The sequence below is a fragment of the Salvelinus fontinalis genome, chromosome 10 (genome assembly GCF_029448725.1).
Source record: "Salvelinus fontinalis isolate EN_2023a chromosome 10, ASM2944872v1, whole genome shotgun sequence".
Taxonomy (NCBI): domain Eukaryota; kingdom Metazoa; phylum Chordata; class Actinopteri; order Salmoniformes; family Salmonidae; genus Salvelinus; species Salvelinus fontinalis.
The window spans coordinates 13,508,320-13,763,980 of NC_074674.1; the positions used below are offsets into that span (position 1 = coordinate 13,508,320).

At 42.4% G+C, this 255,661-nt stretch overlaps 3 protein-coding genes and 1 pseudogene across 3 annotated transcripts; 2 read left to right on the forward strand and 2 right to left on the reverse strand.

Moving 5' to 3' along the window:
* The first annotated feature begins 48,197 nt into the window (after positions 1-48,197).
* On the forward strand, positions 48,198-63,840 carry LOC129863187 (serine/threonine-protein kinase Nek6-like). The gene is made up of 5 exons (XM_055935109.1): positions 48,198-48,233; positions 51,189-51,293; positions 56,335-56,443; positions 57,410-57,504; positions 61,493-63,840. Exons 1-5 carry the CDS (start codon positions 48,198-48,200, stop codon positions 61,655-61,657), a joined length of 510 nt encoding a protein of 169 aa, XP_055791084.1. The 3' UTR covers positions 61,658-63,840.
* Positions 63,841-65,328: 1,488 nt separating this feature from the next.
* Positions 65,329-85,281, reverse strand: LOC129863647 (proteasome subunit beta type-7-like). The gene is made up of 8 exons (XM_055935774.1): positions 85,172-85,281; positions 83,724-83,817; positions 82,033-82,130; positions 81,601-81,741; positions 76,807-76,922; positions 70,527-70,585; positions 66,214-66,365; positions 65,329-65,578 (listed from the first exon to the last, which is right to left on the reverse strand). Exons 1-8 carry the CDS (start codon positions 85,231-85,233, stop codon positions 65,467-65,469), a joined length of 834 nt encoding a protein of 277 aa, XP_055791749.1. The 5' UTR covers positions 85,234-85,281; the 3' UTR covers positions 65,329-65,466.
* Positions 85,282-104,735: 19,454 nt separating this feature from the next.
* Positions 104,736-116,105, reverse strand: LOC129863649 (zinc finger and BTB domain-containing protein 43-like). The gene is made up of 2 exons (XM_055935775.1): positions 115,998-116,105; positions 104,736-114,342 (listed from the first exon to the last, which is right to left on the reverse strand). The coding sequence occupies exon 2, from the start codon at positions 114,321-114,323 to the stop codon at positions 112,908-112,910; it is 1,416 nt and encodes a 471-aa protein (XP_055791750.1). The 5' UTR covers positions 114,324-114,342; positions 115,998-116,105; the 3' UTR covers positions 104,736-112,907.
* Positions 116,106-127,837: 11,732 nt separating this feature from the next.
* LOC129863650 (cAMP-specific 3',5'-cyclic phosphodiesterase 4D-like) lies at positions 127,838-209,770 on the forward strand (annotated as a pseudogene).
* The last annotated feature ends 45,891 nt before the right edge of the window (positions 209,771-255,661 follow it).

Genomic DNA, 255,661 nt, shown 5'->3' on the forward strand with positions numbered 1-255,661 from the left:
TCGCTTGGCGCAAACTGTATTGAAAAGTAAGGATAATTTAAAAAATGTAATTCCGCGATTGTATTAAGAATTAAATTGTCTATCAATCCCTGTCCACCCTATATTTTTTAGTCACGTTTATGAGTATTTATGTATAAGAGTAGATCACTGTCTAATATGGCGCACGGACATTTTCTCACCAGCTGGGCTACATTTCACATTGTCTAACCATGATTTTGGTGGCTAAATATAAACATTTTCGATCAAACTCTATATGGATTGTGTAATATGATGTTACAGGAGTGTCATCTGAAGAATTCTGAGAAGGTTAGTGAAAAAATTAATATATTTTGGCGATGTTGACGTTATCGCTCACTTTGGCTAGAATCAATGCTGGGCTGCTATGTGCTATGCTAATATAACGATTTATTGTGTTTTCGCTGTAAGACACTTAGAAAATCTGAAATATTGTCTGTATTCACAGGATCTGTGTCTTTCGATTAGTGTATGCTGTGTATTTTTACGAAATGTTTGATGATTAGTAAGTAGGTAAACACGTTGCTCTATGTAGCTATTCTAGTCCATTTGTGACGGTGGGTGCAATTGTAACCTATGCCATCTACCTGAAATATGCACTTTTTTCTAACAAAACCTATCCCATACCATAAATATGTTATCAGACTGTCATCTGATGAGTTTTTTTCTTGGTTAGGGGCTATAAATATCTTAGTTTAGCCGAATTGGTGATAGCTACTGGTGTTTGTGGACAAATAAAAGATGGTGGATTATGCTAATGTATTTTTAGGTAATAGATGTACATCTTTACATATTGTGTCTTCCCTGTAAAACATTTTAAAAATCGGACATGTTGGCTGGATTCACAAGATCTGTGTCTTTCATTAGCTGTATTGGACTTTAATGTGTGAAAGTTAAATATTTAAAAAAAATATTTTTTTTGAATTTCGCGGCACTGGTTTTTCAGTGGGGGTGGGGGGGGAGTGCCGCTAGCGGCACTCTCAGCCTAGACAGGTTAAGTGTTCCCTTTATTTTTTTGAGCAGTGTATATCTCTTGACACAATGATGAAAATAATCATGGCCTCTAAACCTTCAAGCAGCATACTGGATCCTATTCCTACTAAACTCCTGAAAGAGCTGCTTCCTGTGCTTGGCCCTCCTATGTTGAACATAATAAACAGCTCTCTATCCACCGGATGTGTACCAAACTCACTAAAAGTGGCAGTAATAAAGCCTCTCTTGAAAAAGCCAAACCTTGACCCGGAAAATATAAAAAACTATCGGCCGATATCGAATCTTCCATTCCTCTCAATTTTAGAAAAAGCTGTTGCGCAGCAACTGAACGCCTTCCTGAAGACAAACAATGTATACGAAATGCTTCAGTCTGGTTTTAGACCCCATCATAGCACTGAGACTGCACTTGTGAAGGTGGTAAATGACCTTTTATTGGCGTCAGACCGAGGCTCTGCATCTGTCCTCGTGCTACTAGACCTTAGTGCTGCCTTTGACACCATCGATCACCACATTCTTTTGGAGAGACTGGAAACCCAAATTGGTCTACACGGACAAGTTCTGGCCTGGTTTAGATCTTACCTGTCGGAAAGATATCAGTTTTTCTCTGTGAATGGTTTGTCCTCTGACAAATCAACTGTACATTTCGGTGTTCCTCAAGGTTCCGTTTTAGGACCATTATTGTTTTCACTATATATTTTACCTCTTGGGGATAAAATTGAAATGCACAGCTGTACATTTCAATGAAACATGGTGAAGCCCCAAAATTGCACTCGCTAGAAGCCTGTGTTTCAGACATAAGGAAGTGGATGGCTGGAAACTTTCTACGGACAAAACAGAGAGGCTTGTTCTAGGTCCCAAGAAACAAAGAGATCTTCTGTTAAATCTGACAATTAATCTTGATGGTTGTAAAGTCGTCTCAAATAAAACTGTGAAGGACCTCGCCGTTACTCTTGACCCTGATCTCTCTTTTGACGAACATATCAAGACTGTTTCAAGGACAGCTTTTTTCCATCTACGCAACATTGCAAAAATCTGAAATGTTCTGTCCAAAAATGATGCAGAAAAATTTATCCATGCATTTGTTACTTCTAGGTTAGACTACTGCAATGCTCTACTTTCCGGCTACTCGGATAAAGCACTAAATAAACTTCAGTTAGTGCTAAATACGGCTGCTAGAATCCTGACTAGAACCAAGAAATTTGATCATATTACTCCAGTGCTAGCTTCCCTACACTGGCTTCTTGTTAAGGCAAAGGCTGATTTCAAGGTTTTACTGTTAACCTATAAAGCGTTACATGGGCTTGCTCCTACCTATCTTTCCGAGTTGGTCCTGCCGTACATACCTATACGTACGCTACGGTCACAAGACGCAGGCCTCCTAATTGTCCCTAGAATTTCTAAGCAAACAGCGGGAGGCAGGGCTTTCTCCTATAGATCTCCATTTTTATGGAACGGTCTGCCTACCCATGTGAGAGACGCAGACTCGGTCTCAACCTTTAAGTCTTTACTGAAGACTTATCTCTTCAGTAAGTCATATGATTGAGTGTAGTCTGGCCCAGGAGTGTGAAGGTGAACGGAAAGGCTCTGGAGCAACGAACCGCCCTTGCTGTCTCTGCCTGGCCGGTTCCCCTCTCTCCACTGGGATTCTCTGCCTCTAACCCTATTACAGGGGCTGAGTCACTGGCTTACTGGTGCTCTTTCATGCCGTCCCTAGGAGGGGTGCGTCACTTGAGTGGGTTGAGTTACTGACGTGATCTTCCTGTCTGGGTTGGCGCTCCCCCTTGGTTTGTGCTGTGGTGGAGATCTTTGTGGGCTATACTCGGCCTTGTCTCAGGATGGTAAGTTGGTGGTTGAAGATATCCCTCTAGTGGTGCGGGGGCTGTCCTTTGGCAAAGTGGGTGGGGGTTATATCCTTCCTGTTTGGCCCTGTCCGTGGGTATCATCGGATGGGGCCACAGTGTCTCCTGACCCCTCCTGTCTCAGCCTCCAGTATTTATGCTGCAGTAGTTTATGTGTCGGGGGGCTAGGGTCAGTTGGTTATACCTGGAGTACTTCTCCTGTCTTATCCAGTGTCCTGTGTGAATTTAAGTGTGCTCTCTCTAATTCTCTCATTCTCTCTTTCTCTCTCTCTGAGAACCTGAGCCCTAGGACCATACGTCACGGCAAACCGGGCATGATGACTCCTTGCTGTCCCCAGTCCACCTGGCCTTGCTGCTGTTCCAGTTTCAACTGCCCTGCCTGCGGTTACGGAACCCCTACCTGTCCCAGACCTGCTGCTTTTAACTCTTAATGATCGGCTATGAAAAGCCAACTGAAAATGATTCATGATTATTATTTGACCATGCTTGTCATTTATGAACATTTTGAAAATCTTGGCTCTCTCTAATTCTCTCCTTCTCTCTTTCTTTCTCTCTCTCGGAGGACCTGAGCCCTAGGACCATACGTCAGGACTACCGGGCATGATGACTCCTTGCTGTCCCCAGTCCACCTGGCCTTGCTGCTATCCCAGTTTCAACTGTTCTGCCTGTGGTTATGGAACCGCCACCTGTCCCAGACCTGCTGTTTTCAACTCTTAATGATCGGCTATGAAAAGCCAACTGAAAATTATTCATGATTATTATTTGACCATGCTTGTCACTTATGACCATTTTGAACATCTTGGCATAGTTCTGTTATAATCTCCACCCGGCACAGCCAGAAGAGGACTGGCCACCCCTCATAGCCTGGTTCCTCTCTAGGTTTCTTCCTAGGTTTTGGCCTTTCTAGGGAGTTTTTCCTAGCCACCGTGCTTCTACACCTGCATTGCTTGCTGTTTGGGGTTTTAGGCTGGGTTTCTGTACAGCACTTCGAGATATTAGCTGATGTACGAAGGGCTATATAAAATAAACTTGATTTGAGTCAGATCCAGACACATACTTTGCTTTATTTGAGCGTATTGCGGAAGCTAGAGCTTGGTCAGATTTGGACATGACTATGTTGTTGCAATGTGTACTTACAGGTAAAGCACGTGAGGCTTTTGCAGCACTGAGTGTAGGTGACAGTAAAGTTTTTGCTAAAGTTAAATCAGCAGTTCTGAAGGTCTACGAGCTTGTGCCAGAGGCATATCGTCAACATTTTCGTTACAGGAAAAAGTTAGATTCACAAACCTATTCTGAGTCTGTTCGTGATTTGACTTCTGCATTTAATCGTTGGTGTACAGCTTCTGAAGTTAATACTTTTGAGGGTCTGTCTAATTTGATTGTGTTAGAACAGTTCAAAAATTATGTTTCTGACCAGGTTGCTACATACATGAATTAACGTAAAGTTAAGTCTCCAAGTGATGCAGCAATCCTTGCAGATGAGTACAGGCTAACACATAAAAGCATTTTGAGTCAAACAGTGACATGTACCATACAAATAACTTTACTCCTAGGAATAGTAGGTCACCTTTTTTTGGAGCTTCTTTCCAAAGGCCTCAGCAAAAGTTTGGGTCTGGAGGACTTAAAGCACCGGTTAATGCTAATACCTGTTGCTACTGTTTAGTTGAAGGACATTGGAAGAAAGATTGTCCTCTGCTTAAATCAAAACAGTCAGGTCAAGTTAAACCTGCTGTGATGGCAAGTCCTGTTACAGCCTCTGACCACCAGGGTGAGCTGTTTCAGCCACAAGTTGAGTTTGATTCTCAGTCTTCCCACTGATTTTTCAGATGGTGTAGTGTCCCTGGTAGATGGCAACCAAAATGTTTCAATCAAGATCTTAAGAGACACTGGAGCTCTAGATTCTTTTATTCTCGAATCTGTTTTGACGTTCTCTAAAGAGTCTGAAACTGGCAGTTGTGTAATGGTATGTGGTATGGGTTTAGTTCCATTCTCTTGTCCTTTACATGAAGTTACCCTAAAATGTGGTCTAGTGGAGGATGATGTAGATGTTGGGGTTAGACCCCAGTTGCCAGTAGAGGGAGTCCACATGATTTTGGGGAATGACTTGGCAGGTAGTAAGGTGTGGGCAGATGGCAAACTAAACATCTGTAAGAAGCAACCTTCCGTGTCCCCTGCAAGGGAATCTCCGGAGCAAAACTGTGTTTCTCCTGAGGTATTTCCAGTTTGTGTGGTTACCCGCGCAGCCTCTCGTAAGGAGATTGAGAGTAAGCCAGAAAGTATTGAGTTGCCAGTCAAACTGCAGACAGAACAGTTGACTAGTTATAGAGATTCATTGATGGCTGAGCAAAAGGCCGATACTACTTTGGCTGATCTGTTTGATAAAGTGGTTCCTGATCCAGTGGTGAGGAATAGTGCTCAGTGTTACTTTCTTCTTGATGGGCTGTTGGTCAGGAAATGGGTTCCACACTATGATCAGGGTCTAGGAGAACCAGTCTTTCAAATAGTTGTACCTACTACTTTGCGAAATAAAGTGTTGCAAACTTCACATGGTGATGTGGCAGGTCATATGGGTGTTCGTAAAACTTATGATCGCATACTTCGTTATTTTTTCTGGCCACGTTTAAAGCGGGATATCTCAGTTTCTTAACTTGTGATACGTGTCAGCGCACAAGCAAGCCAAATCAGGGTGTAAAGCCTGCACCGTTGTATCCAATACCAGCCATAGGGCAACCTTTTGAGCATCTTATTGATTGTGTTGGGCCATTACCAAGGTCCAAGTCAGGTCATAGCTACTTATTAACTGTTGATGTCAAGCAACAAGATATCCGTCTGCTTTTTCCTTGCGTACCATAACTTCAAAATCAGTAGTTAAAGTGTTAACTCAATTCATTTCAACATTTGGGATTCCAAAAACCATCCAGTCAGATCAGGGGTCTAACTTTACCTCCCATTTATTTGCTCAGGTTCTCAAACAGCTTAAAGTCAAACGCAACAAGTCAACTGTGTTCCATGCCCAGAGCCAGGGAGCTTTGGAACGTTTTCATCAAACTTTAAAATATTTGCTTCGTGCATACTGTACAGAACTGTCTGCAGATTGGGAGGAGGGGTTACCTTGGCTGTTACTAGCTGCTCGTGAAGTAGTGCAGGAAAGCACAGGGTTTAACCCAAATGACTTAGTGTTTGGTCATAAGGTGCGTGGGCCTTTAGCAGTGTTGCAGGATAGTTGTTTGCCTGAGGAACCACCTCGGAACCTTATTGACTATGTAAATGGTTTTAGGTTGAAGTTGTATAGGGCTGATGAACTAGCGAAAGAAACTAAAATGTTCTCAATGGAAAATGAAACTGAAATATGACGGACAGGCTGAGCTGCGTGAGTTTAGTCCCGGTGGTCGTGTACTTGCTCTTCTGCCTCTTGTAAGTTCACCTTTTCAGGCAAAATACTGTGGTCCTTTCACTGTGTTGCGTAAAGTGTCAGATTTGAACTATCTTATTGAAACCCCTAGTCATAGGAAGTCCTCTAAATTATGCCATGTGAACTTGTTAAAATCTTATCACTCCCGTGATCTAAGCAAAGTTGAAGGCACTCCAGCGGTGAGGTCAGCGTTGACTGCTGCTCCAATCACTGCATCTTGTGGCTTTAATTTGGTGGAGGGGGGAGAAGAGGAGGAAGTTAAAGTTTCGGATGAGGTCTTACAAGGTCGGTTGAAAAACTCCTAGACTTTGCAAAACCTTGGGGTTTTGGTAGATCATTTAGACTCTGAGAAACGTGATGAATTGGTAGCTCTTATTAGAAACTACCCTGTTTTGTTTTCTGACACTCCATCACAAACTCACTTATTAATTGAGCATGATATAGACATCGGAGATGCTAAGCCTATCAAACAGATTTTATCGTGTGTCTGAAGAGAAGAGATTTGAAACTGGAAACAGAGGTGCAGTATATGTTGGACAATGGTATTGCGGAGCCATGTTGTTCAAATTGGGCTTCACCCTGTCTTTTGGTCAAAAAGTCTGATTCCACTTTCAGACCTTGCACTGATTATAGAAAAGTTAACAATGTTACTAAAGCAGACCTTTACCCTCTTCCTAGGATGGAGGACTGTATTGATCAAGTCGGGTCAGCAAAGTATGTTAGCAAATTTGATCTTTTAAAGGGATATTGGCAAGTACCCCTTACCAAAAGAGCTTGTGAGATTGCTGCCTTTATAACTCCATCTGGTATGTTCTCTTATAAAGTGATGCCTTTCGGCTTGCGGAATGCTCCAGCCACCTTCCAGAGGCTAATGAATCGGGTGGTCTCAGGTCTGGAAGGGTGTGCCGTGTATTTGGACGACGTGGTCGTCTACTCAGACTCTTGGGAGGAGCATGTTCGGAGAGTGCAAGCCCTGTTCGAAAGACTGGTGTGGGCCAGGTTAACTATTAATTTGGCAAAATGTGAGTTTGCCAAAGCCACAGTCACATACCTAGGCAAGGTTGTTGGTCAGGGATTTGTCTGTCCCGTGGAAGCCAAGGTTCCGGCTGTGAAGCAGTTCCCACAGCCCTCCACAAAGAAAGAACTGATGCGCTTCCTGGGAATGGCGGGGTACTACCGTGCTTTCTGTAAACTTTTCGGTAGTAGTGTCCCCCCTGACCAATCTGTTGAAGGCCAAGGCTGAATTTATCTGGTCCACCCAGTGTCAAGAGGCATTTGATGCAGTTAAGGCTCTTTTGTGTTTGGCACCTGTGTTGGCAGCACCAAATTTTGGGAAACCTTTCAAATTGCAGGTAGACGCCAGTCAAATCGGTGCTAAGGCTGTGCTTCTCCAGGAGAATGATGACAAGGTTGAGTGTCCAGTCAGTTTCTTCTCCCGCAACTGTAATAAGTATCAGAAAGACTATTCTGTAATTGAAAAGGAGGCTTTAGGTCTCATTTGGGCTTTACAGCACTTCGAGGTCTATGTTGGTTCTGGTTTGACCCCTTTAACTGTGTTCACTGACCACAACCCATTTGTTTTTCTGAAATCCCTGCAAAATCCCAACCAGCGCCTGATGCGTTGGGCTTTGTTCTTGCAACCATTCAACCTTGATATTAGACACGTTAGTGGTAAGGATAATATCATTGCTGATGCTCTGTCCCGTGCTCCTTTAACCTAGCTTGTATCTTTTCTCTGCTGACCCCTACAGGCTGTCTGCGCCTCTTTCCTCTTAAATTGCTCCCCAGGTACCAGGGCTGCTGAGTCTGCGCCTCTTTCCTCTTAAATTGCTCCCCAGGTACCAGGGCTGCTGAGTTTGAGGGGCGGACAGTCAGCCGGGGGACACGGGGCTACTGCTAGGAGCCGGGACTGGTATCCTTTTTTTGGGGGGGGGGGGGGGGGGATTTGGATTGTTTTGAATATGTTGGAGGAAGTTGGGTTGAGGGTGCGACCCTCATTTTAAAGAGGGGGGTGTCACGGCTCCGCTGCATTGCAGGGGCGGTTCCTCCTGCAGGCAGAGGAGGGTCGTTAGTGATTGGAGCCACCTGGGCTCAGGGTATAAAACTGCTTCACTAATCACCTCTCTCTCTCTCTCTGCTCCTCCAGGTATGATCATGTTTTGTTTGTAGTTTTGCATAGTTTTCACTCAGTCATGTTCACACACACTTATTCACGCATCCATGCACTTTACATACACCTTACATTATGATACTTCCACACCTCATTCCTTTTTCTTAGTTTAAAGTTAATAGTTTTGTTTATAATAAAGAACACTTTTAAATTGGCCTATACCTGTTGTTCGTGTCCCCTCATTTTTGTCACAGGCTATGAGCCGGCTTGTGACAAAATACATTTGATTTGAGACAGTAAGAGCATAATAAATCAAAACATTTCCACACCCTAATTGTAGTCTAACCAATACCTAAAAGGAGATTCAGTGAAAATAAAAATATTGTTGATTTATCAAGACCAGTCCCCATGCTTGTCTCAGAGCAGCGCTGTCTTGACCTCTGAATGTTGTATTTCCCACTTCCACTTGCCTCTTCCATTTAATTTTGAAAGAGTATTTGCCAGTACGCAACCATTTGTTTACCTTCATTAGCCTACTTTGTTCCAATATTTCTGTCATTCAGTGATATTTATTCCCATAGTAGTTTGTTATGGATCCATATGGAAAATGACATGCGCAAGAGGCGGTGATATTTTTACTTTTAGAGACTATGATACATGGTGGTCAGGATAACCAAACATTTCTTTATTAAAACCTCTACTTAGTACCGATCCCGGATCCGGGTTTGAAAATAGACAACATACGGTGATCGCCACAAATAGTCATATTAAACATTCCTGAAAATAAAAGTGTCTCACATGCTTCAAAAGCCTAGAATCTTGCTAATCTAACTGCGTTGTCAGATTTAAAAAATGATTTACTGCGAAAGAATAGGATGCGATTATCTGAGCTCAGCGCTCCATAAAAAAAAAAAAATTCAACCAGCACAAGTGTAACATTATCACAGATTGCGTTGAAAGAAATTGTTAACCTGTGAAAATATTTCTCTGCTTGCAATCCCAAGGCTCATTGGTACACACTGAATGGTCTTTGTTCGGTTAACTTCTACTTCATCACAATCCCGGATCCGGGAGCACCCCCATCAGTAAAAAAGCTGACTAGCATAGCCTAGCATAGCGTCACAAGTAAATACTAGCATCTAAATATCATTAAATCACAAGTCCAAGACAGCAGATGAAAGATACACATCTTGTGAATCCAGCCAACATGTCCGATTTTTAAAATGTTTTACAGAGAAGACACAATATGTATTTCTATTAGCTAACCACGATAGCAAAAGACAACTTTTTTTTCTCCAACATTTTTTTCCTGCATAGGTAGCTATCACAAATTCGACCAAATAAAGATATAAATAGCCACTAACCAAGAAACAACTTCATCAGATGACAGTCTGATAACATTATTATTGTATAGCATATGTTTTGTTTGAAAAATGTGCATATTTCAGGTATAAATCATAGTTTACATTTCAGCTACAATCAGAAATTGCACCGAAAGCAGCCATAATATTTACAGACACCAACGTCAAATACCTAATTACTCATCATAAAACATTTCTGAAAAATACATAGTGTACAGCAATTGAAAGACAGGCATCTTGTGATTCCAGACAATATTTCCGATTTATTAAAATGTTTTACAGCGAAAACAAAATGTAGCGTTATATTAGCGTAGCCACAATAGCCAGAAACACTTGGGCGCCCACGACCAGTTCACATGCACGACAGATATTAGAAATAGCATCATGGCCTCCCGGGTGGGGCAGTGGTCTAGGGCACTGCATCGCAGTGCTAACTGCGCCACCAGAGTCTCTGGGTTCGCCCCCAGGCTCTGTCGCAGCCGGCCGCGACCGGGAGGTCCGTGGGGTGACGCACAATTGGGCTAGCGTCGTCCGGGTTAGGGAGGGTTTGGCCGGTAGGGATTTCCTTGTCTCATCGCGCTCCAGCGACTCCTGTGGCGGGCTGGGCGCAGTGCGCGCTAAGGTGCACGGTGTTTCCTCCGACACATTGGTGCGGCTGGCTTCCGGGTTGGAGGCGCGCTGTGTTAAAGAAGCAGTGCGGCTTGGTTGGATTGTGCTTCGGAGGACGCATGACTTTCGACCTTCGTCTCTCCCGAGCCCGTACGGGAGTTGTAGCGATGAGACAAGATAGTAATTACTAGCGATTGGATACCACGAAAATTGGGGGGAAAAGGGGATAAAAAAAAGAAAAAAAAAGAAAAAGAAATAGCATCATAAAATGTTTCTTACTTTTGGTGATCTTCCGTCAGAATGTTGGACAAGGTGTCCTTTGTCCAGAACAGTCGTTGTTTTGATCTGGAACGGCAAATATCTCGCTTCATTTAGCATGCACACTAGCCGAGTGGCACAGATCTGTCCAACGTCAACAAAGTCAGAGAATGGAACACGGCAAAACTCCCGAAAAAAAATGAAATAATCTGATTAAACTATATTGAAAAAACATACGTTACGATGATATGGTCACATGTATCAAATAAAATCCGAGCCGGAGATAGTTGTCGTCCATAACGGCAGCAAAACAGAAGGCAATCCCACTGTCCAAGTCGCACGCTTCAGAGTACCGGAAATGAGGGACACGTCATACAAAGACCTTGTATTCCAATTCAGATGAAGATAAACACAAAATTTCTTCTCTCTCAGCCTCTTGACATCCAGAGGAAGGCCTATGAAGTGTACGTAGACTCTTACGTGCCATGCCATGTATAGGCAGGAAGTTGAACAGAGCGACGATTTCAGACATTCCACTTCCTGGTCAGGAAATGTGCTGCAGAACGAGTTCTGTTTCACTCAGAGAAATAATTCAAACGGTTTTAGAAACTAGTGTTTTCTATCCAATAGTAATAATAATATGCATATTGTACGAGCAAGAATTCAGTACGAGGCCGTTTGAAATGGGCATGTTTTATCTGGCTACTCAATACTTTCCCTTGCAGCCATAAGAAGTTAAAGCAACGAATTTGTATGCGCTCTCATCTGACTTCGGCTGCATATTTCCGTCCATTTTATTCAAATCTGATAATGTTGTGAAGCCACACCTATTTTCTAAAGAATTGCATTATAGGCCCTAAAAGCACAGAAATAGTGTCCACTGCTTGTATACTTCGTAATTTGGGGAATGTAGTACTACATAGTCAATTTACGTTACAAATAGTGCGGTTAGTATGAGTATTCAAACACAGCTATTGACTGTAGCTGTGTTCCGTATGTGTTCTGCACTTTTAAAGGTCTGTGTGGAAACACGTGTGCTTAAAAGGTTCCGTGCAGTGAAGAAATGGAGACGGGATTCTGGTATTTTATTAGGATCCCCATTAGCTGTTTCTAAAGCAGCAGCGAATCTTCCAGGGGTCCACACAAAACATAATACAGAACAATAAAAGACAAGAACAACTCAAGGACAGAACTACTGTACAGTACATAAATATTTTTTAAAGGCACACGTAGCCTACATATCAATGCATACACACAAACTAGGTCAAATAGGGGAGAGGCGTTGTGCCGTGATGTGTTGCTTTATCTGTTTCTTTTAAACCAGGTTTGCTGTTTCTTTGAACAATATGAGATGGAAGTTTCATGCAATAAGGGCTCTATATAATACTGTACGCTTTCTTGAATTTGTTCTGGATTTGGGGACTGTGAATAGACCCCAGGTGGCATGTCTGGTGGGGTAAGTATGTGTGTTTCAGAGCTATGTAACTTGACTAGGCAAACAATTTTGGAATTCAAACACGTTTCTCATAAACAGTGTTAAAAATATATACTCAATAAAGCTGTCACACATTAACTTTGATGGCTCTAGTTTCAACATTTCCAAATGCTATGTTGCATTGTTCAAGTGTGTTAACTTCTGTGAAGCATGAGTGGGGAGCTAACATGATGCAGCCTAGACTCCCGGTGCAGTGATTCCTCAGGACAGGCTAGAGCTAGTTCTAGCAATGAGTAAGTGGAGCAGACAAGAGGCATGTGCACTCACGCTATAAAGGGGACATACATAAGGGTGCAGGGCCAGACCCAGATGCAGACACGGGAGGAAGATGGATTGAGTGTTTGATATTTATTAGTTCCAAAAGGGTAGACAAGAGAATAGTTGTGGACAGGCAATAGGTCAAAACCAGATCAGAGCCCAGGAGGTACAGAGTGGCAGGCAGGCTCGAGGTCAGGGCAGGCAGAATGGTCAGGGAGGCGGGTACAGAGTCCAGAAAACATGCGAGGGTCAAAACCAGGAGGACTAGCAAAAGCAGGAGCACGGGAAAAACCACGCTGGTTGACTTGAAAGAGACAAGACGAACTGGCACAGGAAACACAGGGATAAATACACTGGGGGAAATAAGCGACACCTGGAGGGGGTGGAGACAATCACAAGGACAGGTGAAACAGATCAGGGTGTGACACATAGGCTGCGCTGATAGACAGACTTGACCCACTCAATCAGTATACAACGTGAGATAAATTTGACAGATGTACAGAAAGTGACAAATTCTACTACCGAACCATTTTTCACGTTTTAGTATCTGTGCAACACTACCTGGTATTTACTTTTATTTTATTGAACCTTTATTTAGCTAGGCATGTCAGTTAACCTGTTAGGCTGGCTGTCGCGACATCGGTACACTTATGACAACATCCAGCTCAATTGCAGGGCACGAAATTCAAAATCTATTGTTTTTAAATATTTAACTTTCACACATTAACAAGTCCAATACAGCATTTGAAAGATAAACATCTTGTTAATCCAGCCAACATGTCCGATTTTTAAAATGTTTTACAGCGAAAACACAATATATCGTTATATTAGCTTACTGCAATGGCTAACACACAACAGCATTGATTCCAAGTAATCGGTAGCGATAGCACAGCTCGACAGATATATGAAATAGCATCCCAAATTGGGTCCTTATCTTTGTTGATCTTCCATCAGAATGTTGTAAAGGGGTCCATTGTCCAGAACTGTCTTTGTTTGGATCCAGAACAAACTATTTCCCTCTTGAATTAGCAAGCACACTGGCCGTGCGGCGCTAACCTCTCCTTCTTGAAAAAATTCTTCCAACGCATCACGTCTAAAGTCCCGAATAAATTTCAAAAATATAATTAAACTATATTGAAAAAACATACTTTAGGATGATATTGTGACATGTATCAAGTAAAATCTAAGCCGGAGATCATATTCACCTATAACGACGGTTTTCCAGGAGGCAATTCCAGGTCCAACTTCGCGCCTTCGAAAAAATAAATAATGGCGGACCTCTCACTCCAAGAGGATGTATTCAATCCCAAAACGAGATAATCAAGTCATTTCTGCTCTCACTTCCGCTTGACACCCAGGGGAAGGCGTATGGCGTGTTTCTATAGTCCCAAGTGACATGCCCTTTTATAGACAAGCTCTTGAAAAAAGACCTCGCTTTTGGAAATCTCACTTCCGGATAGGAAATGGGCTGCAGAAAGAGTTCTGGTTCACTTAGAGAAATAATTCAAACGGTTTAAGAAACTAGAGAGTGTTTTCTATCCAATAGAAATGATAATATGCATATTGTACGAGCAAGAATTGAGTAGGAGGCCGTTTGAAATGGCCACCTCTTTCCAGGTTACTCAGTGCTGCCCCTTGCAGCCATAAGAAGTTAACTTCTTCTGGCTGCAAGCCCGAAGCCGGGCACAATATGACAACAGCCACTTCAAGTGCAGGGCGCGAAATTCAAAATATATTTTTTAGAAATATTTAACTTTCACACATTAACAAGTCCAATACAGCATTTGAAAGATAAACATCTTGTGAATCCAGCCAACATGTCCGATTTTTTAAATGTTTTACAGCGAAAACACCACGTATATTTATGTTAGCTCACCACCAAATACAAAAAAAGGACAGACATTTTTCACAGCACAGGTAGCATGCACAAAACCAACCTAACTAACCAGGAACCAACCAAACTAACCAAGAAATAACTTCATCAGATGACAGTCTTATAACATGTTATTCAATAAATCTATGTTTTGTTCGAAAAATGTGCATATTTGAGCTATAAATCAGTTTTACATTGCAGCTACCATCACAGCTACCGTCAGAAATGGCACCGAATTAGCCAGAGTAATTACAGACACCAACGTCAAATACCTAAATACTCATCATAAAACATTTCTGAAAAATACATGGTGTACAGCAAATGAAAGACAGGCATCTTGTGATTCCTGCCAATATTTCCGATTTCTTACAGCGAAAACACAACATAGTTTTACAGCGAAAACACAACATAGCATTATATTAGCTTACCACAATAGCCAGAAACACAAGCCATTCCCCAGCAGCAAAAGTTAGCGATCGTAACAAACCAGAAAAAGATATATAATTTTTGACTAACCTTGATATGCTTAATCAGATGACAGTCCTATAACATCGGGTTATACATACACTTATGTTATGTTCGAAAATGTGCATATTTAGAGCTGAAATCAGTGGTAATACATTGTGCTAACGTAGCATCTTTTTCCCACAACGTCCGGATATTTTTCTGACACTCACATATTCTGACCAAATAACTATTCATAAACATAACTAAAAAATACATGTTGTATAGGAAATGATAGATACACTAGTTCTTAAACTTCTTGTCAATAGGGGGGCGCCATTTCGACTTTGTAATAATTACGTTCCCAAATTAAACTGCCTCGTACTCAATTCTTGCTCGTACAATATGCATATTATTATTACTATTGGATAGAAAACACTCTCTAGTTTCTAAAACCGTTTGAATTATTTCCCTGAGTGAAACAGAACTCATTCTGCAGCACATTTCCTGTCAGGAAGTGAGATTTCTGAAATCGAGGTCCCTGTTCTGAGGTCAGTTTATAAGTCCCCATGCAAGCTACGGGGCTACATGCACTGCATACGCCTTCCTCTAGATGTCAGTAAGCGGTGAGAATTTGAATGGAGTGGATTGCACCATCTGGGGCCCTATATAAGACCGTGGAACGGAAGTACCGTTCTTTTCAAAGGGGCGCCTGGCGCAAAAGGGACATCACAATGGCGTCCTGCAAAGCTTTCGTTTTAGCAGTTCTGTATCTCCGGTCATGTTTTTATTTGTTATAGTTGTTAAAGACATCACAAGGTAGTTAATTTAAACCGACTTATAGCAGTTTATATCAGTTTATTGCGATTTTCTGGGATTTCTTTGTGATGCGCTATCAGGAGTTGGACACCTTTCCGGGAAATAGCTAAAGTTAGCGGCTATTTCGACAGGAGGAGAGGACATCTTTCAACCAAAAGACGATTGTTCTGGAGAAAGGACACCTTGCCCAAGATTCTGATGAAAGCTCAGCAAATAGTAAGCAGTCTTTATGCTGTTAATTCGTATTTATGTTGACAAATGTCAAATAATAATTCCGCCATGAATTTCGGTGCGGTCTCGCTTTAGCGCACGCTGTATTGCGCAGTAACGTTAATTTAAAAAATATAACACAGCGATTGCATTAAGAACTAATTTATCTTTCATTTGCTGTCCAACCTGTATTTTTTTGTCAACTTTATGAATAGTTTTCGATTAGATTAGGTGTCTCTCCAAGATGGCGCCGGACAGATTGCTTGAAGTTTTGGCCACTAATCACATTGTATAACCACGATTTGTGCCGCTAAATATGCACATTTTCGAACAAACTCTATATGCATTGTGTAATATGATGTTATAGGACTGTCATCTGAAGAATTCTGAGAAGGTTAGTGAAAGAATTAATATATTTTGGTGATTTATACATCGCTTTTTTTGGCTTGAATCAATGCTGTTGTGATGTTTGCTATTGTGGTAAGCTAATATTACGCTATATTGTGTTTTCGCTGTAAAACACTTAAAAAATCTGAAATATTGGCTGGATTCACAAGATCTGTGTCTTTCATTTGCTGTACGCTGTGTATTTTTAAGAAATGTTTTATGATGAGTAATTAGGTAATACACGATGGTCTCTGTAGTTATTCTAGTCGCTTTGGTGAGAGTCGTGATGGTGGCTGCAATGGTGAACTATGATTTATACCTGAAATATGCACATTTTTCTAACAAAACATATGCTATACAATAAATATGTTATCAGACTGTCATCTGATGAAGTTGTTTCTTGGTTAGTGGCTATTTATATCTTTATTTGGTCGAATTTGTGATAGCTACTGATGCAGTAAAAAAATGGTGGAGTAAGAAAAGTGGTGTCTTTTGCTAATGTGGTTAGCTAATAGATTTACATATTGTGTCTTCCCTGTAAAACATTTTAAGAAAATCAGAAATTAATGGCTGGATTCACAAGATGTGTATCTTTCATCTGGTGTCTTGGACTTGTGATTTAATGATATTTAGATGCTGGTATTTACTTGTGACGCTATGCTAGGCTATGCTAGTCAGCTTTTTTACTGATGGGGGTGCTCCCGGATCCAGGTTTGGGAGGAATTAGAGGTTAAATTGAAAGACTAAGTCATTCTAAATAATAGCGAGTCAATTTCGATGGAAAATGTTGTCTTGCCTAAATGGTGCACTGGAATAACGTATTAAGAATGGAGTCGTATTTAAAAAGCTGAATCATAGAAGAGACAGTTACCAAAATCTAATGAATTCTAAATAATAACGGAGAGATACGGTAAAGTTGTGCCCATCGGAATGTTTTTATCCTTATGAATTGACTGACATACGTTATAAATTAACCTGTTGAGGATGGGGGCGCTGTTGTCACTATTTATGCTAATCGTGTAATTTTTGAAACGGCTTCCCACAAAATTCTTGATCGTACAATATGCATATTATTATTATTATTGGATAGAAAACAGTCTATAGTTTCTATAGGAGTTGAAATTTTGTCTCTAAGTGGGACAGAACCCATTCTACAGCAATTTCCCTGACATGGAGTCAGATTTCAGAAATGTTGGCCCCTGATCTGGAGTCAGTTAAAAGGTCACAGTTATTGCTATGAGTATACGGACACTGCTTACGTCTTCCCCTGGATGCCTTTACGTGATGACGATTTGAATGGGGTCGATTGCGCGTTCACAGGCACTACAAATTAAAAAACCCTGTAGCTAGGAACTCTTTTCTTGCTGCGTAATGCGCCTGGAGGACATCGACCCGCACTTGTTCCAAGCATTAGTGGAGGGAGTAATATTACTCTGGTCATGTTTCTACTCGTTATGGGAGTTAAAAACATCATAAGGTAGTTAATTTAAAGCGTTTTATAGCAATTTATATCCGTTTAGTGCGATTTTGGGACATTTATTTCTGAAACGCTGTGAATTGCTGGGCACGCTTCCAGTTCATCCCGAACGCAGTTGGCATTTCCACATGGCAAGAGGACAGCTTTCCACCAAAAGACGATTAGACCCAAGAAAGGATCCTTTGCCGAAGATACTGATGGAAGAACAGCTCAAAGTAGGACATTTTTATTATGATAAATCGTGTTTCTGTCGAAAAATGTTAGTGGCTTAGGACGCCATGTTTTTTGACGTAGCTTCGCTTGGCGCAAACTGTATTGAAAAGTAAGGATAATTTAAAAAATGTAATTCCGCGATTGTATTAAGAATTAAATTGTCTATCAATCCCTGTCCACCCTATATTTTTTAGTCACGTTTATGAGTATTTATGTATAAGAGTAGATCACTGTCTAATATGGCGCACAGACATTTTCTCACCAGCTGGGCTACATTTCACATTGTCTAACCATGATTTTGGTGGCTAAATATAAACATTTTCGATCAAACTCTATATGGATTGTGTAATATGATGTTACAGGAGTATCATCTGAAGAATTCTGAGAAGGTTAGTGAAAAAATTTATATATTTTGGCGATGTTGACGTTATCGCTCACTTTGGCTAGAATCAATGCTGGGCTGCTATGTGCTATGCTAATATAACGATTTATTGTGTTTTCGCTGTAAGACACTTAGAAAATCTGAAATATTGTCTGTATTCACAGGATCTGTTTCTTTCGATTCGTGTATGCTGTGTATTTTTACGAAATGTTTGATGATTAGTAAGTAGGTAAACACGTTGCTCTATGTAGTTATTCTAGTCCATTTGTGACGGTGGGTGCAATTGTAACCTATGCCATCTACCTGAAATATGCACTTTTTTCTAACAAAACCTATCCCATACCATAAATATGTTATCAGACTGTCATCTGATGAGTTTTTTTCTTGGTTAGGGGCTATAAATATCTTAGTTTAGCCGAATTGGTGATAGCTACTGGTGTTTGTGGACAAATAAAAGATGGTGGATTATGCTAATGTATTTTTAGGTAATAGATGTACATCTTTACATATTGTGTCTTCCCTGTAAAACATTTTAAAAATCGGACATGTTGGCTGGATTCACAAGATCTGTGTCTTTCATTAGCTGTATTGGACTTTAATGTGTGAAAGTTAAATATTTAAAAAATATATTTTTTTTGAATTTCGCGGCACTGGTTTTTCAGTGGGGGTGGGGGGGGAGTGCCGCTAGCGGCACCCTCATCCTAGACAGGTTAAGCGAAGTACATGGTACTTTTGAATTTTGGAGTGGAGAAAGTTGGTAAGTTGGATTTTGCTCTTGCGATAGACTTAAAGCGGAGCTCGGTTTGAGTAGGGGATAAGTTGCAGGACGCAGGTTTGTTTGTTGCTAACTAACGTTGTGATATCATTGCGTAATAACGTAAAACTGTGTCATTACGTAGAATACACAATAACGTTACTCAAATTGATTTGACAGTGGTTTGGGTACAGACTCCCACTCTTTTCTGTACTTCTGGCAGTACAATTTTGATTGAGAGATGTTGATTGATATTGTAAGTTCTGTTCAAGATCAAACATTCATGACCAACTTTATTCCTTGGGTTTGGCTTGTCGAACCCGTACTACTGCTGTTGCAGTCAGCCAACAATGATTTGCAATTCGCTGAAATTGCTGCTGCCTGGACACGGGCTGAGCGCCTGCTGCTGACGTCACTCACAATGCACTTTTGCAGCCAGGCAATGATGTTGTGACAGAGTGGGACAGAGAAAATTGTTTGTGTCATTCAGAGTAAAAAATGTGTGCATTATGGCTTTGAGTCACTTTTCAAAAGTTGCTAAAAGTTCCAAATCCATTTTTTAAAAGTAGCTAAATTTGTCGGGGTAGTTGGAAAAGATGCTAAATCTAGCAACAAAATGGCTAGGTGGGCATCACTGGTTGGTTGTGGCTCAATGGGCTATATTTGGTAGTAAGCGATTCAGGTCTGAATAATTGAAACGTAAAAGTTTTGTGATAGTTTCTGGTTATTGATTTTTGGTTTGATTGTTTGTTTAGGTAACACCAGGGAATTGGAACCGAAAGTTCAAGTGTTCTAACATTATAATCTGTTTCCATTACGTGGAACCATGTTAGGTCAGTAAAGGGGATTGCAGTTTGGGGTAATTTTATTTTGCAAAACAAGCTTGGAGCGCACGTTCAATTAAGTGTAATGAACCATTGAGGAAATTTAAAACTAATGATTGGAGGGAGTACAATGGAATTATCATTATTATTAGGTTTTGTTTGTAGTCAACGTTTGGATTTCTGAATCCGGGTGGTCTGACAAAGTGGTTATTCTGGGAAAAGGAGTGCTTCATTGTCTTGTCTTTCTTTGGAAATGTTTTCCGGGGCTTGAGGAGATTTCCATTTTCCTAGAGACACGATATCTTAAAGGGGTACACACGTGGAATATCAGAAGTTTTATTTTCTGAGTTTTAATTAAACACGTGAATTCTTTTGATAAGCGAATGTTCTGGGAATCTAGGATACAACATGTAGAAAATGTTTGAAGTTTTTTCTTTAATTTGTATAATATAAAATTAGTAACACGACTGTAAAAGGGTGGTATGACTCTTGAACTCTATCATGGCTTTTTCCTTTGTGGTCTGATCAGCCTCATGGGAGGGCAATTTGGATAACGAATTTAAGGTCATTTGTGATACTGATTTTAATGTAAATTGAGTAATTGATAATTATGAACGAGTTTATAGATAATTCTTTGACATAATTGTAATTTGAACCAATGAGAAGAAATAAATGGCAGTAGACTTATGTTAAGTATTTAGAACCTAATCCAGACCAACAGGACATCAGGGATATATGACATCTGTGGTGATTCAGAATTATTGAGAATATCGAGATAACCTGTTTGGGCTGCAGGGGCAGTATTGAGTAGCCGGATAAAAGGTGCCCATTTCAAACGGCCTCGTACTCAATTCTTGCTCGTACAATATGCATATTATTATTACTATTGGATAGAAAACACTCTCTAGTTTCTAAAACCGTTTGAATTATATCTGTGAGTAAAACAGAACTCATGTTGCAGCAAACTTCCTGACAGGAAGTGGAAAATCTGAAATCGATGCTAGGGCCTGCCTATAAATGTCCTTGATATTTATTAGAATACATGCACTTCATACGTCTTCCATTAGGTGTCGACAGGCAGTGAGAGAAGAAATGGAGTGTATAACTTGATCTGGGGTCGAATAAAAGCTCTTTGTATGACGTGTCACCAGTTTCCTGTTTTCTGGAGAGCGCGTGAAGGGACCTGGTTTTGCGTTCTGATAAGCTGTCGTTATAGACGACTAATATCTCCGGCTTTGATTTTATTTGATACATGTGACAATATCATCGTAAAGTATGTTTTTTCAATATAGTTTTATTAGATTATTGAAATTTATTTGGGACGTTAGGCGTGTTGCGTTGTGTGCCTTTGTTCAGAAAGTCGAACTTTGCGCTACTTTGCTAGCTTTCCGTGCTAATTGACTGGAGAAGAGGACATTCTAAATCCAAACAACGATTGTTCTGGACAAAGGACCCCTTGTACAACATTCTGATGGAAGATCGTCAAAAGTAGGACCCATTTTATGATGCTATTTCATATATCTGTCGAACATGTTGTACTAGTAGTTTGCGCCCAGATTTTGGGCACGCTCTCGCCATAACGTAAACTGCATATCGTAATGAAGTTATTTTTAGAATTCTAACACGGCGATTGCATTAAGAACTCGTGTATCTATCATTTCCTATACAACATGTATTTTTTAGTAACGTTTATGTATAGTTATTTGGTCAGAATAGTTGAGTGTCATAAAAATATCCGCACATTCTGGGAAAAAGATGCTACGTTAGCACAATGTATAACCACTGATTTCAGCTCTAAATATGCACATTTTCGAACAAAACATAAGTGTATGTATAACCTGATGTTATAGGACTGTCATCTGATGAAGCTTATCAAGGTTAGACAAAAATTATATATCTTTTGCTGGTTTGTTACGATCGCTAACTTTTGCTGCTGGGGAATGGCTTGTGTTTCTGGCTATTGTGGTAAGCTAATATAATGCTATATTGTGTTTTCGCTGTAAAACACTTAAGAAATCGGAAATATTGGCTGGAATTACAAGTCTTTCATTTGCTGTACACCATGTATTTTTCAGAAATGTTTTATGATGAGTATTTAGGTATTTGACGTTGGTGTCTGTAATTACTCTGGCTGCTTCGGTGCCCTTTCTGACGGTAGCTGTGATGGTAGCTGCAATGTAAAACTGATTTATAGCTCAAATATGCAAATTTTTCGAACAAAACATAGATTTATTGAATAACATGTTATAAGACTGTCATCTGATGAAGTTGTTTCTTGGTTAGTTTGGTTGGTTCTTATTTAGTTAGGTTGGTTTTGTGCATGCTACCTGTGCTGTGAAAAATGTCTGTGCTTTTTTGTATTTGGTGGTGAGCTAACATAAATATACGTGGTGTTTTCGCTGTAAAACATTTAAAAAATCGGACATGTTGGCTGGATTCACAGGATGTTTATCTTTCAAATGCTGTATTGGACTTGTTAATGTGTGAAAGTTCAATATTTCTAAAAAATATATTTTGAATTTCGCGCCCTGCACTTGAGCTGGCTGTTGTCATAAGTGTACCGACCTCGGGCTTGAGCCAGAAGAAGTTAATCAACCTATGTAATTACTTTAGAGATGGCCACCATAGACAGGTAATTTTTCCAAAATCTATGAGTTCAGACAGTGAGACACTGACTATTATGAGAAAGAGCGACAGACCGATAGGAGAAAGGGCAGACGGAGGAGCCCTCCCCGCACTGCTGAGACCTTGAAGGTTTGGGAGCAGAGAGGAGAAGGTGGGGAAGGGGGGCCAGGAAATCGGCAAGATAGGAGTGACAGAATGGGTCACGGTTACTGAGTGGAGACAAAAGTGGAATGAAAGCTTAGTTGGTTTCTGGAAATAAGGTGTTAAACACGGTAACATTGCCCAGAAATGATTCGGCACAACAGGCCGAAATAATAGCATTGACTAGGGCCTGTGAAATAAAAAAGGAGCGAAACGTTACTGTTTACACAGACAAGCACATATACATCTAAGACCAGACAAAGCAGCACAGATAACTCTTAAAGTAGATAAGACACTTGACAGAGAAATGTTTAGATTTGCGGCAATATTGATACAAGTGCGGAGCCATGTATCAAAGGGGGGATGGGATAGGGCACTTTGTGGCCTATTGGATAATAATAATTAAAAAAATAAATAATTATATAGCGTTCACAACTTACTTGGTCGGACACGATTATGGTAACTGAAATATTAGGTCAAGATAATATCCCTAGAGTTGGTTTACTAGGATAATAATGGATGACATTCTAGCTAATCAGATAGAACAAATAGAATGACAGAGTTAGGTTCTAGCAGAACACATGAGAAGACTGTTTGCTAACCAATGGTTAGAATGGATTCAGTATACAGCCAGATCAGTAGCGAAATAAGAATGTTATGCATGCGCCACAGCAAAACCTCAGTTGACAACTATCCCTTTTCCATTTGATGGAATTGATTCACCCAGGAGAATGGCCTGTATGGTAAAGCTGTTCATGAAGGCAGAGAAGCCAGACAATGACAGTTGCATTGATCTGCATTATCTGTATCCCCATGTGCCCAGGACATCCAGACTTCCCCCTTTCATAGCTACAGGAGAACATTATTATTGTATGGCTCGATACATCACACACGGATGGGACGTATGGGACGTAAGAACATGCAATAGGATAGCATTAGATACTGTATGTTACTAGCTGAGAAGGGAGAGGTCTGCATGATATTTGGAACAATGTGCTGTACCTTCATCCCAAATAACACAGCTCCAGACGGATCAGTGACCAAGGCCCTGGCAGAGAACTCTGGGGTAGATAATGCTCTAACAAATTGGTTTGATAGTGTGTTTGGGAAATGGAAAAATGTCAGGATCACTGTGTTGTGGGCAACCTTCACCTGTGTGACTGTGTTAGTTTTGTGCAGATGTTGCGTGAGAGGTCTCATTTCTGGAGAAATCGATGACGCAACAGATGGTGAGATACGGACCGATTCTGAGCTCTGACCAGTGGAATGATGAATACATGACCCCAGACCTAGTAGATGGACCCAGCTCCTTCACTTACGAGGAGCCTATGTTAGATGAGACCATTTTTTATGTTTAGGTTCCTTCTTGTTTTGATGTTTAGACTGTTTTTTGATGAAGAGTATAACGAAAATCCTGATAAGAGTTATGATTTTGATGTAGGCCTAGAACAGTCATTGTAAATACATATATTGGTCTATGTGTGGTTGATCTTGGATACAATAGATACTTCTAATAAAAATAGATGCGTGATTGTGTGTATAATATTTAGTCAAAGGGTGGATTGTTATGATTTGTATGAATAATGACTAAATGATGTATACATTTAAATGGAGGATAGGCAGGCAATGGAACAGGGATTTTTCAAAATAAGGGGCACTTCCGGGTTGGATTTCCTCAGGTTTTCGCCTGCAAAATCAGTTCTGTTATACTCACAGACAATATTTTTGACAGTTTCGGAAACTTTAGAGCGTTTTCTATCCTAATCTGTCAATTCTATGCATATTCTAGCATCTGGGCCTGAGAAATAGGCCGTTTACATTGGGAACGTTATTTTTCCAAACATAAAAATTCTGTCTCCGAGCGTCAAAAAGTTAACGTAGAACTATAACTAACAGAATTTTACCCTGTCAATGTATGATTGTATGACATTTTTTAGAATCATAAATATATAAATCTGATGTGTGTAGTTTTAGTCAGAACTAGAACAAGGACTTTTTGTTCCTTTTTAGTATGTAAGCAGGGTGCAAGTGTGAGACAATGTATGAGATAAGAAGAGCTATCGACAGACAAGCTGTACTACTGTGTTCCTTTCAGGACATTCTGTCCCCACCCAGGGAGGGGAGAGACCTTGGGCTTGTAGTAGATTGGCGGCAGACAATGTATGAGAAGGAGAAGACTTGTGAACTATATTGTCATTGTCTTAGAGGAGGAGGGACAGTTATGACGAAACGAGAGGTATATAAACCAATGTACATGTAAGGATGGGGAGAGCTCTCGTAAATAAACATGCTGACTATGGTAGACTGGCCTCTGTCTGTTTCATTTTAATAAGAACCTTACAAATTCTTAGTAACAGACAGAGTATTTTAATTGAAGTTCAGTTTATGAACATTGAGAACAAAATTCTCTTAACACTAAGATATCTAGCTAGGCTAATTGAGTCTCCATTCGCTTTCTCTCCCTGTCCTACAGTTCCAAAAACAACCGTAATTCAGATTATTAACCTGTTAGTGTGTAGGGGGCGCTATTTTCACGTTGGGAAAAAATCGTGCCCAATTTAAACGGCCTTGTACTCTATTCTAGATCGTCCCGGTTCTGACCATTCTGCCTGCCCTGACCCCGAGCCTGCCTTCCGTCCTGTACCTGCCTGACTCTGACCTGATTATTAACCTCTGCCTGCCTTGACCCCAAGCCTGCATGCCGTCCTGTACCTGCCTGACTCTGACCTGATCATGAACCTCTGCCTGCCCTCGACCTGCCCTTTGCATGCCCCGTGTTTCTAATAAATCATCTGAGAACTGTACTATCCACCTCCCGTGTCTGCATCTGGGTCATATGAACTGGCCATGACTGACCCAGCAGACTCTGACCAGCTGCGCTACGCCATCTCCTCCTAGGGAGCCACCATTGGAAGACACATGGAGTTACTTCAAGGACTTACTTCAAGGACTTATGGAAGGATTCCAGATCTTGGCGGAATGCCAGGACCTTGCCTTAAACACATTGTTGGAGCAATTCCACGGATTGTCTGTGAGGGTGAGGCAGCCCGCCAGTATAGTAACCCCCAGACTGTCAATTAACCCGCGACCAGCAGCATTTCTCCCCAATCTACACCTGCCTCCCTCCTCCGGAGCGCTACGCTGGTGCACTCCCCCAGTGGTCTCTCATCTTTGAGCTGCAGCCCTCTTCTTTTCCCTCTGATCGCTCGAGGATAGCGTACATGATTACGCTGATGTCCGAGAGGGCACTTGCCTGGGCTACGGCGGTGTGGGAGCAACAATCCACCATTTGCCTCAGATTGTCGGAGTTTGTGGCGGAGTTGCGGAAAGTGTTAGATTCTCCGTTGTCCGGGAGAGAGGCGGCTTTTAAGCTGCTCCAACTATGTCAGGATTCCTGAAGTGTGGCAGACCACGCAGTGGATTTTCGCACGTTGGCGGCTGAGAGTGCCTGGAACCCGGAAGCTCTGTTTGATGTGTTCCTTCACGGGTTGTCGGAGGTGATTAAAGACGAGCTCGCAGCCTGGGAGCTGCCGCTGGACCTCAACTCCCTCATAACCTTGACCATCTGGATCGATGGGCGGCTACAGGAACGTAGGAAGGAGAGGGAGTCTGTTCACTGTCGCTGACGCTCGTCCTCAATTTCCACCTCGCCTCCGAGGAATCCAGGAAATCCCTGAAGCCCATTTTCCAGAGGTCACCGAGGGCTGTCGTCTCCTCCGGAGCACATGCAACTGGGCAGGGATAGATTGTCGCCTGCTGAGTGCTTACGCAGACTTAACACCTAGAGCTGCCTGTATTGTGGAGCTACAGGACATTTTTTATCTACCTGCCCATTAAAGAACCAGACTCATCAAGGAGGTACTGCTACGATTACGCTGGTCAGCCGTACGGGGAGTTTCCCATCTTCCACCCTTCTCCATGCTACCCTGTTTTGGGGTGACCGGTCCAGAACTCTCCGGGTGCTCATAGACGAGCTTTATGGAGGCTACCCTGGTGTCAGAGCTGGGAATCCCCACACAACCCCTCTCCATTCCTATGGATCACTTTCTGTGCCTGGTCACATATATCCCTGGACTTAGTCACTGGTCTCCCCCTGTCTGATGGCAACACGGTTATCCTTACCTAAAGGACTCTCAGACAATGAAAACAAAATTCTCTTTGGCCTGAATACCAAGCATTACGTCTACAGGAAACCTGGCAACATCCCTACGGTGAAGCATGGTGGTAGCAGAATCATGCTGTGGGAATGTTTTTCAGCGGCAGGGACTGGGAGACTAGTCAGGATCAAGGGAAAGATGAACGGAGAAAAGTTTCAGAGAGATCCTTGAGCGCTCCAGAGCTCTCAGGACCTCAGACTGGGGCGAATGTTTACCTTCCAACAGGACAATGACCCTAAGCACACAGCCAAGACAGCGCAGGACTGGCTTCAGGACAAGTCTCTGAATGTCCTTGAGTGGCCCAGCCAGAGCCCGGACTTGAATCCAATCGAAAATCTCTGGAGAGACCTGAAAATAGCTGTGCAGTGATGCTCCCCATCCTACCTGACAGAGCTTGAGAGGATTTGCAGAGAAGAATGGGAGAAATTCCCCAAATACAGGTGTTCCAAGCTTGTAGCTTCATACCCAAAAAGACTCTAGGCTGTAATCGCTGCCAAAGGTGCTTCAACAAAGTACTGAGTAAAGGGTCTGAATACTTATGTAGATGTGGTATTTTAGTTTATTTTCTTTTTTTTCTTCTTTTTTTCTAAAAACATGTTTTGTCTTTGTCATTAGTGAGAGAAAAAACACGATTGAATCCATTTTGAATTCAGGCTGTAACACAACATGGAATAAGTCAAGGGTATGAATACTTTCTGAAGAAACTGTATATCCGGTCACAGTCAGAGTGACACCCGTAGAGGTCAGGAGGTGGGTTTTAAACTGGATGAAGGACTGCTGGAGGGAGAAAGATGAATGAATGAGTATCTTTATGGAGGTATGGGCAATAGCTACCTACCTCAGATGGTTTTGCTGCTCTGATACATAGTATCATTATGTAATAATAAAGGACCTTGAGCTCAATCAACCCAATCTTGCCGGTTCCCCAAAACTTTCTTCGTACAAATGATCACTTCTTCACAGTCACACAAATATAATATACTTCCCCTCTTATAACTTAGTCTGAATGTTTCAAAAAATAAATCAAAATCAACTAAACACTCTAATTAAAACCAAAACCAAGGCAAGATGTGCAAAATAAACTGTTTTTCCTCTCCTCCGTGGTAGAGGGCTGGGCCTTAGCCATTGTAAACCGGAGAATCCCCAGTCTGATCTCCCGCTCAGACCTTTCCCATGTATTCTTGGGATGCTTAAAGTGCGCAGCGCTGCCAGCTATTTTTGAACGCTGACGGGAGAAGCGGAAACAGCCGCAAGGGACTGGAGCTGATGTGTCACATATTAGTGTCGTCACTAGTACTGTGCCTAATATAGATGCTCGCTCTCTTTTAAACGCGCTGTTTGTTTTCACTGGATGCGAGATTAAAGGAGAGCAGAAGACGACACCGTTTCTGAAAGCACCTCCTGGAGTCCCCCTGCTGCTGTTGCCATGATTATTTATTTGTTGATGTGTTTCTTAATTTGATCTGTAGAGAAGATTGAAATAAAAAAAATACAGGGAAGATCTACTGCTGCAGTTTCCTACTTGGATTTTGATTTATTTGCTGGACAGGAAGACTTGAAAAGTGAGATATGATTCATGTATAACAATTGTAATTGCGACACATTCCCCATCCAGGGTGCATCGAAGCAGAAGCCAAGCCAAACCTGTGTTAAAGTAGCATAATGCACAACCGCAACATGAGAGCCATAGCCTGCCGAGCTAAAGTCCAAGTGGTTAATTCCTCAATTGAACACCATGTAGGGGCACTACAGTCCCCACAATTACCAAGTAAAACACTATAGCTCCCCACTACACATCCATCCGGTTGGTTAAAGTCGCTGCCAGTTTGCACAGGTCTCAGACTCCAGTAAGTGCCTACAACTGACTCATCAGTTGGGGGGGGGGGGGGGGGGGGGGGGGATGATCGGTGGATGAGAGAGAGGGAGAGAGAGAGAGAAGGGAAGCCAAATGCGAAGAAAAAAATGCTTTCCATTCTCGGGGAGACAGGGAGCAAGTCTTGGCCATGCCCATGCATGCTGTTATTTTGTAGCCCTCTCCTGCAGGCAAATGATCTAGTGGCCTCATGGATAGAATTATATGAATATTTTTCACAATGATAATTTTTCTGTGTCACAAGGTTTTGTTATATTTCAGTCTTCTGTGATGTATATAAAGTGTCAATTGAATAATAAACTCAAAATGGAATACATTTCAACTCTATATCTGACATGGTGCATGTGTCTTCTTGTTTTAAGATCATAACCTTGTGTGTGCGGTGTACACTTTTGTTTTAAAGTAGATTTGTTGAAGACTATCAAGAAACACTGATTAGGTTAAGGAGCCATGTGTGGTCCTTTCCTTTCTCAAAAATTGGGGTCATTTCTCATCATACTGGGTCATTTTGTGACTCATGTTTTCTTCCAACTAGGTTGTTTGTCATTTAAGTAGCTCCAACGAACTTGGCTAATTGCATCTCTGTCAATAGTAATGTAGTCACATTTTCACTCCTTACTTCCCTATTCAGTGGAAAAGAGTAACAGAATAGGCTCCCTCTACGGACGAGTGCGAGGAACAAGAAAAGGGGTAAATCAATCGAATAATCCGCTTTAGTTTAACGCTGTCAAAACTGTCAAAGGTCCCGGACTGCATCCCCAGCTGAGTCTGGCAGGTCACCCGGGTGATCTCCTCCCATTCAGTGCCATTGACCCAGGCCCAGGGCAAAGCCAAGCCAACTGGAAGTCATTAATGTCGCTCAGTGACCACTGGGTAGCCATTGTCCTCGTAGTGCAGGATGAAAGCAGAGAATCCAGGCATCTAGGTCAGTGCCGGGGCCATCGGCAGCCAGTATTGGGCTTTGCTTTTAATTGGCTTAATCAGTAAATGTGGGTGGGGGGGGGGCGGGGCCAGAACGTGGTTCACAAGGACCATCCCCATTAACGCAGAATCCACCCCATCTTTTAGATGTAGCAGATGTCAATCATTTTGCTCCCCCCTCACCCAGCCGTCACTGTGTGGGGAAATGGGGAAGGGGGACTGGTTGTACCTACTACTATGAAGTTGAGTGTCTAATTAGGCTTGGTGCTTTAAGTTTGTGTGTGTGTGTGTCATTGCACATGGGTGTTGCAGGTTTGTATGAGTCGGTGTGTATGACTGAGTGTGTGTCAGAAGCAGCCTTGAGTGCAGTATTGCTGTATAGGGGAGTGGCTCATCTGTCTGTCTGTGTCTGCCTGCCTGCCGCTGGTCTTGGAAGCTTTTACAATCGGCAGCCTTTATTGTGGCGCTGTCATGGGATGTGTGTCTGCGAGGGGCTTGGTTTGTGGTTGAGGCCCTGACACGAAAAGAAAGAGATGAGTGGAGTGAAAGCAGGCCGCGTCCTCGTTTACAGTAAGCGGGAGAAGCAGCTCCCGCTGTGATCCTTTGATCTACCCAAAAAGCCTCTGGTCTTTAGCATTAGACGATAAACAAGTCTTAAAGAGCAAAAAGCAGCTTTTAGTCAGACAACTGCTTGGGATAGGAGCACGCTTCATTATATAGCACTGCACAAGTGAAGATGGTCACAATAATATAGTGGGTGTGCGTGAACACAAACTCAATATACTATACTATGCCACTTTCACATGCTAGTTGGAACTAGGAAACTGGAAAAAATTGCTTTTGCCACATGTAATTATTTGCATGAAATTGATAAAAATTAAGCCTGGTTTGTTGTAATGTGCTAAGGTAGTCCTACTATACTTTTATATTTGTATGAGAGGGTTAATCATTGATTTTTGATAGACTAATGTTACTTGATGAAGACATTCTGTTATCACCTGTGCTTTTGTCTTGAAGCTAAAATGTAGCAATGAATTCTAATAAATTCTAAATCAATTATATTTAATTACCTCTGAAATTCCATGAAAACGATAGAATGACAAAGTAAATAAATATGTAGGCTATAGCAGCCTATAGGTAGGTAAATGGTGATTTCTTCCCTGTCGTCCCTCTCTCTGTCAGTGAATAACTGCAGGTGCGTGTGCAGAGGCCCGTCGGTCGGAGGCTTGACTACTTGATCGGGCCAAATCCGACATAAAAAGAACAGACACAGACAGAAAACTCTACCAGGGGTTGCTAAAAACTTCTGTCCTCAAAACAGTTTGCTAATGTGCAACGCACTTGTACTGTCCGAGTGCTTAGCTTACAAAAAACGTACCATCTCTATTGCGGATGCACTCAAGCTGATCCACTGGATGAGCCTGATCATCACACCAACGAGATAGAGGATCCACATTTACCATGTTTGCCTTAATGTTCATAAAACTCCATGGACCCCCATCTGGTGCAGTGGAACTCAGAAATATATGTGGTTACTTGGTTACTGTGCTGTCCTTTCAGCACCATGATTCAAAGGACGCTCAGATCGCTTAAAGTAACCCTCATCAAGATCTGTTGCCTATGCCTAATAGTCCTACCCATCACATTAGTATTACAAATAGATTATAACTTATCACAATGGTGCTAGTTTAGGAAAGTTAGATCAAAGCTGAATCAATGTCTTGCAAGATCAGATAATGGTTCATTAGTATTTTAGCATAGTAGTAGTAATGTTACACCAGAAACATCTCCTCAGTCATTTCTTATCTGAAGCTTTGATTGAAACAAAATAGGCCTACAAGAAAGGCTAATAGTTTGTCAACATCATCTGCTTTAATTTGCTCATGAAATAGTAAAACGTGAAGAAATGTCTTTCACGAATGACAGTGATGATGGACTATTTTGAAATGAGGTATGCCTAACTTGGTGTTTGAGACAATACCGGTTGGCAAAGGCAGAAGTTGCAATTGGAGGATGCATTTTATGCATAGGGCTATTCTACAATGATATTCAATAGGCTACATCAGTCGGTACAAACACTGATTAAGAAATGATGATGTCTCAACAAAAAAAAGAAGCTCCCTCACCTAAAAGAAATTGCATTACACCCTTTAATTGTCTGCACATGCTTGTGAATTGTTGCATTATTTAAGAGTGCTAAGTGCTTTGGTTCCATTATTCAAATGTGTAATATGGTTAAGATGAAAAGTCACTTGCATAGTAAAAGCCCGATTACTGGCGACACTGGGATGTCTACGGTAAATGTCTGTTGCCAAGCCCCAAGCCCTATCTCGGCACAATTAAATGTACAAATTATGTCAATTGAAATCTAGTTGAGAAAAGCCCCTAAGCGAGAGAGAGAAATGTGTATAAGGAATGAGGCTGCTAAAAATGTAGTAGTTGCTGACGGCTTTGCTCCTCTCTCTCTCTTCCCCCTTCTCTCCCTCTCCTCCCTCTCCTCTTTTCCCCGCTGTGGGGGAGAGCTGGCCTCCATCCATCATCCCTTCACAGAGATGTAGTTCAGTGGGCCACTGTCAGTAAACCTGTTGTTTTCTAAAGAAACACTCACCCCAGTCCCTCGCCAGGGACTTTGTTTTTCTGATATCTGGATTGTCTAAATAGATGTGTTTGAAATACTGTATATATCTTTTATATACTGTCTATTTTTTTAAATGGGGGGGGGGGGGTGCACTCTGTTTGTTTCAGCACAGAATGTGGGGGAGGGGCAGAAGAGGAGCAGGGCCTGGTGTGATAGAGGGTGAGAGAGAGAAAGTAGACAAACTCTCACAAGTTAGACAAACGTGTTGCTGCAATAGGTTATCTATCATCTCGTGGTAGTGTCTGTATTGACTGCATCAAATTGATGTAAAGAAGCTAGCTAGCTACACTAGCCAGCTAAGTTAGCTAGCTAATTGAGGGTATTTTTCTGCGCTCCCCATCCCTGTCTACAACAACAACCACTCTATTCATATTCAACAACAGCCTACCGGTTGGTTGATCATTGTAGCCTACTCCTTCTCATTTAGCCAAGTTAATTATAATTCCATTTTGCATTGATTAGAAATCTCCCACTTCACTTGCTACACATGGAGCCTCTGACTGTAATGTAGGGTACCTGTACTGCCTTTTATGGGGCACACCCATAAAAACTGCCAGAAAACTTGTTTTATTAATATTTGAAATGACATGGTATACCCTTGTAAACTCAGCAAAAAAATAAACGTCCTCTCACTGTCAACTGCGTTTATTTTCAGCAAACTTAATTAACATGTGTAAATATTTGTATGATCATAACAAGATTCAACAACCGAGACATAAACTGAACAAGTTCCACAGACATGTGACTAACAGAAATGGAATAATGTGTCCCTGAACAAAGGGGGGGTCAAAATCAAAAGTAAAGTATCTGGTGTGGCCACCAGCTGCATTAAGTACTGCAGTGCATCTCCTCCTCATGGACTGCACCAGATTTGCCCGTTCTTGCTGTGAGATGTTACCCCACTCTTCCACCAAGGCACCTGCAAGTACCCAGACATGTCTGGGGAGAATGGCCCTAGCCCTCACCCTCCGATCCAACAGGTCCCAGATGTGCTCAATGGGAATGTGATCCGGGCTCTTTGCTGGCCATGGCAGAACATGGACATTCCTGTCTTGCAGGATATCACGCACAGAACGAGCAGTATGGGTGGTGGCATTGTCATGCTGGAGGGTCATGTCAGGATGAGCCTGCAGGAAGGGTACCACACGAGGGAGGAGGATGTCTTCCATGGGACGCACAGCGTTGAGATTGCCTGCAATGACAACAAGCTCAGTCCGATGATGCTGTGGCACACTGCCCCAGACCATGACGGACCCTCCACCTCCACTTCAATCCAGCTTCAGAGTACAGGCCTCGGTGTAACGCTCCTTCCTTCGACGATAAACGCGAATCCGACCATCACCCCTGGTGAGACAAAACCACGACTCGTCAGTGAAGAACACTTTTTGCCAGTCCTGTCTGGTCCAGCGGCGGTGGGTTTATGCCCGTAGGCGACGCTGTTGCCGGTGATGTCTGCTGAGGACCTGCCGTACAACAGGCCTACAAACCCTCAGTCCAGCCTCTCTCAGCCTAAGGCACGTTCACGCAGATGAGAAGTGACCCTGGTCATCTTTCTTTTGGTGTTTTTCAGAGTCAGTAGAAAGGTCTCTTTAGTGTCCTAAGTTTTCATAACTGTGACCTTAATTGCCTACCGTCTATACACTGTTAGTGTCTTATTGACCATTCCACATGTGCATGTTTATTAATTGTTTATGGTTCATTGAACAAGCATGGGAAACAGTGTTTAAACCCTTTACAATGAAGATCTGAAGTTATTTAGATTTTTATGAATTACCTTTGAAAGACAGGGTCCTGAAAAAGGGACATTTCTTTTTATTGTGAGTTTATATGGAATCGGTGTTAAAGTGTTAAACCAATCAAAATATATCTCAAAGTAGCCACCCTTTGCCTTGATGACTGCTTTGCACACTCTTGGCATTATCTCAACCAGCTTCATGAGGTATTTACCTGGAATGCTTTTCAATTAACAGGTGTGCCTTGTTTAAAGTTCATTTGTGGAATTTCTTTCCTTCTTAATGCATTTCGGCCAATCAGTTGTGTTATGACAAGGTAGGGGTGGTATACAGAAGATAGCCCTATTTGGTAAAAGACCAAGTCCATATTATGGCAAGAACAGCTCAAGTAAGCAAAGAGAAACGACAGTCCATAATTTAAGACATGAACTTTGAAGGTTTCTTCAAGTCGCAAACACCATCAAGTGCTATGATTAAAATGGCTCTCATGAGGGCCACCACAGGAAAGGAAGATCCAGAGTTACATCTGCTGCAGAGGATAAGTTCATTAGAGTTAACTGCACCTCAGATTGCAGCCCAAATAAATGCTTCACAGTTCAAGTATAAGAAACATCTCATTAACAACTGTTCAGAGGAGACTGCGTGAATCGGGCCTTCATGGTCAAATTGTTGCAAAGAAACGACTACTAAAGGACATCATTAAGAAGAGACTTGCTTGGGCCTAGAAACTTTAGCAATATTATTAGACCGGTGGAGGCCAAATTTAATATTTTTGTTTTCAACCGCCGTGTCTTTGTGAGACACAGAGTAGGTGAACGGATTATCTCCGCATGTGTGGTTCCCACCGTAAAGCATGGAGGAGGAGGTGTTATGGTGTGGGGGTGCTTTGCTGGTGACACTGTCTGTGATTTATTTAGAATTCAAGGCACAATTAACCAGCATGTCTACCACAGCATTCTGCAGCGATTCTACATCCCATCTGGTTTGCGCTTAGTGGGACCATCATTTGCTTTTCCACAGGACAATGACCCAAAACACACTTTCAGGCTGTGTAAGGGCTAACTGACCAAGAAGGAGCGTGATGGAGTGTTGCATCAGATATCCTGGCCTCCACAATCAACCATCTCAAACAAATTGAGATGGTTTGGAATGAGTTGTCCCACAGAGTGAAGGAAAAGCAGCCAACAAGTGCTCAGCATACGTAGGAACTTCTTCAAGACTGTTGGAAAAGCATTCCTCATGAATCTGGTTGAGAGAATGCCAAGAGTGTGCAAAGCTGTCATCAAGTCAAATGGTGGCTACTTTGAAGAATTTCAAATATAAAATACATTTTGATTTGTTTAACACTTTTGTGATTACTACAGAATTCTATATGTCTTATTTCATTGTTTTGATGTCTTCACTATTATTCCACAATGTAGAAAATAGTAAAAAATAAAGAAAAACCCTAGAATGAGTAGGTTTGTCCAAACTTTTGACTGGTACTGTATGCTGTATGGCAGTGCTGATGATATGGAAATCAAAGAAAAATATCTCAAATTAATATGCAACCATTTAAACAACCACAATTGGCATGAGAAGCAAAACTGTGTTTTACTTATCTATCTAAAAGTGGATCTTTTCCTTCCAAAAATGTTTTATTCCACGCTCAAATCAAAACTTTGCTCACTTACAGGGTCCTCAAACGATGTCATAACCGCCATCGATAAAAGAGAGTACTGTGCAGCCATCTTCATCAACCTGGCCAAGGCTTTCGACTCTGTCAATCACCGTATTCTTATCGGCAGACTCAATAGCCTTGGTTTCTCAAATGACTGCCTTGCCTGGTTCACCAACTACTTCTCAGATAGAGTTCAGTGTGTCAAATCGGAGGGCCTGTTGTCCGGACCTCTGGCAGTCTTTATGGGGGTGCCACAGGGTTCAATTCTCGGGCCAACTCTTTTCTCTGTATATATCAATGATCTCGCTCTTGCTGCTGGTGATTCTGAACCACCTCTACGCAGACGACACCCTTCTGTATACATCGGGCCATTCTTTGGACACTGTGTTAACAAACCTCCAAACAAGCTTCAACCCTATACAACACTCCTTCCGTGGCCTCTAACTGCTTTAAAAACTCCTGCTTTGGCTGCCTTACCTTCCAGTTCTCTGCTGCCAACGACTGGAACGAATTGCAAAAATCCCTGAAGCTGGAGACTTATATCTCCCTGTCTAACTTTAAGCATCAGCTGTCAGAGCAGCTTACCAATCACTGTACCTGTACATAGCCAATCTGTAAATATCACACCCAACTACCTCAGCCCCATATTGTCATTTATCCTCTTGCTTCTTTGCAACCCAGTATCTCTACTTGCACATCCTTATCTGCACATCTATCACTCCAGTGTTAATGCTAAATTGTAATTATTTTGCCTCTATGGCCTATTTATTACCTTACCTCCCTTCTCTTCTACATTTGCACATACTGTACATAGATTTTTCTATTGTGTTAATGACTGTACGTTTGTTTATGTGTAACTCTGTGTTGTTGATTTCGTCGCACTGCTTTGCTTTATATTGTCCATGTCGCAGTTGTAAATGAGAACTTGTTCTCAACTGGCCTACCTGGTTAAATAAAGGTGAAATTAAATAAATAAAAATAAATAAAAAACAGAGTCCTCATCTATTCATTCTGTGTCACTCTCCCGGTCAATTTCGGCAAGAATCTCATCCAAATTTGCATACTTGGACTTCGAATTAGCTTTCCACTCTTAGTAGCCATGTTTTACTTTTCAGTTTTGAGAAAAGTTTGTAGAAGAGAATGAACCGCTGGGTAACGTAAACTACCGTTCGTCCTGTTTGCTTTCCCCTTGAGAATGAACACTGTTGCGCACAGCTCTAGCATGATGGCTGTTTGTCATACAGTGGGAGTTCACATACTGCGGGAAAGCCCAGCTCATTGGTTAATACGTAATGTAGAATGATACAACAAGCTTGGTTGCCTTCTAGAATGCCTGAGGATTGCACAGAAACTGAACTTGACCGGGTTAAAGAACATTTTGCCGAATAGATTTCATACATTGTTTTGTTGAAAGAGTTGGAATTCATCGAAAACTCTGTATGCAACATGGATCGTGTAAGGATATAAAAAAATGTATTTTCTCAAATAAAACTATGCTATATTCTATCTCTGGGACCCTCAGGATGACAAATCAGAGCAAGATCACTGAATGTAAGTACATTATTTACTGTCAGAGGTGAACGTATCAAACCAGTTGCCTTGACAAAAGTGTTTTGTTGTTGTGCACTATCCTCAAAAAATAGCATGATCTTTGTTTGCTGTAATAGCTACTGTAAATTGAACACTACAGATAGATTAACAATCATTTAAGCTTTCTGACAATATAAGACATGTCTATTTCCCGGAAAGTTGGTTCTTGTTTACAACGCCATTCTAGTCACATATCGCATATTGAGCAGCAACTGTCCCGATTTCAAGACACTGATCCTGCAGAAGTTTAACAAAGAAACAGCTACTCCTACTGTGTATGCCTAATTTAGAGTTATGTATGTAACTTTAATTGTGATACAAATGTTGGGCTATATGTTCTGATTTTTAATACATTCTAAGGCTGCATGATGCAACTCTAATGATGATTTGAAAAAAGTTGCATAAAAGGCATGAGCTCTGCTTAGTTTTTTTGCCCAGGCTGTACACACTTCATCAGTCTCTCATTCAGAATTTGGAAAGCACTTGATAATGCCTCAAATTTCCTGGCTGCATCCCTTTGTGTGGCCATATTCCCCCTAAAGGAAACCATGCCTTTTGCAGCCATTTGCCGTTGTGCCTTTGGGCTGAATATAATAATTATAATTCCCTTCTCCCCGCTGCGTGCAGAAGCATCTCTCACTCACATGGCTCTCAGTCACGTGATCGGGTTGTAACTTCTGCTTCCAACTCACACTCAAACACGTAGATCCCCTGAATGCAGCTCAATTTCCAGCCCACTTTCCAGCTCACACTCTCAAACACATAGATCCCCTGAACGCAGCTCACTCTCCAGATCCCAATCACCTGAATTCTGATCACCTGTTCACACACCTGTATTTCATTATCACACACTATTTAGTTCAGTTCTTTGCATCCCATCATTGTGAGGTATTGTGAGCTCTGTTTTTCCCGTGATTTACTCCTCCCGTGTATGATCGTTTTTGCCTGCCTCACTAACAACACCTTTGGCCTATTCCATGCCTGTACTTTAGCCTATCAGGTTTCCTGTTATCAACCTATTGCCTGATCTCCCGGACGACGTTACTAGCCTTTTCCCTGCCTGTACTGTTGTCTTTTTGGACCCCCTGTTTATGACGTTCTGCCTGCCCCTGGACCCAGCTACCTGCCTCCTCCTGTGGTCCTTTACAAATAAACACCTGCTGCACCCTGCGCTTGAAACCATCTCTCTGTCTACCATTGTGTTCATTACACAGGTCTTTCTCATAGGCTACAAGTGAAGACAGACACACCGGGGAGGCAACTGTGCACGTCCTTATCCAATTCCGTGGCACCTATTGAAGATATTGGAAGAACTGTCCACATTTACTTTTCGTCAGCCAACAAGATGAGTAGGACTAACGAACAGTAAAAGCACTAGCCTATGTCAATCTACTATCCCCCATAGTACAAAAGTTGATCTATTCTGTGCGAGAAATAAATATTCCAAACATAGTCCTTGACAGTTGTGGGATGCGATAATGAGCTGGTCATTTTGTGTAGGTAATCCTGTCTAACGGTGCTTTTTTTCAAATGTATCGTGTAGTAAAACTTAACAAAAGACTCAACTATGCTAGTATCCATTTCAATAGAACGTCACTGCAACAACTGCTTCAGAGCACTCTCATCTGAGTGTGCCAGAGTGCAGAAGAACTGATGAATTTACAAATTAAATTGTTGCCAGGAGCACAGTTAGTCACCAACGCTCTGGACTACATGAAAACAGCCTGCTAGGGCGAGTAAATGGGTCAGAGTTTGGGTTGGGGTTAAAGCTTAAGATGATTCTTATGGCATTGCACACGGTCAGCGTGAACCAGAGTGACTTGACACAACAACGGGCAAGCAAGCTGTATAAACAAAACGGAAACGAAACAGAATGTCTTATTTAATGAAATGGTTTGCATTCTGCCGTGAAGCATTTATCCATGTACACGGGTAAGAGTCTAGCCACAGTTTCTAATTTTGTCAAAGTTGTTTTCATTGCCAGTTAAAGCTTACTGTTAGCTAGATAGCTGACAATAGATGGCTGGCTCGCTAGCTAACATTATGCTGATGATCTGTGTAGTAATGTTATCTCAGAATGCCATTTCACATTGCTAGTTATAGCTTAACATTAGCTAGCTAACTAGCTAACATTGAAACTATTTGGTTAACTTTAGCTAGCTATGACAATCGGTTTGTATTTCTAGTACTCTATGGATTAGGATTATGGTTCATTGTTTAGCTAGCATGTCTAAACAAAAGACTCCATTATGGCTACCTATTGTATAATGCCAAAATATTTTTCAGCATCAGTAGAACATGCCTGACTCTCCTCCACCAGTCATACAAGTAGAATGGTCTAATGCATCCCATCAAAAAGAGAGCTGGCCCAAGCAAGCACAGGTTACACCTGAAGCATGAGGACTTGCAGCAAGTGGTGAACTTCATCAACAACTATGCAGAGGATAAAGCAATAGTATTACCAGGACGCCACCCAGGACACAAACACTTTGGTGGAAAGCTGCTGCCATCCCATGTGACAAAAGCAGCAGTGTGGCGTCTCCACAAGGAATCGATGACGACACTTGGTATGTAAAGCATAAACAACACGTTTTGATTATTTAATTGATCTACAACATGATTGGCACTACTTTTATTAATCTCACCATATTTCTGTATTTTCCAGAGGTTTGTGTAGTCTGGCTGTGTGTTATCATTTTAACTTCCAGTTTCCAAGATTACGTTTCTGTACGCAGTGCTGCTGCTCTGAACATTTGTAGGTATGTGAAACTTACCTGACAATGATGAATTAAAAAATTATATTACGTTTTACGTTACATTAACTTATCATAATGTTCTTTTGTTGTTTGCAGGGGAACTATCTTTCTGACCTTATGCTGCCAGGTCCCATCTACTTTTTAACTCCTCGCAAGTGTGGCTTGTCTGTTGTAAAGGAATACCACAACAAGTCAACTACTTGATTGATGAAGGCATGTCATCCAGCAAAGGCAGCAGCTCAGTCATCAACTACATGCACCATTTCTTCACCAACTACTGAGTTGGGGAAACATGTGTGGACCTGAATTGTGATAACTACAGTGGCCAAAACAAGAACAAGTTTGTGCTCTGGTATTGTGCCTGGCGGACCATGCACAAGCTCCACCACAGTCTGGACCTTCACTTCCTGATCACAGGCCACACTAAGTTTCCCCCCGACGAGTGCTTCAGCCTCATCAAGCAGCGCTTCAGAAAGACCAGAGTGAACACTTTGTCTGAGATTGCTGGTGTTGTGAAGGACAGCACTGTGACAGGGGTCAACATCTCACAGCTGGTTGGACTGGAGGATGGTACGGTGCTGGTGGAAAGCTATAGCTGGCAACAACACCGGACTCCGTACTTCAGGCCACTGCCACAGTTGAAGCAGTACCAGTGTCTTGTTTTGCACACTTTGTACAAAATAATAAAATGCAGTACTACAGGATATTTCTTAACGTAGCTCTTTATTAGCTAGCTATAACTGGCATGTTCACGTATCATCAACCAGGATCAAACTGACCATGACCTAACCATTTGGGTGGTCTTAACCAATCATAGCACAGTATGATATGGCGGTAAAATGCATCCAATTATAATTCAGTATGTTTACACATATGAATATTACATCCCCCTTTTAAAACAAAATAAAAATGTTTACATATTCTAAGCGTTTCTTTTGAAAACATGCTCTGCAGTTTGAACTCAAGGTAAATAACCATTTATATTGCGTACTACACCAACTGAATCAACATAGACACTGAAACAATGATCAAACAAACTGTGACTTTTCGAACAAGGGATTCTCAGCAACTCAGCTTTCACAGTAGAAGTACATCTTAACATTTCAAACAAATACAATACCAAAGCATTTCAAGTGAACTTTCAATAACACGTTTACAGTCTGGAACTCTTTTAGGGCAGCGATCCACCTATACCCTTTGACATTTCACAGGTCTAGGACAGCTCTGGGCTTGACCTCTCTTCCTGACCTTGTGCGATATGATGCTCAGCATGCTTCTGTGTCAGTCAACAGTTCTTGTGGTGTTGCAGGTAAGTATGGTGTATGTTGTGCTGTGTGTGTGTTTAGTCCATCACGTTCTCTTTCAGGGGAACAGTTCATCTCATCAGTGTGTTGTTCTTTTGTGTTCAGTAGGTGACGACGATTGCGGCGGTACACCGCTCCTTCTGCGGTGCGGACGTGATATGAACGTTCAGTGTCAGCTGGCTGGATGACAACTGCTGGCTTCCAGAGGCCATGCTCTTGGATTCTAACTGACTCTCCGCCGATCAGTGGTGGCAGTGGTCTAGCTGACCTGTCGTAGTATCGCTTTTGTTGTTGTTGTCTCTGTGCACGTTTTCCATGCATTTCCTTGTAGCTGACGACCTCAGGTTGCAGCTGCTGGTTGGTGCTGGGAAGGATTGAGCGGTGTCTGCGGCTCATCAACAGCTGGGCTGGTGATTTGAAGTTGTCAACTGGAGTGTTGTGGTATTCAAGGAGACTGAGGTAGGGGTCTCTCTTGTCTGCTTTTGCTTTATCCATGAGTGATTTAGCAATCTGCACAGATTTTTCAGCAAGGCCATTACTTTGAGGGTAATGCGGGCTTGTGGTGACATATGTAAACTCCCATGCCTTTGTGAAGGATTCAAACTCATTTGATTTGTAACAGGGCCCATTGTCAGATATTAAAGTCTCTACGATGCCATGCCTGGCAAAGGCTGCTTTAAGCTTGTGTATCACAGCTGCAGATGTGGTGCTGTGAAGCTTGTCGAGTTCCAAGTATCTGCTGTAGTAGTCCACTGTTACGATGTAGTCCTCGTTATTCCAGGTAAACAGATCGGTTGCCACGACCTGCCAGGGTCGGTCTGGGATACAGTGAGGTAACATTGTCTCTTTGGTGTTTGAGGGGCGTCGTTCAAGACATATGGCGCATTTACCAACAATGTCCTCTATTTGTTTGCACATTCCGGGCCAAAACAAAATGTCCCGTGCTCTCTGTTTGCACTTTTCCATGCCCATGTGTCCAGCATGGATCTTTGTCAAAATCTCTTCTCTGAGACTGGTAGGAATAATGATTTTCTCTCCTTTGAAAATTATTCCGTTGATCTGTGATAGTTCATCACGATGGTTCCAGAATTCTGAGACGCTCTGAGGGCATTTTCTCCTCTCCTCAGGCCATCCATCCTGTATGACTTTCCTCAGCTGTGCGAGTTACGAGTCCTTTTCTGTTTCTGCTTGGATCTCCTTCAGTTTTGTGTCACTAACTGGTAAGTTGCTGTACACAGTGTGCACTTGCATGTCCATGCCTTCACTGAGGCTGCTGTCCTTATAGGTAAGAAACTTCCTGGAGAGTGTGTCTGCGACAGGGATGTCTTTGCCTGGACGGTGAGTGATTGTGAACTCGTATTTTTGTAGTTGAAGGATCATTCTCTGTAGCCTTGGCGGGGCTGCGGCTAGTGGTTTCCTCATAATTGACTAAAGGGGCTTGTGGTCGGATTCCACAATGACTTGTCGTCCATATATGTACTGATGGAAACGTTTACATCTGAACAGAATGGCGTAGAGCTCCTTTTCGATTTGAGCGTAGTTGATTTCACAGTCTGTGAGAGATTTGGAAGCGTAGCCGATGGGCTTTCCTTCTTGCAGTAGCACTGCACCTAGTCCATACTTCGACGCGTCCACTTGGAGTTTGAGCTCTTTGTCGGGGTCGTAGTAGGCATGGATTGGTTCTCTCGTGATCAAGTCTTTCACATTCTGGAAAGCAATGTCGTGTTGCTTGTCCCAGAGAAACTCACTGGACTGCTTTAGCAGTTGATGCAGGGGTGCATTAGCATTGGAGAGGCTGGGTGCGAACTGGGTTAAGTAGTTGACCATACCAAGCACTGTTTCCAGCTCTGCACGGTTATTTGGTGGCTCCATTTCTTTTATGGCTAAGATCTTCTGTGGATCTGGCTTGATTCCAGTCGCTGTAAGAAGATGTCCGAAGTAGCTGACCTCTGTAGCGCCGACTGTGCTCTTCTCGGGGTTGAGCCGGACTCCTCTCTCGCGGGACCTTTGCAGCATCGTGCGGAGGTTTCGGTCGTGCTCCTCTTTGGTTCGACCATAGACAAGGATGTCGTCCACAATTGCCACAACTCCGTCGAGGCCTTCGTACACTTCGTCAATCTTTCGCTGAAACTCGTCATGGGCTGAGATAATCCCAAAAGGCAGGCGACGGAACCTGTAGCGTCCAAACGGTGTGTTGAATGTTGTGAGCTTAGATGACTCTTCTGTGAGCTTGATAGCCCAGTAGCCTGATCTAGCGTCCATGACACTGAAGTAGTGTGCTCCCGCTAGCTTGGGTGTGATGCCATCTAGCGTCGGTAAAGGATAATGGTGGCGTTTGATAGCCTTGTTCAAGTCTCTTGGGTCGAGGCATACTCGGAGCTTGCCTGTGCGTGGTTTCTCCACCACCACTAATGCGTTTACCCAGTCAGTCGGTTCTGTAACCTTGGTGACTATGTCAGATTGCTCCATGCTCTCCAACTCTTTCTTCAGACGGGCACGGAGAGCATGGGGAATCTTTCTCGGTGGGTAGACCACAGGGATTGCGTCTGGGTCAAGGTGAATGGTACATTCTCCTGGGAATAATCCTATTCCTGTAAAAACATCAGCAAACTCCTCCAGTACATTGTCTGTCTCTACTGGTGCTGTCACTGATAAAACTAGCTTGATGAGGTCCATGTCTAAACATGCTTTAAGACCTAGCACTGCAGGTGCTCTAGTGTCAACAACATAAAAGTCCAACATCATGTCACTTTCCTTGTATTTGCATTTTAAAGTGCATGTGCCTTTTACTGGGAGCTGTTCACCACCATAACCAGTCAGTCTGCGTGTGGAGGGCTGTAGCTCGCATTCAGATGTCAAGATGTGGTACTTATTCAGAGGAATAATGTTTACTTGTGCACCAGTGTCTAGTTTGAACTTTAGCTCTGTGCCTTGTGTTCCTATCTCAATGTCAGCAAAGGCTTGCTCTGTCTCTGATATTTGACTTTTCTGTGTCACTGAATCAATAAACAGTTCATCAGCGTTTGACTCTTTGATTGACATTTCATCTTCACTCACTATGTGTACTCTTTTTCCACGGTAAGCTCTGCACACTTTTGCAAAGTGATTCCATTTTCCACATTTATTACACTGTTTGCCTTTAGCTGGGCAATTTCCTTGTTCGCCATGCATTTTTTATCCACAATATCCACATGTTTTGGGGCGTTTTGGAGTTATGTCTCTCTCCGTTCTAAAACGCGCTCTCTGCGCACCGGAGGTGTGCTTTGATGTCTGCCTGACTGCGTGCACTGCTTGTTCACGTGAAGCGCTCGTGTTACCGCGCGAAATGGTTTTCATCTGAGCCTGTGCTAGCTCGTGAGATCTGGCTATGTTGATAGCTTTGTCCAGCGTTACCTCAGACCCAACATTCAAAAGTTTCTCTCTCACTCGCGGTGAATGTATTCCAAATACAATACGGTCCCTGACCATCTCATCCTTGTTTGCATAATCACAGTCTTTCACAAGCAGACGCAGCTCAGTCACAAACTGTTCAAAAGACTCGCTAGCTCCCTGTACTTTCTCATGGAATTTGTACCTAGCAAAAATCGTATAGCTATAACTGGCATGTATAACTGGCATGTTCACGTATCGCCAACCAGGATCAAACTGACCATGACCTAACCATTTGGGTGGTCTTAACCAATCATAGCACAGTATGATATGGCGTTAAAATGCATCCAATTATAATTCAGTATGTTTACACATATGAATATTACAACCAGCACTTCAGGTGAATATAATTTTCATTGCATTGTATGAGGTTATTCTTCTTATCTAAACTTGGGAGGTGAATTGATGTGTGCAGGGTTGTAATGTCTTCTGTTTTTTTGTTATTCCCTGTTTTACAACTTCGATGCTCTGGAGCCTGGTGTTGTTGCCAAGGAGTGTTCAGACACACAGTTCATACACATAATGTTAGCCAGCAAGCCAGCCATCTAACCTCAGTTAACGTTAGCTAGCTAACAGCAAGCTTTAACTTGGGGTATTTTGTTTAGACATGTAACTTTAGCTAGCTAACTAAAAAATGAACTATGATCCCAATCCATAGAGTAACATTACTAGCAATACAAACCGGTTGTCATATCTAGCTAAAGTTAACCAAATAGGTTCAATGTTAGCTGCCAAGCTAGCCATCGAACTTTAGCTTGCTAGCTAACAGCAAGCTTTAACTAGCAATACAAACCGATTGCCACAGCTAGCTCAAGTTAACCAAATACAGTGGGGAGAGCAAGTATTTCACCTGCAAAAAAACCTGCAAAATCGGCAGTGTATCAAATACTTGTTCTCCCAACTGTATGTTCAATGTTAGCTAGTTAGCTAGCTAACATTTACGCTATAACTAGCAATGTGAAATGGTATTCTGAGAAAACATCACTAACGTTACACACACTTTATACACGTAAGTTAATGTTAGCTAGCAAGCCATCTAACCTCAGCTAACGTTAGCTAGCTAACAGCAAGCTTTAACCTGGGGTCTTTTGTTTAGAAATGTCACGTTAACGTTAGCTAGCTAGCTAAACAATGAACTATAATCCCAATCCATAGATTAACGTTACTAGCAAAACAAACCGATTGTCATAGCTAGCTAAAGTTAACCAAATAGGTTCAATGTTAGCTAGTTCGATCATCCTCCAGGAAGTAGTCCATCACAACTTTTCCCCACTGACCTTTGTCAATAGCGCCTGACAAATTCAGAGCAGCAATGTTATTGTGAGCAGTAGCAACATATTTGCAGTTCTCCATGGCTAACGTTATATCATTTGAAAAAACTGCAGTAGGAAGGATTATCTACGCATAATGAGCAGCTTAATTTATAGACATAAAATGGTACACCGCAGACCAATCTGAAACTCATCTCTCGGCATGACCGGCCACTCATTATCTCAGCCAATCATGGCTAGCGGGAAGGTTGCTTACTTTTGCTTTGGCTAAACCAACTAGGCTCGTAATTTAACAAAAATGATTCGTATTTACAGATGGCATAAAAGTTTGTTTTTAAGGCACATGAAAGTTCACATGTTCGAGAAGGCATTTCTGCCAAAAAAAACAAATTTTTATCAACAATAAAAGTTTACTTTCAAACAGCTCTCCTGTGAAGTCGTGACTTGCGACATATGCCTAGTTTCCTGAAACGGGTCACAAACGGTCTGGATAGTTATGTAAATCTGATATTTCAGAATTGTATTTGTAATAAATTTGCAACAATTTTGGCTTTGGGGTATGGGGTATTATGGGGTATTGTGTGTAGATTGATGAAATTATTATTATTTTTAATCGACTTTACAATAAGGCTGTAACACAACAAAATGTGGAAAAGAAAAGACGTCTGAATTCTTTCCGAATGCACTGTATGTGTAAACATTTTTGGATTTAGAATGGACTGTTATCATGCACCGGTCTCGAAACAGGGTCAGCGGGGGAAAAAACATGTAATCTTTGCACTTAAATAGCCAATGGAGGACGCTTTTCCCGTGGTTCATTTTCATGCCAGCCAGGTAGGTTATACTCTTGTTTTAAAGAGAAGCAATGTGTCACGCTTCTTCTACAATTGAACCCAGAAGCAGACTAGGACAAGGAGAGTAGGACGAAGGTGAGTATTTATTTACAAGTGTAAACGTAGCGGTAGAAAGATCCAGGTGGCGGAGCGGGCAGTGGAGGTGAGTTGATGGGAGTGAATAGGCAGATCCAAGGGAGTAACAGAAGCCACCGACGACCAGGCAGGAATGGGGTGAGTGTTCCGGGTGAATGACTGTAGACAGAACAAACTGAGGTAAGTTCAAGGCAAGCAAGACGTACAAAACAACAAAACAAACTCTTTCAAACTGGAGGCTGATACGCTGGCACAACCTACTGTTCATGGCTAACGATCCGGCAGGGAAATGGATGTCAGGTCAGAGCTTATGAAGTGGAGGGATGATGATCAGGACCAGGTGTGCAGATAGCTGATGGGATACAGGTGCGGGTAATCAGAGATCTTCCAACTAGCTACGTCGCCCGGCAACCAGACAGGGTGCGTTCCAGGACACAGGCAAAAACAGACTCAGGAAGCGGGATTCGTAACACAATGTGCTTAATATTAGGAAGGTTGAGAAATAAATATAGTAGGCCTAGCTTATAAAAACTGATGGGATCCTCATCTTTTTAATAGAGGTCATCACTCTGTTTCCTCACGCAAGTGCATAGCCTACAGAAATGTTGCGCAACATGAGCTCATGGGCTCTCATGAAGTGTTTGATTACATTTTCGATTACATTTGCATTGATGTCAGAGGAATTAGAGCGACAATAGAGTTCAGAGTACCAGGCAGTTAGCACGTTTGGTAGGCTACTAATGATCATCACCAGCATCAGAGCTTGGAGAAGCCTAATTAGCGTGACATATGATATCCAAGATGGCGTAGCAGTAAGACATGTTTGTTTTTGTCCCGTGTAAATATTCAGTTTTTTAAATTTTTTGTATACATTTCAATGTATTTCAATCTCTTTTTTTCCATTTATGGATTAAATATACCTTCCCGCAACCCGCCTCACCCAATGTGGTACGGATCTGCTATTTTTTTAAACTTCATTACTGCAACCTTCATCAGAAGCTAGCCAGCTAATTAGCTACTAGCTATTTAGTCATTGTTAGCCACTGCTAGCGGTCTTTACCTTTAGCTCAGACACCAGCCGCTTTAGCCCGGATAATACTTGCCAGTCTGCACAGCGCGATATCAGCCCTGAGCATATCAGACTGCTTTTTTCCCACTACATCACTGGATTCCTGCCGCAAGCTCTGGACAATTACACCGGATCATCGAAGCTAGCTAGCTGCTACCAAGTGGCTATTGTGGCTAGCGCCCTTGTCCAGAAGCAAGCACCAGTTAGCCTCAAGCTAGCCTCGAGCTAGGCCCAGCTAGCAAACGAAGTACACCAACTACAATTCCTCTCTTGCCAATTGGCCTGGACCCTTTGTCGACACGGAGTCCATCACGACTGATCTGCTGGTCTGCTGACGTAATTCGGCCGATGTGCTCTAAACCAGCCTCTGCGTCGTGGATGTCGGTGAAGAACCATCTGCTATCCCAGGCCCTCTAGCTTTTTTATGCTCGTCTAGCGTAGTAATGACTACCGAACGGCTCCCCGTTTCATCTATTGCTGCTCATTGGACCCAGTGATCCCTCGGCTACACAGCTGATGCCTGCTGGACTGTTAACACGGTACTTCATTTTGTTTATCAATCGTCCCCAGCCTCAAACTCAGGCCTTGTGTGTAGCTAACTGACCCTCTCTGCCCATTTATCACCATTTACCCGTTGTTGTTGCCTTAGCTGTTTACCATTGTTGTCGTCTTAGCTCTCCCAAAAAAACACCAGTGATTGCTTTATGCCTTGTATACTGTTGTTTAGGGTAGCTCTCATTGTTTTATTTTACTGCGGAGCCCCCAGTCCCGCTCAACAGGCCTCAGATAGCTCCGTTGTCCCACCCCCAACACATGTGGAGACCGCACCTAGCTTAACTGGCGCCTCCAGAGATGCAACCTCTCTCATCGTCACTCAATACCTAGGTTTACCTCCACTGTACTCACACCCTACCATACCCTTGTCTGTACATTATGCCATGAATCTTTCCTACAATGCGCAGAAACCTGCTCCTTTTATTCTCTGTTCCCAACGCAATAGGCGGCCAGTTCTTATAGCCTTTAGCCGTACCCTCATCCTACTCCTCCTCTGTTCCTCTGGTGATGTAGAGGTTGTGGTGGCATTTTCCTGTATTACCAAATGAGAGAGAGACAAACTTCACACACCAGTCAGAGTTATACTTAAACTACATCTTTAATAAACTTTAAGCTTTAGCCTTTGACTTTCAACAATTCACTTTCTATAATGAATTTTGAGAGTCACTACAGAAAATACATAGATCTTTTATAGCCAATATACACCCCTCTCAACTTACATGATGAACCAAAGATCTTAGGAACTCTTCACAAAGGGACTTTTACTTGAGAAAGCCAGATAGCATTCGCTATAAATTATCGCTCAGTTTGGTCTCTAAAACAAGGTTCTAATCTCGTTCCTGGTACTTCATAGCACAAAAACATTACCTCATCCAAGGCATAACTCAATTGTCAACTCTAAATACTCCCATCCCAAGTAAACCCCCTCTTGACCCCACTCCTGGACAAGCTCACTGAGGGGAGTGAGCCTCTAGGTCATACACTATCCCAGGATAAGCCTAGAGACATTGTGGAGACAAGTAATTGGTTCCCCATTAATCACGCCATCCCTTCACATGGTTTAAGAATAGGTAAAGACACATTCACATATGAAGACAATGTTCCAGTCTGTCCTCTTCCCTTTCTGATATTCTGCATAGCACCAGGGAAATGTGAAAGACAAGCCTGACCTCTCCACTCTCTGGGCCCCAAGTGACTGAGCCCTAGCTGAGGGAAAAGTGCCATTGCCAACACTATAGTCCAAAAGGAACCATTCTAATGACAAGTATCTCACATAAGCATATTATGTAAATAAAACATCTTATTTATCTATGTTACCCAACTAATTCTGATTCATCTGCCACAAGGTTAACCCAGGCCCTGTGTGTCCCTAGGCGCTCTCATTTGTTGAATTCTGTAACCGTAAAAGCCTTGGGTTCATGCATGTTATCAGAAGCCTCCTCCCTAAGTTTGCTTTATTCACTGCTTTAGCACACTCCACCAACCCTGATGTCCTAGCCATGTCTGAATCCTGGCTTAGGAAGGCCATCAAAAATTCTGACATTTCCATCCCCAATTACAACATTTTCCGTCAAGATAGAACTGCTAAAAGGGGCGGAGTGGCAATCTACTGCAGAGTTCTGTCATACTATCCTGTGTCTGTGCCCAAACAGTTTGAGCTTCTACTTTTAAAAATCCATCTAGCCAGAAATAAGTCCCTAACTGTTGCTGCTTGTTATAGACCCCCCTCAGTTTCCAGCTGTGCCCTGGACACCATATGTAAATTTATTGCCCCCCATCTATCTTCAGAGTTCGTACTGTTAGGTGACCTAAACTGGGATATGCCGTCCTACAATCTAAGCTAGATGCCCTCAATCTCACACAAATTATCAAGGAACCTACCAGGTACAACCCCAAATCCTTTAACATGGGCACCCTCTTAGATACCACCCCTCATCACTGTCAAACGCTCCCTGAAACACTTCTGCGAGCAGGCCTCTCTAATCGACCTGGCCCGGGTACCCCCACGCATTGACTCGGTACCGGTACCCCCTGTATATAGCCTTGTTATTTTGTGTTACTTTTTATTATTTTTTACTTTAGTTTATTTAGTAAATAGTTTCTTAACTCTTGTTGGTTAAGGGCTTGTAAGTAAGCATTTCACAATAAGGTCTACACCTGTTGTATTCAGCGCATGTGACAAATACAATTTGATTTGATTTGAACAGGCATGCTATTATTTAGCTATAATACTCTCCTCTTCAACGGAGTGTATTATGGCTGGCTAGAGTACTGCACTTGTTGTGGTATACTGTAGCTATATTTGTCCTTGCGTTTTTCCAGGGAAGTAGAGTCAACAAGACCAGATCATGTACAGTGGGCCATCCAATAGAAAACGTTTTAAAACCTTTTGCAACGGGGAAAAATGTGTTTTTCTTTCTCAGTCTCTCCCTGTTACGATCTGTTATCTTCATAAATTACAACACACCAGATCGAAAACTCCCACCACAGACCTTCTTGAACCTAGCTATATTTCCAAAAACAAACGGTGTTATTAAAATTCTATGACAGAGTTTTTCTGTTTAAATGTCAACCAACAGAGACCAGACTAGGGGCTGGATTTAAATATTATCACAAAAGTATCGCGGAAGATCACGTTATAGCTCCATTTAAATTGAAAGGCAATGTTCTCGGCTCAATCGGAAATTACCTTTACATTTTAACGCAATCTGCTATACGGATTGAATCCAGCCCTAGAACATAGAACCTGGACTGACGCTTTTTCTTTCTCCTGGCACCTCACAGCAGTTGAACTACCCCAACGTGATTAAATATCTGACCATTGAGGACAACAAGCTCAACATCGTACTGGAGCTGGCAGACACCGGCGACCTCTCCCAGATGATCAAGGTGAGCGCCGAGGTTAGAGCGAGAGAGAGAGCGAGTGAAAGAGAGATTGTGTGCGTTTAAATGTCAACCAACAGAGACCAGACTAGGTGTTTGTTTGGGGAGAAGCCATTGTTTTGGGGTGGGATGTGTGTGAGAGCGAGAGGGATGAGGAAAGGAGAGCCCAAGGCTCTGACACGTCTGACAGACAAGACCTCTCCTTAGCCTCTGAGGCTCCAACGGCCTGACACTCACACCCCATCACACAATCTCTCTCCTCATCGGTCCACCTTCCTTTCTTTTTGACTTTCCTCATCTATTCTCTTCTCCTTCTTTGTCCCTCTGCGCATCTGTTTTTCTCTACCTCTTCTTATCTAGCTCTCCTCTCCTCTTGCCTCTCTCTTGCCTCTGCATTTTCTTCTTATTTGTTCCTCATCTTTGCACGTTGTCCTCTCTTTGTCCGTCTCTCTTCTCCTCTCAACTCATGTCCTTGTCTGTCCTGCTCCTCTCATTGCCACAAATCACTCATCTTTGTTATTTTCTCCTCGTCCATCTCTCTTCCCCAATCGTCAGCTTTTCTCATGGATTATTGGCCAACCCTTCTCTCCCTCTCCAAATCTCTACTTTTCCTCCTTTTCTATTCTGTTCTTTTCTAGCTCACCTGTTCCTGACATTTTTTTCTCCTAATTTTCTCTCTTAATTCACTCAACTTTACCCTTGAAGGCACTCAGTCTCTCCAGTTCACACACTGTACAGAACTGTACTCATAACGTGCAAATGTCTTTCGGGGCACCTTTCTCTCTCTGCAAAGTTCCCAAAAAAGTTCAAATCCAAACTGTTCCCCATCTTCAGTTTGACTTTCTCCTTGTCTTTTCTTTTATCAAGGCATCATTATGATGTAGAAAGAGATTCCTAATTCTAGGCTCTCAGCTCAACCAATATGCAGATCAGTCAAAAACGTCTCTTGCTGGCGGCAAATTTCATATCATTAAAATACGCGCTTAATTCCAACAAAAAAAACAGAAGTTTGGTGGCAGTAAAAAGCTGGAAGAAAATAAACATTTGTTGTTTTGGGTCATTAAACAAAGTTTTGGCAGTTTAATTAGCCAGATTAGTGTTAATTAGGGGCTTGGCTCTGTGCGTGGGTGGTGTCAACTCTCATTAGGCTGCCTCTGCCAAATGGCTTCTCATTACGCACTCAAACAGAGGCAGGGAAGGGGCTAAATGGTAATGCACAGATTAATAATTCTTCAGATATTCCACACTCTTTTGGGGGCTGTCTGACATTGAATCAGGGGGGTTTGAGAGAGAGTGTGTAAGGGGAATACAGGTTTTCCTCGCAGCTGTTTCTATCTATTTTTTTCTGACTTCCCCTTCCTCTCTCTCCCTTAAGAAAAAGATGCGGCTCATCCTGGAGAGGACAATATGGAAATATTTTGTCCAACTGTGCAGCACCCTGGAGCACATGCACTCCCGCAGAGTCATGCACCGTGGTAAACTACCACTCATTCACTAATTCTTCCTCTTTTTTATCTCTCCCACTACCTCCACCTTTTCTCTCTTACGACTTTTAAACCAATGTTTTTCCACCAATTTTAGCAAACCCCACCTACCTTTGACAACTTTTCTTTATTCAGTATATTAACCTGTTGAGGCTAGGGGGTGCTGTTGTCACTATTTATGTAAATCGTGTAATTTTTTAAACGGTTTCCTACTAAATTCTTGATCATACAATATGCATATTATTACTATTATTGGATAGAAAACAGTCTATAGTTTCTATAGGCGTTGGAATTTTGTCTCTGAGTGGAACAGAACTCATTCTACAGCAATTTCCCTGACATGGAGTCAGATTTCACACATTTTGGCCCCTGATCTGGAGTCAGTTAAAAGGCCACTGTTATAGCTATGAGCATACAGACACTGCCTACGTCTTCCCCTGGATGCCTTTACGTGATGACGATTTGAATGGTGTCGATTGCCCAATCACAGCCACTATAAATCAAAAAAACCTGTAGGTAGGAACTCTTTTCCAGCTGCGTCAGGCGCGCGGTGGCCACCGACCCGCACTTGTTCCAAGCATTAGTGTAGGGAGTAATATTTCTCCGGTCATGTTTCTACTCGTTATAGGAGTTAAAAACATCATAAGGTAGTTAATTTAAATTTTTATAGCAATTTATACCCGTTTAGTGCGATTTTGGGAAATTTATTTCTGAGACACTGTGAAGCGCCGGGCAGGTTTCCAGTTCATGCCGAACGCAGTGGGCATTTCCACATGGCAAGAGGACAGCTTTCGACCAAAAGACGATTAGACCCAAGAAAGGATTCTTTGACCAAGATTCTGATGGAAGAACAGCTCAAAGTAGGAACAATTTATTATGATAAATCGTGTTTCTGTCGAAAAATGTTAATGGCTTAGGACGCCATCTTGTTTGACGTAGCTTCGCTTGGCGCAAACTGTATTGAAAAGTAAGGATAATTTAAAAAATGTAATTCCGCGATTGTATTAAGAATTAAATTGTCTATCAATCGCTGTCCACCCTGTATTTTTTAGTCAAGTTTATGAGTATTTATGTATAAGAGTAGATCACTGTCTAATATGGCGCAGGACATTTTCTGACCAGCTGAGCTACTTTTGTCATTGTCTAACCATGATTTTGGTGGCTAAATATGCACATTTTCGAACAAACTATATGGATTGTGTAATATGATGTTACAGGAGTGTCATCGGAAGAATTCTGAGAAGGTTAGTGAAAAAATTAATATATTTTGGCGATGTTTACGTTATCGCTCTCTTTGGCTAGAATCAATGCTCTGGTAACGTTTGCATATGTGGTATGCTAATATAACGATTTATTGTGTTTTCGCTGTAAGACACTTAGAAAATCTGAAATGTTGTCTGAATTCACAGGATCTGTGTCTTTCGATTAGTGTATGCTGTGTATTTTTACGAAATGTTTGATGATTAGTAATTAGGTAAACACGTTGCTCTATGTAATTATTCTAGTCCATTTGTGACGGTGGGTGCAATTGTAAACTATGACATCTACCTGAAATATGCACATTTTTCTAACAAAACCTATCCTATACCATAAATATGTTATCAGACTGTCATCTGATTAGTTTTTTTCTTGGTTAGTGGCTATCAATATCTTAGTTTAGCCGAATTGGTGATAGCTACTGGTGTTGGTGGACAAAGAAAAGATGGTGGATTATGCTAATGTGTTTAGCTAATAGATTTACATCTTTACATATTGTGTCTTCCCTGTAAAACATTTTAAAAATCGGACATGTTGGCTGGATTCACAAGATCTGTGTCTTTCATTAGCTGTATTGGACTTTAAAGTGTGAAAGTTAAATATTTAAAAAAAAAATTTTTTTTTAATTTCGCGGCTCTGCCTTTTCAGTGGGGGTGGGGAGATGCCGCTAGTCCTAGACAGGTTAAAACCTCTTGGCGCACAGATCCCTTTAGCGGGATAATTTTCGTCAACATCCGCTGAATTGCAGAGCACCAAATTCAAATTAAATTACGAAAAATATTTAATTTCATGAAATCATAAGTGCAATATACCAAAACACAGCTTAGCTTGTTGTTAATCCACCTGTCGTGTCAGATTTTGAAAAGAAGCTTTACAGCGAAAGCAAACCAGGCGTTTGTGTGAGGACATCGATCAGTAGACAAAACATTACAAACAGCTAGCAGCAAAGTAGCTTGGTCACGAGTCAGAAAAGCAATAAAATGAATCGCTTACCTTTGATGATCTTCGGATGTTTGCACTCACGAGACTCCCAGTTACACAATAAATGTTTGTTTTGTTCGATAAAGATTATTTTTATATCCAAAAACCTCCATTTGGTTGGCGCGTTTTGTTGAGTAATCCACAAGCTCGTGCAGGTCATGACGGGCAGACGAAAATTCCAAAAAGTATCCGTAAGGTTCGTAGAAAGATGTCAAACATTTTAAATAATCATTCCTCGGGTTGTTTTTACACAAATAATCGATAATATTTCAACCGGACGATAAACTATTCAATGCAAGAGAGAAAGAAAATGTCGAACTACCACTGCGCTACCACTGCGCATTAACTAATCGAAGGACATCTGGCAGTCCACTGACGCGATGTGATAAATCTCGCTCATTTTCCAGAATAAAAGCTTGAAACTATATCTAAAGACTGTTCACACACTGTGGAAGCCATAGGAAAATGAATCTGGTTGATATCCCTTTAAATGGAGGAAAGGCAGGCAATGGAACAGGGATTTTTCAAAATAAGAGGCACTTCCTGGTTGGATTGCCTCAGGTTTTCGCCTGCAAAATCAGTTCTGTTATACTCACAGACAATATTTTGACAGTTTTGGAAACTTTAGAGGGTTTTCTATCCTAATCTGCCAATTATGTGCATATTATAGCATGTGGGCCTGAGAAATAGGCAGTTTACTTTGGGGAACGTTATTTTCCAAACATAAAAATACTGCCCCCTAGCTTCAAGAGGTTAAACACTTCGAATTTTGTCAATTTCAACAGCTTTGAAATGTGGTGTTTGAGAAACATGGATTAACATATAATTCTGACATCAGACTGTGAGAGCTTGTTGAGGAAATGTGTTTCCTTGGTAGGTAAGTGAGTTCTGGTGGGAGTAATTCAGGTCAGAGTAGATACAGGAAACAGATTAGAGTAGGGGTAGCATTTTTGCCATGACATCAGCTTCAGCCTTGCCACTTCTCACCGGCCGGTCAGATCGTTGAAACCACAGTGCCCCCCACACATCCACTCACACAATCGAGGGAATTGTTTTGCCATAGCCGACTATACCGGGGACAAGTGCCAACAGAGGGTCCGTAGGTTGAGAAACACTCACCTAGAAGATTAAATGCATTTTATAATCTTAAAAGGAACATAAAACTACCATATCAATGCAAAGAGATTAGATGTATGTTCTATATGATAATCCCAGTATTGTTAACAGCCAGGGCTCCCTTAAAAGTTAATTCTATCTCAATGGGACTCATCTGGATACAGAAACAATCCAAAAATAACTGGCTGTCTGTTCTCTCTCTCTGACAGACATCAAGCCGGCCAACGTGTCACATCACTGCTACAGGAGAGGTAAAGCTGGGAGACCTGGGACTGGGACGCTTCTTCAGCTCCATGACCACCGCCACACACTCCTTAGGTAACACACGTACACACACAGGAACACAAACACGCATACTCAGGATCTCACACAGGCAGGAACGAGGACACACGGGAATATATAAACACAGGAACATACACACAGACGCAGAAGGAAGATTCACGTGCACACACACACCCTAGGTACCACACGTACAAACACACAGGCACAATGAGAGAAAAACACAAAATCATGCTCAAACGGTCATACACTCATTCTAAAATGTTCTCTCTCACACACGCTCGCTCACATAGAAAAACACAAACACACATTCTGAGAAACACAAACACACATTCTGAGAAACACAAACACACATTCTGAGAAACACAAACAATGTGCAGACCTGCATGTACACACAAAGTAACACACACAAGACAACCTCCATCAATAACTTTGGGTATAGCCTCAGAGAGCAGCACCTTTCTAAACAAGCCCTTCCTAGTCTCCTTGGCAACCGCTCACAGTGCCATAGTTCCATTAATTAAGGTCGCTGACCTATGCATTTGCAAATATATTCAGTGTCTGCGTCTGCTTTTCCCCTTAAGGTAGAGATGGATAGACGGGATTGCTTTTAGGGGGGGTTGGGGCTGGAGTTGGGATGAGTGTTGAGCCAATTAGTGTATGACGCCTTATGGTTTTGTGGATCTACTTTCACCCAAACAAAATCGAGCATCAGTGTATTGTCGCTAGTGAGGTGTTTCACATATTGGTAGTGGATTCCCTTTACATTAGCTGCTGGTTTAGGAGCCCTATTCAATCGAAAACTGGCACTTTTGTGCTGTACTTTGTATTGTTACTTCTCTATCCCGATCTCCATTGGTAAATCAATGTGAATTGCACAGTGTAGCTGTAGTCATCAGTAAAGCTATGTATTAATGATTGCTCAACCCATGCACTTGTCATTTTCAAATTAAGATTTATTATGCAAAAAAACTGTTGTCTAAAACCAGACCCTTTTTGTATCAGTGGGGACGCTGTACTACATGTCTCTCGAGAGGATCCACGAGGGTGGCTACAACTTTAAGTCAGACATTTGGTCCCTGGGATGTCTTCTCCATGAGGTAGGTTTACTGCTTCTAACATACGATCAACCACACTTCTGTCCAGCAGATCCCCCATGAACCAGGGTCTCTAACTTCCGTCTTCAGTCAGTCGCGGACCCCGATGTTTCTCAAAAGAAAGTACTGGAGCGCTATAGAGACCTGCGATATATAATCCTTCTCTTATACACGCAGACACCATGATAATCTTCAAAGACCCAGGCCTATTGATCTTCAGATACACGCACGGTTAGAGATAATATAACCAAAATTAGAGCAGAACAGGGTGTGTGTGTGTGTGTGTGTGTGTGTGTGTGTGTGTGTGTGTGTGTGTGTGTGTGTGTGTGTGTGTGTGTGTGTGTGTGTGTGTGTGTGTGTGTGAGAGAGTGAATACAATAAATCAAACACACACACTGTGAAAAGAGACCATTGGTTTGGTTAAACAGAAGTGTTAGTGTCCGCACTCCAACACTCTTCTTCTCTCTGTCTGACTGTGTGCTTGCTTTGAGATTCATCTTTTTTTGTGTTTTGTTTTTGAGGACAGTGCCAATGTCAATGTTGTGAGTTCATTTCAAATGTGCAGAAAAACGGACTATTGACAATCATTATCAGATTCCTCCCGATTAAAAATAGAACCATCTCTACTAGGCATGTCCACTCTGCCCCTCTCACCATTACCAGGCAACTGGGGGAGATTTAGAAAGAGATGAGAGAAACAAGCGATTTAGAGAAAATAAGTAATGATGAAATGAATAACGATTTAAATACAGAGTGTACCAAACATTAGGAACACCTTCCTAATATTGAGTTGCACCCCCCCTTTGCCCTCATAACAGCCTCACAGCTATGCGGATGCCGGCCAACACCGGTTAACACCCGATCTGGTTGAATCGAAGTTGATTTTCACATGCAATTCAGACAATATTAAAGTAGGTGATTTGAACTCCATTAGGGGTCATTGATGTGGATGTTAGCCTATGGCTTCCTTTTGCTGCGTTCATGTGTTAATCGAAATGATCCAACTTGGAGTACAACATGCTACCCGAGATCTCCCACTTCTGTTTACCTCTTAAAAGTACATTTTTGATGGTTTTGGACGTTGTAAGTTATGATGACTCATCGGGGTGATCTACAGCAGTATTTGTATTTTTGTCCTGAGTTTCTGATAACTCCGATGTCACAAGCTCATCATTAGGTCTTTAAAGTTAAGTTTAGTTTTAAGTGTGCCCAGTTTGCACTTCAGATGGAGACAGAGAACAAAAGGCCTCAGTCTGAGCCCCTCTTTTTTTCAAACATTGGCAGTTTAAGAGAGCACAGTGTCAGAGACTGACTAGCTACAGTATTACACCACTGGCACTGTACGATAGAAGAGGAGAAAGGCTGACAGCACTTTAAATGAGGCCAGATAAAGACGTGTACATCATCACTCTACCGACTAGGCTTCTACACATAGCACTTTTTGCCCTTCACCACAATCTCTCCATCTTGCTCTTTTTTTCTCTCTTATTCTCTCTGGTGTACCATTTCTGTCTGTCTCTCCATCGCTCTCTTTTTTGTCCTGTTCCCGCTATCCCCATCTGGTTTTCTCAGTGTAGCCCTAGTCTGTCTGACTGTCAGTCTCTCCCTCTCTTGTTCTGCTTTCTTTTAACCTCTCGCTTCTAGTGCAGCACCTGTCTCTCCATTTCTCTCTTTTTCACGTCCTGCTCTCTATCCTTATGTTGGTTTTTAAAGGCCAGGACTCCAACAGCTTGTGTCGCCACTCAAATCAGAGCTCAGGAAATGGGGTTTTAATTATAGTTTTTTTTTTTTCATCACCTCTGATTGGCATTAGAGAGGTCCTCTTTCTGCTGAAACTGACAAAACACGGTACAGACCGACTGAAACTTTCTCACAGGCACTCACGCTCCAGGCACTTCTTACATGAGTCGTTAGTCGCCATTTCTCCGACGCTTCTGCACGTGATTCAAAATGCCAAGATGTCTTGTGATGAAACGTAAGAAGTCAGAACTCAGAGGTCTGTTCTTGGGTAGTTCGGTTGCACAGTTCAACTTTATCTGTGCTCTGGAGTCAGTTGGATAGGAAGTTTTGATCTTATACATGACAGCTTCTTCACCCTTAGCTAGGGCAAACTCTCACGATTTATTGTCCACTGAAAAAAATATGAACGCAAGATGGAACAACTTCAAAGATTCATATAAGGAAATCAGTCAATAAATGAATCAATCTATTGATTTCACATGACTGGAAATACAGATATGCATCTGTTGGTCACAGATGCCTTGAAAAAAAGTAGGGGCGTGGATCAGAAAACCAGTCAGTATCCGGTGTGACCACCATTTGCATCTTGCAGCGTGACACATCTCCTTCGCATAGAGTTGATCAGGCTGTTGATTGTGGCCTGTGGAATGTTGTCCCACTCTTCAATGGCTCAAGTGCGAAGTTGCTGGATATTGGCGGGAACTGGAACACGCTGTCGTACACGTCGATCCAGAGCATCCCAAACGTGCTCAATGGGTGACGTGGCTGGTGAGTATGCAGGCCATGGAAGAACTGGGCCTCAAGAGCTCGTCACGGTATCTCTGTGCATTCAAATGCAATTGTGTTCGTTGTCCATTGCTTATGGCTGCGCATACCATAACCATGGAGCACTCTGTTCACAACGTTGACATCAGCAAACCGATCGCATACACGATGGCATACACGCTGTCTGTCATCTGCCTGGTACAGTTGAAACCGGGATTATGCTGTAAAGAGCACACTTCTCCAGCGTGCCAGTGGCCATCGAAGGTTAGCATTTGCCCACTGTTGGTTTTCGGCGCCGATGTGCAGTCAGGTCAAGACCCTGGTGAGGACGACAAGCATGCAGATGAGCTTGCCTGAGAAGGTTTCTGACAGTTTGTGCAGAAGTTCTTGCAAACCCACAGTTTCATCAGCTGTCGGGGTGGCTAGACTCAGACGATCCCACAGGTGAAGAAGCCGTATGTGGAGGTCCTGAGCTGGCGTCGTTACACATGGTCTGCGGTTGTGAGGCCAGTAGGACGTACTGCCATATTCTCTAAAATGACGTTGAGGCGGCTTATGGTAGAGAAATGCACATTCAATTATCTGGCAACAGATCTGGGTGGACATTCCTGCAGTCAGCATGCCAATTGCATGCCCCCCCAACTTGAGACATCTGTGGCGTTGTGTTGTGTGACAAAACTGCACATTTTAAAGTGGCCTTTTATTGTCCCCAGAACAAGGTGCACCTGTGTAATGATTGTGCTGTTTAATGATCATGCTGTTCTTGATATGCCACACCTGTCAGATGGATGGATTGTCTTGGCAAAGGAGAAATGCCCACTAACAGGGATGTAAACAAATTTGTGCACAACATTTGAGAGAAATAAGCTTTTTTGTCTTGTCTAGGAGTTTTGAAAGTCCTCTTCGGTCTGTTAGAATATTCTTGATGGGCCTCCCGGGTGGCGCAGTGGTCTAGGGCACTGCATCGCAGTGCTAGCTGCGCCACCAGAGTCTCTGGGTTCGCGCCCAGGCTCTGTCGCAGCCGGCCGCGACCGGGAGGTCCGTGGGGCGATGCACAATTGGCATAGCGTCGTCCGGGTTAGGGAGGGTTTGGCCGGTAGGGATATCCTTGTCTCATCGCGCTCCAGCGACTCCTGTGGCGGGCCGGGCGCAGTGCGCGCTAACCAAGGGGGCCAGGTACACGGTGTTTCCTCCGACACATTGGTACGGCTGGCTTCCGGGTTGGAGGCGCGTTGTGTTAAGAAGCAGTGCGGCTTGGTTGGGTTGTGCTTCGGAGGACGCATGGCTTTCGACCTTCGTCTCTCCCGAGCCCGTACGGGAGTTGTAGCGATGAGACAAGATAGTAATTACTAGCGATTGGATACCATGAAAATTGGGGCGAAAATGGGATAAAATTTATTTAAAAAAAAAAGAAGAATATTCTTGATGGACTGTAACATGTCGTACAATGACCAATACACTGAATGGCTTCTTGTGTCGTCCACAGTTGCGAGACCTGGTCAGCATGTGCATCAGCCCTGACCAGCGCCCTGACATCGTGTTTGTCCTGCAGATATCCAAACAGATGCAGCTGTGGTCCTCCAGCACAAGCTCCAGGATCCCTCCACTAAGCGCCTCAGTCCTCCGAGTGGACCCCCATCCTGACGACTGAACCTCAGACCACCAGACCCACTGCCAACCTGCCTGGCTTGGTCTCACTGGGACCTGGTTGTTTAGTTCGTGTCTCAGCAATCGAGAAACTGATGAGACGATGGAGACTTTGGCATGTCTGGACTGAGCTGTTTTGCCAATTTTTTTCTTTCTCTTCAAATGACTTAGGCTTAAGTCTATTGCTTTTGTCCTCAATGGCCTGGGGAGTCGCTTTGACGGTGATAATGGGACATTGTGTTTTTAGACTATTGCTGTGATTCTGGCAAATGAAGGCATCTTGTCTGGCCTCTTCACTAACGGGAGAGAGCTCTGTCTCATGATGATGTCACAGAGGGTACTCCAATCAGCTAGGCAGGCCTTTTTTGACTAGGCAGGGGTTGCATTCCAAACCGATCCCTTGTCTCTTTCAGGTAAACCATATGGATTCACTCAATTTTCCTGTGACATGTAGAACCGAAAGCTTAGATACAAATATATATTTTTTTGCTTTATTGTTTTAGTACACACGTATACCATTGTTAAGAAATCATGCTTACTTTTTATGTTGCTTTAAATAACTCGGATCTGTATTTTGCATATCATTGTGTAATGTCATTTGTAATCCTAAGGAGGAATTTGGTTGAGCAGGCTTTGTTTCAAAATTAACCTTACCATACATGCAAAGCATTTTGGAGTCAACGCTAGATCCTCCCAGGTCACACCTCTAGTGAGTTCTCTGTGACATCATGAGAAGACGCTTGCTACCACAACCTAGGAAAGAGGCGCTGGTTTGAAATGGACTTCAGGACTTGATGATACAATGTCTTCCTTTTCAAGGACATCAAATGGCATAACATGCCACATTTTTCCAGTGCTGATTAGACACAAAAGTATGTGGACACCCCTGCAAATTAGTGGATTCGGCTATTTCAGCCACAACAATTGCTGACAGGTGTATAAAATCGACCACACAGCCATGTTATCTCAATAGATTATTGGCAGTAGAATGGCCTTACTGAAGAGCTCAGTGACTTTCAATGTAGCACTGTCATAGGATGCCACCTTTCCAACAAGTTAGTTCATCAAATTTCTCCCCTGCTAGAGCACACTGCCAAGTGTCGGCTGGAGTGGTGTAAAGTTCGCCACCATTGGACTCTGTAGCAGTGGAAACGCGTTCCCTGGAGTGACGAATCACGCTTCACCATCTGGAAATCCAACGGACAAATCTGAGTTTGGGGGATGCCAGGAGAACGCTACCTGCCCAAATGCATAGTGCCAACTGTAAAGTTTGGTGGATGAGGAATAATGGTCTGGGGCTGTTTTTCATGGTTAGGACTAGGCCCCTTAGTTCCAGTGAAGAGAAATCTTAACACTACAGCATACAATGACATTCTAGACGATTCTGTGCTTCCAACTTTGTGGCAACAGTTTGGGGAAGGCCCTTTCCTGTTTCAGCATGACAATGCCCCCGTGCACAAAGTGAGGTCCATACAGAAAGGGTTTATCAAGATCAGTGTGGAAGAACTTGACTGGCCTGAACAGAGCCCTGACCTTAACCCCATCGAACACCTTTGGGATGAATTGGAACTCCGACTGCGAGCCAGGCCTAATCGCCCAACATCAGTGCCCAACTTCACGAATGCTCTTGCGGCTGAATGGAAGCAAGTCCCTGCAGCAATGACCCAACATCTAGTGGAAAGCCTTCCCAGAAAAGCTGAGGCTGTTATTGCAAAGGGGGGACGAACTCCATATTATTGCCCGTGATTTTGGAATGAGATGTTCGACAAACAGGTGTCCACATACTTTTTAAGGCTCATGGCCTGAGTTTTGTAAAACTTTAGATTACATTTTTCAATTATGGTTATTTGCAGGTAACTGATTGGGTGATGGATGTTTGTTTGTATGTTGTTGCAATGTCATAGAGCTGGCACAATTACCATATAAGTGACAGATATGGATAAAGACCTGTCATGAAAATGAAATAACCATCAAAACCGGTTAAAAACAACAAAAAACTGTGAAACAAACAGCTGACTGAAGACAGGATGGCCGGGCATTCGTGCGCTTGAGTCCGTTTCTGCTCTAACATGGACTCTATATAACGTGATTAAACTTTGTTGCTCCTTGCTGAAACAAGCAGTGTTGTAGCAAATGGTTGCCTAGACAACATCCCCCTCCCTTCAGCAGCAGCACATGAGGTCTGGGGCAGAGGAGAAAGTCAAATTTTTGCTAGTCAAATGGTTATTACGGTGACCAGTCATTTTTTTATACATAGAGACAAACACAAAATATCATCACACCTGCCCAAACCCACACCCTCATATCCAGCACCCGCATCTTTCTCTGCCACATGGCCTCAAATTGCACCATTTTGTTTGTCCCCCACTCACACTCAACACTTACATAAAGCATTTTACCTTTCCATTGCACTAACAACGGAGGATTGGTTGATTTCCAGTTTAAGCATACATTTTTTCAAGATGATTGACAATAAAAATATCATCCAACACATCGGGTATCTCAATGCACCCTCATATGCCATGTCTTGAAATATGAGACACATTAAAAGAAAATGTACATTAGCTGACCAATAACATTCATCCAAAAGTACACGACCGTCACAGCCCTAATGCCATAATGAAAATGCAGTTGACTGTCTACTTAGGACTTCATTCATTGAAGGGTTTGATTTTGTTAGACAAAGATACTTTACATGTAGGAAAAACAAGATAAGAACAGTTAGAATAATACTTATCAAAACATTTAGAAAATGTATGGCGCGTATTTGAGCTGGTACATCGCAGTACCAAAGGACAAAGCATGTTTGAAGATGACCTTAACCTGACAACTAGTAGAATTGTATTACGTTTCTGCCTTGACAGCATTATGCAATCAGGTGAACATAAAGATGCTAGATGCAGAGGGCAAGTGACTCATACTAGTTTAGAAGACTGCAAAAAACGCAGTACTCATGTGTTAGCAATTCTACCAGAGACTTGTAAAATATTAGCACTTGCAACTACTGTATTGTTTATTGCAATGATTTTTCACTCAGAAGTATTGTGTGTAGGGAATAACTTCCATTTTGTAGTTGTACTTTCATTTGGGGATTTGACATACATTTTTGTGATTTGTGGAATTTCGTTCAAGTGTTTCTGTTTTTGCATTTTGTAGTAGATAAGTAAGAAGCTGCCACACATTTTCCACTTACATTAGACCCAATTTCAATTCCTTTCTTACCCGAAGTGTGTTTGCGTCATAAGACAGTGAGTTGTATTTCACAACCTACAATGTAAGCTGTCAAAATAAGGAATTTGATAGGTGACTTGATTTAGAAAGAATATGGAGGATTGTCCTATATTGACTAGACCGCTGGCAAACTGACTGCAATCTGTCACAATCCTGGAACACCACTGACATTTGTTGACCTGTGATCTTTAGATACTCACCCAAGAGATATCCATCGTCTGCACCAAAGTGTTTTATGCAGCAGGATCAAGTAACTCACTAGCAGACTACTAAATACTATAAGGAACTCCTATTTCCCGTTTATTTTTTTTATAGATTTCCTAAAACAGACATTGACTTGTTATTCATATTATCTCTAACTTTATTATTTAAGCTAATTCAAGTATTTGTCAAACTGCCAGCTAAGCAATTCAATTTGAGACATGTTAAAACACTTAGGACACATTTAAGACTTAAGAACTCAAACGTTTTATTATAAACCATGAAAAAACATGCCATTTTCACTGAAGGAAGTAAGGGCGAAGTTGGGGAGGGACGTCAGAACAGTCACAATAGTAATTAGCAGAATGTTACAGTGATGCTTCAAGAGGTATCCATCGTCTGTATGGTCTCCTCCACCACCTCCAGATCCAATTTGGTCACAGCCTTCGTCAGGACTCCGGTTGTTCCTCGCTTGTACTTGTAATTACCGGTTCTGATTGGAAAAAGAAAGACATTTGTTTCCAAAATATTATTGATTCAACACAGCAGAGACAGGTCTGATGAGCTTCCGGGAGCTGGTTCTTGGATGCAAAATGAAATGTTACAACGGATGTTAAACACAAAAATGGCTTCCACCAGTCGCATAACTCTGGAGAATCCATCATTATTTTTTATCTACTGCGACACAGCCACGGGGCTTTGTTGTGTTTACGACAAAGATCAACTTATTTGTATGGTTGTTGTGTTATGTGAAATTCAACACAAGCAGCTTTAGAAGGCAAGATAAGGCTACGCACTTGCTGGGTTAAGTGTGTTAGTAGTCAAACGGAGTACTCAGAGGTGGGTGAGACAACGCTATGGTAAAGTCTACTGCACTCCACACAGACCTGTGTCTTTATTACTCACTGGTGGGGCAAGGCTTCAAGCTCATACACACGTCTTCAAACAAAAACAGGCCAAAGTGTTGAGTCATTCAACATGTCAAAAGGTAATGCATTCTTAACAGATTAAAGGCCACAAAATTATTACAACGCATTCAGAAACTAGACTAGATTATTCAAAAGATGCACTGCTATGGGGGAAAATTATTACGTTATGGGAAATTATGAGGTGGGTAGTTGGCTTTACCTGACCCCTTTCTTGTTGGCCATGTCGTGGGGCCTCAGGTAGTCCACCCTGCCCTTGGTGATGACACACAGGTCAATGTTGCTGCCCGAGCCCAGATCGTTGAAGATGCCGGCCGCGATGGCATCCCGAACCAGCCGCTTGGCATCTTCCTCCTAAGGAGAGAACAAACATCAACACCATCATTACTGTAACCATGATCATCAATCTCATTGTGTATTGAGTGAATTAATCCAATGCGTATTCATTCAATTACTGCTTCAGATTGAGAGGATAGAGGAGCCCTTAGTATAAACCTTTTGCACACGTCCGTCACATCGTTGTGCTTGGATGAAATGGGCTAGAGCTGCTGCTTCTTATGGGAAGAAAACAACTCAAGTTGAGCTGTAAGTAGCGAGTGGTGAGTCCCACCAAGCTAAAAATGCCATGGGAAAAGCAAGGGCTCCCTCTTATTGGCCATCACTGGTAACAGCAGTAGAGCCTTCCTGAAGTAGAGATACATGCTGATTTCCAGCATTCCTCTCAAGGCCCTGTGATAAAAAGCATAATATGACGGATGTATTTAACAATGGCTAGGTGAGGAGCCGTGCTCCCAGGTGAGCTCTTCCACAGAGACTCTCCAAGGTGGATGCCATTGCCATCTCATAGCTCATTAATGTGCTTCAAAAGAAGGTAGGATTCATATAGTCCCAAAAAATGCTGCCTCACAATCAATAAAAAATATATATTTATTTTACATTGGGAGCACCAGTGCTACTCCTGATTATTATTAGTATGTTTTTGTTGTTGCTCTGACTGTACATGTGCTAAGTTGTTTTAGATTTTTAAAAAGGTAGCAAAGAAAACAGTCTATGACTTGGGTGACTGGTCTCTGACAATTTTATGGGCTTTCCTCTGACACCACCTATCATATAGGTCCTGGATGGCAGGAAACTTGGCCCCAGTGATGTTAAAAACATCCTAAAGATTGATTCAATACATCGTTTGACATGTTTCTACTTACTGTAACGAAACTTTTTGACATTTCGTCTGCTTTTAGTGAACGCGCTTCGTGACTTTGGATTTGTTTACCAAACGCGCTAACAAAAGTAGCTATTTGGACATAAATGATGGATATTACCGAACAAATCAAACATTTGTGGAACTGGGATTCCTGAGAATGCATTCTGATGAAGATCATCAAAGGAAGTGAATATTTATAATGTTATTTCTGACTTCTGTTGACTGCACAATATGGCGGATATATTTTTGTCTTGATTGGGCTCTGAGCGCCGGCCTCAGATTATTGCATGGTGTGCTTTTTCCGTAAAGCTTTTTTGAAATCTGACACAGCGGTTGCATTAAGGAGAAGTGCATCTATATTTCCATGTATAACACTTGTATTTTCATCAACATTTATAATGAGTATTTCTGTAAATTGATGTGGCTCTCTGCAAAATCACCGGATGTTTTTGGAACTACTGAACATAATGCGCCAATGTATACTGAGATTTTTGGATATAAATATGAACTTTACCGAACAAAACATACATGTATTGTGTAACATGAAGTCCTATGAGTGTCATCTGATGAAGATCAAAGGTTAGTGATTCATTTTATCTCTATTTATGCTTTTTGTGACTCCTGTCTTTGGCTGGAAAAATGGCTGTGTTTTTCTGTGATTTGGTGGTGACCTAACAATCATTTGTGGTGCTTTCGCTGTAAAGCCTTTTTGAAAAATCGGACACTGTGGTGGGATTAACAACAAGATTACCTTTGAAATGGTGTAAAATACTTGTATGTTAGAGGAATTTTAATTATGGGATTTCCTTTGTTTTGAATTTGGCGCCCTGCAGCTTCACTGGCTGTTGACGCTAGCGTCCCACATACCCTAGTGAGGTTTAGAACAAATTCTTATTTTCAATGATGGCCTAGGAACAGTGGGTTAAAGGCCTTGTTCACGGGCAGAACAAAAGATTTTTACCTTGTCAGATCAGGGATTCGATCTTGCAACTTTTCGGTTACTAGTCCAACGCTCTAACCACTGGGCTACCTGCCGCCCCAACGAAGTCTATGGTATCTACTAGCGTGCTAGCAGTTAGCATAGACTTCGTCGATGCGTTAACGCTAGTTAGCAACTTCCTGCACACAGAGACATTCAAATTGTATCCATGACGAAAAATTATTTTTGGCCTTACTGCTATTAGCCCATACAAAAGCATTGAACAACAGATTCATTACATGGAACAGATAGTACCAAAACAAATCTAAAAAGGAAGTTTGTTCTGAAGTGTCTGTCCTAGATCTGAGAGATATAAGATCAGGAAACATTAAAATATAAAAATAAAAAATTAATGTATTTAACCCCATATTTTAGGCACTAAAACAGTCTCCATATATACTTCCATAACTGTTTTCAACTGGTCCCGGGGGACCTTCAGATGACTCGTGAAGCTTTTGGGCATCCTAGAGCAAAACAACCTACATGTACGTGTTCTCATGAGTCTCACCTTTCCACAGAGGTGTCATATTAGTGTGTGGCCCAAACTGTTCGGACGCTACAGACAGAAGTTGGCAGATCAGCTGTACCGACTTCAGAGGAGACCCAAGACGCTTGTTGGGGGGGGGGGGGTCATAGAGCAAAACGGAGAACACCATCGCATTCGTGCAAGTCACCTAGAGTGGTGATAGTTTGTAGGCCAAACTGTTCGGACCCTACAGACCTTTGTGAGAACACCCGTTTTTCGGGATGTCTCATGCTCTGACAAACTCTAGCTCTTTCACCAGTGTTACAGAGGCGGATGCGGTGGACTGAGAGGCATCCAATGCAACAAAAAAAAAATGGATACACTATATAGACAAAAAGTATGTGGACACCCCTTCAAATTAGTGGATTTGGCTATTTCAGCCACACCCTTGTATAAAATCGATCATACAGTCAAGCAATCTCCATAGACAAACATTGGCAGTTGAATGGCCTTACTGAAGAGTTCCATTGACTTTCAATGTGGCACTGTCATTGGATGCCACCTTTCCAACAAGTCAGTTCGTCCAATTTCTGCTCTGGTCAACTGTAAGTGCTGATATTGTGAAGTGGAAACGTCTAGGAGAAACAACGGCTCAGTTGCGAAGTGGTAGGTCACAAGCTACCAGAATGGGACTATCGAGTGCTGAAGAGCGTAAAAAATCATCTGTCCTCGGTTGCAACACTCACTACAGAGTTCCAACTGCCGCTGCACACAAGCCTAAGATCACCATGCGCAATGCCAAGCGTCGGCTTGAGTGGTGTAAAGCTTGCCGCCATTGACTCTGGAGCAGTGGAACCGCACTCTGGAGTGACGAATCACGCTTTCAGTCCGACGGTCTTGCAGTCCGACGGACAAATCTGGGATTGGTGGATGCCAGAACACTACCTGCCCCAATGATTAGTGTCAACTGTAAAGTTTGGTGGAGAAGGAATAATGGTGTGGGGCTGTTTTTCGTGGTTCGGGTTAGGCCCCTTAGCTCCAATGAAGGGAAATCTTAATGCTACAGACAATGACATTCTCGATGATTCAGTGCTCTTAAATTTGTGGTTAAGGCCCTTTCCTGTTTCAGCATGATAATGCCCCCGTGCACAAAGTGTGGTCCATACAGAAATTATTTGTCGAGATTGTGCAGGCCAGTCAAGTTCTTCCGCACTAGAGATCTGACCTCAACGAAAACCTTTGGGATGAATTGGAACACCGACTACGTTCATTAACACCTGCTCTTTCCATGATAAACAGACCAGGTGAATCCAGGTGAAAGCTATGATCCCTTATTGATGTCACTTAAATCCACTTCAATCAGTGTAGATTAAGGGGAGGAGACAGGTTAAAACATTTTAAGCTTTGGGACAAGGATTGTGTGTGTGTACCATTCAGAGGGTGACTGGGCAAGAGAAAATATATAAGCGGCTTTGAACGGAGCTCACTGGTTTGTGTCAAGAACTGCAACGCTGCTGGGTTTTTCACGCTCAACAGTTTACCGTGTGTATCAAGAATGGTCCACCACTCAAAGAACATCCAGCCAACTTGACAACTGTGGGAAGCATTGGAGTCGACATGGACCAGCATCCCTGTGGAATGTATTCGACACCTTGTGGAGTCCATGCCTCAACGAATTGACGCAGTTCTGAGGGCACTCAGTGTATTTTCTGCAGTTGTATCATAGTTTACTTATTTCAAGTTGTGAGTTTGATTATTATTGCTTAAAATAGAAAAGTCATTACGCAAAATACAGGCGAGGTATGGCCTCCATTATGACATTTGAAGATGTGTGTGGTGGATGTACAAAATGGGCCAGGTCCAACTCACCTCCATGTCTTGCTTATAGCGGTCCTCAAACACTGCCATGGCAGCCAGAGAGCCAGAACCTGGGAGAGAGCAGACACACAACAACTGCATGGTTAATGACTGTTGGAATGACAAAAAAAAATACACAAGTAACCAAGATGAGACCAACAGTCAGTGACCAAGACGTGGACCGAATAGTTTACAACAGTTGCAGTGGTAAGTAAATGTTGAGGACCACACATACAGCTTTGAGAAACACTTACAAATGCTTCTTACAACAAAAGGTCCCTCACAAAACGTCCTACTGGTAACCATGACTGAATGGCTATCTGGTCCAGGTTTCAGCTGATCTTGCTTATTTTGAACGCACACTTCTTTAAAAACCATCTCTCCCTAACGGAGTCTCTGGCGTCCATTTTATAAAGCACATCAGACATGTGGGGCAATTAGCCCGCTGAAGAAAGTGCTTATCTGTGACAAAACCAAGAAGTTGAAAAATCCCTTTGTTTTGGTGGAGACTGGCCATTAGGACTTCTCTACAGCTGTGTCTTTTTAACTTAAGAGGGAAACGGAGAAGATTTACCTACATTTTTCAATCCCTTTAGGAGATTTAGTCTTGTTTTCTCCCGTCCCTTCTCCCTCTCTTTAATCCCACAGCATCCATCATGCCATCCTCCTCTCCGTGCTGCCAATATCTGGTTTCATAGCCAGGTTTCCGGGGGAGGCATTAAGAAGCACACCAGCTGAGTTTTGCTGTGGTTTTCCCAGTATGGTAGAAGGTGAAAAGGAGAGTAAAGGCCTGGAGACCAGTTGCTTGGCTACCCAAACTCTGCTCTGGCGAAATCCTACGCCTTGCCATACGGACGTTAGTTTATTCTCCACAATGAATCTGGATCTGAGGAATTTCCGCGATGATTTCTAGAACGCACACACATTCAAACCGTTTTGATTGGTCCCAGAAACCAATGGGTTGGGCCATAGCTAGAACACACGTGGGTAAAGCAGCATTTTGAACATTCGTCATTGGCTTTGATCCTCTGATTGGTTAGAGATGATCCACTCGCTGATTACTTTGTTTTGTAAAACGCCCCACATTGAGGTAACAGAAAACGACTTCAATGATGGCAGTCGTAGACTGAAGTATGTAGCAACGGAAGAAATTAGTTTGAGTCGTCAGGCAGAGACCAGTGCACCCGTGTTTTCCATAAGCGCCTAAAAAAAACTGACAATAATTCATTGTCAGACGGCTACCTTCTCCACTTCATAAGTTAACTAGTCTTCTTTACAATTAAAATGATACAATCCCTAGACAGAGAAGTCTTCATAGCCAGCCGGCCCTGGAGACGCATGAGGCGGCGCACAATTGGCCCAGCGTCGTCTGGGTTAGGCTAGCCGGGATTTCATTGTCCCATCGCGCTCTAGCGACGCCTTGTGGCAGGCCAGGCACCTGCAAGACGACTTTGGTTGCAGTTCTATGGCGTTTCCTCTGACACATTGGTGCGGCTGGCTTTCGGGTTAAGCGAGCAGTGTGTCAAGAAAACGTTTTTAAAAAGGCTGTACAGCATTCCCCTGCTAGAATGAACAATATGCATCTTCTACCGATCCATTGATAGGACAGGTGTCGGTCAATCAAAAAGTGAGCAATGACAGGGAAGCGGCTGGTTTGTCAGTGATGTCTGTCCCATTTCGTCGTACAGGTGTTATTTCTTGTGCGCTTTGGTTGGCTACAGTAAAATGTATTTTAACAGAAGGAGAGCATGAAGCTTATTCATTGTCTTCCGTGAGTGAATTAATCGTTTTTCAACCACTCCACAAATTTCTTGTTAACAAACTATAGTTTTGGCAAGTCGGTTAGGACACCTACTTTGTGCATGACAAGTAAATTTTCCAACAATTGTTTACAGACATATTATTTCACTTATAATTCCCTGTATCACAATTCCAGTGGGTCAGAAGTTTACATACACTAAGTTGACTGTGCCTTTAAACAGCTTGGAAATTCTAGAAAATGATGTCATGGCTTTAGAAGCTTCTGATAGGCTAATTGACCTCATTTGAGTCAATTGGAGGTGTACCTGTGGATGTCTTTCAAGGCCTACTGTCAAACTCTTTGCTTAACATCATGGGGAAATCAAAAGAAATCAGCCGAAACCCCAGAAAATAAATTGTAGACCTCCACAAGTCTGGTTCATCCTTGGGAGCAATTTCTGAAAGCCTGAAGGTACCACGTTCATCTGTACAAACAATAGTACGCACGTATAAACACCATGGGACCACGCAGCCTTCATACCGCTCAGGAAGGAGACGTGTTCTGTCTCCTAGAGATGAACGTACTTTGGTGTGAAAAGTGCAAATCAATCCCACAACAACAGCAAAGGAACTTGTGAAGATGCTGGAGAAAACAGGTACAAAATTATCTATATCCACAGTAAAACGAGTCCTATATTGACATAACCTGAAAGTCCACTCAGCAAGGAAGAAGCCACTGCTCCAAAACCTCCATAAAAAAGCCAGACTACGGTTTGCAACTGCACATGGGGACAAAGATCATACTTTTTGGAGAAATGTCCTCTGGTCTGATAAAACAAAAAAAGAACTGTTTGGCCATAATGTGGTGTCAGGAAAATAACCTCACACTCAACGTCAACAAAACAAAGGAGATTATTGTGGACTTCAGGAAACAGAAGAGGGAGCACCCCCCTATCCACATCGACGGGACAGTAGTGGAGAAGGTGGAACGTTTTAAGTTCCTCGGTGTACACATCACGGACAAACTGAATTGGTCCACCCACACAGACAGCGTTGTGAAGAAGGCGCAGCAGCGCCTCTTCAACCTCAGGAGGCTGAAGAAATTCGGCTTGTCACCAAAAGCACTCAAACTTCTACAGATGCACAATCGAGAGCATCCTGTCGGGCTGTATCACCGCCTGGTAAGGCAACTGCTCCGCCCACAACCGTAAGGCTCTCCAGAGGGTAGTGAGGTCTGCACAACGCATCACCTGGGGCAAACTACCTGCCCTCCAGGACACCTACACCACCCGATGTCACAGGAAGGCCATAAAGATCATCAAGGACAACAACCACCCGAGCCACTGCCTGTTCACTCCGCTATCATCCAGAAGGCGAGGTCAGTACAGGTGCATCAAAGCAGGGACCGAGAGACTGAAAAACAGCTTCTATCTCAAGGCCACTAACATTAAGTGGCCGCTGCCAACATACTGACTCAACTCCAGCCACTTTAATAATGGGAATTGATGGAAATTATGTAAAAATGTATCACTAGCCACTTTAAACAATGCCACTTAATATAATGTTTACATACCCTACATTACTCATCTCATATGTATATGTATATACTGTACTGTATATCATCCACTGCATCTTGCCATCTTTATGTAATACATGTATCACTAGCCACTTTAAACTATGCCACTTTATGTTTACATACCCTACATTACTCATCTCATATGTATAGACTGTACACTATACCATCTACTGCATCTTGCCTATGCCGTTCTGTACCATCACCCATTCATATATCTTTATGTACATATTCTTTATCCCTTTACACTTGTGTGTATAAGGTAGTAGTTGTGGAATTGTTAGGTTAGATTACTTGTTGGTTATTACTGCATTGTCGGAACTAGAAGCACAAGCATTTCGCTACACTCGCATTAACATCTGCTAACCATGTGTATGTGACAAATAAAATTTGATTTGATGTCCATCGTTATGTTTGGAGGAAAAAGGGGGATGCTTGCAAGCCGAAGAACACCATCCCAACCGTGAAGCACGGGGGTGGCAGCATCATGTTGTGGGGGTGCTTTGCTGCAGGAGGGACAGGTGCACTTCACAAAATAGATGGCATCATGAGGTAGAAAGATTATGTGGATATATTGAAGCAACATCTCAAGACATCAGTCAGGAAGTTAAAGCTTGCTCACAAATGGGTCTTCCAAATGGACAATGAGCCCAAGCATACTTCCAAAGTTGTGGCAAAATGGCTTAAGGACAACAATGTCAAGGTATTGGAGTGGCCATCACAAAGCCCTGACCTCAATCATATAAAAAATTTGTGGGCAGAAGTGAAAAAGCGTGTGCGAGCAAGGAAGCCTACAAACCTGACTCAGTTACACCAGCTCTGTCAGGAGGAATGTGCCAACTTATTGTGGGAAGCTTGTGGAAGGCTACTTGAAACATTTGACCCAAGTTAAACAATTTAAAGGCAATGCTACCAAACACTAATTGAGTATGTAAACTTCTAACACATTGGGAATGTGATGAAAGAAATTAAAGCTGAAATAAATCACTCTACTATTATTCTGTCATTTCACATTATTAAAATAAAAAGTGGTGATCCTAACTGACCTAAGATAGGGAATTTTTACTAAGATTAAAATCAGGAATTGTGAAAAACTGAGTTTAAATGTGTCTGTAAACGTCCGACTTCAACTGTATGTGGTAACGATGAGTTGAAATCTACGTATTATTTTGTGGCACATTCATTTATTTTCATAGGCCTACAGTCAGCCAACGGAGTTGACGCGCATAGGCTCTTTACAGTTCTTTGATTGACGACCGAACAGCTTGTGTTGACTAGTTTATAAAAGGTGTCGAATTGACTGAATTCCATCTCCTATATCCCTTTGTTATTCATAAAACCTACCAAAAGACCTTGTTTGATTTTCCTAGGATTCGAAACCCATGTCGAGACTTGCCAGTGGCAGCTAAAGTGACTTGTTTGCCATTGTAGTCAAGTGATGAGTTGTTTGCGAATTAATAGCATATCTTTTAGATGAACAGTACCGAAACAGCGAGAGAGTCTTTCCTTTGGCTCCCTAATTTTCATACTGGTAGGCGACTACTGCTTTTTCAGCGATGATCTGAAAATAAATTATTAGAATTAGAATCCTTACTGCAGGAGCAATAGGTAGTAGAGAGACTCATTCTGGCCCAAAAAGCTAATAATGTCATGATGCATAAATGGTATTATTAAAGATACTGATATAGCCCTACTGATATGATTGAGGTGTTGACAATGGAGTAGACAACTGTGGTTTCTGTGTAGCAATTGTGTGGGCGAACAGTTTGCCTATCTGCAGTAAAATCAGGAGGCCATGTAGATAGATTTCCAATTCAACAAGACAGGGGAACGAAGTAGTTTGACAAAGTTTAATAGTCAGTAACTAGTCTTTAAAATATAGCTAGCAATTATATAGCTAGTTATTTTCTATAAACCCAGCTAGTCCACTTTGCTAAGCTAAGACGAACTCACCTCAGACTGATGGTGGGAATTAACGTTAGCTAGCTTTTCCCCCAGCAGTTTCAATCTAGCGAACAAGTTAATCTTAATGGCATTTTCTCAACTCCATCAATTAGATGGATAGTTAGCAAACATATTTGTTTTCCCTCGCATCTAAAAGCTGCCTGATAGAGCTGGCCAGTTGATAGTAAAGTAGAGTGAATGATAGTCAGCTAGCTGCAATGCCAATGTCTAGCCAGGAAGGAGTTCATATAATGTAGACTTACCGGTGAACAACAGTGTGCACGTCTACCACTGCCAGTCTAATCGACCGCTTGCTGAACACGGAGGTTTGAGCAATTTTTTCCATTCATCGCTTGATATTTTCAACTTTTGCCATAGCCAGTTGGCAAGCATACTAAAATATCCCCTTTGCCAGTCAAAATATTTAAGAACTGTTGCAGTGGCGTAAACGACAGGGTTTGAATGGACACTGCCAAGATTTGAAATAGCTGTGTTGAAAACATCCTCACTCACATCTTCCATGTTTACTAGTTGGCGCGTGTCCACACATCATAAACAAGGGTGAAATTAGCAGAAGGAAGGGAATTGGCAGAGTGTTTCCTTTTGCGAGGGAGGAGACTTCGCTTCTTCCTTCACACAACGGAAATCACAATTTCACAACACATCCCCCCAGAAGTTACACGGGAAGTGACAAACTTCGCAAGAATTTTACTTCTGGGTAACCGAGATTAGGGGTTAAGGTGACTAGGCAATAGGATAGATAGATAAATATGCAGTAGCAACAGCGTATGTGGCAAACGCTGTCAAAAGAGGAGGTCAATGCAGATAGTCCAGGTAGCTGAGGTCTGAAGCACCTCCTTCAAACAAAGTGATAATCCGAGAGAGCAAGAGTGCAGATATAGAGTGCGAGAAGAGGGATACAAAGTGATTAGGGAAAAAAGGAAAGAGAATAGGAGATGGAGAGCAACAGATTACAAGAAAATTAGTTGGAAAGAAATGAGAGCGGTAACGGTAAGTATTAGCTGGCAGACTCACCCATGGTGACGTAGGGCAACTTGTCGGTGGAGCCGTGGGGGTAGATGCTATAGAGATGGGGGCCATTGCAGTCCATTCCACCCAGAACCAGGGCAGCACCGATGTGGCCTTGGTATCTGAGGACGCAAACAGGGGTGTCAATTGGGTATGGCAGTCGCTTTACACTAGCTCAACACAAACAATTTAAAATAGGCTACTAAAATCATTCCAATCCTGAATAAAAGGAAACTGCAGTTTAGATGCCTAGGACCAGGAGGGGAGGCGGTTTGTATGGCTGGCTGGTTTTATGGAGATTAGAGACATATATATAATAACAACAAGATGCTCATATCTCCGTTCTTACAATCGGAGTCATTGTCCCAAAGGTAGACGACAATCTTAGGTCCAAAATAAGCCCATAGAAAAGCATTGGGCTTATTTTGGACAGATTGTTGGCGAGAGTGAAAGCACTTGCTTCGCCTCTTCCTCTCTGTGGAGTGTGCATCGACGCAGCTGCAGGGAACAGCAGGACGTTTAATCAACATATTGCAGAAGATGGCTGTAGTAGATGGCTTTGGCTGTGTAATTGCTGTTTGACTTGGCATGAAACTAAACTAGAGATTGAATTCCGGCGCTGAGCTAGTGCATAGCAGGGAGCTAATTCTTGTATAACGTGTTTGTAGAATGTTAAGTCACCTGTTGACTGAGGTGAATGAAGCTAGTTTTAGTTTTTCCCCAAAATGCATTAAATTGTGTAGAAATGCAATAAATGAGCTTCAATTGTGTTATTTTTTTGCCATACCCTAGATTTAGCTGAAATGAGGCACCTGGATGCAAAGTCAATGAACTACTTATTTTATTCTACCTCAGTCCACAGTGCCCAAGTCCCAAATTCAGTTTTGTTTTTCCAGGTTTCCGCTCTCAAACTCATACGTTTTAAAAGAAAAACACCCAAATTGGATGTTCTAAGTCCACAACAAGGCTTAAACCATATCAGAAGACCACTTTTGAGGTCTGGCAAAAATCTAAGAAATTTATATTTTGGGGTGTAGTTCCCCTTTAAATTTAAGTGCCACCAGCCAGAGAACTTTGTTTTGTTAGTATTGTTTCTGTAGCACTCATGTGATTGCAGACTTTGCAAAACAAATGACCACTGGATTGATGGAAATAATAATATTCTGCCAGGTAGCCATAGACTACTTTATAGTTAACATTTAATTGAGAAGGTTTCGGGGAAAGCTTTTCCATCTCTACCAGAAGTTGGTCATCAATAGCATCATTGCCAATGCCTACACCGGTGTAGACCAGTGGTCACCAACCTTTTCTTAGTCAAGATCACAGAGTTAAAGTGCAAGCAGAGATCTACCGCTCATATCGATACACTTTCCTACTCATTCGTTACAGCTGCAATGCTGGTTGTAGCATGAGTGGAAGTAGGAAGAAGATGCATTTTATGGCTTATAAAAGTGTTGAATAAAAAAAAAGTGTTGACAGTAAGAAATGAAACATGAACACACTCAAAAACAGCAGCTCTTTGCTGTATTCATTGAATCTCACTCTAGTCATGGTTTTAAATGTTTTGACATCTCACAGTATCAGCCATCCATTTTGCCAGCGGTAGGCATATAGTGCACTTGGATTTCCTCTCAGGCCCCGCTGGTAAGGCAAAGTTTGTACCTACAGCCACATGAAATGTTAACACTTGGCCTACCTGGCCCGCAGTGCAGTTGAATCCCGTGCACCTACCGACAACAGCGCGAGATGAAAAATAAACTAAAAATAGGAACGCAAGGCTTTATCGTTTTTTTACAGAAATGTTTGGCGATTGACTAGGCATGCCTTGGAGATCATCCAGTTGGTGACCACTGCTGTGGGGCAGTCCTGTGCCGTTTCAGAAAGTTGCAGGAAAATATGAATCACTGATGCATTTTGTTAATTTCTTATGATTAACTAGGGCAAATTAACTAGGCAAACTAGTCAAACTAGTTAAAGACATTTAGTTGAGTCCCTACACATTTCTTTACATTGTTGAATTCCATTTTAATGTTCGGATTCCATGATTCCATAGGGCCCTACTACTTTTCAATTGATAGACACCCGGTATTACTGTTACAGGTACAGTTGATTTCAGGTTCCCATTCCTTTGATACATACAATGCATTGCAAAATAATTCAGACCCCCTCAGATTTCTTCTAGGGCTGTCCACAACAAAAAATAAAAAGTATGTTGACCGAGAGTCATCCTGTAATTTCGACCAACTCAAGCTTGGTTCCCATCTTTGATAGTGTCGCCATAATATTTGAATTGAGGAAGTGTGATCATAATCATTAGGATATTTTATCTATACGTCGTAAATGCCCCCCAGCCTTCAGATGTGAGCTGAACAGTGCACTTGCACTTTAGATGCATTTTAAGGCTATGGATGCAAAAGTGAATGCTTGTATGCTGCTTTGCAATCTATTAACAGTAAGGGTTACATTAAAATAGGCGCAATATTTTTTACTGATGCATTTGGCAATATTCAATTCATACAGACAAAACATATGACCAAAAGCATTCACTGTGTAAGTTAATACATGTAGGCCCTTCATATATACGCTATTTATCAAATCAGTTATTGTTCTCTTGCTCAAACAGTGAGCAACAGCTGTCAAACTCAGACATTTCTCTGAAAACACAGGGATGTTGATTCACATGGGACTAGTATTATCAGAGGACCTAGGAGTTCGCAAAAAAAGAGTAGGTTACTCTGGCTGGAATTGTTAGTCTCCTGCCATGTTACAAATTTCCTGACATGGAAGATTCGGACGGGACTAAAATAACAGATATGGTGTTTGGGCTTGTGCAGATAACAACAATAACCGATCACCCCCAGTAAAGCCCTATTCGGACACGATTAGTTTAAGGCAAGGGCTGTTTCCTCCTATATGCTGCCTCACCCACATTGTTCTCAATCCCAATATGCTGGTCATTTTTGCAATTATGCACATAGCAACATAGGGAAAGACGCCAATTCTACGGCGCACTGAAGATTATGTTCCAGAAACGAGGACAGCGATCATATCCAACGCAGGAGAAAGTACATTTGCTAAAAAATATTCGATTGATTAGTGCCGCACCATTAATTCAGTATCACGTCTTAGAGTGATGGACTGTGCCATCCCTGTGGCTTCCGCAATGGATTAGTCCACTGAGACAAGAGCCAATCAGACAGGTGTCCTGTACACAATGAAAATGATAATAATTGTGACTGCCCGACTAAAGAAATCTTGGTCGACCAACAGCATATCGACCAAACAATCGATCAGTCGACTAAATGGGATCAGCCCTAATTTTTTCAAAATACTCTAATGTCAAAGTGGAAGAATATACACTATATACACAAAACTATGTAAACACCACAACACAAAACGGGACCGCTGAGTGCTGAAGTGCGTAAAAAAAATGCCTGTCCTCGGTTGCAACACCGAGTTCCAAACTGCCTCTGGAAGCAACGTCAGCACAAGAACTGTTAGTCGGGAGCTTCATGAAATGGGTTTCCATGGCCATGCAGCCGCACACAAGCCTAAGATCACCATGTTCAATGCCAAGCGTCGGTTGGACTTGTGTAAAGCTTGCCGCCATTAGACTCTGGAGCAGTGGAAACGTGTTCTCTAGAGTGATGAATCACGCTTCAGCAAGTCCCAGCAGATAATGTTCCAACATCTATTGGAAACCCTTCCCAGAAGAGTAGAGGCTGTTATAGCAGCGAGGGGGGGGGACAATTCCACATCAATGCCTATGATTTTAGGATGAGATGTTCAACTTATATATTTTTTCATGAACTAAAATATAATCGTTGCATAAGTATTCAACCCCTTTATTTAGGCAAGCCTAAATTAGTTCAAGACTAACAAATCCCATAAATTACATAGACATAATAGGGGTTGACATGATTTTTTAATGACTAACTCTTCCTTTGACCCCCATACATACATATGTAAGGTCCATCAGTCAAGTATTGAATTTCAAGCACAGATTCAACTTAAAATTGAACCTTTATTTAATTAGGCAAGTCAGCGGAGAACAAATTCTTATTTACAATGACAACCTACACCGGCAAAACCCGGATGACGCTGGGCCATGCGGCGTACTATGGGACTCCCTATCACGGGCAGTTGTGATATAGCCTCAAAGAAGGGCAGTAGTTAGTAGATGGGCAACAATAACAAATCAGAAATTGAATACATCACCTTAAGCATGGTCAAGTTAATAATTATGCTGTGGATTATAAATTAAACCACCCAGACACATCAAAGATATAGTCATCCTTCTGAACTGAGCTGTAGGACAGGAAAGAAAGTGCTCAGAGATGTTACCATGAGGCAATTGGTGATTTTAAAACAGCTACAGGGTTTAATGTCTGTGATGGTAGAAAACTGAGAATGGATCAACAACATTGTAGTGACTCAACAATAGGGACCTAAATGACAGAGTGAAAAGAAGAATACTCATATACAGAATAAAAAATATTCACAGCAAAGCAACACACTTTTTGGCCTAAATACAAAGACATTGGGAGAGGAATTCACCTTTCAGCAGGAAAATAACTTACAACACAAGGCCAAATAATCTACACTATAGTAACTTACCAAGACGTCAGTGAATGTTCCTGGGTGGCAAAGTTACAGTTTTGACTTAAATCTGCTTCAAAATCTATGGCAAAACTTGAAAGTTACTGGCCTGCCAAGATCCCAACATCTTGACAGAACTTGAAGAATTTTGAAAAGAATAATGAGCAAATATTGCACAATCTCATTGGATGGGTGGTGTACCTGAACAGCATCTGCTTGAGCATGCGGTTGGCAGTGGCCACGCGGGGCAAACGGCCCGTGGACAGGGAGTGCAGCTCCAGGTTGGAAGAGATGATCTGGGTGGTCATCTCAGTGTCTGCCGCTGTGCCCGCTCCACAGCAACTGGATGGACACAAAACATCACACAGTGGAGCCTAGGATTACGGCGTTGACATGCATTTATGAAACTAAGCTTTAAATAAATGTTGATATTATGTGGCTCGTCAGTTATTGTCTAAAGACTAAGACACCAGCACGTATTCCGTGTATAGTTCACTGAAGCACTGCGATACAATGTCATTCACACATCAACCATTATCATACCTATTACACAGTGGTACACCACAATACTGTCAAGCCATTCACACAAATAATCTAAAAATAGAATTAAGAAAACAAAAGGGGGCCACTTACTAGATGTTGGGGGAGATGTAGTGGATCTTGGAGCAGTTCTTATCTGCCACAATCATGCCTTCTGTGGCCCTGGTGTCAGCACCAAGAACTAGCCCATCCTTCATTGGTGAAAACAAAGTTGCTTAATGTTTCATAGCACTGAAGTTAAAAAAAAAAGTCATACATGACATCACATTTAACCAGATACAGGATAACGGAATGGTGGAATTATAGAGCGCTCAGTCTGAACTTGGGCTATTTCAGGAAAACACAGCATGCCTTATCAGTACATTTTTGGAGTGTGATCTTTTTCACTTTGGTAGAGGTGAAATACACTGACCAAAAATATATACGCAACATGTAAAGTGTTGGTCCCATGTTTCGTGAACTGAAATAAAAGATCCCAGAAATATTCCAGAAGCACAAAATGCTTATTTCTCTAAAATGTTGGGCATAAATTTGTTTACATCCCTGTTAGTGAGCATTTCTCATTTGCCAAGATAATCCATCCACCTGACAGGTGTGGCATATCAAGAAACTGATTAAACAGCATAAAAATACACAGGTGAACCTTGTGCTGGGGGACAATAAAAGGCCACTAAAATGTGCAGTTTTGTCACAACACAATTCCACAGATGTCTCAAGTTTTGAGGGAGCCTGCAAATGGCATGCTGCCTGCAAGAATGTCCACCAGAGCTGTTACCAGAGAATTGATGTTCATATTTATACCATAAGCCGCCTCCGTTGTTTTAGAGAATTTGTCATTACTTCCAACCGGCCTCACAACTTCAGTTTGCTGAAGTCAACATTGTCAGAGTTCCCCATGGTGGCAGTGGGGTTATGTACGAAAGCATGTTCCAGTTCCCACCAATATCCAACAATTTCGCACACAGCCATTAAAGAGGAGTGTTATAACATTTCACAGGCCACAATCAACAGCCTGATCAACTCTATGCAAAGGAGATGAAGAGCTGCATGAGACAAACTGTGGTCACACCAGATACTGACTGGTTTTCTGAACTACTCCCTACTTTTGTTTTGCCCCCTTTTCTCCCCAATTTTGTGATATTCAATTGCGATCTTGTCTCATCGCTGCAACTCCCAACGGCTCGGGAGAGGCTAAGGTCGAGTCATGCATCCTCAGAAGCTTGACCTGCCAAACCACGCTTCTTAACACCCGCTTTACCCAGAAGCCAGACACACCAATGTGTCGGAGGAAACAGACATCCAACTGACAACTGAAGTCAGCCTGCAGGCGCCCAAGTCCGCCACAAGGAGTCTCTAGAGCGCAATGAGCCAAGTAAAGCACCCCCCCCCCCCCCCCCCCCCCCCCCCGGCCAAACCGTCCCCAACCTGGACGGCGCTGGGCCACATGTGCGCCGCCCTATGGGACTCCCAGTCATGGCTGGTTGTGACCCGGGTTCAAACCCAGGTCTGTAGTGACGCCTCAAGGACTGGGATGCAGTGCCTTAGACCGCTACGCCACTCGGGAGGCCCCTAGTTTTTTTTTAAGGTATCTGTGACCAACATATGCGTATTTGTATTCCCAGTCATGTGAAATCCATAGATTACAGCCTAATTTATTTATTTTCAATTAAATGATTTCCTTACACGAACTGTAACTCAGTCAAATCTTTGAAAATGTTGCGTTATATTTTTGTTCAGTATAGATGCATAAGGTGAGAAGGATATGTAAACAAAGTCATCTTTACTTTAAAAACAACCCCAACGATTGTGGTTCCTGTTTTTCGGGCAGCAGGCAACCTACATCCTACTTTGGTAACTTCAGTTTCCAAGACCGCATTCCTAAAACAAGAAACATGGTCAGAAACAGACTGCGCTAGAAAGTAATGGACACATGATAGCTATGTAGTCTGTCACTATTAGCACGAATGTGGACAAAATGGTGTGGTAATTCAATATCCAATGTAATGGTAAATATTCTACACCCATTGCACACAACAATCTTAAATAGCTATCAATTTACCTGGGCAGACTGTAGCTAGTTTGACAATCTGCTGCATTATTGGTGTGGGTTGCCTGACAGACTGTGATACCTCTGGTTAACAGTCAGATTAATGGCTACACGTTTGTTAGAACATTTCCTCTCACAATCTCTACAAGCCAGAACGTTGAATACAATTGTATGTTAACTTACTTTATCCGTTATCCATTTGGTTTTGCAGGTAGGAATGCGAGACAATATATCCACAGGAAAGTATAATTAAATCAACTTTTCAAAGCCTGGTGGTGCATTTATCTTTCTATCGCATGTGTCGAACCATGTAAACACGTCGCCGAGCTCGGCAAGTATGCATGGGTCTTCTGCGTGTATTTTTTATATCGTGTGCATGTTTTACGTGATGGAAATATGAATGCACTACCAGCGCTTTGAAAAGTTAATGCAAATATACTTCCCTGTGGATAAATTTGTTTGTCTCACATTCCTACCTGAAAAAGGACCAACCACACTCAAAACCGGTAAAGTTCAAATATAATTTTATTCAAGATTCTGAGGTAACGTTAGTGAGTGTAAACTTTCCTGATCCAAACGCACATTTTTGCTCGATGTAGAATTCAATGAAATTCAACGTCGGGTATTCAGGCTACGGCTGCGTATGCGTGTTTGAGTGCAACAAGGCAAGCCAAGTCAACGGGAAATTAGGTGATACCAAAAATGTGACAACTCAATATGCATTTTCATTATGAAATTCAACACTGCAGTGACTAAACAATTGGTAGTCAGTTAAGTTAGCCAGCGAACGTTAGTTAACTAAACTTGCTAACATAAGGCATGCATTGTTTTCCGCTAGCCGGCTAATACTAGCTACAATTAACGTTAGCTCTATAGCTACGCTAATTGTCAACAAACGGTGGCTAACTTTCAGTCAGGGTTATTTATGTGAGTTTGAAAACAGTTTATCAAAACGTAAAATTGTCGCAGCCTATGAAATCAGTTTGATGAATTAATGGAAAATTCTAGGTAGAAAAAACAGCTTTTAGAAATGTCTGAGTCATTTAAGCAGGCCGTGAAGAGGATGGATTGGCAACATCAAATAACTCAGAGAATACATTTCTAAATGATTTCAATATTTAAAAGTCACAAAACATGTGGACATGCGCCGCATTTTTAAAAAATTAATTATCGATGAGTCCTTACCTCTTACAATTTTCGAAACTGAAACCTCCAAGCTGCGTCTGGCACACTGACAATGTCGACATTTTTCCTGTACTGAATTCCAGCTTCCGGGAAGCGTGCCTCACTAAAGCCAAAGAGGAAGAGGCGAAGCGTGAGGGATGACTGACTGAGGTATGAAGAACATAACTGGTCCCAAAACCTGTCTTCTCCAGCAGGTGACGTTTTTCGTTTTTTTTCGCTCATCAAGCGAGGAGTTTTTGTATGATGGTCAAAAAACTTTTAGCGAATACAACCACCAACGTTTTCTTATGGGAAGGTCGCCCTGGTAGTAGCTAGTTGTAGGTTTTTATACAGTAACATACCCAAGACCAATCTTTGAGTTAATTTGACCATTGGAAAAAAAGCTTAAATACGGCAATGCGGGTTGGATTGAGTCCCTAGTCTTTCATTTTCAAGAGCAACGATTCCACTTTTTTCTCCCCAACACAATAAATAACGCAATATATGGAAGAGTATTAGGGCCAAGTGAAGAGAAAAAAAATTAATGAACGGCTTAGTGCTGCTTTTGACACTATCGATCACCACATTCTTTTGGAGAGATTGTAAAGCCAAATTGGTCTACACGGACAAGTTCTGGCCTGGTTTAGATCTTATCTATCGGAAAGATATCAGTTTGTCTCTGTGGATGGTGTGTCCTCTGACAAATCAACTGTAAGTTTCGGTGTTCCTCAAGGTTCCGTTTTAGAACCATTATTGCTTTCACTATATATTTTACCTCTTGTGGATGTCATTCGGAAACATAATGTTAACTTTAACTGCTATGCGGACGATACACAGCTGTACATTTCGATGAAACATGGGGAAGCTCCAAAATTGCCCTCCATGGAAGCCTGTGTTTCAGACATAAGGAAGTGGATGGCGGCAATTTTTTTACTTTTAAACTCGGACAAAACAGAGATGCTAGTTCTAGGTCCCAAGAAACAAAGAGATCTTCTGTTGGATCTGACAATTAATCTTGATGGTTGTACAGTCATCTCAAATAAAACTGTGAAGGACTTTGGCATTACTCTGGACCCTGATCTCTCTTTTGACGAACATATCAAGAATATTTCCAGGACAGCTTTTTTTCATCTTTGTAGACATTGCAAAAATCTGAAACTTTATGTCCAAAAATGATGCAGAAAAGTTCATCCATGCTTTTGTCACTTCTAGATTAGACTACTGCAATGCTCTACTTTCCAGCTACCAGGATAAAGCACTAAATAAACTTCAGTTAGTGCTAAACAGGCCTGCTAGAATCCTGACTATAACCCCCAAAAAATATCATATTACTCCAGTGCTAGCCTCCCTACACTGGCTTCCTGTTAAGGCTAGGGCTGATTTCAAGGATTTACTGCTAACCTACAAAGCATTAGATGGGCTTGTCCTACCTATCTCTCCGATTTGGTCCTGCCGTACATACGCTATGGTCACAAGATGCAGGCCTCCTTATTGTCCCAATAATGTCTAAGCGAACAGCTGGAAGCATGGCTTTCTCCTATAGAGCTGCATTTTTATGGAATTTGTCTGCCTACCCATGTGAGAGACGCAGACTCGGTCTCGACTGTCGTGACGTGACGATCATTAATGTGATGACATGCTATTTATCGAATAATTAACTATGTTTAATTATAAAGTGATTCAATTAATCATGTAACAATTAACTCATTAGTAACCTGGGGCATCACGGGAAAAGTTGAATGAGTTACCGTTTCCCAAATTAAATCAAGAATATCAGGATCTCTATCATAGCAGTCAATCATATCCTCATATCAGTCTCACTCTGAACGTCGTTGACTTCAAATCTGCATGAACCCTAGTCTAAATTATGATTCAGCGATACACTAATTGGCTTAATTATTTATTTGCTAACTAACTAAATAATCACACAGAATTACATAAACACACACAATATAGCTTGAATTGATTACTAACATAATGCAATGAAAAGTCCCTAGTGGACAAACCCGATATTAAGGCTTGTTACACAATGAAAGGCATGAGGAAAGAAGGAGTGGGAGAAGGAGAGACAAAGTAATTCAACTATCATACATACAGTTGAACAATACCCTCATGGGAATGTGAATACTTTGCACATGAACAACCGCTCATTCGAAATGAATTGCAATGTATATATTTATGCTTAGATGTCTGTCTGTTTCTCTCTGTTGAAACTCCTCGATCCGTCTGTGATGAATAGTTTGACAGAAAGTTTCTGGTTGTGTAAGTCTCTGGCTGTCTACCAGAAGTCACAATGTCCTTAGTAGTTGTAGTAGTAGGCTTTCTTTGTTCTGGAAATGTTTGTTAGAATGGATACATCAGACATTCCAATGGTTGTTTGATAAGATCTTCCTCGTGTCTTTGCTCAAAATTCGACTACTTTACATGTAGAGCTGCAGGAGGTGCATGTCTTAGTCTAGTCTTCTTCACTCATTGACTTTCAGAGGGTCTTGTAGTTTTAAACCATTTGTCACGTATTCAGCTCGCACTGCACAAACACTATGGTTCAAAAGTTTGGGGTCACTTAGAAATGTCCTTGTTTTCCATGAAAACATACATGAAATGAGTTGCAAAAGATTTTAATTGAAATAATAATTGTGTCCATCAAACTTTGCTTTCCTTAAAGAATCGTGCATTTGCAGCAACTACAGCCTTGCAGACCTTGGCATTCTAGTTGTCAATTTGTTGAGGTAATCTGAAGAGATTTCAATCCATGCTTCCTGAAGCACCTCCCACAAGTTGGATTGGTTTGATGGGCACTTCTTCCGTACCATATGGTCAAGCTGCTCCCAAAACTGCTCAAAAGGGTTGAGATCCGGTGACTGTGCTGGCCACTCCATTATAGACAGAATACCAGCAGACTGCTTCTTCCCTAATTAGTTCTTGCATAGTTTGGAGCTGTGCTTTGGGTCATTGTCCTGTTGTATGAGCATGTCATTGCAAAATGGAGGGATAGCCTTCCTTCATCAGACCCCGTTTACCCTGTACAAATCTCCCACTTTACCACCACCAAAGCAACCCCAGACCATCACATTGCCTCCACCATGCTTGACAGATGGTGTCAAGGACTCCTCCGGCATCTTTTCATTTTTTCGTCATCTCACGAATGTTCCTCTTTGTGATCCAAACACCTCAAACTTAGATTTGTCTGCCAATTACACTTTTTTCCAATCTTCCTCTGTCCAGTGTCTGTGTTCTTTTACCAATCTTAATCTTTTCTTTTTATTGGCTAGTCAGAGATATGGCTTTTTCTTTGCAACTCTGCCTAGAAGGCCAGCATCCCAGAGTCGCCTCTTCACTGTTAACGTTGAGACTGGTGTTTTGCGGGTACTATTTAATGAAACTACCAGTTGAGGACTTGTGAGGCATCTGTTTCTCAAACTAGACACTCTAATGTACTTGTCCTCTTGCTCAGTTGTGCACCGGGGCCTCCCACTCCTCTGTGAAGGGAGTAGTACCCAGCGTTGTACGAGATCATCAGTTTCTTGGCAATTTCTCGCATGGAATAGCCTTCATTTCTCAGAACAAGAATAGACTGACGAGTTTCAGAAGAAAGTTCTTTGCTTTTTGAACCTGTAATCGAACCCACAAATGCTGATGCTCCAGTTATTAAACTAGTCTAAAGAAGGCCAGTTTTATTGCTTCTTTAATCAGGACAACAGTTTCAGCTGTACTAACATAATTGCAAAATGGTTTTCTAGTGATCAATTAGCCTTTTAAAATGATAAACTTGGATTAGCTAACACAACGTGCCATTGGAACAAAGGAGTGATGGTTGCTGATAATTGGCCTCTGTACGCCTATGTAGATATTCCATAAAAAATCTGCCGTTTCCAGTTACAATAGTCATTTGCAACATTAACAATGTCTACACTGTATTTCTGATCAATTTGCTTTTCTTTCAAAAACAAGGACATTTCTAAGTGACCCCAAACTTTTGAACGGTAGTGTATGTTTAAACCCTTTTCCATGAACAGGGTCTACAATCATGTTTTAGGCAATATTCACCGTGCCACTAGTTCAGCCCATGAAGGGAGAAACAATTTGTGTGTTATAATTGTATTTCAAATGTGAAATAACTTTTTGGGCTGATTTCCCTGAAAATGGTCCACAATCATGTTTTGTTTGGGCAATATCAACACTGCAACTATGTCAGTATATGACAGGAGAGACACAGTTTGTTTGTTAGAAATGAGAAACATATTTTTAAATCATTTTCCATTAACAGGATCTAAAATCATGTTTTATGTTCAGCACTGGAAGGACTAATGTAGGATACTATATTTAAGGTTTTCAAGCTTGAAATAACTTTTTAAGCTGTTTTACATGAACATGGTCTAAAATCATGATTTAGGCAATATCCACCATGCCACTACTTCAGCATATGATGGGAGACACAGTTTTTGTGTTACAAATGTGAAAGAGTTAGGGTTAGGTTTAAGAGGGTTTCTGTTTAGGCTGGTATCAAACCTTGGGTTGCACGGGCCTATGACAACTTTATGTCCCGTTTCTATGTTGCACATCTGACCGGACTGGAGAGGGTGGGAGAACATGAGCCCGAGAGCTCCGAGGGACCACCCATAACAGTTGGGTGACAGTTCAATAACAGGATGAAGACAATTATTAATAAAGTGCTGAGGGTAAAAAGGTTTAACTTTAAAACAAATTTTATATAATAAAATTGTAATGAACCATGCAAACTGGATCAATTAAATAAATAAATCATTAAATAAGTACATCATTGGAAATCCCACCAAGGGATGAAGTGCTACCAAGATAAGTGCTATGCTAAATTGCTTGATATAATACAATTAAATATAAAGAAGACAAAACCAGATTGAGCAAATAAATACATCATTTTTTATTTGAACTTCCTCTTCGTGTTGGTGGCCCCTCCAGCTCTCTTAATTAGGCCCTCACTAACTCCCACAGTCGATGCTTCATACTACTCCTTACTATTCATACCAAGTGGAGCCAAGGTCTTAAGTTTTGATATCCACCTGGATTCAGCTGCTCTTCCCTGGCCTGTGGTCCAGGAAGCTTGGATCTGCAGACTGGTAATGCACAGGGAGGTTGTAGGGTGGTTTTGAAAGTGTTTTACCAGGTGTGTTTGTATTACGTTTTATTCAATTGTGTAGATGTGCTGTTTGAGGCGTGTCAAGACTGTGTGACTGGTTTCTCCGATATAAATGTTGTGACATAATGTGCATGTTATGGCATAGACAATATTGGTGCTCTTAATGGTCGTGAGTTGAGGAATAGTACTGGAGGTTTTTGCATGTGGATTTTGAATGTGTGGGAATTGTTTATAGTACTGTTGTTCAATTAATACATTTTTTTATTTTTCCGTTATTTTACCAGGTAAGTTGACTGAGAACACGTTCTCATTTGCAGCAACGACCTGGGGAATAGTTACAGGGGAGAGGAGGGGGATGAATGAGCCAATTGTAAACTGGGGATTATTAGGTGACCATGATGGTTTGAGGGCCAGATAGGTGGTTTAGGAGTGGGTTTATTGGGAAATTATGCATAGACTAAGAGATCCCTTGGATTGGGGTTCCTGCAGCATGCTGATATACAGTAGGTCTGAATTCCTGAAGTGGGTATGTTGTGTTTGGGTGAAAGCGACTTTGAGTCTGGAATGAAGGAGTCTGTTTATGTCAGAGAAGGTGCTGATAATAGGTATAATCTGGGGTTCTGTGTCTGTTGGGGAAATAGGAACAGCGGGTCTGGGAAAAGTCTGAGGGTGGAGGACAGGGATAGGATGGGGGGGGGATAGGTATACGGACCCAGAATCGGGAAAGGGATAAGAATAGATGTGGGCGTTTCGCCCAGGTCAGGAGTCTGTACCTGGTCCAGAGTTCTGCAGGGAAAGTTATGGAGGTTAGGGTTAAAGTTAGGGGGATCAGGCAATCTGTTCTGGGTGAGGCCTGCCAGTGTGTTACGGTTGGGCGGATCAAGCATTCTATTCTGGGTAAAGCCTGTTAGTGTGTCTGCCTTTATATACCTCAATGACCACTTTGAGCATCCCCTCTTCCCCAATACACTAAAGAGGGTCTGTGTGGCTGAATTAAAGTATTTCTGTTGTATACGTAGTTTAACGGCAGTCTAGCTCTTCCTCCTCCTCAGACGAGGAGATGCGAGAAGGATCTGAGGACCAATGTGCAGCGTGGGAATTTTCCATGATGAATTTAATAGACAAGACGAACACTGACACGAAATACACTTGAATAGAATACAAAACAACAAAACGACGTAGACAGACCTGAACTAGAGAACTTACATATAGACACGAAGAACGCACGAACAGGAAAGACTAGCCAAACGAACGAACAAACGAAACAGTCCCGTGTGGTGCAACAGACACAGACACAATCACCCACAAACAAACAGTGAGAACAGCCTACCTTAATATGGTTCTCAATCAGAGGAAACGTCAAACACCTGCCTCTAATTGAGAACCATATCAGGCAACACATTTAACCCAACATAGAAACACATAACATAGAATGCCCACCCCAACTCACGCCCTGACCAACTAAACACATACAAAAACAACAGCAAACACGTCAGGAACGTGACACGTAGTCTATGAAATCGAATGAGTTGTGATTTGACAATGCCAGTGAACGCGTGTTTTGGGTGATAACTGGACTTGTGGAGTAGGGCGTGTGTGTGTCTGTGTCCTTGAAATATATTTTTGTTTGTAAAGAGACGTGTCAGTATCTGGGGGAAAAAGGTTGTGTCCAAGAAGTCGATTGTATGTGTGTGAATGACATATTTAACTGTTATGGTAGGATGATTGTTATTTAGTATTTCAATGAAATTGAGTTGTGAAATGTACCAGATCATGTTCCCACACTCCGAAGATATCATCCAGGTATCGTCTATAAAACATGGGACGCAATGGGCATTTAGCCAAGGCTGTCAACTCCCAGTCTGCATTATAAATATTAGCATAGGCTGGTGCAAACCTTTTACCCATCGCCGTCCCATGAATCTGTAAGTAGTGTTTATTATTGAATGTGAAATCATTGTTTCTTAATCCAAGTTGTAGAAGCTGTAGGAGGTGTGAGTCTGGTCTATCTGGATATCTCCGGAGTGCAGATTTCACTGCTGCTAAACCTGACAAAATATCTATGTTGGTGTTGTCACGTTCTGACCCTAGTTCTTTTGTATTTTCTTTGTTTAAGTTGGTCAGGACGTGAGTTGGGTGGGTTCTATGTGTTGTGTTTCTGTGTGGGGTTTTCGTTTGGCCTGATATGGTTCTCAATCAGAGGCAGGTGTTTGTCATTGTCTCTGATTGGGAGCCATATTTAGGTAGCCTGTTTTGTAGTGTGTTTTGTGGGTGATTGTTCCTGTTATGTTGTTCATGTTCGTGTGTTCACTATTTCGGGACTGTAGCGTCTTCGTTTATTTCGTTTGTTTATTGTTTTGTTCTTTCTTAAAAGTATTCAAAAGAAATATGAATACTCACCACGCTGCACATTTCCTACTCCTCAGATGAGGAGGACGAAGACTACCATTACAGAATCACCCACCAAGAAAGGACCAAGCAGCGTGGTGACGAGAGGCAGCAATACCTGGAGAACTGGACTTGGCAGGAGATATTAGACGGAAAGGGACCCCGGGCACAGGCTGGGGAATATCGCCGCCCCAAAGCAGAGCTGGAGGCAGCGAAAGCTGAGAGGCGGCGGTATGAGGAAGCAGCACGAAAGCGGGGATGGAAGCCCGAGAGGCAGCCCCAAAAATTTCTAGGGGGGAGGACATGGGGGGTGTGGCTAAGCCAGGTAGGAGACCTGAGCCAACTCCCCGTGCTTACCGTAAGGAGCCGAGGATGGAACCAGAGCCAGTCGGGGTGGAATTAGAGGTGAGCAAGGCGAGTGAAGCAGAGACAGTGAAGGAATTAATTGGGAGATTGGAGGAGAGAGAAATGAGGGAGTTGCTGTGTTTGTGCATGATGCACGACATCCGCCCGACGGAACGTGTCCGGGATTTGATGTCACCTGAGTCAGCTCTCCATACTCGTCCTGAGGTGCGTGCTAGCCATCTGGTGAAGACTGTGCCAGCCCCACGCACCAGGCCTCCTGTGCGCCTCCCTAGCCCTGCACGTCCTGTGGCACCTCTATGCATCAGCTCTCCTGTGGCAGCCCCACGCATCAGCTCTCCTGTGGCAGCCCCACGCACCAGCTCTCCTGTGGCAGCCCCACGCACCAGCTCTCCTGTGGCAGCCCCACGCACCAGCTCTCCTGTGGCAGCCCCACACACCAGCCCTCTGGTGCCGGCGCCACGTACCAGGCCTCCTGTTCCTGCTCCCCGCACTCGCCCTGAGGTGCGTGTTCCCAGCCCGGTACCACCAGTTCCGGCACCACGCACCAGGCCTACTGTGCGCCTCCAGGGTCCAGTATGCCCTGTTCCTGCTCCCGCACTCGCCCTGAGGTGCGTGTTCCCAGCCCGGTACCACCAGTTCCGGCACCACGCACCAGGCCTACTGTGCGCCTCCAGGGTCCAGTATGCCCTGTTCCTGCTCCCGCACTCGCCCTGAGGTGCGTGTTCCCAGCCCGGTACCACCAGTTCCGGCACCACGCACCAGGCCTACTGTGCGCCTCCAGTGTCCAGTATACCCTGTTCTTGCTCCCCGCACTGAGCTGCCCGTCTGTCCAGCGCCGCCCGAGCCGCCCGTCCCTCCATCGCCGCCTGAGCCCCCCGTCCCTCCATCGCCGCCTGAGCCCCCCGTCCCTTCATCGCCGCCTGAGCCCCCCGTCCCTCCATCGCCGCCTGAGCCCCCCGTCCCTCCATCGCCGCCTGAGCCGCCCGTCCGTCCAGCGCCGCCTGAGCCGCCCGTCCGTCCAGCGCCGCCAGAGCCGCCCGCCAGTCAGGAGCTGCCAGGGCCGCCCGCCAGTCAGGAGCCGCCAGAGCCGCCCGCCAGTCAGGAGCCGCCAGAGCCGCCCGCCCGCCAGTCAGGAGCCGCCAGAGCCGCCCGCCAGTCAGGAGCCGCCCGCCAGTCAGGAGCCGCCAGGGCCGCCCGCCAGTCAGGAGCCGCCAGGGCCGCCCGCCAGTCAGGAGCCGCCAGGGCCGCCCGCCAGTCAGGAGCCGCCAGGGCCGCCCGCCAGTCAGGAGCCGCCAGGGCCGCCCGCCAGTCAGGAGCCGCCAGGGCCGCCCGCCAGTCAGGAGCCGCCAGGGCCGCCCGCCAGTCAGGAGCCGCCCAAGCCGCCCGCCAATCAGGAGCTGCCAGAGCCGTCCGCCAGTCTGGAGCTGCCTTTCAGTCCTGAGCTGCCCCTCAGTCCGGAGCTGCCCCTCAGTCCGGAGCTGCCCCTCAGTCCGGAGCTGCCCCTCAGTCCGGAGCTGCCCCTCAGTCCGGAGCTGCCCCTCAGTCCGGAGCTGCCCCTCAGTCCGGAGCTGCCCGTCTCTCTGGAGGTCCCCATAGTCAGAATGCAGTGGTGTGGAGATAAAAGCGACTCCCCTCTCCAGCAGTCGAGTCTCAGAGGGTGATAAGTGAAATGTGGATGAAAGATTAAGGATGTTTGTGTCTTGGTGGAGGGGCTGTGATGTAGGCATACCCTCCCTCACTATTTTAGCTGTTCCATACAATGTTTAAGTATTTTTGCCGCCGTATCTGATGTCCAATGTGTGTTGCCTTTCTCTGTGTGGAAATCTAAATGGTGGATTTCTAATAGGGGGTTGTAGTGTGTGACGATGTGTGAGTTAATATATTTCAACAGGTTTGTTGTTTCTCTGACAGGTGGGGTGAGTAATTGATGATGAGGAAGTAAATAGTTGCATTGGGATACATCGCTGTTGCTTTACTGTGAAGTGATTGCAGTTGTCCTATGGGTGTTTGTTTCTGTGTTTGCACTTTGTTGTTCAAGCCCAGAGACAGCACAACCACCTTGGTGTTGTGATTTGCGTTAGATTTTGCCAAGACCCCGGCAATGTGGTGGAACTGTGCTCCGGGAGAGCTATCAATTTGGATGTGTTTGTATGGATGTTAGGGTATTCTGCTCAAGTTTGAATCTCCAATGATGGCAATCGGTTTGTGAGATTTTATTTGCCAATCATACATTTTTCTGTTTGTCATGTGTCATGGGATATTCTAATCAAGTGAAAGAGACGGTGTCATTTCTTCAAACAATCATCCTTATTTAATATCGATTAATTATTGCAATAATGAAGCTGGTCGACCACACACTCGGAAGTGTGTGTTGCCGAGAGCTTAACCTTAGAGGAATCCTGGTTCTTGTATATCTGACGCTAAAAATGCTTAGTCATTGCTGGTTCCACCCCTCCCATGCAGATTGGGGGCATCATAAGCCACCTCGGGTACATCTTGTGGTTATCTGCACCTGGTGTTGTTTTAACCCCCAACCTGGCTTAGTTTCCCAGATGCAAGAATGATTAGGGACAATGAGAGATTGTTCTACTCCTAAGCTATCTCGAGTAAAACCTTGACCATATGCCCAAATTAGCTGCAGGGAGCGAGAGAGGAGACTATGCCTTTACAAAAACACAGCATTAGTAGAACAGAAATGTCTTACTATTTGTTAAGTATTAATTGTTAATTATTAATATTAAAACAAATCCGGTAAATACTTAACTTTTCTCTCACACATGTCATGTCTAGTGGGCCGGTACAAGAGTGTGGGGGGGGGGGGGGGGGGGGCTGGGGATGTTGGGGTGGAGTATCTTTGTGAAGGCAAGGGGGAGTGTCTCACAGTAGGCTCTGGAAGAACCCTATTTTTTGGAGACAGACTAAGTGGGGTGGGTAAGAGGTATCTGGTGTGTGGAGAGGTTAGTATTGGGGAAGGTTCAGAAGGGAAACTGGGGATTGGTTTTCCCCTTGTTTTCTCCCATCATCACAACTTTTTCCACCTTTACTCCTGGTGTATTTGGTTGGAACTCTGTGGGAACAAAAGTGGAGATGTTAGTGTCTGACCCAGAGAGGTCAGAAATGTTTAGATCAGAATGAATGGCTACATTACTGATAATTGGTGTTTGAGGTGATTGTACTGTCTCAGGGCCACGGTCAATGTGGGGGCATTCCGGGAGTCAAGTTGACTGCAGGGCCTGTGAATCACCTGCGCCTGGACCGTAATGGTCGTAGTCTGGGCCGTGGTGTGTTTTGGCTGCACCATGGACTGGAGAGTTGGAAATTCCTCCTCTCTTAACTCAAAATCGACCACAAATTCATCAGGATCCGGTAGTGGGGAGGTAATTACCTGGGGTTAGGCAAGGGGACCCCTATTAGGAGTTGGGGAAGGTAAGGGTGGTATGTTATCTAAGGCCTTAGCCAGTGTCGGCGCTACGGGTATGGTAGCAGTGCCAGGTGAGGACCTAGAGTACCAAGCCTAGGATGGAGGTGAGGCTTGTTTGCTAAGGACGTACCTAGAAGCCGAAGTTGGTATTTTTTTAATTTCTCCAAGTCTGGGAGCTGGTCGAGAGGCCCGTGCTAAGGCGGGTCGAGTGAGCCCAGAGTGGAGGGTAGTGTCTTGGCTAGGGCCTGTGGGGAGGACCCTGAAGTTAAGGTTGGTAAGCTGGTCTTGGCTCTGGCTTGTGGAGGGGACCATGAGGGTTGAGTAGGTGGTCTGGCCTGTGCTAAAGCTTGGTTATTTTCAGTCTCGGGGGTTGTGATAGGAGGAAGGGAATGGTGTTTGGTTGCTAGTGCTCAAGCACTAGTGGATGGTGAATCCTCTAACAGTGATTGCACTATGGGAACTGTACTGTCACGTAATTTGTGCTTGTACCTGCGTTGGACCCAACGTTCTGCTGTCTGGATGGCGCTATTGTTGAACGGGAATCCTGTAGGGGATAGAGTGTTTAGTATTACCTGGTAGAGTTCACACAATATATGCATATTTGCTGACATCAATTTTTTTGTATTGTCAGCTACTTTCTGCTTTCTCTCTATGTTGGGGGATGATGGTTTAATGAAGTCTGTAAGTTTAGTGATCAAATCAAGTTTATTTTATATATCCCTTCGTACATCAGCTAATATCTCGAAATGCTGTACAGAAACCCAGCCTAAAACCCCAAACAGCAAGCAATGCAGGTGTAGAAGCACAGTGGCTAGGAAAAACTCCCTAGAAAGGCCAAACCCTAGGAAGAAACCTAGAGAGGAACCAGGCTATGAGGGGTGGCCAGTCCTCTTCTGGCTGTGCCGGGTGGAGATTATAACAGAACATGGCCAAGATGTTTAAAATGTTCATAAATGACAAGCATGGTCAAATAATAATCAGGAATAAATGTCAGTTGGCTTTTCATAGCCGATCATTAAGGGTTGAAAACAGCAGGTCTGGGACAGGTAGGGGTTCCATAACCGCAGGCAGAACAGTTGAAACTGGAACAGCAGCAAGGCCAGGTGGACTGGGGACAGCAAGGAGTCATCATGCCCGGTAGTCCTGACGTATGGTCCTAGGGCTCAGGTCCTCCGAGAGAGAGAAAGAAAGAGAGAAGGAGAGAATTAGAGAGAGCATACTTAAATTCACACAGGACACTGGATAAGACAGGAGAAGTACTCCAGATATAACCAACTGACCCTAGCCCCCCGACACAAACTACTGCCGCATAAATACTGGAGGCTGAGACAGGAGGGGTCAGCAGACACTGTGGCCCCATCCGATGATACCCCCGGACAGGGCCAAACAGGAAGGATATAACCCCACCCACTTTGCCAAAGCACAGCCCCCGCACCACTAGAGGGATATCTTCAACCACCAACTTACAATCCTGAGACAAGGCCGAGTATAGCCCACAAAGATCTCCACCACAGCACAAACCAAGGGGGAGCGCCAACCCAGACAGGAAGATCACATCAGTGACCCGTTTCATCATCCCAACTGGAAATGTCTGATTGTTGAGTGCATGATTTGTCTGTGGTGTATGGCTTGTGTCAGTTTGAAGTAGGTCTTGGATGTATATCGAGTGGAAGACGTTGTGTTGGCTGTTTTGTTTTGTACTGTAGTGCGGGTGTTTGTCTCCCCCTCCTGAGGAAGGGTGTTTAAAACCCGGCTAATGTTCAGTCACATACAAATTATAGTTGTTGGATTATGTTTACTGCCTTCTGTGGGTGATAAAACCTGGGAAAAGGGGTATTAGCACAGATGGATGTTACAACCAACTTGACTGTTCTACTGTGAAAGTGGTGAATTCCTTTAAAGTTTTATGGATTCATTATCCTTTTTGTGTTGGCTGGGAGCGACCCAGGTAGTTTGTGTTGTTTGTTATCTTCTTGATTTCTGGATTGTGTTCTTAGGTTGTCTTCGGTTGTTGGTTCTTTTTAAGTTGTATCTTGTTTCCTCCCAATAGCTGGATTAAAATTAGACTTTATTATTACAACTTCCAAAAGATAATTAAAATAAGTTCACTATATCAAATTCTTTTTTTAAAGGCCTGACGTTTCACATACATAATGCTTCTTCAGAGGCTAAGAGTGAAAGGATATAAATCCTAGTTGGAAGGGGTTTGGGGGTGGGTTCTCAACCAGTTACAAGAAGGCTATTGGTTCATATTTACCTCTGTTATTCTTTCTGAGAGAATGATGTGTCCTAGTTCGATTGGATCTTAAATTATTGTTTACTAGCTTCTTATGGCTGGGTGGCAGTATTGAGTAGCTTGGATGAAAAGGTGCCCAGAGTAAACTGCCTGCTACTTAGGCTCAGAGGCTAAGATATGCATAGTATTAGTATATTTGGATAGAAAACGCTCTGAAGTTTCTAAAACTGTTTGAATGATGTCTGTGAGTATAACAGAACTCATATGGCAGGAAAAAACCTGAGAGAAAATTCAACCAGGAAGTGGGAAATCTGAGGTGTTTAGGTTTGCAATCCAATATACAGTGGTCATATTGGTCATATTGCACTTCCTAAGGCTTCCACTAGATGTCAACAGTCTTTAGAACCTTGTTTGATGCTTCTACTGTGAAGAATGAGGGAAGGAGAGCTCTTTGAGTCAGGTGTCTGGCATGAGCTGAACATGTGTGCTCACGTGAGAGTGACCTGCTTTCCATTGCATTTCTGAAGACAAAGGAATTCTCTGAAACATTATTGAAAATGTATGTTAAAAACATCCTAAAGATTGATTCTATACATCGTTTGACATGTTTCTACGAACTGTAATGGAATTGTTTGACTTTTCGTCTGACCTGCGCGAATTTGAATTTTGATTACTGGACTGAACGCGTGAACAAAATGAAGGTATTTGGACATAAATTATGGACTATATCAAACAAAACAAACATTTATTGTGGAACTGGGATTCCTGGGAGTGCATTCTGATGATGATCATCAAAGGTAAGTGAATATTTATAATGCTATTTCTGACTTCTGTTGACTCCAAAACTTGGCAGATATCTTTATGGCTTATTTGGGCTCTGAGCACTGTACTCAGATTATAGCATGGTGTGCTTTTTCCGTAATTTTTTTTTTGAAATCTGACACAGCGGTTGCATTAAGGAGACGTTTATCTAAAGTTCCATGTTTAATACTTGTATCTTTTGTCAATGTTTATTATGAGTATTCCTGTAAATTGATGCGGCTCTTTGCAAAATCACCGGATGTTTTGGAGGCAAAACATTACTGAACATAATGCTCCAATGTAAACTAAGATTTTTGGATATAAATATGAACTTTATCGAACAAAACATACATGTATTGTGTAACATGAAGTCCTATGAGTGTCATCTGATGAAGATCATCAAAGGTTAGTGATTCATTTTCTCTCTATTTCTGCTTTTTGTGACTCCTCTCTTTGGCTGGAAAAATGGGTGGGTTTTTCTGTGACTAGGTGCAGACCTAACATAATCGTTTAGTGTGCTTTCGTTGGAAAGTCTTTTTGAAATCGGACACTGTGGTGGGATTAACAACAAGTTTATCTTTAAAATGATGTAAAATACTTGTATGTCTGAGGAATTGTAATTATGAGATTTCTGTTGTTTTGAATTTGGCGCCCTGCACTTTCACTGGCTGTTGTCATATCGATCCCGTTAACGCGATCTCAGCCGTAAGAAGCTAGTTAAGCAAATGAATGCACATTTAAATCATTATAGTATAGCTTATAAACTAGTTATGTAATTCTAAGACCTGTTTAAAGTTGGTCTAGTGTCTGTAGCTTAAACTGTTAAAGAGCTCTACCATTTTAAAAACCAACTATTTTAGGCCATTGACAGCCATTTCGTTTTATGCAATTTCCAATAGTTGTAATGTACAGTAGTAATGTTCGGTGGCAGGACTTCAGCTATTATAAGACCTTCCGTGTAAAAAAACTAAACCTGGAAATTATAAAAACTATATTCGCTTTTGGCTGAAGCCGAAAACGACAGGAAATTCAAAAGCTAATTTGACTTATGCACTAACAAGGCTTTTCAGCATAAGCAGTTTGACTACTGCTAGAGTACTGTAGCTATACTGATTTACTGTACATCAACAACAGATGTACTCACATTGGATGAGTTGATTAGGACTCAAACCTTCTCTCAAACAGCCTAATATGTACTCCTAGAGTAGGAGGAGTAATGGATCCCAGAAAGAGTAACTGCTGCTTTCGCAACAGCTAACGGGGATCCTAATAAAATACCAAATGTAAACATGCTTTTCAGGTAAGACACACATGCAATCTGCCATCTGGAAATCTGTTCAATATTCCTAATCTTGATATATTGTTCTTAAAAGGGGCAATCTGCAGTTCAAACAACAAAGCCGGCACCCAACCACTGTTTTGGCAAAAAGCTGAATAATTGGTGGTGGAGAAATAATAATAATGTAACCACTCTCCCATATAACTATGGATACAAAATGACAATTTTAACCATATTCAGAGGCAAAACCGTGTTTGTTTCAAATTACATTGTTTACAAACAATTGAGTAGAACAAGCATATATTTGGGGTTCTGATGGGATATGACAAATGGACTAAGCACATGAGGCATTTAAAATATAAGTTATATTCTTCAAGTATCAATGGGTATGTGTAAATAACCTCTAACGCCTCACAAACCCGGATCCGGGATCCCCCCCCATCAAAAAAGCTGACTAGCATAGCCTAGCCTAAAGCCACAGGGATATCATATAATAAAATGTTCATGAAATCACAAGTCCAAGACACCAAATGAAAGATGCACATCTTGTGAATCCAGCCATCATTTCTGATTTTTAAAATGTTTTACAGGGAAGACACAATATGTAAATCTATTAGCTAACCACGTTAGCAAAAGACACCACTTTTTTACTCCACCATTTTTTTACTCCATTTTTTCCTGCATAGGTAGCTATCACAATTTCGACCAAATAAAGATATAAATAGCCACTAACCAAGAAACAACTTCATCAGATGACAGTCTGATAACATATTTATTGTATAGCATATGTTTTGTTAGAAACATTTGCATATTTCAGGTATAAATCATAGTTTACCATTGCAGCCACCATCACAACTCTCACCAAAGCGACTAGAATAACTACAGAGACCATCGTGTATTACCTAATTACTCATCATAAAACATTTCTTAAAAATACACAGCGTACAGCAAATGAAAGACACAGATCTTGTGAATCCAGCCAATATTTCAGATTTTCTAAGTGTTTTACAGCGAAAACACAATATAGCGTTATATTAGCTTACCACAATAGCAAACATCACAACAGCATTGATTCAAGCCAAAAATAGCGATAACGTATAAACCACCAAAATATATTCATTTTTTCACTAACCTTCTCAGAATTCTTCAGATGACAGTCCTATAACATCATATTACACAATGCATATAGAGTTTGTTCGAAAATGTGCATATTTAGCGGCACAAATCGTGGTTATACAATGTGATTAGTGGCCAAAACTTCAAGCAATCTGTCCGGCGCCATCTTGGAGAGGCACCTATTCTAATCGAAAACTATTCATAAACTTGACTAAAAAATACAAGTTGGACAGCAAATGAAAGACAAATTAGTTCTTAATGCAATCGCTGTGTTACATTTTTAAAATTAACGTTACTTCAGCATACAGCGTGCGCTAAAGCGAGACCGCACCGAAATTCATGGCGGAATTATTATTTGACATTTGTCAACATAAATACGAATTAACAACATAAAGATTGCTGACTATTTGCCGAGCTTCAATCAGAATCTTGGGCAAGGTGTCCTTTCTCCAGAACAATCGTCTTTTGGTTGAAAGATGTCCTCTTCTCATGTGGAAAAAGCAGCTAACGATAGCCACCCACTGGAGAGGTGTCCAACTCGTGAAAGCGCATCACAAAGAAATCCAGGAAAATCGCAATAAACTGATATAAACTGCTATAAGTCGGTTTAAATTAACTACCTTATGATGTCTTTAACTATAACGAATAAAAACATGACCGGAGATACAAAACTGCTAAAACGAAAGCTTAGCAGGAGGCCATTGCGATGTCCCTGATGCGCCAGGCGCCCCGTTGAAAAGAACGGTACTTCCGTTCCACGGTCTTATATAGGGCCCCAGATTGTGAAATCCACTCCATTCAAATTCTCCCCGCTTACTGACATCTAGAGGAAGGCGTATGCAGTGCATGTAGCCCGATGGCTTACATGGGGACTTATAAACTGACCTCAGAACAGGGACCTCGATTTCTGAAATCTCACTCCCTGACAGGAAATGTGCTGCAGAATGAGTTCTGTTTCACTCAGAGAAATAATTCAAACGGTTTTAGAAACTAGAGAGTGTTTTCTATCCAATAGTAATAATAATATGCATATTGTACGAGCAAGAATTGAGTACGAGGCGGTTTAATTTGGGAACGAATTTTTACAAAGTCGAAATGGCGCCCCCCTAGTGTCAAGAAGATAAGTTATAAGTAAAGAAATTGACTAAGCAATTACAAATTGACCCTTTAAATACTATAACTTAGAAATGCCTCAAGTGCATAGCGCAACTGTCTTACCCTAACATAACCCAAAAAATGTTGCATTACTCCATTGTTTATAACAGGAACATAAACCATGTATAGCTTGAAAATATGTTCAAAAGCTGTCAACTAACTTGTCTCAGTAGGCTTATGTATTAGGCTTGGTCAAATGTAGGGTTTAAGGAGCTGTTTTGCAGACACAGATTACACCTAGTCCTGGACCATAAATGTTCCATCGATCTTGCTTTTTAATCCAGGACTAGGCTTAATCTGGGTCTGGGAAAACCTCCCCATAATGTTTAAATGAGTGGAATGGGATTATGTTTGACATGAAAAAACACATTTATATTACCAAGTACATGAAAGTGGTAAACCTACTCTAGGAGTACATATTAGGCTGTTTGAGAGAAGGTTTGAATTCTAATACACCCATCCAATGTGAGTACATCTGTTGTTGATGTACAATAGATAATAACGCTACGGTACTCTAGTAGTAGTCAAGCTGCTTATGCTGCAAAGCCTTTTGCATAGGTCAAATAAGCTTTAGAATTTCCTGTCTTTTTCAGCTTCAGACAAAAGCTAATATTTCACTTAAAACATTGTTTTTTGTATCGATAGTATTATACAGTATACTACAAAATGTTGTTATAAGCACTACTACATTGTGTAGTATAGAATTCTACAGAATACTACAAAGGTCTATAGTCAGTACTACAAGATTGAGGGATACTAGCGTAGGATTCTACAGTATATTACAGTTTACTTCAGAATTCTATAGTAAGTACTACAGTATTCTATAATAAACTGTAGTATTAATTTGTGGGGTTGCATGGAGGGACATGTCAATGCTGAATTATGGCACTTTAAGCAAGTCTTTATTCATCTTAAATATCTGATTTATTGAATTTTCCACATTGTCTATATTAAAAAGGGCACTTCCTTTAATATAACAGACTCTTAAAATGCAATACTGGTTTACAATTTTTAGATAAAATATAAAAGGTATGCAAAAGACACTATTTTAATGGAACGACCTGTAACGGTCTGTGGCTTCCTAGTCTAGTGGTCAATATGGAACCTGAGACTCAGCACGCATTGAAATGAGAAGTGAAAGTGAGTGATTAGTTACAGTGCCTTTAGTTCCAATCTATTTAATCCATTTTGAATTCAGGCTGTAACACAACAAAATGTGGAATAAGTCAAGGGGTGTGAATAATTCCTGAAGGAAGTAAAGCATCATACTTTCACAAAGATGACATGATCAGTATGAGGATTATGTCATGTGGGTCAACCACACGCGGTAATAGGAAAGGTAATAGGAAATACTTACTACATTCTGGGGTTGTCACAATAACAGTATCGCAATACTCTGAAGTATCTTAGAATGGAAACACAGCATGAAGCTGACCTAATTTCTTTAGAATTTTTTTCAAACGTTGCAGACATGCAGTTCAAGATTGCAGCTGACTTTAAAGGTGAGTCGAGACTGACTGATTTACAAATCCCCTTGGTTAATAAATAACCACTCTGTCAGTCACAAGTTACCCATGATACATGACGGTTTTTATGTTCTCAAACACGGCCAAAGCCTTGTGTTGTCACCTAGAATCACATTTGTTTATTCCCAAGCTATATCACACAATATTTTACATACAGCAGGTTTTTGAAAGGACCATAGAGTTCAGTCTGCTTTATGTTTTATTTTTTGCCATGGAAAACTCAGTGCCTTGGTATCGCAATACTGGTATCAAGACAACCCTACATTATTTGACCGTCTCAAAATACACCACCCTGTGGTAGGGTGTCATAGGTTGTTCCATTTACACAGCATAAGAGAAATAGCCCACAGGTAATATCATTTAAATAATTAATTTAACCTAATGAAGTAGAGTTTTCCAAACAACATCACCTAAGAAATGTTACACAGGGCGCAAACATTTATTGCTGAAAACATTTTGTTTGTACAAAACATTCACAAAGTTCTTCTGTAAGAAGAAAATATCCAAAATGGTGACAAAGAAAGTTTTAGGAAAGAGTTCTGGAAAAATGTGAGCAACTTTTATTAGATAGTCAAATCTAAAGACACATGCTAATTTATGTGTGAGGTAGTTTTAATTTCACCACTAATATAATATAATAAAAGCAGAAACATCTTCCCAAACAAGCTCAATTGGTCCTATTAGTTTGCTCTTTATTTTCCCAGGACACCTGTAATACAGTCACAAAAGTAGCAACTAACTACTGCTAAATCTCAGACTGTTCACTTTAAATTTGATTTAACAGTACCTAGGCCTATCATTCCGAGGAACTTATTTTCAATTGATGATTAGATGACATTTCTCCAGATAACCCGAAAACCTACAGAACTTCTGATAAATGCATTGTGGCAGCAAATACCGTAGCATCATTTCAAATACCATATTTTGTACTGCATACAGTAGACAGAGTTCCTACTTTGAATTAAAATGCACCAATGTTAGCTTTCACATGAAAAAGACCGTCACTCTAAAATGATTGTCTTTTGTTTCGTTAGCAGCCGATACAAAAAATACAATTTGCATACTTGTAATCAAGAAAGCTGAAAAATTATGAAAAATTACCTGTTCCAGACACTTGCAATACGTTTGTTGGTCCAGGTTATTTTCACCTTACAGCAGGACAATAACCTACAACACAAGGCTGATCAGACACTGGAGTTGCTTACCAAGATGACATTGAATGTTCCTGAGTGGCCTAGTTACAGTTTTGACTTAAATCTACTTGAAAATCTATGGCAAGACTTGACAATTGTCATCTAGCAATGATCAACAACCAACTTGACAGAGCTTGAATATTTTTTTTAAGAATGTGCAAATATTGTACAATCTAGGTGTGCAAAGCTCTTAGAGATTTACCCAGAAAGACTCACAGCTGTAATCACTGTCAAAGATGATTCTAACATGTGTTGACTCAGGGGTGTGACTACTTATGTAAATGAGATATTTCTGTATTTCATTTTCAATACATTTGCAAACATTTCTAAAAACATGTTTGATCATGGAACCTGATCAAGGGATACTAACATGTGTAGTATCATATTATACAGTATACTACAAAATGTCATCACTAATATAAAGGAAGCAAAAGCAGAAACATCTTCCAAAACAAATTCAGTTGGTCCTATTGTTTAATCATTATGTTTTTTATCCTCAAAATGAAGATAGGTTGCTCTTTATTTCCCAGGGCACCCGTAATACATAGTCACAAAAGTAGCAACTAGTGCAAAATCTTAGACTGTCCACTTTATTTTTCTTTAACAATACCTAGAAAGCTATTGGTGAACAGATTGTGGCATATTCCTCGTTGTGGTGGTGTAAGTACCAATTGTCACCTTTTTACAAAACATTTTAGGATTTAACGTTCATTCTTCAAGGATCATATCTTAAATTCAAAATCCATTAACGCGTGCTGATTAAAAAATAACAATATATCAACAATGTCAGTCATAAATTATCTAAAAACAATATTTATTAGGCTATAAGAGTAGTAAGAAACCACAAACTATATTCAATATGTTGATTATCAGATGTGTAACTACAAACTACCGTACAGTAATCTTTTTGTGCATTTGTACATTTATTTATACCTACTTCCCAAAAAATATAGTTAAATATTTTATGATAAATATGTTGAGGTTTTAGTATATGTAATTGAGGTTTCCAGTTAAACATATAACATCAATCAAATCATGTTTGAATTGAAATAGTATAAACTGTAAAACAAACCTAGCAAGCAAAACAGCCTACTTGAACCGCAAAATTCTTATGACTTATCCCAGGCATAATTTAAAAATGAGGTATACTACCTTGTATTGTTTTTCACATAACTCTTTATGTGGCTGACTGTACAAAAGTGTGAAGAGACTTTCTAGCAGGTAGCCTACTGGCAAAAAGTCACGAGAAAGGCATGCTCTGGTTCAAAAAAGGTTTAAGTGCCTTTAAGAATACTATTTCCAAAACTGAAATGCATGACTCATTAAACTTAAAGTAACTGTCCCGGGAAAACCTAACTTTTAAAAGTATATATTCCGTTAACTCATACCCAAATAATTTTGTTGACTCGTCTTATACTCAGATTTGTGGCCTAAGCATAAATTGGAGGGAAAAAAACACTTCAACTCCACCTCAAACTTGTATCTCAAACAAATACTTGCTATTTACTCATAGAGAATGATGTCATCCTGCCTCATTGGCTGAGCAGGGCAATCTTCAGTCAACTTGCATCAACATTTTTAATAACCGGTATACACCCACACCATTCTGTTGTTGGGGTACGCACACACAATTCCAACCCAGAAAAGCTGCGTTTTAACATGCTTAATTACCCATTTTTGGAAGGAAAAGTATTTCACTCAAATTGTCATTAATTTTAGTGTCATATTTCTTAGAAATCTGGAAACACTGGATGGTTACTTTAAGTATGTTCAATATGTCAAAAACATGTGCCAATATCATAAGTACTATTCCATTTACATAGCTCAACAGCCTCACACGTTATATTGACCTAACTTGGGCTACACAGTACATTGGCACACCTTAAACAATACTCACCATCATTGAACCTACCATCATTTTCTACAACTGTACAAGTATGTCAAAGATACACTGTCTCATTTACATGATTCCCCTCCCAAAACCATGAATAAATAAACTATTAATACACGATGAACAGGAGAATCCCTGATTTTCAAGGTGACAGATATGAAAAGTCATCGGAGGGTAAACAAGTACGGTTTCAAAATGGCAACTCCTCTGTGGAATGGCTGGCTAACTGACAAGATAAATGGCACTACTCTCCAACATCCAGTCCCGAGAGCGAAAAAAACACCCTACCACCATAGTTAACAAAAGAAAGGCCCATATATGGTTTAAACCCAGTAAATATAATGGCTTTAGCCAGTGTGCTATTGATGTGTCTATGTGAGAACCTTGAGGTAACATGGAACCCACATTAGTGTGACCAAACCCATTCGTGCTTCAAAGTCTACTTACAGTGCCTTCAGAATGTATTCACACCCCTCGACTTTTTCCACATTTGGTTGTGTTACAGAATGAATTAAAACATTTATTAAATGTCGATTTTTTTTGTCACTGGCCTACACACAGTACCTGATAATGTCAAACGTTGAATCATGTTTATACATTTTTTACTAATTAATTAAAAATGAAAAGCAGAAATGTCTTGTGTCAATAAGTATTCAACTCTTTTGTAATGGCACGCCTAAATAAGTTCAGAAGTACACATTTGCTTAAAAGCCACATAATACGTTGCATGGACTATGTGCAATAATAGTGTTGAACATAAGTTTTGAATGACTACCTCATATCTGTACCCCACACATACAAATAATTGTATGGTCCCTCAGTCAAGCAGTGAATTTCAAACACAGATTCAACCACAAAGAACAGGGAGGTTTTCCAATGCCTCGCAAAGAACGGCACCTATTGGTAGATGGGTTCTAAAAAAAACACACACACATTAAATATCCCTTTGAGCATGGTGAAATTATTAATTACAATTTGGATGGTGTATCAATAAACCCTGTCACTACAAAGATACAGGCGTCTTTCTGAATTCAGTTGCCGGAGAGGAAGGAAACCGCTCAGGGATTTTACCATGAGGCCAATGGTGACTTAAAACAGTTACAGAGTTTAATGGCTGTCATAGGCGAAAACTGAGGATGGATCAACAACATTGTAGTTACTCCACAATACTAACCTAATTGACAGAGGGAAAAGAAGGAAGCCTGTACAGAATAAAAATATTCCAAAGCATGCATCCTGTTTGCAAAAAGGCACTAAAGTAATACTGCAAAAAATGTGGTAAAGCAATTAACTTTTGTCCTGAATACAACGTGTTATGTTTGGGGCAAATCCAACACAACACATTACAAAGTGTCATTCCCCATATTTTCAAGCATACTGGTGGCTGCATTATGTTATGGGTATGCTTGTAATTGTGGTGCTAAATGGTGCTAAGCACCGGCAAAATCCTAAAAGAAAACCCAGTTCAGTCTACTTTCCACCAGACACTGGGAGATGAATTCACCTTTCAGCAGGACAAAAACCTAAAACACAAGCCCAAATCTACACTGGAGTTGCTTACCAAGAAGACAATAAATCTTCCCGAGTGGCCGAGTTACAATTTTGACTTTAATCTTCTTGAAAATCTACGGCAAGACCTGATAACGGTTGTCTAGCAATGATCAAAAACCAATTTGACAGAGCTTGAATTTTGAAAAGAATAACACGCAAAAGTTTCACAATCCAGGTGTGGAAAGCTCTTAGAAACTTACCCAGAAAGACTCACAGCTGCTACAAAGTATTGACTCAGTGGTGTGAATACTTATGTAAACGAGATACTTCTGTATGGTATTTTCAATAAATTTGCTAACATTTCTAAAAACATGTTTGAACTTTTTCATTATGGGGTATTGTGTAGATGGGTGAGAAGTAGAAGAAATGAAATGTTTTGAATCCAGGCTGTAACACAACAAAATGTGGAATAAGTAAAAGGGTATGAATACTTCCTGAAGGCACTGTACATGCACTCCATGTCTCTCCTGTTAAGTAGCTATAGCAGTCCACACACCACCATTTCTGAGGTTCTGATTCCGACTCGGCAGATCTGAGTAGCTGACTAGACTGCAAAGCTGGCGTCTTGGATCAGTTTGTATGTGACGGTTGGCTCAGGCTGCTTCCCCGTTGTAAGTCTATAGGGTAAATCCATTTGAAGTCAATCACTTTTTGACAGCATCCCTTTTGATTTAAACCACACTTTCCATACATGTTTGCCCATGGAAGAAGTGATCAGAAAGTGACTTTTTGGACCTGAATGGCCAAACATTCAGAAGATAAAGGTGCTCAAAGTTGACCCATGTCACCATACCATGAGACATCCCTGTCTTCATTACTGATTTAAAAAAAAAAGATAAACGGTTGAGTTTGATGTCATTTAAAAGATGACAAAGTGTTGTCAAAGTATTTCATGATTTACCTAAAATTATATTTAACCTTTTTCACTTGTGAGTTCCAAATATCTCTAACGGTCACACCAGCGTGAGTTGTTTTATACACGTGATGTCAGATTTTTTTTATTTTACCTTTATTTAACTAGGCAAGTCAGTTAAGAACAAATTCTTATTTTCAATGATGGCCTAGGAACAGTGGGTTAACTGCCTTGTTCAGGGGCAGAACGACAGATTTTTACCTTGTCAGCTCGGGGATTAGATCCTGCAACCTTTCGGTTACTAGTCCAACGCTCTAAACACTAGACTACCTGCCACCGCCAAAGAATGCACTCAATGTTAATGAATGTGATCGTTCAGTAAGAGGACAGTTAGCCTATAGATAATTAGCAGGCTGCGAGGGTTATGTTTCAACTTGTCAATGTAAAATTATTTGACTTTTCTCTCTCTTCGAGGAGAGCCCAAGCCAAGCACTTCCCCAGTGTTTCTGCAGATCAAGTATGCAGACATTTGTGCAGTCGTGCACAAACTTTTTCCCCATGGCACATTTTCTGGCTGGCGCTCACATTGCCTTCATTGTTGTTTTCTTTACAAATAATAACTTTGGACTTGTGTGTGTTCCTATCAAAGTAAGTGCCTTATTTTCTGTATATCATGTTGTAGCTTCTACTGTAGCATACAGTGTGTATGGAGGATAACGTATTTATTGTTTTATTCAGGTTTCTAGTACTGGTGACAAAATGCATTCCAATTATTCCAATTATTGCAATTGTAATTTTAATGGACACCTATGATGTAAAATACTATTTTGAAGGTTGTACTACTTATGATGAGCTAATGCTAAGATATTTTCCAGCTATGTATGGCTCCATGTTTGTTGAAATTTCACAATGCATTCTGGGTGTCACAGAAACGTCTGTTAGACCAAAGATGTTATAATGGAATGGTGGAAAGGAATGGTGGAAAGGAATGGTTCACTCATCTTTCGAGTAATCTTCCGAAAGTGAATGATCGCAGACGACACACCCCCTTCATCACGCATACTGCAAAACAGACCAAACTCATCTTGTCTCCTCTTCTTATCTTTGGTTGACGCAGAAAACTAACATAGTGGCGCGTACAAACTACACATCGTCGAAATAGTTTTGATTTTTTGAAAGTATTTACTCTATTTCAATCAATGGTGAGCTCACCGTGATGTGATGAATTGTAAATAGTAATATGTCCGCTTGTGTTATGTCAATCTTTCCTCAGTTAGTGCTAATACTGATGTAGCCTACATTTTCCGGTTTGGATGATTGTGTTATGCTGCCGCTACTTCTGTGAATGTCTGAACATTGCATTCAAAAATAAACTGGTCACATTCAGGACATAACTTTGTAAGGACTGTGTTTGTGCTAAATGTTTCTGTGAAAAAAAGAGTGTGGCCAGCTCAAACACGGACTGTTACATCAATCGAAACTGGACGTTCTAAATAAGCGTTCTAATCACACTGGTTTGAGCTTACGCTGCAGGGATCACACCCGTTTGTTAGTACGTGTCAAAGGATTAAAAAAAAAAAAAAAATACATTTTTTTAAACCTTTAACTTCAATTATCTAAAAATGTGTAAACTCTGATTTTTTTCCCCTTCATATTTGCATATTTAGCTTAGGCCCTATTTCACATCTGAGTTTTTTGTGTTTTGCCCACCAACAGTTGAGACACAACTTGCTCTAGAATACAAGGTGGGTATCATTTCAATCATAGAAATTTAATGGACCTATCCCTTCAGACCACTGCAACTTAGCTGTGTTTAAAAAATTTATAAAACATATTTAACCTTTATATAACTAGGCAACTCACTACTGAATATCCTCCAGGTACACCACTGAAATGATAATTGAATAAAACTGTTAACTTCTAACTACTACCAGTCTACCACAAAGGTGACCGCCGGTCGACCCACCAATAAATGTAAACTTAAATGGTCATGTCTATTCTATTATCTATGTTTCCAATTATCTATGTTATCTATGCTCCGTCAAGATTATGGCTTTGAGTCCCACGAGGGACAAGTACTTTTATTTTTAAATAAAAATAAATAAAATTACTCACTACTGTAAGTCGCTCTGGATAAGAGCATCTGCTAAATGACAAATGTAAAAAATATAAATTCCTATGATTTCAATAGGTTTCCTATGGAGGTTTGACAGTATAATTTAAAACAACAGATATTCCCACTCAAGTCAACATTCTCTGATGTCTGGACCTCCAACCATCTTTGTGGTTCCACTTGAAATGTAAGTGTTATTCCCATTTTACTACATGTATTAGCCAAACCATTATACCCACCCTGTATTCAAGAGCATGTTGTGTCACAACCGATGGCAGGCACAACACAAACACATTAAAGGATGTAAAATAGGAGGTTCCACATTTTTAGATAATTGACGTTAAAGGAAAAAATGTATAAAATAGTTTGACAACCCTGTTTGTAAGCTTTTCAAATGATATAAATCTAATCCGTTTATCTTTTCCAGTGATGAAGACATGGATGTCTTATGGTATGTTGGGGTATGAAAAATGGGTAAACTTTGACCACCTTTATCTCTTGAACATGTTGGCATTCAGGTAAAAGAAAAAGCTGTTTCTGAGCACTTCTACAATAGGCAAATATGTATGTAAGGTTTTGTTCAAATCAAAAGGGGTGGATTAACCCTATATCCACCTAAACTGGCTGGTCATCCAAGCAACTGTGTGCTAATCTGATCCAGGATCAGCAAATCTGGGCAGCCTGCTCAGTGAAACTGATACGGGACTGTGGGAGATGACGAAGTGAACTGTAGTTGGAAATCTGATCTGGGGTCAGCAGATCTGGGCAGCCTGCTCGTTGACGGCAGGCCGGGCCTGGTGGGCCCTGGTGCAGGAGGACGTGTGTCTGTTGAAGCTGTCCCGCCACATGAAGCGCTTGGCACACAGGCTGCACTCGTAGGGCTTTACACCCGTGTGAATCTTCATGTGGCCCACCAGGTGGTGCTTCATCTTGAAGCTCTTGCCGCACACGGCGCAGCCGTATGGCCGCAAGCCAAGGTGCATGCTCATGTGCCGGTCCCGTTGGCTCTTGTGGGTGAAACTCTTGCCACACTGGCAGGGGTACAATTTGTAGACCACTGAGGCAAAGCCCGAGTGGGAGGTCTCTTCCTGGAGGCCACTGGGGTTTCCTTCCAAACCACCGCTACTCTCCTCACCCCCGGTTGCCCCTCCTAGCAGGTCGTTCTTCAGCCCAAGCGGGGTTCCTTCGGCCTTGTCGCCGGAGAAGCCCTCCATGGAGGTGCCATAAAAGTCCAGCGGGTCCTCCTCCAGGCGATCCTCCAGCTGAGCTGCCAGCTTCTCGTCGAAGCTGTGGCCCAGGGAGCTCTTGCTGGCCGAGGCCTGGGAGTGGCTAAAGTTCATCTGCTCGGGGTCAGTAACCGCAGGGTCCCCGCTAAACAGAGCTCCGCCGCCCCCACAATCCTCACGCCTCTCTGACTTCACATGGACCCATTTTCTGTGGCCCATGATGCTGGGTGGGACGTAGGCTGGTCTGGAGTACTGGTAGTCCCCCTCACCAACCTCCTCGTCATCCCCGTCCTGGCTGGTGGCCTCGCTACCTGAGCCGTCGTGGTCGACCGGCGGAGAGCAGCTGCCGCCGGGCTGGATGCTGTTGTTCTCCAGAGAGGATGGGGAGAAGCTGTTCTCCAGGAGCTGATCCATTTCCATCTTGGCAAAGCTCTCCACTGCTACTCCGCCGGCCTCCAGGCCCATGGAGCCATCCCCAGGGCTGTGGTAGCTGCTGTCCCCAGGGGAAGGCCTGTCCCCAAGCCCACCAGAAGACTTGTGCGCTAATGTTCTTGTGCCGCTTCCTACCACCTCTAACAGCTCAGTGCACTTGTCCACCACGTGCCACATCTGGAGGAAGCTTGCTGCAGTGAGGAACGCTACCACTTCGCCGGCCGGTAGGTGCAGGGTGCCTGTGTAGCAAGAGAGGAGGAGGCGTTCGAACACACATGGGTGCATGACGTCGGGTAAAACACAGCGGGCGCTGTTTTTGAGGAGGACCTGGTCGCAGAAGTAGGGCGAACTGGCGGCCAGGACGGCCCGGTGAGCGCGGTACTGGTGGCCCTGGATGACCACGATGATGTCACAAAGCTGGCCTCTCTGCCGTTGCTGGTTGAGCTTCTGAAGCAGGGATCCGGAGAAGTTTGGGAAGTCCACGCGGAGCACGTTACCCTCGGACTCCATGGCAGCCAGGGTTCTAGATCTAGAACATGTAGAACATCAACAAGTCATTCATTATGTTGAAGTTAAATATGTGGGTTCTAGATCTAGAGCATAGAGGTATTAAGGTACTGTAACGACCCTGGGTTTATAAGTGTGGAAATCGACTCTGCCGCATGAGCATGCTTTTGCGGCACAGTCGATAGCACGCCGGACCTCGGGCTAGGGGTCGAGGGTTCAAGACCTGCTCCCTGCTGTTTCATTACAGTACATAGGCCTAGTACTTTGCAATCCACTCATGTTTTAACTTTGCGAGCACAGTTTCTGTGATTTTCCTTATATCACTGACAAAACAGAAAAATGCACTTTCACTCCCACTTAGCTAGATGTGATAAAAGCACAATACTTGTGGTTAACTATCCATGCCAGTTTAAAAGAAGTTAGACAAATATTTAATAATTCTATTAATCATGTCGATCACATGGAGTAGCTAGAACTTGCTACAGATGGCCATAACATGTACATAAGTGGGGTGTACTCACCAACCACCTTCGATCCACAGTTTTCATGTGAGCAAAGTAATACTGTACAAAAACTATTGTTTTTATTATTACGAAAATGAATGACAACTGTGATGGAAACAGGAAGGTTCGGTACAATTGTATAAATGCCTACAGATAACGTGTTCATTCCACATGGTGGGACCTTTTTGTGTCGGTAAAATGTATTATGCGAGAAATGGTGGTGGAAACGCCTTCATGCGCAAATACTGATTTAAAAACCATCATATTGAAGCAAACTTGGGAGTCACGCGATGATATGGTGTGTGGTCCTCTCACTACGACTCGGGAAACCATGCAGTTTATTAGGTTACAGATTAAGTTAATTATGAGGAACTTCACAGGGTGCTGAAAGTGCACGCTATGAGCTTCATGGTCCTTTCCAATAAATATCGAGGGACTCATTCTGGTGACATGATGATCGATGCTTGACAAAAACAAATATCCATAATAATCTCATAATGTAGACTAGCCTACGCGCACTGTTTCTGCGAGCTGTTGGTTAGAACGCATGTGCCAAGACCAGAGTAGGCAGGCTATTTAGGCAACAGTCTTTGTGACAAAACTATTGGTTGAGTTGAAAATGCGATAGAAACACATTTAGATTTGTATTCTGTACATGAAAACGCAACACAAATGTAATGCTGTGTGTCTACGTCATCACGCACTGTTTTTTCCCCGCAACAAGTCAGTTTTGGTGGAAACACTCCACTTGACGGAAAATGCAAATATTATGCAGATTTTAGAATATTCGCATGAAATCTGTCGCCAATAAGATGGAAACCTAGATAATGATAGAAGCTGTTACCAAGCAAATACAATTGGATACTCACAATGAAGAAAAAACGTAGGTAAGCAATATAGGTTTGGATTTCAACATCTGCAAACTGTTATGTGCAGATTTGCATTCAGAACACTGTGTGCAAGTGTAAACATTTCCATTTCCCGTGTGATTCACAAGATGCTAAAAAAACAATGTTGCAGAAGCTGGCTAGCTGAGCTATGGCGCTAACCCAAGTAGAATGCACTGAATACATCAAATTCTTACGATCATGATGAATTCCTAGGTTTTCAAGAATTACTGACCATACGTACATATCTATGAGTCGTACATGCATGAAAAATAGAGTTGTCTCACCTTTGATTTCATTTTGATCTTTTGATTTAGAATACAACAGTCACCTCTCTTCCGAGTTCCACCGGATTTCTTTCAGTTTACGTCATCACGTAGCCAAGAATCGCATGGCGCGTTATGAGCAATGTAAACAAACCTGCCGGCAGCCCGCCCCCAATGTCTGGTTTCCACAAGATAACACAGCAACAAAGTCAGATTCAGAGTCACAAATCAAATCGAATGTTATTTGTCACATGTGTCCAATACAACAAGTGTAGACCTTACCGTGAAATGCTTATTTACAAGCCCTTAACCAACAACGCAGTTCAAGAAATAGAGTTAAGAAAAAAATTACTGAATAAAATATAGTAAAAATTTAAATAAAAACGAACACAATAAAATAACAATACCGAGGCATTCTGGAGGGTCAATAAGGTACCATATCGATTACAACTCCCCATCTACTACCGGTAAGTTCACCTATTTGAAATCACTTGCTGCCCTTTCTCAGTTCAAGAGTATTTCCGTTGCAGTAGAAAAACATAAATAAAGTAGTTCTCAGTTGAAGAGTATTTCCATTGCCGTAGAAAAACAAAAATAAAGTAGTTCTCAGCCACCCCTCATAGCCTGGTTCCTCTTTAGGTTTCTTCCTAGGGTTTGGCCTTTCTAGGGAGTTTTTCCTAGCCACCGTGCTTCTACACCTGCATTGCTTGCTGTTTGGGGTTTTAGGCTGGGTTTCTGTACAGCACTTTGAGATATCAGCTGATGTAAGAAGGGCAATATAAATACATTTGATTTGAAGAGTATTTCCGTTGCAGTAGAAAAACATAAATGAAGTAGTTCTCAGTTGAAGAATATGCTTCAGAAACCACAGTCCCGATGAGTGTCACTGTGGGGTTGTCAACTCTGTGTTGACCTACTGTCTTTCCTGAGAGAAGATACAGAAACACTGTGTATGAACTTTGAACACACAGTTTGAACACACTGTGACTGACTGCAAATGGAACTAATCTAATTTAAGTGTCCATAAAAAAAAACTTCTTCTAACTCAGTTTCTATTTCATTAGATTAGTGCAGTAACCTGGATGCTAGTTTGTTATCATGCAAAACTGTACAACAGCACAGCCTAGTTTACTACTGTATACTCTGCTGCTACCACATTGCATGACAGAGAGGCCTAGGCAAGCCCTGCAGTGAGCACATTCACTAATAAGCTTATAAAGGGAGGAGGGGAACTGGCCCTTTTGCACCAGAGACAAATGGAGGAGTGTCTGGTTGGAGAGAGAGAGAGAGAGCAAGAATGAAAGTGAGAGGTAATGAAGAGAGCTTCGAGTGTCTTGCAAGCATCTCCAGGAAGTACAACAGAGTTGCAGCAGCATTTTATGCTGACACACAGTTAGCCTCCCTCTGCTGTGTCGCTTCCAGTCCCCTTCGGTGAGGTCTGTCATGGACCCTCTGGACCACACATTCGGGACCTCTGGACTGTGCACCTGGAATCCTGTGCCTCCCGGCCAGGTCTTGGGCCATGGGACCAAGAGAAAACGCCTGCTTAAATCCTACAGGTAGGACCCCATGTTACCGGGTTGTTTTTATTGTGAAGTGCACGGTGCTCCTCTCTCAATCTAGTTAGTGATTGGATGCAGAGGGAAAATATATATTCTTGGGGGCACATTTAGAAGTATTGATTCATGTTCATTGTCCATGTCGAATAAATTGAATACAATCAATTGAAGAAGTAGGGAGGCTTCTGAAATTGTACAGGGGTAATCGTGTATCTGTGTCTCAACTTGGTGGAACCTTAAACTGGTGCTTGTCTCTTACAATACCGGTAGTCTCTTTTAACATTCAGAATAGCTTCTGAAAGTCCCCATATCACTGCTGTTGTGATGGAGTCAGAGGCCTTATTCTAGCGACAGCATGAGCCTAGCGCTGCCAGAACTCTGTCCTTGCTGTTCTGATTATGTACCACATGTTGCTGCCAAAATGCTTTTCTCAGCTTCTCCACATCCTAAGCTCTGGTATTGTACAGCTTAGTGAGGTGAGCTCTTAGGTAACACACTGTCCTAACAACCACTTACTACAGCACTTCATGACATTCAGGTAAACCATACAGAGCGTCACTGTACATTATGTTAGCGTGTTTATCGGCAGAGCATATCTGACTGTTATTGTTCAAATGGCTTAGTACACTGTTTCCCAATCCTGGTCCAGTAGACCTAAAGGGGTGGACAATTTTGCTCTTGCTCTTGTACAGGGCTCTCCAACCCTGTTCCTGGAGAGTTACCCTCCTGTAGGTTTTTTACACCAACCACTGTTGTAACAAACCTGATTCAGCTTAGCAACTAGCTAATTATTAGAATCAGCTGCGCTAAAATAGGGTTGGAACAAAACTTACAGGATGGTAGCTCGCCAGGAACAGGGTTGGAGAGCCATGCTCTAGCACTAAAACTATAACATTGTTGACATTGACAGTTTGAAGTGACTCTAATCCTATTGTCTTTGCATATCCGATTCCGATCTCTTCTTTTTCCTGCAGTCTAAACAGCCAAAAAGCATATGGAATCAGATATTTCAAGCCATAGCCTTTTAAGGGTTTTTAGACTGTTATTTGGCATATCTTGTTGCTTGCAAACTACTCTGCCAGTTTGACAATAACTTGTGGCAGCTAACTAGCCTGTTAAAGCTGCAATATGTAACTTCTTCGGCAACATGACCAAATTCAAATAGAAATGTGAGTTATAGATCTGTCATCCTCATTTTGAAAGCAAGTCGAAGATGAGGTAGATATGTTCAATGTGGTCTATTTCTATGTTTCCCGTTCTTAAGTTTTAGAAAAAAAACTTCCAGTTTTGTACACCAGCTTCAAACAGTTGAAAATACAATATTTTGGTTTAGTGAAAATATATTTCACAGAGGTTTAGTTGGTACAATGATTACCTGCACATTGTCCCAAACTGAAATTATGCGAACTATTCGAATTTTTGTAACCAGGAAATGCTGGAGCGATTTCTGCATATTGTACCTTTTTAATCGTTCACAAACAAATGAGTGAATGTGCTAGAAGGCAAAACAGCTACCTAGCTAGCTAGTTGACTGCTGTGGCTAGCCAAAAATGACTTGTTTTAAAAGTTGAATCATCTTGATGCTTTAAAAGTGTTCTTACACTATTATTTTGAACATTCAAAGCAACTGGGAAAAGTCCATGACAGGTATTGTTGTCACCTTAGCTTGCAACATAAATTCTGAGTGATGGGAAGCATGAGCACCACCACCAGTCAGTCTACCCCACTGCGTACACACTTGGCTAGATTAGCCATGTCAGCAAATGACTGCTGTCTGAACACACACAATTCTGATTTGGTCACTTATAACTTGCTGTTTGGACAGTCAGTATTCCAAAATGGATTTGAAAACAAAACTGATTTGAGCATTACTGGGCATCGGGATATATAATAAACAGAGTAGCAGCAGCGTAAATTATGATTGCATGTGAGTGTGTAGATTCAGTATAAATGCGTGTGCATGTAAGGTGTGTGTTGTTGTGTCAGTGTTCGTGAGTGTGTAGAGTCCTGTAATTGTGCAAAAATCAAATACAAGGGTCAACTCAGATAGTCTATGTAGCCATTCTGTTAGCTGTTTAGCAGTCTTATTTATGGCTTCGGGATAGAAGCTGTCCAGGATCCTGTTGGTGTCAGACTTTATGCACCGGTACCGCTTGCGGTGCTGAAGCAGAGACAACAGTCAATGGCTTGGGTGGCTGGAGTCTTTACTGATTTTCCGGGCCTTCCTTTCAAACCGCCTGATATAGAGGTCCTGGATGGCAAGGAGCTCGTCCCAAGTGATGTACTGGGCTGTCCGCACCACCCTCTGTGGTGCCATGTGATCAAGGGCGGTGCTGTTGCCATACCAACCAGTGATGTAGCGATGATGCTGTGATGAAACCCACTATCTGCATTGTGAGAGGGCAAACTGAGCTTGTAAATACTGATTGTGCATGCTGATATATAGTACCAGTCAAAAGTTTGGACACACCTACTCATTCAAGGGTTTTTCTTTATTTTTACTATTTTTACATTGTAGAATAATAGTGAAGACATCGAAACTATGAAATAGCACATATGAAATCATTTAGTAACCAAAAAAGCTTCACCTGGATTGCTTTTCCAACAGTCTTGAAGGAGTTCCCACATATGCGGAGCACTTGTTGGCTGCTTTTCCTTCACTCTACTGTCCAACTCATCCCAAACCATCTCAATTGGGTTGAGGTCGGGGGATTGTGGAGGCCAGGTCATCTGATGCAGCACTCCATCACTCTCCTTCTTGGTCAAATAGCCCTTACACAGCCTAGAGATGTGTTGGATCAAATTATAGTCCCCTAAGCGCAAACCAGATGGGATGGCGTACCGCTACAGAATGCTGTGGTAGCCATGCTGGTTAAGTGTGCCTTGAATTCTAAATAAATCCGCAACCGTGTCACCAGCAAAGTACCTCCACACCATCACACCTCCTCCTCCATGCTTCACGATGGGAACCACACATGCAGAGATCATCCGTTCAACTACTCTGCGTCTCACAAAGACACAGCGGTTGGAACCAAAAATCTCAAATTTGTACTCCTCAGACCAAAGGACAGATTTCCATGGTCTAATGTCCACTGCTCGTGTTTCTTGGCCCATGCAAGTCTCTTCTTCTTATTGGTGTCCTTTAGTAGTGGTTTCTTTGCATCAATTCGACCATAAAGGTCTGATTCACGCAGTCTCCTCTGAACAGTTGATGTTGAGATGTGTCTGTTACTTGAACTCTGTGAAGCATTTATTTGGGCTGCAATTTCTTTCTTTTTTCTTTTAACTTTACCCCTTTTTCTCCCCAATTTCGTGGTATCCAATTGGTAGTTACATTCTTGTCCCATCGCTGAAACTCCCGTACGAACTCGGGAGAGGCGAAGGTTGAGAGCCGTGCTTACTCCAAAACACAACCCAGCCGCACTGCTTCTTGACACAATGCCCGCTTAACCCGGAAGCCAGCCACACCAATGTGTTGGAGGAAACACCGTACACCTGGCGTCCGTGTCAGTGTTTTATGCGCCTGGCCTGCCACAGGAATCGCTAGAGCGCGATGGGACAAGTACATCCCTGCCGGCCAAAACCTCCCCTAATCCGGACAATGCTGCTCCGCCCCATTGGTCTCCCGGTTGTGGACTGCTGCGACAGAGCCTGAAATCGAACCAGGATCTCTAGCGGCACAGCTACCTTAGACCACTGCACCACTCAGGAGGCCCTGGGCTGCAATTTCTGAGGCTGGTAACTCTAATGAACTTATCCTCTGCAGCAGAGGATGTTTTTTGCGACTGCACTTGAAAAAACTTTCAACATTCTTGAAAGTTTCTGGATTGACTGACCTTCATGTCTTAAAGTAATGATGGACTGTCATTTCTCTTTGCTTATTTGAGCTGTTCTTTCCTATAATATGGACTTTTACCAAATAGGGCTATCTTCTGTATACCACCCCTACCTTGTCACAACACAACTGATTGGCTCAAACGCATTAAGAAGGAAAGAAATTCCTCAAATTAACTTAACAATGCACATCTGTTAATTGAAATCTATTCCAGGTGACTACCTCATGAAGCTGGTTGAGAGAATGCCAAGAGTGTGCAAATCTGTCATCAAGGCGGCTACTTTGAAGAATCTCAAATATAAAATATATATATATTTTTTTTTTCACCTTTATTTAACCAGGTAGGCCAGTTGAGAACAAGTTCTCATTTACAACTGCGACCTGGCCAAGATAAAGCAAAGCAGTGCAACACAAACAACACAGAGTTACACATGGAATAAGCAAACGTACAGTCAATAACAAAATAGAAAAGTCCATGTACAGTGTGTGCAAATTAAGTAAGATAAAGGAGGTAAGGCAATAAATTGGCCAAAGTGGCGAAATAATTACAATTTAGCAATGTAAACACTGGAGTGATAGATGTGCAGAAGATGAATGTGCAAGTAGAGATACTGGGGTGCAAAGGAGCAAACAAATAAATAACAATATGGGGATGAGGTAGTTGGGTGGGCTATTTACAGATGGGCAATGTACAGGTGCAATGATCTAAAAGCTGCTCTGACAGCTGATGCTTAAAGTTAGTGAGGGAGATATGAGTCTCCAGCTTCAGTGATTTTTACAATTCGTTCCAGTCATTGGCAGCAGAGAACTGGAAGGAAAGGCGGCCAAAGTAGGAGTTAGCTTTGGGGGTGACCAGTGAAATATACCTGCTGGACGGGCGGGCAGGTGCGGGCGGCGATCGGTTGAAGAGCATGCATTTAGTTTTACTAGCATTTAAGAGCAGTTGGACGTCACAGAAGGAGAGTTGTATGGCATTGAAGCTCGTCTGGAGGTTTGTTAACACAGTGTCCAAAGACGGGCCAGAAATATACAGAATGGTGTCGTCTGCGTAGAGGTGGTTCAGAGAATCACCAGCAGCAAGAGCGACATCATTGATGTATAGAGAGAAAAGAGTCGGCCCGAGAATTGAACCCTGTGGCACACCCATAGAGACTGACAGAAGTCCGGACAAAAGGCACTCCGATTTGACACACTGAACTCTGTCTGAGAAGTAGTTGGTGAACCAGGTGAGGCAGTCATTTGAGAATCCAAAATCATTTTTATTTCTTTAACCATTTTTTGGTTACTACATGATTCCATGTGTTATTTCATAGTTTTGATGTCTTCACTATTATTCTACAATGTAGAAAATAGTAAAAATAAAGAAAAACCCTGGAAAGAGTAGGTGTGTCCAAACTTTTGACTGGTACTGTACCTATCTATGAGAAGTAGGTTGTACAAATTCTAACTTAAGAACATTGACACAGAACACTTGTGACACCGATATGACACCGATATGAAGCAAGACACAGGAGAAGTTGCTGTTACACTTTTTTATCTAATGGAATAACTATGTCATGGTGGCATTTATATTTATAGACCCTGGCCCTTTGCGTCACACAAAGACTGACGTACTGGAGAGAGCATGGTCATAGTAGAGACAGAGGACAATCGTAAGCATGAATACACACAGGCCTCATCAGCCCCAGACCTCGATATAGGCCTCCTTGTGAAGTGGCCCACTTTGGCTGAAATGTCTTCAGGGATCGGATTGAAACGGATAAGGCCAATGATGATGTAGGTAGGGGCCTGGTGTGGTATGGTTCCCCCGTAATGTAAGGGGAATCAAATCAAATTTGATTAGTCACATGTGCCAAATACAACAGGTGTAGACCTTACAGTGAAATGCTTTTTTTACAAGCCCCTAACCAACAATGCAGTTTAAAAAATATGAATGAGAATAAGAAATAAAAGGAACAAGTATTTAAAGAGCAGCAGTAAAATAACAGTAGTGAGACTATATACGGAGGATACCAGTAGAGAGTCAATGTGCGTGGGCACCGGCTAGTCGAGGTAATTGAGGTAATATGTGCATGTAGGTAGAGTTAATAAAGTGATTATGCATAGATAATAACAGAGTAGCAGCGGCGTAAAAGAGGGGTGGGGTGGGGAGGTGGCTATGCAAATAGTCTGGGTAGCCCTTTGATTAGCTGTTCAGGAGTCTTATGGCTTGGGGGTAGAAGCTATTTATAAGCCACTTGGACATAGACTTGGTGCTCCGATACCGCTTGCAGTGTGGTAGCAGAGAGAGCAGTCTATGACTAGGGTGGCTGGAGTCTTTGACCAGTTTTAGGGCCTTCCTCTGACACCGCCTGGTATAGAGGTCCTATATGGCAGGAAGCTTGGCCCCAGTGATGTAGTGGGAAGTACGTACTATCCTCTGTAGTGCCTTGCGGCCGGAGGCCGAGCAGTTTCCATACCAGGCAGTGATGCAACCAGTCAGGATGCTCTTGATGGTGCAGCTGTAGAACCTTTTGAGGATCTGAGGACCCATGCCAAATATTTTCAGTCCGCCCTCTTCACAACTGTCTTCGTGTTGGTTTGTTGGTGATGTGGACACCAAGGAACTTGAACCTCTCAACCTGCTCCACTAAAGCTCCATCGATGAGAATGGGCCTCGGTCCTCCTTTTCTTGTAGTCCACAATCATCTCCTTTGTCTTTGTCACATTGAGGGAGAGGTTGTTGTCCTGGCACCACACGGCCAGGTCTCTGACCTCCTCCCCATAGGCTGTCTCGTCGTTGATCAGGCCTACCACCTTTGTGTCATCGGCAAACTTAATGATGGTGTTGGAGTCGTGCCTGGCTGTGCAGTCGTGAGTGAACAGGGAGTACAGGGGGACTGAGCACGCACCCCTGAGGGGCTGCTGTATTGAGGATCAGCGTGGCAGATGTGTTGTTACCTACCCTCACCTTCTGGGGGCAGCCCGTCAGGAAGTCCAGGATCTAGTTGCAGAGGGAGGTGTCTAGTCCCATGGTCCATAGCTTAGTGATGAGCTTTGAGGTTACTATGGTGTTGAACACTGAGCTGTAGTCAATGAATAGCATTCTCACATAGGTATTCCTTTTGTTCAGGTGGAAAAGGGCAGTGTGGAGTGCAATAGAGATTGCATCGTCTGTGGAACTGTTGGTGCGGTATGCAAATTGGAGTGGGTCTAGGGTTTCTGGGATAATGGTGTTGATGTGAGCCATGACCAGGCTTTCAAAGCACCTCATGACTACAGACGAGAGTGCTACGAATCAGTAGTAATTTAGGCAGGTTACCTTAGTGTTCTTGGCACAGGGACTATGGTGGTCTGCTTAAAACATGTTGGTTTTACAGACTCGGACAGGGAGAGGTTGAATGTCAGTGAAGACACTTGCCAGCTGGTCAGCGCATGCTCACAGGAGCGGTAGAGATACTCTTAATGATCGGCTATGAAAAGCCAACTGACATTTACTCCTGAGGTGCTGACTTGCTACACCCTCGATAACTACTGTGATTATTATTATTTGACCATGCTGGTCATTTATGAACATTTGAACATCTTGGCCATGTTCTGTTATAATCTCCACCCGGCACAGCCAGAAGAGGACTGGCCACCCCTCATAGCCTGGTTCCTCTAGGTTTCTTCCTAGGTTTTGGCCTTTCTAGGGAGTTTTTCCTAGCCACCGTGCTTCTACACCTGCATTGCTTGCTGTTTGGGGTTTTAGGCTGGGTTTCTGTACAGCACTTCGAGATATTAGCTGATGTACGAAGGGCTATATAAAATAAACTTGATTTGATTTGATTACACATCCTAGTAATCCGTCTGGCCCTGCGGCCTTGTGAATGTTGACCTGTTTAAAGATCTTACTCACATCGGCTGCGGAGAGCGTGACCACAGTCATCCGGAATAGCTGGTGGTCTCATGCATGTTTCAATGTTATTTGCCTCGAAGCGAGCGTAGAAGTAGTTTAGTTCGTCCGGTCGGCTCATGTCACTGGGCAGCTCTAGGCTGTGCTTACCTTTGCAGTCTGTAATGGTTTGCAAGCCTTGCCACTTCTGACGAGTGTCAGAGCCGGTGTAGTACGATTCGATCTTAGTCCTGTATTGATGCTTTGCCTGTTTGATGGTTCGTCGGAGTGCATAGCGGGATTTCTTATAATCTTCCGGGTTAGAGAACCTCTCCTTGAAAGCGGCAGTGCTAGCCATTAGCTCAGTGCGGATGTTGCCTGTAATCCATGGCTTCTGGTTGGGGTACGTACGTACGGTCACTCTGGGGATGACGTCATCCCTTGTGTGCCTGCGGTTGGGTGGTGTGTGTATATGTGTGTCTGTCTGTCTGCACAAATGTGTGTGTAGGCCATTCTCTGAAGGGATAACTTTGTTTGAATACACAGGCTTTCCCAAGGTTCCCCCACTGCCTATGTGCTGCCACTGTGGCAGACGCTAATCCATTCTTAACCCCAGCAGGACGACAACTACGTCATTGTCAGGGTTGGGTAGGTTACTTTTAAAATGTAAGCCGTTACAGTTCTACACTTATCTCCCTCTCTAACTTCAAGCATCAGCTGTCAGAGCAGCTTACCGATCACTGTACCTGTACACAGCCAATCTGTAAATAGCACACCCGACTACCTCATCTCCATATTATTACTTACCATCTTGCTCTTTTGCACCCCAGTATCTCTACTTGCACATCATCATCTGCACATCTATCACTCGTGTTAATGCTAAATTGTAATTATTTCACCTCTATGGCCTATTTATTGCCTACCTCCCTACTCTTCTTCATTTGCACACACTGTACATACATTCTATTGTGTTATTGACTGTACATTTGTTTATGTGTAACTCTGTTGTTGTTTTTGCCGCACTGCTTTGCTTTATCTTGGCCAGTTCGCAGTTGTAAATGAGAACTAGTTCTCAACTGGCCTACCTGGTTAAATAAAGGTGAAATACATTTAAAAAGTTACTAGTTACCTGTACCATTTTGGATTACCCAAACCCCACAACGTAATATGACTACTTTCAGTTACTTTCCCCTTAAGAGGCATTAGAAGAAGACAAAAAATAATATTACCAATTGAATGACATCTATTGCAAGATAAATCAATGTTAGAGTTTAAATAGCTGACCTTAAATGGATGTTTCATTTTATGGGTTACGAAGGCATCTAACCCATTGCTTTCTACTTCAATACAGATAGTAAAACGAGTAGGCAATATATTTACATTAAAAACCAAAGTCTGTCAGATTTCCAGTGATTTCAATTAATTAAATACCCTGTGATTTTTGAGAAAAGGACTTGGAAATATGGATTTTTCAAATTGTTTTACCTGAACATAACCCAAATACAAAGGACTTATTAGCCTACTCTGTTTATGTTTTTGTCATGGAGGGCTCGTTGCTTCAAAACATTTAAAAATAATAAATGCTGCTATCATGGAATGGCATTCTTCTGAGTACTGCTGAAAATTGCTAATTGCATGACATATGAAAAATGTAATGCCATATGTTGCATTTGCTTTCAGCCAATTTTTTTAATACATTTTTTGGGTGAACCCATAGAATTACGAATTAGAAATCTTAATTTATTTAATAGAATCTCTATCGGTGACACTTTGATATCTCGATAATTTGTAGATGTTGACGTCTATCCCACTCGCAGATTACAGTTAGTTTCTTTTGTAATCCGTTACTCCCCATCCCTGGTTATTGTAGTTTGAGTAACCGTTACTTAACTGTCACTGGTGTAGAGAGGAGTAGGCAGAAGACAGTCGCAGGTTTAGAACTACTCAATTTATTTAAGCAACGTAGATCAAAGCGGGACAAAACCCAAACGCTGTGGTGCTCAAATAGATCTTCATAAACAAAAAGGCACAGGGCGAACCCAAGGTGCAAAATATAAATTAATCAGGAAATAGGAGAGATTCCTCTCAGGAAAACAAGTAACATTTACAAAGACAATTGGAAGGGAGTATATATACAATGATAGAGTGGGGATTGGAACCAGGTGTGTGTAATGATGACGAGATAAATCCGGGGTTGACGAGTGAAGGGAGTTTGCCAGCAGTTGGTTCGGGAGCAGCTAGAAAGCAGGCGATGCCAAATGCCTGAGCTGGACAGGAGGGGGAGCCAAAGCGAAGGCTGGTGTGACAGCAATTCACCTGTGTTTGTGTGTCAGGAAATTGTACACCTATTATACACTCCATTCTCCTATAGTCAGTATCCTGACCCATGTTGCTTATTATCACATTATAGTTCTACAGAGGCTATAATCAGGTTGTTCAATATGTAACTTTTACCTCTGGGTAAATTGAAAAAAATTCTCCTGAATATTTCCCATAAATAAAAAATGTAAAAGGGGCACACCAATGAGCAAAACCATGTATTCTCAGCTTAAAACGAAAGATTGTGAATGTGAACACCTCTCCTCTAACCTTCCATCTCGGTCTCTCTCTTCGTAGGTTCGACGTGGATAATGGCTCGTCGCCAGGGCGCATCCCGCTGGACCCCATGGTCAGCCCGGGGTCAGGGCTCTTCCTGCAGGCCAACATTGTCCACAGCCAGCGGAGAGAGTCCTTCCTCTACCGGTCCGACTCGGACTACGACCTTTCACCCAGGTCCATGTCCAGGAACTCCTCCATCAACAGTGACATGTGAGAGCAAATCCTACACATCTCTTGTATTTCATCTCTTCTGTGTCCCCCTCTGTAATAATACAAATTATGGATGTAGAATCTTCATTTGATCACCTTGTTGCAGGAAATTTAAAACATGTAGTGTATTTGAGGTTCTGAAATGTGTCATTTCCACTATGAAATGTCAGACTTGATTTTGCCTTACCAAAAATGTATCAACCCCTACAGAAATGTCCATTAATTATAATCCATATAATAATTCACAATCCCCGTTGCTGTAGGATTATTATTCTGTTGTAGCAAACTGGCTCAAATTAAGATCCTACATCTGTACAACTGAGTTTAGTTGGGTAATTTATTATGTCTGGCTAACCAGCTAAACGGTTGACCATTAACATGCCTAAGCTGTACCATTGTTCTAAAGATGTTAAAACAAGCATGTGTTCCCATCAGAAGAGGCATTTAGTTATGTTATGGGAAGTCAAATAGTGGTCTTTCACAGTGATTGAAATTATATGACTGAGGTGCCCCCCAAACATGACTCAAATGTTAAGTTCCATTTTGTCTCCCAGAGAGTTTGTTGAGGTCAGGTCGGGCCGAAAGTGATAGGATAGGGCCCCTAGGAAAATATCCAGTACTAAACTGCCCTGCAGTAATCAGTGGGCCCCTGTTATCACCTCCACCCTACCTGACACCCTAGACCCACTCCAATTTGCTTACCGACCCAATAGGTCCACAGACGACGCAATCGCAACCACACTGCACACTGCCCTAACCCATCTGGACAAGAGGAATACGTGTGTGAGAATGCTGTTCATCGACTACAGCTCAGCATTTAACACCATAGTACCCTCCAAACTCGTCATCAAGTTCGAGACCCTGGGTCTCGACCCCGCCCTGTGCAAATGGGTACTGGACTTCCTGACGGGCCACCCCCAGGTGGTGAGGGTAGGTAACAACATCTCCACCACGCTGATCCTCAACACTGGGGCCCCACAAGGGTGCGTTCTGAGCCCTCTCCTGTACTCCCTGTTCACCCACGACTGCGTGGCCATGCACGCTTCCAACTCAATCATCAAGTTTGCGGACGACACTACAGTGGTAGGCTTGATTACCAACAACGACGAGACGGCCTACAGGGAGGAGGTGAGGGCCCTCGGAGTATGGTGTCAGGAAAATAACCTCACACTCAACGTCAACAAAACAAAGGAGATGATTGTGGACTTCAGGAAACAGCAGAGGGAGCACCCCCCTATCCACATCGACGGGACAGTAGTGGAGAGGGTAGTAAGTTTTAAGTTCCTCGGCATACACATAACGGAAAAACTGAATTTGTCCACCCACACAGACAGCGTTGTGAAGAAGGCGCAGCAGCGCCTCTTCAACCTCAGGAGGCTCAAGAAATTCGGCTTGTCACGAAAAGCACTTCTACAGATGCAAACTTCTACAGATGCACAATCGAGAGCATCCTGTCGGGCTATATCACCGCCTGGTACGGCAACTGCTCCGCCCACAACCGTAAGGCTCTCCAGAGGGTAGTGAGGTCTGCACAACGCATCACTGGGGGCAAACTACCTGCCCTCCAGGACACCTACACCACCCGAGCCACTGCCTGTTCACCCCGCTATCATCCAGAAGGCGAGGTCAGTACAGGTGCATCAAAGCAGGGACCGAGAGACTGAAAAACAGCTTCTATCTCAAGGCCATCAGACTGTTAAACAGCCACCACTAACATCGAGTGGCCGCTGCCAACATACTGACTCAACTCCAGTCACTTTAATAATGGGAATTGATGGAAATTTATGTAAAAATGTATCACTAGCCACTTTAAACAATGCCAGAGAGTTTGTTGGGGTCAGGTCGGGCCGAAAGTGAAGTTAGGATAGGGCCCCTAGGAAAAGACCCAGTACTAAACTGCCCTGCAGTAATCAGTGGGCCCCTGTTATTCAGCTGTAAATCACTCATCGGCCTGCCAATATGTACCCTGTCTCTGAATTTAATTAAAATGCCTCCCAACGAATCCCTCCCAAGGTTCAAATATTTGCATCAAGCTAGTATTAAATCGATAAAAATAATGCTACTTGAAATGGGACTTTTTTGTCCTGGAATCTGGGCTAGTGACTGTCATCTCAAGTAGTAATCATCTCAAGTATCTCAAGTAGTAAATCAAGTAGTATATCTTATGCTAGTCTATTTTCCCCTGCTACAAATGTTTGACTCTTTTTCCCAGGGAAATATCATGAGTCTGCTCACACTAGTCATCAAGGTATTTAAACAGACATTACAGACCAGGGCCCCAGGCCCTCTATCTTTTACACAGCATGACGCCACACTTCATCAGTTATTGCAATAAACAGCCCTGCGCATGCCTTCTGGAGTCATCGTATACTTTTGACTCAGTCACTCATCTGGGCCTACTTCAATAAGAGGACTTCTGATGGAGCCCCTAGAGCAGGAGTTATAAACTTTATTCAAAACCTTTTTTTTCTGCTTTAGACTTCGAGACCAGATTGGTCAAATGTTGCCTATGAATCAATCAATGAATTGATTAGCTCAGTTGGTAGGTAATTAGTAGAGACAGGTGTAGTGCCTGGTTGGAACTCAACCCTCCAGTACCTAAGGCACTCAGGACCAGGGTTGCCTACCCCTGTCATTCTATCGCTCCGGATACAATGGAATCCTCCATTCCATCTCTTCCTCCTGCTCGTCATCCTCTCTCTCTGTCTATCCATCTGCCCTATCTTTAATGCACTATAGTTATATACCAGACCACTGTCCTCAATGTTTTCCTACCTCTGTTTTGAGATCCTCACAACAGGAGGATCAAACAGGGACTGAAGTCATCCTTGCTTGTGTCTAGATATACTGTATGTATCCTACATGTTTGTCTTAACCTTCCACAAATCAAATCAAACTTTATTTGCCACATGCGCCGCATACTGCAAGTGTAGACTTTACCGCGAAATGCTTACTTACAAGGCCTTAACCAACAGTGCAGTTCAAGAAGAAGAAAATATTTACCAAGTAGGCTGAAATTAAAAGTAAAAATAAAAAGTAACAGCACAGTCCTGCTTTCAATGTTGCCTTCCCGTTTCCCAGTTCATTCTACATGAGGATGCACGTTGGCTATTTATGTAACTGCATTCTCTTTGAACAAGGTAACAGAGTACAAGCTAGGCTCCGTCTACCTGACTCCTGTGTTGCACTGAGGTCTAACTGGTGTTTTAACTGACCTTATTTAAGACCATCTGAATGGAAAGTAATGGGCCTGCCAGTGGATAAAACTGGAGATAAGTGGGTGAAATGATGCCAGTGTGTGGTTGTAATGATACATGACAGAGACCCTGAATGACAACTACACTACAAAAGCGACTTGCTCAGTGTCCTTAATTTTGTGTCTGGTGATAAGGGTAATTGGGGGCACTCCGAAAACCGTAGCGACTACGGCTCAGTGTTCTCCATTTTGTATCTTATCGATAGGAATAACCACCTGTAGAGGCCAGGCCTGACCTCGCGACGGTCTGAGCCCATCATTAGTGGAAAGTAAGTGACAGCCCTGCTGATGAAGTCCAGTCGGTTACACTTAGGCTCACACCTCCTTCATAATGGGGGAAATGAATGAGGAAAGAATGGGGTTTGGTTAGCATCACCTTTCGGAATTATGAAGCCTTTATGTGTTTCATGTTTGTTTTGATTACATACATTATCAAAAAAATTCACAAAAAGTGAAGCAAGCTGATGAAGATGATCTCATAGAACAAAACATACAGTGCCTTCGGAAAGTACTCAGACCCCTTGACTTTTTCCACATTTTGTTACATTACAGCCTTATTATAAAATGGATTCAATTGTTTTCCCGCCTCATCAATATACACACAATAACCCATAATGACAGACATTTTCTTTTTGCAAATGTATTTCAAAAATAAATGAAATATCACATTTACATGAATATTCAGACCCTTTACTCAGTACTTTGATGAAGCTCCTTTGGCAGCGATTACAGCATTGAGTCTTTGTAGGTATGACGCTGCAAGCTTGGCACACCTGTATTTGGAGAGTTTCTCCTATTTCTTCTCTGTAGATCCTCTCAAGCACTGTCAGGTTAGATGGGGAACGTCGCAGCACAGCTATTTTCAGGTTTCTCCAGAGATGTTTGATCGGGTCCAAGTCTGGACTCTGGCTGGGCCACACTCAAGGACATTCAGATCCTTGTCCCAAAACCACTCCTGCGTTATCTTGGCTGTGTGCTTAGGGTCGTTGTCCTGTTGGAAGGTTTACCTTCACCTCAGTCTGAGGTCCTGAGAGCTCTGAAGCAGGTTTTCATCAAGGATCTCTCTGTACTTTGCTCCTTTCATCTTTGCCTCAATCCTGATTAGTCTCACAGTCCCTCCTGTTGAAAAACACACCCACAGCATGATGCTTGGTTACATGGTTACATCAGACCACATAATCTTATTTCTCATGGTCTAAGAGTCCTTTACGTGCCTTTTTAGCAAACACCAAGCAGGCTGTCATGTGCCTTTTACTGAGGAGTGGCTTCTTTCTGGCCACTACCATAATGGCCTGATTGGTGGAATGGTGCAGAGATGGTTGTCCATCTGCAAGGTTCTCCCATCTCCACAGAGGAACTCTAGAGCTCTATCAGAGTGACCATCGGGTTCTTGGTCTCCCTGACCAAGGCCCTTCTCCCCCGATTTCTCAGTTTGGCCTCGCGGCCAGCTCTAGAAAGATTCTTGGTGGTTTCAAACTTCTTCCATTTAAGAATGATGGAGGCCACTGTGTTCTTGGGGACCTTCAATGCTGCAGACATTTTTTGCTACCCTTCCCCAGATATGTGCCTTGACCCAATCCTGTCTTGGAGCTCTACGGATTATTCCTTCGACATCATGGCTTGGTTTTTGCTCTGACATGCACTGTCAACTGTGGGACCTTATATAAACAGGTGTGTGCCTTTCCAAATCATGTCCAATCAATTGAATTTACCACAATCAAGTTGTAGAAATATCACAAGGATGATCAATGGAAACAAGATGCACTTGATCTCCATTTTGAGTCTCATAGCAAAGGGTCTGAATACTTATGTAAATAAGGTATTTATTTTTTTCCCCTTTTTTAAAGCTGTTTTTGCTTTGTTATTTTGGGGTATTGTGTGTAGTTTACTGAGAGTCTAAACCCCACAAATCCTCCAGTGGTGCACCTTTCCAAGGCATGAATGTCACTCCCTGGCCATAGAGAGGCTTTTATTCTCTATTTTGGTTAGGCCAGGGTGTGACTAGGGTGAGCATTCTAGTTTCTTTATTTCTATGTTTTGTATTTCTATGTTTTGGCCGGGTATGGTTCTCAATCAGGGACAGCTGTCTATCGTTGTCTCTGATTGGGAATCATACTTAGGCAGACTTTTTTCCTTTGGTGTTTGTGGGTAGTTGACTTTGTTAGTGGCACTATAGCCCTAGTAAGCTTCACGGTCGTTTCTTTGTTTCTTGTTTTGTTGGCAACATTCTAAATAAAAGGAAAATGTACCTTGGTCCGGTCATTTCCACCTAGACGACAATGAAGGGATGGATCAAAGTCTGGTTTATGGGTTTAGACTCGAGATCAGTACTGTAATCTGGGCCTCATATTTGCTCAGAAGACTGTATGGCGTGTATAGAAGTAGTTTTAGAAACTCCATCCTGGTTATTTTATTACGTCCTTTCCATATATTAATTTGAACAGAATTGGAGTCATTCCAATATTAGGCGTTTGGATGCTGTGGTCCAGTGCGCGTTAGTGTGCGTTCCTCTACTAAGTAGTAGTGAAGCTAGTGATAATGCCCTGGACCAGAGCTAGGCGTTTTGATGTTTTTGTACACTGGTCATTTATTCAATCAGAATTCTCACATGAAAATGCAAGGTACCTACAGATGTTAAACACAATTTTGTTTCGACAAACATCCACCGAATTGGAATGTGTAGCCATCAGTCTGTCAGCAGATGGGGCTACATATTGTCAGCAGATGGAGCTACATATTGTCAGCAGATGGGGCTACATATTGTCAGCAGATGGGGCTACATATTGTCAGCAGATGGGGCTACATATTGTCAACAGATGGAGCTACATATTGTCAGCAGATGGGGCTACATATTGTCAGCAGATGGGGCTACATATTATCAGCAGATGGGACTTCATATTGTCAACAGATGGGGCTACATATTGTCAGCAGATGGGGCTACATATTATCAGCAGATGGGGCTACATATTGTCAGCAGATGGGGCTACATATTGTCAACAGATGGGGCTACATATTGTCAGCAGATGAGGCTACATATTGTCAGCAGATGGGGATACATATTGTCAGCAGATGGGGCTCCATATTGTCAGCAGATGGGGTTTGTTACGCTCGTTGATGGAAGGATCGGATCAAGGTGCAGCGTGGTAGGCGTACATCTTTCTTTTTATTGATGACACCGGGAAAAAAACAAATACAAAACGAAATGCAGTTCTGTAGGGCTGGAAAGCAACAGTACAAAAACAAGATCCCACAAACTAAGGTGGAAAAAATGCTGCCTGAGTATGATCCCCAATCAGAGACAATGATAGACAGCTGCCTCTGTTTGGGAACCATACCCGGCCAACAAAGAAAAAGAAAACATAGATTTCCCACCCTAGTCACTTCCTGACCTAACCAAATAGAGAATTAAAAGGATCTATAAGGTCAAGGCGTGACAGGGCTACATAATGTCAGCAGATGGGGCTACATATTACATTTACATTTACATTTACATTTACATTTAAGTCATTTAGCAGACGCTCTTATCCAGAGCGACTTACAAATTGGTGCATTCACCTTATGACATCCAGTGGAACAGCCACTTTACAACAGTGCATCTAAATCTTTTAAGGGGGGGGGGGGGTCAGAAGGATTACTTTATCCTATCCTAGGTATTCCTTAAAGAGGTGGGGTTTCAGGTGTCTCCGGAAGGTAGTGATTGACTCCGCTGTCCTGGCGTCGTGAGGGAGTTTGTTCCACCATTGGGGGGCCAGAGCAGCGAACAGTTTTGACTGGGCTGAGCGGGAACTGTACTTCCTCAGTGGTAGGGAGGCGAGCAGGCCAGAGGTGGATGAACGCAGTGCCCTTGTTTGGGTGTAGGGCCTGATCAGAGCCTGAAGATACTGAGGTGCCGTTCCCCTCACAGCTCCGTAGGCAAGCACCATGGTCTTGTAGCGGATGCGAGCTTCAACTGGAAGCCAGTGGAGAGAGCGGAGGAGCGGGGTGACGTGAGAGAACTTGGGAAGGTTGAACACCAGACGGGCTGCGGCGTTCTGGATGAGTTGTAGGGGTTTAATGGCACAGGCAGGGAGCCCAGCCAACAGCGAGTTGCAGTAATCCAGACGGGAGATGACAAGTGCCTGGATTAGGACCTGCGCCGCTTCCTGTGTGAGGCAGGGTCGTACTCTGCGGATGTTATAGAGCATGAACCTACAGGAACGGGCCACCGCCTTGATGTTAGTTGAGAACGACAGGGTGTTGTCCAGGATCACGCCAAGGTTCTTAGCGCTCTGGGAGGAGGACACAATGGAGTTGTCAACCGTGATGGCGAGATCATGGAACGGGCAGTTCTTCCCCGGGAGGAAGAGCAGTTCCGTCTTGCCGAGGTTCAGCTTGAGGTGGTGATCCGTCATCCACACTGATATGTCTGCCAGACATGCAGAGATGCGATTCGCCGCCTGGTCATCAGAAGGGGGAAAGGAGAAGATTAATTGTGTATCATTGCTATGCAGACGACAGGAGAGACCATGTGAGGTTATGACAGAGCCAAGTGACTTGGTGTATAGCGAGAATAGGAGAGGGCCTAGAACAGAGCCCTGGGGGACACCAGTGGTGAGAGCGCGTGGTGAGGAGACAGATTCTCGCCACGCCACCTGGTAGGAGCGACCTGTCAGGTAGGACGCAATCCAAGCGTGGGCCGCGCCGGAGATGCCCAACTCGGAGAGGGTGGAGAGGAGGATCTGATGGTTCACAGTGTCGAAGGCAGCCGATAAGTCTAGAAGGATGAGAGCAGAGGAGAGAGAGTTAGCTTTAGCAGTGCGGAGCGCCTCCGTGATACAGAGAAGAGCAGTCTCAGTTGAATGACTAGTCTTGAAACCTGACTGATTTGGATCAAGAAGGTCATTCTGAGAGAGATAGCAGGAGAGCTGGCCAAGGACGGCACGTTCAAGAGTTTTGGAGAGAAAAGAAAGAAGTGATACTGGTCTGTAGTTGTTGACATCGGAGGGATCGAGTGTAGGTTTTTTCAGAAGGGGTGCAACTCTCGCTCTCTTGAAGACGGAAGGGACGTAGCCAGTGGTCAGGGATGAGTTGATGAGCGAGGTGAGGTAAGGGAGAAGGTCTCCGGAAATGGTCTGGAGAAGAGAGGAGGGGATAGGGTCAAGCGGGCAGGTTGTTGGGCGGCCGGCCGTCACAAGACGCGAGATTTCATCTGGAGAGAGAGGGGAGAAAGAGGTCAGAGCACAGGGTAGGGCAGTGTGAGCAGAACCAGCGATGTCGTTTGACTTAGCAAACGAGGATCGGATGTCGTCGACCTTCTTTTCAAAATGGTTGACGAAGTCATCTGCAGAGAGGGAGGAGGGGGGAGGAGGGGGAGGAGGATTCAGGAGGGAGGAGAAGGTGGCAAAGAGCTTCCTAGGGTTAGAGGCAGATGCTTGGAATTTAGAGTGGTAGAAAGTGGCTTTAGCAGCAGAGACAGAAGAGGAAAATGTAGAGAGGAGGGAGTGAAAGGATGCCAGGTCCGCAGGGAGGCGAGTTTTCCTCCAATTCCGCTCGGCTGCCCGGAGCCCTGTTCTGTGAGCTCGCAATGAGTCGTCGAGCCACGGAGCGGGAGGGGAGGACCGAGCCGGCCTGGAGGATAGGGGACATAGAGAGTCAAAGGATGCAGAAAGGGAGGAGAGGAGGGTTGAGGAGGCAGAATCAGGAGATAGGTTGGAGAAGGTTTGAGCAGAGGGGAGAGATGATAGGATGGAAGAGGAGAGAGTAGCGGGGGAGAGAGAGCGAAGGTTGGGACGGCGCGATACCATCCGAGTAGGGGCAGTGTGGGAAGTGTTGGATGAGAGCGAGAGGGAAAAGGATACAAGGTAGTGGTCGGAGACTTGGAGGGGAGTTGCAATGTGGTTAGTGGAAGAACAGCATCTAGTAAAGATGAGGTCAAGCGTATTGCCTGCCTTGTGAGTAGGGGGGGAAGGTGAGAGGGTGAGGTCAAAAGAGGAGAGGAGTGGAAAGAAGGAGGCAGAGAGGAATGAGTCAAAGGTAGACGTGGGGAGGTTAAAGTCGCCCAGAACTGTGAGAGGTGAGCCGTCCTCAGGAAAGGAGCTTATCAAGGCATCAAGCTCATTGATGAACTCTCCGAGGGAACCTGGAGGGCGATAAATGATAAGGATGTTAAGCTTGAAAGGGCTGGTAACTGTGACAGCATGGAATTCAAAGGAGGCGATAGACAGATGGGTAAGGGGAGAAAGAGAGAATGACCACTTGGGAGAGATGAGGATCCCGGTGCCACCACCCCGCTGACCAGCTGCTCTCGGGGTGTGCGAGAACACGTGGGCGGACGAAGAGAGAGCAGTAGGAGTAGCAGTGTTATCTGTGGTGATCCATGTTTCCGTCAGTGCCAAGAAGTCGAGGGACTGGAGGGAGGCATAGGCTGAGATGAACTCTGCCTTGTTGGCCGCAGATCGGCAGTTCCAGAGGCTACCGGAGACCTGGAACTCCACGTGGGTCGTGCGCGCTGGGACCACCAGATTAGGTTGGCCGCGGCCACGCGGTGTGAAGCGTTTGTATGGTCTGTGCAGAGAGGAGAGAACAGGGATAGACAGACACATAGTTGACAGGCTACAGGAGAGGCTACGCTAATGCAAAGGAGATTGGAATGACAAGTGGACTACACGTCTCGAATGTTCAGAAAGTTAAGCTTACGTAGCAAGAATCTTATTGACTAAAATGATTAAAATGATACAGTACTGCTGAAGTAGGCTAGTTGGCAGTGGCTGCGTTGTTGACACTACACTAATCAAGTCGTTCCGTTGAGTGTAATAGTTTCTACAGTGCTGCTACAGTGCTGCTATTCGGTGGCTAGCTGGCTAGCTAGCAGTGTTGATTACGTTACGTTGCGTTAAAAGAACGACAATAGCTGGCTAGCTAACCAAGAAAATCGCTCTAGACTACACAATTATCTTTGATACAAAGACGGCTATGTAGCTAGCTATGTAGCTATGTAGCTATGTAGCTAGCTACGATCAAACAAATCAAACCGTTGTACTGTAATGAAATGAAATGAAAATGTGATACTACCTGTGGAGCGAAGCGGAATGCGACCGGGTTGTTGAGTGCGGAAGTTCTATTCGGTAGACGTTGGCTAGCTGTTGGCTAGCTAGCAGTGTTTCCTACGTTAAGGACGACAAATAGCTGGCTAGCTAACCTCGGTAAATTAAGATAATCACTCTAAAACTACACACTCTGAACTACCCAATTATCTTGGATACGAAGACAGCAAAGACAACTATGTAGCTAGCTAACACTACACTAATCAAGTCGTTCCGTTGAGTGTAATATTTTCTACAGTGCTGCTATTCGGTAGACGGTGGACGCTGGCTAGCTGGCTAGCTGGCTAGCTGGCTAGCTGCTGGGCAGATAGCAGTGTAGACTGCGTTAGGACGACGAAATACGATAATTACGCAATTATCTTTGATACAAAGACGGCTATGTAGCTAGCTAAGAAGAAGTTGCTAAGATTAGACAAATCAAACCGTTGTACTATAATGAAATGTAATGAAATGTAATGAAAAGTTATACTACTATTCGGTAGACGGTGGACGTTTGCTAGCTGGCTAGCTGGCTAGCTGCTGGGCAGATAGCAGTGTGGACTACGATACGACGACGAAATACGATAATTACGCAATTATCTTTGATACAAAAACGGCTATGTAGCTAGCTAAGAAGAAATTGCTAAGGTTAGACAAATCAAACCGTTGTACTATAATGAAATGTAATGAAAAGTTATACTACCTGCGGAGCGAATGCGAATGCGACCGCTCGCTCCAAACCGGAAATTGGATGATATTACGCTAAATCTAAAGCCATTACATTATCAGAACCAAAACTACATTAAAACATATACAATATTGTGCTATGCACAAATTTATTTGAGAAGGCGACTGTGGCTTTTCGACAAAATGAACAACAGTGTACAATGTTTGTTTTATCTGGCTCAGAGGAGGCTCGTTTGCTCAGTCGTGGTAAGTCAAAACCCTGTGTGCAACATGTAAAGGCCCATGGGAGCTCTGTAATCCTGCCCGATATGCGAAAAGGTAATTAGGAGCACTATCAGGTAATGACATGTAACTGATATGTCTCCAGCGGCCTGAAGGAGTTGAGGACGGACGACCTTAAGCCATGTTGCACTTTCAACCTAGCCTGGGTGCCAGTGTATTATTGCTTCATAGCCATTGTTGGAAATCATAAAACCTTGTCGATTGCTCAAACAGTCTGGCTACTACATCCAGGCTACGTTCAACTTATTTTGCAATACGTATGGATAATTCCTGTTTAGAAGGGGAATGAACATACTTCTATGACTATGCTCAATGAACACTTTGATAGTGATATTTCATATCCTTTGGGATCTTCTGAGGCAGGGTTCGTCAAACCTGGTCCTTGGGCTCTCCAGGGCATGCTTTTTTTTATTTTAACCTAACACTGTTGAATCAGGTGTATTAGTGCTGAGCTAGAACAAAAGCCTGCATACCCTGTCTGGATCTCTGTGACCAGGACTGAACGACACTGAATCTATCTGAACTGCTCCTAACCCTCTGTCTTCCCTTACCCAACCCTGCATCTACATGCACTAATGCCCACATAAAAGCACTCCTTCCTGGGGTGGCTATCGAGAAGCTGCCACCCGATTCCTCCAGTGTGTGTGGTTCCTCTGAGTACACACATCCATGCTTGGGACGGTTTCTGTGTGTTAGTAAGGGAATGCATGCATGCTGTGTTGTGGGAATCCACCCATTCATGGCAGCCTAACATGCTAAACTGAACAAGCGCTTGGCCAACCATTCATTTGTCACTTAGAGATTGATACAAGTTACACTTGTTCATTTGTTGTAGTTTTTCTGTTTGTAGTTTCAGTTTGTAAGTAGAGGGGATTCTATGATGTGCGCTGAAAAACAACTGACAAAACAAAATGAATTGTCTGTCCCTGAAAAGAACAAAGGGAGAAGTTGAGAAACTTGTGGCAAGGGAAGATATTGTGGTCATCATTCTCTGTAATATCTGCATGAAAAAGACTTCAAGAAAATCAACATTATACTGTACGAACGATTGGACCAACGCCAAAGAACTCGCCAAGAAACACGCCAGGGTTGTTGCTCTCTCAAAACATATCCTTCCCTCCCACTTATAGATCATGAGTTAGACTTTGATTTAGAAGAGTTGATACACATCACACTCCTATTATGGCTTAAGCCAGGTCTCACTCTTTGGAACATAATCAAGTTGCCAAGGTAAACGTAGCTGAAAGATTAGTGGAACCTGTGTGGGTAGCTGGACAGGTAGGATGACTGACAGTGAAGGTGAACAGGTGGTCACGGGTCAGGTGACAGAGGAATGGATGAGACTGAGGCAGGAATTCCTTTAACCATAAAGTGGTATATTTAGTGGGTAGTTTGTGCTGCATAACACAGGAAACGGAATAACATGTATCCAATCAAATGCATAACAAACGAAACAGAATAACATGTATCCAATCAAATTCATAGTCACAAAGATCAAAGCATAACAATCATTCATTATTAACATAATTAGGTAATTCAGCAATTCAGTTCAATAAGATGTCAATGGGAATCATCCTTGAGTCATTTAGGCTCGTAACTATTCATCATAATCATGAGAAGAATAATACAGATAATATAATCAGTGATTGGTTATTTAATCTATAACCCCCATCAGTTTGATATCAGAATTGATCAGTTCTGCAAACAATGACGTTTCATATTTCACCCTTTCAAGTTTGTCTTCATATGTACATGTCATTTTATTACATATTAACCATATATCGATGGCATGATTGTCCTGTGATGATCTGTAGGGCCGTGATCATTGACCATTTACATCAGTAGGAGTAGGAGGAGGGAGCCTACACGAGCCTACCAGACGAGCTAAACTACTTATATGCTCGCTTCGAGGCAAATAACACTGAAACATGCATGAGAGCACCAGCTGTTCCGGAAGACTGTGATCACGCTCTCCGCAGCCAATGTGAGTAAGACCTTTAAAAAGGTCAACATTCACAAGGCTGCAGGGCCAGACGGATTACCAGGACGTATACTGCAAGCATGCACTGACCAACTGGCAAGTCTCCTACTGACCATTTACAAAACAAATGTTTTGACGCGTGCGCTCCAAGCCGCGCTACGCGGTAATAACTATAAACAAGAACTGATGGCCGCTCTCCCGATCACAATGATAGTTCAGATGAAAAGGTAACAGATTCGGTGGACTTAGGTGGATTCATGGACGCACAGAACTTCTGGATTAGACGGAGTTAAGGAAGAGAAAGATGCGAGATCGGGCGATGGCGATTTCCTCCTTTTAATGAGTTGAGATCTGGTGGACATTTCCACCTGACCTAATTAAAGCACCCCTGGCCCAGCTGAGCAAGTGCCCATGAATTAAAGGATTCCTCCACCAACTCCATGGGCCTTTTCTGCAGTACCTCTGTTTATTGGGTCAGATTGAATTGGACAAAGAATGGTTGTCACACCCTGATCTGTTTAACCCGTCTTGTGCTTGTCTCCACCCCCCACCAGGTGTCTCCCATTTTCCCCCATTATCCTCTGTGTACTTAAACCTGTGTTTTCTGTTGGTTGGTTGCCAGTTCGTCTTGTCTTGTTAGGTCTTACCAGCATGTTTTCCCATTTTCCAGTTGCTTCAGTTTCTGTTTTCTAGTCCTCCCGGTTCTGACCCTATGTCTGCCAATCGATCCCTGTTTGAATGCCTCGGATTACTGACCTCTGCCTGCCCTTGACCTGCCGTTTGCCTGCCCCCTGTTTTGTAATGAACATCTGTCTGCCTCCTGTGTCCGCATCTGGGGCTTTTCCTGAGTCTTGTCAGTACGAAATGGCCATGACTGACCCAGAAGACTTGGACCAGCTCCGCAACGCCATCTGCTCCCAAGGAACCACCATTGGAAGACACAAGGAGTTACTTCAAAATCTTATGGAAGGATTCCAGACCTTGGTGGAACGTCATGACCACGCTTTCAATACATTGCTGGGGCAATTCCACAAATTATCTATTAGGCAGCCAGCCACAAACCTCCCAGCCTCTCAGTAACCCCACTGTTACCAGCGCGTCTCCCCAGCCCAGCCCGGCTCTCCGAGAACCCAGCTTACCTCCTCCTCCTCCTCAGGAACGTAGGAGGGAGAGGAGATCTGATCCCAGTCACACTGATAGGAATTATGACATGGGAAATCGAGAACTACTCGCAGTGAAGATGGCGTTGGAGGAGTGGAGGCACTGGTTAGAGGAGTGGAGGCACAGGTTAGAGGGGGCGGAATATCCATTCCCAGTGTGGACTGATCATATAAACCTGGAATATCTCTGCATCGCCAAGCGCCTCAACTCTAGGCAAGCTCGATGGGCCCTGCTATTCACTCCCCACACATCTGATACTTCCGCATTCACTGGTGGAAATGGATGACTTTTAATTTACTCATGATTTGATGCTGTTTGACAGTGTCTTTTCCCCCTGCCTTGCTTGACCTTGACACACAGACAAACCCTATACATCTACATTGAACATTTCCAGAAAATATCATCATAAATATATCAAAACATAATTGTATATTGATTTCTTGAATTCTATCTCTGTATATGGTTAATCTGTGTTGACAAATGCATGTGATACCTTAACACGAATGAGATTTTTCCTCATTGCTACTTTTCCAATTAGAAAGGAGAGCCGTGATTGTGTATGTTTTCACATAGTAAATTAACCATCTTCCTCCTTCTCCTCTCCTTCCTCTCTTACAGCCATGGGGACAACTTGATAGTCACGCCATTTGCACAGGTCAGTGTCTTATCGTTACAGTATGCTTTACATTCATGATGTTCATTAGTTATTAGACCTTTCCCACTTGGCACACACTGGTTGAATCAACATTGTTTCCACATCATTTCAATGAAATTGCATTGAACCAACTTGGAATAGAAACTTGGAATAGACGTTGCATTGAAATCTGTGCCCAGTGGGTTGTTACATTTCTGGGGACTGATATACTTCACTTGCATCATCAGTACCTCTTTCAATATATATATATATACAGTGGGGAGAACAAGTATTTGATACACTGGAGATTTTGCAGGTTTTCCTACTTACAAAGCATGTAGAAGTCTGTAAGTTTTATCATAGGTACACTTCAACTGTGAGAGACGGAATCTAATACAAAAATCCAGAAAATCACATTGTATGATTTTTAAGTAATTAATTTGCATTTTATTGCATGACATAAGTATTTGATAACCTACCAACCAGTAAGAATTCCGGCTCACACAGACCTGTTAGTTTTTCTTTAAGAAGCCCTCCTGTTCTCCACTCAGTACCTGTATTAACTGCACCTGTTTGAACGCGTTACCTGTATAAAAGACACCTGTCCACACACTCAATCAAACAGACTCCAACCTCTCCACAATGGCCAAGACCAGAGAGCTGTGTAAGGACAGGGATAAAATTGTAGACCTGCACAAGGCTGGGATGGGCTACAGGACAATAGGCAAGCAGCTTGGTGAGAAGGCAACAACTGTTGGCGCAATTATTAGAAAATGGAAGAAGTTCAAGATGATGGTCAATCACCCTCGGTCTGGGGCTCCATGCAAGATCTCACCTCGTGGGGCATCAATGATCATGAGGAAGGTGAGGGATCAGCCCAGAACTACACGGCAGGACCTGGTCAATGACCTGAAGAGAGCTGGGACCACAGTCTCAAAGAAAACCATTAGTAACACACTACGCCGTCAAGGATTAAAATCCTGCAGCGCACGCAAGGTCCCCCTGCTCAAGCCAGCGCATGTCCAGGCCCGTCTGGACATGTCAACAGCACTGCCCTCCCCTCTGCTACTCGCCCAAGCCTTCCCCATTTCTCTTTCTCCCAAATACAGTCAGCTGATGTTCTGAAAGAGCTGCAAAATCTGGACCCTTACAAATCAGCCAGGCTAGATAATCTGGACCCTTTCTTTCTAAAACTATCTTCTGAAATTGTTGCCACCCCTATTACCAGCCTTTTCAACCTCTCTTTCGTGTCGTCTGAGATTCCCAAAGATTGGAAAGCAGCTGCGGTTATCCCCCTCTTCAAAGGGGGAGACACTCTAGACCCAAACTGCTACAGACCTATATCTATCCTACCCTGCCTTTCTAAGGTCTTCGAAAGCCAAGTCAACAAACAGATTACCGACCATCTCGAATCCCACCATACCTTCTCCGCTATGCAATCTGGTTTCAGAGCTGGTCATGGGTGCACCTCAGCCACGCTCAAGGTCATAAACGATATCTTAACCGCTATCGATAGGAAACAGTACTGTGCAGCCATATTCATTGACCTGGCCAAGGCTTTTGACTCTGTCAATCACCACATCCTCATCGGCAGACTCGACAGCCTTGGTTTCTCTAATGATTGCCTCGCCTGGTTCACCAACTACTTCTCTGATCGAGTTCAGTGTGTCAAATCGGAGGGTCTGTTGTCCGGACCTCTGGCAGTCTCTATGGGGGTGCCACAGGGTTCAATTCTTGGACCGACTCTCTTCTCTGTATACATCAATGATGTCGCTCTTGCTGCTGGTGAGTCTCTGATCCACCTCTATGCAGACGACACTATTCTGTATACTTCTGGCCCTTTTGACACTGTGTTAACAACCCTCCAGGCGAGCTTCAATGCCATACAACTCTCCTTCCGTGGCCTCCAATTGCTCTTACATACAAGTAAAACTAAATGCATGCTCTTCAACCGATCGCTGCCTGCACCTGCCCGCCTGTCCAGCATCACTACTCTGGACGGCTCTGACTTAGAATATGTGGACAACTACAAATACCTAGGTGTCTGGTTAGACAATCCAAAGTTAAATCTAGAATTGGCTTCCTATTCCGCAACAAAGCATCCTTCACTCATGCTGCCAAACATACCCTTGTAAAACTGACCATCCTACCAATCCTCGACTTCGGTGATGTCATTTACAAAATAGCCTCCAAAACCCTACTCAATAAATTGGATGCAGTCTATCACAGTGCCATCCGTTTTGTCACCAAAGCCCCATATACTACCCACCACTGCGACCTGTACGCTCTCGTTGGCTGGCCCTCGCTTCACACTCGTCGCCAAACCCACTGGCTCCAGGTCATCTACAAGACCCTGCTAGGTAAAGTCCCCCCTTATCTCAGCTCGCTGGTCACCATAGCAACGCCCACCCGTAGCATGCGCTCCAGCAGGTATATCTCTCTGGTCACCCCCAAAACCAATTCTTCCTTTGGCCGCCTCTCCTTCCAGTTCTCTGCTGCCAATGACTGGAACGAACTACAAAAATCTCTGAAACTGGAAACACTTATCTCCCTCACTAGCTTAAAGCACCAGCTGTCAGAGCAGCTCATAGATTACTGCACCTGTACATAGCCCATCTATAATTTAGCCCAAACAACTACCTCTTTACCTACTGTATTTATTTATTTTGCTCCTTTGCACCCCATTATTTCTATCTCTACTTTGCACCTTCTTCCACTGCAAACCAACCATTCCAGTGTTATTTTTTTTTACTTGCTATATTGTATTTACTTCGCCACCATGGCCTTTTTATATTTTTATTTATTTATATATATATTTTGTTTGCCTTCACCTCCCTTATCTCACCTCACTTGCTCATATTGTATATAGACTTATTTTTCACTGTATTATTGACTGTATGTTTGTTTTACTCCATGTGTAACTATGTGTTGTTGTATGTGTCGAACTGCTTTGCTTTATCTTGGCCAGGTCGCAATTGTAAATGAGAACGTGTTCTCAATTTGCCTACCTGGTTAAATAAAGGTGAAATAAAATAAATAAAAAAGTTTGCCAATGACCATCTGGATGATCCAGAGGATGAATGGGAGAAGGTCATGTGGTCTGATGAGACAAAAATAGAGCTTTTTGGTCTAAACTCCACTTGTCGTGTTTGGAGGAAGAAGAAGGATGAGTACAACCCCAAGAACACCATCCCAACCGTGAAGCATGGAGGTGGAAACATCATTCTTTGGGGATGCTTTTCTGCAAAGGGGACAGGACGACTGCACCGTATTGAGGGGAGGATGGATGGGGCCATGTATCGTGAGATCTTGGCCAACAACCTCCTTCCCTCAGTAAGAGCATTGAAGATGGGTCGTGGCTGGGTCTTCCAGCATGACAACGACCCGAAACACACAGCCAGGGCAACTAAGGAGTGGCTCCGTAAGAAGCATCTCAAGGTCCTGGAGTGGCCTAGCCAGTCTCCAGACCTGAACCCAATAGAAAATCTTTGGAGGGAGCTGAAAGTCCGTATTGCCCAGCGACAGCCCCGAAACCTGAAGGATCTGGAGAAGGTCTGTATGGAGGAGTGGGCCAAAATCCCTGCAGCAGTGTGTGCAAATCTGGTCAAGAACTACAGGAAACGTATGATCTCTGTAATTGCAAACAAAGGTTTCTGTACCAAATATTAAGTTCTGCTTTTCTGATGTATCAAATACTTATGTCATGCAATAAAATGCAAATTAATTACTTAAAAATCATACAATGTGATTTTCTGGATTTTCCGTCTCTCGCAGTTGAAGTGTACCTATGATAAAACTTACAGACCTCTACATGCTTTGTAAGTAAGAAAACCTGCAAAATCGGCAGTGTATCAAAAACTTGTTCTCCCCACTGTATATATATATATATATATACATATACATATATATATATATACGTATATATATATATATATATATATACATATACATATATATATATACGTATATATATATATATACATATATATATATATATATATATATACATATATATATATACGTATATATATATATATATATATACATATATATATATATATACGTATATATATATATATATACATATACATATATATATATACGTATATATATATATACATATATATATACATATATACATATATATATATATATATATATACATATATACATATATACATATATACATATATATATATATATATATATATATATATATATATATATATATATATATATATATATATATACAGTACCAGTAAAACATGTCTACATACCTACTCATTCAAGGGTTTTTATTTATTTTTTACAATTTTCCACATTGTAGAATAATAGTGAATACATCAAAACTAAGAATGTAGTAACGAAAAAAGTGTTAAACAAATCAAAATAAATTTTTGATTCTTCTAAGTAGCCACCCTTTCCCTTGATGACAGCTTTGTACAGTCTTGGCATTTTCTCAACCAGCTTCACCTGGAATGCTTTTCCAACAGTCTTGAAGGAGTTCCCACATATAATGGGTACTTGTTGGCTGCTTTTCTTTCACTCTGCGGTCCAACTCATCCCAAACCATCTCAAATGGGTTGGGGTCGGGTGATTGTGGAGTCCAGGTTATCTGATTCAGCACTCCATCACTCTCCTTCTTGGTCAAATAGCCCTTACACAGCCTGGAGGAGTTGGGTCATTGTCCTGTTGAAAAACAATTAATAGTCCCACTAAGCACAAATTAGATGGGATGGCGCATCGCTGCAGAATGCTGTGGCAGCCATGCTGGTTAAGTGTGCCTTGAATTCTAAATAAATCACAGACAGTGTCACACACAAAGCACCCTCACACCATCACACCTCCTCCTCCATGCTTCACGGTGGGAACCACACATGCAGAGATAATCTGTTCACCTACTCTGCATCTCACAAAGACACAGTGGTTGTAATCAAAAATCTCACATTTCGACTCATCAGACCAAAGGACAGTTTTCCACCAGCCTAATGTCCATTGCTTGTGTTTCTTGGCTCAAGCAAGTCTATTTTTCTTATTGGTGTCCTTTAGTATCAATCAATCAAATGTATTTATAAAGCCCTATTTACATCAGCCGATGTCACAAGGTGCTATACAGAAACCCAGCCTAAAATCCCAAACATCAAGCAATGCAGATGTAGAAGCACGGTGCTAAGAAAAACTCCCTAGAAAGGCAGGAACCTAGGAAGAAACCTAGAGAAGAACCGGGCTCTGAGGGATGGCCAGTCCTCTTCTGGCTGTGGAGATTATAACAGAACATGGCCAAGATGTTGAAACGTTCATAGATGACCAGCAGGGTCAGATGGTTGTAGAGGGTGCAACAGGTCAGCACCTCAGGAGTAAATGTCCGTTGGCTTGTCATAGCCGATCATTCAGTTCAAGACAGCAGGTGCGGTAGAGAGAGAGTCCAAAACAGCAGGTCCAGAACAAGATATAACGTCCGGTGAACAGGTCAGGGTTCCATAGCCGCAGGCAGAACAGTTGAAACTGGAGCAGCAGCACAACCAGTGGTTTCTTTGCAGCAATTTGACCATGAAGGTCACGTTCATGCAGTCTCCTCTGAACAGTTGATGTTGAGATGTGTCTATTACTGGAGCTGTGAAGCATTTGGGCTGTAATTTCTGAGGCTGGTAACTCTAATGAACTTATCCTCTACAGCAGAGGTAACTCTGGGTCTTCCTTTCCTGTGGCGGTCCTCATGAGAGCGCTTGATGGTTTTTGCGACTGCACTTTCAAGGTTCTTGACATTTTCCGTATTGACTGACCTTCATGTCTTAAAGTAATGATGGACTGTCATTTCTCTTTGCTTATTTGAGTTGTTTTTGCTATAATATGAACTTTTACCCGATTGGGTAATCTTCTTTATTCCACCCCTACCTTGTCACAACACAACTGATTGTCTCAAATGCATTTAGAAGGAATGAAATTCCACAAATAAACATTTAACAAGGCACACCTGTTAATTGAAATGCATTCCAGGTGACTACCTCATGAAGCTGGTTGAGAGAATGCCAAGAGTGTGCAAAGCTGTCATCAAGGCGGCTACTTTGAAGAATCTCAAATATTAAAATATAGTTTGATTTGCATAACACTTTTTTGGTTACTACATGATTCCCTATGTGTTATTTCATAGTTATGAAGTCTTCACTAATATTCTACAATGTAGAAAATAGTAAAAAGGAAGAAAAACCCTTGAATGAGTATGTGTGCCCAAACTTTTGACTGGTACTGTATATTACAATGAGGTAAACGACAAAATGTTTGGGGTAAAGACTAAGACATTGTGTATGAACTAAGAAATTAGTTTGTTTACATGTATTGCTGTTGACAATACTGTATCTCACATAGTGTCTGATGTTTGAAACTGCATCCCACCCTGTGTAGGTACTGGCTAGTTTGAGAACATTACGGAATAACTTTGCTGCACTAACCAACTTGCAGCAAGACAGAGCTTCAAACACGTGAGTAGAGCTGTGAGGATAAACCGAAAATGACCAACACCGAGATTGCCTTCCTCTTATGGAAGTGAATGTCGGTACATTTTGCAGATTTTTCTACATGTTGTTCCTATAGATTGTTCTAAAACCATTATTTGGTCAACAGTTGTCGGTACATTTTGCTGATTTTTCTACATGTTGTTCCTATAGATTGTTCTAAAACCATTATTTGGTCAACAGTAATAGCCTGTGCATTGTGGCCCCACTCCGACCCGAGTTAAGTACGCTTAAATGGAATGTTATTCCCTTTTTATGCATTTTTCTCTCCATGTGTATTCTGACCTTGAACTTACGCACAACAATAGCATGCTATTCACCTGCTTTTCGTTCTGGGTGGAGATGTAAGAAATGAAGGTGTGGCGGTGTCTACGGATACGCCATATTCTGACCTTGACTTAATTCCCTCATACTGTAATTCCACTATCTTTACGTGAGAGGAAACCATGAATAAGGTGGAGCCGAACCTGCCGGGTTCCAAGTGGAGAAAGCATATAGTTTATTTTTTTCGATAGAAATAACATCATTCTCCGTGCACTGTAATTTACAACTTGATAAGAGCTATTTAGAAGAGCTAGGTAAATTAGCAATCCGTTTGGATAAAGGAATTGTATATTGAAATGACACTTGTTTTAGATGTATTTTACCTTATGGAGACGTGAAACCAGTCATTGCCAAAATCGTAATTAATATGGAGTTGGTTTCCCCTTTGCTGCTATAACAACCTCCACTCTTCTGGGAAGACTTTCCACTAGATGTTGGAACATTGCTGCAGGGACTTAGTGAGGTCGGGCACTGATGTTGGGCAATCGGGACTGGTTTGCAGTCAGTGTTCCAATTAATCCCAAACTTGTTCAATGGGGTTGAGGTCAGGGCTCTGTGCAGGCCAGTCAAGTTCTTCCACACCGATCTCGTTCAAACTATTTTGAACATTGTCATGCTAGAACAGGAAAGGGCCTTCCCCAAACTGTTGCCACAGTTGGAAGCACAGAATCATCTAGAATGTAATTGAATGCTGTAGCGTTAAGATTTCCCTTCACTGGAACTAAGGGGCCTAGCCCGAACCATGAAAAACAGCCCCAGACCATTATTCCTCCTACACCAAACTTTACAGTTGGTACTATGCATTAAGGCAGGTTGCGTTCTCCTGGCATCCGCCAAACCCAGATTCGGCCGTCGGACTGCCAGATGGTGAAGCGTGATTCCTCACTCCAGAGAACGCGTTTCCACTTCTCCAGAGCCCAATGGCTGCGAGATTTACACCATTCCATATGATGCTTAGCATTGCGCATGGTGATCTTAGGCTTGTGTGCGGCTGCTCTGCCATGGAAACCCATTTCATGATGCTCCTGATGAACAGTTATTGTGCTGACGTTGCTTCAAGAGGCAGTTTGGAACTCGGTAGTGAGTGCTGCAACCGAGGACAGATGATTTTTACGCGCCACATGCTTCAACAAGCAGCGATCCCATTCTGTGAGATTGTGGGGCCTACCACTTTGCGACTGAGTCGTTGTCACTCCTAGATTTTTCCACTTCACAATAACAGCACTTACAGTTGACCGGGGTAGCTCTAGCAGGGCAGAAATTTGACGAGCTAACTTGTTGGAAAGGTGGCATCCTATGACGGTGCCACGTTGAATGTCACTGAGCTCTTCAGTAAGGCCCTTCAACTGCCAATGTCTGTCTACGGAGATTGCATGGCTGTGTGCTCGATTTTATACAACAGTCAGCAACGGGTTTGGCTGAAATACCCGAATCCACAAATGTGAAGGGGTGTCCACATACTCTTGTATATAGTGTATCAACTTCCCCACAGTAAAGTTTATGAATTGCTGCATCATTTTACAGAATTTAAATTCTACATGCTTTTAACTTGCAGAGTTGGGCACTCTTGAATGTCTTAATTATAGGCTGCCCCGATTTTCTCTGTTTCCGATTTCTACCATATTTAGTATTGGCCACTGCCAATATCGCATGTCATTAGTCCTAATAACAACACATAATCAATAGCCAATTTACTGTTAGTTCGCTTGGTAAAGACTACGTCACAGCCATTTGGTGGTTGCTGAGGATCATTAGTCACATTTAATAATATTAAAAAATAAGACATGTAGGCTGATTAAATCGTTAGGATTCCAACACACTTTCCTAACCCTGAAATTTGCCTGATTAATCAACAAGATCAGAGTATTTTTAAATCTACCACTTGGTGTTGAAACAGAGACGAATATGCATATATTTAGATGGCTTTCTTCTATTGTTCCCTATTTTCAGAACCCGTTCTGAATTCTAATTGAAGGTACACCTTATTTAAAAGGATGGCTTAAGATAAATGTTCTTAAAACCATGTTGAATGAAAAAGTCCACAAGAAAATCTGTTGGCCATCAATTGGGAGGGTTTTCAGAGGTTGAATTACATTTCTTCAGCATGCGCAAGGGAACCAAGCCTGCAAAGTCTGTCATGCACCTTCATAAGGTAAATCTGAATACCAACTACTGAGAAGTGCGTAGGAAAGGCGCGGTAGGTAGGAAAGGCATGAATTCCTGAGTTGGAATCGGGCCCGTGGTGACTAACATACCTTTGTGCATATTGGCCTATAGACTCTCTGCAAATTCTCCGAAGAGCCAAAAAGAAATCCCATCATTCTGAATCATATTTTGACAGGTTGCACATCAAAATATCAATCATGTATTCCCTGGATATGTTAGATTAAATAGCTTACTGCTTGAATCATAGGCTACCCACTGGGGACAGACATCAGTTCAATGTCTAGTTTTGATTTCAATTTGGTTGAGTTGTCAACTAACGTGAATGCAATGTGAAGAAAAAACAAATTCACCATGTCATTGGATTTATGTTAAAAGTTTGGTGAAAAAATGACTAAACTCCTTTACGTTTTCCATGTTGGTTCAACGTCATCACGTAGAATTAGTTATTGAAATGACGTAGAAACAACATTGATTCAACCAGTTTCTTCCCAGAGGGTACCATTGTCCATTAAAACAAATGGATCGTTGTATTTATTGTTATTGAGCAAAATAAAATATTTTATTTTTTACATATATTCTTTATTTCTGTTGGGAGAAGGAAAGACATTCCTTATCAAACACTTATTTCTCTGTGGTTTCCTTCACCAGGTGGTCCCCTATGTGTAACCAACAACCACCCATCATCAAGTCCTCTTTCTCAGGTAAGACCAACACACACACTTTTGAAGTATATTATCTATTAAGCTGTGCTAGAGGACGAAGCTTCAGTTGGCCTCAGTCCAGGCCTGTGCAGAAATTAGCATTTCTTATTGGACCAGTTCAGTTAGTCTTTCCCGGTTTAAGTCTGTTTTCTTCTGGTTTGTGCCTAATGAACACGACCCACTCTTGTTGGTGTGTCTTACATCAGGTTGCATGTCTGGCTCTGTTCAAATTTCAGTGTATTCTTCCCCAATCCCTTTCTCCATTCCTTGAATTGATTACAGATCTGGATCTGAGAGGGTTGGATTAGTTAGTCTTTCACTTATCCATGCATGCATGAATCAGTGATTACACCAGGGAAAAAAAGAGAAAAGGAGGGATGTTTAAAGTGTATTGGGACTGTGGTGAATCTTGCAGTGCATTGGAGTTACATGGTGCGTGATGGTGGTGCAACACTAGCACCAGATATGTACAGCAGAGGAAGACAAAGGGCATGTTTTACACATTGGTGCCCTGTGCTGGTTTGTTGTTGCGCGTTCCAAAGCAGGCCATTAAGATATTTCTAGATGAATGATCTTTTAAGTTAATAGTGAATATTCAAAAGATGGTATGGTCGTTAAGATTGGTTTCTTGTCTTAATTCAGCTGGTAGTTTTTCACTCCTGCATGACTGTAATATAGATTTTTAGCTTGAACACCACTTGCTATGTTATACTAGGCCTATCATGAACAACTAAAGTGTGTGTGTGTACATGCGTGCGTGTGTTTTGCACATATGTGTGTGTTTGGTCGGGGAGGAGCTAGAAAGGGAGCCATTGGGAAAAAGAATGCCTCCATTAGAGCCCATTAACTAGAGCAATCAAGACCCAGCCAGATCCTTGGCACCTGCCAATACTAATTGACCCGACTTGATTATGAGGAGGAGGTGTTCTTTATTGAGAACCGGCTAAAAATAGCCAGAGTGCAGTCCCCTTTTATCTTTCCAAGAATAGTGGAAATATGTGGCCATGTTGCCTCGTATCAGTAATGTTGGTGTATGACCACAATACTTACTGTAAGTTTAAAGGTTGACAGCGAAATTAAGTTGACATGAGCAGCACCACAGATATTGTGATGAGCAAGATGCAAGACTTCGCTCTCACACCGTCACACACACAGTATCTGCGCATATGGGTTGGGTTCACCTCAAGCTGTTAGAGCGTGGTAGTTACTGAACCATAACAGGGGGGAAGTTTAGCCTCGCACTTCAACACTCTTAGTTGTTGCGGAAATTGACCCATTATGCTGTTTACTTTGTGCACCTAAGTCATATCGCTGAGCCTACATTCAATTAGATTCATAAAGAGAAATCTTATTCTAAGTCTGATCTCTTCATGAATTCATCAGTGGATCATACGTCGCCTCATTCCATGACCCATATCCTGTTGTCTTCCATCAAACTCGGATGAAGAACCAGTGGAATTGTTCAATTTATGAGGCACACATGCTTGTCTGCGGACCACTGCTGGTTTTGAGGGGGTGTTCCGTACTTATTTTTGCAGATTATTTAATTTCGATGTAAAAAATATTTTTTAAATGTACAAAATTATAATAACAGTTGGAAGTATAAATGGTCCTATAAGCAATTTTACATTACTTTTCACAATGTCAAATGTTGTTAATAATAATAGTCCTTTAATTTGTTACATTCACTGCTAAAATGGTCAGAATTTGACTGCCAATATATTTTATGTGTAAAGAATTCTGAGACTCCGCAAATGGTGGTGCTCAAGAGCTTTTCACAGTGATTTGGTGGTCCCCGGAATGGTAAAGGTTTGGAACCTATGGTAATGTTTCCCAAATCGCTCCTTGAGTCAACTAATCCTTGATTAGCTAAATCAGATGTGCAATAGTATAGCAATAAAATAAGGGTAGTTACTGGGGGTACTTAGGCAGAGATTTTGGAAAGGTAGCCCTTTAGCTAATTCTACCAAGGGACATTGTTTGGTGACGATTGCATGAGAGTCCAAATCCTCTTAATATCGGTACAGGGTTTATCATAAGCACTTGCTGTTTCACTGAGAAGGCAGGCCCAGTATGTAGCACTGAGCAGGAGAAGAATGCCATCTACATCTTAGTTAGTGAGTGAGTGTGAGTGTGAGTGTGAGTGTGAGTGTGAGTGTGAGTGTGAGTGTGAGTGTGAGTGAGTGTGAGTGTGAGTGAGTGAGTGAGTGAGTGAGTGAGTGAGTGAGTGAGTGAGTGAGTACCCGTCCTGTTGGGGGAGAACGCAGAGAGCTATGGGTTGGCAGCGCACTATATTGCTGCCTGCCATAAGTTGAGGGACAGTGTCTGACAGACCAATCAACCTGCACATGTACTCTACTGTATGTTTATTGTTGAATGTATGGTTATTTTGACCCTTGGTAATTGTTGTTACTGTTGTCCCGTTGACATTTTTGAATCTCAAAGTAAGCTTTGGCAATATGTACATTGTTACATAATGCCAATAAAGTGAATTGAATTGGAGAGAGAGACTTACTTACTTAGTAAGTAGAAAATAGATGTAAAATAAAGAAAAACCCTTGAATGAGTAGACGTGTCCAAACTTTTGACTGGTACTGTACCTCAACACGTAGCAGCATAACTACCTTTGCAAGCTGGTGCTGGGACACATTTTAGTAGAATGCCATTTGTCCTAAAATGTAACAGATCTACACTAATGCATTTTTTCATACTTGAGCCACCATGGCAGGGTATTTCGGAGCCTTTTAAAAGATTATCTACACCAATTTGTGGTGTTCATTTGCTTTTGCCTCAACTCACGAGGACATCATAATACTATTGGTAAATTACTATATTTTGTAAAGACACCCAAAAATGGTGTGTCACACACTCGTTCCACCACACATTTTAGATTGATCAATTTTCCAGATGTCTAGAGCATTGTCTGCCCTAATCTGGGATTAAATAAAAACACAGGGAATATGTGGCTCAGCGGAAATTTCCCCTGCATCATTTACTAATGCGGATTAATCGTGAGAAGATTCAGCCTGACTCACTACCATTCATAATCCCACTGGCGGAATACTCTGAGTGTTGTGTGTGTGTCATCATGTTTCCTTTGTCTGTCTTTTAATAGTCAGAACAACTAGTCAGTGGTGTGAGATTAGTGATTACGTCAAGGGAGGGAGGTAGAAAGGGTGCAAATATAACGATGTGCGCTGAGAGTCGGGAGGCAAGTTCAGGGAGTGTTTTAATAAATAAACACAACATAATACAAAACAAGAAACACTAACTGCACACAGACAAGAAATATAAACAATGTCACCTGGGGAATGAACCAAAGGAAGTGACATATATAGGGAAGGTAATCAGGGACGTGATCGAGTCCAGGTGAGTCTGATGACGCGCAGGTGCGCGTAACAATGGTGACAGGTGTGCGCCATAACGAGCAGCCTGGTGACCTAGAGGCCAGAGAGGGAGCACACACGTGACAGCAAAGTCTTAGAACAGGGCATACAGTGGCTTGCGAAAGTATTCACCCCCTGTCACGCCCTGACCTTAGAGATCCTTTTATTTCTCTATTTGGTTAGGTCAGGGTGTGACTATGGTGGGCATTCTAGTTTTTAGTTTCTAGGTTGGCTTAGTATGGTTCCCAATCAGAGGCAGCTGTCTATCGTTGTCTCTGATTGGGGATCATATTTAGGCAGCCTTTTCCAGCTGTTGTGTGTGGGATCTTGTTTTTGTATTGTAACTTTTTTGCACTACAAAGCTGCACGTTCATTTTGTTACTCTTTATTGTTTTGTTGCTGGTTCACATTAATAAACATGATGAACGCCTTCCACGCTGCACCTTGGTCCAATCCTTCCAACAATGATCGTTACAACCCCCCTTGGCATTTTTCCTATTTTGTTGCCTTACAACCTGGAACTAAAATAGATTTTTTGGGGGTTTGTATTATTTGATTTACACAACATGCCTACCACTTTGAAGATGCAAAATATTTTTTATTTTGAAACAAACAAGAAATAAGACAAAAAAACTGAAAATTTGAGCGTGCATAACTATTCACCCCCCAAAGTCAATACTATAGCCACCTTTTCCAGCAATTACAGCTGCAAGTCTCTTGGGGTATGTCTCTATAAGCTTGGCACATCTAGCCACTGGGATTTTTGCCCATTCTTCAAGGCAAAACTGCTCCAGCTCCTTCAAGTTGGATGGGTTTCGCTGGTGGACAGCAATATTTAAGTCATACCACAGATTCTCAATTGGATTGAGGTCTGGGCTTTGACTAGGACACTCCAAGACATTTAAATGTTTCCCCTTAAACCACTCGAATGTTGCTCCAGCAGTATGCTTAGGGTCATTGTCCTGCTGGAAGGTGAACCTTCGTCCCAGTCTCAAATCTCTGGAAGAATTTCCCTGTATTTAGCGCCATCCTTCAATTCTGGCCAGTTTCTCAGTACCTGCCAATGAAAAACATCCTCACAGCATGATGCTGCCACAACCATTTCTTCACTGTGGGGATGGTGTTCTCAGGGTGATGAGAGGTGTTGGGTTTGCGCCAGACATAGTGTTTTCCTTGATGGCCAAAAAGCTCAACTTTTGTCTCATCTGACCAGAGTACCTTCTTCTATATGTTTGGGGAGTCTCCCACAGGCAGATAAAGTACAAAAAAACAGACAGTTTTTCAGTCTCACGGTACAGTTTCAGTATCTGCTTTTGGCGAACACCAAACGTGTTTGCTTATTTTTTTCTTTAAGCAACAGCTTTTTTCTGGCCATTCTTCCGTAAAGCCCAGCTCTGTGGAGTGTACGACTTAAAGTGGTCCTATGGACAGATACTCCACTCTCCGCTGTGGAGCTTTTCAGCTCCTTCAGGGTTATCTTTGGTCTCTTTGTTGCCTCTCTGATTAATGCCCTCCTTGCCTGGTCTGTGCGTTTTGGTGGGCAGCCCTCTCTTGGCAGGTTTGTTGTGGTGCCATATTTTTTCAATTTTTAATGATGGATTTAATGGGATTCTGTGGGATGTTCAAAGTTTCTGATATTTTTTTATAATCCAACCCTGATCTGTACTTCTCCACAAATTTGTCCCTGACCTGTTTGGAGAGCTCCTTGGTCTTCATGGTGCTGCTTGCTTGGTGGTGTTGCAGACTCTGGAGCCTTTCAGAACAATGGTGTATATACTGAGATCATGTGACAGATCATGTGACACTTAGATTGCACACAGGTGGACTTTATTTAAGAAATTATGTGACTTCTGAAGGTAATTGGTTACACCAGATCTCATTTAGGGACTTCATAGCAAAGGGGGTGAATAGATATGCACGCACCACATTTCCATTTTTTTTTTTTTTTTTTTTTGAAACTTCACCAATTTGGACTATTTTGTGTATGTCCATTACATGTAATCCAAATAAAAATACATTTCAATTACAGGTTGTAAATGCAACAAAACAGTAAAAACGCCAAAGGGGATGAATACTTTTGCAAGGCACTATATGTAGTAATCAATGTATAATCTATCCTGTGTGTGTTTATGTAATTCTGTGTGATTATTTAGTTAGTAAATAAATAATTAAGCCAAGTTGTGTATCGCTGATTCGTCATGGAGACTAGGGTTCGTGCAGATTTTTAGGATATTACGTTGTTCCGAATGAGAATTGAGATATATGAAAGAAGGTACTCTGGTTGAGATATATAATAATTGAACGTGGTGGAACGGAAATGGTGCTCCACCAAACTGTATCTGTCTGTGTTGCACCTGTGGTAAAGATCTAGGACCAGGTTACCCTAATTTTATGCCAACCTTAACCATTAGAGGGTTCAGTAGACATCTGACCCTGGTTCAGTAGTTAGTGGCAACTTCAAAAACGTTCAGATTTGAATCTGTGACTCCCGTCCAGTCCGGGTAGCCTGGTGCTCCAGTCCGGCTCTTCCCGTGTGCTGAGCTGTGCTTCTCTCTCAGACCAGTGTTCTCACAGAAGCAAGCGTTTTTTCGACTCATGCAATTTTGATTCAGCCATCCCTCCTATAGATGTGTTGCTTAGCCACAGTCAGACCTGCTTGGATCTTTCTCTTCGTCCGTCTGTCAGAGCAGCAGTCATCGCCAGTGTGTCATCGTTGCAGGAAGGAAAGGGGATTTGAGACAGGAAATAAGCTCATCTGTGGCTCTGTGTGTGTGTGTACTATGAATGGGGTTCTATGTCTTTAGAGGAGGGGGATAGAGGAAGAGGTGTGTGTATGTGTGTGTTTGGAAAGGGTCTTTGTTAATAACTCATCATGAGAAGCTGAGGAAGTTTTCTCATTTTTCCTTCCAGATATCCTTAGGAAGAGTGTTGGACCTCGTGGAGTGATGTGTGACACAGATTTTCCTGCTATCCCAGATCTGGGAATCTTTTGGGCTGGATAAAGAACAACTCCGACCGGACCGTTGAAAAGATTTGTGTGTAACCACTCGCGGAGCAGCGGGGCTGCTTTACTGCGTTTTTGGAAGGCTGGACTCATTCTATTGTGACACTATGGAACTATTTCTCCCTTAGATTCTAGAACTGTGGATACTGGAACTGTATGTTGTGAATTCTAGAACCTCTCACTCCGGATTGTAGTAGAACTGTGCATTGTGAATACTATAACTGCACTCTGTGGAACTTTCGCTCCTTGCGATTCTTAGAACTACTTCTACCACTGTAACTTCTCTCAGGAGAGGGACAGATGGGTGATTGTTGACGCTTTAGGGGTTATCAAAGACACTTACCTGCAACTAGAGACCATCTCTGAGACGAGTCTTTTCCCCTTTTTAAATCTCTCTCTGTGGAGACGCTATCTTCACCATTGCCAGATTTTGCCGCCTAAGCTCCCCTTACTATGAAGAGTCACCCATGCGTCCACACTGGCAACCTGGGCATGGTGCTCGTCTACGGTGTCATCACCGATGAAACACATGAGATGACATCGCACAGCCCTGTCAAGTGCCTCAAAACTGACCACCGTCACTCACCACCCCTCCCTGTCCCTGTCCCCCTGTCCCCTGTCTCCCTCTTCCAGAGGAGGCCTACCAGAAGCTGTCCACAGAGATGCTGGAGGAGCTGGACTGGTGCCTGGCCCAGCTGGAGACCCTGCAGACCAGACACTCTGTCAGCGAGATGGCCTCCAGCAAGGTAAGAACACTATCTACTTAGTATTAGTAGTAATAATTAAGTAGTAGCTATCTTCACAACACTTGCTATGTGCTTTGGTTGAAAGAGTGAGACCAACTGCCACATGGCAACGGGCATGGTGTTGGCTAGTGCATTTTGAGATAGCTCTTTACAGTAGGCCCACATGTTCTAGGTGCGTATGCTTTGGGTGAAAGAGTGTGAGCAACAGGGCAGAGGCATGACGTTCTAGTGGATTTGGTTGAGCTAGCACTTTACAGTATAGCCTACATGGTCTGTGACCAAGGTCTAAGTCTCAAAGCGGGATATGGGGAGAGGACACAGAGTGTGATCATAAGTGACCAGTCACATCTCATGTACAAAGAACATCAGCACCATCATGAGACACATGACAATAACACAACTACAGCTTTAGGTTATATCTCAAGGGTCAAAAATCTCCTGCATATTTAATTACTGCACCCAAATGCACACTACTCATTTTGTGTACCAGGCACAATATGCACTGAACATTGCACCTGTGAGCAATTCTCTTTTTGTCCACAGTCACATGGCATATATGACGGTTACAGGTGGATGGATTGTTGACTATATTGCAGAGGATGAGATTTGTTGGAAAGAACAGTAATACTGCAGGTTGAATTCCTTATTATAGGGATCTTTCAGTTGAACCATGCGTAGAGTACTGCTGTCTCTGGTTATATCACTTCCTGCTCGCTCCTTTCCAAGTGGCTGCTTATTTGATGGCGCTGTTAGTTAACCCGTGCTCACCCTATGGGGTGTAGGCCTCCTAAGTGTAGGTAATAAATTGTCCTTTTATTCAGTCATTTACCTGTGTGTTCCCCCTGGGAGCAGCTAATAACTAGCCTAGGCAGACACAGAGTCAGACTCGCTGCCCCACTGTTGATCAGCTAAAGTAGCAGCAGCTAGACAGGCTCTTGGATAGCACCTCACTTAGATCCAAGATGTCCGTCGCAGGGAGCCAGTCTCAGGCAGATGTTTTGTACAGAAACCTAGCACTAGGCTAGCGTAGCATCCTGCTCTGCTGTCTGCCATGGCTCCGGAGTTGTCTCCAGTCGATAACTGATGCCATCAGTATGCTCGACTATGTCGAAGAGGAATGAAGGGCAGCAGATTGTGTTTCTGCCTGAGTAGTTTTGTCACTGTATCTGCGAGGGAACTACGTTTGGGGGAGTTTGTGCGTGCGTGTGTGTGCTTTGTTGCTGTTTTTGTCACAGGTTCTGGTTTGACCTCTAGCGTGCATACGACTGTTGTTATTCCAGTATGTGACACATGTAGCCCATTACTGCAACACCTTGTATTTGTTAGACTGGAAGATATCAATTGATTATAGTAATAATCTACGGCCCAATATTTTTATGGCAGTGTGTGTGTGTGTGTGTGTGTGTGTGTGTGTGTGTGTGTGTGTGTGTGTGTGTGTGTGTGTGTGTGTGTGTGTGTGTGTGTGTGTGTGTGTGTGTGTGTGTGCACGTACATATGTGTGTGTTTGTGCGGATAATAAAATGTGTGTATGTAAGGGTAACTTTTCCTGACAGAGTGATTCTTTTAGTAAGTATGTGTGTTACCGACGTGTGTGTGTGTGTGTATGCTGCTGGAAAGAAGGTAATTGGGCCGATGCCCCAGATCTGGGCCAGAGTGTGTGAATATGCCAGTCGTGGGCTGACTGCCTTGGTCCTCCACGACATAGAAAGTGGATATGCATGGATGCATGTCACAATGGTCAAATTCAAACACAACTGGAGAATGTCAGAATGGTAAAAAAATATATCGATTTCCGCTAATTTTAACATTCTTTCATATTGTCTATATTAAAAAGCACTTCATTTAATTAATAACAGGCTTTTAACATGTTATTGGTGCACAATTTCTACTAAATTTATCAATGGGAAGCAAAACCCAGCTAACAATTCTGAGAGTGTAAGGACCGACGCCGGAGATGAGAAGCAGGTACGGGGAGTCAACATTTAATAAGGAACAAGCATGAAACAAGACAGGCACAGCATCAGCACATGGGCAAAACAACGACATTCGACAATCAATGCAGCAGCGGGGAACAGCGGTGGGGAACTGACAAATATAGGGGAGGTAATAAACAGGTAATTGAGTCCAGCTGATGCACGTGACGGGGAAAGGCAGGTGTGCGTACTGCTGGTGGCAGGAGTGCATAATGCTGTGGAGCCTGGTACCTTCGAGCGCCAGGGAGGGGGAGCGGGAGCAGGCGTGACAGTACCCCCCCCCCCCTCTAGGGGCGCCACTCGGCGTCCCACCTGGGCGAGCCTGACGGGCTGGTTGAAGCACGGGCGCTGGACAAATCGGCTGGGTGTAAAATCCCAACAACCGGTAGGGGCATGGGAGCCAGGCGAAATGGCTCAGGCGTGGGAGCCTGACTACCCGTTTGAGGCGTGACTGCCTGATGATCCCGCTGGCACGTGGGAGCCTGATGAGCCGGCTGAAGCGTAGACGCCTGGTGAGCCGGCTGAGGCGTAAAACCCTGGCGATCCGGCTGAGGCCTGACGTGGGATGGGCGCCTGCTGAGCCAACCGGGACACGAAAAACTCTCGAGCCAGCTAGGGCGTGGAAGCCCGACGTGCTGGCTTAGGCACCCCCGGTTCCATAGGCGGCAGCCCTCGGACCCGGCGTCACCACCAATCGGAACGCCAGCAATCCCCGATGCTTCGTTAGATGGCTGCTGTAAGGGAAACATTCCATGTGTGTTAGTAAAAACCTTTTTAGAATGTTTTTTGGTTTTAAAGGAGAACATTCCCTTAATGTCAAGCAGAACTTATCTAGAACGTGCTTACCATGTTCTCAGAATAAAAGACAATAATGTTCTAGATATGTTTCATGAGAACGCAGCTAGAACATGAATGTGTCCAGTTTCCTGAAGGTTAGGAGAATATTCCATCAACGTCACATCAAAAATACACAGAACATGGTTACCATTAGTGTTGTCATGATACCAGTATCTCGATACTATGATACCAGATTTTCCTTGGCAAAAAAATAAAACATGAAGCAGACGTTACTCTATGGTCCTTTAAAACCTACATTTTGCGAAAGTAACAAATGTTACTGTGGGTGACAACGTAAGGCATTTTGTTTTCAACATTCGGACTGTTTTCCTCAAATTGAGTCTGCTTCATGTTTTGTTTCCTTTGCTTCAGTATCGCGATACTGGTATTGTGACAACACTAGTTGCCATGTTCTCAGAATTTAAAGTGCCTTTGGGAATGTATTCAAAGCCCTTATTCCACATTTTGTTGTGTTACAGCCTAAAATTCTAAATTGATTAAATATGTATTTTTTTACCCCAGAATGACAAAGTGAAAATATGTTTTTTAGAATTTTTTGGCAGATGTATCTAATTATTCACACCCCTGAGCAAATACATGTTAGAATCACCTTTGGCAGCGATTACAGCTGTGAGTCTCTAAGGTACTGTAACGTTCGTCTTTCGGGGAGAGAGTGGACCAAGACGCAGCGGGTGATAAATACATGATAATTTAATTAGACAAGACGAACACTGACACGAAAGACACTCGATAATTACAAAACAACAAACGACGTTAAACAGACCTGAACTTGTAAACTACATATAACGAAGAACGCACGAACAGGGAAAAAACGAAACAGTACCGTGTGGTGTAACAAACACAGACACAGCAACAATCACCCACAAACAAGTGAGAACAGCCTACCTTAATATGGTTCTCAATCAGAGGAAACGTCAAACACCTGCCTCTAATTGAGAACCATATCAGGCAACACATTAAACCAACATAGAAACACAGAACATAGAATGCCCACCCCAACTCACGCCCTGACCAACTAAACACATACAAAAACAATGGAAAACAGGTCAGGAACGTGACAGGTACGTGTCAAACTCATTCCAGGGAGGGCCGAGTGTCTGCGGGTTTTCGCTCCTCCCTTGTACTTGATTGATGAATTAAGGTCACTAATTAGTAAGGATCTCCCCTCACCTGTTTGTCTAGGTCTTAACTGAAAGGAAAACCAAACACCAACATACACTAGGCCCTCCATGGAATGAGTTTGCACACCTGGATTGTACAATATTTGCAAATGATCCTTTTTTTTTATTCTTCAAGCTCTATCAAGTTGGTTCATCATTCAAAGAAAGTAATTTTGAAGTCTTGCCAAAACTGTGACTAGGCCACTCAGGAACATTCAATGTTGTGTGGGTAAGCAACTCTAGTGTATATTTGGCCTTGTGTTTTAGGTTATTGTCCTGCTGAAAGGGGAATTTGTCTCCCAGTGTTTGTTGGAAAGCAGTCTGAACCAGGTTTTCCTCTGGGATTTTGTGTGTGCTTAGCTTTATTTGGTTTATTTTATCCCAAAAAACTCCCTAGTCCTTGCCGATGACAAGAATACCCATAACATGATGCAGCCACCACCATGCTTAAAAATATGAAGAATTGTACTCAGTGATGTGTTGTTAGATTTGCCCTAAACATAACACTTCGTATTCAGGACATAAAATGAATTTCTTTGCCACATGTTTTGCAGTTTTACTTTAGAGCCTTATTGCAAACTGGATGCAAGTTTTGTAATATATGTATTCTGTACAGGCTTCCTTCTTTTTACTCTGACATGTAGGTTAGTATTGTGGAGTAACTACAATGTTGATCCATTCTCAATTTTTTCCTATCACAACCATTAAACTCTGTAACTGTTTTAAAGTCACCATTGCCCTCATGGTGAAATCCCTGAGGGGTTGCCTTCCTCACCAGCAAATTAGTTAGGAAGGATGCCAGTTGTCTTTGTAGTGACTGTGTGTATTGATACACCATCCAACGTGTAATTAATAACTTCATCATGCTCAAAGGGATATTCAATGTCTGTATTTTAATTTTTTTCATCTACCAATAGGTGTCCTTCTTTGTGAAGAACTCATATTGCAGGCAAAAACCTGAAAAGTTCCACTTCCTGTTTGAATTTTTTCTGAGGTGGCAAATTTTCAACCAAGCTCTCATTGAAATTACAGCGAGATATTGATGAGTTTTCACTAGTTAGGTGGCAGACCTGACTAGAATTAGTCAGGTCTGCCACGAGCTGAACATGCGTTCACATGAGGAGGACCTCCGTTCCACCGCTCTTCTGAAGTCAATCTAATTCTCCGGTTGGAACGTTATTCAAGATATGTTAACAACATTCTAAAGATTGATTCAGTACATCGTTTGACATGTTTCTACTGACTGTTACGGAACTTTTGGACATTTCGTCACCTTATAGTGGACGCGCTTTGTGACTTTGGAATTGTTTACCAAATGCGCTAACCAAGTAGCTAATTGGACAAAAATAACGGACATTATCAAACAAATCAAGCATTTATTGTGGACCTGGGATTCCTAGGACTGCATTCCGATGAAGTTCATCAAAGGTAAGGAAACATTTATCATGTATTTTCTGGTTTCTGTTGACCCCAACATGGCGGCTAATTTGGCTATTGTTCTGAGCTCCGTCTCAGATTATTGCATGATTTGCTTTTTCCGTAAAGTTTTTTTGAAATCTGACACAGCGGTTGCATTAAGGAGAGGTATATCTATAATTCCATGTGTATAACTTGTATTATCATCTACATTTATGATGAGTATTTCTGTTGAAACAATGTGTCTATGCAAAATCACTTGATGTTTTTGGAACAAGTTAATGTAACGCACCAATGTAAACTCAGATTTTTTGTTATAAATATGAACTTTATCAAACAAAACATGCATGTATTCTGTAACATGAAGTCCTATGAGTGTTATCTGATGAAGATAATCAAAGGTTAGTGATTCATTTTATCTCTATTTCTGCTTTTTCTGACTGCTATCTTTTGCTGGGAAAATGGCTGTGCTTATTGTGGTTTGGTGGTGACCTAACATAATCGTTTGTAGTGCTTTCGCTGAAAAGCATATTTGGAATCGGACACTTTGGTGGGATTAAAAACAAGATTACCTTTAAAATGATATAAGACACATGTATGTTTGAGTAATTTTAATCATGAGATTTCTGTTTGAATTTGGCGCCCTGCACTTTTACTGGCTGTTGTCATATTGATCCCAGTAGCGGGATACAGCCATAAGAAGTTTTAAACAAATTTTTACTCCTACACTTATTTAGGCTTGCCATAACATAGAGGTTGAATACTTGTGGACTCAATACATTTCAGCTTTTTATTTTTGATTAATTTGTAACCATTTATAAAAAATATAATTCCACTTTGACATTATGGGGTATTGTGTGTAGGCCAGTGATACATCTCATTTGAATCTATTTTAAATTCAGGCTGTAACACAGCAAAATGTGTACTTTCTCACATTTGCCATTTAAGCAATGATGATGCCGGTTATACCAAAGCAATACACAACACAGAGTTCCAAATAGACAAATTGCAACAGAATGACTTGGGACCAATGTTGTGGGTAATCATGACTTACAGTAATATATTACAGAATACATTTTATGAGTAAGAGTAATACAACAAGTTAGTGTCTTCAAATATTGTAATATTATTACAGTTACTTTTCTATGTAACCCGTATATTACTTTGAGAAGCATATTTGTACCGGTGTGTTATATATTCTTTTTAAAGCCTTTCTTGCAAACGGAATTCATTGGCTATTGGCTAAGTCGTTTCCATTACGCTATCGTAAAGACAAAAATCGAAGAAAAATGTCAGATGTGTTGTTACCCCGCTTAACCTTTTCCTTGTGGAAATTGTGGTGGTTAATTTCTGTATTTTCAAATGAGGAGAGACAAACTTATCACAGTCAGGGTTATACTTAAACTAAATCTTTATTAATTTAGGAGAGCAGGGATAATGAAATCCCCTCTCCTGGAAAAGAAAGTGTCCATTTCCTTAGCATTCACTATACTAATATCTTAATCAGCAACCCAAAAGTTTTAACTACAAACAAAACATGATAATGATAAGCCCACAGTACTCCCTCAAATCATTAATCGTTTGTTTTAATGTACCCCAACATTTATGTGCGCTTAATTTAGCATGCAACGTGTATCTCGCCACCGAGTCTAACAATTCACTCCCATATTATATTATATGACTGGTCTCGCTTTTCCATAACAGTGTAAAATTATCCTGGTGTAGTTACTAGACCAATGTCCAACAACATATGTAATAGCTGTTTCACCTTAGATTGTTCCCGTTACCCCTCGAAATGTAATACTTTTTTATGTCGCAAATGTAGTCAATTTCTCAGCTTAAGAAATCCGTGATATCTGATCCCAGGCATCTAATAAAAAGTTGTTTGAGACGTGGTCTCCTATGTCTCCCTAAATTAACATGCCTACTGTATTGGACTTACATCAGTCCTGGAAGCAAGAATCCTACTCAAGACACAGATAATACAGTGTTCCATTAAGTGGAATCGACACCTTCTAAAATAAACAAACCCATATCCCCTTTCCGGTAATCTAATCATTACAACCTGTTGCATTAATTTAGTAAAAATAAAACCTGTTGTTTAACAAATCTAGAACCTTCAAAAAGCTGGTGCTCATCAGCTTAATATTCAATACTTATTTCAATCTACTTTAATTACTGGACACTGTTCCATGTAATGGATACAGATTATAATTTTAGAATAGATTAACTTCCTACTAAAATTCGCTGGTGTTACCTAAACACAAAAATACGAGCAACAGTAATCAGAAACTGTTAAAGAACATTTCCGATTAAACTATTCAGACCTCTGCTGCAAATGTCCCACTGCGTCCATTACAGCCTGATATAACCCAGTGAGCATGACTCACTTTCACCCGCGGAATTAAGCATGGCATTATTAGAGTCTATCCAAAAACCACTAATAACTAATAACATATTTCCATTTCCATTACTAGAAGGCATTGTTTTAATTTCAGTCTACCCAAACAATACAACTCTTTATTTCTAGTACCAACCTCTGCTTCACACTTATTAAACATCTATTATTTTAAGATTAACCTGTAATGAGCCAAAAGTATAAAATACAGCAGCCAATTCTTAAGAAAAAGACATTTAAGTGGGCACAATACTACAGCCATTTACCTGCCACAACTTTGATTATAGCCTAGTTTATCATGCAATAATTAATACCCATGTTTAGTTATTAATCATGATCATGGTTACAGCTCTATCGCCATACCATATTAGATATAGGTAGACAACAGGTAACAAAACAAACACTCGCTGTTGTTGACAAGCATATACACAATTCATATCCATAGTTCAATTACAATCAGAAATCCAGATTTGAGTCAAAGACTCAAAGAAATTCCGCAACACATCGGCACATAAAAATGACACAATTACCAGAAAATAGCCTTGCAAGTCCAAGTGTTTCACCATAGAGATTTTCAGCAAAATGAGCAAAATGATTCATTCACAATCATAGCAGCCAAACATCCATTGATGTAAAACCAGATCTTGCGCCTTTTAATAATAATAAGGGATTATCTTTTTAACGATGGCTGGTCGACAAACCAACTTTTAGAGGATTCTTTGAGAGCCCCGAAACAAAGTATAAAAAAGTCTTTTATAGCAAAGATACACCCCCTTAGTCTACATGACAAACAACAGATGTGTGGAATGGGTCACAAGGTTAGGATTTGTATGAAATCAATTAATAATTAATAATAAGCCATATCCACCCTGGTACCTCCCAGTACACCAACACCAACTCATGCTATGGAATGCGGTCTTTAGGTTTTAGGCATCGTAAATCCACTGTCAGCATTAAGCCCTAGAGGTCCAACTCAGAAGAACACACACAGATGAGAGTGTTCTAAGAACCCTATTCTATTCCATAAAACAACCATTTGATGCAACAACAGTATTATAATATACTCTTGTCATTTTTCTCTCACAAAATGCTCCCGTTATTTCGAATCAATCGAGGAGAAAGAGAACAACATTTCAGTCAAATGCAAACTCTGCCGGGGCAGCATTGAACTCTTCGTCCATAAACACCACATCAAACCTGAAAAGGCACCTGGAGATCATGCACAAAGGCACAAAGCTGGTAGCCAAAGGTCCAGAAGTGCATGAAAGAGGAAAAATCAATACACATTATAATAATAAACAAAGATGCATAAATAATATTTCCAAGTGTTCCATCGAAGTTTCCGTATAAACAATAGAAACGTCTGATAAATGCAAGTCGTCAATAATGACATTACCATATATTGCTAAGAATGTGAGAGTAGGATGAGTCCCCTAGCAAGTCTCAAACCCATGCGACCAGTACCCTATCCACTGGCCCAATAAAGGATATCACTACAACATGTGCTTATTGGGCCACTATAGTTAGCCCTTGTTCAGAAGAAACCCTACCCCCTCCTCCCTAGGCACTTATGTAGATCTGAAACAACTTGACAGGTGTAAGGCTGTAAGCAATAGGGTGAATGCACTTTGAAGTTCATCTCAGCTCTGTTAAAAGTACACTCAAGAAAAACATCTATTGATCATAGTGATTCAGGGGTATCATTAAAACAGGGTAATGTGTCCCACCAACATTAGGCAATACAGAAAGCCCTTCAATTGTTGAAATAAGTAAATAAAATCAATCATGATAATAGTCAGATTAACTGAAACCTAACACGCACATGGTGGTGTAGCAGGAAAATCAGAATACTGTGAACCAAGATGTTGTGAGTTCAAATCCCAGGTGAGGACATGTTGAATAATAATGACTGTATAAATGATCATGCACAATCATGTTTAATGCGCTGTGTGTGTGATTATCCATAACATTCCCAACAGAAAAGGAGCTGTGAATGGATCAGAGGTTCGCCAATCATGGCCAATAACAAGACGTGATGTGTAATGAAGTTTTCTTCCCATGAAACGTTTCCAAAACATTCATATGTTCTGAGGACATGGCAACCTGTGTATGTTTGGTGGGGCGTTTATGGAATGTTCTCCTAACACACAGAAAACTGAACACATTCATGTTCTTGCCGTGTTCATATATAACGTGTCTAGAACAAATAATATCTTATATTCTGAGAACATGGCAACCATGTCCTGTGTATGTTTGGTGGGTTGTTGATCGAATATTCCTTAAAAACCCACAGAAAACATGAATGCTCTTCCAAATGTTCCCATGAAATGTGTCTCCAACAATAATATCTTATATTCTGAGAACATGGAAACCATGTCCTGTGTATGTTTGGTGGGTTGTTGATCGAATATTCCTTAAAAACACACAGAAAACATGAATGCTCTTCAAATGTTCCCATGAAATGTGTCTCCACCATTCATATCTTAAATTCTGAGAACATTGTAACAACATTCTGGGAAAAGTGTTATTTGACATTAAGGGAATGGTCTCTTGGGAACATTCCTTGCACATCACGAGAACATTCCTCTGAAAACGTTAGTTCACGAACTAATGAGACTCTTATGGGACATTTCTCTAAAGTGTGGGAACGTTTGTTGTTAGCTGGAAAGGCACTCATTTCGTGGAACGACCCATTTACCCATTAACATTCATTAGCCACTGCAAATCACTTTGCTAAAGAGCATGACGGTATCTCCAAAACAGCAATGTCTCTCTTGCAATGTTTGTTTACTTTTTGACTTTTTGACTTTCCAAGCATATAAAGAAACACACACTCTCAGGGTAACCTAGCCTACATCACAACTCTAAGTAAAGTGTTAACATTGTATTTAGTATCCCTTCTTATTACCATCAGCTAATAATACTATAATAATAGATGCTATCAGCTAATAATAATATGATATACATGTCCATTTAGCAGACACTTTTATGCAAAGTGACATACATTTCAGTAAGTTCAGACATTTTTGTATGTGTATGTGATCTCCACGAGCATTGAACCCATGACCTTGCTAGCGCCAGGCTCTTATCAATTCGGCCACACAGAGCCAAATAGTCCCATGACCTTCCTTAAATATACCATTCAACCTCTGTAAGAATTCTGTCATCAACAGTTAGTGGTAGGGTTTATTGTTACGTTTCCCCCCCCCCCCCCCCCCCCCCCATATTTGCAGTTTCTCTTGCCTGCGAGATTGTGGTCTGTCTGTGTAGGCTATTTGTTGCTCTACATATAGTGTTTGGACATAGTTGTCTTTTCTTAGAGCACCTGTGGAGTCTGTCATCAACAATGAAATGTTCCTTCTTTTTTCATGCTCTCATGCTTGCAAAACAGTAGTCTGTGTGTGTATATACTGTGTGTCACGAACGTCGTCAGGGAAATGACCGGACCAAGGTGCAGCGTGGTTGGCGTACATTTTTCTTTATTAAGAATGTCGCCAACAAAACAAGAAAACCAAAAACGAACGTGAAGCTTACTAGGGCTATACAGGCCACTAACAAAGACAACTACCCACAACTAAGGTGGCAAAACAGACTGCCTAAGTATGATTCCCAAACAGAGACAACGATAGACAGCTGCCTCTGATTGGGAACCACACTCGGCCAAACACACAGAAATACAAAACATAGAATTCCCACCCCACATCACACTCTGACCTAACAAAATAGAGAAATAAAACGGTTCTCTAAGGTCAGGGCGTGACACTGTGTTGATATGGCCATATCTCTTTGTTCTCTCTCTCCATGTACAAGTCATCATCCCCAAAACCTCCCAAACGTGTGTTTCAGTTATCTAATCCTCAGTCCCACTTGTCGATAAACAGGGATTTCAGCCAAAACACTGGCTTCTTTATACAGAAACACCCCCTAATCCTGAAAGCACCATTGTCCGTTCAAATCCCTGGACACAGACTACCATTCTTCCTGCATGTCATGGTAACTCTGACTCCCATTCAAGCCTCGTCTCTAAACCCCCTAGACCAATTCTCCCAGTCTGTTTAATGACATTCTCCTCAATACACTATATCTGCTACATTGAGATGTTCAGCTTAAAATAGTTTATGGCAGTTGTTTTGTTTTCATGGTCATGACATGTGGTATGAGTGAAATTACTGTTTTGGAGACAGGGATGGTCAAAATGGGCTTGTTTCAATTCTAATTGTAAATAGAAGCATTTTTCCTTCAAGCTTTCACATCTGCATGTTTTGAGTGTGAGTAAGTAGTCTTTGTTTTTGCCTGATCTAAATGGTTGAAATGACCTTCAACTCGAGTCCACATAGAATTTAAATCCTCCGAATGTGAAATGCGACTGTGTTAAATGCAATTCTTTCTCTTTCACCCTTCCTTTCACACCTTTTCCCTCTCCCTTTGTTTTCTTGTGTTTGTTTTTCCAGCTGCACTGAGCAAGCGCCTGACTAACCTGCATCGCTCTGCCCAGCTGCATACTGATGAAAGCACACACACTGTGCACAGACAGACAGGTCTAGGCACGTGCCACACACACACCCCACCCCTGCTGCAGACCTGCAAACCCTGACATCAATTCAATCCCGGCCCTGTGCTCTGGGTGAGAGCAGCAACAGGGGCCAGAGAGAGAGAGAGACAGGAGACAAGACTGTGTGTATGCGTCTGTCTGTCTCTCTCTTAATAGGTAGTTTAAATATTCCTTAATGTGATTGCATTCATCACATAAGGTCACAGTTTGATTATACTACTTTATTAGAAACCATACCATAGCATACAGCTCTGTGCTGATCTAGTGCCCTTTTTCTCATTTGGATTCCAACTTGACTCACCTAGCATGAACTAACTCACTTTTGTACATCGCGCTGGTCCGTACAATTTACCTTATTTTAGCTCCCAAAAAACGTAATACTTCCAGATCAACTGTAATATCAATATCAGTGTAAAGCACAATTTCTCCACTTTCCAACAAAATCAATGACGAGGCCTTCATGATGCCCATCTCTGCATGATTCAAGAAGGCAATGAGCTCAGTCGGGTCTTTTTAAAAATGGTGGGGAAGCGAAACCTATTGCGTGATAGTGAGAAGGAGAGATGTCGTGTGGGGTGTCACAACTTCCGCCGAAGTTGGTCACTCTCCTTGTTCGGGCGGCGTTCGGCGGTCGAAGTCGCCGACCTTCGAGCCATCGCTGATCCCCTTTTCATTTTCCTTTGGTTTTGTCTTGTCTTGTATCACACCTGGTTCCCCCTCATTGTCCTTGTCGGTGATTGTTTGTTTGTAGGCTATGTGCAAGATATGTTCTGGTGTGCGACGGGTTTTGTACCCACTTGTATATTTTGGTTTTCTGAGTTTTTGAGCACTTATTAAACTGCTCCGTTTTATACCAAGTTGGATCTTCTGCGCCTGACTTCCCTGCCACCAGCACACACCCTTACATGGGGAAACGTTTTTTTTCACTCGATCTTATCACCTCTAAAATGTAAATAAAACACTATAAAGAGTTTATATAATGTGTCATTACATACCTATTTGAAGGTTTGTGTCGAATTTGAATTGGGTTTTTAGGGCGGTGCTAATGTGATCTTCAGATGTAGACAGAGGCTTTTGAGAGTCATGATAGCATTCACTGATGATGCAAAAAATGACTAGGTATCCCCCTTTCCCTTTCCCGGTCCCTTTCTTGTTTTTAAACGGTGATTGATGTGCTACACCTGGTGGAGAGAGGCTGTAAGACAGAATTCGTTGCTTTATGTGTGCTGTAAGTTACGCCATGACAAGTCAGAATTTAACGTACAGCGTCTTTTCTCCAATACTATCGAGCCATCACCATGTCAATCAACGCCTGAATAGAAACGTAGTTCAACCCCAGATTTTGATGTCAACACAGTCGCTACAGTCCCATTAGTTTTCAACGCAGCCTCGTTTGAATATCGCGGTTGCACAAATTTGTACGGAATGGGATTAGTCACTGTTACCTGCATCACATCACATAATAGAGTTCATGAGTTCAGCTGTATTGCAGTTAAGTAAGAATGAGTACCTGGGGAGTGTCTTTGCCAAGAATGCTCTTTACTAAACCCGACCAAGTCATCACACACATACAGTGCATTCAGATCTACCTAATTTTTTATCAACATGTTAAATGTGCAACCAGAGGGAAAAAAATTCTATATCACCTGTACTCTGGTAAATTTGGTAAATCCGACCACAATTCTATCCTCCTGATTCCTGCGTACAATCAAAAATGAAAGAAGGAAGCACCAGTGACTTGGTCTATAAAAAAGTGGTCAGACGAAGCAGATGCTAAACTACAGGACTGTTTTGCTATCACAGACTGGAACATGTTCAGGGATTCTTCCGATGGCATTGAGGAGTACACCACATCAGTCACTGGCTTTATCAATAAGTGCATCGAGGACATCGTCCCCACAATGACTGTATGTACATACCCCAACCAGAAGCCATGGATTACAGGCAACATCCGCACTGAGCTAAAGGCTAGTGCTTCCGCTTTCAAGGTGTGGGACTCTAACCCGGAAGCTTATAAGACATCCTGCTATGCCCTCCGACGAACCATCAAACAGGCAAATTAAATCGTACTACACCGGCTCCAACGCTCGTCTTATGTGGCAGGGCTTGCAAACTATTACAGACTACAAAGGGAAGCACAGCCGCGAGCTTCCCAGTGACACAAGACTACCAGACGAGCTAAATCACTTCTATGCTCGCTTCGAGGCAAGCAACACTGAGGCATGCATGAGAGCATCAGCTGTTCCGGACGACTGTGTAATCACGCTCTCCGTAGCCGACGTGAGTAAGACCTTTAAACAGGTCAACATTCACAAGGCTGCGGGGCCAGACGGATTACCAGGACGTGTGCTCCGGGCATGTGCTGACCAACTGGCAAGTGTCTTCACTGACATTTTCAACATGTCCCTGATTGAGTCTGTAATACCAACATGTTTCAAGCAGACCACCATAGTCGCTGTGCCCAAGAACACAAAGGCGTGCTCAGTCCCCTCCTGTACTCCCTGTTCACCCACGACTGCATGGCCAGGCACGACTCCAACACCATCATTAAGTTTGCAGACGACACAACAGTGATCACCGACAATGACGAGACAGCCTACAGGGAGGAGGTCAGAGACCTGGCTGAGTGGTGCCAGAATAACAACCTATCCCTCAACATAACCAATTCTAAGGAGATGATTGTGGACTACAGGAAAAGGAGGACCGAGCACGCCCTCATTCTCATCGACGGGGCCAACAAACTAGAATGGTTCAAACACACCAAGACAGTCGTGAAGAGAGCACGACAAAGCCTATCAGGAAAATAAAAAGATTTTGGCATGGGTCCTCAGATCCTCAAAGGGTTCTACAGCTGCACCATCGAGAGCATCCTGACTGGTTGCATCACTGCCTGGTACGGCAATTGCTCGGCCTCCGTCCGCAAGGCACTACAGAGTTTAGTGTGTACGGCCCAGTACATCACTGGGACTAAGCTGCCTGCCATCCAGGACCTCTACACCTAGTAGTGTCAGAGGAAGACCCTAAACATTGTCAAAGACCCCAGCCACCCCATTCATGGAATGTTCTCTCTACTACCACATGGCAAGCGGTACCGTAGTGCAAAGTCTAGGACAAAAAGGCTTCTCAACAGTTTTTACCCCGAAGCCATAAGACTCCTGAAAAGGTCATCAAATGGCTACCGGACTATTTGCATTGTGTTCCCCCCCCCCCCCCCAACCCCTCTTTTACACCTCTGTTACTCTCTGTTTATCATATATGCATAGCCACTTTAACTATACATTCATGTACATACTACCTCAATTGGCCCGACCTACCAGTGCCCCCGCACATTGGCTAACCGGGCTATCTGCATTGTGTCCCGCCACCCGCCAACCCCTCTTTTACATTACTGCTACTCTCTGTTTATCATATATGCATAGTCACTTTAACCATATCTACATGTACATACTACCTCAATCAGCCCGACTAACCAGTGCCTGTATGTAGCCTCGCTACTGTTATAGCCTCGTTGCTGTATATAGCCTCGCTACTGTTATTTTTCACTGTCTTTTTACTGTTGTTTTTATTTCTTTACTTACCTATTGTTCACCTAATACCTTTTTTGCCCAGTTGGTTAGAGCCTGTAAGTAAGCATTTCACTGTGATGTCTACACCTGTTGTATTCGGTGCACTTGCCAATTTGATTTAATTTGAAAGTATTCATACCCTTTCCCTTTTTCAAAATGTTATTACGTTACTGCCTTATTCTAAAATTGATGCAATTTTTTTTCCCTCACACAATATCCCATAATGACGAATCGAAAACTGTTTTGCAGAAATTTTTGCAAATTTATAAAGAAATTAAAACAAAAGCTTATTTACATACAGTTGAAGTCGGAAGTTTACATACACCTTAGCCAAATACATTTAAACTCAGTTTTTCACAATTCCTGACATTTAATCCTAATAAACATTCCCTGTCTTAGGTCAGTTAGGATCACCACTTTATTTTAATAATATGAAATCTCAGAATAATAGTAGAGAGAATGATTTATTTCAGCTTTTATTTCTTTCATCACATTCCCAGTGGGTCAGAAGTTTACATACACTCAATTAGTATTTGGTAGCATTGCCTTTAAATTGTTTAACTTGGGTCAAATGTTTCAAGTAGCCTTCCACAAGCTCCCACAATAAGTAGGTTACATTTTGGCCCATTCCTCCTGACAGAGCTGGTGTAACTGAGTCAGGTTTGTAGGCCTCCTTGCTCACACACGCTTCTTCAGTTCTACCCGCCAATTTTCTATAGGATGAGGTCAGGACTTTCTGATGGCCACTCCAATACCTTGACTTTGTTGTCCTTAAGCCATTTTGCCACAACTTTGGAAGTATGCTTGGAGTCATTGTCCATTTGGAAGACCCATTTGCGACCAAGCTTTAACTTCCTGACTGATGTCTTGAGATGTTGCTTCAATATATCCACATAATTTTCCTACCTCATGATGCCAGCTATTTTTTTTATTTTTTTTAATTTTTTTTAATTATTTTTTTTATTTTTTTAATTTTTTTATTTTTTTAGGGGTGGATCAGCTTAGTATTGCGGAAATAATGTTGCTTCCAATGTAATTGTCTGCATCATTTCCATTCCCCCATATTTTTTTGGGTAAATATATATATCCATACACGTATGCATACATATACACATATATACATACACATACCTATATAGACATACATACTTTTTTAAAGAATATGCCTTTATTATTATTCCCCGCGACCCTACCACCAATCCCCCAATTGGAGTAAACTTATAAACACTTCTGCTTTTACCTTCAATTTCTACATCTTATACCTATCTTACAGACACAGTCCACTTTACAATAGTTCTCTCTTATTTGTTCTTAGTCCTTCCTCTATTTCTGTTGTCCATCCAATTTTATTTCCACTTGTAACTGTGCTATTTCACAAAAGCTCCGCACCTATACACATTTCACAGATCCCGTATGCCCTATATTGTTTATCTTGTTATTAGTCCCACCCTTCAGCTCCACCCAACCCCTCCCATCTATCTTCCAACATCATCCATTTCGGATTTCTATTTGCCATACATTTCTCAACTGTGCTGTGATGCTTCACAAAAGACCTGAACCTTCCTATTCTCATAGCTTCTACAGATTGTAAATTAAAAATAAACATCTTTGCCAAAATAATTATTATATTATTGATTGATTGACTATGGCTTTTCAAATCCCCCAGTATTGCTATCTGTAGCGTTAGTTTTAGGCAAATGTTGCAATTCTTCAGCCATTCCTGGACCTGTGACCAAAAACGAGCTACATATGGACAATACCAAAATAAATGATCTAATGACTCTGCCTCCTCACAACAGAATCTGCAGAGCTGGGAAGATTGTATACCCCATATATATAACATTCTATTAGTTGCAAGAATTTTGTACAGTAATTTATATTGAAAAATTCGAAGTTTTGAATCCAGCGTTGTTTTGCGTATCAATTCATAAACCATGTGCCATGGAATGGGTACATCGAAAATCTCTTCCCAACTATTTTGCAATTTGTATGGCACAGCTGTTAGTTTTTTGGTCCTTAAATGAAATTGGTATATGTTTTTATTTATCACACTTTTCTTTAACCATTTTTGTTCTTTAATACAGGGCCGACATACAAGTTCCTTACTTTTTTCCCCTTCTACTTGCCTCTTCCATTTTTGTGGTAATGCTGCAATTAATTGGTTGTAATTTTGGGTAGAGCAGACTTTTCCATATGTCTGTGTTAGCTGCATGTGTGACATAACTCCACCAGTCCTATTTATGATATCATTCACAAAATTATACCTTTTTTAAACATTTTTTCGATAAATACAGTTTTTTTATCAATTATTATATTTGAATTTAACCACAATATTTGTTGTACTATTTGTTCCGTCCTTTCAGGTGGATTAAACTGAAATTGCAACCAACTTTCTAAGGCTTGTTTAAAGAATAAGGATATTTTGGAGATCATTTCCTTTTCAAACAACCGAAAGTGAGCAGGTGTAATCTGAATAAAGGGAAAAAGGCCCTTCTTGAACATAGGATGAGACATTCGTACCAGTTTACTAGAGAACCAGTTTGGATTTAAGTATAACTTTTGTATGACCGATGCCTTTAGTGAGAGGTCTAATGCTTTAATATTTAATAATTTCTGCCCTCCGAATTCATATTCGTTATATAAATAGGCCCTTTTAATTTTATCTGGCTTGCCGTTCCAAATAAAATTGAATATTTTTTGTTCATATAATTTAAAAAACAGGTCACTAGGTGTAGGCAAAACCATAAGCAAATAGGTAAACTGTGATATGACTAAAGAGTTAATTAGGGTGATTTTTCCACAAATAGACAGGTATTTTCCTTTCCATGGTAGCAAGATCTTATCTATTTTTGCTAACTTTCTATAAAAATTTATTGGAGTGAGATCATTTCTTTCTTTTGGGATTTTTATACCGAGTATGTCCACATCTCCGTCAGACCATTTAACTGGTAAACTACATGACAATATAAAATGTGTATTTTTTAGTGATCCAATACGTAATATGGTACATTTATCATAATTTGGTTTTAATCCAGAGAGGATAGCAAAGGTATCTAGATCCTCTATGAGGCCCTGGAGAGACTCTAGTTGTGGTTTTAAAAGAAAACATGAATCATCAGCGTACAATGACACCTTAGTTTTTAAGCCATGGATTTCTAATCCTTTAATATTAATGTTTGATCTAATTTTAACAGCTAACATTTCGATGGCAATAATAAATAGATATGCCGATAGTGGACAACCTTGTTTTACTCCTCTAGATAGTTTAAAACTTTCTGAGATGTAGCCATTATTTACTATTTTACACCTAGGGTTACTATACATAATTTTAACCCATTTTATAAGAGATTCCCCAAAATTGAAATATTCTAGGCATTTATATATAAACTCCAGTCGTACTTTATCAAAAGCCTTTTCAAAATCAGCTATGAAAACCAGGCCTGGTGTCCCCGATATCTCATAGTGTTCTATTGTTTCCAGTACTTGCCTTATATTATTTCCAATGTATCGTCCATGTAAAAAACCTGTCTGATTAGGATGAATAATATCTGACAAAACTTTTTTTATTCTATGCGCCAAGCATTTTGCTAGGATTTTTGCATCACAACACTGAAGTGTAAGAGGTCTCCAATTTTTTAATTGGACTGGATCTTTATATATACCACTTGGGTCCTGTTTCAGTAATAACGATATCAGACCTTCTTGTTGTGTGTCTGATAATCTACCATTTATATAGGAGTGGTTAAAACAAGTTAATAATGGTCCTTTGAGTATATCAAAAAACGTTTTGTATACTTCCACTGGTATGCCATCCAGCCCTGGAGTTTTCCCATCTTTAAAGGCCCCAATTGCAACAAGCAGTTCCTCCTCTGTAATTTGGCCTTCACATGAGTCTTTCTGTTCAGATGTTAATTTTACATTATTAATAGGAAAAAAATCCATACAATTAGTTTCAGTTAGTGGAGATGGAGGAGCCTGAAACGAAAACATATTCTTAAAGTACTTTACTTCCTCTTTCAAAATATCATTTGGTGAATCATGCGCGACTCCATCATTTGTCACAAGTTTTAATACATTTTTTTTGGTAGCATTTCTATATTGAAGATTGAAAAAGAATTTGGTGCATTTTTCCCCATATTCCATCCAGTTCGCTTTATTTTTATAATATATTACACTGGATCTTTCTTGAATAAGTTCCTCCATTTCTTTTTGTTTTTCCTCTAAATTATTCTGTGCCTCTATGGTACCGTTTTTATTGCTATCTAACTGTACTGTTAGTCCTTCAATTTCCTTTGTTAATATGGACTCTTTTGATCTAAATTGCTTTTGTTTTATAGATGAGTACTGAATTGCATGGCCTCTAAAGGCACACTTAAAAGTGTCCCATACAATAAGGGGATCTGCTGTACCTATGTTATGTCTGAAAAAGTCAGTTATAAAATCTTCTGTCCTAGTTCTAAACAATTTATCATCTAGTAGACTTTGATTAAATTTCCAATATCCTCGCCCACGTGGAAATTCTGTAAGAGAAATATATATGCCAATTATGTGATGATCCGACCGCATTCTATCCCCTATCAACACTTTTTTAACTTTTGGTGCCAGAGAGAATGGAATAAGAAAGTAGTCAAGACGACTAGCTTGATTCAGCCTCCGCCATGTATATCTCACTAAATCAGGGTATTTAAGTCTCCATATATCCACTAATTCCAATATATCCATGACATTCATGATTTCCTTAAGTGCCTGAGGGTGATAATTTGTAGTGTGATTTCCTTTCCGGTCTATAGAGCTATTTAAGACCGTATTAAAATCTCCCATTATAATAATCTCTAGTGTTGCTTGTAGAGTTGATAAGTTCTTATATATATTTTCAAAGAAGCTTGGATCATCATTATTCGGACCGTATAGGTTAACAAGCCATATTTGTTTATTGTCCAATAACATATTTAAAAAAATCCATCTACCTTGAGGATCTGTTTGGACAATTTGCACATTTGGATCAAAATTATTGTTAATTAAGATCATCACCCCTTTTGAATTTCTTTGCCCATGGGAGAAATATATTTTGCCCACCCAGTTCTTTTTCCACAAAACTTCATCTAAAACTGTTGAATGGGTTTCCTGTAAACAATAAATATTATAATCCTTCTCTTTTAGCCAGGTAAATACTGATCGTCTTTTCTTATTATCTGCTAAGCCATTACAATTGTAACTGGCTATACTTATTTCACCACTTACCATAATGAGACACACCTTTCATTCTTTTAATCAGAATATATTTTTGTAAACGTACTATTAAAAAGTAACATAATGATTGAGTGTCTATATAGTTGTACCATGATATTTGCATTTCTACTAAGTAAACCTCCAATTGGTCCCTACTATTCCACCCGCTAAAAGGCCTCATCTCGAGATGGCTTGTCATCCCAATGCCCGGCAGACCACCCTCGACCCCCTGTATCCCATAGCCCTGAACCGACTGGGATCCATTCTTTGAAAAGAGCATACAGTTCCATTTACCGAATTGAAGTAAATCAATTGCCATATACATTTCCATTGCCGTCACCTCGATTTGTATTATATATAGCTGTGGATCATCCTCTATTGTACCTTACATCTTTTACTTCTTCTTTCGCAACAGTTGTGGGATACACACATACACACTCAGCCCTTACCCCCACACAACCATAAGCTCACTTTCTCAACAGTTGCACCATCCCAGAGCCCAACTCAAGAGGGGTCATGATTTCCAAATGCCATTGCAGTTGCAGCTGCATGAGAAGGCCTGCAAGACCGCGCAAAAAAATAAGCAAAAATTGAAATTTATTTACCATTGTCATATCCTAGATAATGGCCGTCAAATGTACACCCTATTCCTGAAAAAAACACCCACAATACGGCCACCAGTCATGACCATGTCCCCACGCATCTCCATGCAGTCCGACCTTGATTCTGTGCCACCAGGGCCACAATAATATACCCCCTCTCTGAATGTCCGAGTGTGATGCCAGCTATTTTGCTAAGTGCACCAGTCCCTCCTGTAGCAAAGCACCCCCACAACATGATGCTGCCACCCCCGTGCTTCACGGTTGGGATGGTGATCTTCAGCTTGCAAGCCTCCCCTTTTTTCCTCCAAACATAACGATGGTCATTATGGCCAAACAGTTCTATTTTTGTTTCATCAGACCTGAGGACATTTCTCCAAAAAGTACGATCTTTGTCCCCATGTGTAATTGCAAACCGTGGTCTGGCTTTTTTATGGTGGTTTTGGAGCAGTGGCTTCTTCCTTGCCGAGCGGCCTTTCAGATTATGTCGATACAGGACTCGTTTTACTGTGGATATAGATACTTTTGTACCTGTTTCCTCCAGCATCTTCACAAGGTTTATTGCTGTTGTTCTGGGATTGATTTGCACATTTCGTACCAAAGTACGTTCATCTCTAGGAGACAGAACGCATCTCCTTCCTGAGCGGTATGACAGCTGCGTGGTCCATGGTGTTTATACTTGCGTACTATTGTTTATAGAGATTAATGTGGTACCTTCAGGTGTTTGGAAATTGCTCCCAAGGATGAACCAGACTTGTGGTTGTCTACAATTTGTTTTCTGAGGTCTTGGCTGATTTCTTTTGATTTTCCAATGATGTTAAGCAAAGCGGCACTGAGTTTGAAGGTAGGCCTTGAAATACATCCACAGGTACACTTTCAATTAACTCAAATGATGTCAATTAGCCTATCAAAAGCTTCTAAAGCCATGACATCATTTTCTGGAATTTTCCTAGCTGTTTAAAGGCACAGTCAACTTTGTGTATGTAAACATTGTTACGCATATTATTTGTTAATTGTGGAAATTACGATACACAAGATTTTTTTAAATATATATAAAGTACCAGTCAAAGTTGACACCTGAAATTCATTCAAGGGTTGTTCTTAATTTTACAATTTTCTACATTGTAGAATAATAATGAGCACATCAAAGCAATGAAATAACACATATGGAATCATCTAGTAACCAAAAAAGTGTTAAACAAATCAAAATATATTTTAGATTCTTGAAAGTAGCACCCTTTGCCTTGATAACAGCTTTGCACACGCTTGGAATTCTCTCAACCAGCTTCACCTGGAATGCTTTCCAACAGTCTTGAAGGATTTCCCACATATGCTGTGCACTTGTAGGCTGCTTTTCCTTCACTCTGCGGTTCGACACCTCCCAAACCATCTCAATTTGGATGAGGTCGGGGGATTTTTGAGGCCAGGTCATCTGATGCATCACTCTCCTTCTTGGTCAAATAGCCCTTACACATCCTGGAGGTGTTGGGTCATTGTCCTGTTGAAAAATAAATGATAGGCCCACTAAGCCCAAACCAGATGGGAGGGTGTATCACTGCAGAATGCTGTGGTAGCCATGCTGGTTAAGTGTGCCTTGAATTCTACATAAATCACTGACAGTGTCACCATCAAAGCACCATCACACCACCACCTCCATGCTTCACGGTGGGAACCACACATGCGGAGATTATCCGTTCACCTACTCTGCATCTCACAAAGACACAGCGGTTGGAACCAAAAAATCTCAAATTTGGACTCCTCATACCAAAGGACAGATTTTCACCAGCCTAATGTCCATTGCTCGTGTTTCTCGGCCCAAACAAGTCTCTTATCCTTATTGGTGTCCTATCAATCAATCAAATGTATTTATAAAGCCCTTTTTACATCAGCCGATGTCACAAAGTGCTATACATAAACCCAGCCTAAAACCCCAAACAGCAAGCAATACAGATGTAGAAGCACAGTGGCTAGGAACAACTCCCTAGAAAGGGGGGACCTAGAGAGGAACCAGGCTCTGAGGGGTGGTCAGTCCTCTTCTGGCTGTGCCGGGTGGAGATTATAACAGTACATGGCCAAGATGTTCAAACGTTCATAGATGACCAGCAGGGTCAAATAATGATAATCACAATGGTTGTAGAGGGTGCAACAAGTCCGCACCTCAGGAGTAAATGTCAGTTGGAGTTAGAGACAGCAGGTGCGGTAGAGAGAGAGATTCGAAAACAGCAGGTCCGACCAGGCAGGATATAACCCCACTCACTTTGTCAAATCACAGCCTCCACACCACTAGAGGGATATATACAAACCACCAACTTACCACCCTGAGACAAGGCTGAGTATAGCCCACGAAGATCTCCCCCATGGCACGAACAAGAGGGGGGCGCCAACCCGAACAGGAAGATCACATCAGTGACTCAACCCACTCAAGTGACGCACCCCTCCTATGGATGGCATGGAAGAGCACCAGTAAGCCAGCGACTCAGCCCCCGTAATAGGGTTAGAGGCAGAAAATCCCAGTGTAGAGAGAGGAACCGTCCAGGCAGAGACAGCAAGGGCGGTTCGTCGCTTCCGTGCCTTTCCGTTTACCTTCACACCCCTGGGCCAGACTACACTCAATCATAGGACTTACTGAAGAGATGAGTCTTCAATAAAAACTTAAAGGTTAAGACCGAGTCTGCGTCTCTCACATGGATAGGCAGACCATTCCATAAAAATGGAGCTCTATAGGAGAAATCCCTGCCTCCAGCTGTTTGCTTAGAAATTCTAGGGACAGTAAGGAGACCTGCGTCTTGTGACCGTAGCGTATGTGTAGGTATGTATGGCAGAACCAAATCGGAGAGATAGGTAGGAGCAAGCCCATGTAATGCTTTGTAGGTTAACAGTAAAACCTTGAAATCAGCCCTAGCCTTAACCTGTCTAGCCCCGGGGTTCCGCTAGCGGAACTCCTCCCACATTCCACTGAAAAGGCAGAGCGCGAAATTCAAAAAATATTTTTGAGAAATATTTAACTTTCACACATTAACAAGTCCAATACAGCAAATGAAAGATAAACATCTTGTGAATCCCGTCAACATGTCCGATTTTTAAAATGTTTTACAGCGAAAACACCACGTATATTTATGTTAGCTCACCACCAAATACAAAAAAGCACAGACATTTCTTTCACAGCACAGGTAGCATGCACAAAACCAACCTAACTAACCAAGAACCAACTTCATCAGATGACAGTCTTATAACATGTTACACAATAAATCTATGTTTTGTTCGAAAAATGTGCATTTTTTGAGCTATAAATCAGTTTTACATTGCAGCTACCATCACAGCTACCGTCACAAATAGCACCGAAGCAGCCAGAGTAATTATAGAGACCAACGTGGAATACCTAAATACTCATCATAAAACATTTCTGAAAAATGCATGGTGTACAGCAAATGAAAGACAAGCATCTTGTGAATCCAGCCAATATTTCAGATTTTTTAAGTGTTTTCAGCGAAAACACAATATAGCATTATATTAGCTTACCACAATAGCCAGAAACACAAGCCATTTACCAGCAGCAAAAGTTAGCGATCGTAACAAACCAGCAAAAGATATATAATTTTTGACTAACCTTGATAAGCTTCATCAGATGACAGTCCTATAACATCAGGTTATACATACACTTATGTTTTGTTCGAAAATGTGCATATTTAGAGCTGAAATCAGTGGTTATACATTGTGCTAACGTAGCATCTTTTTCCCAGAATATGCGGATATTTTTCTAAAACTCACCTATTCTGACCAAATAACTATTCATAAACATGACAAAAAAATACATGTTGTATAGGAAATGATAGATACACTATTTCTTAATGCAATCACCGTGTTAGAATTCTAAAAATAACTTCTTTACGACATCCAGCTTACGTTATAGCGAGAGCGTGCCCAAAATCTGGGCGCTACCTAATAGTACACATGTTCGACAGATATATGAAATAGCATCATAAAATGGGTCCTACTTTTGATGATCTTCCATCAGAATGTTGTACAAGGGGTCCTTTGTCGGGAACAATCGTTGTTTGGTTTTAGAATGGCCTTTTTCCCTCGCGAATTAGCAAGCAAAACTAGCCAAGTGGCGCTAAGCTGTCCATCTTCACCAAACGCAAAGAACGCAACACGTCTAACGTCCCGAAAAAATTTCAATAATCTAATAAAACTATATTGAAAAAACATACTTTACGATGATATCTTCACATTTATCAAATAAAATCAAAGCCGGAGATATAAGACGTCTATAACAATTGCTTTTCAGAAGCCAATACTGGTGACCTTTATGCGCTTCCTGAACAAACGAATTCTGGGGTCATGTCATTCCAAGCTGTCTCTTTTGACCATAGAAAGAGATTGAGACCCCATTTCACATCTCACAGCCTATTGACATCTAGTGGAAGGCGTATGAAGTGCATGTATAGTCACAAATCTCAAGCAAAATGATAGGGAGGCCCTGGAACAGAGCCTCGATTTGAGATTTTTCACTTTCTGACAGGAAGTTTGCTGCAAAATGAGTTCTGTTTTACTCACAGATATAATTCAAACGGTTTTAGAAACTTGAGAGTGTTTTCTATCCAATAGTAATAATAATATGCATATTGTACGAGCAAGAATAGAGTACGAGGCCGTTTAAATTGGGCACGATTTTCCCCCAAAGTGTAAATAGCGCCCTCTATCCTCAACAGGTTTTAACAGGAAGCCAGTGTAGAGAGGCTAGCACTGGAGTAATATGATCACATTTGTTGGTTCTAGTCAAGAATTTAGCAGCCGTGTTTAGCACTAACTGAAGTTTATTTTGTGCTTTATCCGAGTAGCCGGAACGTAGAGCATTGCAGTAGTTTAATCTAGAAGTGACAAAAGCAGGGATTCATTTTTTTGCATCAGTTTTGGACAGAAAGTTTCAGATTTTTGCAATATTACGAAGATGTGTAAAAGCTGTCCTTGAAATATTATTGATATGTTCGTCAAAAGAGAGATCAGTGTCCAGAGTAACGCTGAGGTCCTTCACAGATTTATTTGAGATGACTGTGAAACCATCAAGATTAATTGTCAGATCCAACAGAAGATCTCGTTTTTTCTTGGAACCTAACATCTCTATTTTGTCCGAGTTTAAAAGTAAAACATTTGCCGCCATCCACTGCCTTATGTCTGAAATACAGGCTTCCAGGGAGGGCAATTTTGGGGCTTCACCATGTTTCATCGAAATGTACAGTTGTGTATCGTCCGCATAGCAGTGAAAGTTAACATTATGTTTCCGAACGAAATCACCATGATACAAAATATATAGTGAAAACAATAGTGGTCCTAAAACGGAATCTTAAGGAACACCGAAACGTACAATTAATTTGTCAGAGGACAAACCATCCACAGACACAAACTGATATCTTTCCGACAGATAAGATCTAAACCAATTTGGGTTTCCAATCTCTGGAAGAATGTGGTGATCGATGGTGTCAAAAGCAGCACTAAGGTCTAGGAGCACAAGGACTGATGCAGAGCCTTGGTCTGATGCCATTAAAAGGTAACTTACCACCTTCACGAGTGCAGTCTCAGTGATATGATGGGGTCTAAAACCAGACTGAAGCGTTTTGTGTACGTTGTTTATCTTCAGGAAGGCACTGAGTTGCTGCGCAACAGCTTTTTCTAACATTTTTGAGAGGAATGGGAGATTCGATTTAGGCCGATAGTGTTTTATATTTTCTCGGTCAAGGTTTGGCTTTTTCAAAAGAGGCTTTATTACTGCCACTTTTAGTGAGTTTGGTGCACATCCGGTGCATAGGGAGCCATTTTATTATGTTCAACATAGGAGGGCCAAGCAGAGGAAGCATCTCTTTCAGTAGTTTAGGTGTAATAGGGTCCAGTATGCAGCTTGAAGGTTTAGAGGCCATGACTATTTTCATGAATGTGTCAAGAGATATAGGATGAAAAAACTTGAGTGTCTCCCTTGATCCTAGGTCCTGGCAGTGTTGTGCAGACTCAGGACAACTGAGCGTTGGACAACTTCGCAGATTCAAAGAGGAGTCCGTAATATGCTTTCCAATGATGGTCTTTTTGTCAAAGAAGTTGATGACTTTATCACTGCTGAAGTGAAAGCCATCCTCTCTTGGGGAATGCTGCTTTTTAGTTAGCTTTGCGAAAGTATCAAAAATACATATTGGATTATTCTTATTCTCCTTAATTAAGTTGGAAAAATAGGATGATCGAGCAGCCGTGAGGGCTCTTCAATATTGCGCAGTACTGTCTTTCCAAACTAGTCGGAAGACTTCCGGTTTGGTGGAGCGCCATTTCCGTTCAAGTTTTCTGGAAGCTTGCTTCAGGGCTCGGGTATTTTCTGTATGCCAGGGAGCTAGTTTCTTATGACAAATGTTTTTTGTTTTTAGGGGTGCGACTGCATCTAGGGTATTACGCAAGGTTAAATTCAGTTCCTCAGTTAGGTGGTTAACCGATTTTTGTGGTCTGACATCCTTGGGTAGGTGGAGGGAGTCTGGAAGGGCATCTAGGAATCTTTGCATGGCTTTTGATGATCCTTGGTTGGGGTTTAAGCAGATTATTTGTTGCAATTGCAAACGTAATAAAATGGTGGTCCAAGATTATGAGATAAAAAATTAAGATCCACAACATTTATTCCATGGGACAAACTAGGTCCAGAGTATGACTGACAGTGAGTAGGTCCAGAGACATGTTGGAGTCGATGATGGCCCCGAAAGCCTTTTGGAGAGGGTCTGTGGACTTTATCATGTGAATATTAACGTCACCAAAAATTGGAAAATTACCTGCCATGACTACAAGGTCCGATAGGAATTCAGGGAACTCGGTGAGGAACGCTGTTTATGGCCCAGGAGGCCTGTAAACAGTAGCTATAAAAAGTGATTTAGTAGGCTGCATAGATTTCATGACTACAAGCTCAAAAGACGAAAACGTAGTCATTTTTTTGGTAAATTGAAATTTGCTATCGTAAATGTTAGCAACACCTCTGCCTTTGCTGGATGCGCAGGGGATATGGTCACTACTGTAACCAAGAGGAGAGGCCTCATTTCACACAGTAAATTCATCAGGCTTAAGTCATGTTTCAGTCAGTCCAATCACATCAAGATTTTAATGCAAATTAATTACTTAAAAATCATGTGATATTCTGGAATTTTAGATTCCGTCTCTCACAGTTGAAGTGTACCTATGATAAAAAATTACAGACCTCTACATGCTTTGTAAGTAGGAAAACCTGCAAAATCGGCAGTGTATCAAATACTTGTTCTCCCCACTATATATATATCTTTTTAAGTGGGAGAACTTGCACAATTGGTGGCTGACTAAATACTTTTTTGCCCCACTGTATATAACTATATATATATATATATATATATATATATATATATATATACATATATATATATATATATATATATATATATATATATATATATACACTGCTCAAAAAAATAAAGGGAACACTTAAACAACACAATGTAACTCCAAGTCAATCACACTTCTGTGAAATCAAACTGTCCACTTAGGAAGCAACACTGATTGACAATAAATTTCACATGCTGTTGTGCAAATGGAATAGACAACAGGTGGAAATTATAGGCAATTAGCAAGACACCCCCAATAAAGGAGTGGTTCTGCAGGTGGTGACCACAAACCACTTCTCAGTTCCTATGCTTCCTGGCTGATGTTTTGGTCACTTTTGAATGCTGGCGGTGCTTTCACTCTAGTAGTAGCATGAGACGGAGTCTACAACCCACACAAGTGGCTCAGGTAGTGCAGCTCATCCAGGATGGCACATCAATGCGAGCTGTGGCAAGAAGGTTTGCTGTGTCTGTCAGCGTAGTGTCCAGAGCATGGAGGCGCTACCAGGAGACAGGCCAGTACATCAGGAGACGCGGAGGAGGCCGTAGGAGGGCAACAACCCAGCAGCAGGACCGCCACCTCCGCCTTTGTGCAAGGAGGAGCAGGAGGAGCACTGCCAGAGCCCTGCAAAATGATCTCCAGCAGGCCACAAATGTGCATGTGTCTGCTCAAATGGTCAGAAACAGACTCCATGAGGGTGGTATGAGGGCCCGACGTCCACAGGTGGGGGTTGTGCTTACAGCCCAACACCGTGCAGGACGTTTGGCATTTGCCAGAGAACACCAAGATTGGCAAATTCGCCACTGGCGCCCTGTGCTCTTCACAGATGAAAGCAGGTTCACACTGAGCACGTGACAGACGTGACAGAGTCTGGAGACGCCGTGGAGAACGTTCTGCTGCCTGCAACATCCTCCAGCATGACCGGTTTGGCGGTGGGTCAGTCATGGTGTGGGGTGGCATTTCTTTGGGGGGCCGCACAGCCCTCCATGTGCTCGCCAGAGGTAGCCTGACTGCCATTAGGTACCGAGATGAGATCCTGAGACCCCTTGTGAGACCATATGCTGGTGCGTTTGGCCCTGGGTTCCTCCTAATGCAAGACAATGCTAGACCTCATGTGGCTGGAGTGTGTCAGCAGTTCCTGCAAGAGGAAGGCATTGATGCTATGGACTGGCCCGCCCGTTCCCCAGACCTGAATCCAATTGAGCACATCTGGGACATCATGTCTTGCTCCATCCACCAACGCCACTTTGCACCACAGACTGTCCAGGAGTTGGCGGATGCTTTAGTCCAGGTCTGGGAGGAGATCCCTCAGGAGACCATCCGCCACCTCATCAGGAGCATGCCCAGGCGTTGTATGGAGGTCATACAGGCACGTGGAGGCCCCACACACTACTGAGCCTCATTTTGACTTGTTTTAAGGACATTGCATCAAAGTTGGATCAGCCTGTAGTGTGGTTTTCCACTTTAATTTTGAGTGTGACTCCAAATCCAGACCTCCATGGGTTGATATATTTGATTTCCATTGATAATGTTTGTGTGATTTTGTTGTCAGCACATTCAACTATGTAAAGAAAAAAGTATTTAATAAGAATATTTCATTCATTCATATCTAGGATGTGTTATTTTAGTGTTCCCTTTATTTTTTTGAGCAGTGTATATATATATATATATATATATATATATATATATATATATATATATATATATATATATATATATATATATATATATATGTGTGTGTGTGTCCTTAATCAGTATAATGGTAGAAATATTTCTTACTTGTTGATCAAAATCAAACCTGTAATACATCCTGATGTCTTTGCTTGCTGGTTCAGTAGGGGCCCGAGAGACAACAGCAGGTGTTGACCGGTGGTCTTACTGTCAGCAACCGTCTTCTGGTAGACACACCGCTCACCCTGTACAAGCAGGAGATGCTGCTCTTGCTTCTTCAGCTTGGCTGACTTCACAGCTTCTGGCAGATTGGCAGATCTGAAGACCTGATAGTTGTTCCTCTGGCACTGCCAGCACAGGTCTGTCCTTGGCTTAGTGCTTGAGATGTGGGGCAGATATTTTCTCCATACATTCCTGAAAGAAGACAGCCTGACTACACAAACCTCTGGAAAACACAGAAATAATGTGAGATCAATAAAATTAATGCCAATCATGTTGGAGGTAAATTAAATAATCCAAATGTGTTGTTTATGCTTTGCATACCAAGTGTTGTCATCGATTCCTTGTAGAGACGCCACACTGCTGCTTTTGTCACGTGAGATGGCAGCAGCTTTCCACCAAAGTGTTTGTGTCCTGGGTGGCATTTTGGTAATACTATTGCATTATCCTCTGAGAACTTACTGATGAAGTTCACAACTCGCTGCAAGTCCTCATGCTTCAGCTGTAACCTGTGCTTGCTTGATCCAGCTCTCTTTTTGATGGGAGGCATTAGACCATTCTCCTTGTATGACTGGTGGAGGAAAGTCAGGCGTGTTCTACTGATGCTGAAAGACAAATTCCAGATGCAAATATTTTGGCATTATTATACAATAGATAGCCATAATCAGCGTCAGACATACCTGGATAAGTTGATGGGTCATGTAATTATCTGGTGAAGTGGAGTCTTTTGTTTAGACATGCTAGCTAAACAATGAACCATAAACCCAATCGGTTGAGTACTAGCAATACAAGCCGATTGTCATAGCTAGCTAAAGTTAACCGAATAGGTTCAATATAATAATAGCAAATGACAATGAGACATTGCACGCGCATTACCATGGAGTGGTAACGCGTGTGAAAGCAGTTGCTCCCGATGCCACTTGGGTATACTGCAGCATCCACTGAGAGGCTCTTGCTGCCAAGGGAGTGCCTGACAGCTTGAAAGACGTTTTGGACACTACAGTGAAAATGGTTAACTTTGTTAATTAAAGCAAGGCCCCTGAACTCTTGTGTATTTTCTGCATTATGCAATGATATGGGCAGCGACCTTGTAACGCTTTTACAACATACAGAAGTGCGCTGGTTATCAATGGGCAAAGTATTGACACTTTTTCTTGAATCGAGAGATGAGTTAAAAAAAATTTTTACTGACCGTCATTTTCCCTTGTCTGACCGCTTGCATGATGACGAGTTTCTCACACGACTGGCATATCTGGGTGATGTTTTTTCTCACCTGAATGATGTGAATCTAGGATTACATGGACTCTCCGCAACTATATTCAATGTGCGGGACAAAATTGAGGCTATGATTAAGAAGTTGGAGCTCTTCTCTGTCTGCATTAACAAGGACAACACACAGGTCTTTCCATCGTATGATTATTTTTGAGTGCAAATGAACTCAAGCTTAAGGGGAATGTCAAATGTGATATAGCGAAGCACATGGGTGAACTGGATGCGCAATGACGCAGGTGCTTTCCCGAAACGGATGACACAAACAACTGGATTCGTATTCCCTTTCATGCCCTAACTCCAGTCCACTTACCGATATCTGAACAAGAGAGCCTCATCGAAATTGCAACAAGCGGTTCTGTGAAAATTGAATTTAATCAGAAGCCACTGCCAGATTTCTTGATAGATCTGCACTCAGAGTATCCTGCCTTGGCAAATTGTGCTACCTCTTTAGGCTAGGGGGCAGTATTTTGATGTTTGGATGAAAAACGTGCCCAAAGTAAACTGCCTATTTCTCAGGCCCAGACGCTAGAATATGCATATAATTGGCAGATTAGGATAGAAAACACTCTAAAGTTTCCAACACTGTCAAAATATTGTCTGTGAGTATAACAGAACTGATATGGCAGGCGAAAACCTGAGGAAAATCCATCCAGGAAGTGCTGTTTTTCTGAAACTACTCTTTTCCATTGCAAGCCTATCCTCCATTTAAAGGGATATCAACCAGATTCCTTTCCCTATGGCTTCCACAAGGTGTGAACAGTCTTTAGACATAGTTTCAGGCTTTTATTCTGAAAAATGAGCGAGAATGATCACATCACGTCAGTGGATAGCCAGATGTCCTCAGATTTGTGCATGCGCCTGCGCCGGGAGCGAGACTTTTTCTTTCTCTCTTCTATTGAAAAGGCTACCGTACGGTTGAAATATTATCGATTATTTATTGTAAAAACAACCTGAGGATTGATTATAAAAACGTCTGACATGTTTCTACGAACTTTACGGATACTATTTGGAATTTTCGTCTGCCCGTCGTGACCGCACGAGCCTGTGGATTACTGAACAAAATGCGCCAACCAAAGTTTTTGGGATATAAAGATAATCTTTATCGAACAAAACAAACATTTATTGTGTAACTGGGAGTCTTGTGAGTGCAAACATACGAAGATCATCAAAGGTAAGTGATTAATTGTATTGCTTTTCTGACTTTCGTGACCAATCTACTTTGCTGCTAGCTGTTTGTAATGTTTTGTCTGCTGAGAGCTGTCCTCACATAATCGCATGGTTTGATTTCACCGTAAAGCCTTTTTGAAATCTGACACGCCGGCTGGACTAACAACAAGTTAAGCAGTGTTTTGGTGTATTGCACTTGTGATTTCATGAAAATTACATATTTTTTGTAATTTAATTTGAATTTGGCGCTCTGCAATTCACCAGATGTAGACGAAAATGATCCCGATAAAGGGATCTGAGCGGCAAGAGGTTTAACCTTAACACTGATGCCCTTTGCAACCACGTACCTATGTGAGAGTGGATTCTCGGCCCTCACTAGCATGAAAATTAAATACAGGCACAGACTGTGTGTGGAAAATTATTTAAGACTGAGACTCTCTCCAATACAACCCAACATTGAAGAGTTATGTGCATCCTGTCAAGCACACCCGTCTCATTAACCTATGGTGAGTTATTCACAATTTCCGATGAACAAATAAAGTTTTATATGTAAGATGGCTAAATAAAGAGCAACATTTTTGATTATTATGTTATTTGTGCCCTGGTCCTATAAGAGCTCTTTCACTCCCCACGAGCCGGGTTGTGACAAAAACTCACACTCATTCTTATGTTCAATAAATGTATTGTGTAGTGTGTGTGGCAGGCTTACAATGATGGCAAAAAACAACATTTGAGAGTGCGCTGACCCTGGTGCTAGAGGGGGTACACAGCGGGAGGTTGAATGTTTGAAGGGGTACGGGACTACAAAACGTTTAGGAACCACTGATTTAGAGGATTGGAGGATTATAAATTAATATTTAAGGGGCATTTTTCATAAGGACAAATCTGGTCTGTGAGAATATCTAAGGGGCTTTTATATCATTCTAAATTAATTGTTAATAATATTAATAATTATCGCTTTCTGTAAAAAAAGAACGATATTGTGGGGATTTCGTTTTCAAATACTAAAGTGAGCGAGGAAAATGGCCATTCTTGAACATGCGGTGAGAAATTGTTTCTAATTTGTAAATAAAGCCAGTTTGTTATTTAGAATCATTTATTTCTGTTTTTAGAGGGAGAGAAACCAAAAGCCCACAGTCGCCTCATGGGTCTCCCAGTCTCTGTTTGCACAGCGATGCAGTGTCTTAGACCGCTGACCCACTCAGACACTGTACAACATAACCGGGAGTAGGCTACAGTACTACAGTAAGAGCAAAATAATCCTAACATTTCCACACCCTAATTGTAGTCTAAATTTCTCTTAGAATAAAAACAGTTTTAGTAAGTAAAACTGAAGTTGTGCACAATTATCAGTTTCTATATATGTTTATGTCGCCCATTCATTGTCAGTTAGAGACACAGTAGGACCCAAAAGCATAATCGGTGCTCTACCTCCCCCTTGCGCTGGTCTGGAGCAATGAAGTGGTGCCGCAGGGTACCGCACTAAACCACAAATTACCTCTAAGTCCCGCAGCATAAACGCAAAACGTTTAGTTGCGCAACCACCGTAGTTTATTCTGCAAGGTTGACCAACTGGGCTGCACTCTAGCCCATAGTTCCGACCTAATGCTTTGCTTTCACAGCCGTCTTATGTGAGTGCTGTGTTTGTGCATGTATGATGATGTATGATGATGTGTAAAGTGGCTGTTCCACTGGATGTCATAAGGTGAATGCACCAATTTGTAAGTCGCTCTGGATAAGAGCGTCTGCTAAATGACTTAAATGTAAATGTAAATGTACACATAATACACCGAACACAGGCTAATTCAGCATACAATAGTTGTGTGTCACAATCATACCTGTCCAGATATTTCCTAGCCATTGCCTCTGGCATAAGGCCATCGCTTTAGGAAGTGACCAAACTGTCGACTAGATGCACAGGCGTTGCATTGAATCAACCAACGGTTGTGTGCTACGTCATCAACTGTGCAGTCGGGTACCAGATTGCTATATCATACTGTATGGTGTGATCAGCTGATATGTTAAATACCTATCTAGGCGTTGTAAGATCTGGCTTTTGCTGCAATGTAGTCGGGCATGAACTCAACTCAACAATTCCCTTTGTAACGACACTCATTATGACCACGCATAATATCTACGACCATCCCCTTTTAATAAGACACGCAACTACAGTATCCTTGTGCCTCAGACCTAGATAGGCCCTCCCCTTTACGTACAGTAGAGAGCCACTACGGATCTCCTTGGATTTGTTTTTCAAATGAGCTCGTCCATGACTTGTCTGTCCCTGTGTGTCCATTCATGAAATGCTGGGCGAGGACGAGAGCATGGGACTAGTGGGTGTTAGCTATCTCCATATAAATAGCGCTGCTTTGTTTCCCTCCATTAATAACCCTTCATAAGCCACGTTCTCACAACCAGGAAGTGTTCATCAAAGACGTATCTGCTTTTGCATGATTCTCTTTTGAATTGCAAAGAGAGCTGTGTTCACATCCACTATGGTAATAGTAGAGGTTACTGACGTTAAATAAGTGTAACAATGCTTTATGTTGCATCAATTATACTGCACAGTGCATTGCACACTTGTGTAAAATGTGTTTCTCTTCTCAGCATCAATCACAAGGGTTGATTCTAAGAGTTTTGGAGGATGTGCGTCACTGATCTTCAACAGCTTGCTTTTTTTCAGTGAGCTGCAGATTTTTTAAGCTCTTGCCCTTCTCCGAAGGGACTTTATTTTCTCACTTTCGACCCATTGTGAAATATAGTAGTAGTAGCAGCATTAGTCTACCCTGAGTGTACATTTCATTAGGAACACCTACTCTTTCCATGACACAGACTGACCAGGTGAATCCATGTGAAAGCTATGACCCCTAATTGGTGTAACCTGTTAAATACACTTCAATCAGTGTAGATGAAGGGGAGGAGACCAGAGTCAAAGAATGCTTTTTAAGCCTTGAGACAATAGAGACATGAATTGTGTATGTATGTGTGCCATTTAGATGGTAAAAAATATTTAATTGCCTCTGAACGGGCTATGGTAGTCAATGCCCGGTGCACCGATTTGTGTGTGACAAGAACTGCAACGCTGCTGGATTTTTCACACTCAAAAGTTTCCTGTGTGTATCAAGAATGATCCACCACCCAAAGAACATCCAGCCAACTTGACACAACTGTGGAAAGCATTGGAGTCAACATGGACCAGCATCTCTGTGGAACAATTTCAACACCTTGTAGAGTCCATGAGGACAAAAGGGGGTGCAACTCAGTATTAGGAAGGTGTTTCTAATGTTTTGTACACTGTGTATATTTGGCTTACTCTATGGGTGTTTCTCAATATGCATACTAATGTACTCTGAGCACGCAAATTGGAGCACACACCAGTCGGAGTATGAGTCCAAATCAAAGTATGCGAAACCGGAACACGGAGGCACTCCTCAGATGCGTACTCCGCTTCTACACATTTCAAAGCATGCATCATGCCAGCTTCAATGGAAAGTATACACTGAAATATGACTCAAAAAAAATAAATGGCGGCCATTATTTGGGCTGAAGCGAGAGAAAGTACTTCTTCAGAATGAAATGTTGCCCGTTCACATCCCATGTTTCCTGACTACAATATTGTATCTTGAAATCTGAATAAATACACACTGTGTTCATTTTTTTCATGTTTAGCTGCCTACAACACCCACTGTAGTATGCGTAGATCGCAACCCAATATTAAGTCAATAGGGCCAAGAAGAATTTGTAGCTAGCTAGGCACTGAACTTTGCATAACGTTTTTGCCTGTTAAACTAGCTGGCTGATAAGTTTGCTTATGTATCTTGTGTCGTCTGTATTGCCATTAGCCTGGCTGATTGGCAGCAGAATAAGTGAATAGGCAGTAATGTTACAGGGCATAGTCGGGCTGAGGTTACTGTGAGGCACGCATATCTCTCACTCCTGCCCTCTCACTTCAAAAAATAACATCCAGGGATACGTTGTTGAAGGATGTTTATTTGTCATGTAGCTAGTATCAGGTTATATTGGCATGCTTTCCCAGGGTTGACAGAGTACTTGCAGACTGTGTAGTCACCCATGTAGCCATGGATTGTGGTGTGTGATAGCTAGCTTAGCTGACCAGCTAACTTGGGCTAAATAACCATGGAGGGATAACCTATAGCTACTACTTTTTGTAGTAGGGGGAGTGTGGCGCACAGGAAGTAGTATACATATTGAGAAACACCCTATGTCTTGTGAGTGTTCACCAAAAATATTGCTTTAGATTACACACTTGCAAGTATGCACATCCCGCACACACACAAGGTCCGAGTAAATCCACAACCATTTAGACACTAAGATCAGGCCAATAGTTATAGGGATGCACTGCGAGGGATTTCAGTTAGTATTCATGTCTTCCACGGTGGAATTAGAACACCAAATGAATGCCGTTCACTTGCCTAATAGGCACATCTTGAATGCTCTTGGTTCAATTTGGGCTTGACGGTCACTGATTGGTGCAGTCTTCCTCAGACGTAGCTAGCATCTTCTCCACAACCATGTCAGGTCCGCTCCAAAGAGCTAGTCGAAGACGCAGCTGACTAGTGTCCTCGTTATGTAGCTACCTGTCTTACGGACCCTTCAGATGCTCTAGGTCCCATTCTATCCGGTTATTCAGCATTGGATTTTTTGGGGGGGAGGATAATACTTTATCATTGATGTTATAGTCATAACTAGATTAGTGATGTTTTGTGTGTATTCGCCTACCTTACGCCTTCTGTATTCAATCTTGTTTCTATCCTCTAGGTTTATTTGCCTCAAAATAATGTGGAGATTATGCCATCAAGGCCATGGTGACACTACTTTATGGATTATGTCATGATTCATTGTATGACAATGTTTTGAGGGACACCTTTGTGTACATGTTTTGGGTCTATCTGTTTTCGATTTTACTGCATCGATGTACCACCATGACACAAAACTTATTACGTTCTGTGTCATGGGGGTACATAAAGCTACGGTATGTTGACCTTGATGCTGATTTAGAATTCAAGCAATTTCAGGGCTTAGTTCATTAGGCACCAAATGGAAAAATACCGACTAAAACAGGGACAGGCTACCTATTCCAATAAGAAACACTCATTTTCGTTTTCCGGAGCAAAATATTTTCAACAGATCCCAGATAGCTAAGCTTATGTTAAAGCTTGTAGGTTTGGGTTGCTGCCTTTGGATAATGTCTATTCATTCACAGTGTCATTCCAAAAACTTGAGAGAAGGGTTTTTACTTCACTGGTTTGTTAAGTGTTTTCATCAGTGCAGTCATTTTCATTGAGGTAAAAAAGTGAAATAATGTGACATCGTTGTGATGCTTTATGATGTATGTACGCTAAGTATGCTATTATTTACCCTTTATATTCTACACAATATCATATATGCACAGGAGTAATCCCCCCCTCTCTATCTCATTTTCTTTCTCTTCCCTCTCTCTGTGTCCAGTTCAAGAGGATGTTGAACAGGGAGCTGTCTCACCTGTCTCAGATGAGTCGCTCGGGGAACCAGGTCTCTGAGTTCATCTCCAGAACCTTCTTAGGTAAGACTGACTGACCTTGCTGTTCTGTTGTCAGTACTTATAACAACAAGTACGAGTCTCAATCACTCAGTCCACAAAAATGTCCCCTGAAACTGAAACTCCCCATAGCCAAAAAGCCTCCAAATAATTTGGGTATTGGGCAATTCCACAGTAACAGAATTACACTGAGACTCTGATTTTTCACTTTAAAAGGTATGTTAAACAAAAAACATTGCTTGTAAAGTGTAACAAACCATACAACTCTATGCACAATGACTACTTTCAACAATTTACACAGTAAAAAAAATAAACAATTACTAGAAAAACTATGCAGATGCAAAATTTAGTAACAGAATTATGGTAAAATATCCCTCAGTTTTAATCTGTGCCCAACTTTGTATCTGCATAGTTCTTCCTGTAAATGTGTTTTAGTTTTTTTTAAAAATCTGTGAAATTGTTAAGTAGTCCGTAGAGAACTATGGTTTGTTAAACTTTAAAATCAATGTTTTTTGTTTGGTATACTTTTTGGTATACCATTCTCAGTGTAATTCCGTTACGGAATTGCCCTATAACAATTCATATCGTTTGATAAAATGTAACCATGTATGTTTAGTCAACGAGGACCAATCCTAACTTGAGATCAGGGTGCGTAAATCAAGTCCCCAATTGACCTCAATGCATGATTATTGGAGAGTGCGATCTCAAGTTAGGCTTCAGCCGACGAGCATAAAATATGCAACAACAAAAAATAACTTTGTGTATTTCGTTCCTCTCGTCCTATATCTATCCCCTCCTTCCTTCACTCTTCCCCAGACAAGCAGCATGGCGCGGAGAGGCCATGCCCCCAGATGCAGAAGGTGAAGACGGACAAGAAGAATGCCAAGCCCATGTGTCAGATGAGTGGTGTGAAGAAGCTGCAGCACAGCACTAGCCTCTCCAACTCGAATGTACCCCGCTTTGGGGTCAAGACCGGGACAGACAACAAACTGGCAACGGTGAAGGAGCATTTTGACAATATATTGACATTTTAGATAAAATAGATAGGTAGATAAAACAATCAGATATAAGAGCAATCTTTTGGTTGCGCTTTTGTTTTACAAACTAAAGTCAACTATTTACAGTGGGGCAAAAAAGTATTTAGTCAGCCACCAATTGTGCAAGTTCTCCCACTTAAAAAGATGAGAGAGGCCAGTAATTTTCATCATAGGTACACTTCAACTATGACAGACAAAATGAGGAAAAAAAATCCAGAAAATCACATTGTAGGATTTATTTGCAAATTATGGTGGAAAATAAGTATTTGGTCACCTACAAACAAGCAGGATTTCTGGCTCTCACAGACCTGTAACTTCTTCTTTAAGAGGCTCCTCTGTCCTCCACTCGTTACCTGTATTAATGGCACCTGTTTGAACTTGTTATCAGTATAAAAGACACCTGTCCACAACCTCAAACAGTCACACTCCAAACTCCACTATGGCCAAGACCAAAGAGCTGTCAAAGGACACCAGAAACAAAATTGTAGACCTGCACCAGGCTGGGAAGACTGAATATGCAATAGGTAAGCAGCTTGGTTTGAAGAAATCAACTGTGGGAGCAATTATTAGGAAATGGAAGACATACAAGACCACTGATAATCTCCCTCGATCTGGGGCTCCACGCAAGATCTCACCCCGTGGGGTCAAAATGATCACAAGAACGGTGAGCAAAAATCCCAGAACCACACGGGGGGACCTAGTGAATGACCTGCAGAGAGCTGGGACCAAAGTAACAAAGCCTACCATCAGTAACACACTACGCCGCCAGGGACTCAAATCCTGCAGTGCCAGACGTGTCCCCCTGCTTAAGCCAGTACATGTCCAGGCCCGTCTGAAGTTTGCTAGAGAGCATTTGGATGATCCAGAAGAAGATTGGGAGAATGTCATATGGTCAGATGAAACCAAAATATAACTTTTTGGTAAAAACTCAACTCGTCATGTTTGGAGGACAAAGAATGCTGAGTTGCATCCAAGGAACACCATATCTACTGTGAAGCATGGGGGTGGAAACATCATGCTTTGGGGCTGTTTCTCTGCAAAGGGACCAGGACGACTGATCCGTGTAAAGGAAAGAATGAATGGGGCCATGTATCGTGAGATTTTGAGTGAAAACCTCCTTCCATCAGCAAGGGCATTGAAGATGAAACGTGGCTGGGTCTTTCAGCATGACAATGATCCCAAACACACCGCCCGGGCAACGAAGGAGTGGCTTCGTAAGAAGCATTTCAAGGTCCTGGAGTGGCCTAGCCAGTCTCCAGATCTCAACCCCATAGAAAATCTTTGGAGGGAGTTGAAAGTCCGTGTTGCCCAGCAACAGCCCCAAAACATCACTGCTCTAGAGGAGATCTGCATGGAGGAATGGGCCAAAATACCAGCAACAGGGTGTGAAAACCTTGTGAAGACTTACAGAAAACGTTTGACCTCTGTCATTGCCAGCAAAGGGTATATAACAAAGTATTGAGATAAACTTTTGTTATTGACCAAATACTTATTTTCCACCATAATTTGCAAATAAATTAATTAAAAATCCTACAATGTGATTTTCTGGATTTTTTTCCCTCATTTTGTCTGTCATAGTTGAAGTGTACCTATGATGAAAATTACAGGCCTCTCTCATCTTTTTAAGTGGGAGAACTTGCACAATTGGTGGCTGACTAAATACTTTTTTGCCCCACTGTATCTGTTATGAACTTAGGATAGAAATACTGTTGTGCCCTTGAGGAAGGAACTTAAAGATGCAGTCTGGGATCTTAAGCACTTACAAAATCCTAACATATTGTACAAATTGGAATTTGTAACATATCATACACATTTTATAACATATTGTGTGGCTCAGTTGGTAGAGAATGGTGCTGGCAACACCAGGGTTGTGGGTTCAATTCCCACGGGGGACTAGTATGGAAATGTTTGCACTCACTACTGTAAGTTGCTCTGGATAAGAGTGTCTGCTAAATGTCAAATGATTGATGTAGTACACAATTGTGTATCACTTTAACCTCTAGCTACATAATGTCCTTTTGAGTTTTGGCCGGGCCTTTATCTGGACTTTTGTACTTTTCCCAAGGTGAAGTGCAGCCTGAACCGGGCCTCTTCATTGTTCGATCATTCTATTTTTATTCTAGTCATTTTCCCACTGTTCTGTTATAGTACTTTAGGGCACCATCGTAGCTAGCTAGAGATTACCACCAGAGCTAACCCATGTTCTAGTGCTTATTAAACTTCTAGCACTGATCACCACTTCAGATTTAGGCCAAAATCGATCAAGTTGCTGGTGATTGGATGCCTAAAAGGGTCACTTCTGTAATTTCCCATATAGTGATATGGACTAAATTGAGATCCAGGTAATAGGATGCCTTAAAGGGTCACCTATATAATGTTATGCCACAGTGGATTGCTGATTGGCACAGGGCATGTGGTAATAAGGGAGATGGGCTGGATTCAACCAAACATGCTACGTGGTGAATACCCAATCCAGAAAAGTAACGAAGTAGCTCTGAAGATACACCCTATATTATTAAGATGATACTGGCTTTGCGTTATTTATGTCTTAATTGTCTGTTGTTAGACTGTGATACAGACATTGTCTCGAAACATCTTTACTTAGAATGTGATTTTGTACAGCGCAGTACGGATAAACCTACAATGTTGTTTTGGTTGAATTCCAGACTATACCGGAGTTATGCATTTTTGTCATGGAAAATGTGTAATTGTGTATTAATGTATATAATTTCTTATTATAATACACTAGATGGCAAATGTATGTGGACACCCTTTCAAATTAGTGGATTCGGCTATTTCAGCCAGACCCATTGCTGACAGGTGTATAAAATCGAGCACACAGCCATACAATCTCCGTAGACAAACATCGGCAGTAGACCGGCCCATACTGAAGAGCTCAGTGACTTTCAACGTGGCGCTGTCATACGATGCCACTTTTCCAACAAGTCACTTCATCAAATTCCTGCCCTGCTAGAGCTGTACCGGACAACTGTAAGTGCTGTTATTGTGAAGTGGAGACGTCTTCGAGCAACAACTGTTCAGCCGCAAAGTGGTAGGCCACACAAGCTTACAGAACGGGATCGCCGAGTGCTGAAGGGCGTAGCGTGTAAAAAATCATCTGTCCTCAGTTTCAACACTCACTACCGAGTTCCAAACTGCCTCTGGAAGCAACATCAGTACAATAACTGTTCGTAGGGAGCTTCATGAAATGGGTTTCCATGGCTGAGCAGCCGCACACAGGCCTAAGATCACCATGCGCAATGCCAAGCGTCGGCTGGAGTGGTGTAAAGCTCGCCTCCATTGGACTCTGGAACAGTGGAAATGCTTCACCATCTGAATTACGCTTCACCGCCTGGAAGTCCGATGGACGAATCTGGGGTTGGCGGATGCCAGGAGAACCTTACCTTCCCCAATGCATAGTGCCAACTGTAAAGTTTGGAGGAGGAGGAATAATGGTCTGGGGCTATTGCTCATGTTTCGGGCTAGGCCCCTTAGTTCCAGTGAAGGGAAATATTAACACTACAGCATACAATGACAGTCTAGATGATTCTGTGCTTCCAACTTTGTGGCAACAGTTTGGGGCCCTTTCCTATTTCAGCATGACAATGCCCCCGTGCACAAAGCAAGGTCCATACAGAAATGGTTTGTTGAGATCGGTGTGGAAGGACTTGAGTGGCCTGCACAGAGCCCTGAACTCAACACCATCGAACACCTTTGGGATGTATTGGAACGCTGACTGCGAGCCTAATGCTATTGTGGCTGAATGGAAGCAAGTCCCCGCAGCAATGTTCCAACATCTAGTGGAAAGCCTTCCCAGAAGAGTGGAGGCTGTTATAGCAGCAAAAGGGGGGACCAACTCCATATCAATGCCCATAATTTTGGAATGAGATGTTCGACGAGCAGGTATCCAATTTCTTCTGCACATGTAGTGTATGTTTGGAGGAAAATGGTGTGTCTAAAACGGGCCATGATGTCTGATTTCAGGAGCTTGAGGACATCAATAAATGGGGCCTTAATCTTTTCAAAGTCACCGAGCTTTCGGGGAACCGGCCTTTAACAGTAATGATGTACACAATTTTTCAGGTATGAACGTTTATAATAATTTACTGTGTGTGTGTGTTGGTGTGTGTGTCGGTGTCGGTGTGTGTGTTGGTGTAGTATATGTGAATAGCAGTCAGTTGACCCATAATTCTGACATTATTCTTGATCCGTTTTGACCGTGTTTAATGTTCTCTCATTTTCAGGAAAGACATTTATTTGAAACATTCAAAATACCATTAGACACCTTTATAACTTACCTGAAGACTCTAGAAGACTATTACCATGGCGATGTAGCCTATCACAATAACATCCATGCTGCTGATGTCACCCAATCCACTCACGTGCTTCTGTCCACGCCTGTTCTAGAGGTAGGGGAATGGACCATCTCCGTTGCTTTATGGGGAGAAACTTTGTTGGTAGGATTTGATATGGTCAATATGGCCACCTCTTTTAACTTTTTGGCTTATGTTCTGTTAATAATGTGTTTTTAACACAGCAATTATATCTGTTTTTATATTTGTCTTGCTTAAAACTTGCTTTAAATGTAACCTGAGTTGTGTTCATTAGGGCAGGCAACAGAAAATGTTTTAAAACATTTTGCAATGGATAACAAAGACGATAGTTTCTTATTAGACAAGTCCAGGTATGTTCCAATCTGTTTTCTTCCCTTTTGAATGACCCTGGTTTTGATGGATTGAACAGTGAGGTTCATACAGTGAGATTGTGTTCATTGTTTTGTTGTGCTCATATAGTTGTTCCACCTCTTGTCTTTGCAGGCTGTGTTCACAGACCTGGAAATCCTTGCTGCCATCTTTGCCAGTGCTATTCATGACGTAGACCACCCGGGGGTCTCCAACCAGTTTCTCATCAGTACCAGTGAGTGGTCTTTCCCATGTTTTGCAGTTATGAGCTATTCGACCTCACATGACATGCCGTTTTTGCCTTTTATCGCAGTGCTAATGTAGATGGCTGTTTTAAGACGAGCTTTTCTCTTCAAATCAATTTTTATTTTTCACATACAAATATTTAGTAGATGTTATTGCGGGTGTAGCAAAATGCTTGTGTTTGAGTGATTCTTTTACACGCATAGTGTGTAAAATATGAGTTAACTAACAATTAACTCCATATGAGTTAATTGTGGAGGACACAAAGAGACTTCTATCATTCCGAGAGAGAGAGAGAGAGAGAGAGAGAGAGAGAGAGAGAGAGAGAGATAGAGAGAGAGAGAGAGAGAGAGAGAGAGAGAGAGAGAGAGAGAGAGAGAGAGAGAGAGTGTGTCGGGTGGACACTCCCTGACTGGGTTAGCAGCCCAAGAGTCATGGTACTCACGGTGGCATGGTACTCATAAATACATACAATTATCTGCCAATGGGCAAAATATGTAGCCTGGTCCCAGATCTGTTTGTGCTGTATAATCATCTCCTATGGACATTGACATGAACAACTTTAGCGTGACAATGACCGTATAGTTGTCAAGACAGCAAAAACAGATTTGGGACCAGGCTAGAAAATATTGCCTTGCAAGACAAATGAACTAAGTTCAAGCCAAATGGTATTGTAGATAGAATGAAGGGTACATTGATTCATATTGAAACCGGATTCATTGTCTTAGTATAAGATTATACAATGTTGGGATTGGACTGTCTGTTCTCTAGGCTGATTGACTGGGAGCTGATTTTGATCCTCACCAGTTACGCAATCCTGATATGACATAACATGTGTTAGCCTAGCCACCATGGCAACAAATTATTTGGACCCATCCTTTGGAATCCGTATGTGCGTGCGTGCGTCCATGTGTGCTTGCGTGAACGCGCGCGTGTGCGTGTACGTGCCTGTGTGTGTGATTGTGTGTGTGACTGCGCGCCTGCGTATGTGCAATAGATAGAGATATATATTTGACTTGTCTCTGTCAAATGAGGTAGGGATTACTCAGAGTAGTAGGCATTGTGTGTTGTGTCTGCGCTTGTGCGTGCACGTGTAGTTAAAGTGTCCCAATATGTTTCTTTGGCTACTTGATTCACTTTATTCAATATGCAACGTGCATGTGTGTGGCAAAGAGAGATAGTGACATACCAAATCAAATCTACAGACACACACACTCGCAAAAAAATGACGTGCTTCTCTGGAAATACCTAATGAATATTATCCTGAAGTATGTTACTCTAATATTCAAAATGATGTCGGAAAAGCTGCTTTCTAACCATGTGCTTTTATCTGTGTGTTTTCCCTCCAGACTCAGAGCTGGCCCTCATGTACAATGACTCGTCAGTCCTGGAGAACCACCACCTGGCCGTAGGCTTCAAGCTGCTGCAGGAAGACAACTGTGACATCTTTCAGAACCTGACCAAGAAACAACGTCAGTCGCTCAGGAAAATGGTCATAGACATAGTGAGTGGGGTGGTTGGGTGGAGGAACCTAGCTAGTAAAGGGATGAATTAATTAATGAGTGAGTGATACAGATATGAACATTGCAAAATATTTGTCAAATGAAAGTGAGTGACTGCTTGAGTGAGTGAGTTCCAGTTTAGCACCCAATTGAACTAATCCAACATGTTGTTGTTTGTCCCCGTAGGTACTAGCTACTGACATGTCCAAGCACATGAATCTTCTGGCGGACCTGAAGACCATGGTGGAGACCAAGAAAGTCACCAGCTCTGGAGTTCTACTACTAGATAACTACAATGACAGGATACAGGTTGGCTGCTACTTCACATATCGTCACCCTGCAGGCAAAACTGGTCGAAATTACGTATTTTGTAATGTCGTGGTTAGGTTGTATATTGACTGTAAAATACTAGGGCTGTCAAACGATTAAAATCACTAATCCCGGTTAATCGCCTAAAATTCTGTAGTTAATCGTAAAAAAAAAGTATTTGCTTAAATTTGCTCAATTAATATTTTTCCATTTAAAAAAAGGCATTATAGGTATTTAGGGACATTCTGTATCAGAATTTTTTTATTGGCATATTCACCATAAACAAAATAAGCATTACAAAAGTCCTGGAACTTACTAATGCTCCCAGTATGTCTACTCCCTCATACATTTTCTTGAAATTCACACACACACACACACACACTAAGCTTCAGCCATTGCAAATGATTGTTCTCCCAATTACTGATTGGAGGGTTGGCTATAAGAAAAAAATAACTGTCTCTATGGATACAAACAACAAAGAGCGTAAACCTGTCCAACAATGTCATGAATTCCACAGAACATAAACCTATGACCATACACTTAAGTCGTCCTCCTATTTCTTTTTACTGAGCCAGTTGCAAAGACAAACACGCCTGTTGACATTTTTAGATGATAAAGCTGCTCTCTTCTTCTGTACCATATGTCCAGAGAGTGAAAACAACCTCTCACAAGGTACTGATGTGGCAGGCGTTGCCAGGTGCCTTCATGCAATGCAGGCCGGTCTTGTGTGGGCCCCTGCATAATGTGACCACCAGTGTAGTGGACAGTCCTCCACTCAGAAGAACTGTTTTCTACTCAGTTCCAGCTGCTAATATATGCATATTATTAGTAGATTTGGATAGAGAACACTCTGAAGTTTCTAAAACTGTTTGAATGATGTCTGTGAGTATAACAGAACTCATATGGCAGGCGAAACCCTGAGAAAAATCCAACCAGGAAGTGGGAAATCTGAGGGTTGTAGTTTTTTAACCCTTGGCCTATCGAATACAAAGTGGGATATGGGTCATGTTGCACTTCCTAAGGCTTCCACTAGATGTCAACAGTCTTTAGAACCTTGTCTGATGCTTCTATTGTGAAGTGGGGCCGAATGAGAGGGGATTGAGTAAGGTCTACCATGAGCTGAACATGCACTGACCATGCGCGTTCATGTGAGAGCGAGCTCTGTTCCATCTCATTTCTGAAGACAAAGGAATTCTCCGGTTGGAACATTATTGAAGATTTATGTTAAAAACATCCTAAAGATTGATTCAATACTTAGTTTGTCATGTTTCTACGGACTGTAATATAACTTTTTTAACTTTTTGTCCGTACTTTCCGCTGGACTTGCACTCGCGTCTTGAGTTTGGAAAGTGTACTGAACTCGAGAACAACTAGGAGGAATTTGGACATAAATGATGGACATTATCGAACAAAACAAACATTTATTGTGGAACTGGGATTCCTGGGAGTGCATTCTGATGAAGATCATCAAAGGTAAGTGAATATTTATAATGCTATTTCTGACTAATGTTGACTCCAACATGGCAGATATTTCTTTGGCTGATTTGGTCTCTGAGCTCCGTACTCAGATTATTGCATGGTGTGCTTATTCCGTAAAGTTTTTTTAAAATCTGACACAGCGGTTGCATTAAGGAGAAGTCTATCTTTAATTCTGTGAATAACACTTGTATCTTTTATCAATGTTTATTATGAATATTTCTGGAAATCTCTGCAAAATCATCGGATGTTTTGGAAGCAAAACATTACTGAACGTAACACGCCAATGTAAACTGAGATTTTTGGATATAAATATGCACTTTATTGAACAAAACATACATGTATTGTGTAACATGAAGTCCTATGAGTGTCATCTGATGAAGATCATCAAAGGTTAGTGATTCATTTTATCTTTATTTTTCTTTTTGTGACTCCTCTCTTTGGCTGGAAAAATGGCTGTGTGTGTTTTTGCGACTTGCCTCTGACCCAACATAGTCATATGTTGTGCTTTCGCTGTAAAGCTTTTTTGAAAGCGGACACGATGGGTAGAGTAACAAGAAGTTTATCTTTCATTTGGTGTATTGCACTTGTTAATGTGTGAAAGTTACATATTTCAAAAAAATATTTTTGAATTTGGCGCGCTGCCTTTTCAGCGGAATGTTGTCGAGGGTTGCTGCTAGCGGAACCCCTGGCCCTAAGAAGTGTGTTTGTATAAAGGGGATTTTCTATTCTAATTCTCTCTCCAGGTACTCCAGAATATAGTGCACTGTGCAGACCTCAGTAATCCGACCAAGCCCCTGCAGCTGTACCGCCAGTGGACCGACCGCATTATGGAAGAGTTCTTCAGCCAGGGGGACAGGGAGAGGGAGAGAGGCATGGAGATCAGCCCCATGTGTGACAAACACAACGCCTCTGTACAGAAGAGCCAGGTAAATACAGTATACACATATAGTATATAAACATGTGCACAAGAGCTCCCGCACACAGACACACAAAGGAAGTTAATATCTGACCTGACAATTTATTTCAGTACAAACTCAAGCTGATACACATTTTCTCTCCAGGTGGGGTTCATCGACTACATCGTCCACCCACTGTGGGAGACGTGGGCTGACCTGGTGCACCCTGACGCCCAGGACATCCTGGAGACTCTGGAGGACAACAGGGAGTGGTACCAGAGCACCATCCCCCAGAGCCCCTTGCCCACCCCAAACAAATCTGACCACAGCAGCGGCCACCTCCCTGGGGCCAAATTCCAGTTTGAGCTCACACTGGAAGAGGACAGAGAGACGGACACAGAGAAAGACAGCGGCAGTCAACCAGAGGAGGGGGAAGAGGAGGAGAATAGTTGTGACTCGAAAAAGCTCTGCATGCAGGACTCGGTATCCACAGAGATCCTGTTGGACGAAGAGGAGGAAGAGGGTGAAGGCCGTGTACCGAGTATGGTGGAGTTGGTGGAGGGAAAGGGAAAGAGAAGGGCGAGGAGGAGCAGAGAGCGGCTGATACATAGCAGCAGGCGAAACGGTGCGGGTTGCCAAACTGCGAAAGAGAGACTGTCACGTTACGACAACATCTCAAGGGATGAGTTGAATACTAATAATTGCCATGATGTCAGTAACACTGAGTCGTCATGAGTTCTAAAGCACACGTTGCCCTGCTCAAGCCCAGGCCTCTCCTCACTACACTCCGACTAGAGGCGATATGGGGGCACAGACCCCCTCTCCTCCCCTCAAGACTCCCTTGCTTGGAGCTCCACACTTTTGCACTCAAGAAAATTTGTCAACTTTATTGCCTCCATTTTTGTTTATGTTCTTGTTTGTTCGGCCTGTCGGGAGTGAGGTGTATGTCTGTCGATGCCTGGTGGGTTTGAGTTCAAATGCCAAACTCCATCTCCCACCTCTCCTCTAGATCCTCCCACTTCTAGTCAGTGCAGGAAGTGTTCTTTGATTCCCTGACTGAGCACATGGGCAACAAATAGGATGCTTGGAACAGTCCCAACTATAGCATCATTGGAGGACAGACAAAGACGGGGAAAGATGGACTGCAAGGTGACCCCAGTCCACTTATACGATCTGAAAAATCTATGATGGATATTATAAGGAGAGACAAAGACATATGTTGTGAGATGATTTCAAAGAGACCTTTTTTTTCTGAAGTTCGTCTTCCTTGAAAACGTACTGGTAGAAAATGCAGCCAAAACGCTGATTTTTGACCTCCTCAGTTTTGTGCGTAAAACTGGGATCTTTTTGTAGATTGTACTTTTGCTAACAGAGAGACAGAAAGAGAAAAAGCAGAGGAAGATGTTCAACTGAGAATCTTCGTCATTTATTGCAACCATTTTGAGAAGAGGTGTGTCGCATCATAATGGGTGTGGTCTTTCCTGCAATGTGTGTTTGTACTGAGTAGATATGACTAAGGTCTTTACACTCACTCTGCTTTTTTGTTAGCTTTTATAACTTCTCACCCAGGTATTTCAGATAGTGATATCTTATATGAACGTGTGGTATTCTGCTTGAGAGCTTTTGGGTTATTCGTGTAACTTTACTTTGCATGTTTTAATGTACCACCTGTTTTTATTGTTCAAAACAGAAAGAAGCTGGTAACTACTGAGCTTAAGAATATTATAATAATAATAATTATGAATAATATGCGTATGCCATTTTTCCATTTGAATATGATATGTCTTGTCAACATCCCGAGTATGAGAAGAGCATGTGGCGATCAGTTCTATCCAATCAAACTTACTAGACAAATAGACTATCCAATCTATCTATACATTGTTAAATATGTTTTGAAATAGGTAGTACATGTTTCTCAGCTGTTACAGGTAGAGTCAGCGATATGACGTATATGCAGAAAGTAAACAGCAAAGTGGGTTCATTTCCGCCACAACTAAGAGTGTTGAAGCGCTGTTTTGGTCCCGTGGCTACCACGTTGTGAATGCGTGAAGCGAACTCGTGCACATGCACAGATACTGTGTGTGACTGTGCGAGAGCGAAGTCATGCATCTTGCTCATCGCAATATCTGTGGTGCTGCTCATGGCAATGTAATTTCGCCGACTCTATCTTTATGGTTTATGAATAACCCCAATTGACCTTCAGTAAGCATAAACATTTCTAGTTGTCAACAGTGTTGGGGAGTAGTGAACTACATTTAGTTCAACTAGTAATTTTACTACAATTTGCAGTATAACTAAATTCAAATCGAGGTAGTATTTTCAGTAGTTAATTACTTTTTTTGCCATGTAGCAGTGTAGCAAACTACTGGAATTACACACTACTTGTTTAGCAAAAATTAAATAAAATATATTTTTCGGTATCAGACCTGCATAATTCTCACTTTTCATAGGCAAATGAACACGCTATGGTAACATCGGTGTTGTGGAAGCTACTCTGAACATATAGTTTACCAAGCTACCAATTACTTCACACTGGAAGAAGTTAAGGTACGATACAGCTACCCTTAAGAAAAATATAGTTTACTTAACTAAAGTTACTTTGAAAATGTAGTTCACTACATCAAAACTACTTTGTGAAAGATGATCATATGTCAATTTAAATTGTCATAGACTACAAATTGCAAGGTCAGTTCACTTTGGGGTCATATGTTAACAAAATGTGTAATTTTGCCTATTAAACACAATGTTTAATGTTTAAACTGAGAATTGTGCAGATCGGATGCCGAAAAAGAAAGGAAATTGTAGTTTACATAATTTGTAAATGTTTTAAGTAGTGTGTAGCTCCAGTAGTTATGGCAAAAAAACGAATTAACTACTGAAAATACTACCTAGATTTGACCATAGTTCATCTACCACCAAGCTACTGCAAAACCTAGTGAAATTACTAGTTGAATTACATATAGTTCACTACTCTCTACAACGGGTTAACATATGACCCCAAAGTGATCTATCCTTGCAATTTGTAGTCTATGTAATTTCAGATTTACATACGTTTTCACCAAGTAGTACTTTTTCAAAGTAATTCTATTTTTCTTAAGCGTAGCTTTATTGTAGCTTAATTCCATTGTGAAGTAACTGTTAGCTTGGTAAACTAGCGTCACCAAGACTGGTTATCAATTATATCTGTTACACTTTAGAGTACAGTCACATGATTATATTTTTTATATTTTGTCATTTCATAACTTAAGTACAAAGGGATTTGAGCTAATGATTTCTTTAGTGTAAAACGTAAATAATAAGGGTGTATTCATGTACACTCTTATATTTACATATACATACATACATACATACATACATACATACATACATACATACATACATACATACATACTATACAAATACATACATAAGTACAGTGCCTTGGGAAAGTATTCAGACCCCTTGACTTTTTCCACCTTTTGTTAGGTTACAGCCTTATTTTAAAATTGATTAAATAGTTTTTTCCTTAATCAACCTACACACAATAATGACAAAGCAAAAACAGGTTTTTAGACATTTTTGCTCATTTTATAAAAATGTAAAAAAGGATAAATTACATTTATATAAGTATTCAGACCCTTTACTCAGTACTTTGTTGAAGCAACTTTGGCAGCGATTACAGCCTAGAGTCTTCGTGGGTATGACGCTTGGCACACCTGTATTTGGGAGTTTCTCAATAATATTAAGGGATTAGAAATCCGTGGCTTAAAAGCTAAGGTGTACGCTGATGATTCATGTTTTATTTTAAAACCACAAATATATTCTCTCCACGGCCTCTTAGAGGATCTAGATACTTTTGCTATCCTCTCTGAATTAAAACCAAATTATGATAACGTATTACGTATTGGATCACAAAAAAATGCGAATTTTACATTACCGTGTAGTTTACCAATTAAATGGTCTGATGGAGATGTGGACATAGTGGGTATACAAATCCCAAAAGAAAGAAATTATCTCTATCCAATACATTTTTTGAGAAAGTTATCAAAAATAGATAAGATCTTGGTACCATGGAAAGGAAAATAACTGTCTATTTGTGGAAAAAATCACCCTGATTAACTCTTTAGTCAAATCACAGTTTGCCTATATGCTTATGGTTTTGCCTACACCTAGTGACCTGGTTTTTAAATAATATGAACAAAAAAATTCAATTTTATTTGGAATGGCAAGCCAGACAAAATTAAAAGGGCCTATTTATATAACGAATATGAATTCAGAGGGCAGAAATGATTAAATATTAAAGCATTAGACCTCTCACTAAAGGCATCAGTCATACAAAAGTTATACTTAAATCCAAACTGGTTCTCTAGTAAATTGGTAGGAATGTCTCATCCTATGTTCAAGAATGGCCCTTTCGCCTTTATTCAGATTACACCTGCTCATTTTCGTTTGTTTGAAAAGGAAATAATCTCCGTAATATCTTTATTTTTTAAACAAACAAATATTGTGGTTATACTCAAATATAGTCATTGATTTTTTTTTATACTATTTTTTGAAGAAATTTTGAAAAAAGGTATAATTTTTGTGAATGATATCATAAATAGGACTGGTGAAATTGTCACACATGCAGCTAACACAGACATATGGAAATGCCTGCTCTACCCAAAATTACAACCAACTAATTGCAGCATTACCACAAAAATGGAAGAGGCCACTGCAAAAAAGTAAGGAACTTGTATGTTGGCCCTGTATTAAAGAACATAAATGGTTAAAGAAAAGTGTGATAATTAAAAACATATACCAATTTCATTTAAGGACCAAAAAACTGACAGCTGTCCCATAAAAATCGCTAAATAGTTGGGAAGAGATTTTCGATGTACCCATTCCATGGCACATGGTTTATGCATTGATCCTCAAAACAACGCCGGATTAAAAACTTCACATTTTGCCTGGTTATACTGCATTTCTGTCTAAATGTATAGTGTCTAGAGCCATGGCATCATAATGATGGTAATAAGAGGTGGATTAATTCGGGTGGGACTGTGTAGGACCTCACTGAAGGCCCAGGCCCACGGCACACCACTGCTAAAACCCCAAAGAGCAAGCAACACAGGGCCAGAAGCACAATACAAGCGGTTCATGGTGTGCATGCTTGTTAGACTGATGGATAATCAGAACAGGATAGAGCACACAATATCTTTCAAACGTTCATAGATGACCAACAGGGTCAGGTAAAGACCATAATGGATATAGAGGGTGAAACGTTCATAGATGACCAACAGGGTCAGGTAAAGACCATAATGGATATAGAGGGTGAAACGTTCATAGATGACCAACAGGGTCAGGTAAAGACTATAATGGATATAGAGGGTGAAACGTTCATAGATGACCAGCAGGGTCAGGTAAAGACCATAATGGATATAGAGGGTGAAACGTTCATAGATGACCAACAGGGTCAGGTAAAGACCATAATGGATATAGAGGGTGAAACGTTCATAGATGACCAACAGGGTCAGGTAAAGACTATAATGGATATAGAGGGTGAAACGTTCATAGATGACCAACAGGGTCAGGTAAAGACCATAATGGATATAGAGGGTGAAACGTTCATAGATGACCAACAGGGTCAGGTGAAGACTATAATGGATATAGAGGGTGAAACGTTCATAGATGACCAACAGGGTCAGGTAAAGACCATAATGGATATAGAGGGTGAAACGTTCATAGATGACCAGCAGGGTCAGGTAAAGACCATAATGGATATAGAGGGTGAAACGTTCATAGATAACCAACAGGGTCAGGTAAAGACCATAATGGATATAGAGGGTGAAACGTTCATAGATGACCAGCAGGGTCAGGTAAAGACCATAATGGATATAGAGGGTGAAACGTTCATAGATAACCAACAGGGTCAGGTAAAGACCATAATGGATATAGAGGGTGAAACGTTCATAGATGACCAACAGGGTCAGGTAAAGACCATAATGGATATAGAGGGTGAAACGTTCATAGATGACCAGCAGGGTCAGGTAAAGACCATAATGGATATAGAGGGTGAAACGTTCATAGATGACCAGCAGGGTCAGGTAAAGACTATAATGGATATAGAGGGTGAAACGTTCATAGATGACCAACAGGGTCAGGTAAAGACCATAATGGATATAGAGGGTGAAACGTTCATAGATGACCAACAGGGTCAGGTAAAGACCATAATGGATATAGAGGGTGAAACGTTCATAGATGACCAACAGGGTCAGGTAAAGACCATAATGGATATAGAGGGTGAAACGTTCATAGATGACCAGCAGGGTCAGGTAAAGACTATAATGGATATAGAGGGTGAAACGTTCATAGATGACCAACAGGGTCAGGTAAAGACTATAATGGATATAGAGGGTGAAACGTTCATAGATGACCAACAGGGTCAGGTAAAGACTATAATGGATATAGAGGGTGAAACGTTCATAGATAACCAACAGGGTCAGGTGAAGACTATAATGGATATAGAGGGTGAAACGTTTATAGATGACCAACAGGGTCAGGTAAAGACCATAATGGATATAGAGGGTGAAACGTTCATAGATGAGCAACAGGGTCAGGTAAAGACTATAATGGATATAGAGGGTGAAACGTTCATAGATGAGCAACAGGGTCAGGTAAAGACCATAATGGATATAGAGGGTGAAACGTTCATAGATGACCAACAGGGTCAGGTAAAGACTATAATGGATATAGAGGGTGAAACGTTCATAGATGAGCAACAGGGTCAGGTAAAGACCATAATGGATATAGAGGGTGAAACGTTCATAGATGACCAACAGGGTCAGGTAAAGACTATAATGGATATAGAGGGTGAAACGTTCATAGATGACCAGCAGGGTCAGGTAAAGACCATAATGGATATAGAGGGTGAAACGTTCATAGATGACCAGCAGGGTCAGGTAAAGACCATAATGGATATAGAGGGTGAAACGTTCATAGATGACCAGCAGGGTCAGGTAAAGACCATAATGGATATAGAGGGTGAAACGTTCATAGATGACCAGCAGGGTCAGGTAAAGACCATAATGGATATAGAGGGTGAAACGTTCATAGATGACCAACAGGGTCAGGTAAAGACTATAATGGATATAGAGGGTGAAACGTTCATAGATGACCAACAGGGTCAGGTAAAGACCATAATGGATATAGAGGGTGAAACGTTCATAGATGACCAACAGGGTCAGGTAAAGACCATAATGGATATAGAGGGTGAAACGTTTATAGATGACCAACAGGGTCAGGTAAAGACTATAATGGATATAGAGGGTGAAACGTTCATAGATGACCAGCAGGGTCAGGTAAAGACTATAATGGATATAGAGGGTGAAACGTTCATAGATGACCAACAGGGTCAGGTAAAGACTATAATGGATATAGAGGGTGCAAACATTTCAAGACGCTAGGGTCAGATGCCTTTCATTTTTAAGGAAGTCATGGTTTATGGGTTGGGTGGGTTGTGGGGGCTAGTACCTTTCAGTTAACCTTCCCACCCATGGGCCAGATTACACTCAATCCTAGGACTGACAGTCTAGACTTGATACTGAGTCTGATTCTCTCACATCGGCAAACCATTCCATAAAGAGGAGCTCTGTAGGGGAAAGCGTCCAGCTACTGAAGCCCTGCTTCCAATTCATCTGATTGAATTAGCAGAAAAGGATCATTACATATTAACAATAATTATGAGCAAAACACATGGGATCTAACCTGGAATGCTGTTTAGCAGCACCACCAACTCCTCTTTTGCCTCGTTTTCCTCCCCTAGGACCTTCTGCCGACAGAGTTGTATTGCTGGTACTATAACATATGAAGGTGAACATACATTTCATAGATTGTTTAAAATACATCAGAGTTATTTTCTTGCAAAATGATACCGAACATAAGCCTGAACAATGTGTCTTCTCAATACTTAACTGATTTCCAGTTTTACATTTATACCCTGACCCTGGCGGCGTAGTAGAGGAGGGCATCGGTGACGGTGTCAACACCATGAGATGGTGTCATCTCTTTTGTGAACTTCTAAAGGTAGGACCATAACCTCTCCATCTGTTCTCCGTCAGCAAGCCCACTACCAGTCACACACCTGGTACCATCAGTGACCTGAAATATAAAGTACAATCAGAAACCATAATGAGCGGTGAAGTGGTGAAGTGGTGAAGATTAATTAAGGGACTAGGACAAATTACAACTAGCTGTTTCTTAATACTGTCAATCACCGTATTTTTATCTGCAGAATCAACAGCCTTGGTTTCTCCAATGACTGCCTCGATTGGTTCACCAACTACTTCTCAGATAGAGTTCAGTGTGTCAAATCGGAGGGCATGTTGTCTGGACCTCTGATAGTCTCTATGGGGGTAGCACAGGGTTCAATTCTCGGGCCGACTCTTTTCTCTGTATATATAAATGATGTCGCTCTTGCTGCGGGTGATTCCTTGATCCACTTCTACGTAGACGACACCATTCTGTATACATCTGGCCCCTTCTTTGGACACTGTGTTAACAAACCTCCAAACGAGCTTCAATGCCAAACAACACTCCTTCCGTGGCCTCCAACTGCTCTTAAACGCTAGTAAAACGAAATGCATGCTCTTCAACCGATCGCTGCCCGCACCGGCCCGCCCGACTAGCATCACTACTCTGGGCGGTTCTAACTACAAATACCTAGGTCTCTGGCTAGACTATAAACTCTCCTTCCAGACTCATATTAAGCATTTCCAATCCAAAATTAAATCTAGATTCAGCTTCCTATTTCGCGACAAAGCCTCCTTCACTCACTCTGCCAAACATAACCTCGTAAAACTGACTATCCTACCAATCCTCGACTTCGGTGATGTCATTTACAAAATAGTCTCCAACACTCTACTCAGCAAACTGGATGCAGTCTATCATAGTGCCATCCGTTTTGTCACAAAGCCCCATATACCACCCACTGCGACCTGTATGCTCTCGTCGGCTGGCCCTCGCTACATATTCGTCGCCAAACCCACTGGCTCCAGGTCATCTATAAGTCTTTGCTAGGTAAAGCCCCGCCTTATCTCAGCTCACTGGTCACCATAACAGCACTCACCAGTAGCACGCACTCCAGCAGGTATATCTCACTGGTCATCCCCAAAGCCAACACCCAATTTGGCCGCCTTTCCTTCCAGTTCTCTGCTGCCAATGACTGGAACAAATTGCAAAAGTCGCATACATTTACATTTACATTTAAGTCATTTAGCAGACGCTCTTATCCAGAGCGACTTACAAATTGGAAAGTTCATACATATTCATCCTGGTCCCCCCATGGGAATTGAACCCTGGTCCCCCCGTGGGAATTGAACCCACAACCCTGGCGTTGCAAGCGCCATGCTCTACCAACTGAGCCACACGGGACCGTGTGGCATAAGTTGGAGACATATCTCCCTCACTAACTTTAAGCATCTGCTATCTGTGCAGCTTACCGATCGCTGCAGCTGTACATAGCCCATCTGTAAATAGCCCACCCAACTACCTACTTCATCCACATATTGTTTTTATTTACTTTTTTGCTCTTTTGCACACCAGTATTTTCACTTGCACATCATCATCTGCACATCTATTACTTCAGTATTAATTTGCTAAATTGTAATTACTTCGCTACTATGGCCTATTTATTGCCTTACCTCCTTACTCCATTTGCACACACTGTACATAGATTTTTCTATTGTGTTATTGACTGTACTTTTGTTTATCCTATGTGTAAATCTGTGTTGTTTCCCCTCATCAATTATGAACAACACTGAATGCAAATAAGACTCCTAGCTTACTGAGGCTTCATAATTGTTCCTTAATTGGTATCATTGACATGCCTGTGGACAGAGAGGCCAGTTTGTTCTGTCCGAGGTCAGTGGCACCAACTTCCTTGACAGTCTCTCGTTCAAACTGCCTGTGTTTGAACTCCTCAAAATACAATAACTACCGTCCGGCATGTATTGGATTTATGGAATGCCAAGGTAATCCCCCTCAAAGATACCTCACACTCCAGTGGCAGGGCTGGAAACTGGCGCAGGGCCACTGAAATTGCTGTTTGCGGCAGATGGGGGGTGGCAGGCCAGAGTCTGTAGCGGATCTCAGTGACAGTTATGTTTCACTATGTTGTTTTTGCGGATCTCAGTGACAGTTATCTTTCTCCAATATATTGGTATCACTCCACGGCGGAGGGATATATCCGAAGTGAGGATTTACAGATTCACTCCCAAGGATCACCTGTGGCACAGCTGGGGTCCGTACCTATATATAGACCCCATTGGCAGCGACACACATTCTCTTTCATTTTCTCGGCAGATGTCCGTATGGTTTGAAGTACCTTTCTTTCTGAAGTTCGCGTGGTAAGTCACTGGTAAGTGTAATATCTTGCGTGGAAGTATACTCACTGGCTGTTTGCAGCCTGGAGCAGAAGGCCACATGGCCAGCCCCTCTTCTTGAGTGCTCCACTCGATGCGCGAGGTTGATCTGTATCTTCTGCCTGTGGTTTGTCGTACTTGTGTTTCGTTAGCGTTACACTACGACTCCGTGTGCATCCATTAGTATGGTGGCTCTTGCTGCCACAAACTGTAATTTACCTTACACAACTTGCCGACTGGCTTGTTCTATGAGTGTGTTGTGAATTGCTTTCTATGCTAATTAACCTGCTGGGGGTTATTCTTGTTCTTTCTCCTGCAGAGTGTAAGAGTATCATGGTGGACTTTCCACTACGTTGAGACATTAACTTGAGTTCCTTAACGGAGTTAGACCATAATATGGTGCAGTTTTTACTGCTTGGATATTAAACCGGCTAAGCAATATTGCAAAAAATATATATAAATCAAATCTATTACCTGGTTGCTGTTTTTTATGTCTGCCTGCTTTTCCCACACAGGTCTTCCCCATTTTGCAGAGGTACTGGGTAATTTATCCCTCACCGGGATCCTATTCCTCCAAATGGGTCATGACATAAGCTCTCCCAGAGCGTCGGACCCCTGCTCCGTGGCCTTGTTGGCTTGGCTGAGCTTATGGCTTCCCTTTGTCACAGGTGTGATGGTGGCATCCCTCCTGGTGATCCGCATACCTCGTGTATGCACTGCCTGGGTTTGAGCCACGCGGACAGGGCGGTGGAGTGCCCTACTGGATGCCTGTTTTGTGTGGTATTCTCAGAACGCCTGCGCCTGGCACGATTGGAGGCTATACGCAAGTGGATCGGTCAGGCTCGGGCTCAGGCTGGGGAGGAACACCCTCCCTCAGGAGTGGTGCGCCAGCGAATGTTAGACCCTCTATTGGGCCCAGTACCCCTCCCAGGAAGCGTGGCCGGAGCCACCGCAGGCAGAGCCCATCTGCTGCCAGGCCTGGACTCGGGCAGAGTCCAGTCGGACCGCTGGGGCCACCTTGAACGGAGGGCGCTTGCCCTGCGACAGGAGGTTGATAGCTTCGATGGCGACGACAGCTGTTCCCTTTTGGTCAGTGATAGGCTGTTCCTGGGGGACGATGCTGGTACTGTTCACCAACGTGAGCGGGGCTACCAGGCTGACAGGCCATCAGAAGCCGGCAGCGGGGCTTCATCACCCCCAGCTTTCCGAAAGGCTATGAGAAGCCTACTCACTCAGGTAGCCATTGCACTGGACATCAAACTGGTGGACAGTGATGACTCTCCATCTGTCCCCATCTCTGCTGAGTTCCGAGAGGCCTTGCAGGAGAGCTGGGCCTCTGCCAGGGGGCGCTTCTGACTCACAGCAGAGACTGGACCATGGAGTTATGTTGCGGGCGCAGAGCCACTCTGCTTCCGGGAGTACCCGAACATGGACACCATGATAGCTGCCATGGTCCTCCCAGACCGGGAGATTATAAGGCGGAACTGCGACTGAATCCTGGATCGCCAGGGTCTTTGATGCGGACTTGAAAGCAACATATGGGTCCCTCTGCTCTCAGGCCTACCTGCAGACACTGTTGCCCCAGCTGCAGGAGGGCACAGAGGAGCCTCGCCTGCTCTCCCTGATCCAGAGGGATGTGGCCTGCGCCAACAGATGGGCCATGGCGCAGGTGGTTACCTCCCAGTGCCATCTCTGGCTGGTCAAATCCTGTCTGCCAGCTGCTCTCCTGAACACATTTGCCACGCTCCCCATCACCAGAGGGCTGACGTTTGGCCCAGGGGTTGATGACATTCTGGAGCAGACCAATAAGGTTTGTAGGGACCAGGAGACCCTGAGATGGTTCAAGCCATCTCCTCAGGCCCCGGGTCCAAGGCAGACGTGGGGTACCAACTCCAATTCCGTTGCCGGGCCCCGTCCTTCAGGGGCCTTCGTGTCACCACGGTGGCCGACACCCTGAAGAAAACCCTGCGTCTGGAGATCTCCTCACTCCTGGACAAGGGTGCCATCCGCAGGATCAAGACATCAGAATGGCTAGGTGGGTTCTACTCCACTTATTTTGTGGTCCCGAATAGAGACGGAGGGTTTCGGACGATTCTGGACCTCCTCAACCTTAATGGGTACTTGAAGGTACTGAGGTTCCACATGCTGTCCCCAGCCTGCATGTTGCAGGCCATGTCCAGGGACCAGTTGTTTGTTACGTTGGACCTGAGGGATGCGGACTTCCATGTTCCTGTTCACCCAACTCATTGGCAGTACCGCCTTACGAATTCATGGTTCTTCCCTTCGTTCTCTCCTTGGCACCCCTCACGTTCACAAAGTGCCTGTACACTGTCCTGGCACCTCTCACGTCCTGAGGATTGTTGATCCTCAATTACCTGGACGATTGGCTGATTTGTGCCCTGACCAGGATCCAGGTCCTGTCAGACAAAGACATGCTCCTGACCCACATCTGCGGGCTGGGCATTATTGTACACGACAAGAAGAGTCATCTGATGTCCACCTTCATTGTCATGGAACTGGACTCAGTCCTCATGAGAGCACACCTGCCCACCAGAAGGGTTCAGGCAATCTTATCTTGCCCCGACCACTTTCGGCAAGGGCGGGTGGTATCCGCCCTAACCTGCCAACGCCTGTTGGGCTTGCTGATGGCGGCCTCGTTGCTGATTCCCCTGGGCCTGCTCCATCTCCGGTTGTGGTTCAACCTCCACGGGCTGCACCCAAAGCGCCACCATCACCGCCAGCACCGCCAGCTGCGGGTGACCTCACAGTGCCTCAGTGCATTATTGAGGTGGCGCTGTCGTTCCTTTCTCTCAGGTGGGGTGGAGATGCTGAGGATGTGCCGCCGGGAGCTGGTCAGCACGGACACCTCCCAGATTGGCTGGGGGGGTGTGACCAAGGGCAGGTCGGCCAGCAGCTGTTGGCTACCCCCTTGGAGCGGCAGGCACATAAATACTCTAGAGCTCCGAGCTGTACTGCTGGCCCTGCGCTCTATCCTTCCACATCTGAAGGGAAGACATGTCCTGGTGAGAATGAACAACACCACAGTGGTGGCTTACAACAACCATCAGGGTGGACTGAGGTCCTGCCGCCTCCATCTTATGGCACGGGAGCTCCTTCATTGGGCTCAGGGACGTCTAGCGTCTCTATGCGCAGCGCATGTACCTGGCATCCTGAATGTGGCAGTGGATATGCTCTCGAGGGAGGGCCTGCCACCTTGGGACTGGAGCCTAGATCCTCAGGTGGTGCAGCACCTGTGGGACAAGTTCGGGAAGGCGCAGGTGGACCTGTTTGCCTCCCTGGACATTACACACTGCCCCCTGTGGTACTCCATGTCAGAGTACCACAGGACCTCTGGGCTTGGATGATCTGGCTCACGATTGGCCAGGGCTGGAGCTTAACGCATTCCCCCCTTTTCCCCTAATCCAGGCTGTGCTGGACAGGACCAGGATGTCGGAGCATCGTCTGCTGCTGGTAGCCCCATACTGGCCCAGACGACTCTGGTTCGGTCTTCTCCGGTCCCTGTTGTCTGGGACACCTTGGCAACTGCCCCTGATACCTGACCTGCTGTTTCAGGCCGGGGGAACTCTGTGGCATTCGAGACCGCAACCACCTCATTCTGTGGGCTTGGCCACTGAATGGCACCAATGGTCCATGTTAGGACTACAGGAGGACATAATGTACACCATGGAGAGAGCAAGGGCACCGGCTACTTCCGCGGCATACCAGTTGCGCTGGCGGTTGTTCTGCTCTTGGTGCACTGGTATTGAGGTTGTGCCCGAGTCACGCGGGATGCAATACCTGCTGTCTCGCTTGGATGAGGGCTTGGCAGCCTCTACACTGAGAGGGTATTTGGCCGCTATATCTGCCTACCGTGTGGGGTGGATGGACAGGCCAGTGGGGCGCCATGCCTTGGTCTCCTGGTTTATGAAGGTGGTTCATAAACCGCTCATTGGTGAGCTGGGATCTGGATGTGTTCTTGGCAGCTTTGGCAAAGCTACTGTTGGAGTCTGCCTCCCTAAAACACCTCTCTATGAAGGTGACTTCTTGGTAGCGATTACGTCCATGAAGAGGGTGGGTGAGCTCCATGCTCTTTCGGTAAGTTCTGAGTGCTACTGGATGGACCCCCGGTGGGAGGAGTATATCTCTCCACCCCAACCCTTAATTTCTCCTGTCAGACAGGTTCTGTCAGACAGGAATGTGAACATCCCTTTTATCCTGTCTGCTTACGATCCCCCGGGAGTAGTGGGGGAGTCTGGGCACTTCAGAAACCCTGAAACACTTCAGCGAGCAGGCCTTCCTAATCGACCTGGCCGGGGTATCCTGGAAGGATATTGATCTCATCCCGTCAGTAGAGGATGCCTGGTCTTTTTTTTAAAATGCCTTCCTCACCATCTTGAATAAGCATGCCCCATTCAAGAAATTTAGAACCAGGAACAGATTGGTTCTCTCCTGACCTGACTGCCCTTAACCAACAGAAAAACATCCTATGGCGTTCTGCATTAGCATCGAACAGCCCCCGTGATATGCAACTTTTCAGGGAAGCCAGAAACCAATATATACAGGCAGTTAGAACAGCCAAGGCTAGCTTTTTCAAGCAGAAATTTGCTTCCTGCAACACAAATTCAAAAAAGTTCTGGGACACCGTAAAGTCCATGGAGAATAAGAACACCTCCTCCCAGCTTCCAACCGCTCTGAAGATAGGAAACACTGTCACCACCGACAAATCCACTATAATTGAGAATTTCAATAAGCATTTTTCTACGGCTGGCCATGCTTTCCACCTGGCTACCCCTACCCCGGACAACAGCACTGCCCTCCCCTCTGCTACTCGCCCAAGCCTTCCCCATTTCTCTTTCTCCCAAATACAGTCAGCTGATGTTCTTAATGAGCTGCAAAATCTGGACCCTTACAAATCAGCCGGGCTAGATAATCTGGACCCTTTCTTTCTAAAACTATCTGCTGAAATTGTTGCCACCCCTATTACTAGCCTCTTCAACCTCTCTTTCGTGTCGTCTGAGATCCCCAAAGATTGGAAAGCAGCTGCGGTTATCCCCCTCTTCAAAGGGGGGAACACCCTTGACCCTAACTGCTACAGACCTATATCTATCCTACCCTGTCTTTCTAAGGTCTTCGAAAGCCAAGTCAACAAACAGATTACCGACCATTTCGAATCACACCACACCTTCTCCGCTATGCAATCTGGTTTCAGAGCTGGTCATGGGTGCACCTCAGCCACGCTCAAGGTCATAAACGATATCGTAACCGCCATCGATAGGAAACAATACTGTGCAGCCGTATTCATTGACCTGGCCAAGGCTTTTGACTCTGTCAATCACCACATCCTCATTGGCAGACTCGACAGCCTTGGTTTCTCTAATGATTGCCTCGCCTGGTTCACCAACTACTTCTCAGATAGAGTTCAGTGTGTCAAATCGGAGGGTCTGTTGTCCGGGCCTCTGGCAGTCTCTATGGGGGTGCCACAGGGTTCAATTCTTGGACCGACTCTCTTCTCTGTTTACATCAATGATGTCGCTCTTGCTGCTGGTGATTCTCTGATCCACCTCTACGCAGACGACACTATTCTGTATACTTCTGGCCCTTCTTTTGACACTGTGTTAACAACCCTCCAGGCGAGCTTCAATGCCATACAACTCTCCTTCCGTGGCCTCCAACTGCTCTTAAATACAAGTAAAACCAAATGCATGCTCTTCAACCGATCGCTGCCTGCTCCTGCCCGCCTGTCCAACATCACTACTTTGGACGGCTCTGACTTAGAATATGTGGACAACTACAAATACCTAGGTGTCTGGTTAGACTGTAAACTCTCCTTCCAGACTCACATAAAGCATCTCCAATCCAAAGTTAAATCTAGAATCGGCTTCCTATTCCGCAACAAAGCATCCTTCACTCATGCTGCCAAACATACCCTTGTAAAACTGACCATCCTACCAATCCTCGACTTCGGTGATGTCATTTACAAAATAGCCTCCAAAACCCTACTCAATAAATTGGATGCAGTCTATCACAGTGCCATCCGTTTTGTCACCAAAGACCCATATACTACCCACCACTGCGACCTGTACACTCTCGTTGGCTGGCCCTCGCTTCATACTCGTCGCCAAACCCACTGGTTCCAGGTCATCTACAAGACCCTGCTAGGTAAAGTCCCCCCTTATCTCAGCTCGCTGGTCACCATAGCAGCACCTACCTGTAGCACGCGCTCCAGCAGGTATATCTCTCTAGTCACCCCCAAAACCAATTCTTCCTTTGGACGCCTCTCCTTCCAGTTCTCTGCTGCCAATGACTGGAATAAACTACAAAAATCTCTGAAACTGGAAACACCTATCTCCCTCACTAGCTTTAAGCACCAGCTGTCAGAGCAGCTCATAGATTACTGCACCTGTACATAACCCATCTACAATTTAGCCCAAACAACTACCTCTTTACCTACTGTATTTATTAATTAATTTATTTTGCTCCTTTGCACCCCATTATTTCTGTCTCTACTTTGCACTTTCTTCCAATGCAAACCAACCATTCCAGTGTTTTTTTTAGTTTTTATTTTACTTGCTGTGTTGTACTCACTTCGCCTCCATGGCCTTTTTATATTTTTATTTATTTATACATATATCTGTTTGCCTTCACCTCCCTTATCTCACCTCACTTGCTCACATTGTATATAGACTTATTTTTTTTCACTGCATTATTGACTATATGTTTGTTTTTACTCCATGTGTAACTATGTGTTGTTGTATGTGTCGAACTGCTTTGCTTTATCTTGGCCAGGTCGCAATTGTAAATGAGAACGTGTTCTCAATTTGCCTACCTGGTTAAATAAAGGGTAAATAAATAAATAAAATAAAATCCCTCCGGCATGCTGTGCCCTGTGTGGGCACTGGCTGCCTATGTGGAGCAGACACTGTCAGTGAGAAAAACAGACCAGCTCTTTGTCTGCTATGGTGAGAGTGTCCTGGGTTATCAAAGCAGAGGCTCTCTCACAGCATACCACCTGGCTGGCAGGCCAGTGCCGGGATCTGTGGTGACACATTCAACACGAGGTGTGGCTGCGTCCTGGGTTCTACTGAGAGAGGTACCCCTTGCTAATATCTGTGCTGCAGCCACCTGGGCTTCCTCCTGCACCTTTGCTAGGTACTACCGGGTAAATGTCAGAAGAGAGTCAGAGAAGGGAGAACTTAAATTTATCTCGGAGCATACAAGCGAGAACAAAGATGCAAGCGACAGTGGTAGGCTTGATTACCAACAACGACGAGACGGCCTACAGGGAGGAGGTGAGGGCCCTCGGAGTATGGTGTCAGGAAAATAACCTCACACTCAACGTCAACAAAACAAAGGAGATGATTGTGGACTTCAGGAAACAGCAGAGGGAGCACCCCCCTATCCACATCGACGGGACAGTAGTAGAGAGGGTGGAGAGTTAAGTTCCTCAGTGTACACATCACGGACAAACTGAATTGGTCCACCCACACAGACAGCGTTGTGAAGAAGGCGCAGCAGCGCTCGTATCGCTCCAAATGTGCATCACTCATTCGCTTACAGCCAGTAGTGATCCAAAGCCCCGCCCCCCAAACTTTTCTCATCGGATCTACACGAATCACATAGGTCACCTATTTTGGATTCAAAACTGAGAATTTTGCCGAAAGGTGACTAGTTTGCATCCCTGAATAATACAAATAAAAATAAATTGCAAATATTGTACAATCCAGGTGTGCAAAGCTCTCAGACTTACCCAGAAATACTGTAATCGCTGCCAAAGGTGATTCTCTACTGAACAAAAATATAAATGCAACATGCAACAATTTCTAAGATTTTACTGTGTTAGTTCATAGAAGGAAATCAGTATATTGAAATAAATTCATTAGGCCCTAATCCATGGATATCACATGACTGGGAATACAGATATGCATCTGTTGGTCACAGACACCTTAAAATAAGGTTGGGGCATGGATCAGAAAACCAGTTAGTATCTGGTGTGACCACCATTTGCCACATGAAGCGTGACACATCTCCTTCGCATAGAGTTGATCAGGCCGGTTGGACGTACTGCCAAATTCTCTAAAACGACGTTGGAGGCGGCTCATGGTAGAGAAATGAACATTTGATTAACTTGCATTAGCTCTGGTGCACATTCCTGCAGTCTACATGCCAACTACACACTCCCTCAAAACTTGAGACATCTGTAGTATTGTGTTGTGTGACAAAATGCACATTTTAGTGGCCTTTTATTGTCCCCATCACAAGGTGCACCTGTGTAATGATCATGCTGTTTAATCAGCTTCTTGATATGCCACACCTGTCAGATGGGTGGATTATCTTGGCAAAGGAGAAATGCTCACTAACAGTGATGTAAACACATTTGTGGACACAATTTCAGCATATGGAACATTTCTTGGATCTTTTATTTCAGCTCATGAAACATGTTGAGTTTATATTTTTGTTCAGTATATAAACCTGTTAACGGAGTCCATATTGCCAGGATTTTACAGCTCAATGGTCAGGACAGTCTACAACCCTTGTGTCAGTGGTGTAAAGTACTTAAGTACAAATATTTGAAAGTACTACTTAGTCATTTTTTGGGGCTACTTGACTTTTTATATTTTTGCCAACTTTAACCTCACTACATTCCAAAATAAAATTATGTACTTTTTACTCCATACATTTTCCCTGACACCCAAAAGTACTAGTTACAATTTGAATGCTTAGCAGTACAGGAAAAAGGTCAAATTCACACACTTATCAAGAGACCGTCCCTGGTCATCCATACTCCCTCTGATCTGGTGGACTCACTAAACATAAATGCTTCGTTTGAGTGTTGGTGTGCACTTGGCTGTCAAAAAAAGTAATAAAAAAGTAAATTGTGCCATTTTGTTTGCTAAATATAAGAAAATTGATGTATAGCATTTACTTTCTACTTTTAACTTGAGTATGAAAATTGAATACTTTTTACACCACTGTACTTAAGCACATTTAGTAGTATTTTACTGGGTTACTTGAGTCATTTTACATTAAGGTATCTTTACTTTTACTCAAGTATGACAATTTAGTACTTTTTCCACCTCTGCCTAGTGTACTCTTCCCAATGCTCAAACACCACGGTTTGTGTATAAATTCCAGTGGTTCCCAAGCTTTATTAAAACATTTTGCTACACAAACTTACTGTATGAGTGGACAATTTCGATTGAAAATATCCCTGAGAGTCAGCGATTTGGTGTCATTTACAATTTAAAGTACTTTATTAGTTGAAATGCATCAAAGAGGCAATCACTTCATGACAAATATACAGAGGAAAATAAACAGGTAGATTAGACCAAGGGGATGAGTAGGGAGAAGTTTGGTGAAGAAGCGTGGGCTGGGGATGTAAGCTTGTGCATTTGTATAAAATACCGTTATTCACATGCCAGGCATTGCCAATGGAAACTGTGTCATTTTCCAAGGATATTTCGGTGGGGAAAGTAAGCAAGTTATCACATTTTTTTGTGCAGAGTAATGTACAGTTACAGAGAGAGGCCTCTAGTGGCCAAAAGGCCATTTTAGCATGGACAGCCAACTTCATTGGCTGATCCCCCTCCCCCCCATGACCCTGTTGGAAATCATGTCCAACCTGGTAATCAGGAGAGATCAGCCAATCGTGAAGAAAATTGACCACTTCAAAATAGAGATCGCCTCAATGGCAGTGCCTGTGCGCTCACACGCAATAATGGAAAATACCGTATATAGGGATGCTTTCTCTCTGTGTGTAGAGCCCATAAACAAAATAATATTACGATCAATATTATACAGCAGGCAACTACAGTAAAGGCTCAAACGGGACACTGTGTTGCAGTACTGAGACACAGGGCAATTTGTATTATGTACTAAATGCTTATATGGCACATTTTGGTCCATGTCAGTGCTTTCATGTTGCAACAGGTCATATTCACACAGGTTTTGGGAGTTTGTTGTTTGCTTGCTGTAGCGGTCTTGCAGTCTTCTTCCTCCACCACCACCAGGCCAGTGGGTGTTTATAGGAAGTAGTCAGGGGTACGGCGGGTGACATGGGGCTCCCCGCGTCGAGGTGCAGGGTCAAACTGAAGGCTGGAGGAGGACAGTAAATACAACATTAGGACGACTCCAATGAAGACCATTACAGAACTGGCACATTTGAACAATTACAATCGAGGTGATAATGGAACGTATAACTCAATTTATAATGCCAGCACTTTTACAGATCTACCAATAGGTGCCCTTCTTTTGCGAGGCATTGGAAAACCTCCCTGGTCTTTGTGGTAGAATCCGTTTTTGAAATTCGCTGCTCGACAAAGGGACCTTACAGATAATTGTATGTGTGGGGTACAGAGATGAGGTAGTCCTTCGAAAATGATGTTAAACACTATTATTGCACACAGTGAGTCCGTGCAACTTAAGCAACATTTTTTTTACTCTGGAACTTATTTAGGTTCGCCATAACAAAAGGGGTTGAATACTTATTGACTCAAGACAATTCAGCTTTTCAATTGTAATTAAATTTGTACAAATTTCAAAAAACCTAATTCCACTTTGCGGGGTGTGACAATACCAGCGACAAAAAAAAATCTAATAAATCCATTCTAAATTCAAGCTGTAAAAACAATATCTGGAAAAAGTCAAGGGGTGTGAATAATTTCTGAAGGCACTGTATATACACTGCTCAAAAAAATAAAGGGAACACTTAAACAACACAATGTAACTCCAAGTCAATCACACTTCTGTGAAATCAAACTGTCCACTTAGGAAGCAACACTGATTGACAATACATTTCACATGCTGTTGTGCAAATGGAATAGACAAAAGGTGGAAATTATAGGCAATTAGCAAGACACCCCCCAAAACAGGAGTGATTCTGCAGGTGGTGACCACAGACCACTTCTCAGTTCCTATGCTTCCTGGCTGATGTTTTGGTCACTCTAGTGGTAGCATGAGACGGAGTCTACAACCCACACAAGTGGCTCAGGTCGTGCAGTTCATCCACGATGGCACATCAATGCGAACTGTGGCAAAAAAGTTTGCTGTGTCTGCCAGCGTAGTGTCCAGAGGATGCAGGCGCTACCAGGAGACAGGCCAGTACATCAGGAGACGTGGAGGAGGCCGTAGGAGGGCAACAACCCAGCAGCAGGACCGCTACCTCCGCCTTAGTGCAAGGAGGTGCACTGCCAGAGCCCTGCAAAATGACCTCCAGCAGGCCACAAATGGCCTTTCCACCGCCATTTCTCACTTTATACATTTTACAGACACAAAAATGCCGCTCTGACGTTGCTCATCCATAAATGTATAGATGCTTATTCCGTTCCTTACTTAGACTTGTGTGCATTAGGTATTTGTTGTGGAATTGTTAGATATTACTGCACTGTCGTTACTAGAAGCACAAGCATTGCACTACACTCGCAATAACATCTGCCATGTGAAAATAACATCTGCCATGTGAATGTGACCAATCAAATTTGATTTGAAAAGATCCCACCGTGTCGAACCAACAAATTGTCTGTCGGACAGTTATACAATTGTACCAGCATTTCCTGTTTCCGTCGTGACTTTTCTTTAAATGCATCAGGTAATTCACCTGTATGAAACGGTTGGATGGAAACCTGGTCATAAACACTAATCTGAGTTCCCCTGTCCTTAGATCTTCAGATAACCTCAATGTCACTTACAAAGAGTATTTCAGAGTGTCGTCCAGTTCCATGATGGCAGCTTGGTTGCCACAGCGGTAGCAGTAGTTTGGTGCACTGAAGATGGTGACGACGTTTCGGTCATGACACCAGTTGTAGCCCTGGAAAACAAAAATCCGCATCACTATAAAAAGTAAAGTGAACCTTAAAATTGCTTATTCTAATCATTAGTTGGACCTTTCAGAGGACATATGCCACGTATGTATTTTAGGTACTTAATACAAGAAGTCGTTATATGCGTACAGTACACAGCTTCATTTTCAACTCTACATTCTGGCCCTGGAATTCTGAGCCAGGTGAATTCCCAGGATGCGTCCCAAATGGCAATCTATTCCCCTCAGTGCAAATTTTAAAAAGAGAGCCCTGTTCAAAAGTAGTGCACTACGTGCGGGATAGGGTGCCATTTTGGACACAAGCTGCCAGCTCCTCCCTCAAAGCCGGAAGTTGATAATACTATAAATAAAAACGGCGTACACAAAACTCCTGTATTATTTATCCACGTTAAACAGCCAACATTCGCACAGCAGCTTCCAGCTGAAACATCTACAGAGACACGGAGGGAGGGCAAGCTAACTCAAGTGTGTGTAGGCTACATCTGCTCTTATATCTGTTCATTTTGACATCTCAAATTCAATTCCCTCGGGGCAGTCTTAACAGACCTTTAGGTTCCATGTACAGAATGGAAGTACTACAATATTTGACTTGAAACATTTGGAAAAATTGTCCTCTCTTCCATGGGGGAATTCAAATTCTAAACCATCTACAGAAGCATTTCACTCACAGAATCACTGTAATCACGCGACATGCTTTGATACTAAAACTACACCAACCAAGTATATAAAAGACACTGAGCATAAACATTAACTGCCTAAACTAAAAGCATAACTGGGGTTTACCTCCATGACAAGTTGGTGGGCACGGGACACAAGGGTAAGACCGTTGGCATGGTTGAAGGTTTCTGAGATGTCCTGCCCAAAGGTGTAGCCAGCACCTCGGGGGGAGATGCCCCAGCCCCCGCGGTCATCTGGGTCTGACCACAGCAGGTCACACATTGGCCCCTGAAACACACACACACACACACACACACACACACACACACACACACACACGAAAAGCAGCCCTCAATAAATTGCCGCATAGGGATTCTGACCTTATTTAGGACAGCTTGAACACAGAGATCATATTAAATATGTAATGGGCAGTAGGATTGCAAAGAAGGGAAACAGTCCTAATATTTGTCATAAGACTGCAGCCATCAATGACATTGATGCATTGGAACCTGAATAGCCTACCCCTCAAAAAGAGACCAGGGTCATGTTCATTATGGTATGACGTAGCAAAACACAGACGGAAAACAAAAAAGGAGCTTTTCTCAGTGGACAAGTCCAGTTAAGGTCTCCCTATTTCACTCCATTTGGTGCCTACTGAACACAACCTGGGGCTTGGCTCTAACGCAGTCGACCTCATACCATCTGACAGCCCCTCTCGGTGCTGACAGCTAGCTAGTATCCTACCCCCACTGTCTGTGTGGTTGACAGGGCTAATTAGGTCCTCTGTCAGGCAACACTGACCTCGTGTGGAACTTCCTGCAGGCGATCCAGGGCCCGGATGTGATCCAGTGTGTCTATGGAGGGGGAGAGGCCACCGTGCAGGCAGAAGATCTACAGCATAGGACGAAAGAATAAACGTGATTTACCTTTACGTCACTTTGGATAAGAGGATTGTTGCCTACATGTAAAATCAAACATAATTAGGAACGCTTCCTTTGAACTTACGTATAACATTCAATGTATGTCCCAAATTGCACGCTATTATGTACAGTTGAAGTCGGAAGTTTACGTACACCTTAGCCAAATATATTTAAAAACTCAGTTTTTCACAATTGCTGACATTTAATCCTAGTAAAAATTCCCTGTCTTAGGTCAATTAGGATCACCACTTTATTTTAAGAATGTGAAATGTCAGAATAATAGCAGAGAGAACTGTTTATTTCTTTCATCACATTCCCAGTGGGTCAGAAGTTTACATACACTCAATTATTATCTTGGCCAGGACGCTCTTGAAAAATAGATTTTAAATCTCAATGAGCCCTTCCTGGTTAAATAAAGGTTAAATAAATAAATAAAATTAAAAAAAATGTATTTGGTAGCGTTGCATTTAAATTGTTTAACATGGGTCAAACATTTTAGGTAGCCTTCCACAAGCTTCCCACAATACGTTGGGTGAATTTTGGCCCATTCCTCCTGACGGAGCTGGTGTAACTGAGTCAGGTTTGTAGGCCTCCTTGCTCACACACGCTTTTACAGTTCTGCCAACAAATTTTCTATAGGATTGAGGTGATGGCCACTCCAATACCTTGAATTTGTTGTCATTTTGCCACAACTTTGGAAGTATGCTTGGGGTCATTGTCTATTTGGAAGACCCATTTGCGACCAAGTTTTAATTTCCTGACTGATGTCTTGATGTTGCTTAAATATATCCACATCATTTTCCATCCTCATGATGCCATCAATTTTGCTAAGTGCACCAGTACCTCCTGCAGCAAAGCACCCCCACAACATGATGCTGCCACCCCCATGCTTCACGGTTTGGATGGTGTTCTTTGGCTTGCAAGCTTCCCCCATTTTCCTCCAAACATAACGGTTATTATGGTCAAACATTTTTGTTTCATCAGACCAGAGGACATTTCTCCAAAAAGTACAACCTTTGTCACCATGTGCAGTTGCAAACCGTAGTCTGGCTTTTTTAATGGCGGTTTTGGAGAAGTGGCTTCTTCCTTGCTGAGCGGCCTTTCAGGTTATATCGATATAGGACTCGTTTTACTGTGGATATAGAAACTTTTGGTGTTGTTCTGGGGTTGATTTGCACTTTTCGCACCAAAGTACATTCATCTCTACGAAGACAGAACACGTCTCCTTCCTGAGCGGTATGATGGCTCCGTGGTCCCATGGTGTTTCGACTTGCGTACTATTATTTGTACAGATTAACGTGGTACATTCAGGCGTTTGGAAATTGCTCCCAAGGATGAACCAGACTTGTGGAGGTCTATTTTTTTTCTGAGGTCTTGGCCGATTTCTTTTGATTTTCCCATGACATCAAGCAAAAAGGCACTGAGTTTGAAGGTAGGCCTTCAAATACATCCACTAGTACACCTCCAATTGACTCAAATGTCAGTTAGCCTATCAGAAGCTTCTAAAGCCATGACAATTTTCTGGAATTTTCCAAGCTGTTTAAAAGGCACAGTGAACTTAGTGTATGTAAACTTCTGACCCACTGGAATTGTGATACAGTGAATTATAAGTGAAATAATCTGTCTGTAAACAATTGTTGGAAAAATTACTTGTGTCATGCACAAAGTAGATAGTCCTAACTGACTTGCCAAAACTTTAGTTTGTTAACAAGAAATTTGTGGAGTGGTTGAAAAACGAGTTTTAATGACTCCAACCGAAGTGTATGTAAACTTTCGACTACTTTTGACCACAGCCCTATGGACCCTGGTGAAAATCCGGCCCTGGTCAAAAGTATTGCACTATAAAGGAAAAAGGGTGCCATTTGGGATGCACACAATGACATAAAATAACACCACTTTATGCACTTGTGCTACCTGTTCGTCGACAAGGGCCGTCAGGGGGAGATAGTCGAAGAGGTCTGTGAAGTATTTCCACACATTGGCATTGCCGTACTTCCTCAAGCACTCGTCGTAGAAGCCGTACACCTGGGTGATCTGTCTGCTCTCGTGGTTCCCCCGCAGTATCGTGATGCGCTTTGGGTAACGGACCTGTGGAGCGAGAGAGAGTTTAGCTCCAAATGCTCTAGGCCTAAAAAAACTTGATTAATAAAAAATGTCTTCACAAAGACTGTGACAGCAGCACGGTGCCACCATGTGATAACTAAACTGCATCGTATTCAAAACCATTTACAAGCATGCACTTTACGCCGCATTTGAAAAAATACACTTTTTTTCAACCCGCAAAAAAAAAAAGTTCTGAACCAGTTCGAAACCCAAAAAGTAACGGATTATAAATCGTTCCTTTTAAAACGTCTGACATGTTCACATTTTGCTCAACATCAACATTATTTCACAAATCAGTGCGGATAGAGCAGCTTGCTATGGAGCGGGCAAGCTATTTACATGCATTGAACAGACAAGTGTGCCGCGCGAGACGGTGGAGACGGAGGCTTGGCTTGAAGTGCCGGGCATCTTATGACAGGCCCACAGAATTATACCTACGGAGGAGCAGAACTTTGAACTATGAAGGAACTTGGATGTCATAAGGTGAATGCACCAATTTGTAAGTCGCTCTGGATAAGAGCGTCTGCTAAATGACTTAAATGTAAAATGTAATGTAACTTTGAATGTTTAAACTTCAGAGTTGGCTTAATGTTGGACCAGAGCTAGCTAGCTAACATGCTTGTGTGTACAAAGCGTCACCAGAATAAAAACACGTCTTACCTTTTTGGAGTTAATAAATCCAATGTGAAACATGATAACTATAGTATCCTTAACTGCCATTGAAAAGGTTAATCCATTCTTCTCCAATTAAAAACGTCTCTCCCTAATTTCTGAATCACTTTGTAACATCAGGGGAGGGGCAGGTAGCCTACACGCACTGGCAAAGATTTTTAACTGGCAGATAGCAATTTATTGAGTGACAGAGTGAGGGCATAGTATAGGTGCTTTGTTGCGTTTTTTTGTGTGACTGAAAAAATGCCTGGAACGTAAAATAACGTTAAGTGGTTTCCATGCTTTTAAAATAACTCGGAACAATCCCACTTTCACTCCCGGTTCTGTTTCGGTTCCTCAAAAAATTACGTTATTTTCCGGTTTTCGGTTCTGTTCCCTGAACTGGTTCCAACCCCTGATGGCAAGACAGACTTTATACCAGAAACTGAAATACTGTGGTTTCAGCCCACTCATCAAGTTCAGAGTTCACTTGCCTTTAGTGCGACAAGCAGCGAGACTGTTTCCACCGAGTAGTAGCCTCGGTCTACGTAGTCCCCCATGAACAGGTAGTTGGTGTCGGGCGACTTGCCCCCGATTCTGAAAAGCTCCATGAGGTCATGGAACTGGCCGTGCACATCTCCGCACACCGTGACGGGACAGCGCACCTCCTGCACGTTGGACTCCTTGGTCAGGATCTCTTTAGCCTGGAGAGGGGAACAAAAAGTGGATTACAGAAAACATCAGTGACTTGAGTATACAAATGTAAACATTTATTCAAGATGGTGAATGAAAGGCTGCAAGACAAGTAGGCCGACAGAGAGGGTTCCCTCGCTTCTTGCTCTTAGGAAACTTTGCAGTATTTTGTTTTTTAATGTATTATTATTTCTTACATTGTTAGCCCATCATTTTTTTGTGTGTTATTACATACAGCCGGGAAGAACTACTGGATAGCAGAGTGGCGGAAACTCACCAGCACTACCAGCATCACGACCAGGAGTACGACTTTTCCGAAGCAGATCTTTTGTTCCCACCCCCCCAGAGCAATTGAACGGATTCCAGAAGCAGACCCAAAACAACGCCGGCGAAGGAGAGGTACTCGGAGTGGTCTTCTAGTCCGATTTAGGAGGCGCGCACACCACTCAACGATTCCGAGTATATTACTCGCTAATGTTTAATCTCTAGATAATAAAGCTGACTAGCTCAGAGAGCTTTCCAGGCAGAGATCAGGGATTGTAACATACTCTGCTCCACAGAAACATGGCTCTTTTGGGTTATACGGACCGAATCGGTCCAGCGAGCTGGATTCTCAGTCCATCACGCAGACAGGAATAAATATCTCTCCGGGAATAAAAAAGGCAGGGGTGTATGTTTCATGATTAACAACTCATGGTGAAATTGTGATAACATGCAGGAACTCAATTCCTTTTTTCACCTGACCTAGAATACCTCACAATCAAATGCCGACTGTATTATCTCCCAAAATAATTCTCATCAGTTATAGCCACGGCTGTGTATATCCCCCCTCAAGCTGTTACCAAGACAGCCCTCAAAAGAACTCCACTGGACTTTACGCAAACTGGAAACCACATATCCTGAGGCCACATTTATTGTACAGTAGCTAGGGATTTTAACAAAGCAAATTTGAGAAAAAGGATCCTGAAGTTCTATCAACATATCGACTGTAGTACGTGCTGCCAAAACAGCTCCAACTTCCAGGATGCCTATTAGGCCCTCTCCTGCCCTCCTTTCGGCAAATCTGACCACCACTCCATTTTGCTACTCCCTTCCTATAGGCAGAAACTCAAACAGAAAGTACCCGTGCTAAGGACTATTCAACGCTGGTCTGACAAATCGGAATCCACGCACCCCGCACTGTGCAACTGGGTCCCGGACTTCCTGACGGGCCACCCTCAGGTGGTGAAGGTAGGAAACAACACCTCCACTTCATGGACCCTCAACACCGGATCAGCGAACAGTAGTAGGCTTGATTAACAACAATGATGAGACAGCCTACAGGGAGGAGGTGAGGGCTCTGGGAGAGTGGTGCCAGAAAAAAAAAACTCACTTAATGTCAACAAAACAAATGAGATGATCGTGGACTTCAGAAAACCGCAGAGGGAGCACCCCCCTATCCAAATCGACGCGACCTTAGTGGAGAAGGTGGAACGCGTCAAGTTCCCTGACGTACACATCACTGACAAACTGAAACGGTCCACTCACACAGACAGTGTGGGGAAGAAGGCGCAACAGCACCTCTTCAATATCAGGAGGCTGAAGAAAGGTGGCTTGTCACCTAAAACCCTCAAACTTTTACAGATTCACAAATCGAGAGGATCCTGTCGGGCTGTATCACCACTTGGTACGGCAGCCACAGGGCTCTCCAGAGTAGGGTGGTGTGGTCCGCCCAACGCATCACCGGGGGCAAACTACTTGCCCTCCAGAACACCTAAAGAACCCTATGTCACAGGAAGGCCAAAAAGATAAATCAAGGACAACAACCACCCAAGACACTGCCTGTTCACCCCGCTATCATCCAGAAGGCGAGGTCAGTACCGGTGTATCAAAGCTAGGACTGAGAGACTGAAAAACAGCTTCTCTCAAAGCCATCAGACTGTTAAATAGCCATCAATAGCACAGAGGCTGCTGCCTATATACATAGACTTGAAATCCCTGGCCACTTTAATAAAATGGAACACTAGTCACTTCAATAATGTCTACATATCTTGCATTAACCATCTCATATGTATATACTGTATCCTATATCTTATTCTATGCCACTCTGACATTGCTCGTCCATATATTTTTATATTCTTAATTCCATTCCTTTACGTGTGTGTATTGGGTATATGTTGTGTAATTGTTAGATATTAATCCACTGCCGGTGCTAGAAGCACAAGCATTTCTGCTAAATACGTGTATGTGACCAATAAAATTGGATTTGTATGTTTTTCTTTTCTTTTTTACTTTGTACACTAGATAGAAAAGCTGCCCCGCATGCTGCAAGCATGAGTTCTATGGCACTGTGTGCTCTTTTTGAATGATGGATCCCAGTATCTTCAGGGCTTTGGGATCAGGGGGGGGGGGGGGGGGGGGGGGGTCTGCCGGGCATTGGGATGACAACCCAACTCGGGATGAGGAGTGCTTTGTGTCTCATTATGGTAAGTGGTGAAATAAGTATAGCCAGTTATAATTGTTATGGCTTAGCAGATAAGAAAAGATGATCAGTATTTACCTGGCTAAAAGAGAAGGAATATGATATCTATTGTTTACAGTTAACTCATTCAACAATTTTAGATGAGGTTTTGTGGAAAAGGACTGGGGGGGCGAAATATATTTCTCTCATGGGCAAAGAAATTCAAAAGGGGTGATGGTTTAAATTAACAGTAATTTTGATCCAAATGTGCAAATTGTCCAAACAGATCCTCAAGGTAGATGGATTCTTTTAAATATGTTATTGGACAATAAACATATATGGCTTATTAACCTATACTGTCCAAATCATGATGATCCAAGCTTCTTTGAAAATATATATAAGAATTTATCAACTCTACAAGCAACACTAGACTCTATTATTATGGTGGGAGATTTTAATACGGTCTAAAATACCTCTATGGACCGCAAAGGAAATCACACTACAAACTATCACCCTCAGGCACTTAAGGAAATCATGAATGTCATGGATATATTGGAAGTAGTGGATATATGGAGGCTTAAATACCCTGACCTGGTGAGATATGCATGACGGAGGCTTAATCAAGTTAGTCGTCTTGATTACTTTCTTATATCATTCTCTCTGGCACCAAAAGTTTAAAAAGTGTTGATAGGGGACAGAATGCGGTCGGACCATCACATAATTGGCATATATATTACTCTTACAGGATTTCCACGTGGGCGAGGATATTGGACATTTAATCAAAGCCTACTAGATAAATTGTTTAGAACTAGGACAGAAGAATTTATAACTGAATTTTTCAGACATAACATAGGTACAGCAGATCCCCTTATTGTATGGGACACTTTTTTTATTTTTATTATTTTTTTTTTTTATTATTTTTTTTTTTTTATTATTTTTTTTTATCCCATTTTCTCCCCAATTTTCGTGGTATCCAATCGCTAGTAATTACTACCTTGTCTCATCGCTACAACTCCCGTACGGGCTCGGGAGAGACGAAGGTCGAAAGCCATGCGTCCTCCGAAGCACAACCCAACCAGCCGTACTGCTTCTTAACACAGCGCGCCTCCAACCCGGAAGCCAGCCGCACCAATGTGTCGGAGGAAACACCGTGTACCTGGCCCCCTTGGTTGGCGCGCACTGCGCCCGGCTATGGGACACTTTTAAATGTGCCTTTAGAGGCCATGCAATTCAGTACTCATCTATAAAACAAAAGCAATTTAGATCAAAAGAGTCCATATTAACAAAGGAAATTAAAGGACTAACAGTACAGTTAGATAGCAATTGAAACTGTACCATAGAGGCACAGAATAAGTTGGGGGAAAAACAAAAAGAAAATGGAGGAACTTATTCAAGAAAGATCCAGTGTAATATATTACAAAAATAAAATGAACTGGATGGAATATGGGGGAAAAATGCACCAAATTATTTTTCAATCTTCAGTATAGAAATGCTACCAACATTTTTTTTTTGAAACTTGTTACAAAATGGAGTCATTATTCACCGAATGATATTTTGAAAGAGGAAGTAAAGTACGTTAACCTCTCTTGGGTACGTGAGACGGTAGCGTCCCACCTCTTCAACAGCCAGTGAAACTGTTGGGCGCCAAATTCAAATACAGAAATACTCATTATAAAAATTCAGAAAACAAAACATATTTTACATATGTTTAAAGATTAACTTCTTGTGAACATTAAACACGATTAAAACATTAAACTGTAACCAGACAAGTAGAACAGTTACACAATTTAGAAATAGAGATAAAATTAATCCCTTACCTTTGATGATCTTCATATGGTTGCACTCAGCAGACGCCTCTTCATATCCAAAAACCTCCGTTTTGTTCGCGCGTTTTCTTCAGTAATCCATAGGCTCATACGCAGTCAAAACAGGAAGACAAAAAAATCCAAATTGTATCCGTAAAGTTCATAGAAACATGTCAAACGATGTTTATATTCAATCCTCAGGTTGTTTTTAGCCTAAATAATCAATAATATTTCAACCGGACAATAACGTTGTCAATTTAAAAGGTAAACAAGAAACGCACTCTCTCTGTCTCGCGCATGAAAAAGCTCTGTGACACTTTAGGGTCCACTCATTCAGACTGCTCTTACTTCCTCATTTTTCAGGATACAAGCCTGCAACAATTTCTAAAGACTGTTGACATCTAGTAGATGACGTATTGACGCCATGAAAAATACAGCGCTACACAGAACAAAAGCAGAAAAATACTAAGCGCACACTTCCAACAACTAAACAAGTTCAAGTCAAGCAGTCATTTGAAAAAAAAATGTGCCCTACCGGAGTTACACATTATTGTTGAAAAGCACATCGATGAGCTACTTGCTATGGGCGTCACTGCTATTAGCTTCACGACTGACATTTGGACCAGCGATGTCAGCCCCATGAGCATGCTGAGTATGACAGCAGTGGGTCAACGAGGATTTCGTACTGAAGAAAGCCGTATTGCATGCTCAAGAATGTGCTGGTTCTCATACCGCTGCCGCCATTTCAATGGCATTTGAGAACATGTTTGAAACATGAACACACTCCTGACTCGAGAAATAAGCTAATCAACTGCGTCTGCAGCAGACGTGATACCCTGTCATGGCATTGAAATTCCTGCTCAACAAAACTGCCGACACAGACCGTGGGGTTAAACTGCAAAAGTACTCTACAAGAGGCTGTGAACAAGCGATTAGGTGGCATTCTCTCTGAGCCTCCACTGTGTCACCACCATGCTTGATGCTAGGTACAAGGACTGCTACTTTGATGCAGACAAGAACGGGTTTACGTGAAATGTTAGACACAGCTGGACAAGATGGAAACGGACACAGTGACAGTGCGCACCGAGGAAGAGAGGCCATGGAGAGACAGAGCTGAAACTTCACTGCTTGACATGTATGATGAAATCCTGGTTGAGACTGAACAAATGAACAACAAAACAGCACAACCAGTAAGTGAAAGAAATAGGTTTTGATGATGTTTTACTGGTAATGGGGACATAAGTAGATGGCAACAAAATAACTTTTTGGTCAGTGTGTGTTTCAACTATTTAACTGTACTATAATACTTAAAAAGGCCACACATTTTTAAATATCGGTTATCCGTATCGTTTTTTTTGGCAAGGAAAATATTGGATATCGGTATCGGACAAAAATGACATATCGATGCATCCCTAGTAAATACGTGTACTTCTTCGATCCAAATTCAGCCAATCTGACAGAAATGACAAAGTCAGGCTTTTTAATCAGAAAACTGCAGGAGAATTTCCCCAAACTACTTCAACTACGATGATAACATTTGACGGTAGGCTACTGTGAAAGCAGTAGATGCCCCCAAAAAGTGGGGGATAAAAATATGGTGTCTGACTCCTTGACTGGCTACTGCCTTGCTTTCAGTGTGTCCACAGGTCAGGGGGATGAAGCAACAGAGCTTGGCTTAGCCTTAGTTGTCATGGAGCTCATGCAGGGGCTCTCTCTCGTCACATCACCAGGTCTATGATGACATCTTATTTTCACCCATACCTCTGGTGAGAGATCTTCTTGACACGAACACATACTATTGTGGCACAGTAAGGCACAATAGGAAGAATTCCCCCAAGGCCATTATGGAGGGCAAGTTCCACAGAGGTCAGATTCTAAAATGGCCTGTGGCTAATGTTAGAGTGTGCTGCTTGGAGGGACAAATGAGGTGTACTTTCTATGTTCTAATAGCTCAGAGAATGACACCCTAAAACCAGTATCAAAATACAGGAACAATGTTCCGTTCTGTGTTCCAGAGCTGGTCTTGGATTACAACAAGAAAAAAATGTTTGGGGTTGACCATCGACCAGTTCAGAAGCTACTATAATGCTGGACGCACAGCCAGGAAATAGTGGAAGTATGTGTTTTGGGGGATGCTCAAAATTGCTATCATCGTGGTTACATTGTGTGGGGGACACTGCCAAGGCCCCTTTCCAGAAACCACAGGCATCCCTGAAGGCATTCAAAATGCAACTTGTGCATTCGCTTTGTGGTGGTTATAGTGGCAGGAAGCGGGAAGCCAAGAATGTGGCACCAGGGGGTGTAGACCGAGTTGTAACTCATCATTTGAAAGGAGGCCACTCCCTGGTGAAGTTTAAACTGTGCAAGAGAGGGTGTGCCGTGTGCATCCGGAATGGAAGCAGGGCCAAAAAGTGGGAGATGTGTAGAAACCTCCTGTGGGTGCTCTACGTGTTCTGGGCCACTTTGCAGGATGGGGCCGTGCTTCCAGAAGTTCCATGACATGTTGTAGGCTAAATGCAAACACTAAAGTGACAGTGTGAAATATGAATTTGTCCTATAAATCGTAGGCAAAAAAAAGTCAACCTAGCCTAACAGGGGAGGCAGGTAGCCTGGCGGGTAGGAGCATTGGGCCAGTAACCGAAAGGCTCCTGGATCAAATCCACGAGCTGACAAGGTAAAAATCTGTTGTTCTGCCCCTGAGCAACACGCTTCAGCAACTTCCATGACATGTTGTTGACTAAATGCAAACACTTGCGTGACATTCATTTTTACTACAAATCGTATCAGCAAATGTGTATGTTTCAAATTAGTCTCTGAACAGTTGTGTTTATCTAATACTTGTTGCATTCTCTAAAGTGTTGTCAACGTACTATTTCTACATTGTGTCAGGCCTGGTCTCTACTAAACTGTATTGGGAGAGGTTATCTATATTTTGAAATTGTCTGAATAGTAATTTGCATTTTTACATTGTAACAGAAGTAAGAATCTTTGCCAATCCAATAACCTACTTTGTGTGGGTTTTGAAATAATTTCTGAATATTGTCCTCTGGTCAATGTTTTGATACATTTTTGAATATTCACAGTACCAGTCAAAAGTTTGGACACACCTACTCATTCAAGTTTTTTTGTTTAAAAAAAACTAAAATATTTTCTACATTGTTGAATAGTGAAGACATCAAAACTACGAAAATAACATATGGAATCATGCAACCCCCAAAAAGTGCTGAACAAATCAAAATATATTTCATATCCTTCAAAGTAGCCACACTTTGCCAATACTGTGCAAAGCTGTCAAGGGATTCTCTCAACCAGCTTCATGAGGTAGTCACCTGGAATCCATTTCAATTAACAGGTGTGCCTTGTTAAAAGTTAATTTGTGGAATTTATTTCCTTCTTAATGCATTGGAGTCAATCAGTTATTTTGTGAAAATGTAGTGATAGTATACAGACAACAGGCCTATTTGGTAAAAGACCAAGTCCATATTATGGCAAGAACAGCTCAAATAAGCAAAGAGAAACAACAGTCCATCATTACTTTAAGACATGCAGGTCAGTCAATGTGGAAAATTTGAAGAACTTGTGCCCCAAAAATGTATTCATGTTGGATACACTCCCACAAAATCGTCTTGTTATCCCACATTTGGGTATTTTAAATGTGGTCACCCTATTTGTACTGCGTGAGGAGGCACCTCGGGCAACTTGCCATCTTAGCTGCCGCACATCTAGCATTTCACAGCATCTTTGCAGGAACTAGTTGTTTTATGTACCACAGACACGTGTAGAAGTAGACGACAGTGCCACACGGCCACACGGCTCCCAAAACAAAGATCTGCGCAACATGGAAGATGCATTTCTCACTCGAAACTATACAAAATATGGATTTAATATAGGAGTTCTATCTGTTTCTTGTAGAATCACCTACAACTGGACACGGACGTTTCTAAGATACATTTTTCCCACAAATCGAGAATATAGACCGATTATTAAACTAACCTGCTCTGGGCGATACTATGTTGGCGTTTTGGATAGCTAAACTAACCTGTAACGCCCAGTGATGGAAACATAGGGTGCGTTCGTAAATTCACTCTGGCTATGTAGGCTGTATCTCGGTCGTGATTGGTCCCATAGGGCGGCGCACAATTGGCCCAGTGTCGTCCAGGTTTGGCCGGGGTAAGAATAAGAATTTGTTTTAACGGACTTGCCTAGGAAAATAAAAGGTTCCATAACTAAAAAAATCTAAAAAATTGTTTTAAGTACTTTAATTTCAGAGCGCTCTCGTCTGAGTGTGCCAGAGCACAGAGTAACTGATGAATTTACAAACGCCCAGAGCGCACTCTGGCACTCCAGATTGAATTTACGAACACACCCGTAGTTTGTCACATGCGCCAAATACAACATGAAAAGGTAAGGTCTACAGAACTTACAAGCCCTTAACTCATTCTTGAACTGCATTGTTGGTTAACTTCTCTAGGGTAGGGGGCAGTATTTTCACATCCGGATGAAAAGCGTGCCCAGAGTAAACTGCCTGCTACTCAGGCCCAGATGCTAGGATATGTATATTATTAGTAGATTTTGATAGAAAACACTCCGAAGTTTCTAAAACTGTTTGAATGATGTCTGTGAGTATAACAGAACTCATATGGCAGGCAAAAACCTGAGAAAAATCCAACCAGAAAGTGGGAAATCTGAGGTTTGTAGTTTTTCAACTCTTTGCTTATCCAAGATAGGAAGTGCAATATGACCAAATTTCCACCAAGGCTTGCACTAGATGTCAACAGTCTTTAGAACCTTGTTTGAGGCTTCTACTGTGAGGTTGGGGCGAATGAGAGGTGATTGAGTCAGAGGTCTTCCAGAGAGCCACGAGCTGACCATGCCCGTTCACGTGATAGTTAGCTTGTGTTCCATTACATTTCTGAAGACAAAGGAATTCTCCGGTTGGAACATTATTGAAGATTTATGTTAAAAACATCCTACAGATTGATTCTATACATCGTTTGACATGTTTCTACGGACTGTAACGGAACTTCTTGACTTTGTCTGCACCTAGTAATTGCGCGTCATGAATTTTGATTACTGGGCTAAACGCGCAAACAAAAAGGAGGTATTTGGACATAAATGATGGACTTCATTGAACAAAACAAACATTTATTGTGGAACTGGGATTCCTGGGAGTGCATTCTGATGAAGATCATCAAAGGTAAGTGAATATTTATAATGCTATTTCTGACTTCTGTTGACTACACAACATGGCAGATATCAGTTTGGGTTGTGTTGGTCTCTGAGCACTGTACTCATATTATTGCATAGTGTGCTTTTTCCGTATTTTTTTTATTTTAAATCTGACACAGCGGTTGCATTAAGGAGAAGTGGATCTAAAATTCCATGCACAACAGTTGTATCTTTTAGCAATGTTTATTATGAGTATTTCTGTAAATTGATGTGGCTCTCTGCAAAATCACCGGATGTTTTGGAACAACTGAACATGACGCGCCAATGTAAACTCAGATTTTTTTATATAAATTTGAACTTTACCGAACAAAACATGCATGTATTGTGTAACAGGAAGTCCTATGAGTGTCATCTGATGAAGATCAAAGGTCAGTGATTAATTTTATCTCTATTTCTGCTTTTTGTGACTCCTCTCTGGCTGGAAAAATGGCTGTGTTTTTCTGTGACTTGGCTCTGACCTAACATAATCGTTTGGTGTGCTTTCGTCGTAAAGCATTTTTGAAATCGGACACTGTGGCTGGATTTACAACAAGTGTATCTTTAAAATTGTGTAAAATACTTGTATGTTTGAGGAATTTTAATTATGGGATTTCTGTTGTTTTGAATTTGGTGCCCTGCAGTTTCACTGACTGTTGATGAGGTGAGACGAGGTGAGATTCTATGTAACACAAAATAATAATAATAATGAGGCTATATACAGGGGGTACCGGTACTGATTCAATGTGCGGGGGTACAGGTTAGTAGGTAGGGTTAGAGTGACTATGCATATATAAGAAACAGCGAGTAGCAGCAGGGTAAAAAAAAAAAAAGTATGCACTGGCCTCTGTAGCGTCTTAAGGTCGGATACCGAGCAGTTGCCAAACCAGGCGGTGAGTTTGCTCTCGGCGGTGCCACTGTAGAACTTTTTAGGATCTGGGGACCCATGCCAAATCTTTTCAGTCTCCTGAGGGTGAAAGGTGTTGTCGTGCCCTCTTCACGACTATCTTGGTGTTTTTGGACCATGATAGTTTGTTGGTGATGTGGACACCAAGGAGCTTGAAACTCTCAACCCGCTCCACTACAGCCCCGTTGATGTTAATGGGGGCGTGTTAAGCCCTCCCTTTCCTGTAGTCCAGCTCCTTTGTCTTGTTCACGTTGAGGGGGAGGTTGTTGTCCTGTCACCACACTGCCAAGTCTCTGACTTCCTCCCTATAGGCTGTCACATCGTTGTCGATGTTCAGGCCTACCTGTGTTGTCAACAAACTTGATGGTGTTCGAGTCGTGCTTGGCCACGTAGTCTTGGGTACAGTACAGGAGGGAACTAAGCACGCACCCCCGCATTGAGGATCAGCGTGGCAGATGTGGTTGCCAACTCTTACTATGTGGGGGCGGCCCATCAGGAAGTCCAGGATCCAGTTTGCAGAGGGAGGTATATTTAGTCCCAGGGTCCTTAGCTTAGTGATGAGCTTTGTGGGCACTATGGTGTCGAACGCTGAGCTGTAGTCAATGAATCCCTGCACATTGACTCGGTACCGGTACCCCCTGTATATAGCCTCATTATTGTTACTTTTTACTCTCGTTTATTTGGTAAATATTTTTGGTAACTCTTTCTTGAACTGCGCTGTTGGTTAAGGGCTTGTAAGTAAGCATTTCACAGTAAGGTCTACACATGTTGTATTTGGTGCATGTGACAAAGTTTGGTTTGAACAGCATTCTAGGGGGGGGGATATGGAAATTGGAGTCGGTCTAGGGTTTGCGGGATGATGGTGTTGATGTGAGCCATGACCAGCCTTTCAAAGATCTTCTTTGCTAACGACGTGAGTGCTAGGGGCGGAAGTAATTTATTAAAAAAATATATATTTCACCTTTATTTAACCAGGTAGGCTAGTTGAGAACAAGTGATCTTATACAACTGCGACCTGGCCAAGATAAAGCAAAGCAGTGCGACACAACCAAGAGAGAGTTACACATGGAATAAACAAACATATAGTCAATAACACAATAGAAAAAAAGTCTATGTACAGTGTGTGCAAATGAGGTAAGATAAGGGAGGTAAGGCAATAAATAGGCCAAAGTGGCGAAATAATTACAATTTAGCAATGTAAACACTGGAGTGATAGATGTGCAGAAGATGAATGTGCAAGCAGAGATACTGGGGTGCAAAGGAGAAAAAATAAAAATAACAGTATGGGGATGAGGTAGTTGGGTGGGCTATGTACAGGTGCAGTGATCTGTGAGCTGCTCTGACAGCTGGTGCTTAAAGTTAGTGAGGGAGATATGAGTCTCCAGCTTCAGTGATTTTTGCAATTCGTTCCAGCCATTGGCAGCAGAGAACTGGAAGGAAAGGCGGCCAAAGGAGGAATTGGCTTTGGGATTGACCAGTGAAATATACCTGCTAGAGTGTGTGCTACGGGTGGGTGCTGCTATGGTGACCAGTGAGCTGAGATAAGGCGGGGCATTACCTAGCAAAGACTTGTAGATGACCTGGAGCCAGAGGGTTTGGCGACGAATATGAAGCGAGGGCCAGCCAACGAGAGCATACATGTCGCAGTGATGGGTAGTACATGGAGCTTTGGTGACAAAACGGATGGCACTGTGATAGACTGCATCCAATTTGCTGAGTAGAGTGTTGGAGGCTATTTTGTAAATGACATCGCCGAAGTCAAAGATTAGCAGGATAGTCAGTTTTATGAGGGTATGTTTGTCAGCATGAGTGAAGGATGCTTTGTTGCAAAATAGGAAGCCGAATCTAGATTTAATTTTGGATTGGAGATGCTTAATATGAGTCTGGAAGGAGGGTTTACACTCTAACCAGACACCTAGGTATGTGTAGTTGTCCACATATTCTAAGTCAGAACCGTCCAGAGTAGTGATGCTGGACGGGTGGGAAGGTGCGGGCAGTGATCGGTTGAAGAGCATGCATTTAGTTTTACTTGCGTTTAAGAGCAGTTGGAGGCCACGGAAGGAGAGTTGTATGGCATTGAAGCTCGTCTGGAGGTTAGTTAACACAGTGTCCAAAGAAGGGCCAGAAGTATACAGAATGGTGTCGTCTACGTAGAGGTGGATCAGAGAATCACCAGCAGCAAGAGTGACATCATTGATGTTTACAGAGAAAAGAGTCGGCCCGAGAATTGAACCCCGTGGCACCCCCATAGAAACTGCCAGAGGTTCGGACAACAGGCCCTCCGATTTGACACACTGATCTCTATCTGAGAAGTAGTTGGAGAACCAGGTGAGGCAGTCATTTGAGAAACCAAGACTGTTGAGTCTGCCGATAAGAATGTGGTGATTGACAGAGTCGAAAGCCTTGGCCAGGTCTATGAATACAGCTGCACAGTAATGTCTCTTATCGATGGCGGTTATGATATCGTTTAAAACCTTGAGCGTGGCTGAGGTGCACCCATGACCAGCTCGGAAACAAGATTGCATAGCGGAGAAGGTACGGTGGGATTCGAAATGGTCAGTGATCTGTTTGTTAACGTGGCTTTTGAAGACCTTAGAAATGCAGGGAAGGATAGATATAGGTCTGTAGCAGTTTGGGTCTAGAGCGTCTCCCCCTTTGAAGAGGGGGATGACCGCGGCAGCTTTCCAATCTTTGGGGATCTCAGACAATACGAAAGACAGGTTGAACAGGCTAGTAATAGGGGTTGCAACAATTTCAGCTGATAATTTTAGAAAGAGAGGGGGGTTAGGCAAGTTACCTTCGCTTTCTTGAACACAGGGACTATTGTGGTCTGCTTGAAACATGTAGATATTACAGACTCGGGCTGCGGTTCAAACTCATAAAAGACATACCCTCGTCCACTTACCCTTGACTTATTCCCTTGGGGGAATCCCCATCACCATCTTGGTGGGCGGTACAAATGATTAGCCAAGCAAGGGAAATTTGCAACATAAGCTCCACAACCCTCGTTTTTAGTTGAGTTTGCGAGTGTACAATTATGTTCACTCCGGGGCCTCAAACTCCCCATAATACAATGTGACAATTGCACAACCGCTAAGAACAGCCTGACAAAACTTAAAAACAACATCAATGGAGAAGTCTACATACAATTGAAAATAAAAACAAATGCAAATCATTTTAAATTGTGCTACTAACGCACGACGACACAAACACATGTCGTAAAAAGTAAATATGTTTTTTTGGATATCTTTTGGAAATAGTAGAAATAAAACATTTTCCTTCTGAAGTTCCAGCTAGGCAGGCTAACTTTAGTTAGCTAATTAATTTGCTAGCTATCATACAGTAGGCATATATTAATTATATAGTTAATATAAGTAGACATGCAATCATAATTGACTGTAGCGCATATAAAGCACCTACGGTGGCTGAAAACACAATCTTTTTATTTATTTATAATTAATTAACAAACAAACGAGGAATAGTCACATGTAAACAAGCATACATTAACTATTTACATTGCCAGGAATCCTAAACAAAGAAATCATATTTATTAATAATACAACAAGTTTTAATTGCCTTTTTGTTTTTCATTTTAGTTATAGTAGTGCCATATTGTTTACATTAATTTATAAAGTGAAAAAGTTGTGTTTCAAATTAGACCATTTGCATTTGTGAATATGAAATGTACCTAGTATTATTAGCAGTTTAATTAAATATACTACATCTTTATCTATGTCAGAATTTCTGAAATAAATTATATCAAAACAATTAAATAGTACAATCGGTCCTATTTTTATTTTGTAACAAATTTCTATATGTCAATCCAAAACATTCTACTATAAATAGAGGCAAAAACCAAATGGTCTCCTTCTACATTCCACAGAAATCACAGTTATAGTCAATATTTAGCTTGGATCTTTCCAAAACATGTTTCACAGGATAAATTCTGTGTAACATTTTAAATGAAACTTCCTTTACTTTGTTACTGATACAATATTTGTTAGCAATTTCCCATGCTTTGCCCCGCTGTATATCACCATAGATAATATTTGACCAAAAGAATCTTGCTGAGGGAATTGTAGAATCACAAACAATATTCCTAATCTGTTTATTACTACATTTATCTTTGATGTTAATATTGCCAATTAATATATTTTCATGTAAATCTATGTTACTTACATCAACCACAGAGGAATTTTAAAGAGATTACAACCCCCCTTGGAATCGCATCAAAAACAATTGCATACTCTTTTGGGGTTATTGGAATTTTAAACTTATCAAGAAATTCCCCATATGAGTAGATATCCATATCCACACAATCATCGCGGGATGAACGAGTGACACATTTCTGGGCAAGGGCGGTGCATTTAAAAATCATTCCTTCCTCCCTCGACCTGCAAGTGTATATTCGTCAGACGTCATGATACGTCATCAGAAGTGTCCACTTAATTTTAGGGCTGAGGGGATAGGGTGTGTCTTTTAGTGTTTGGACTAGGGAGAGATAGCTAGCTATCTGACATACAAATTGTACACGTCCGCTAGTTATCCGTGAGAAGCTAGCGTTGAAGAAACGCACTCAGTTGGATGTGCTTACCTTTTCGCAGAGCGTTCTCACTTGATTCTCCGACAGTTGCTTGCATTCATTCAGTTGCTCGACCCATTGGTCTAATTCCTTTGTAAAGACTTTATCGTCCATTTTGAAAACTGATCAGATATGCTGTTTTTAGCTAACTGGTGGATATGGTGAAGTAATGAAATAACCGTTAATTCGCCCCAACTTCGACGGAACTATGGATGGCGTTGTAGCTAACTTAGAACGATGCGCAGCTCTCTATCTATCATCAACGAGCTAATCAGTGATTATTATCGGTACCGATATCCTCAATACAAAGTTAGCTAATCTTCCTGGTATTTGTATGTCCCACGTATACACCGTGTGGCGCGGCAGGGACGTCCCTGTTTTCTCGGCACTGTTAGTTCCCTGTCGCCCCCCTACAAAGGAAACTCGCTGTATAATGGCCGCTCTGATCGACGTCTTCTTCATCGATGAGATTTAACGGCAGTTGGCATCCAATAAATGTTGCATTACCGCCATCTACTAGACTGGAGTATAACTACCTTAGTTGTAAAAAATAATATAATACAACAAATACCCTACCATATAACACTACACTCACAATTTGTTTTATAATATAATAATAATAAATACCCTACTCCACAATTTAAATGTATTTAGTCCTACTTCAGGCCAGCAGCCTGAAAGGATGGGACATCACTGCTAAACACACTGTAACGCTTCCTTCTAATGTCAAGTCTCGCACACCCAAATACCTCTCTGCAGCTGCCAGCACAACCTTTATTTTCTGCGACTTACGTTCCATCCATGGAGTATAGTTAATAATCATTGCTGTTAATGCAAAAAATCCAATCTTACTGAAACATATATCACTTGTTGGCAGTGGCGGATTTAGACATAGGCGACATGGGCAGCCACCCAGGGCGGTATCTTGCCAGGGGCGGCATGGGGCGCCCGCACAGCAAAAAAATATATATAAATTCCAGAATGGTGACATTTGTGGGATCGGTTTTCTATCGCTCATTTGCATGTCACAGTGTGGGACTGTGGGTCAATTAACCTTTTCGGAGAGAGGGCGCCCTGATTCAAATCAAAGTTTATTTGTCACATGCGCCGAATACAACAGGTGTAGTCCTTACAGTAAAATGCTGAATACAGGCTCTAACCAATAGTGCAAAAAAAGGTAAGTAAAGAAATAAAAACAACAGTAAAAAGACTGTGAAAAACAGTAGCGAAGCTATAATAGTAGCGAGGCTACATACAGACCCCGGTTAGTCAGGCTGATTGAGGTGGTATGTACATGTAGATATGGTTAAAGTGACTATGCATATATGATGAACAGAGAGTAGCAGTAGCGTAAAGAGGGGTTGGAAGGTGGTGGGTGGTGGGACACAATGCAGATAGCCCGGTTAGCCAATGTGTGGGAGCACTGGTTGGTCGGGCCATATGAGGTAATATGTACATGAATGTATAGTTAATGTAAATGTGCATATATGATAAACAGAGAGTAGCAGCAGCATAAAAGAAGGGTTGGGAAGGCACACAATACAAATAGTCTGGGTAGCCATTTGATTACCTGTTCAGGAGTCTTATGGCTTGGGGGTAAAAACTGTTGAGAATACTTTTTGTCCTAGACTTGGCACTCCCGTAACACTTGCCATGCGGTAGTAGAGAAAACTGTTTATGACTGGGGTGGCTGGGGTCTTTGACAATTTTTAGGGTCTTCCTCTGACATCGCCTGGTGTAGAGGTCCTAGATGGCAGGCAGCTTAGCCCCAGTGATGTACTGGGCCGTACGCACTATGCCGTACGCACTACCCTATGTAGTGCCTTGCGGTCAGAGGCCGAGCAATTGCCATACCAGGCAGTGATGCAACCAGTCAGGATGCTCTCGACGTTGCAGCTGTAGAACTTTTTGAGGATCTCAGGACCCATGCCAAATCTTTTTAGTTTCCTGAGGGGGAATAGGCTTTGTTGTGCCCTCTTCACAAGTGTCTTGGTGTGTTTGGAACATTCTAGTTTGTTGTTGATGTAGACACCAAGGAACTTGAAGCTCTCAACCTGCTCCACTACAGCCCCGTCGATGAGAATGGGGCCGTGCTCTGTCCTCCTTTCCCTGTAGTCCACAATCATCTCCTTAGTCTTGGTTACGTTGAGGGATAGGTTGTTATTCTGGCACCACTCGGCCAAGTCTCTGTCCTCCTCCCTGTAGGTTGTCTCGTCGTTGATCAGGCCTACCACTGTTGTGTCGTCTGCAAACTTAATGATGGTGTTGGAGTCGTGCCTGGCCATGCAGTCGTGGGTGAACAGGGAGTACAGGAGGGGACGGAGCACGCACCCCTGGAAAGCTACAGTATTGAGGATCAGCGTGGCATATGTGTTGCTACCTACCCTCACCACCTGGGGGTGGCCCGTCAGGAAATCCAGGACCCAGTTGCAGAGGGAGGTGTTTAGTCCCAGGATCCTAAGCATAGTGATGAGCTTTGAGGGTACTATGGTGTTGAACGCTGAGCTGTAGTCAATGAATAGCATTCTCACATAAGTTTTCCTTTTGTCCAGGTGGGAAAGGGCAGTGTGGAGTGCAATAGAGATTGCATCATCTGTGGATCTGTTTGGGCGGTATGCAAATTGGAGTGGGTCTAGGGTTTCTGGGCTAATGGTGTTGATGTGAGCCATTACCAGCCTTTCAAAGCACTTCATGGCTATGGACGTGAGTGCTACGGGTCTGTAGTCATTTAGGCAGGTTTACTTTTGTGTTCTTGGACACAGGGACTATGGTTGTCTGCTTGAAACATGTTGGTATTACAGACTCAATCAGGGACATATTGAAAATGTCAGTGAAAACACCTGCCAGTTGGTCAGCACATGCTCGGAGCACACGTCCTGGTAATCCGTCTGGCCCCGCAGCCTTGTGTATGTTGACCTGTTTAAAGGACTTACTCACATCAGCTACGGAGAGCGTGATGACACAGTTGTCCGGAACAGCTGATGCTCTCATGCATGCCTCAGTGTTGCTTGCCCCGAAGCAAGCATAGAAGTGATTTAGCTCGTCTGGTAGGCTCGTGTCACTGGGCAGCTCCCCGCTGTGCTTCCCTTTGTAGTCTGTAATAGTTTGCAAGCCCTGCCACATAAGATGAGCGTCGGAGCCGGTGTAGTATGATTCAATCTTAGCCCTGTATTGACGCACCGCCTGTTTGATGGTTCGTTGCAGTGCATAGCGGATTTCTTATAAGCTTCCAGGTTAGAGTCCCGCTCCTGAAAGTGGCAGCTCTACCCTTTAGCTCAGTGCGAATGTTGCTTGTAATCCATGGCTTCTGCTTGGGGTATGTACGTACAGTCACTGTGGGGACGACGTCCTCAATGCACTTATTGATATAGCCAGTGACTGATGTGGTGTACTCCTCAATGTCATCGGAAGAATCACGGAACATGTTCCAGTCTGTGATAGCAGACTGATCCGCTTCATCTGACCACTTTTTTATAGCCCGAGTCACTGGTGCTTCCTGCTTTAATTTTTGCTTGTAAGCAGGGATCAGGAGGATAGAGTTGTGGTCGAATTTACCAAATGGAGGATGAGGGAGAGCTTTGTACGCGTCTCTGTGTGTGAAGTACAGGTGATCTAGATTTTTTTCCTCCTCTGGTTGCACATTTAACATGTTGATAGAAATTTGGTAGAACTGATTTAAGTTTCCGTGCATTAAAGTCTCTGGCCACTAGGAGCGCCGCCTCTGGGTGAGTGGTTTCCTGTTTGCTTATTTCCTTATATAGCTGACGGAGTGCAGTCTTAGAGCCAGCATCTGTCTGTGGTGGTAAATAAACAGCCACGAAAAGTATAGCTGAAAACTCTCTAGTGTGGCCTGCAATTTATCACAATATACTCTACTTCAGGCGAGCAAAATTATAGAGACTTCCTTAGATTTCGTGCACCAGCTGTTGTTTACAAATATGCACAGACATATGCACTCATGATGAGGCATCCGGCTCTTTGTCCTCTGTACCTGCATCGCTTCATCTTGCAAATAACGGGGATGTCGGTCCTGCCGGGTGTTTGGAGAATGTCTTGTGCATCTTGCTTGTTGTAGAAAAAATCTTTGTCTAATGAGTGATTAGAGTGAGTGATCGCTGTCCTGATATCCAGAAGCTCTTTTCTGCCGTAAGATACGGTTGCAGAAACATTACGTACAAAATAAGTTCCAAATAACGCGAAAAAAAACACATAGCACAATTGGTTGGGCGCCCGTAAAACTGCTGCCATTTCTTCTGGTGCCATTTTTGATTTTTATTACTACCTCTGAGGGTTTAGAGCTTGAGGTCGTCACCTCATACAAGTACGTGGGAGTATGGCTAGACGGTGCACTGTCCTTCTCTAAGGACATATCAAAGCTGAAGGGCAAGACCCACTGGTTGATGCTTATTTATAAAACCCTCTTAGGCCTCA

Bases quoted from the DNA above. Each gene is read 5' to 3' on its own strand.
- LOC129863649 (XM_055935775.1), bottom strand. From the start codon at position 114,323: ATGGAGTCCGAGGGTAACGTGCTCCGCGTGGACTTCCCAAACTTCTCC.
- LOC129863187 (XM_055935109.1), top strand. From the start codon at position 48,198: ATGTGCTCTAAACCAGCCTCTGCGTCGTGGATGTCG. The intron at 48,234-51,188 runs GTGAAGAACCAT...GGCACCTCACAG, and splicing joins CCTCTGCGTCGTGGATGTCG to CAGTTGAACTACCCCAACGT. The intron at 57,505-61,492 runs GTAGGTTTACTG...TGTCGTCCACAG, and splicing joins TGGGATGTCTTCTCCATGAG to TTGCGAGACCTGGTCAGCAT.
- LOC129863647 (XM_055935774.1), bottom strand. From the start codon at position 85,233: ATGTCGACATTGTCAGTGTGCCAGACGCAGCTTGGAGGTTTCAGTTTC. The intron at 83,818-85,171 runs GTAAGGACTCAT...TTCTTGTTTTAG, and splicing joins AGTTTCGAAAATTGTAAGAG to GAATGCGGTCTTGGAAACTG. The intron at 76,923-81,600 runs GTACACCACCCA...TTGCGTCCTCAG, and splicing joins CTCAAGCAGATGCTGTTCAG to ATACCAAGGCCACATCGGTG.